The sequence below is a fragment of the Pelophylax lessonae genome (genome assembly GCF_965119305.1).
Source record: "Pelophylax lessonae genome assembly, chromosome: 8".
NCBI classification, from domain to species: domain Eukaryota; kingdom Metazoa; phylum Chordata; class Amphibia; order Anura; family Ranidae; genus Pelophylax; species Pelophylax lessonae.
Window position 1 is genome coordinate 168,412,670 of NC_138775.1, and position 235,000 is coordinate 168,647,669.

General features: G+C 44.1%; 2 protein-coding genes across 2 annotated transcripts in view; one reads left to right on the forward strand and one right to left on the reverse strand.

The window, feature by feature from the left end:
• Positions 1-23,609: 23,609 nt before the first annotated feature.
• On the forward strand, positions 23,610-171,542 carry ASPM (assembly factor for spindle microtubules). The gene is made up of 26 exons (XM_082266196.1): positions 23,610-23,967; positions 32,192-32,335; positions 38,497-39,886; positions 47,431-47,517; positions 71,224-71,331; positions 71,532-71,678; positions 86,754-86,999; positions 87,829-87,896; positions 92,255-92,396; positions 92,480-92,610; positions 97,726-97,901; positions 98,878-99,023; positions 99,619-99,704; positions 103,610-103,828; positions 121,621-121,825; positions 122,181-122,326; positions 131,095-131,223; positions 131,450-131,644; positions 131,979-137,891; positions 142,396-142,545; positions 144,106-144,297; positions 149,137-149,329; positions 151,862-152,016; positions 153,564-153,740; positions 160,268-160,443; positions 171,391-171,542. Exons 1-26 carry the CDS (start codon positions 23,725-23,727, stop codon positions 171,491-171,493), a joined length of 11,067 nt encoding a protein of 3,688 aa, XP_082122322.1. The 5' UTR covers positions 23,610-23,724; the 3' UTR covers positions 171,494-171,542.
• Positions 171,543-199,854: 28,312 nt separating this feature from the next.
• EEIG2 (EEIG family member 2) overlaps positions 199,855-235,000 on the reverse strand; it is a 56,164-nt gene continuing 21,018 nt past the window's right edge. Inside the window, exons 2-11 of the mRNA XM_082264922.1 lie at positions 233,102-233,222; positions 231,503-231,532; positions 227,869-227,985; positions 223,210-223,256; positions 219,702-219,805; positions 219,437-219,532; positions 208,391-208,577; positions 206,294-206,421; positions 203,768-203,837; positions 199,855-200,585 (exon numbers count right to left, since the gene is read on the reverse strand). Coding sequence (XP_082121048.1) covers positions 200,543-200,585; positions 203,768-203,837; positions 206,294-206,421; positions 208,391-208,577; positions 219,437-219,532; positions 219,702-219,805; positions 223,210-223,256; positions 227,869-227,985; positions 231,503-231,532; positions 233,102-233,222 — 943 coding nt within the window. The 3' untranslated portion in view covers positions 199,855-200,542. The remainder of the gene's footprint in view (positions 200,586-203,767; positions 203,838-206,293; positions 206,422-208,390; positions 208,578-219,436; positions 219,533-219,701; positions 219,806-223,209; positions 223,257-227,868; positions 227,986-231,502; positions 231,533-233,101; positions 233,223-235,000) is intronic.

Genomic DNA, 235,000 nt, shown 5'->3' on the forward strand with positions numbered 1-235,000 from the left:
GCGAGCGAGAGCGAGACAGAGAGAGAGAGAGAGCGAGACAGAGAGAGAGAGAGCGAGACAGAGAGAGAGAGAGCGAGACAGAGAGAGAGAGCGAGACAGAGAGAGAGAGCGAGACAGAGAGAGAGAGCGAGACAGAGAGAGAGAGCGAGACAGAGAGAGCGAGACAGAGAGAGCGAGAGAGAGGGCGAGAGAGAGGGCGAGAGAGAGGGCGAGACAGAGGGAGAGAGAGAGAAAGAGCGAGACAGAGGGAGAGAGAGAGAAAGAGCGCGAGACAGAGAGAGACAGAGGGGGAGAGAGAGCGAGACAGAGGGGGAGAGAGAGAGAGAGACAGAGGGGGAGAGAGAGAGAGAGAGAGAGAGAGAGAGAGAGAGAGAGAGCGAGACGGAGGGAGAGAGAGAGAGAGCGAGACGGAGGGAGAGAGAGAGAGAGAGCGAGACGGAGGGAGAGAGAGAGAGCGAGACGGAGGGAGAGAGAGAGAGCGAGACGGAGAGAGAGAGAGAGCGAGACAGAGAGAGAGAGAGAGAGAGAGAGAGACAGAGGGAGAGAGAGCGAGACAGAGGGAGAGAGCGCGAGACAGAGGGAGAGAGAGCGAGACAGAGAGAGACACACACACACAGAGGGGGAGAGAGACAGAGAGAGAGAGACACACACACACAGAGGGGGAGAGAGAGACAGACAGAGAGAGATAGAGACACACACACACACACAGAGGGGGAGATAGACAGAGAGAGAGACAGACAGAGAGAGAGATAGAGAGACACACACACACACAGAGGGGGAGAGAGAGAGACAGACAGAGAGAGATAGACAGAGAGAGAGAGAGAGATAGAGAGACACACACACACACAGAGGGGGAGAGAGAGAGAGACAAACAGACAGACAGAAAGACACAGGACCTCACCTTGCACACACTAATCGTGCCTGCCTGCCCCCTCCTCCTCCTCTCACAAAGCACACAGACAAGCACAACACCCATAACAGCACTAAGATGAATCTTAGCTTGTCTGATGTCCTCATGGATAGAAGTGCATCATTCCTTTTCTAAACATGCAGTACACTGTAGACTCTTCTACAGCCGCTGCTTCTTCTGTGTTATGGTAACACAATATTCGTCTTCCCTTCTCCAACATGGTGCTTAGCTCCGCCTACCAAACGCCATTTCCGGTTTTGAAAAAATGCAATGATTCTTTCCCACGGCTCCTGGGAATGATGACACACATCTCCCAGGAGCCCCTGCGGCGCCGGAAATGACATAGTTCGCCGCGGCGCCGAAGGAGGCAGAAAATTGCTTACCCCTAGCAACAGGGCAAGTGGAGCAAGAAAAAAAAAAAAAGTCACCAATACTGTGATCATTTGGGGAATAAAAGCAATTTTTGTATTGTTGAAAAAACGGGTGGAACTCCACTTTAATGTGGAGAAGTGTAAGGTCTTGCACTTGGGGACTAAAAACATAAAAGCACAATACACTTTAGGGGGGAAACCTTTGGGGAATCAAAAACTTACTGTTAGTTCACCGGTAACGGTCTTTCTATGAACAGGCAAAAAATTTGGGGGAGCATACCCATGTATTTCCAAAGCTGCTGCAGCTATGAACCAAAAGACATGTATATTAAAAAAGAATAGCGCGCAAATGCAAAAGAAATTACTACCAAATCTGAAGAGAGTCCATAAATAAAAATGGGGGTTTGGTCCCACCATATGGCCATATCGTGCTCAAGCCCACTACTGCGTCAAAGTACCCCATTATCAGTGGGTCCTACACTATCCATGAAAAAGATGAATCCAGCCTTTCTAACCCTTGGAGATAATACTCCTTGCTGGGAAAAATGTGCAAATGCACTACAGGGGACTCCTCCTATATCCACTTGATGGTGGACACTGATTGAGTATAGGTGTATGTGGGGGGTGGGGAGGGCTGCTCAACCTCGATAGTCTGGTCAGACCGAATACATAATAAACAGGCAAAAAATTTGGGGGAGCATACCCATGTATTTCCAAAGCTGCTGCAGCTATGAACCAAAAGACATGTATATTAAAAAAGAATAGCGCGCAAATGCAAAAGAAATTACTACCAAATCTGAAGAGAGTCCATAAATAAAAATGGGGGTTTGGTCCCACCATATGGCCATATCGTGCTCAAGCCCACTACTGCGTCAAAGTACCCCATTACCAGTGATGTCCAGGCCGCGGTCGCCGCTTACCTCCCGCTGTGCCTGATCTTCTGCGAGCTGTGATGGCCGCACGGCGCCCTTGTTGCCCATGGCGCCCTGTGCGGCCGGCCCTGGGACTATCCTATCTGGGAAGACCAACATAAAAGGCTCTTTAATAGACAGAGCCTGTAAACCTATTCTTCTAGCTGTGGTGATGGCTAACAAAAAAGTTATTTTTAAGGATAGAAACTTTAAAGAAATTTCTTTTATAGGTTCAAAAGGATCTTTAGATAATGCCTCTAAGACCTTATTTAGGTTCCAAGGAGGGAACCTGTCTTTAGTAATAGGAGTAACCCTACTCCTGGCTAACAAAAATCTCTTAACCAGTGGATCTTTTGCCAAACTGGTGTCTAGAAAAACGGAAAGAGCTACAATTTGTACCCTGAGGGTGTTTACTGCCACACCCTTGTCTACTCCATCTTGCAAAAATTACAAAATAATTGGAGTACAGGTAGAAGCAAAATTATTTTGTTTCTGCCAGGTACTGAATCTTTTCCATATATTTTAGTGTCGATTTTTCTGGTGACTGGTTTTCTACTCAGTAAGAGTGTGTCTATCACTCTATCTGAGCATCCCTTTGCTTTAAGCATTTTTCTTTCAGTTACCAGGGAGTCACTAGAAGGAAATTTGGGTACTGATGTTGCATTACTCCCTGGGACATAAGGTCCGAGGGAGCTGGTAGATGCCACTGGCGAGCCATGGGCATTATTTCTTGGGATAGGGATCCTGCTCTTTGGAGAGGTCTGGGAATGGACCGAATTAAACTCCGTCCCTGATACCTGGTCAGTTTGTGGAGTATTCCTGGAATAGGCACCAGAGGAGGGAAGACACTGGCTGGTTTGCGTAGCCACTGTCTGTTTTGAACTCTCAGCCCAACCAGTTTCTTTTGAATGCGGTCTTGGTCGCACCACAACTTCAGAGAGTTCTGGACCTGTGAAAGGAGGATGGGTCCCTTGCGCAAGGGTTTTATTCTTCTTGCCCAAAAGTGTATTTGGAAGGACCTTCGTTCTTTTGCAAGGGGTTGAGCTCCTCAAGTGGCTGGGATGCTTCCTGTATTCTTTTGAATCCTGATCCAGTAATGTTTTTCCGTAGGTCTTGATGCCACTAAAGTGTGGGAACAAGACCCTCGGAAATACCGGGTTTTTGGTACTGGAATAGTTACAAGTAACTTCCCTAGTGTTTGAATCCCTGGAAGCATCCTGGGCTTTTCCCTTGCCTTTCTTTTGGGAGTATGTGTAGGGGTTATTTTTGGAGGGACTATAAGAGCAATTTTTGGATTGTAGTCTATTTGCAGGATGCTGAGGGAGAAAGGGGAGATTGTCACTTTTTTTGTTGGGAAAAAAGATCCAGCCCAACCCCTACTATGACAGAAAAGTCATTTTTTGTCCCTAGCAGCTGTGGTGGAGGAAGAAGGAAAGTTGTTTGTCTTATCCCTCCTGAAGCTCCAATTTTTTGTAGCTTCTCTCCTATTTTGTTGCTTATTATCCCTGGGGCCACGAAAAAACGTATTAGTTTGTTTTGTTCTTGTGGGAAATTTAACCCCTTTTTCTGAGGATCTAGAAAGGACTTCATCAAGCCCGGAACCAAACAAGAGAGACCCCTCGAATGGAAGACCACAGAGCTTGGTCTTGGACGTGATGTCTCCTTCCCATTCCTTAAGCCAAATGGCCCTTCTGGCCGAGTTCATAAGTGCCCCTGTTTTAGCAGTGGCTTCCACTGATTCTAGACCAGCGTCTGCCAGATATGCTACAGACTTGGCAATTGTTGACAGGGCGTCTTGGATATCCTGGGTTTTTAGCTAAACAAAACTTTTACTTAGTCTCTCGACCCAGGAGAAAGTATTTCTTTTTTTTTTTCCTTCCTCCCCTTTTTTTCAGCTGACATTTCTTTTTTTTTCAAATATAAATTTTATTCAGGAATTCAAAGATATATACATTACCATTTCAATAATCCAATATCATTTTAACAATTCATTGTTACTACTCTTTTGCCATTTACTTGACTTATATTCCTTCATTATTTCCTTTTAATCCCCCTCCAGCCCTCCTCCCCCTCATTCTCTAGCCACCCTTCCCGAAAAAAAAAAAAAAACACACGTAATATGGAGGGCCCATTACCTCCTCTATCTGATTTTCCCTCCACTTATCCTATTCTAAATTGTTTCCCTTCCTGACTCCATGATTCCCATATTTTTTTATACTTTCCCTGTCTATTTTGGGATGAAGCAATTAGCTCTTCCATTCTTCTCATATCCTCCACTCTTTGTACCCACTCTACCAGCGAGGGGGGTTGTATTTTTTTCCAGTTGCCTGGGATACATGCCTTAGCTGCATTTACCAAGTAGGGGATAATAGAACTTTCACATCTCCCCACCGGTATATCCGTCACCTGCAGCAAGAAAAAAAGACGGGTTTCCTTCTATTTTATATTCTGTAAATTTTTGAATGATAGTGTTCACCCCTTCCCAAAATGGTTTTATATCTACACAGGTCCAAAGAATATGAAATAGTGTACCTACTTCTTTTCTACACCTCCAGTATAGATCTGATTCCCTCGGGAACCACCTGTGTATTTTCTTAGGTGTAATATACCATCTCGTTATGAGCTTATAATTCAGCTCTTGAATTTTAACACAACCAGATGGTTTAAAGATTAATCTTAATATCCTATGAATCTGTTCACTTGTCAGATTGCATCCCAGGTCTCTACCCCATTTTTCCAGCCATGGTAATTCCGACTGTTCTTCCAAGTCTGTCAATAACCCATAAGCAATTGATATTGTATGTAAGAGAGTCCCTGGCTTCACACAATATTGTTCAAATCTCGTTAATGCTCTACAGAAATTTTCTGGTTTTGGTATTGAGGCCAGATAATGATGTATTTGGATTGCTTGCCAGAAAGGCATATTATATATTCCCAATCTATCAATCAACTGGTTAATTGAGGGCCATTTTTTTTTGTATCAAGAAATACGAAGCTTGTTCATACTTCTCCCTCAATACAGCAAACTGTCTCTTATCTAGGCCTGGTATAAACTGGGGATTCCCCAATATTGGGAATAGGGGGGACTCAGTCGTTGTCAGTTTAGTATAAGTATTAAATTGCCTACACTGCGTATTTCCTATTATTAAGTGGTTTTTCAAATCTCTAGGTAATACCTGATAACACCATATCGCTCTCTTAAAGTCCACCTCCGTTTGTGCTTGCTCAATTTGCACCCAAAGTTTATTTTCCAAGTGATGCCACCAATCTATAGCTCTGGCCACTTGAGTGGCCTGGTAGTATGCCCGTATATCTGGGAATGCTAAGCCTCCGTTTTTCTTTGGTAGCGATAAAATTTGTCTTGCTATTCGTGGTTTTTTATGGGACCAAATATATTTCACAAACAGAGAGTGTACTATTTTTAAAAAAAAGCTCGGGATCTTAACGGGCAACGCTCGCAACAAGTACAGGAACTTTGGCAGGACTATCATCTTTAATAGATTGCATTTGCCAAACCAGGAATGCATTCCACTATGCCATTGTTCTAATAATTTCCTCGTAATTGCAATCAGAGGCTGGAAATTGAGATCGTACACTTGTGTTAATTTTGCTGGTATATATGTCCCTAGGTATCTCACCGCCACCTCTTTCCACTTGAAACCAAAGCTCCTTTTCAGTGCATTTGCTTGGGAATTAGGTAACCCTATTCCCATAGCCTCTGACTTGTCAAAATTAATTTTCAAATATGACATGACACCAAATTTTTTGAACTCTTGTATCAGGTTCGGCAGTGATATACCAGGGTTGGTCAGAGAGAATAGTAAATCATCCGCATAAGCGGCAATTTTATATTGCTTCTCCTTTATCCTTACCCCCTCAATGTCTTGGTTTAATCGGACTCTACATAAGAAAGGCTCTAATGTCAAGGGAAAAAGCAAGGGTGACAATGGGCACCCTTGCCTTGTACCATTTCTTATTGGGAATGCATCTGATAATATACCGTTGGCTTTCACTCTAGCTGTTGGCTCTGTGTAGACTCTAGTTATTTTTCCCATCATCGCTTTCCCCAGCCCAATGTACTTGAGCACGGAAAACAGGAACGGCCAGCTTACCCGATCAAATGCTTTCTCTGCATCCGTGCTCAGCACTACACATGGGGTCTTGTTTTCCGTTACTACTTGTACTAGATTGAGAATTCGAGTAGTATTATCTCTTGCTTCCCTTGATGTCATAAATCCCACCTGGTCTAATGTCACTTTTCCACTGCAAGTACCGGCTAGACTCTACTCGGCCCTGCTTGGCCCGGTTTGCTTTTCCACTGCTGGTACCGCACCGTATAGTGTCGGAACGGTTCGGTACGGTATAGGTTTGCTTTTCCACTAAAGTAGTACTAAAGTTAAGTGGGTGGGATAACAACAGGGTGGGTGTGATTCTCTAACCAATCAGTGGCTAGTAGTGACTGCATGCAAAGGATTGTGGGATATGGTTCCAGTTTGGTACCTGTTGGAACCACAATCGAGTAGGTACTGTTTTTTCAGAGCCGTACTGTACCGTTCGGTTCCATGCAGTGGAAAAGCAAACCTATACCGTACTGTACCGAACCGTTCCGACCCTATACCATGCGGTACCAGCAGTGGAAAAGCACAAAAGCGTGCCGAACCGTTACGGTTCCATGCAGTGGAAAAGCGCCAATAAATGTACTAATCTTGGGAGAATTCTTGCCAATCTATTTGCCAATATTTTAGTAAATATCTTTAAATCCAAATTCAGCAGAGATATTGGTCTATAGCTGCTACATGTAGATGGATCTTTACCCTCTTTTAATATCAGCGATATGTGGGCCGTAAGTGTATCTCTAGTTAACTTTCCATCTATATCTGTTGCATTATATAGTCTTACTAAATATGGACCTAAGATGTGAAACAACGTCTGATAATAGTGTCGTTAGGCCATCTGGTCCCGGTGCTTTCCCAGGCTTCATTGATTTGAGTGCTTGCTCCTCAATAGTAATTTCCGTCTCTAGAGATTCCCTATCCATCTCTGTTAGTTTAGGAAGCTGTGACTGAGCTATATATCTTTCAATATCCTGTAAGGAGGGTGGGGTCTCTTTTAGATTATATAATGAGGTATAAAATTTCTCAAATTCCGCTGTTATTTGTGTTGGTAGGGTTTTCTTGACCCCTTCTGCCGTAATATGTGGTATGTACGATCTCAATCTCTGTTCCTGTACCGATCTGGCGAGTAGTTTTCCGCATTTGTTACCCGATTCGTAATTTATTTTACGGCCTCTTTGAATAGCTGCTTTAGCTTTGTATTGCAACAAATCCGTTATCTGTTTTCTAATCAGTGTCATTTCTCCCCTTACTGTCTCTGATAGTCTGCTTATGTCTTATCTCTAACACACTAAGTTTTTCTAAAAGTTGTGACAGCTTCTCGTTCCTTTCCTTTTTAATACGTGCTCCATGCTTAACAAAAATTCCCCTCATCACCGACTTATGAGTCTCCCAAAGGGTTCCCATCCGACAGTGCGGTTGGTCGTTTATCTCAAAGAAGATTTTTATCTCCTCTGATAATTCTTTTAATACCTCCTCCTTCTGGAGTAGGTCCTCATTTAACCTCCAGAAACGTCTTCTCTGTGGGGAGTATGATGTTAAGCTATACGTTATTGATATAGGTACATGGTCTGACCATGTAATGCTATCTATATCTGACTTTTTCACTGAAGTACAAAAATTCAGCCCAGCGCTCACTCCGAATGGGAAGACTGGCGTGCTGCTCTCCTCAGGCAGGGAACTCCAATACGGGTACATAGAAAAGAAAGAAAGAGGAGGCGCAAACACCTAGTGCATTACCCGTGGTCAATTTGCAAATTGTTTAATAAAAAAATGCCAAATGCATACTCACAGACGAAAAAAAAAAAAAAAAACAAACCCCCCTCCCACCCCAATGAAGAGTGATAGAAGTCGGTCTCTATAAGGGGCCGACTCTCTCTCTCCTCACTTGGGCTAGTATTCCTATCCTTATCTCACACGGCACTTTTCGGGGGGCCACTTGTGTGTAGTCCTAAAATAGGGCTATGCCCCAGAGTGTCCCTCCGCATATTTTCCCACACCTCTCCCTTTTATCTTAATTTATTCTCGTATTACATTCTCCTAAAACACCTAACTATTTACTACCCCCCCCCCCCTCATTTGTTCTATCTTATTTTCTCCTCTCTCCCCTCCCTTCTTCATAGAGAGGATACATCTATCTCTTTACCACTAATTTAAATGTATACCCAAGGGGGGGCTAGGAGAAGTAGAGAAAAGAGACATACCCAAAAAAAAAAAACTAAGTATCTTCCCCTTAAGACTGTAAATATTCCTCATAGACATTTTCGCTTTCCCTCTACCTCTCTTATCCCCTCTCCCTTACCCCTGTCTCACTCTTCCTCTCCTTTCCCCCTCCAAGGGTATAGCTAGTCGATAAACAATATACACTTCTTCAGTTCAGGTACTGTCGTATATATTTGTAATACCCCTTAATTACTTATCCCCCATTTCAGCTTCCCCTCCCGTCCACAAAGGAGAGAGAGAAAAAAAAAAAACCCCACCCCCTTTCCCTCTACTTGTGTAATGTGCCTCCAAAAATATAATCAGAAGGGTAGGGTATAAAAAAAAAAAAAAAAAAAAAAATTCTCCCTCCCTAATATGTGTATTGAGCAAAAAAAAAAAAAAAAAAAAAAAAAAAAAAAAGGCTCCTCCCCCTTTCCCTCTGCTTGTGTATTGTGTAATGTGCCTCCAAAAATATAAAATCAGAAGGGTAGGGTATAAAAAATTCTCCCTCCCTAATATGTGTAATGAACACCTAAAAAAAAGAAAAAAAAAAAAAAAATTTATAATACCTCCCCCCCCCATTACGGATACAGGAAGCCTCTCTAGAGGTACCAAAAAAAGAAAAACTAAAAGAAAACTAGTCCTCTTTATCTTCTCTCTTCCTCTGTCACGATATCTAATCTCTTCTCTTGTTGTTGAGATTGAGGGAAAAAAAAAAAACAAAAAAAAAAAAAAAAAACCTCTCTTTGGGTATCCGGTCTAGCCAGTTTACCACCTGTATGGGGTCCGTCTCTATAAATTGAAAGAAGGCCGTTCGATCTGGATATGTCCTGAGGTTGAAGTTTCGTCCATCCCTTCGAAATGTAACTGAAAAGGGGAACCCCCATCTATAGGTACATCCCGCCTTCCTCGCTAGCTCTAATAGCGGTCTTAGAAGCGCTCTTCTCCTCAATGTTCCTCTAGAGATATCTGGGTATATTTTAACCGATACTCCTTCCACATCCATATCTTGCACTTCCCAGGCCATCCTTAAGATAGCCTCTGTGTCTATAGTGGTGTAATCTGCAGAATACGTCTCTAGGTCTCCTCTCGTCTTTGCTTCTGGGGCCTGCAGTTCTGTGTATCCTTTCCATTTCAAAATGGTCAGGATATTTATCCTTCAGGACCGGTTTGAAAATCTTTTCCGCCACTTCACTTAATTTTTCATTTATGGTTTCAGGTATTCCCCTTATTCTCAAATTATTACGTCGACTTCTATTTCTTCTAACTGGAGTTGTATTGTATCCTCCGTCTCCCTCTGTCTCTCTCTTGTTAGCTCTAAAGATGTCACTTTCTCTTCTATGGTTTTCCTAGCTGCCATCTCCTCTTCTAGACATGTTATCTTTTGTATATCCTTTTTTATTTCTTGTATCTCTTTTTGGTGTGCTTCCTCTATTTTACTAATCATTTGTGCAATGTCACTTTTTGTTGGTAAGGCCTGGAGCATGGCTTTTAGCTCAGAATTCTGAGGGCTTGTGCATGTATACAGGGTGCAGGGTCTCTTTGCCCGTTCCCTGGGCTGTCAGAGTAACTTTCGGATACAGGAGAGGTAACTAATGGGTTGGGCATATCAAATGACTCTGGGCTTGTCAAGGCGCTGTTCCCACAGGTTTCCATTTTTGCCCCTCTAGGTGTTTTCTGGCTATTAGTTAGAAAATGTACAATCTCTCCTTCTGATCTGCTAGTCTGTACCTTCACTGCACTTTTCCTTCCTTTTTTCTTTTAGTAAGGGTCATCCTCCCTTCTCTTCCACCCTCTACTTATAGCCTCTATTTATCATTTTTCAATATTACCGTTCAAATAACCAGTCCTTAGAAGCTTCGACTTTCTTCACTCAAGCTGAGCACAAATAATTCCTAATTTTTACTTAACCCTCCAATCTTCCTTTTTCAGGAGGGAAGAAAAAGAGGAATCCCGGATCACAGGTCCCCTTCTTTCCTCTCTCTTTTTCCCCCCTGCTAATTCAGGCAAAGAAACTCTACTTTCCTTGTTCCATATAGAGGGAGGCAGTACAAGAACACAACAATGTAAGAAGAGGGGGAGGGGAAAGGAAAGCAAAAATTATATCGTCTCACCGCGACTCCGCCCTCCTGTGTTGCAGGGTGCTCTTGCCTTCTGTTGCTTGTTAGAGTGTAGAGGGGACACTGCTGATATATCAGGAAGTATAGGTTGGGCTGAGCTTTTCCGCCCCCTGTACCAGCTGCTCCAATATCTGGTTAAGCCGCAATTGGAAAAACAGCTCCAATGTCAGTTGTCCAGGTTCTTTTTCCTCTCCGGAAGGATCCTCTAGTAAACTGTCCACTTTACTTTTAAATCCGAGAAGACTTTCCTCAAGCTTCCCGTTTTTCACAGGACATACAAATGGCTCCTTTAAAGCAATTTATCCCACTCCTCAACCGGGGGGGGGGGGGGGGGGACAGGTATCTTAGCAGAGTTCAACGGTGCCACAAGATAACCATGATATCTTCAATAAGAGCCAGTGCTGCAGCAGGTTAACTGGTTTGCTCTCTCGCTGTATTATTAGTCTGATATCCTTCCCTGTCTCCTCCGTGAAGGGTCGGTGAGTAGCCGTTGATGTAGCAGGGCAGCTGGCGAGGTTTATAGGGGTCTCCCTAAAAACTTTCAAGTACAGTGGGTCCTTACCCTAGACCTCCGATTTGGCAACCGTCCATATGGATGACTCACTTAAGCAGTGTCTCCCGCTCCCTCACCACGGGGGGGCAGGAGTCTCAGCAGGGTCTGAAAACGTCGCTAGCTAGCCTCCTTCTTGCAGGGTCTAGGAGGCGCCTATGGAGTAGCACGGTGGCGGCTTGCTCCGGGGTAAGAGGTGATGCAATGGGCCAGCGAAACTCCAGTATAGCCAATGCGCAATCCCCAGTCAGATCCGGTGACACAGTCGCTTGTTCCTCCCGCTCGGAGGTAGCGGGTATCTCAGAGAGAGCCGGTCATACAGCGGAGTGGCTATTTCGCAGGGCCGCTGCTCTGCCTCTGCTCTGTTGCCCAGGTCTCCATCTTCCTCGTCCACAGGACCGGCGGTTTACAATCTACCGATCCGGTCTTGGTGTCTCAGGAACGCTGGCGGGAGAGGTGTGTGGCTGTTGCGGGGAGTCTCACAGCGTGAGGTCACATGATCACTTCAGGAGAAAGTATTTCTAGCAACACAGGAAGCTGCTCGGGCTGTTACCATTGCTTTTGCATTGGAATCCCAAGCTTTTCCCAGCAATGTCTCTACTTTCCTATTCATAGTATTCTTGATACTACCCACATTTCCTGGAGACCTGTGCTAGGTGGGCATCTATTTTTGGCCTTTTAAGGAATTTGTTTGCATCCTCATCTTTAAAGGGGAATCTTCTTTTCCAAGAGTTCCCTTTGCTTAACCTGTTTTCAGGCACTTGCCATTGGTGGATTAGACTCTTTAGAGAATGATGAATGTGAAAAACTCTGGAAGGGTTTCTTCCTATCCCTTTGTAGAGTTTGTCTTGTGCTGAGACCTCCTTGGGTAAATCAGGAATCTCTTCTGTAGCATATATAGCTTGAAGAAGACTGCATATTTTCTAATCCAAACAGGTTCTTTGTAGACCATCTCCTCAGAGGTATCTGAGTCCCTATTATCCCCATCCTCTGAACAGGATGGGGAATTTGAACGGTTATCTTCTGGGAATATTCTATCTTCATCTTCCACCTGTGCTGATGGAAGACCTTGTGTAGCTGCTGTAGTGGCTGCAGGCCCTGCTATACTGAGAGGGTTTTCTTGATAAGAAGCCCCTGCTTTTAAAGAAGGATCTACCTGTTCCTCTCGAATAGCTGTAGCTAAGTTAGACCATACTTCTAACATAGTAGAAAGCATTTGTTCTTGCATATTGTTAAAAAGTCTTTCATAAAGTCTGAAGTTTCCCTTCCTGACAATTTATGAATACACTTAAAGCAGAATGGTCTAGTGTGGGAACTGGGTAACTTATCTGAACAATAACCACATCTCTTATGCACAGCAGGTACTGAAGTAGCCTCTTGTGAACCGCTCTGGAAGACAGGATACAATAGACATTTAAGTATCACCTTTCCTAAAACAAACATCAAACAATAGGGACCATAGAAAGAAGGCAAAACAATCTACTAGGGTCAAGGAAATGAAATAAGTCCAGGCACATGTCGGTTACTAGCAGGCTTTTCATAGGTCAGTAAGGATACGAGTTATCACTTACCCTTGTCCGACCTGGTTCTTAGCTGCCGACACCTGGGACTGTCTCTCCTCCTCCTTCCCCAGAGGTTGAGTCGCGGAGGACCTCATTTCCGAAGCAGGGATCCGAGCTGTGCTAGCTTTGGAATCTGCTTTACCGCTGTCTAGCGGTTCCGGCGTCTCCTCCAGGCTTCTTTTCCTTCCCATGTAGCGCTCGTTCTAACGTCTGCGCCGGAAGTTCCGGTTTGAGAGCGAGGTCTGGAATGCCAGTCCTCTTGGTTATGGCGGCAGGAAATTCAAATCTTCAAACGGAGGAGAGCTGCTAGCGCCAGAGAACAAGACCTGGAAACACTAAGAAGTGACCGAGGGCTTGCTCTGTGGGCGACCTGTGAGTTCCCGCGGATGGGAGAGCCGGGACTGCTCCGCTCGTAAGGTCCCCCCCCCTACTCCAGAGAGTTCTGCAAGGGGAACCTGTGGCTTTCTGCCGAACCTGGCTCACAGGGTACCTTTTCGACTCGTACGAGTCTGCAGGTAAGACTTAATGCTGCATTTCTTTGGTAGGAAGAGACACAATCTAAACTGGGGTTAGAGGGAAAGGTGGGGCCTTTTAAATGTGCTTAATTGATTGCGTTTTCCGGTAGGGAGGAGCCTATCATCTCTCACTGTTGGGCCGTCCTGGAAAGGTGAGGAGAGAAAATAAAGCTATTCAGTCGGAAGGATTGCATGAGGACTAGAGGGCATACAATGGGATTAGAGGAGAAGCCTTTTAACCTCAGGCAACGTGGGGGGTTCTTTACTGTTAGGGCTACAAGATTGTGGCATTCTCTACCACAAGAGGTGGTTTCTGCGGGAAATATGGTGGCTTTCAAAAGACTCTTAGACGTACATCTCAAGAATCAGAACATTCAGGGGTATGCAAGATGATTACAGCCACATACACCTACACTGGTTGAACTAGATGGACTATTGTCTTTATTCAACCTCACCTACTATGTAACTCGTACCCCAAAAGAGTCCAGGCTCCCACAGCTTGAGCCCCTGGACATGTTTGGGGCCCAAGCTGTGTCCCCTCAAAATTCCCTACTCTGCCATATATTAACATAGGCTAGGCATAGGCTAGGCCTAGGCCCTGTGGTAGCGGAACGATGTTGCCCAGGGGCACCAAATTAGTTAAAGGGTTATTAGAGAACTCCCAGGGGCCACAAAAGTTTTTTGGGGCCAATGCTTAATTTTCATGGGGTCCTGCATGGGGGTGGAATTTGCCCAACCACCGAAGGACACAGGAACTGCAGAGCCCCGCTCTGCAAATACTGATTAATAGCTAAGAGTCCAGAGATTCCTGCAGTACTCACCAATCTCTGCTCCGCAGTAGTGCCCGAGGGCCACACACTCCCAAGGGGCTCCCTAAAAAGTTGACCATAAAATTTCAGGTTAGCGACCCCCAAAATTGTAGGGTGGTATAGGAAGACCTTTTCTATCTCTGTGCCAAATTTGGGCCCCTGGACTCATTCAGGGCCCGATCTGTGGCCCCTCAAATTCCCTATCGAGGCTGCACCATAGATTAACATAGCAGGCAAGGCTAGCCTAAATGTAGGGCCCAGTGGTAGCCGAACCACGGTGCACAGGGGCATCAAATTTGGCACAGGGATACTATATGATCCCCAGGGGCCTTCATACATTTGTTTGGGGGCAATGCTTAATTTTCACAGGGACCTGCATTGGGGTAGACTTTAGCTGACCACCGCAGAATAGTCAATGGATTCCTGCGGTATCCAGCACTCCCTGCTGTGCCGTACGGCCCGGGGCCACATACTCAAGGGGCTCTAGAAAAAATTGACCAGGAAACTTTGGGCTAACAAACCCAAAAATATTTGGGGTGGTAAAGGAAGGCCTCCCCTACTCCTGTGCCAAATATGGGCCTCCTCATTTGGGCTTCAAGCTGTAGCCCCTCAAATTTCCAGACTACAACCCTGCCATAGATTAACAAAGCAGGCCAAGCTACTATAAAATGTAGGGCCCAAACCACGGAGGTTCAGGGCACTATACTTGGCAAACTTATACTAGAGGACCTCCAGCAGCCACACACATTTTTTGGGGGCAATGCCTAATTTTCACAGGGACTGGTATGGTGATCGTCTTTGGCCAAATACTGCGGAACATAGGTAATGCAAAGCCCCGCTTAACGGGTACTATCGGATAGCTAAGACTATGGGGATAAACTACTTGCCCAATGACGGCTACAGCACGGTCAGGTTATTCTGGGAGGGCGACAGGGACGTCCTCCCAGAATCGCGCTTCCCATTGATTGTGGTAAAGGGTCAATGACAGGGGCCCTTGTAGTAAAGGGCCAACGACAGGGGCCCTTTACCACGTGATCGCTTCATCCAATGACGGACCGATCATTTGTCAACAAACCGCTGCATGTCCAGTTCAGCTCTCTCCTCGCACGCCGTACACACCGATCGGCACCACCCCTGCCTCATTCATGCCCACCTGTGCCTCATTCATGCCCATGCGTGCCTCATCAGTGCTCATTTGTGCCTCATCTGTGCAACATCAGTGTGTCCCCCATCACGCAGCCTGTGTCCCCGCCGTCATTCAGCCTGTGTCCCCGCCGTCATCCAGCCTGTGTCCCCGCCGTCATCCAGCCTGTCCCCCATCACACAGCCTGTGTACCCGCCGTCATCCAGCCTGTCCCCCATCACACAGCCTGCGTCTCTGTGCTGTTCACAATTGTGTTTTTTTTTTGAGAGGAACTATAAATCCCAGCATGTCCTTTCAGGCTCAACTACATCCTAATGTGAATGAAAAAAGGTGCGCGAACCAATGAAAATGATGTAGAGGCAGCACTGTGAGGTGTGTAAATGGTGAAAAATAGATTATAACATATAAATAATAAATTATAAAGGTGCGATTCTAGAAAAAATGAAACAAAACGTATCATATGTAAATAGTGACAATAATGTGAAAACACAATATGGATAACTGTGCAGAAAATATTTCTTGAAGAAAATCTCTTCCAACTAAAAATGGGTGAATGACCAATAATGTCCAAATTAACAAGTGAAAATATTCCAACCGTTGGGATTGCACTGACGGGAATTAAGGGTGCTCTTGTGGCCTCTTACCAAATAAAAACTCCATTATACGTGATGATAAATAAACCAATAGTGCAATAGGGATGGTGACACCTAGTGATGAAGATGGACTCTTACCACAATGTAGGGAGAAAAAGAGCCAAAGCTGTGGTGTCAGAGAATCCAGTTTCTGATCAGCCAGGGATGGTGGGACCCCCAATGGGATGGATAGAACAATCACCTCCTGATCTGCATGGGTCCGGAAAACCTCCGGGAATGGGAATTCAGAGAGAATGTCCACCATGGAAGGAAGGAAGGAAGGAAGGAAGGAGGAAACTAATAGTGCATTACCCAAGTAAATTTGTTAGACACTTACAGACATCCGTAGTATGTACAGCAATGCTCAAATAAAAGATCACGGCCGCCTGCAGTGCGGTCCGTGACAGATAGCAGCGCGGCTAGCTCCCCCCGACGCGTTTCCACTGAATAGTCGGCTTCTGTGACTGGAGCTGAAGCCGCGTTGCCCTTCTCCCTGCTTAAATGGTTGTGGAATGAAGACTTCCGGGACAGCGGTAGCGGGGACCCGGAAGTGTGATGACGACACTTCCGGTGTTGCAACCAACTAATAGCTCCGGTCATTCCTAGGAAGAGGATGCACTAAAAGTATGGCCCGAACGTGAAACCGGAAGCTTGATGACAAAACTTCCGGTGCTTGGACCAGCTCCATTTAAAGAGCAAATCAGAAAGTGCAAAAGTAATCGGCGATATAAGAGAGTGTGGAAAGAGATACAGAAACACACATCCTCCCTCATAAAGCATGAAGATTGCCCTGTAATTAAAACCATGGTAAAAAAGTTTAAAAACTAAGTATAAAAATGACACTGATAATTCATCATAGATGCAAAAAAAATCAATATACTATGAGAAATGTGCCTCAAAAAGTTATATAATAAAAATATTGAATGAAAAATTGCAAATTACTAAAAAAATAAAAAATAAATAAAAAAATAAATGAAAATAACAATAAAATGAATGAAAAATAAAAATGGAAATAAAATCAAAAATGAAAATAAATATGAATAAAAAAACTGGGCCCTACACTTCCAAACAAACCTCCCATCATATTCAAGAGGGCCAGAAATTTGAAGGATTTAATAGCCCCTAATCCAGTGGAGAAACCTATAGTCCCTAAAATGTTTGCAGACCTCAAAGGTTTTTTCCCGTGCAGGAAATGTCGTGTTTGCTGGGAATTAAACACACAGATCTAAAACGTTTAGCTCCACGGTCACCAAAAAGAAATGGGACATTAATAATTTCATCACATGTCATACTAAGGGGGTTATTTATCTCCTCACCTGTAACTGTGGCCTACAATACGTAGGTAGAACCATTAGGACTTCTAGTATCAGAATTGGTGAACATCTCACCAAAATACAGCAGGGCTTTCCGGGGCACAGCCTTTCGGCACACCACGATAAATACCACAGGAGCTACTCCCAGCTAAAAGCCATTGTCATTGAGAGCTACTCTCCTTATTGGAGAGGGAGCAACATGAAGCGGAACATCTCCAGGAGAGAAACATTTTGGATTCAAGAACTAAAATGTTATCAACCCTGGGGAATGAATGTAGAGTGGGATATAAATGCCCACATTAACAATCAATAATGTTGACGTGGAGACAGGATGATTGTATGCCATCTACAGTCATCCCTTTACATCTTCATGTGGGGTCTCCACACTCTCTCTTTCAGCTATCCATCTTTGATGTGGCATTCTAGGAGGTTTGTCAGATGTTTTTAAATTTATAGATTTTATCTGTCAAGTACATGTCTGATGTGGATGGAGACTCCCGGTTTTCCTTTTTCGGCCTGAAGGGAATATCAGGGTTTCGTCAACTTCTTGCGGCCACCTGGGGTTTTTTTAAATCTTTTAGATGAGAATTCACATTTTTAACAGAACATCTTTTTTCATTTTTTTATTCATATTTATTTTCATTTTTAATTTTATTTCCATTTTGATCTATTTTTACTTTTATTTTTCATTCATTTTATTATTTTCATTTTTTTTTTTATTTTTTTTTTATTTTTTTTGTAATTTTCAATTTTTCATTCAATAGTTTTATTATATAACTTTTTGAGGCACATTTCTCATAGTATATTGATTTTTTGCATCTATGATGAATTATCAGTGTAATTTTTATACTTCGTTTTTAAACTTTTTTACCATGGTTTTAATTACAGGGCAATCTTCATGCTTTTTGAGGGAGGATGTGTGTTTCTGTATCTCTTTCCACACTTGCTTATATTGCCGATTACTTTTGCACTTTCTGATTTGCTCCTTAAATGGAGCTGGTCCAAGCACTGGAAGTTTTGTCATCAAGCTTCCGGTTTCACGTTCGGGCCATACCTTTAGTGCATCCTCTTCCTAGGAATGACCGGAGCTATTAGTTGGTTACAACACCGGAAGTGTTGTCATCACACTTCCGGGTCCACGCTACGGCTGTCCCGAAAGTCTTCATTCCACAACCATTTAAGCAGGGAGAAGGGCAGCGCGGCTTCAGCTCCAGTCCCAGAAGCAGACGACTATTCAGTGGAAACGCGTCGGGGGGAGCTAGCCGCGCTGCTATCTGTCACGGACAGCACTGCAGGCGGCCGTGATCTTTAATTTGAGCATTGCTGTAAATACCACGGATGTCTGTAAGTGTTTACCTTTTATTCTCTAATAAATTTACTTGGGTAATGCACTATTAGTTTCCTCCTTCCTTCCATGGTGGACATTCTCTCTGAATTCCCATTCCCGGAGGTTTTACGGACCCATGCAGATCAGGAGGTGATTGTTCTATCCATCCCATTGGGGGTCCCACCATCCCTGGCTGATCAGAAACTGGATTCTCTGACACCACAGCTTTGGCTCTTTTCTCCCTACATTGTGGTAAGAGTCCATCATCATCACTAGGTGTCACCATCACTATTGCACTATTGGTTTATTTATCATCACATTTAATGGAGTTTTTATTTAGTAAGAGGCCACAAGAGCACCCTTAATTCCCATCAGTGCAATCCCAGCGGTTGGAATATTTTCACTTGTTAATTTGGACATTATTGGTCATTCACCCATTTTTAGTTGGAAGAGATTTTCTTCAAGAAATATTTTCTGCACAGTTATCCATATTGTGTTTTCACATTATTGTCACTATTTACATATATGATACGTTTGTTTCATTTTTTCTAAAAGCGCACTTTTATAACTTATTATTTATATGTTATAATCTATTTTTCATCAGCTACATCCTGCCTGTGTCTCTGCGCTGTTCGCAATTCTGTTTTTGTTTTTTTTGGAGGGGAACTATAAATCCCAGCATTCCCTTTCAGGCTTAGCTCTACTAACTCCTGGCTGTGTCTCTGCCCTTTCAAACAGCGCATAGGGACACTCACAATTGTACAAGTTACTGTGGGGGGGATAGCACTGTGCATGGGTTTTTATTTGCCAAAAGCTCCAACTGGCAGGGACAGTCCGTGGGCGCATGCGCAGTAGTGTTGAATCGTCCTGCTGAGAATTCCAACTCTCATGCACGGGCGTTGGAGTTCTCTGAACGGGCATTGCTGTTCGCGCATGTGCAGTAGGCAATTGCATTCTGCTGCCGAGATCTCCCCCTCTCTCATGCACAGAGTTGGAGATCTCTGAACGTGCCTTGATAGTCGCACATGCGCAGTAGCGCCAACTTGCAGAGATCTCAGACTGGAAGTGACGCAGGTTGATTTCGGCAAGTTGGAAATGTCGGCAGTACACAGGCACTCAGCTTCTGCAACACAGGCACACAACTGAAAAACATTTTGCCACAACAACTCTTACATAAAGATGTCTAGGCTCACCCTCCCAAGCCAGTAGTATGCAAGGGTGAAGCAGACAGACTGGGGTTGTTAGTTTTTACCTCATACCTGCAGTTCCTATAATACAGATCAACTACTGATTTTGTACTTGGCAACAAGGTGTATTCTTTTTCCCATCAGTTTTTAGCTAGGTTTACATTTCTGTGAGTATGGAACTGCATGTAATTCACATGATTTTCCACACAAATGCATTAAATATGCATTGCGGTTAGCTGACATGTGGGACGACTTTAATTGCAAATGTCTCCCCCACATACTGGAAACAGTAGCTAGTTTTCTCATAGTGGATATTGGATAGCATTATGCGATTCCCCTGCAGCTGCGATTTTGGAAAAGGTGTAGGAACGAAGGTTCCCCTGAGTTTCCACAGGTACAGTAGCCCATTGAAATGAACAGGTTTCCATTGCTCGGTCAAACGTGTCTGCAGGGAGACAGCTATAGTGTGAAACTAGGCTTAGACTGCATTCACACCTTTGTGTTCCGGAAAAGTGCTTCACGTTTGTGGTGGTCATTATTTGTTAAAAGGAGATGTACAGCCAAAGCTCGTTTGGCTGTACATCTGCTATGGGTCACAGGAGTGCAGTTGGTCTAGGCACTGCGTCATCACGACCACGATGTCGGGATCCGCCAGGTGCCAGGAACGAAACCCGGCTCAGCCTCTGAGATCTTAGCCGGCCACTCCCCGCCCCTCCACAGCTCAGCGCTCCAATGAGCGAAAAGGGAGCAGAGAGCTACTGACTGATATTCAGCAGCTCTCTGCTCGGGGAGCTGTTAGAACCGAGTGATCAGCAGTTATTCAATCACTTGGTTCTTAGTGCAGAAGCAGCATCGGACCGAAGCTGCATCCACCTAGGCAAGTATAAAATAGGGAAAAAAAGTCCAACCGCATACTTCTCTTTTAATGGCACCCTAAATAAGGGTAGCAGTTGTGCAAAATTCTCTGTAGCAGGATTTCCAGACATGTGGCCTGATGAGGGTCTGCCATTGTTACCGGAAGCGCCAGCAGCCCCTTTTAGCTGAATACCCAAAGACAATGACCATGCCGGCATCTTTGGTTTGTTTTGTTTATTTGATATAGCGGATGGGAGAAGGGAATTAGTGGGATACTCCTCTGGCTCAACTAGGTCCAAATGGGACACTTAGTAGAAAAATGCCTTTCAGCACTGTCTTGACGCCGGCTGGGTGCCGACCAACGCTTGTTGGCGCTTGAAACACACTGACTTGCTGAACTGCACTTGACTTTGACTTCTGATCAGCTCAAAAGTCCTGCTGACAGCTCCCTCTAGTCCTTCCTGACTGAGGTAGCTCCTGTAACTGCTTGTGCTACTGCAACTCTCAACACTGTACACTGCACACTTCAGGGCCCAACCAATGGTACCCCCTCTATACTTCAGGGTCCTCTCACTAAGCACCCCCGCTACACTTCCTGGGTTAACACTGGCACCCCCTTTACACTGGCTCCTGCACCGACTAGCTAGCTCCTGGATCCCTCTGACCTTCACTGGAGTGGTCCCCTCTGACTAGGCAGACCCCCAGGGGCAGTCTACGTTACTCACAAACTGAGAATGCTTTCCTGAAACTGGACCCCTCTCTGCTCCACTGGTCCTCGGCACACCGGATCCTCTCTGCAGCTCAGCTCACTGTCCCTTCAGGCAAGCCACCTGGGACTCTAGATTCCTCTGACAGGAGGAGAGACAGACATCACCTCCCTCCTAGGACTCTGCTTCCCGCCAAAGATGCTGCATCATGTGCTCCTCTCAAACTTATACCCACTCCCAGAATGCTGTGTGGCAGAATCTGCCTTTCTGGGGAAGATACAGGCCTGAGTGTGCCATTGGCTGGGTTTCCTACACTGCCCAATGAGAACCCTCTCATGGAGCACAGTGGGGAGACTCCCCAATCTCAACAGCCACACCTGGGAGACATGACAACCCAGCTGAAAATCATGACCCTGCGGTTAGACAGCCAAGGCCCACTTTGCTTTACCTAGCACCTACCTTGTAGGGTGCTACATCTCTACCAAAAAAATGTTCTCGGTCAAAAAACATGCAAAGTTCTCTGTCAAAAAAACGTGCAGGAGCGATTGTGTCTGGATAGTTCAGTCCATTCAGGTGTATGGAGTGCCCTATGCAATTGTGAAAGTCCCTTGGACCGCAAGAAGATCAAACCAATCAATTTTGAAGGAAATCAACCCTGAATATTCACTGGAAGGACAGATCCTGAAGCTGAAACTCAAATACTTTGGCCAACTAATGCGAAGCGAAGACTGGAAAAGACCCTGATGCTGGGAAATATGGACGGAAAAAAGAGGAGAACAGAAAACAAGATGGACAGATAGCATCATCGAAACAATGAACATGAGAGGTTAAGCAAGCTCCGGGAGGCAGTGGAGGACAGAAAAGCCTGGCGCGCTATGGTCCATGAAATCACGAAAAGTCAGACACGATTAACCACTTGCCGACCAGTCACATTGACTGTACTGCGGCACAGTGGCTCGTTCCCGTCCAGCGACGTAGACCTACGTCGCTGGACTCCTCCCCTTGTGGGCAGCGCGCGCCGCCGGAGGCTCGCTCCCGCTGTTTTCAGTCACAGCGGGAGTCGGGCCAGGGGAGGAGCGGCGGTGATCACCGCCGCTCTTCCCCGATCGTCGGGGAATCAAGTCTGGAGATCTGCCCGCGTCAGATTGCAGGGTTCAGTATAGCTGAACCTGAGATCTGTCCCTGTGTCACTCAGTCACCTCCCCCCACACACGTCAGTAAGCACCAGGCATACATTAACCCCTCCCTCTCCAATAAAATTAACCCCTTCCCTGCCATTTTTACAGTAACAGTGCATATGTATAGCACTGATTACTGTAGTAATGAAACTGGTACCCCCAAAAGTGTCAAAAATGTCAGTCAAGGGTCCGATCTGTCCGCCGCAATGTCGCAGTCCCGCAAAAAAAAAAAAAAAAAAACACCAAATAGGACAGAAATCTTTCCCTTAGTTAGCAAACGAAATAACTTTTGCGCAAACCAATCAAAATACGCTTATTGTGATTTATTTTTACCAAACATAGGTAGCAGAAAACAAATTGGCCAAAAATTAAAAAAAAATTTTGATTTTTACATTTTTTTGGGGGGGAATTTCATATTAAAAAAATGTGAAAAATATTGTTATTTTTTTCAAAATGTATGCTCTTTTTTTGTTTATAGCGCAAAAAAAAAAAAAAAAATAAAAATCGCACAGGTGATCAAATACCACCAAAAGAAAGCTCTGTTTGTGGGAAAAAAAGGACGTAAATTTCGTTTGGGTATAGCGTTGCACGACCGCGCAATTGTCAGTTAAATTCGCACAGTGCCGAATCGCAAAAAGTGGCCTGGATGTAAGACAGCAAAATCCTCCAGTGGTAAAGTGGTTAAACAACTGAAAAACAACAACAATGCTATTGTGAGGAAAAATGTGTGACATTGCACTGATGTGAATGAGGCCCAGCCAAGGAAGTGGGGGGTAACAAGTGTTGTCCTTACTTCTCAAAAAAAGATTTGGTCACATTACACACACAAGACATGTTTTGCTGTATGTAACCCTCATTGTGGTTGCGAATTCTCCACACAGAGCCGAGCCGCACACACATTCCAGTGATGAAAGGTCAGTGAGAGCGGGTTCTGGGCCACCCCTGTGACATATAACTATGAGCTCCGTCCGTATACCTCAGGAAGCCAGCTTCACATCCAAACACCGTTACCACGCTCCTGGTTGCTAGCATAACAATGACCCGCCCATACACTGCGTTGCGTTTTAAATAATTCTTCGCACCCCCATTGGTTGTTCTCCCGTACAGCCTATCCGTAACTTTCTGCATTCTGATTAGCTGAACCGCTTTGTTTCCTCCAGTTGCTATTGGCTGGGAGGGAATACAGGGCGTGGAAGTTGTCCAAAGTTGGACCTGTCAGGTTGCGCTGTGAGTTTGAATTGTCGGGGAGGTGATGGTTGCAGAGTGGTGCGATGGTCGCAGCGTGTAGTGTGTAGACGGTGTACGGGACTCGGTGTACCATGATTAGTATTTCTCCTCCGGGGAGGGAAGCGGACACCTCCGGACGGGATGACGCCCCGCTCCTCTCACTCACACATTTCTCCCGGCCGCCCTTTGTCAGCTTCGGATGTGTTGAGCCCGGTGTGGCCCGCAGTGCAGTTCTTGTTCTACAGAACCCTTCATCAGACCCGGTCCGCCTGACTGTACACAAGCTGCCCACACACCGGGGCTTCACCGTGCCGGACACCGACATCTCCATACCGGTGAGTGGGGGTGGGGCAGATTAGCAGACGTCTGTGTACACAGAGGACAGACATACACTTATCAGCCAGACTGACATGAATAGCATTGCTTATATTGCTGCAATGGCACCTGAAAGTCAGTGAGATGCATTGGGCAGCAAGTGAATATGTTGTCCCTGAGTTTTTGTGAGCAGAAAAATGATAAAGGCCCTTTCACTCTTGTGCGACTTGTCACTGCAAAGTCGCACTCCATGATTTCCTATGAGTACTGTTCATATCTGTGCGACTTAAAGTGGAGTTCCAGGTACCTAAAACATACCCCTGGGAGAGTCAGGGCCAGTGCATTTAAGCAACGATCGCCTCTGAACTGTCCCGGGTTTCACTTACCTTTTAGAAGAAATACTTACCTTGAAAATGTCTTGTACAGCGCTGCCATCTTAGGAGTGGGCAGCTGAAGCCGGAGCGTCCTCTTGGGTGACGTCAGAGTCCCAGAATGCCCTGCTCGTCACTTCCGGTGCAGGTGTTGTAAAATTTTGTCGGACCCGTGAAAAAATCGGACCTCGTCACTTCCGGTGGACAGAGCATCACAGAACAGCTGATGGGAGTCGTCCGTGCGCATGCGCAGAAGACATTTTTCGAGGTTTGGCAAAATTATAACAGAGAGCGGACAGCTGATTGAGAGGAGGCGGGGCTGAGGTGCGACGGAGGACACGACCGCGTCATTGAAACATTACAGGGACGGAGGCACATATGCAGAGCTGAATAAAGGAGGCGGGACGGAGGTGTGGCCGTGTAATAAATGCAGAGCTTAAGGCAGGCCATACCTGTTCAATTTTCTGTTAGATTTACCACAAACCACATAATATGACGTCAAAGCTAAACAACACTTTCACTTGTATCTAATTAGGCAGGCCTTTGTACTACATAGTTGAAGGTAGATTTCTAGAAAATTGTAAGAAAATTGTATAGTGTATGGCCAGCCTTAGCAACTCCTTCTGTTTTATTATCTTTAGTAATTATCGTATTATTTCTCCTTAGGATTTCATTACATTTAGTATTTCTTATTTTGTATTATAGAAATACTAAATGTAATGAAATCCTAAGGATAAATAATACGATAATTACTAAAGATAATAAAACAGAAGGTGTCGCTTAAGCCCTGCATTTATTACACGGCCGCACCTCCGTCCCGCCTCCTCTATTCAGCTCTGCAGATGACACGGCGGTGTCTTCCGTCCCACCTCAATTTCGCCTTCTCTGTCAACTGCCCGCTATGTGTTATAATTTTACCAAACCAAGATAATGTCTTGTGCGCATGCGCACTTGAGACTCTCAACAGCTGTTTCATGACGTAGGGTCACCGGAAGTGACGAGGTCCGATTTTTTTTTTTTTTTTTTTTTCATGGGTCCAAGAAAATTTTAGAACACAGGCGTGTCATGTCATCCCTGCACAGCTTCTGGGCATGCCCTGTTCGTCACTTCCCAGAATGCCCTGCTCGTCACTTCCGGTGCAGGCGCGTCATCCCTGCACAGCTTCTGGGCATGCCCTGCTCGTCACTTCCCAGAATGCCCTGCTCGTCACTTCCGGTGCAGGCGCGTCATGTCATCCCTGCACAGCTTCTGGGCATGCCCTGCTCGTCACTTCCCAGAATGCCCTGCTCGTCACTTCCGGTGCAGGCGCGTCATCCCTGCACAGCTTCTGGGCATGCCCTGCTCGTCACTTCCCAGAATGCCCTGCTCGTCACTTCCGGTGCAGGCGCGTCATGTCATCCCTGCACAGCTTCTGGGCATGCCCTGCTCGTCACTTCCCAGAATGCCCTGCTAGTCACTTCCGGTGCAGGCGCGTCATGTCATCCCTGCACAGCTTCTGGGCATGCCCTGCTCGTCACTTCCGGTGCAGGCGCGTCATCCCTGCACAGCTTCTGGGCATGCCCTGCTCGTCACTTCTGGTGCAGGCGTGTCATCCCTGCACAGCTTCTGGGCATGCCCAGAAGCTGTTCAGCAGGGAATAACGCGCCTGCACCTGAAGTGACGAGCGGGTCCGGTGCAGGCGCATTGACTCCTGGGAGCGATGACGCTCCTCTCCCAGGAGTCAATGCAAGGAGGAAGTGACGGCGGGGGCCGCGGCTGCAGGAGGAAGGAAGGTAAGTATATTTTCATTAAAAACAAGGTAAGTGAAACAAAAAAAAAATGTTTAATTATCCAATTATTTTTCAGGTTTGTGTAAGCTAGCAGACGGTGAAAAGTTTTTTTTTTTTTTTTTTTTTTTTTTTTTTTTGGGTGGAGATCCGCTTTAAACCAGTTCTGGACCAGAAGGATTTGCCCCCTTAATGACTAGGCCATTTTTTTGTAATTTGGCACTGCGTTAGTTTAACAGGAAATTGCGCAGTCGTGCGATACTCTACCCAAATAAAATTGATGTCCTTTTTTTCCCCACAAATAGAGCTTTCTTTTGGTGCCATTTGATCACCTCTGCAATGTTTATTTTTTTGTGCTATAAACGAAAAAAGAGACAACATTTTTCACATTCTGCTATACAACATCCCCCCCCCCCCCCCCCCCAAAATGTAAAAATCTAATTTTTCATCCTTTTAGGCCAGTTTGTCTTCTGCTACATGTTTTTGGCAATAAAAAATGGCAATAAGCGTATTTTATCACGTCTACAAACTAGGGGAAAGATTTGTCATTTTTATTTAAAGCGGAGCTCCACCCAAAATTGGAACTTCCGCTTTAGGTAGTCATAACCCCCTGACATGCAGCATTTGGCATGTCGTTTTTTTTGGGGGGGGGGAGCGGGTACCTAGTTTTGACAGGTGCCCGCTCCCACTTCCGCTCGGAGCGCCGCGGCGCCCTGAGCGGAAGTTCTTCTCTCCCCCCTCCCTCCCTGCAATCTTCTTGGACATGTCGGAGGTCCCAGAAGGATGCCGGCCAATCAAGACGCGCAGCGCAACTTGCACATGCGCAGCGCGTACCCAGCTGTGAAGCCACAAGCTGTCCCAGCCGTGTGCCCACACCAGCGATGCCGCCGAGGCTTCGGGGAGCAGCATCCCTGGACTGTGGGACAGGTGAGTGTGTGTTTATTAAAAGTCAGCAGCTACACTTTTTGTAGCTGCTGACTTTTAATAAACACAGAAAAGGCTGGAACTCCGCTTTAATTTTTTTTACTAGTAATGGTGGCGATAAGCGATTTTTAGCAGGACTGCGGCAGACAGATCAGACCCCTTACTGACATTTTTTACACTTTTGGGGGGGACCAGTGACATTACCACAGTAATTAGTGCTAAAAATATGCACTGTTACTGTACTAATGACACTGGCAGTTAAGGTGTTAACCTAGGGGTGATAAAAGGGTTAAATGTGAGCATAGGGGGTGCTTTCTAACTGTATGGGGATGGGCTTGTGAAATGACCATAGAGATCTATGATCCTATATAGAAGGATTACAGGCGCTCTGTGATCATTTCAGAAAGAACAACGGTCAGCTGTCTTTACAACAGCAGACCGTCGTTCTCTCTCAGCAGGGAGCGGTCACGGGTGCCCGGCGGCAGTCGAGCCGCTGGTCCTGTGGATTGGCATCCCTGCTGCCGAGTGGGCGCGAGAGCGTGCCACCGGCGGCGCTTGCCCCCCAGGAGCATTACCGCGAGCCGACCTACCCCCTACATCAATTTGCGTAGCGGGGCAAGCATACCGCAGTTAAACTGTGGTGGGCGGTCGGCAAGTGGTTAAAGTAGTTACTGCACTACTTTAGTCCGACTTTGATGCATTTTGAGGTCCATAGACCTCAAGATTACACAGGCATTGCTTCAAGTCTAGTCAAAATCGCGTGAATCTTAGGTCGCACAAGTGTGAAAGGGGCCGAAGTGTAAGGATTTGACTAGACCACTGATGCCTGGGACACACCTTACACTTCTTTTTTTTTTTTTTTTTTCAGCCTAACGGGTTGAAAGAGGAAGTACAGTGCCTTGCGAAAGTATTCGGCCCCCTTGAACTTTGCGAACTTTTGCCACATTTCAGGCTTCAAACATAAAGATATAAAACTGTAATTTTTTGTGAAGAATCAACAACAAGTGGGACACAATCATGAAGTGGAACGAAATTTATTGGATATTTCAAACTTTGTTAACAAAAAAAAAACTGAAAAATTGGGCGTGCAAAATTATTTAGCCCCTTTACTTTCAGTGCAGCAAACTCTCTCCAGAAGTTCAGTGAGGATCTCTGAATGATCCAATGTTGACCTAAATGACTAATGATGATAAATAGAATCAACCTGTGTGTAGTCAAGTCTCTGTATAAATGCACCTGCACTGTGATAGTCTCAGAGGTCCGTTTAAAGCACAGAGGGCATCATGAAGAACAAGGAACACACCAGGCAGGTCCGAGATACTGTTGTGGAGAAGTTTAAAGCCGGATTTGGATACAAAAAGATTTCCCAAGCTTTAAACATCCCAAGGAGCACTGTGCAAGCGATAAATATTGAAATGGAAGGAGTATCAGACCACTGCAAATCTACGAAGACCTGGCCGTCCCTCTAAACTTTCAGCTCATACAAGGAGAAGACTGATCAGAAATGCAGCCAAGAGGCCCATGATCACTCTGGATGAACTGCAGAGATCTACAGCTGAGGTGGGAGACTGTCCATAGGACAACAATCAGTCGTATACTGCACAAATCTGGCCTTTATGGAAGAGTGGCAAGAAGAAAGCCATTTCTTAAAGATATCCATAAAAAGTGTAGTTTAAAGTTTGCCACAAGCCACCTGGGAGACACACCAAACATGTGGAAGAAGGTGCTCTGGTCAGATGAAACCAAAATCAAACTTTTAGGCCCCGTTCACATTGGGGCGATCCGACTTCCCGGGGCGACCTCCGAGGTCGTGGTGCGAGCAGCGCGCCGCGACCTCGGAGCGGCCGGCACGGACTTCATAACATTGAAGTCTATGACGGTCGCTCCGGGTCGCCCCAAAGAAGCTCTGGACCCTTTTTCTAAGTCGGAGCGACTTGTGTCGCTCCTATTAGAACGGGTCCGCAGCTTCCCTATGGAAGGCAACCTGTGAGGCGACCAGGTCGCCTCACAGGTCACACCAGTGTGAACGGGGACTTAGGCAACAATGCAAAACGTTATGTTTGGCGTAAAAGCAACACAGCTCATCACCCTGAACACACCATCCCCACTGTCAAACATGGTGGTGGCAGCATCATGGTTTGGGCCTGCTTTTCTTTAGCAGGGACAGGGAAGATGGTTAAAATTGATGGGAAGATGGATGGAGCCAAATACAGGACCATTCAGGAAAAAAAATGTATGGAGTCTGCAAAAGACCTGAGACTGGGACGGAGATTTGTCTTCCAACAAAACAATGATCCAAAACATAAAGCAAAATCTACAATGGAATGGTTCACAAATAAACATATCCAGGTTTTAGAATGGCCAAATCAAAGTCCAGACCTGAATCCAATCGAGAATTTGTGGAAAGAACTAAAAACTGCTGTTCACAAACACTCTCCATCCAACCTCACTGAGCTTGAGCTGTTTTGCAAGGAGGAGTGGACAAAAATTTCAGTCTCTCGATGTGCAAAACTGATGGAGACATACCCCAAGCGACTTACAGCTGTAATCGCAGCAAAAGGTGGCGCTACAAAGTATTAACTTAAGGGGGCTGAATAATTTTGCATGCCCAATTTTCCGTTTTTTTTATTTGTTAAAAAAGTTTGAAATATCCATAAATTTCGTTTCACTTCATGATTGTGTCCCACTTGTTGATTCCTCACAAAAAATTACAGTTTTATATCTTTGTTTGAAGCCTGAAATGTGGCAAAAGGTCGCAAAGTTCAAGGGGGCCGAATACTTTCGTAAGGCACTGTATAATGTGGAGATCAGTGTTTCTTGGTGCCTAAATAATGCAGATGTCAGGCACAGCGGCATCCTATATACTCATGCTATTGGCCCGTTCACACAGCTGCTTTTTGGTTTGTAGTGTTTAGCTGCGTAAAGTGGAAAGAAAATTCTGCATCTGTGGCCTGATTTTACGCTGTATACAAGTTAATGTTTACACGCATGCAACATAACTGGATCACATGCACCTCCTGCCAGGGCCAAGATGTAAACAATAAATGTGTAGTCAGTGGAAGTGGCACATAAGGACCTCAATCTTTGATCATGACTGAAGGCCAAGGTCACCGCTACCTGAATGAGCCATTCAGGGTGAGACGTAAATGAGGTGCATGTGAGGAATGTAGTACACGTCTCAAAACATATGGACATAATTGCTTGTATGAGTTGAAATGCAGGTCCACTTTTTACTGTGTAAATTGTATCTACATGTGTGGGCATAGTGGCATTGGGTGCCGTATCAGCACAGACATGCCGGGTGGCTATTGATACTGATAGACTTGTCCTAAGAGCTGGAATGCTAGCTGGAGAACCTGGGGGGAACACTCCACTTGGACATTTCTTAAAGCTGAACTTTGATGAAAACTCAAAACTTCCATTGCTGTAGGACTCTCCCTGCACTACAAAGGATAAATACTAGTTTTTCTCCAGCATACAGTTGAAAAGAAGTTTTATTTTACTTGATCCCTCACTCCAGCAGGCTTCTGCCTCTACGAGCAATTGCCCTCCCCAAAGCCGCATCCTCTGAGGCACCCCATTGGTCATTGGCATGGTGATGTCAACACGTAAAATGCAGAGCCAGCTTTCCTACATTGTATACAATGATTTCCAGGGCCCACCCACAACCTGGAGCATCAGAGAGAAGATAGCCATGCTAGCTGTGGTGGGGGGGGGGGGGATAAGTTCATCAAAACTGCTATAAAGAATAAGTGCACTTTTAAGATGAGCTAGACCTATCCTGTTTGCACCTTTGCACTGATCTTCACCCTCCCCCTCCACAGATGCATACTTCAATCTGATGGCCGCTGTCTCTAGTATTTGTTTACATCCTGTCTGTGCCTGCACGTTACAGCCCCATACACTTCTATAAAGTGGGGTACACACTAGTAGAAAATCTGCCGAAAATTCCCGCCCGAGGTGAAATCGTCAGATAGCTAGTGTGTACACAACCTTCAGAAGCCGATCCCAACCTTTTCAACGAAAAAAAACGGAGGGACAAACACCAAAATTTTTATCGTCCGTCCCCAGACAACCAATTTTCGTTTAATGTGTATGCAGTACGTCCGTGAAAAATCGGATATGAAAGGCCGCGCATGATCTGAAGTTGCTGACGACCCGGAAGTCTAGGAACAAATGTCCCCAAAAAATAAATAAAAATAAATCGGACGAGAAATTTTGTGAACATTTATGCACTCTCTACTAAAAACGGTTATGACCGCTGAGCAAGAGAGGGAAAAATCAAAGGATATTTCGTCCGATTTTCGTCAAGTGTGTACAGCCCTTTAGACTGTCCTCTGCCATCTCCAGTCTTAAACTGACTATACAATTTTCTTCTTCAGTTTACCTTCAACTAAGTAGTGCAAGGGCCTGCCAGCTTGCATGCAAATCGAAAGTGTTTAGGTTTGAACTCATTATTTGGTTTTGGTAAATCTAGAGGAAAATTGTTCAAGACAGTTGTATAATGTATGGCCAGCCTTAGGCTATGGCTTTATTGAAGTCTATAGGACCGTGATGCGCAGGTGCAGCCAGGACAGTGATAGATGTAAACAAGCATCAGCCACATAGCTATAAACCTACAGTGTGAGATTTAAGACATGGCTGCCTCTCATAGCTAGTTTTAGGTGATTTGGAGTGAGATTTGGTGATATCATTACTGTATTGCTCACTGTTCTTCTTGCTGGAGGCTCTAAGATGAGGATGTAAAGGCCTGCCTCTACCAAGATGGCAGCCTCCACACAAAGATCTAGTGTTAAACAGGCATTGTAGGTAATAGAGAAAGATCACCTACAGGGAGACCACATGTAATATTGATGACTAGTCCTTTGTCCTCTGCTTGTGGGTGTTTTTGATACAGCTTCCAGAGTCCAGTTTTCCTTTAAGGACATGGATGACTTGGACCTATAGCAAACTAACTGCAGAGTTTCTCGGTGCTCTAGCCTCTAAGATTTTTGTAAAAAATGCACTGTAACATACATATACAGGTACCCTTTGAGAAAGGTAATTCCTCATTGTGACTTGTGCTATACTGAAATACTTGATAACCCTGCTGTAGATTCATAACCTACATAGTATTTAAACAAACCTATACAGTGATGATCTGTGCTAATTGTTATTTATTTTTTAATCTTTTCATTGTGCAGCCATTAGAGTCTGTTCCTTTAACAATCACATGGACTCCCCTAGAAGAAGGAGGCGTAAGAGAACTTGTCACTTTTATTGTAAATGATGTTGTGAAGCACCAAGCTGTACTTCTGGGGCGTGCAGAGCTGTCATCTAAGAAAAAGGTGGGTATACTCCAGATTTCTTATAACTAATTTCTTTCTAGTCACCTTTTTTATGTCTCTGAAGATGTCATTACATATGCCAGGATAAACATTGTGTAAAGCCCTGACACAGAGCATGCTTAAAGCAGATCTCCATGTTTCCTATTACTTTAAGTAGTTCATTTGGACCAAGCTGGTCCAAACAATTTCCTTCACTAAGTAAAGCAGCCCTAAGCACTGTATGTACTGCATGTAGCTTCTCCTTTATACAGTACACAGTGCTGGGTTCTGGCTGTGAGACATAAGGGCCATACACACTATCAGATTTTCTGAAGACTTTTTTCCCCTTCAGAGTTACCTCTTCTATGTAGTGCAAGGGCCTGCCAGATTGCATACAAATTGAAAGTGTTTAGGTTTGACCTCATATTATATGGTTTTGGTATGTCTAAAGGAAAAAGTCTTCTTCAGAAAATCTTATAGTGTGTATGGCCCATTAGACTTCCAGTCTAAAGGCCCGTACACACGTACCGATCGTCGGCATACAAACGTCGGTGGACGAAGGATCTGCCGATTGTACGCGTGTTAGTATGGTGCCTCCGACAGATGTCTGCGCACAATCCGCGGACAAAAGTCTTTCTTGCAAACATGAAAATATTTGTATGCCGACACCAGAACGGACGATTGTTCGCCTGTCAGTACACAATTCGGCCGACAGACCGCAGATTTGCAAGACTGGGCATGCTCAGAAAATAGAAAACACAGGGAAAGTTAACCATTACATGACATCACTTCTGCAGTCGGCGGACAAAATTCTTGTGCTGTCCTTGTGCTGTCTTTGCACTTTTCAGCAGACACCGACATCCCAGGGAGAAAAGAGGAACATTTGTAAGCCGACCATCGGTACGTGTGTACGGGGCTTCACATATGGAACAATGCAGAGTCTGTCTGAGCGGCACTCATTCATAGGCAGTTTTGTGTTCTGTAATACAAAGCTTCCTCCGGCTGAGTTGGAGATGGTGATGTCATGAGCCTGTCCCTCTGACACTTTCATTTTTAAACATTAGCATTGTAGTTGGAATATAAATAATAGCCATTTTATTTTTTAGCAATCCCAGTATAAGCTCAGTTGAAAAATCTCCTTTTTATGTTGTGAGTGCTTCCTGTCTGCTGGCCATCTCTTCCTACAACTTCCTGAGTTCCCTGCATGCTTTGCAGCTTCTCCTCCGTTAATTATTTTCTATTTCTTAAGACTATATGTCCCATGGTACCTTATTGCCTGCCATCAGTGATTCCTGTACTGACTCCATCTTCTAAAACTCTTCTCATCACACCTGTAGTTCGAAAGGCAGCCACTGTGACATGTGTGACACTGATCAGGGCCAGGGAATATGTGTCGCAGTAATAAAGGGAGGCTAGAAAGAATTAAAATATATTGTTTAGAGCTGCATGATTTATCATTCAAAAAAATCACGATCTTAATTCAGCCATTTCCACGATTCATGTTAAACTAGTGCAGAGCTGTTCTCTGCTCAGAGCTGTCAAAAAAGAGAAAAAAAAGCCAGCCGGCAAAGTTTATCACATTACTCAGCACTAAGATAACAAGAAACATTGTATCATTTGGTTCTTTTAGATCAAAGGGATGTACTTTTGGTCTGCAAATGAGCACAGTTTAACCACTTAAAGACTCAGCCTTCTTCTGACACGTGTTGCTTACAAGTTAAAATCAGTATTTTTTGCTAGAAAATTACTTAGAACCCCCAAATATATATATATATATATATATATATATATTTTATTATTAATTAATATTTATTTTATTTATTTATTTTTTTTTTTTGCAGAGACCCTAGAGATTAAAATGATGGTTGTTGCAATATTTTATGTCACAATTTCTGGCGAAAAAAATACACTTCAAATAATTAATTGGTTAGCCCAATTTGTATGATGTGAAAGATGTGTTTTTTTTACACCAAGAAGTGATCTTTAAGCAAATAAAATTGTGATTCTCATTTTATACTGAATCATGCAGCTCCAATAATGTGGAAATAAATATATGATTTTACACTTTATTAATCATTGTTTTAAAATGTAATTGTACCTAATTTTGCCAAAAACAGGACATATTAGGGATATGTATTGGCCGGGGAGTGGAGCTACTGTATGTGGCAGGGGCACAGGTATTTGACACATGGAAGTGTTTTGAATGCTGGAGATTCTGCCAGAGCATTTGCTTGGCAATAGAGTGAAGATTCAAAGGACAAATATGAATTGTGTGTGTGTGTGTATTTACATCTGCACAATAACTTAAAATGTAAATGGTTGTTCTTATGTTTTTGCCTTCAACTTTTTTAAAGTGTATGTACACTCAAAACTCATTTTCATTTTGGATAGAGTCGGGAATAGTTAAAACCTTACAGCTTAGTTTTTGTTGTATGTTTACTGTTGGGTAAACTGTAGTGGAGATGGAACAGGAAGTAAGGACAAATCTCTACAAAGTAAGGGAAATTTCCTTCTTGGCTGTCACGAAAAAGGTGTCCCCATTGGATGATTTGTCCCTCTCTTCCTCTTTTGGGGATACCTGTGAAAGTTGGATTCCCTATATTTTTCTATTGCATTGACAATAGTCAACAGAATAAAAAAAAGTTGAATCTTCCGGAGGGAGACATGGCACTAAAAGCGTAACAGGTGTTCCAACACTTCCTCTTTCTGTCCAAAGGTTAGTCTGTACATTTACATATACTTTAAACAATAAGTTCACCTTTTAGGAACATGTTGCATGTTTCTAAGGGTTTTTTTTTTTTAGGGTGATCACCTTTGGGAACATGTAGCACGTTTCTACTGCAAAAATATTGGAAAAAAAAAAATTGTATGTTTCTACTGCAGCAGCCTCTTCCCAACCAGCCGCCTCTAGTGACAGAGACAAAAAAAAAAAAAACAGCTGTGCGGGGCTCCACCCACCCGAACACATCATTCTCAGAATTCTGTGAATGAAGAAACCAAAAGTACCAAAAACCTTTGTGGCTGTCAGCTTGAAGCCCTCAATGAATTACCAGGGTGCTGTTGAACGCTCTTGGTAGTTAATTGTTTCCTCCTGTCAGCGTGTAACTGGAGGTAAATATATATTTATAGTGCTCATAAGTTTATATAACCTGGGAGAATTTATGATTTCTTGGCCATTTTTCAGAGAATATGAATAACACAAAAACTGTTTTCACTCGTGGTTAGTGTTTGGCTGAAGCCATTTATTAACAATCAGCTGTGTTTACTCTTTTTAGCGGGACTTGGGGCACCGATAGAGGTAAGTAAAAACGGAGATATCGCTACAGGATGGATATACCAGAGATCGGGTAGACGGAGCTCTCACCACATGCGACCTATCCCATCACGCTCCTGGCCACGCCCCCATGTTTACTCTTTTTAAATCAGACAACAGAAACTACCCAAATGACCCTGATCAAAAGTTTACATACCCCAGTTCTTAATACCATGTATTGCCCCCTTTAACATCAATGACAGCTTGAAATCTTTTGTGGATGAGGCTCTTTATCTTCTCAGATGGTAAAGCTGCCCATTCTTCCTGGCAAAAAGCCTCCAGTTCCTGTAAATTCTTGGGCTGTCTTGCATGAACTGCACGTTTGAGATCTCCCCAGAGTGGCTCAATGATTTTGAGGTCAGGAGACTAAGACGGCCACTCCGGAACCTTCACTTTATTCTGCTGTAGCCAATGACAGGTCGACTTGGCCTTGTGTTTAGGATCATTGTCATTTTGGAATGTCCAAGTACGTCCCATGCGCAGCTTCCGGGCTGATGAATGCAAATTTTACTCCAGTACTTTTTGATAACATACTGCATTCGTCTTGCCATTAATTCTGATCAAATTTCCTGTGCCTTTGTAGCTCACACATCCCCAAAACATCAGCGATCCACCTCCGTGTTTAACAGTAGGAATGGTGTACCTTTCATCATAGGCCTTGTTGACTCCTCTCCAAATCAAGCGTTTATGGTTGTGGCCAAAAAGCTCAATTCTGGTCTCATCACTCCAAATGACTTTGTGCCAGAAGGTTGGAGGCTTGTCTATGCGCTGTTTGGCGTATTGTAAGTGGTATACTTTGTGGCATTTACGTAGTAATGGCTTTCTTCTGGTGACTCGACCATGCAGCCCATCTTTCTTCAAGTGCCTCCTTATTGTGCATCTTGAAACAGCCACACCACATGTTTTCAGAGAGTTCTGTATTTCACCTGAAGTTATCTGTGGGTTTTTCTTTGCATCCCGAACAATTTTCCTGGAAATTGTGGCTGAAATTTTAGTTGGTCTACCTGACCGTGGTTCGGTTTCAACAGAACCCCCTCATTTTCCACTTCTTAATTAGGGTTTGAACACTGCTAATTGGTATTCTCAATTCTTTGGATATCTTTTTATATCCCTTTCCTGTTTTATACAGTTCAACTTCCTTTTCCCGCAGATCCTTTGACATTTCTTTTGCTTTCCCCGTGACTCAGAATCCAGAAACGTCAGTGCAGCACTGGATGAAAGATGCAAGGGTCTGTCAGGAGTCCAGAAACTCATTGACCTTTTATACACACACTAATTACAAGCAAACAGATCACAGGTGAGGATGGTTACCTTTTAATAGCCATTTAAACCCCTTTGTGTCAACTTGTGTGCATGTTATCAGGCCAAAATCACCAGGGTATGTAAACTTTTGATCAGGGTCATTTGGGTAGTTTCTGTTATCATTCTGATTTAAAAAGAATAAACACAGTTGATTGATAATAAAATGGCTTCAGCTCAACATTAACCATGAGTGAAAGAAAAGTTTTTGTTTTATCATTCATATTCTCAGAAAAATGTCCAAGAAAATCATAAATCCTGCCATGGTATGTAAACTTATGAGCACAACTGTATGTATGTGTATAATATATAGTGTGTGTGTGTGTGTGCGCATCTCAAAAAATTTGAATATCATCAAAGTTAATTTATTTCAGTAATTCAATTAAAAAAGTGAAACTCATAATTTTATATAGATGCGTTACACACAGAGTGATATATTTTAGGCATCTCTTTAATTTTGATGATTATGGCTTACAGCTAGCGAAAACCCAAAATTCTGTATCTCAGAAGGCTTTTAATACAGAACTTTTAGCTTACTGAAAAGTATGTCAATGTACAGTGTAGTATGCACTTAATACTTGGTCGGGGCTCCTTTTTACATTAATTACTGCATCAATGCGGCGTGGCATGGAGGCAATCAGCCTGTTGCATTGCTGAGGTCTTATGGAAGCCCTTGCTTTGATAGTGGCCTTTAGCTCATCTGCATTGTTAGGTCTGGCGTCTCATCTTCCTCTTGACAATATCACACAGATTCTCTATCGGGTTTAGGTCTGGCCAATCAAGCACAGTGATACCATGATTATTAAACCAGGTATTGGTACTGGTACTTTTGGCAGTGTGGGCAGGTGCCAAGGTATTGGTACTTTTGGCAGTGTGGGCAGGTACCAAGTCCTTCTGGAAAATGAAATCGGCAGAGGGAAGCATGAAGAGCTCTAGAATTCCCTTGTAGAGGGCTTCAATGACTTTGGACTTGATAAAACACCGTGGACCAACACCAGCAGATAACATGGCTCCCCAAAGCATCACTGAGTAGAGAGGCACAGAATCTAAGTTGCATGAGGTCCACTGCGAAGTTTCTACAGTCAGTGATGGTTTGGGGTCCCATGCCATCTGCTGGTGTTGGTTCACTGTGTTTTTTGAAGTATTCTATGTTTTAACATAAGTATTGAGTGCATACTATTCTGTACATGGGCATACTTTTCAGTAAGCCAACATTTCTGTGTTAACTTTTTTTTTTTTTTCTTTTTTATCGGTCTTCTGTAATATTGCAATTTTCTGATATACTGCATTTTGGGTTTTCACTAGCCGTAAGCCACATTTATCAAAATTAAAAGAAAAAAAATGCTTGAAATGCATCACTCTGTGTATAATGAAATAAATATATATATATATATATATATACACACACACAATATGTGTGTTGTATGTGTGTGTGTGTGTGTGTGTGTATGTATATATACATCCCCCTTTTTTAACAAAAGTGAACTTCTCTTTAATCTATGTTACCATATATACTCTTCATTTGTACTGCACGTGAGGTGACGTTGCATTTTCTTTGACTCTATTGCAGAGAGCTTGTTGGAATGCCATAAAAAAGAAACATTGTACTGTAGGACCTAAGCTTTCTGGACCAAAGAATAAAGATCTTTGTTCTACAGTCATCAAAAATAAAACATTTAATGTAAAGCACAAAAATGGCCAAGGGGTGTCAGGAGTGGCAAAGAACCCTTTACAGGCATGTGAAAATATTTCCAAGCCTAATATCAGAGACTCGCGTGTCAAGAAAGGTAGGCGGAGCACAGAAAATAAAGCTCCTACGCTCTATGTCAGTCCACTTGGTAATGATCTGCAGGCTTTCATCCCAGGATCACTCAAGAGGTCAAAAACCTACTCCGTTTTATGCACGGAGTATGAGACCACAGAAGAACTTAAAGCCACCTCTACAATTCATAGAGATGTTGTTGTTGAGGAACAATGGACTCTTACTGAACACAGGGTGAACAAACTGTCCATGTCGCCAATAAGTCCAGTACATGGTCTTCAGCATAACTATACTTGTACACCAAGTTTGGCAAATGACTTTAAAACCTTATCCCCAACTGAGTTTTATAATGCAGAGCTTGCTGTTAGACACACTGATCATCCATCTGAAAAGTCCACCTCCTTTCAAGAGTCTTTCCATGAATGTTTTACAAAGATGAGCTTAAACACACAGACGCCACCATCAGTGTTGCTCACACCGCTAAGGAAGGTGTTAAGTCCAGATTCATTTGTAAGCAACAGTTATGCTTCAGATGAATATCTTGATGCAGTTAATCATACTCCAGTTTTGTCACCAGATCAGTTTGTGAAAGATAATTTTTTAACACCACCTATTGTGGAAGAAGCGAAGACTAGCCAGTATAGAACAGAGCCTGTCAATGAAATCTTTTCTCTTAGGACCTCTGGTAATCTAGATCCTCCAAAAGCAAGATTGACTTATTGTGTCAAAAAGAAAAAAGCTGGGAACGTGCCATTGCTGTTGACTGATGGCAGTTCTGTGGTCAAAAACACTGAAAAACCAAAAATAAATTCAGCAACAGTTACAAAAGCCAAGTCTTCTGACTGCAGTGAAAATGTGCAGAGGCCCCAGCTAAAGTCCCGTAGAAGGTTGAGGTGTGTGGAACAAGAGGATGAAGAGGATTCCCAGAGTCGTCTGCTTGAGCAATTACCTGTGGTGTGTGCTCCAGACTTGCCTGCCATAGGTGTATCCAGACCCACTAGCTGTTCAGGATCACCTCTGCTGAAAGACACCAAATCTATCTGTGGTCACAAGAGGAGAAGTGCAGAGATTTATAGTGGATCTTCTGGGACATCCAGTGAGTCTTTAAATGTTGTTCAAGCTAAGAGGAGTCACCTGTCAAAATCGGCTACAGTTAAGCGTGTAAACATTCAAGAGCATGAACAGGAAAGCAAAAGGGGTAAGGGTTTCCTCCATTATTTATTAATTTTTTATTTTTTTTGCTATTGCAGTTTTGTTTACAGACCACAATGCAGCTCTGCTCTTCATTAACCACTTAAGCCCCGGAAGATTTTACCCCCTTCCTGACCAGGGCCTATTTTGCGATTCGGCACTGCGTGACTTTAACGGACAATTGCGCGGTCGTGCGACGCTGTACCGAAACAGAGCTTTCTTTTGGTGGTATTTGATCACCTGTGCGATATTTTTATTTATTTCTTTTGATCATGCGCTATAAACCAAAAAAGAGCGACAATTTTGCAAAAATAACAATATTTTTCACATTTTTTTTATATATGAAATTCCCCCCAAAAAATGTAAAAATCTAAATTTTTTAACATTTTAGGCCAATATGTTTTCTGCTACATATTTTTGGTAAAAAAAATTGCAAAAAGCGTATTTTGATTGGTTTGCGCAAAAGTTATTGCGTTTACTAACTAAGGGAAAGATTGTCATCATTTTTATTGTTTTTGTTTTAACTAGTAATGGCGATCTGCGATTATTTTTTTCTTTTTTGCAGTACTGCGACGTTGCAGTGGACAGATCGGACCCTTGACTGACATTTTTGACACTTTTGGGGTTACCAGTGACATTACTACAGTAATCAGTGCTATACATATGCACTGTTGCTGTAAAAATGACACTGGGACGGAAGGGGTTAACTTTATTGGAGAGGGAGGGGTTAAGTGTGTCCCTAGGGGCGTGTTTCTTACTGTGATTGGATGTGGTTTTGTGTGTAACAGCACAGATCAACGGTCCTACATAGCAGGACCGAGTGATCAGTGCTTTTACACAGGGGAGACTGACAGGCGGCTTTGTTTACATTAGCCGCCTGCCTTTCTCCCTCTCCACCCGATGATCGCGAGTGACCAGCGGACATCGGGTCCGCCGGTCACACGCGCCGGCTTCTTTGGGTACGAGCGGGGCCCGGAGCGCGCCATCGGCGGCGCACGTTTGCCCCCTATTCGCTCCCAGGCATGTGACGTACCGGTACGTCACTTTGCATGGGAGGGGCTGACCGCCGCCGTATATAGTCGGGCGGCGGTCGGCAAGTGGTTAAGGAGAGCACTTTTTACAATGATACAACAAATCTGTAAATTTGCTATAAGTAAAAGATTTAAAAAAAAAAAAACAAAAAAAAAGTTAAACTGAGCCAATGGGGTAAATTCACTAAAGGATTCCAAATGCAATCTAAAGGTCACGTGACTAATTTTTCAGAAATATCGCATGAGATAAGCGAGTCAATTCATCAAAGTAAAATATTGAATGTGAGGTAAATACTGGAAGCAAATAAGAACTCATTAAAGTGATATTAAAGGTCCCGTTATTTTTTTTTTTTTTTAAATAACAAACCTGTTCTACTCGCCTGCTCTGTGCAGTGGTTTTGCACCAAGCAGCCCGATTCTCCTCTTCCCGGGTCCCCCACAGGCACTCCTGGCCCCTCCCTCCTGCCGAGTGCCCCCACTGTAAATCACCCAGACAGACTCGCTCCTGAGCCACTGCTCCGCATGTCCATTCACACACAAAGGTGTGACTTGGCCCTGCCTCCTCTCTCTCTCCTCATTGGCTCACTGGTTGTGATTGACAGCCAGTGGTTCCCACTGCTGCCTTAACCAATGAGGAGTGAGAGTCCCCAGAGTGCCACTGCTCTTGTGCACATCTCTGTATTGAGATGGGGGAACTGAGGGGGGCTGCTGCTCGGAGAAGGTTTTTTTTTTTTTATCTTGCTGCATAGAATGCATGACTATAAAAACCTTGAGCCTTTAGAACCACTTTAAAGTCCATTCACTGAAGAACACACAATCATTGTTTATCACCAGCAGTAGGCAGTTGGTATTTTAGCAAAGTACAATATAACAATGGGGGAAACTGCATTGGCCAGTAAGTTAAAAAAAGTATACAATGTATCTGTGTGGAAATGTTCTGCTCTGAGCTCAGGAATGTAAATAAATTGTAACTTTTCACTAGAGGGAGATTGTTCCGTGAATTAAGGCTCTGTTCACATCTAGACGTTTTTGGCGATTTTCTGCTCAACAAAACAAATCCCATTCGTTTTGGTGGCTCCTGTTCACATCTCAATGTTCTGTTGCCTTAAGCAAATCGCCCATCGCTCAAAAAAGTACATGAGCTTTTATTTTGGCAGATTATAGGCGTTGTACTGTTTTTCATTGGTCACTTGTCCACTTAAAATGCCTGCACAAAAACGCCAGAAAAATGCCTGTAAAAATAGCAACGCCTAGATGTGAATGGAGCCTTAAGCACACTAGAATTTTTTTCAGTTTCATAATATTTCTGAGTGCATTTATTTACAGAACTACCTTCCTCTGGTGCAGTGTTGGCATGAAAAAAAAAAATAGCTTTATTTTTGCCCTTTTTTTTTTTTTTTTTTTTTAGCATTTTAAGTGATCTTTATCACAACACATAAATAGTATGGCCTGCAGCCTTAACAGGCCTCAGCAGCCTGCCTGGGTATCCCTATCACTGAATGCCAGTGGCCATTTTGCTGTTTCCCCCGTTTCCCTGTCTGCTCTTTACATTCTTACTGTGCAATCCTACTGTTTGGCCATATGTCTAAGAAGGATTCCCCAAGTTTGTCTGCGACCCTGGATGTATCATTGGGGCCCGCTTCTGATGCTCATGATGTAACTTTATTGTCTGTGATGCAAGAAATGTCCAGAAAAATGGACAAAGTTATTGCGGCAGCATTTTCTAAGAAACGCCCATCGGCCCTCGTCTGTCTCATCTCAGACCTCAAATTCCGAGGCCAATATGGTCGCTGCCAACGCAGACCCCCTTTTGGAGGATGCGTCCCCGCATTCAGACTTTTCTGACACGGAAGAGGATGTTTCCCCACCCGCCTTGGCACAGGAAAAGATGCTTTGATTTCCTCAGTGAGGGACCCCCTAAAAATCACGGATACGATTTCTAAATCGAAAGGAGCCTTGGTATCTTTCGGATCCCCTTTAGGGCAAAGAAATCCGCCAAGGTTTTCCCTTGTCCCAAGTCTTGTCCGCCTTAGTGGAGGAACAATGGCGGCGACCTAATCGCACGCTTGCAATTCCCAAACCTTTGGCTAGACGCTACCCGTTTGAGGAAGAGATCTTATGCAAATGGACGGTGCCCCCTCAGGTGGACCCCCAGATATGCAGTATTCACAAGGCTACGATTTTACTGGTGGCAGAATTCTCATCTCTCCCTGATCCGGTTGACAGACGTATTGAGGTCTTATCCCGACACCTGTATACGGTAGTGGGATCTATTCTCATGCCTGCCCTGACTACCATTCTAGTCTCTCAGAGTATGTTTGAATGGGTAAAGGCTCTGAGAGAGGCACTGATGGTAACCCCGTTACCGTCATCTGCCCTGGAACTTGCTGACCAATTATCGCAGACTGTGCAATTTGTATGCAATGCTAACCTGGACGTTCTTCCGCTCCCAGCCAGAACGTCAGTGGTAAGTGTGCTCATCAGACGTGCGATCTGGCTAAATTCCTGGTCGGCCGACCAGGCTTCTAAGAAGCTTTTGGCAGATTTTTCCTTTCAGGGTGATCTCCTTTTTGGTTCCTCCTTTGATCACTTGATCAAGACGGTCACTGGGGGAAAGAGCACACTCCTTCCTCACTCGGCTAAGGGCAAGTCTCCCTCGCGCAAGCGAGATCCTTCCTTTACAGCCCAGAAGCGTTTGGTTTCGCAGAAAACCAAATAGACTTCGGGCAGAAAAGGATCCAGGAAACGGTGGGCTGGTAAGCTGAAATCCTCTACCCTCTGCACCTCCAAGCTGACCCCTTCTGCCTGAAGGGACACCCCCCACCCACTTCAGGGGTGGGCGGACGTCTCAGTTTCTTCCTGGATCCTTGGACCTCACTGTTGCATGACAGGTGGGTCCACGAGGTAATTCGGTCCGGGTACAAGATGGTTTCATTCCCGTCCTCCAATCTTCAGCTGAACCCAGACCGCCTTGCAGGCCTTTCGGGGGTGCAGGAAGCGATTCGGGATATGCTGTCCTCATCAGGAACGCTTTCAGTGGTTCTATTCAAACCTGTTCCACGGAAGGAGGGCAAATTGCGTCCAATCTTGGACCTCAAAACTCTGAATCGCTTGTGCACGTCCAGAATTTCGCATGGAGTCCCTGCGGTCAGTGGTGGCGTTCATGCATCAGGGGGACCTGCTGGCCTCAATCGATATCAAGGATGCCTATCTCCATGTCCCTATTTGCCAGGGTCATCAACAATTCCTCCGCTTCGCGGTGGGCAAGGACCATTTCCAATTTTAGGCGTTAGCGTTTGGTCTCGCCTCTGCTCCCAGGGTCTTCACCAAGGTGTTAGCACCTATCCTGGCTCTGCTACGGCAGAGAGGAATAGCGATTCTGGGGTACCTGGACGATCTTCTTCTCCGAGCAGACTAGTCTGTGACATTGGAACGGGATTTGGAGGTGACCATTCACACTCTAAAGCAGTTGGGTTGGAATCTAAACCTTCAGAAATCTGCCCTGGTTCCAACAACCAGACTGGAGTATCTAGGGATGATCCTAGATTCCGCTTCGGCAAAGGTATTTCTACCTCCTGTGAAGTTACAGAAGTTAAGGGAAGCGATTCTGTCGCTGCTAGCTTGTGACCTGGTGTCTCTCAGGTCATCTATGCAGGTGCTGGACCTGATGGTGTCCTCCTTCGAGGCCGTACCATATGCTCAGGCCCAAACAAGACTTTTGCAACAGGAGATCCTTGTCAAATGTGACAAGGATCCTCTATCCCTGGACCGTATGATTAGTTTGAGTCGGAAATCCAAGGACTCCCTGAATTGGTGGCTTAGCTCTCCGAATCTTCTCCACGGGAAATCCTTCCTTCCAGTATTCTGGTTGGGGGGGGGGGGGCTGTGTACCCAGAATGTTCAAGCGACCTGGACGTTGGACGAGTCCAAGCTCCTGATCAACGTTCTGGAACTGAGAGCAATCAAGTTGAGCCTGTTCCACTGGACGGACAATCTCAAGGGGTGTTCTGTCCGAGTCCAGTCCGACAATGTCACGGCCGTGGCATATGTCAATCATCAAGGGGGCACCAGGAGTGCCCTGGCGGCTTTGGAGGTAGCCAGGATCCTGCGCTGGGCAGAGGACTACATCCCAGCCCTATCCGCCATGTACATTCCCGGCATAGACAATTGGCAGGCGGACTACCTGAGTCGTCAAACCCTGGATCAGGGAGAGTGGTCCCTGCTTTCACAGGTGTTCTGCCAGCTGTGTCTCTGGTGGGGGACCCTGGATGTGGACCTGTTCGCCTCCAGACAAAACAGGAAAGTTTCAAAGTTTTTGGCTCGGTCCAGAGATCCTCTGGCCGACGCAGTAGCCGCCTGGTGGCTCCCTGGAGCCAGTAGGGGCTAATTTATGCGTTTCCTCCGCTGAAACTTTTATCTCGCCTGCTACGCAGGGTCGAGTTGGAGGGGATTCCTGTAATTCTGGTGGCTCCGGAGATCCTGGTACGCCGACATGATTAGGCTGAAGGCCGCAGGTCTGTGGACACTTCCTCTGCGGGAAGATCTTCTATCTCAGGGTCCGATCTTCCATCCTTCTTTACAGTCGCTGGCTTTAACGGCTTAGCTGTTGAGAGCAAGGTGTTAAAGGACGGGGGTCTGTCCGATTCTGTGATCTCTACCTTACTCAAGGCTAGGAAGTCCACTTCTCTGAAGATTTATTATCGTACGTGGAAAGCGTACATTGTTTGGTGAAAATCACTGAAGCTGCATCCTAAATCCTTTGCTATCAGCAGGATCCAGACCTTTCTACAGGAAGAGGTTGACTCTTAAGTGTCAGATCTCGGCCTTTGTGTACTTCCAATGCCCTTTGGCTACGCACTCTTTGATTCGTACGTTTCTTCAGGGGGTTCGCTATTTCGCTCGCCCCCCAGGAGGTCTCCGTTGCCTCCTTGGGACCTTAATTTGGTTCCATCTGTTCTTCAGAAATCTCCTTTCGAGAACATAAGACACATTTCCTTGCTCACCTTGTCGCAGAAAGTTGCCTTTTTGGTGGCTATCACCTCTGCGTGCAGGGTTTCTGAACTAGCGGCGCTATCTTGCCACTCTCCTTATCTGGTAATACACAGGGATAAGGTTGTGTTATGGCCTAATCTGTCGTTTCTTCCTAAGGTGGTTTCAGACTTCCATCTGAACGAAGACACAGTGCTTCCATCACTCTGTCCGAAACCTTCACATCCTAAGCAAATTGCCTTGCATTGCTTGGATGTGGTTCGGGCGATACGGGGGTATCTGGAGACTACGGAGTCCTTTCGTAAGTCGGAGTCTGTGAATACGGATGGACCCCGTAAGGGTCAGGCTGTGTCTGCAGCGACCATCTCGATGGATCAGACAGACGGTGGTGAAGGCGTATTCTCTTAAGGGCAAGGTTCCTCCTTTCCCTGTCACGGCTCACTCTACGCGGGTGTTGAGTGCCTCCTGGGCTTTCCGCCATCAGGCGTCAGTGATGCAGGTTTGCAAGGAGGCCACTTGGTTGTCTGTACATACGTTCACCAAGTTTTACTGAGTGGATTTGTTAGCATCCTTGGATGCGTCCTTTGGCCGCAAGGTTTTGCAGTCCGCCATTAAAGGATCAGTCTACTTTTCCTTCTCCTTTATGGTTTTGCTACAATTTGAGCCCCAGTTATTGCTTGTTGGGCTCCATGTTATGTTGCATTCTTTTAAGTTTGTCCTTTACCCACCCCTCAGTGGTTACTGCTTTTTGAAATCCCATCCGTCTATGATTTAAAGCAGCAGCCTCGTCCGTCGGTGGACGAAAGAGAAAATGGGATTTTTTACTTACCGTAAAATCAATTTCTCTGAGTCCACCGAAGTAGCTCCCCTCTTTTCTCTGAAGAGTTGGGTTTTGGTTATTATTCACTGCTTGCAACTAAACTGAAGATGCAACGGTAAGGCCAGGGGTAATAACCCAGGGACCCCACCCCCTGGGCGTGTCAAAGCCTTTGGCTCTACCTGGTCACTCCTAGTGGGAGGGGCTTATTACCCATCTTTCTATGATTTAAAGCGGCAGCTACGTCCATTGGTGGACTCAGAGAAATGGATTTTACGGTAAGTAAAAAATCCCATTTTTTTGCATGCTAGTCTCCTTTTAAAAACTAAGAGATTACTAAAGTTACAAAAATTCTCATATGACTGAATACAGCCTCGCAACTGATGGAATGTGTTGTATTGTAATGTATTCTTTTATTTCTGAGTATGCATGGTCTTGGTCACATGAGTTTTTTTTTTTTTTTTTTTGTACAAATACTATACTAATTCCACGAAAATCACTCGTTCTGTTATTGTACAAGAACATTTTTTTTTGTGCTTATCCCTTTGGATATTTTCTCATGAACTGTCGATCGGCTCTTGAAAGCTGTGTAATAACAGATTATTGTACGATTCCTTAGAAAACTGTATTTTTTTTTTTTTTTTATTGTCTTAATTTTCTCATTGTGTGTACTAGGCATTAGTCATTTTGTCTTTCTTTTTTCTTTTTATGTAGCTTTTTCAACATTGACCCCTTGGAAAATCCATAAAACTAAGCCTGAAAGCAAAGGAAAACCTACCTTGGTAAAATCTCGGCAAATAGGTAACTTTTTTTTTTTTTTTTTTTATAAATTTGTTTGTTTTCAAAAAGACAGAGAAAATACAAATACATTTCACACAATAAAAAAACACAACAATTTTTCCAATTGTATATCTTATCCCTTCCCCTATTATTTCCCTATTTGATACATTGTTTTTATATTTCTGAGGAGCAGATCTGCTCGAAAGGGAGCAAGTCTTCTCTTCTTAGAGCCGGTTCACATTAGAGCGATCTGACTTGCCGGGGCGACCTCACAAGTCGCGGTGCACTGCTCGCACCGCGACCTTGGAGCGGCCGGCACGGACTTCATAACATTGAAGTCTATGCAGGTCGCTCCGGGTCGCCCCAAAGAAGCTCCGGACCCTTTTTCTAAGTCGGAGCGACTTGTGTCGCTCCTATTAGAACGGGTCCACAGCTTCTCTGTGGCAGGCGACCTGTCAGGCGACCAGGTCGCCTGACGGGTCGCCCCAGTGTGAACCGGCTCTTAAACGGTTTTGGTAAAGAAGCCACAAAGTGTTTTAGCTGGCAATAGCGCCACTCATCGATTCTCCAATTTTTTTTTTTTTTTTTGTTTTAATGCCTCTAATGTGTATTTTTGCTCTTTGTCCATAATATCCCTCAAACGTGTATCCTCATTTCCTATCCATTTTCCTCCCATTTTTTCTTATCCTGGTGGTAACAGCCACAATGACGTCCCAGGCACAACACTCTCTATGGAAGGCACGCTGTCTGTTGAGAGCACAGTGCGCATGTGCCGGTGACATCACCAACACTGCTAAAATAAATACTGTAACTCAAACGGTGCGGGTAGGTATAAATCCTTAAAAGGCCTTTTACTACCACTTTAAACTAGCTGCTTGCAGGCTTCATCATTACTTGAAGCTTTTGAAAGCCTGCTAGCAGCTTGTTTAAAGTGACAATCAGCACTCCTATTAAGATTTATGTAGAACATTTCCAAACTGGAACTGAAGGGTGCTTTAACTGGTTAACGACCGCCCGCCGCAGATGTACCGTGGCAGGCAGCTGCTCCCAGGTGAATCGCCGTACATGTACAGTGCTCGCTCTGGGGAGTCTAGGGGGCGAGCGCGCGCCCCCGCTCGTCAGCGGGGAAGCCGATGCCTGTGTCAGGAGGCTCAGATTGCCGCCTGAGGACGGTCAGCTGTTGTAAACTATCTATAGAGACGTAATCTATATAGGATCACATGTCTCTACGGTCATGTCAGAAGCCCCGCCCCCCCACAGTTAGAATCCCCCCCCCAGGCTCACATTTAACCCCTTGATCACCAACAGGGTTAACCCCTTCCCTGCCAGTGTCATTATTACAGTAACCGTGCATATTTGTAGCACTGACTGTAGTAATGTCACTGGTACCCCCCAAAAGTGTCAAATGTCAGTTAGGGGTCCGATCTGTCCGCCGCAATGTCGCAGTCCTGCAAGAAATTGCAGATCGCCGCCATTACTAGTAAAAAAAAAAAAAAAACAATAAAAATGACATAAATCTTAGTAGACGCAATAACTTTTGCGCAAAAAAAATACACTTATTGCAATATTTTTGATAAAAAAAAAAAAATGTAGGAGAAAACAAATTGGCCTAAAATGTTAAATTTTTCTTATGGGAATGTCAAGTAGCAGAATGTTAAAAAAAATATATGTTTTTTTTTTTTTCAAAATTGTCGCTCTTTTTTTTGTTCATAGCGCAAAAAATAACAACCGCACAGGTGATTAATACCACCAAAAGAAAGCTCTATTTGTGGGGGAAAAAAAATTGTCAATTTTGTTTGCTTACAGCGTCGCATGACCGCGCAATCACAAAATATGTCCTGGTCAGGAAGGGAGGAAAATCTTCCAGGGCTGAAGTGGTTAAAGGCCTTTAAAGCTTGCTGAAAAGTTTCATAAAAGCTTGCTGTTCGCCCTGCTTTTATACAAGCTGAAACCCATGTGAAACAGTTCTAAGAGAGGTGTGGAAAGCATTTGACTTCAGTGAAGCTCTGCAGCTTGTAAAACTTAACACCAAAAAGCCACATAGAGCAGCCTTTCTCAACCTTTTTGAGGAACTCTTAAAAAAACATTCTAGTCTCGGGAACCCTTGCTAAAAATGATTATATCTACAACTCATGGTACATTAGTGTGGTGGTTAGTGGGAAGAATTACCCCCTTACAGATAGCTACAAATATCAGTAGTGTCAGTGGGAACTTATCTGAGAGGCAAAAATTGTTCGAGGAACCTTAGGATTCCACAGAACCCTGGTTAAGAAACCCTGATGGGTTTATTTACTTAAGCTAGATCATAATTAGTCACAATTCTGCATAGAAACCAATCGGCTTCCAGGTTTTATTGCTAAAGCTTAATTAAACAAGCTCAGGTTAGAAGCTGATTGGATTCTTTGCAGAATTGTGACTACTTTTGCCCTCTCTGGCGTTAGTAAATAAACCCAAAAGTGTCTTAAGCCTCGTACACACGCAACGATTGTTGGCCGACCGATCGGCCGTCTTTTGTCCAGTGTTGGTTGAAATGTGCTCTAGACTGCACACAAATTTTCTCGGCCAACAACAACCAACTTCAGAAATGATGTCATGTGCTGGTTAACTTTCCGTGTGTTTTTTTCTTCTCTGAGCATGCCCAGTCTTGCTCATCTGATGTTTGTCTGCCGAAATCTGTACTGACTGACGAAAAATCGGCCGTTGTGGTGACGGCCAACAAAAATTTTTTTTGCACACCAGATTTTGTTCGGCCGAAAAGTCGCAGTCGGTTGTCGGAATCATCATACTAACAAGCCGACAATCGGCCGATCGGACGTTGGCCGAAAATTCACGGCCAACAATCATTGCGTGTGTATGAGGCTTTAAGCCCTGCTCCTTTTGGCTGCACAATAACCGCAGAAGCATTGAAAAAAACCACAAGAAGCACAAATCTGCAAGTAGGCATGCACAGTTTTATTAGAGTGCATTAAAAAAAAAAAAAAAACTTTATTTCTGCCGAAATGTAACCTTGTGGCTGGGCTATAGACATTCAAGTATTTTAAATATTCTTAACAAGCCGTAAATGAGCTTAAATCGACCCCTCACTGATCTGTGTAGTTGCAGGTACTGTGCAGCTAATTATGCCAGAAATTCACAGAAGCACTCTTTTTTTTTTTTTCTTAGCCATTTGTCCTCCCGCTCTTTCCAGAAACTTCTAAAGTAAACACAGAACAAATGGTCCTGCAGAGCAAGCAATACTGCTGAGGCACACAGACTATAATTGGACATCAGTGCCTCTGCTGTGAACTTCTGAGAATAAATGGCTTCACAATGTTAAGCATACAGTCATGTGAAAAAGTAATTGTTTTACTTTTTCAACACGTTCTGAACAGGCAAACATTAGATCTTCATTCTAGCCAAGCCTTGTATAAAGGTGATATTCTTGACGAAGAACATACAAAAAAATATTGAAAAGCAATTTTCTCTTTCGTTCATTGACGGACACAGCTCCTGATCTTCCTAACCATTAGGTTATACTGCCCCCTACAGGAGTAGGACACTAGGTAGAAAAAAAGTCTGGCTGGGCCTATGGGCAGTTCCAGGGGGTATATTCCCTCTCTCTGCTATAGGTACCCAGTTTTGTTCTTCATAGTCAGGAGTAAGGACCTGGTTCCTTGCTGGGATTTCTGGTCTCGGCAATTTTTTTTCTTTTTAGATACATTTTTTTTTTCCCTGTGAGATCTACAATCAATTGCCTGATTGGGCGACGAGCTGGATAATCTAAATCCTGTGGTCACCCCAGTCTGGCCAGTGAGTGCGCAGACCTCGGCTCAGCCCTTGGTCGGCTGTGACATAGTCCTACCGGACGAGGGCTGGCCTGAGAATTAAATGCCACGCGAGGTCGCACACGACCAGGTCTCGGCCCGATTGGCAGCATTCCTCCTGGCCGACAAACACCCCCCCCATTTTGATGGGAGAGGAGGTTCTGTCTGGAGCGGTGCCTGGTTCCTGGTATGGCAAGTAACTGTCCCCCCACTCCCCCTGGAGGGTTTTGGTGTGGATGTTTGCCCCTCCATGGGACAGTCAAACCCTGGGTTCCCCTCCTTCCAGTTAGGCACCTCCCTCATCGGTCTGGTTGTTCCTGTGGGCCATTTTGCCCCCCAATCACCTCCTGGGGTAGGGGCAGGGTGCTGTGCTTGCGATGGGGGAGATGGTGTGCCGCCGGCCTCTAGAGGATCGGCAGTGGGGGGGGGGGTGCTGCGCTTGGTGGGGGCTCCTGCCAGGGCCCACTTTCCTGTCTGTGCCTTTTTCTGAGGCCCCGGGATCCCTCCTAAAAAAGCCTCGGGGTGCCGCCATTTTCTTGTAGCCCACATGCTCAGTGCAAGGGGGCCATGTTTGTGTAGTCCAGTGGCCATTTTGCGGTGGTTTGCAATTAAAGGTAGCGATGGCCATGACAGTGGAGCCCTTTGGGCGGCAATTTCGGCGGTAGGAGATCCTCCTCATCCCTTGGTGCTGATCTCTTGCTCCTGGATCTTTTCATTTCCTGATCACCGCACGTGGAGTGCAGATTATTCTGGTGGCTGCAGGTGCCTGTTTCTGCTGGGTGGTGAGTCTGGTGGGGTCCTCTCCCTGTCTGCTGAGGATCGATTAGGTGCTCTCTTACTTGCGACCGGGTGGTGTTGCTGGAGCGGTGGGGGGTGTCCCTTAGTGTTTTTACACCTTTTTTGTGGGGTCCCCCTATTGACTCATGAAGTCCTTGGAGCACATTTCCCCAACTGATCCCCTCTCAGAGGCTGCAGACCCTCTGGGTCCCAGCCATCCATTGATGCACTGATGACAGTCCTGGAGTCCTTTGTGTTTCAGGTGGAGGTGGTTTTTGGGCGACTCCCTAGCAAAAAGTGCCTCCTGCCTTCCTCTGCTTCATTTGTCTCCTTAGATCCTGAATCTGATTCGGCCGCCATGGACGTGGGTCACTCTGCTGGGTCTGCGACCACACGCCCTGCATTCTCAAATAGTGAGGATGATTCCTCCACTGCTGTAGCGGCGCACTAAAAGGCGCTGGTGGATGTACTGATTGTATTTGTGCATGAGACCTTAAAAACGGAGGACACAGCTGAAGCTGCGATGAAGATGTCTGTTCCCTTTGGCACTCACAAACCATCCATAGCGGCAAAGGTGTTTCTTTCCCCTCCTATTTTGACAGAATTGTCGCTAAGAGTGGGAACGATTAAAACGTACCCTTGTGGTCACTAAACTATTTACTATGCAGTACCCCCTATGAGGAGTCCCTTCTTAAAAAGTGGACTGTGCGACCGGAGGGGGACCCTCCGGTCGCCGGATTAAACAAGGCAACCATGATTCTATTTGAAGAGTCCTCAGCCTTTAAGGACGTAAGGATGCTGACAGGAAGACAGAGGCTGTGGCCCGCAATACGTACACTGTGGCTGGTTCGGCACTGAGGCCGGTATTTACCATTGCACTGGTGTCGCAAACTCTGACCGAGTGGACTAAACTTTTATGCTGTGACCTGGTGGGGGAGCAGCTCCCCCCCTGCCTTTGCTGAGCTGGCTGACCAGTTGGTCCAGGGGCTGCAGTTTATCTGTGATGCCTCTTTGGATGACAGCTCCACTAGTTGCTAGGCTCTCTGTTTCAGTAGTGGTCCTTCGGCGTATTTTTTAGCTCAAATGCTGGTCTGCGGACCTGACATCTAAAAAGGCCTTGACTGATCTTCCTTTTTCAAGGAGATCGACTGTTTGGAGCTACCCTGGATGACATTATTAAGGGTCTCACAGGAGGGAAGTGTACCTTTCTTCCGCAGGCTAGTAAGGGCAGGCTGGTAAGGGCAAGGACCCTCATTGTAGACGTAGGCCATCCTCGGCTCATACAAAGTTTTTTCTTCCCTCAGGGGTGACTGATAAGGGTTCAAACCTTTCAGGGCTTCCTCAGGTGGATCCAAGCAAACTTGGTCTGGCAAGCCGAGAGTGGGCTTCTCCAGACCCATGGACAAGGCACCTTCAGCATGAAGGTGCGCCCTCGCCCATATCAGAGGTGGGGAGAATGTCTTTGCTGGTTTCCGGACCCGTAGACTTCCCTGGTACAAGACAAGTGGGCCCACAAAGTCATACGGTCCGGCTACAAGATCGAGTTTCGTTCTTACCCTCCGGAAAGGTTCTTTCCTTCCAACTTGTGCCTGTCCCCACACTGCTTACAGGGCGATGCAAGACCTGTTACTTCAAGGGGTGATTGTCCCGGTTCCAACATCGGAAAGTTTTTTTTTTTTTTTGGGGGGGTTTTACTCAAACCGGTTTTCAGTTTCCTGGAAGGAATGTAAGGTGCGTCCACATCTGGACCTTAAGGCGCTGAACTGCTTTGTACGGGTGCAGAAGTTCAGAATGGAAACCATTCGCACCGTGGTGGCATCCCTGCATTAGAGAGATTTTCTTGCCTCTATCGGCATCAAGGATGCTTACCTTCACATTTCAATATGTGCTGGTCACCAGCGCTTCCTCCGCTTTGCCGTGGGAGAGGAGCATTATCTGTTTGTGGCGTTATCCTTTGGTCTCGCCTCTGCTCCTCGGGTCTTCACAAAAATTTTAGCCCCGGTGCTAGCACTGTTACGCCAATGGGGGATCGCGGTACTGGGCTATTTGGATGACCCGTTTCAATGAGCGGAGTCTCCTGTTGCTCTGGTGAAAAACCTGGAGATCTCCATACGAACTCTGAGGGAGTTCGGCTGGATTCTGAATTTTCAGAAATCAGCTCTTGTTCCGTCTACAAAGCTGGACTATCTGGGTCTAACTCTGGACTCAGCCTTAGCCAGAGTGCTAATTCCTCTGGACAAAATCCAGAAACTGCCGGCTGCAATTCGTCTCCTACTGTCCAGCAGATGGTCATCCCTCCGGACTTGCATGCGTGTGCTGGGCCTGATGGTGTCTACCTTGAGTCGGTTCAATTTGCACAGTTCCATACGGGGTCCCTGCAAGGGAGATTCTGGCCAAATGGGACAAGAATCCGCAGTCTCTGGACAATCAGATCCAGCTGAGCCGGGGAACGAAAGAGTCCCAGATATGGTGGCTTCATTCTCCGATGCTTTGGCTGGGCAAATCCTTCCTCCTCTTGTATTGGACAGTGGATGCTAGCCTGTCTGGGTGGGGAGACGTCCTCGGCAAAAATCTCCTCTGCTCTGGGGGTCTGGACACTGGATCAATGTCTTCAGAACTCCCGAGCGATCAGACTGTGCCTGGAACATTTGACGGATCGTCTTCAGGGATGTCCAGTGCGCATTCAATCAGACAATGCCACGGCTGTGGCTTATGTCAATCACCAGGGGGGTACAAGAAGTGTCCTGGCGGCTCTAGCGCTGGTGGCCACAGAATTTTCATTTCGATGTACCACTACAGCAAACTTGTCATACTGTTATGAGCAAACCACTCTCTATCTTTGATCAGCACGTTATTCCAGAATGTCTGTCCAATGACAAACTGCTCTAATGTTTTACACATTCTTTCTCTGATATGTTTTGGACCGTAAAGACTTTTTCTTCATGCAGGTTGAATGGTAGATGCATGTACTCTGACCCTAACTGTTTAATTACCCTATAGTGTAATTTTGAGATTTATTTTACCATCAAACTGTCAGCTCTTATGCCCCGTACACACGTGCAGATTATCTGAAGACTTTTGTCTGCAGACTTACCTTTTCTATGTAGTGCAAGGGCCTGCCGGATTGCATACAAATTGAAAGTGTTTAGGTTTGACCTCATATTATATGGTTTTGGTAAGTCTACAGACAAAAGTCTTCAGATAATCTGCACGTGTGTACGGGGCATTAGGATGAATTGCTGGGCTGGTCAGTCTTGGGCAAACTAGCAGTGTGAAATCTACACCACTTATCTTTCCTTTAGAGTGGAATAATTAATTTCTAGTCATTTGGTGATCTTTAAAAATCTTTCCGGTGTCATAATCATCCACAGGTTTCTTTCCGAGAGCTCTGTTTATCTTGGCATGAGAACACCACACACATTTAAAAGCAAAAGAAGATCAGACCATAGATGTCTGAGGTTTTTATAAAGATTGGCTCTACCTTCATATCTCCCTAAAGAGTTTCTAAATACTGTATTGACAACTTATCTGGATCATTTGATTCTAATTTCATGAGATGTACTTGCAGTGGATATAAAAATAAAAATCTAAAATAATGTGGTTGCATAAATTTGCACACCCTCTTATAACTAGGGATGTAGCTGTGTTCAGAATTGGGCAATCACATTCAAACGTATGTTAAAAAGGAGTCAGTACACACCTGCCATCGTTTAAAGTGCCTCTGATTAACCCCAAGTAAAGCAGTTCTAGTAGGTCTTTACTGACCTTTTCTTAGTCTCATCCTGCAGCAAAAGCCATGGTCCGCAGAGAGCTTCCAAAGTATCAGAGGCATCTCCTTGTTGAAAGGTATCAGTCAGGAGAAGGGTACAAAAGAATTTCCAAGGGATTAAATCAGTGTTAATTTCGTCGACTAAAACCGACTAAAACGTTTTCGTCGACTAACACAATTCAGATGACTAAAATACGACTAAAACTAAAATGGCATTTTAGTCTTAAGACTAAAATATGACTAAAACTAAAATGGCATTTTAGTCAAAAGACTATAACTAAAACTAAATCGAAATTTGCTGCCAAAAATTAACACTGGTGCATGCTCAAAGCATAAATAATAACATATTAGATTTTTCACTCCAGGACCAGCAGGAGTATATAATGAGTTTGGAAATTGTAGAGAAGTGCTTAAATAATGCATTACAAATTACAATTGAACTACACCCATTTGATTATAGATGACTAAAATGAGTTATAGTCGACTAAAATGTAGGGCATTTTAGTCGACTAAAATATACTGGAGTTTTAGTCGACTAAATACGACTAAAACTAAAACACTTGCAGAAGACTAAAATGGGACTAAAACTAAAATGCCATTTTAGTCCTAAGACTAAGACTAAAACTAAATTGAAATTTGCTGCCAAAATTAACACTGGATTAAATATACCATGGAACACAGTGAAGACAGTCATTATGAAACTGAGAAAATTTGGCACAACAGTGACGTTACCAGGAACTGGACGTCCTCTAAAATTGATAAAAAGACGAGAAGGAAACCAGTCAGAGAGGCTGCCAAGAGTCCTACAGCAACACTAAAGGAGCTGCAGGAATATCTGGCAAGTTTTGGCTGTGTGGTACATGTGACAACAATCTCCTGTATTCGTCCTATGTCTGGGCTATGGGGTAGAGCGGCAAGACTGAAGCCTTTTCTTGTGAAGAAAAACATCCAAGCCCGGTAAATTTTGAAAAAGCATATCTGAATTCTCCCAAAAGCATGTGGGAAAATGTGTTCTGGTCTGATGAAACCAAGGTTGAACTTTTTTGGCAATAAATTCCAAAAGATGTGTTTGGCGAAAAAACAAAACTGAAAATAATCACCAAAAGAACACTCACAGTGAAGCATGGTGGTGGCAGCACCATGCTTTGGGACTGTTTTTCTTCAGCTGGAACAGGGGCCTTAGTCAAGATAAAGGTAATTATGAACAGTTCCAAATACCAGTTATTATTGGCACAAAACCTTCAGACATGAAGAGGAACTTCATCTTTCAGCATGACAACGACCCAAAGCATACATCTAAATCAACAAAGGAATGGCTTCACCAGAAGAAGATTAAAGTTTTGGAATGGCCCAGCCAGAGCCCAGACCTGGATCCGGGTGAAAATCTGTGGGGTGAACTGAAAAGGGCTGTGCGCAGAAGATGTCCTCCCAATCTGACAGAATTAGTGTTTTTGCAAGGAAGAGTGGGCAAATATTGCCAAGTCAAGATGTGCCATGCTAATAGACTCAAAATACTGAGTGCTGTAATAAAATCAAAAGGTGCTTAAACAAAATATTAGTTTAAGGGTGTGCACACTTTTGCAACCATATATTGCAACCATATAATTTTATTTTTTTTATTTTTACTTACCTCCACCTAAAAGAGTTGTACAGCTTATAGGTCACAATAAAGTTGGAAAAAGTTCTGAAATTATTTATCTTTGTCAAATTTTTATACATCACAGAAACCTGACATTTTAACAGGGGTGTGTAGACTTTTTATATCCACTGTATCTTTTCCATGTGCATTTTTGGTAATTTTAGATCATGAAAATTAATACACTGTGTCAATGTTCTGCGTTATTTGTTCAAGAATAATGCTTTTTATCTGTATGCACTATTTGGACAAAGATCTAATGTTTTGCTCGTTCAGTTGTGTTGAAAAAACCAACAGTTTTTTCATCGGGTATAGTTACTTTTTTGCTCACAATTGTATGTAAATACTTGAATGTCCATTTTTGCCTATAGGTTTTCTGTTTCCTCTCAAGATCTTTACAAACACAGAGAACTTAAAAACATTTGTTCTACTCTGATTTTTTACTATTATCTGTTGGCAGGGTCCCCACAGTATCTTTTTAATTGATGCCTAAACTTGAGTAAAAAGTAAAATACAGAAGTTATCAGTAGTGTTGAGCGAACACGGACTGTATTATTCGTGTTCGTACCGAATAATTGGATTTTTTGTACCCGAACACGGACACGGACACTTTACTGTATGTTCGGGTAAAAATCCGTGTTCGGTCGTTTTATTTCCGGGTTTTGCATGCTTTGGCGCTCTTTTCATGGCGGGCTTTCAACAGCCAATCAACAATCGTTTAACTGGTGTGCCTTAAGCCATCCCAGCCATGCCTGCAAATGTCTCAGTAGCTGTGATTGGCCGTCTGAAGCATGTGACCAAGTCTTTATAAGTTCGAGGCAGCCGCAGCGGCGTCATTATGCTGCTTAGATTCAGGGACAGAGCACACATCAACGTGCTGGCTGCTGATTAGGGAAAGATAGGCAGGAAAAAACCATTTGTGTCCGGATAGAATTGAGGGACAGGTCGGAGTGTTTAGGCAGGGCGAGTTGTAGGCATTTTAGGGATAGAGTCTGCTGAATTATAGGGTCAGTGTCTTCTACAAACTACAATCGATATTGCTGTGTGGGGGGTGGGGTCTGCACTCAATCCTGATCTACGATCTCTTCTCAATCCTGTTAGGGACAGAGTCTGCTGAATTTTAGGGAAACTGTGTTCTACAAACTACAATCGATATTGCTGTGTGGTGTGGGATTGGAGATAGGCAGGTGTCAGTGATCCACATCCATTTTTCTGTGTGTGAGCTGCAGTGAACACAATCTTTTTGGGCTGCAGTGAACACAATCTTTTTGGGCTGCAGTGAACACAATCTTTTTGGGCTGCAGTGAACACAATCTTTTTGGGCTGCAGTGAACACAATCTTTTTGGGGTGCAGTGAACACAATCTTTTTGGGGTGGAGTGAACAACATCCTTTTTGGGGTGCAGTGAACAAAATCCTTTTTGGGGTGCAGTGAACAAAATCCTTTTTGGGGTGCAGTGAACACAATCTTTTTGGGGTGCAGTGAACACAATCTTTGTGGGGTGCAGTGAACACAATCTTTTTGGGGTGGAGTGAACAACATCCTTTTTGGGGTGCAGTGAACAACATCCTTTTTGGGGTGCAGTGAACACAATCTTTTTGGGGTGCAGTGAACACAATCTTTGTGGGGTACAGTGAACAGAATCTTTGTGGGGTGCAGTGAACACAATCTTTGGGGGGTACAGTGAACACAATCTTTGTGAGGTGCAGTGAACACAATCTTTGTGGGGTGCAGTGAACACAATCTTTGTGAGGTGCAGTGAACACAATCTTTGTGGGGTGCAGTGAACACAATCATTGTGGGGTGCAGTGAACTCAATCTTTGTGGGGTACAGTGAACACAATCTCATACTTCTGAAGGTTTGAGGGTGCTGCCTGTTCCATACTCCCCCTACTCCTCATCTAGCCTTTTAGGGGTACAAACAATAGTAATTGGGGCCTAGTGTGGTTGTGTACGTGTGATATACATACACTTTTTTGGGATCATATTTTCTATTCCGCTATTTAATCAAAAACCTTTGGGGATCAGTTAAATTGGGGGATAGTCTGTGTTGGTACGTGTGAGAGAGATCCACCTTTCCAAGTTGTTGGGGTTCATCTCATACTTCTGAAGGTTTGAGGGTGCTGCCTGTTCCATACTCCCCCTACTCCTAGCCTTTTAGGGGTACAAACAATAGTAATTGGGGCCTAGTGTGGTTGTGTACATGTGATATACATACACTTTTTTGGGATCATATTTTCTATTCCGCTATTTAATCAAAAACCTTTGGGGATCAGTTAAATTGGGGGATAGTCTGTGTTGGTACGTGTGAGAGAGATCCACCTTTCCAAGTTGTTGGGGTTCATCTCATACTTCTGAAGGTTTGAGGGTGCTGCCTGTTCCATACTCCCCCTACTCCTAGCCTTTTAGGGGTACAAACAATAGTAATTGGGGCCTAGTGTGGTTGTGTACGTGTGATATACATACACTTTTTTGGGATCATATTTTCTATTCCGCTATTTAATCAAAAACCTTTGGGGATCAGTTAAATTGGGGGATAGTCTGTGTTGGTACGTGTGAGAGAGATCCACCTTTCCAAGTTGTTGGGGTTCATCTCATACTTCTGAAGGTTTGAGGGTGCTGCCTGTTCCATACTCCCCCTACTCCTAGCCTTTTAGGGGTACAAACAATAGTAATTGGGGCCTAGTGTGGTTGTGTACGTGTGATATACATACACTTTTTTGGGATCATATTTTCTATTCCGCTATTTAATCAAAAACCTTTGGGGATCAGTTAAATTGGGGGATAGTCTGTGTTGGTACGTGTGAGAGAGATCCACCTTTCCAAGTTGTTGGGGTTCATCTCATACTTCTGAAGGTTTGAGGGTGCTGCCTGTTCCATACTCCCCCTACTCCTAGCCTTTTAGGGGTACAAACAATAGTAATTGGGGCCTAGTGTGGTTGTGTACGTGTGATATACATACACTTTTTTTGGATCATATTTTCTATTCCGCTATTTAATCAAAAACCTTTGGGGATCAGTTAAATTGGGGGATAGTCTGTGTCGGTACGTGTGAGAGAGATCCACCTTTCCAAGTTGTTGGGGTTCATCTCATACTTCTGAAGGTTTGAGGGTGCTGCCTGTTCCATACTCCCCCCTACTCCTCATCTAGCCTTTTAGGGGTACAAACAATAGTAATTGGGGCCTAGTGTGGTTGTGTACGTGTGATATACATACACTTTTTTTGGATCATATTTTCTATTCCGCTATTTAATCAAAAACCTTTGGGGATCAGTTAAATTGGGGGATAGTCTGTGTTGGTACGTGTGAGAGAGATCCACCTTTCCAAGTTGTTGGGGTTCATCTCATACTTCTGAAGGTTTGAGGGTGCTGCCTGTTCCATACTCCCCCTACTCCTCATCTAGCCTTTTAGGGGTACAAACAATAGTAATTGGGGCCCAGTGTGGTTGTGTACGTGTGATATACATACACTTTTTTTGGATCATATTTTCTATTCCGCTATTTAATCAAAAACCTTTGGGGATCAGTTAAATTGGGGGATAGTCTGTGTCGGTACGTGTGAGAGAGATCCACCTTTCCAAGTTGTTGGGGTTCATCTCATACTTCTGAAGGTTTGAGGGTGCTGCCTGTTCCATACTCCCCCCCTACTCCTCATCTAGCCTTTTAGGGGTACAAACAATAGTAATTGGGGCCCAGTGTGGTTGTGTACGTGTGATATACATACACTTTTTTTGGATCATATTTTCTATTCCGCTATTTAATTTAACTGGGCCTCCATGCGAGACCTGTGTGCCTTGTTTTGAGTACTCCACCAACATGGCCAGTGGCAATGACGCCGTTCTCAGCTTAACTATCCCACTTCTATGCCTCCTTGAAAAAACAATTCGGGCGATGATGGAAGAGGATGTGGCACAGGATGAGGAGGAGGAGGAGGATGAAGAGGTAACATTTCCAAGGCTTTCAGGGCAGTCATTCGCAAGGGGCTCCGAGGGTGGGTTCCTGCACACGCAAACGCCAGGGACGCAATTGTCCAGCAGGGGCACAGTTCTGGAGGATGAGGAGGATGAGGAGGAGGAGGAGCTGGAGGAGGAGATGGAACCATGTTCACAGCAGGGTGGCACCCAGGCCAGCTCATGGCCATCACTGGTGCGTGGCTGGGGGGATACAGAGGACACGGACGATACACCTCCCACAGAGGACAGCCTTTCGTTGCCTCTGGGCAGCCTGGCACACATGAGCGATTACATGCTGCAGTGTCTCCACAACGACCGCCGAGTTGCCCACATTCTAACTTGTGCTGATTACTGGGTGGCCACGCTGCTGGATCCCCGTTACAAGGACAACGTACCGTCCTTAATTCACTCACTGGAGCGCGATCGCAAGATGCGCGAGTACAAGCGCACGCTGGTAGACGCCATGCTGCTGGCATTCCCATCTGACAGCGGGGCCACAGTGGAAGCACAAGGCAGAGGAGGAGGAGGAGGAGGTCGCCAACGCAACCAGGGCACCGCCAGCACCTCAGAAGGCAGGGTTAGCATGGCCGAAATGTGGAAAAGCTTTGTCAGCACGCCACAACAAACAGCAGCACCAGCAGCTCAGATGGAACGTCTTAGCAGGAGGCAGCATTTTACCAACATGGTGGAGCAGTATGTGTGCACACGCCTACATGTAGTGAATGACGGGTCTGCCCCCTTCAACTTCTGGGTCTCCAAATTGGGCACATGGCTTGAGCTTGCCCTTTACGCCTTGGAGGTGCTGGCGTGCCCTGCAGCCAGTGTATTATCTGAACGGGTATTTAGCACGGCTGGGGGCGTTATAACAGACAAGCGCAGCCGCCTGTCCAGAGACAATGTGAACAAGCTCACGTTCATTAAAATGAACCAGGCATGGATCCCACGGGACTTTTCCGTACCTTATGCAGAATAGCAATGGATACCGACCTTACCCACCCATTGTTCCATTTTTGCTCTTTCTCACTCTTTTGGGGTGTACCCTCATTTAAAATTTTTGAAAAGAAGCAGTGTTGGCTACCTCGTCCTCCTCCTCAGGGCCAGATTAATGTAGGGGCTATTGGAGCTGCAGCTCCAGGCCCCTACCTTTTATATAGGCCCCGGGTTGGCCATATTCACTGTTACCGCTCTTCTGTCACTTGTAAACACAGAAGTCTGGCTTCTATGCTCGCTTCCCCAGGCAGCACCCTCAGAACCTCCCCACACAGCGTGAAGGCCGGACAAGGAGGGACAGTTGGCGATGCATGGATGTGTTTATGGGCTTCAGAGACAGCATCCCATGTTGAATTAGGCATGCATGGCTGCACCCTTCCTCTGGGTGCATGGCAAGGCATGGCCCTTAAGGCCCTTCAAAATCCTCAGCACCAAGCCCATGATGCTGTTAATCCGGCCCTGGTCCTCCTCCACCGCCGCTTCCACCTACACCGCCCATAGGTGTGCGCAGCCTATTGCATTAAGGTGTGCACCCCAAAGTTGAAATACACATGCATGTGTTTGCCAGCAGGGAGAGTAATGTATCGGGGCCATGTACCTGTAGGCAAGGAGAAATAGAGCAGAGCAGGTCCCAGGGAGATCTTTCCCATCTCCTCACTGGCAATGCTATGTGCCCTAGGTGATTAGGGTGTGCCCAGGCACACCCAGCACACCCTGTGCGCACGCCTATGTCACCGCCACATCCACCACCACCTCAACCTCCCTCCTACTCCATATGACCCTCGTCCTTCAGAGATGAAGAAGAACATTGTTTTATTTTTCTGTTTTTTTTTTGTTGTTTTAAGTTATTTCCCTATCCACATTTGTTTGCAGAGCACTTGCCATGCTCTTAATTACGTTTTGCTGCCATTTGCAGCACTCTAGCCCTTTCCTTTGGTGTTTTAGAGCCATTTTAGTGCCTTAAAGTTCGGGTCCCCATTGACTTCAATGGGGTTCGGTGTCCGGGAAAAGTTCGGTAAAAGTCCGGGACACGGACCCGGACTTTTTTTTAAAGTTCGGCCGAACCCGTCGAACACGGACATCTAGGTGTTCGCTCAACCCTAGTTATCAGTGCTCACCTCTTTTTGAAATTGCTAGTTGCCTGACTGTTTCTGGTTTTATTACTTTGTGTCTTTTGACCTGTGTTATATCACGGATATGTGATCATTTGTTTCTTTTTCGTTCATTAATGGACACATCTCCTTATCTTCTTGACCATTGGGTTATGCTGCCCTCTGCAGGAGTAGGACACTAGGCAGGAAAAGGCTTGACTATGCCTATGGGGCAGTCCCAGGGGGTATACTCCTACTTTTCAGCCATAGGCACCCATTTTTTTTTTTTTCTGCCTAGTTAGGAGTAAGGACCTAGTTCCTTGCTGAGATCTCTGGTCCTAGCAATTTTTTCCTTTTTTAAATGGAATTTCTTCCTATCTTTATTTTTGTTCCTGTGAGAATCTACTATCAACTGCCGGACTGGGCTACGAACTGGATAATCTAGATCCAGAGGGTCCCCCCATTCTGGCCAGTAAACGTGTGCAGGCCTCAGCTCTGCGCTAGGTCAGCTGCGACATAGCCCCACTGGACGGGGGCTGGCCTGCGAGTTAAACGTCTCCCGAGGGCGCATGCAACCTGGCCTCGGCCTGAGTCGCAGCTTTCCTCCCGACCGACAGCCTCCCCTATTCCGATGGAGCAGTGGTCTGTCAGGAGCGGTGCCTACCCTGTTCCTGGAATAAGTAGCTGTCCCACCCCTCTAACCCTGGAGGTTTATGGGGTGGACGTGGGCCCCTCCCTGGAACAGTCAGACCACCCAATTCCCCTCCTTTCTATGCAACGTCCCCCCCCTCCCCTTCTCGGTGGTCCTCTGCGAACTTGTTTCCTCCCATCTGCCCACACCCCCACAACTTCCCATACCTTTTTAGGTCTGTCTGGGATGTCAAGCTGGCGATGGGGGAGCGCGCCGCCGGCAACCTGAACGATCGACCTATGAGAGGAGGCTGTATCTGGTGGGGGCTCATGCCAGGGCTCCTCTTCCTGCTTAGATCATGTTCGGTGCTTTTGGAGTGCCCCTGGGCCCCAGGGAGCCGCATGGTGCCACCATTTTCTTTGTAGCCTTTTGTGCAGTAGATCAGTGGCCATGTTTGTGTAGCCTCGGTGGCCATTTTTCTTGTGTTTTTTTTTTTTTTTTTCACTGCAAATGGCGGCAGCTAATGTTTTTGAAGCTGTAGGATGGTGATTTCGGAGGTGGGAGCCCCTCTTTATCCCCTAGCGCTGACTCCTGGATCTTTCTCTTCCTAATCGCTGCATGGTGTGCAGTTTGCAGAAAAGAAAAATGCAGAGGGCGCAACAGCCTTGCGCATTACCTTTTTAATCACAGCTCTGAGGAAGGGGAGACACCCCCGAAAAGCGTAAGCTGTATTTAGAGGTCTACATCTTATGGTCTGTCCTAGCGAACTACGCCCAGTGGACTTTTTCGGTGGACTTATCGTACTTTGTGCCTATTATTTATCCATTTTTGTGAGTATGATGTACATACGTTTTTAAACAATAAATAGTTTTATAAGGTAATGCGCTAGGCTGGTGCACCCTCTGCATTTTTTCTTTTCAGTTTCCTTTGAAGTTTCCCCGACCCTTTGAGTGGCAGCACAGCAGGACAACGACAATAGCAGCTAAGGTCGGTTTCCAGTTATCCAAGTCGCATAAATAACTTTGCGCAGGAGCATCTATTTTCTGTGTGCAGTTTGCATTCTGGGGTGCTGCCAGCGAAGCACATTTCCCCACCTGATTCCCCTCTCAGAGGCTGCTGGTCCCCCTTGGTCCCAACCATCCATGCGTGGTCCTGGAGTCTCTTGTGTCTCGGGTTGAAGTGGCTTGCAGGCAACGGGCTAGCAAAAAGCGCCCCCCCCCCCCCTTCCCCTGCCTCATCTGTCTCATCAGATACGGACACACTGGGTGGTTTGGCAATGAGGCCGGTATTCACCATTGCCCTAGTGTCGCAAACTCTGAGTGGACTAAGCTCTTACACCGTGACCTGGAGGGGGAACAGCTCCCCACTGTTTTTGCCGAGCTGGCAGACCAGCTGGTCCAGGGGCTGCAGTTAATCTGTGATGCCTCTTTGGCTGCCGCACCCCTGATAGCTCGCCTCTCTGTTTTGGCAGTGGTCCTTCGGCGTGTCTAAGGCTCAAGTGCTGGTCTGCGGATTAGACGTCTAAAAAGGCCTTGACTGATCTTTCTTTCCAAGGAGATCGCCTGTTTGGAGCTACCCTGGTTACCAATAAAGGTCTCACAGTGGGGAAAAGTACTTTTATTCCGAAGGCTACTAAGGACGAGGAACCTCATTGCAGACCTGGAACTTCCTCCTCTGCTCATAAGAAGCTTTTCAGGGTCGACTGACAAGGGTTCGAAGCCTTTCAGGACCTCTTCAGGAGGATCCAAACTAACCTGGTCTGGTAAACCAAGCTTGGGCTTCCATAGACCAGTGGACAAGGCTCCTTCTGCATGAAGGTGTACCCTCGCCCATATCGGGGGTGGGGAGGGGACGTTTTCGCTGGTTTCCGGATCTGTGGACTTCCCTGGTGCAAGACAAGTGGGTCCACAAAGTAATTTGGTCTGGCTACAAGATCAAGTTTCGCTCTTGTCCCCCAGCAAGGTTTTTTCCTTCCACCTTTAGCTGTCCCCAGACCGCTTAAGGGCCTGTTTTGGGCTGTACAAGACCTGTTCCTTCAAGGGGTCATTGTCTGGTTCTGACCTTAGAAAGTTTTCAGGGTTTTTACTCAAACTTGTTCACAGTCCCTTGGAAGGAAGGCAAAGTGCCTCCAATCCTGGACCTCAAGGCGCTCAACTGCTTTGTGCGGGTGCACATTGCAATGTGTGCCAGTCACCAGAGTTTTTTCCCGCTTTGCTGTGGGAGAGGAGCATTATCAGTTTGTGGCGTTACCCTTTGGTCTCGCCTCTGCTCGTCGGATCTTCGCAAAGGTGTTTGAACTGGCGCTAGCTTTGCTTCGCTACCGGGGGATCGCATTACTGGGCTACTTGGACGATCCCCTTCTGCGAGCGGAGTCTCCCTCTGTTCTGGTGGAAAACCTGGAGATTTCAATATGAACTCTGCGAGTTCGGCTGGATTCCGTATTTTCAGAAGTCTGCTCCTGGCTCCATCCACAAAGCTGAACTATCTGGGCCTGACTCCGGACTCGGACTTTGCTGGAGTGCTCCTTGCTCTGGGCAAACTTCAGAAATTGCAGGCTGTGATTCGCCTCCTGCTGTCCCAACAGATGGTTGTCCCTCCAGACTTGCGGGTGCTGAGCCTGATGGTGTTTACCATTGAGGCGGTTCCATTTGCACAGTTCCATACGAGGTCCCTGCAAAGAGATTCTTACCAAATGGGACAAGGCTCCGCAGTCTCTGGACAATCAGATCCAGCTGAGTCGGGGAACGAGGGAGTCCCTGATATGGTGGCTTCATTCTGCGGCGCTTCGGCTGGGAAAATTCTTCCTCCCCTTGTATTGGACAGTGGTCAACACAGATGCCAGTCTGTCCATCTGGGGAGGCATCCTGGGCAAGCGTTCTGCTCAGGGGATCTGGACGCTGGAAGAGTCCAGACTACCGATCAATGTCTTGGTACTCCGAGCGATAAGACTGTGTCTGGATCATTTGACGGATTGTCTTCAAGGTTGTCCAGTGCGCATTTATTTGGACAATGCAATGGCTTATGTCAATCAAGAAGTGTCCTGGTGGCTCTGGGGGTAGTTGGCATTCTAAGGTGGGTAGAACAGTTTGTTCCAGCCCTCCCCTCCGTACACATTCCCGGGGTGGAAAATTGGCAGGCAGATTACCTCAGTCTGCAGTCGTTGGACCAAGGGGAGTGGTCCATTCACCTGGAGGTGTTTTATCAGCTGTGTTTTTGGTGGGACACCCCCGAGTTGGATCTGTTGGCTTCTCCTCTCAAAAGAAAGATGGAGGTTTGTGGCTCGGTTAAGGGATCCTCTGGCAGATGCCACAGATGCGCTGGTGGATCAGTGGGGTCAGTATCGGCTGATTTACGCTTTTCCCTCCTCTCGAACTTCTGCCAAGACTTCTACGTAGGATAGAGGCAGAAGGGTTTCCAGTCATCTTAGTGGCTCTGGACTGGCCTTGTTGGGCTTAGTATGCCAATCTGGTGCAGCTGGTCGCCGATGTTCCTTGGAAGCTTTCTCCCAGGAGAGGATCTGCTGTCCCAACGATCTTCCATCCTGCTGTACAGTTGCTGGCTTTGACGGCTTGGCTGTTGAATGCCAGGTGCTGAACGATCAGGGTTTATCTGAATTAGTGATTCCTACACTATTGAAAGCTAGGAAATCTACTTCTAGGAAGATCTAACATAGTACGTGGAAGACGTACAATGCTTGGTGTGAGTCGCTTGGGGTTCTTCCTTGCTCCGTCTCGGTGGCTCAGATCTTAACCTTCCTTTTAACAGGGGGTTGAACAGAAGCTGGCCTTGAGTACCATTTAAAGGCCAGGTGTCGGCTTTGGCGGTCTTCTTCCATTGACCTTTTGGCCACACTTCCTGGTGCATACCTTTCTTTAGGGTGTCTGACATATTGTCCCTCCAGGGCGGGCTCTGTTTCCACCTTGGGTTCTAAATTTGGTGCTTTCAGCTCCATCCCTTTGAAAATATTCGGGAGATTTCCCTGCTTGCGCTGTCTCAGTAGGTGGCCTTTTTGGTGGCTATCATCTCTGCGCACAGGGTGTCCGAACTGGCAGCATTATTCTGACGTTATCTGGTGATTCACAGGGATAAGGGGGTTCTTCACCCCTGTCCGTTGTCCCTTCCAAAGGTTGTCTCTGATTTTCATTTGAATGAAGACATTGCGTTGCCTTCCCTGTGTCCCAGTCCTAAACATCCGAAGGAAATTTCCTTGCATGCCTTGAATGTGGTCCGGGCAATTAGGGTGTACCTGGCAGCTACGGAATCTTTCAGGAAGTCAGACTGTCTATTTGTGCTCACGGACAGACCTCAAATGGTTGTCTGCTTCCTCTGCGACCATTTCCAGATGGATAAGACAGACAGTGGTCAGGCCTATTCCATCCGGGGTCAGGTTCTTCCTTTCCCTTTCAAGGTGCACTCTACTTAGGCGCTTAATGCCTTCTGGGCCTTCCATCATCAGGTGTCAGTGACGCAGGTTTGCAAGGCGGCCACCTGGTTGTCTGTGCACAGTTTTGCAAAGTTTTACAAAGTGAATGTGTTTGCATCTGCGGATGCTTCTTTTGTAGTTTTGCAGGCTGCTATTTAGAGGACTTGTCCTCCTTTTTGAAGGTGTTTTTTTCAGGTGAGCTCCAGTTGTCAATAGTTGAGCTCCAAGTTACCTAGTTGGCTATGTTTAGCCTTGGGGAAGTTTGTTTTCTGCTGTCCCCACCCCTCATGTTTGACACTGCATTGGGACGTCCCTACTGTCGTGAAGATGAAGAGCTGTGTCCGTCAATGAACGCAAGAAAAAATTGGACTTTTGACTTACCATAAAATCCATTTCTCTGATGTTCGTTGATGGACACAGCACCCGCCCCTCTTTGGAGTTCGGGTTTTTCTTCTAAATCTGCTTGTTACAAAACTGAATACCTATAGCAGAAAGTGGGAGTATACCCTCAAGATTTTTTTCTCTGCCTAGTGTCCTCCTGTAGGGGCAGTATAACCCTATGGTCATGAAGATGAAGAGCTGTGTCCAGCAATGAACATCAGAGAAATGAATTTTATGGTAAGTCAAAAATCTTTTTTTTTTTTTTTTTTTTTTTTTGGGGTTGTTTTCGATACAAAGAGAGACCAAACTAAAATACTTTTAATAAGTATTTAAATACATTTGATAAACCTAATGACATATACAGATATTAGAAAATCCACTATGAATACTTAACTGAAGATGCTGTTTTTCCGCCACCGAGTCCCATCTGCTTACTCAGTGGGGCACACAGGTGATCGCAGATGCATGCATGATTGCAAGCACTGAAGACGAGACTGGTATTACAACTTGTGTGTGTGTGTTGAGGAAATGGCTAACTCATCCATTTCTGGAGCAAAATGACCTAAGGAAAATGGCACATTCCTAAAAGAAGAGTGTGTTGGCTTGTTATAGTATGAGTTTGCTAAGGTATCCAGGATATTAGAGGCTTTCTTATGTCTTGTATGGCTCATTAGCCAGGTTAAGAATTCATTATTAGATAGTGATGCAATAATAATAATAATAATTATGAAATATGCAATTTCCCCATCAACCTGGAAGAAGCATGAAGTAAGCCAATGCTCTTGATTTGCATGCTTGTTCCAAGACACGGGCTTAAAAGATGATGTCCAGGTAAGATCTTAATCGCATACTAACATAGGTCCACCTTGAACCAGGCCTATGTATATTTCATACCTGAGTGACTGCTGTGAAAGCTGACAATCGCTGTAGTAATTGGTGATCTTTCGGTCAGATTCCCAGCCAACGTGTTCTACTGCACATAGGGTGGTACACGCTCCGCTCTGCCTCTATTCACAAACCGTGTGTTTTTTATTAATAAAAAAAAAAAATATATATATATATATATATATATATAATTTTTTTTTTTTTTTAATGAATACAAGGCTGGATGAGAAAGCGGGGGCCATGACATAGGTGATTTTCCACTACCACAGTGGTCCAAGCTGGACCAATGTAAGTTCTATTTAGATTACATCTAGAGCTCAGCTTTAAAGTGTTACTAAGCCCAGGATCCTCCATTCATTTGCTATATCTGGTCTCCCACAGTACACGGCATGGAAATGCAATTATTTTAGTAAATATGAACTGCTAAATACTTTTTCTAATCAGCAGTTAGAATAGTCTTGTGACTTTAGCAGTGTCCAGCCAAGCACTTGTTAAAGCTTGTAGGAGGTGTTTTCTTACTGTGCTATGAGACTGCAAGACCCCTGACCCTCTGTTTGGACAGTGCTGATTGGCCCTGTGCTGATAACATGAACTCTCAAGAAAAGAAAAAAAAAACTCTCTAGCAATACATACCAAACTGTGCAGCCTGACTATAAGCTCTGTGTTATCCGGGGACAGTGGAAGGAGGGGAGGATCAGAGAAGCAAGGATCAAACATCCTTTTTACACAATGCACATGATTAACCTCTTAGATTCCATAATGAGTATAATCATCATGCTTTACTGCATATGCAGACTGATTTTACTGTTGTGGGTTTATTGACACTTTTAATTGAAAGTAAGTTGATAAACTTTACTGCAAGGCAACAGGGATCTCCTCAAGAAAAGTTCAAGCCGAACTTCAGGAATGATCTATATAGAATACTTGAATCGGTCCAGCTTGACGCAATGTAGGTATGCATATCTCATACCTTCTTCCAATCGAAGAACACCTTGTATTAACGGGGGGGGGGGGGGGGGAACAGTGCCAAACGAGAGGATCCCCTGTGATCAGTGTACAGAGCGGAAGCCACTCACATTGAACCCGAGCAGGACCTGAAAGATTGCAGCTGTTACTGGTAGTTTCACTAACTATACAGTGATTGTCAGCTTTCCCAGTAGCCTATCAGGTGTGAGATATGCATACTTCTGTCCTGCCAAGCTGGACCAGTAAAAGTCTTTAAATACGGATGTTTCCTTGGGTTCAACTTCAGCCTTTGGAATTCACAGCCTCCATTTTTAGTTTATTTATTCATTACTAGAAGTTTATTTTAAAGAGTTGTATGATCGAGCCAGTAACTGATGTTAATTTTTATTTGCCTATTTTGCTTTTAATTGAATATCTTCCAGATAAGACACGGTTGCCACAGTTACATTCTGCTGTCGTCTTTAAACATTCCCAGAGAGTTGTTGCTGTTCCACAGTCAAAGCTGACTTTCATGAAGTCTGCTAAAACAGGTATGTACATCAGAAAGTTTAAACCTTAATCTGATACTGAAAATAAACATCGAAGAGTTTTATTTTTTTTTTTGCCATTTGAGCAGTTTACAGTGTTACTGGTAAAATGTCTCTTTAATCAAGTAAGTATTCTTGGACATCTGTAGACACCCACTAAGCAGTATAAAGTAAATTGGTAATGAATTGTTTCCTAATTGCAGTCATTCCTCGGCATCCCATGCCATTTGCTGCCAAAAATATGTTTTATGATGAACGCTGGATGGCAAAGCAAGAACGAGGCTTTACCTGGTGGCTAAACTTCATCCTCACCCCAGATGACTTTGCTGTTAAAACAGATTCCATGAAAGGTCAGTTTTTCAATAGGCACTGTGGGGAAGGGTTGGACTGTTTTGTTTGTCAGACTTTGTAAATGCTAAAACAAAAAATAGGGCGCTGTCCCTTTTTATATGTTATAATAAATATCCAGATCAATTCTGAACTAAATTAATCTGTGGATTCAAGGTGCAAAAATAAGCAAAAAAAAAAAAAATGCAAATTAAATAATGTCTAAACCATAAATGCAATAGTGAATATCAAGCAGTAAACAAATTTATATTGAAAGTGTACAGATAAATACAGTATAGTATCATTAAAAAGACACCAGAGAAAGTCTCTTAAGTTACAAAAGTACAAAAGTCCTCATATAGGTAATGATGATAAAGGTGCTCAGTGCTGAAAAAAGTCCTCTAAAAGTGCTTGCTTGCTCAGAAGTGCTCCTTCAAAAAAAAAAAAAAAAAAAGAGAGGGCCGCTTACCAATCAGTATTCATCCCGAGTTACAGGGATCAAGAGGGCATGAAATCCATTTTCAGGTAAGAAGCTCCCATACAAAATCGAATCATGACCGTATGCTTCCTCAGTAGATTGCAATGGACTATTAAGAACCGGCCCTTCTGGCATCACAAAATCGCTCTCCACGGGATCATGTATGAGAGACCAGGGAAAAACTCATAAAGCCAGATTCACTTTTATTAAAAAAGAATGTTGCACGTACAATTAGGCAGTGTATAAAAGGCATCAAGTATAAAACAAGCTAGCCGCAGTGTCTCCTGTGCGGCCGGCATGTGATGACATCACATACACTCCGCCCAATGCATTTCCCAAAAAATGGCGTCCTCTGGGATAGGAGGGTTGATTTTAAATACGGTCTGTGTACCCATTGGGGAGATTTACCCTGACTTCTGTCCATGTGACAGGTAATGGAAAAGGAATCTAGAAATACTGTGGGGTAATGGATGACAAAAACTCAAGAGGTTCCAACTCTCTACCACCTTATCCAAAACTGGGGGGAAATTTATTTTGATGGAGATGGTCATTACTTTTTAGTTGAGATGAAAGTGATACATAAGCTAAAAACATTCCTTGCATTAAGGTAAGAAACCTTTTCATTTCTCTGCCATCCCCCCTTCCCTGTGTGAAGGGGAAGAGAGGGGAGAACAGCTCCAGCTTTGCACTGCTGCATCTATTCCCCCCCCCCCCCCACCCCTTTCTTTTCACACAGCACTCGAGCAGCCATTGTCTTCTGCCGCTGTCGATCAAATGTAGTGAGGAGGAAGTGGGAGTGGGGCTAAGTCTCGCTGTGTAAATCTATGGAGCGTGGCTCCATAGACGCACAGCTCGGGAGCATGCAGACCCTTTGTGCCTCCATAGCAAGCAGCTTGCTATGAGGACACGAAGAGAAGAAGCCAAGATCGCCTCCGGGGGACCCAAGAAGAGGTGGATCAGGGCTGCTCTGTGCAATACCACTGCACAGAGCAGTTGAGTATAACAGGTCTGTTTATTTTATTTTGGAAAAAAATTACTTTAGTAACCCAATATAGTTGTTATATGGTATATCACAAAAGTACGTACACCCCTCACATTTTTGTAAATGTTTTATTAAATCTTTTCATGTGCCAACACTGAAGAAATTACACTTTGCTACAATGTAAAGTAGTGAGTGTACAGCTTGAATAACAGTGTCAATTTGCTGTCCCCTCAAAATAACTCAACACACAGCCATTCATGTCTAAATCGCTGGCAACAAAAGTGAGTACACCCCTAAGTGAAAATGTCCAAATTGGGCCCAAAGTGTCAATATTTTGTGTGGCCATCATTATTTTCCAGCACTGCCTTAACCCTCTTGGGCATGGAGTTCACCAGAGCTTCACAGGTTGCCACTGGAGTCCTGTTACACTCCTCCATGACAACATCATGAAGCGGGTGGATGTTAGAGACCTTGCGCTCCTCCACCTTCCGTTTTTGAGGATGCCTCACAGATGCTCAAAAGGGTTTAGGTCTGGAGACATGCTTGACCACTCCATCCCCTTTACCCTCAGCTTCTTTAGCAAGGCAGTGGTCATCCTGAAGGTGTGCTTGGAGTAGTTATCATGTTTAAATACTGCCCTGTGGCCCAGTCTCCGAAGGAAGGGGGATCATGCAAGATGCTGTACTCATGATCATTTTATTGAAGTTTCCCTGATGGTGGTGCATGGTACATTAAGGATCAATGGTACAGGACAATATTGTGGTAAGATATTCTAGGGGAGGCACAGTGATTCAACCAGCACACCTGGCAATGTTGTGTTGTATGTGTAAAATAGTATAGATAGCTACCAGGTAATTGGTTACCATAATCCCGTCATAAATTGAAAGAGAAACCCCCTTAGGTTTGTGGGACTTTAAGGGTAACAGTAAAGGCTCTCATAAGAGAAGTTTTAACGTGAAGTAGTTATAAAATTATTTATTTTGTAAGGTTGTGGTTGTAACAGACAATCATCATAAACTGTACATGTTTAAGTCATAGAATCGAAAAAGCATGAATGATACAATACAGTTGTAGGTACATAGCAGAGTCCAACGCGTTTCAAACTGTTTGTTTTAGTACATAAATCTTCCTCAGGGAGTCTGCATATGTTCCTGAAATACATGGTCAAATGTAAGTTCCAAGAAACAGAATATATATAAACATTTTACAGTGAAAAGTTTTTTATACATGTAAAAAGTATTATTAGCATCTGCGACCACAAGTTGCCCTTAAAGAGGTCCTGGAAAGCCTCTTGCTAGTCCAGGATACTCCTAGAGAGGAAACCTACTCCCAAAGATTGAAAAGGAAAAAGGAAAAAGGGGGGAAGGGGGAAGAAGAGGAAAGGGGAGGGGAAAGAAAGAAAAGGGAGGGAAAGGGGGGGAAAAAGAAAAAGAAAAGAAAAAGGGGAAGGATGAAAAGACCCCTTGTGTTAAAAAGACATACCTGCAAAACAGTAGAGCCCAAAAGAAAGTTCCCCTTCGGGGGGATTGAAACTCCCATGCGTTGAGAGCTAGAGTCAGGTATAAAGATTTATTTTGTATCTGAAACAGTGAGTATATTTACAACTGTCAGAGATCCAGGGTTAATGTAAGTATGTATATAAACATTATTACAGAAAATATTCATGTAAAATTCACCTGTTATGATGATTTTCATGTAGACATATAAAGAGGGGAAAAAAGAGAAAACGAAACCAGGAAAAATAGGGAAAAAAGGGAAAAAAAAAAAAGGGCTAATTTTTCCCAGGAAAATATTATCTTCCGATGTATATATCTCTTGGATTTATTGAAGTGGGACCCTATCAGGGGAAAAGGAGATATATCTTTTCAGCTTTGGTAGATCAAGATAATGTATATATTATATTAAGTAATGTGATTAAAATAGCTCTTACCTCACTAATTTATTGGAGGGTGTGGGGTATCCCATCAGTTTCCAGGGGTTTTGGGGAGACCTATATCTTCCCAATGGGAATATAAGTCCTTGCCTGAAAGGTATAGGACAGGGATAATATGCCTATATAGGTATACATTTTGCATATCTTATTATTAGTTAAAAGTAGGTATTCCACCTGAGACGATCATACCGTTCTGATTGAAGCCTGTCGTCACCGTATCCAATGAGGACAGCAACATATCATCCTATGAGATATAGGATGTGATCTAAAATTACTCGTCCTATGGATCCTGATAGTCACATAAAGAGAAAAATAAGATAAAACCCTCTTGTAATAAGTTGCCATCATAGTTAAGAAAAGAGTTTTTAGTTATATAGGTCTCCTCCAGAGTACTCACTGTTATGTATGGATATCGGAGCGATAGGCGTTCGGTGTTGCATCGGAGAGATAGCTCTCCGTTCTGGCTCTCGGCGTCCCCTTAAGTACCCAAGTGTCCAGAGTCTCGTGGTGATTCCCGCGGGAGCTTTGTAAATAGTTACGTCATATCCGTCTTTTACCACCGGAAGTTCCCCGGACTGGCGGTGACATCACATCCGCCCAAATCAAAGGCTCCGACGTGTGTCATTTCCGCCTGAAATGCCCGGAGATTATTCCGCTGGACTGGCGGTGACGTCATGTCCGCCCTTTTCTCTAATAGACTCCGCTAATATGTCCGCCTAAGTTGTAGCGGTATAGTCATGCGGTAGATACATAGAGGGGGGATAATTTTAATTAAATTTAATTTTTAATAGAAAGTGAAATAAACTTGTGAATGGGATAAATAATACCTATCTATATTGTATATAGAGACTGCTAGTGGACACTTGTTTTAAAGAAAGGGGAAATCTGTAGAAGATAACGCCCCAGGCACGGGTGATGCGTATATCCCCTGGAAAAGATTGACCAGGGGTTTCAGGATGAGACATATGGAGCATAGCAACCAAATGTTAACATCCCGGAAACGCTCGTTTCTCCAGATGTTTGAGGGGCCTATTGGTGGTCCCCATAGGAGATGTCTCCCCGTGCCGGGCTCTCATTTGCAGGGGAGCCCCCCGAGGGGAAAGAAAAAAAAAAAAAAAGGATGGTATAAATGCCATGTTGGTGTCAATTACATGGACAGGGATACACGTTGGCTGGTAGGCCTACACAATGGGAAGAAAAAAGGAGATAACAGAATCTAGAAAAGGGGGGGTTTTTCAAAAAGAGGGAAAGGAAAAACCTCTGGTGCACAGGAGAGGGGGGGGCAGGAGGGGCAAAAATTCCCCAATCAGGGGATATTTTGCACAGAGAAGACCCAAAACCGGTCTGTAGTTGTAAATCCACCCACCCAGAGTTGACCTGTGACAAAAGGGAAAAATGTTAGTCGCAGAATGCATCACATATTTATTTTGGACAGTTTAAATGTATATCCAATTTAGGATATATTAGTATATTATAATGTTGATGATTTTGTGACCCACTTAGAGATCTGATATCTCATAAAGTTTGGTATCTTAGTACTATCACATAATCACGATGGGGGGAGGGGGGGAAAAGAGGGGGAGGGTTTTACAATGTAGTAATGGTCCTAGTTTGAATAAGGAAAAGGTATTTGAGATCTAAGTGAGAATTTTATCCACATTTATATGAAGTGTGGAGTATATTTCCCAAGGGAAAGGGGACATAGAGAGTGAGGACCCTCAGTCTGTTTTCCCCGAGGAAAATCCCTCTAGAAAAGGCCTATAACTTTCCGCCTCATTTAGGCCAGGGGGGGTGGTTGCCGCAAGCCTAGCAATCCAGCGCATTTCCCGCTGGAGTAGCTGCTTGTTCCAATCACCCCCCCTGGCCGGTATATGTACCCTTTCAAGGGCATAAAAAGTTACCTTGGGGGTCCTGTATTTGTGCGTAATTGCCATATGCCTACCGAGTGGTAGATAGAGGTCTCCAATATTGAGACTCTGCATATGCTTATTGATGCGTTTTCCTAGTTCTTGCTTGGTCTTCCCGACATAGAAGGCCTTACATTCGCAGCGCATCAAATACACGACCCCCTTAGTTTTACAATTTACAAAATGTCTGGGTTGAAAAATTTCACCATTGGGCAGTGTGGTTGTTTTGCATCTGACTATCACTTTGCATTGATCACATCTACCACAGGGGAATGTGCCTTTTTGTTGACATGGGTCCTCTCTATTGGGGCCTTTGTACTCACTTTGTACTAGAGTATCTTTTATAGAGGTGGCTCTTCTGTATGTGATGGCTGGGGCTGGTGTCACTATATGTTGGAGGATAGGATCCTCCCTGAGTATAGCCCAGTGTTTTTTTAGAATTCCATAAATATTCTCATGTTCAGTTGAATAATTTAAAATTATTCTTGGTGGATTCCTGGAGGGTATTTCTTCCTGTTTCTGAGGTTTGAACAGTAAGTCCTGTCTTTTTAGGATTTGTACTTTGTTGTAATTTTTCCTGAGACATGATCTGGAATATCCCCTTTCTAAGAGTCTCTGTGTCAATTTATTTGCCTTTTCTTTGAAGTTTTTCTCAGAGGAACAATTTCTTTTAATTCTTAAATATTGTGAGTATGGAATAGATCTCTTAAGGGGTTGAGGATGAAAACTTTCTGCATGAAGCAGTGTATTGCCAGCTGTGGCTTTTCTGAATAAAGTGGTTGATAGTTGACCATCATCCTCTTTGATGATGGTAATATCAAGGAAGTCCACAGATTTAAAGTCATACTTCATAGTGAAAAATAAGTTCATATTATTTTCATTCAGTTTAGTAAGACACTCTTTAAGTAAATCCACCGGGCCATCCCATACCATGAAGATGTCGTCGATGTATCTCTGCCACAAAAGAAAGTGGCAAGAGTACATCGACAAGTCTTCATTGGTAATGATTTTATGCTCCCACTCCCCCAGGTACAGGTTCGCGTAGGATGGGGCACAGCAAGTCCCCATTGCTACTCCCTGTACCTGGAGGTAGTGGGAGCCTTGAAAAGAGAACACATTGTGTTCTAAGATAAATTTCAACAAATCCACAATAAATTTATTGTAGTTTGGTTCTTGTTGTCCCCTTTGTAGCAGAATATTTTTGATGGCCAAAAGGCCTTTGTCATGTGGTATAGAATTATAGAGGCATTCTGCATCTATGGTTACTAGAATAGCGTTCAACGGAATGGTAACATTTTCTATAATTTGAAGCATATGAATAGTGTCTTTAGTGTAGGATGTTAAGCCAATTACATGGGGTTTGAGGTGGGCGTCCACAACACGGCTGGCAGTTTCTGTTATACTACCGTTACCCGATATTATGGGGCGGCCGGGTGGATCTCTCAGGTTTTTATGGACTTTAGGTAAACAGTAGAATGTGGGAGTACGTGGATGTGATATCCTCATGTACTCCCACATCTCTGTAGTAATGGTGCCAGTAGTTCTGGCTTCATCAATGATAGCATAGTATTCTTTATTGAATTGTTGGACTATAGAGGCAGAAATTTTTTGATAACACGTTGTGTTGTTTAGAAGTTTATAACACATCTTCTCATAATCCACATTGTTCATTAGAACAATGTTCCCCCCCTTATCACTTGGTTTTAAGGTGATGTTATTATCTTTTTGGAGGGTTTTAAGGGCTTTACGTTGGTTTGGGAGGAGGTTATCTATAGTAGGGTTGACGTTTAGTTTGTTGATATCTTTTGAGACTTGTCTCACAAACAAAGCTATTGTGGGATTTTGATTTAATTGAGGAAATTTTGGAGATTTTTTCTTGAATTTTTTAGTTGGAGCTGGATCCTTTTTTTGTGTTTGTATGGATTCCTCATCGGAAGAACTGCTGAGGTTTTCCCAAATTTCTTGGTCATCGTAACCACTCTCCTGTAACAATATATTTAAGTCCCTGAGGGCTCGATATTCTGCCGCTTTTAATTTGGAGTCAGGTCTCTGCATTTTATCCGCTTGTTTGAAAAATTTGCTTTTGAAAAAAATATCCCTTGCAAAAAGATTAATGTCTTTAATGACACTAAATTTATCTGTTTTCTGACTTGGGCAGAAAGATAATCCTAAATTAAGTAGATCCTCCTCCTCCTGGGTTAAAATATGAGAAGAGAGGTTTATAATGGTTAATCGATTTTGTCGGTTATCTTTACTGCAAAGGAGTCCATGCTGGCTTGTGTTTTGACTGCCAGTCGCGTGTGAGGCTTCCCTAAAAAAATCCCCTTATTTACCGTGCCTTGAGTTTTATTGCCTGTCGTCCCTTCAAGTTGTGATCCGCTAGGATCTTGATTCTCGTTAGGGCCACTCATATTTTCACTAGTTGTAGCGTCGTTATTTCTAGATTGTGATGCTTGTCCTCGTGGTGTGTTGGTTTTAGTCTTAGTTTTATCTTTGTTTTTTCTCATTTGTGGATAGTCCGCTCGAGGACGACCACGTGAGTTAGATTGAGAGGAATTGGAGGCAGATGAGTCAGAGGAATGATAGTCACTCCTCTTGTATTCATTTCTGCGTCTTATATTCCGTTGTCCTGAATTCCATTTATACGCTTTACCTTCATTAAAGGCTATCCGATCTCTCCAGTATTTTTTCTCCTTTCTTTGTAATATTATTCTGTTATAGTCCTCCAGGTAAGTTTTTAGTTTTACCTCTTGTTCTATATAAAGAGGAGATGTTTTTAAAGGAGTAAGTTGTTTATTAATGGTAGAAACCTCTGATTCTATATGTTTCAATTGTTTTAAATATTCCGTTTGGAGAAGAACCATTAAATTTCTTGAGCATTCATTAAGAATTCTCTCCCAATCTTGTTTCAATTCCTGCGAAATATTTTCCAACGTTGGGAAGATCTGAATCCTCAATCCTAGAGGATTCAGACCTTCCTTCACATATTTATCGAATGTTTTAATATGCCAGTGTAGCGCTGACTTTTTTTCTAAAAATCTCTTTAGAGTAGAAAATAGAGTGTAGATGTCTGATTCTATTTGTTCCTTTTGTTGGAATTTACTCTCAATACCTGACATTAACTCCTCCCATCCATCCCCCTGAAACCCTCCCATTTCTCTTTCAATTTATGACGGGATTATGGTAACCAATTACCTGGTAGCTATCTATACTATTTTACACTTTACGTTTCGGGTGGATAACAAACCCTACCCCCATCTTTTTAGATAACTACCTGGTAACCCACTTTTTTGAGATTAATTAATTTACTAGTTTTCTTACATATTAAAAGGGCTAAGGCGGGAAATAGTTTCCACAATAGATTTCCCCTATATACCCTCTATCAGGCTATCTATATAGCCTGCTCTATACCGCATCTTCGAGATGGGAGGGTTTCAGGGGGATGGATGGGAGGAGTTAATGTCAGGTATTGAGAGTAAATTCCAACAAAAGGAACAAATAGAATCAGACATCTACACTCTATTTTCTACTCTAAAGAGATTTTTAGAAAAAAAGTCAGCGCTACACTGGCATATTAAAACATTCGATAAATATGTGAAGGAAGGTCTGAATCCTCTAGGATTGAGGATTCAGATCTTCCCAACGTTGGAAAATATTTCGCAGGAATTGAAACAAGATTGGGAGAGAATTCTTAATGAATGCTCAAGAAATTTAATGGTTCTTCTCCAAACGGAATATTTAAAACAATTGAAACATATAGAATCAGAGGTTTCTACCATTAATAAACAACTTACTCCTTTAAAAACATCTCCTCTTTATATAGAACAAGAGGTAAAACTAAAAACTTACCTGGAGGACTATAACAGAATAATATTACAAAGAAAGGAGAAAAAATACTGGAGAGATCGGATAGCCTTTAATGAAGGTAAAGCGTATAAATGGAATTCAGGACAACGGAATATAAGACGCAGAAATGAATACAAGAGGAGTGACTATCATTCCTCTGACTCATCTGCCTCCAATTCCTCTCAATCTAACTCACGTGGTCGTCCTCGAGCGGACTATCCACAAATGAGAAAAAACAAAGATAAAACTAAGACTAAAACCAACACACCACGAGGACAAGCATCACAATCTAGAAATAACGACGCTACAACTAGTGAAAATATGAGTGGCCCTAACGAGAATCAAGATCCTAGCGGATCACAACTTGAAGGGACGACAGGCAATAAAACTCAAGGCACGGTAAATAAGGGGATTTTTTTAGGGAAGCCTCACACGCGACTGGCAGTCAAAACACAAGCCAGCATGGACTCCTTTGCAGTAAAGATAACCGACAAAATCGATTAACCATTATAAACCTCTCTTCTCATATTTTAACCCAGGAGGAGGAGGATCTACTTAATTTAGGATTATCTTTCTGCCCAAGTCAGAAAACAGATAAATTTAGTGTCATTAAAGACATTAATCTTTTTGCAAGGGATATTTTTTTCAAAAGCAAATTTTTCAAACAAGCGGATAAAATGCAGAGACCTGACTCCAAATTAAAAGCGGCAGAATATCGAGCCCTCAGGGACTTAAATATATTGTTACAGGAGAGTGGTTACGATGACCAAGAAATTTGGGAAAACCTCAGCAGTTCTTCCGATGAGGAATCCATACAAACACAAAAAAAGGATCCAGCTCCAACTAAAAAATTCAAGAAAAAATCTCCAAAATTTCCTCAATTAAATCAAAATCCCACAATAGCTTTGTTTGTGAGACAAGTCTCAAAAGATATCAACAAACTAAACGTCAACCCTACTATAGATAACCTCCTCCCAAACCAACGTAAAGCCCTTAAAACCCTCCAAAAAGATAATAACATCACCTTAAAACCAAGTGATAAGGGGGGGAACATTGTTCTAATGAACAATGTGGATTATGAGAAGATGTGTTATAAACTTCTAAACAACACAACGTGTTATCAAAAAATTTCTGCCTCTATAGTCCAACAATTCAATAAAGAATACTATGCTATCATTGATGAAGCCAGAACTACTGGCACCATTACTACAGAGATGTGGGAGTACATGAGGATATCACATCCACGTACTCCCACATTCTACTGTTTACCTAAAGTCCATAAAAACCTGAGAGATCCACCCGGCCGCCCCATAATATCGGGTAACGGTAGTATAACAGAAACTGCCAGCCGTGTTGTGGACGCCCACCTCAAACCCCATGTAATTGGCTTAACATCCTACACTAAAGACACTATTCATATGCTTCAAATTATAGAAAATGTTACCATTCCGTTGAACGCTATTCTAGTAACCATAGATGCAGAATGCCTCTATAATTCTATACCACATGACAAAGGCCTTTTGGCCATCAAAAATATTCTGCTACAAAGGGGACAACAAGAACCAAACTACAATAAATTTATTGTGGATTTGTTGAAATTTATCTTAGAACACAATGTGTTCTCTTTTCAAGGCTCCCACTACCTCCAGGTACAGGGAGTAGCAATGGGGACTTGCTGTGCCCCATCCTACGCGAACCTGTACCTGGGGGAGTGGGAGCATAAAATCATTACCAATGAAGACTTGTCGATGTACTCTTGCCACTTTCTTTTGTGGCAGAGATACATCGACGACATCTTCATGGTATGGGATGGCCCGGTGGATTTACTTAAAGAGTGTCTTACTAAACTGAATGAAAATAATATGAACTTATTTTTCACTATGAAGTATGACTTTAAATCTGTGGACTTCCTTGATATTACCATCATCAAAGAGGATGATGGTCAACTATCAACCACTTTATTCAGAAAAGCCACAGCTGGCAATACACTGCTTCATGCAGAAAGTTTTCATCCTCAACCCCTTAAGAGATCTATTCCATACTCACAATATTTAAGAATTAAAAGAAATTGTTCCTCTGAGAAAAACTTCAAAGAAAAGGCAAATAAATTGACACAGAGACTCTTAGAAAGGGGATATTCCAGATCATGTCTCAGGAAAAATTACAACAAAGTACAAATCCTAAAAAGACAGGACTTACTGTTCAAACCTCAGAAACAGGAAGAAATACCCTCCAGGAATCCACCAAGAATAATTTTAAATTATTCAACTGAACATGAGAATATTTATGGAATTCTAAAAAAACACTGGGCTATACTCAGGGAGGATCCTATCCTCCAACATATAGTGACACCAGCCCCAGCCATCACATACAGAAGAGCCACCTCTATAAAAGATACTCTAGTACAAAGTGAGTACAAAGGCCCCAATAGAGAGGACCCATGTCAACAAAAAGGCACATTCCCCTGTGGTAGATGTGATCAATGCAAAGTGATAGTCAGATGCAAAACAACCACACTGCCCAATGGTGAAATTTTTCAACCCAGACATTTTGTAAATTGTAAAACTAAGGGGGTCGTGTATTTGATGCGCTGCGAATGTAAGGCCTTCTATGTCGGGAAGACCAAGCAAGAACTAGGAAAACGCATCAATAAGCATATGCAGAGTCTCAATATTGGAGACCTCTATCTACCACTCGGTAGGCATATGGCAATTACGCACAAATACAGGACCCCCAAGGTAACTTTTTATGCCCTTGAAAGGGTACATATACCGGCCAGGGGGGGTGATTGGAACAAGCAGCTACTCCAGCGGGAAATGCGCTGGATTGCTAGGCTTGCGGCAACCACCCCCCCTGGCCTAAATGAGGCGGAAAGTTATAGGCCTTTTCTAGAGGGATTTTCCTCGGGGAAAACAGACTGAGGGTCCTCACTCTCTATGTCCCCTTTCCCTTGGGAAATATACTCCACACTTCATATAAATGTGGATAAAATTCTCACTTAGATCTCAAATACCTTTTCCTTATTCAAACTAGGACCATTACTACATTGTAAAACCCTCCCCCTCTTTTCCCCCCCTCCCCCCATCGTGATTATGTGATAGTACTAAGATACCAAACTTTATGAGATATCAGATCTCTAAGTGGGTCACAAAATCATCAACATTATAATATACTAATATATCCTAAATTGGATATACATTTAAACTGTCCAAAATAAATATGTGATGCATTCTGCGACTAACATTTTTCCCTTTTGTCACAGGTCAACTCTGGGTGGGTGGATTTACAACTACAGACCGGTTTTGGGTCTTCTCTGTGCAAAATATCCCCTGATTGGGGAATTTTTGCCCCTCCTGCCCCCCCCTCTCCTGTGCACCAGAGGTTTTTCCTTTCCCTCTTTTTGAAAAACCCCCCCTTTTCTAGATTCTGTTATCTCCTTTTTTCTTCCCATTGTGTAGGCCTACCAGCCAACGTGTATCCCTGTCCATGTAATTGACACCAACATGGCATTTATACCATCCTTTTTTTTTTTTTTTCTTTCCCCTCGGGGGGCTCCCCTGCAAATGAGAGCCCGGCACGGGGAGACATCTCCTATGGGGACCACCAATAGGCCCCTCAAACATCTGGAGAAACGAGCGTTTCCGGGATGTTAACATTTGGTTGCTATGCTCCATATGTCTCATCCTGAAACCCCTGGTCAATCTTTTCCAGGGGATATACGCATCACCCGTGCCTGGGGCGTTATCTTCTACAGATTTCCCCTTTCTTTAAAACAAGTGTCCACTAGCAGTCTCTATATACAATATAGATAGGTATTATTTATCCCATTCACAAGTTTATTTCACTTTCTATTAAAAATTAAATTTAATTAAAATTATCCCCCCTCTATGTATCTACCGCATGACTATACCGCTACAACTTAGGCGGACATATTAGCGGAGTCTATTAGAGAAAAGGGCGGACATGACGTCACCGCCAGTCCAGCGGAATAATCTCCGGGCATTTCAGGCGGAAATGACACACGTCGGAGCCTTTGATTTGGGCGGATGTGATGTCACCGCCAGTCCGGGGAACTTCCGGTGGTAAAAGACGGATATGACGTAACTATTTACAAAGCTCCCGCGGGAATCACCACGAGACTCTGGACACTTGGGTACTTAAGGGGACGCCGAGAGCCAGAACGGAGAGCTATCTCTCCGATGCAACACCGAACGCCTATCGCTCCGATATCCATACATAACAGTGAGTACTCTGGAGGAGACCTATATAACTAAAAACTCTTTTCTTAACTATGATGGCAACTTATTACAAGAGGGTTTTATCTTATTTTTCTCTTTATGTGACTATCAGGATCCATAGGACGAGTAATTTTAGATCACATCCTATATCTCATAGGATGATATGTTGCTGTCCTCATTGGATACGGTGACGACAGGCTTCAATCAGAACGGTATGATCGTCTCAGGTGGAATACCTACTTTTAACTAATAATAAGATATGCAAAATGTATACCTATATAGGCATATTATCCCTGTCCTATACCTTTCAGGCAAGGACTTATATTCCCATTGGGAAGATATAGGTCTCCCCAAAACCCCTGGAAACTGATGGGATACCCCACACCCTCCAATAAATTAGTGAGGTAAGAGCTATTTTAATCACATTACTTAATATAATATATACATTATCTTGATCTACCAAAGCTGAAAAGATATATCTCCTTTTCCCCTGATAGGGTCCCACTTCAATAAATCCAAGAGATATATACATCGGAAGATAATATTTTCCTGGGAAAAATTAGCCCTTTTTTTTTTTTCCCTTTTTTCCCTATTTTTCCTGGTTTCGTTTTCTCTTTTTTCCCCTCTTTATATGTCTACATGAAAATCATCATAACAGGTGAATTTTACATGAATATTTTCTGTAATAATGTTTATATACATACTTACATTAACCCTGGATCTCTGACAGTTGTAAATATACTCACTGTTTCAGATACAAAATAAATCTTTATACCTGACTCTAGCTCTCAACGCATGGGAGTTTCAATCCCCCCGAAGGGGAACTTTCTTTTGGGCTCTACTGTTTTGCAGGTATGTCTTTTTAACACAAGGGGTCTTTTCATCCTTCCCCTTTTTCTTTTCTTTTTCTTTTTCTTTTTCCCCCCCTTTCCCTCCCTTTTCTTTCTTTCCCCTCCCCTTTCCTCTTCTTCCCCCTTCCCCCCTTTTTCCTTTTTCCTTTTCAATCTTTGGGAGTAGGTTTCCTCTCTAGGAGTATCCTGGACTAGCAAGAGGCTTTCCAGGACCTCTTTAAGGGCAACTTGTGGTCGCAGATGCTAATAATACTTTTTACATGTATAAAAAACTTTTCACTGTAAAATGTTTATATATATTCTGTTTCTTGGAACTTACATTTGACCATGTATTTCAGGAACATATGCAGACTCCCTGAGGAAGATTTATGTACTAAAACAAACAGTTTGAAACGCGTTGGACTCTGCTATGTACCTACAACTGTATTGTATCATTCATGCTTTTTCGATTCTATGACTTAAACATGTACAGTTTATGATGATTGTCTGTTACAACCACAACCTTACAAAATAAATAATTTTATAACTACTTCACGTTAAAACTTCTCTTATGAGAGCCTTTACTGTTACCCTTAAAGTCCCACAAACCTAAGGGGGTTTCTCTTTCAATGTTGTGTTGTATGTACTTTTGGAGAGGGAACTGTACTTCTTGAACACTGACTAGATCACAAGGAAAAAGTGCTGGAATGAGAATAAAAAGATACACATGAGGAACCCTTGGATGGTTTTTCAGGAAGGTATACAGATTTATAACTAGACTGTGGAGGACACCAGAAGAGTGTAATCAGTATAGGATGGTGAGTTCATCTGGTAGCTTTTTATTGTATTGGTTAGTACTTTGATCCATTTTTTGTTGTTTATAGTAAATGCAGCTGCTCTGATCCTTGGAGCTGAAAGCACTCACAAAATGAGTGTACCAAAGGCTCCAACCAAGGAAGAAGTTTCCATGAAAGCATATACCGCCCGATGCAGGTTGAACAGACTGCGGAGATCAGCCTGCCGCCTCTTTACCTCCGACCCTGTGGTAAAAGCCATTCGGAGATTGGAAGTAGAGATTGAAGCACGACGTCTTCTTGTAAGGAAAGATAGACATCTCTGGAAAGATGTTGGTAAGGTCAAACTTTTTATTAATAAACCCGCAAGTAAAAATGCTGTGTACAGTATATTGTTAATTCATATTTAATAAATATGACCTCTTAACACGGATAATGTAATAGTTCAAGATCAACATCAGTTCCTTACCCCATTTATATAAAAAAAAAAAAATTCCCCCCTTGTGTGTAAATTATCTTTTATTCCCTAGGGGTCTTCAGTCCAGTCCTATGATGTCATGCTCCCCTCTTTCTCTTTTTTGTCTTATTTCAATGATGGCCAGTTCCTAAATACAGTCAACCGGTCAATAAGGTTAAAGATGAGGATTTCAAACAAATCCTACCCTTTTCGGACCACGTTCCAACCATGCAAGACAGCAGAGAAAGAATACGAATGGTACTTTTATAGTACTGGAACTGAATATCTACAATTGTATTTCTGTTTAAAATAGTTTTAATTGTAATGATACATTTCGTTTGTACAATTTCAACAGAAATACAGTTGTAGATCATTGGAGAGATAGATAGATAGATATAGATATATATATATATATAGATATATATATATATATATATATATATATATATATATATATATATATTATAGGAAGTGGGTAGAATGACGCAGCTGGACAGACAGGCAATTAGCAACATTTGTACTTTATTTGCAGGTTTCCTTTTAAGGATAGAAAAGTTTATTCCACTTTTTATCCTCTTCCAAGTTGCCCTTCAGTACTGGGGTTATAATATATTGCTTTCTAAAATGTTCATAACTATCATGTTAAAATGAGTATGGAACCTGTAAAAATATATATATTTTTTTTTCAATCTTGGATCAATTTTTTAGGTGAACGTCAGAAGATTTTGAGCTGGCTACTTTCGTATAATCCATTGTGGCTTCGTGTAGGACTGGAGGTAATAACTTTAACCACTTCCCGCCAAGCTTATAGACAAATGACGGTTAGAGAGGGTTTCTTTCCTATCCTGACTGGACATCCTATGATGTCCTGTCAGGAAGTGCTCAACAAAAATGGAAGTTCCCCTTGGGGTGGGACTTTTAAGGCACAAAAATGGATACAAAAGATATAATAATGATAAATTTTATTGAAAAATAATAACATATACAAATACAAATTTAAACGGTTAAAAACAATTGGCAAGCTTGGTATAATCCATACAGTCAAATGGACAGAAAGATACCGCTCTATTGAGGTATGTGCCCAACGCGTTTCAAAGATATAAGTCACAACTCCTTCTTCAGGGGCAACCTTAAAGCAGCGGTCTGTAAATGATCAACCATATGGGTAATTAATATATTTGAAAAATATTTGCAAATATGTAGTTTATACAGAAAGTCATGTAATACTGTATTGGACATTCAATGCAGATTAAATTCATCCAGATGAAATGTCCATATATCAAAGATACAAGGGCAAAAAGAACACTTACAGAGTCTGCCGTGTAACTGTTTAGGATATATGCCTGCCAATGAAGTTAAAAACAGATGGCTGGGTGGGTCTCATCGCTGCATTTGAGTGCGTCTTTTGGGAAAGTTGATGATTTGAAAAATAGAAGTATTTATAAAAGCATCCTCCAGTTGAGTGCGCCCATCAGCTGTAAGGCTGACTGGGGGCAGCTGAAATCCACAAAGCAAGGGAAATCTGCCAGGTGAGGAGAAAGAGAATAAAATTTGTGGGATTTTGTAGATAGAGTTGTTTTTATAGAACATCAGCTGATTGCCCTGCTGAAAATCAAATCTGCCGCAATATGCTGCACATGCCTTTTCAACTGTGAAAGAGATCATATAAAGGATAGCTAGTCCTTGGTCATAATTGTCTCTAGTGTTAATGGTGTTAGATATCAATGAAAAAAGAAAAAAAAAAAAAATAGTTTTGCATAAAAAATCCCAATTGTAAAAAAGATTAGAGCAGTATTCACAATGGGGACACAGTGGTTTTGGCATGTGCAGCAATATTTGAAAGCAGACAAGAAAACAGGCAGTTAAGAAAATAAATTTGGGCTTTGTTACCTTGTTTGTTTGAGGATTTTAGCAGAGGGTTGTGCAGCAAGCATCCACCTTCAGCGAGTGAATGGTATGTTTCACTCTTAGAAGGGGAGCTGTATAAGAAGGCTGTTGATTAAGTTTAGATGCAAATCAGCTGGTGATACTTACTTTGTGTCCTCCGTTTGGTCAGTTCCCTATTGGATTTCCTGGTGCGCAGTCGCCGCATAGACCTCCCGCCGCACATGCGCACTTGTGGAGTGCAGCGGAAGTTCACGCGGCCAATGCGCACCACCGGCACGGTCACTTCCGCCAGCGTGGAACGCAAACGGAAGTGAATGGGCGAGTCCGCAGGGGTCTCATCGAGAACCAATGGTCTGCAGCCCAAAGGCGGACTACCGATTAAGGTGTCCGCCCCCGTGCCGGGCTGTCTCCTGGGCACAATACAACTCAGAAGAAGATGCCATTAACAACAATGTGAACATATTTGTGTGATCATATCGTTAGGGGAATGTTTCCACAAAGAGATTCAACCCAATGCAGGGATGGTAGCACATCAGCCATCTGTAGCCAGTACAGAACAACGAATCCTCCCATGATTTGTATTTTAGGTTTAACAGAGCCTAAGAAAATGACAGAAAGTAAACAATGAAAATTTTTTTTAAAAAAACCGATTCCAATGTTTAAGAGATACAGAATAAGAACCATCATTGCATTAGATATCATACAGTGATAAATATTGGTTATTGACAATTCTGTATATAAGTGGGGTATGAGGCCAGTTTGGGGATTTGTAGATTGGGTGAAGAGTAGGAAATAAGGAAAGTACTAATAAAGACAAGGGGAGGAAGGAATTATAGATGAATCATAGGCAATATAGAGATGTCATTGAAAAAAAGACGGCCTATTGTTCCATGCCACCCGATGTAAAACCTTCTAGATAGGGTTTGTAAGAAACCATTTTGTTCAGACCTGGTGGATCTGTAGCTCTTAAAAGATAGATCCAACGAAGTTCCATCTGTAAAAGAATTTTATTCCAGTCCCCTCCACGGGGACTGGGATGAATTCTGTCTAAAATTAGGAACTTGATTTTTGGAAACTTTCCTGTATGTACGAGACTGGTATGACGTCCTAAAGGTAAGTCGGGGTTACAGGTTTTCATACTTTTCACATGTCTGTTCGCACGTTGAAAAAATGGTAGCTTGGTTTTACCCACATAAAAACAGCCGCACCCACAGAGGAGTAAATATACCACTCCGTGGGTGCGGCAGTTTGCAAAGTGTCTTGGAGAGAAGGTTTGGCCATTGGGAAGTGTTGGGTTTTTTGTAGTTAGCATGTAGCGACAGTACTTGCAGTTACCACAGATATAGGTCCCTTTAAGTTTGCAAGGATCTTGATTTTTATGCATTTTGAATTCACTTTGGACCAGTCTTTCTTTTAGGGCTGGCACCTTTCTAAAAGTGAATTGGGGATGGTCTGGGACGTGTTTACTCACTGTGGGGTCCAAGGTTAATACATGCCAGTATTTTGAAACAATTTGTCTTATACTATGATGTTGCTCAGAGTATCTCATGATGATTCTCAGGGTATCGTCAGGCTCCCTGGAGGTCCGAGGGGCCAGCAAAGCATTCCTATCGGATGCCGCTGCTTTTTTTTGTAAGCCTTTTTTAGGGTGGTTTTTGTATAACCCCTAAGAAGGAGTCTATCAGGAAGTGCTGATCAGGGGGCCGCGCAGTGGCGCGATCTGTTACCAGCTGATGACTGATCAGAGTACCTGCTCGCTGTCTTACCATGTGACCGTCGTGAGGAATCGCAGCGGGTCATATGACAGTTGTTACACAATGGATGGCTTCCTTTCATAGCATCCATTGTGTGATTGGTCAATTTGATCACATGGTACAGACAGGGCCAAGCACAGCTTATCTGTACCATGTGATTTAGCTTTGACCAATCACAGCAAATCACAACAAAACCGACTGATTCAGTTTCATTCAGTAAAATACTTGCTTATAGGAATGTAATACACTGCTATAAGCAATCCTAATGTATGTGTAAAAAAGAAAAAAAAAATCCTGAAGGACTCCTATGGTAACCTTATATTGCTCTGGTCACAGTGTGTTTAAAAAAAAAATGTAATTATAACTTTTTTTTTTTTTTTGTACTGTCACCAGTCAGTGTCCCTGATTACCACCACACTAGTTATGCTTATGATGTGCTGTACTGCAGTAAAGACAGTATGTAAATAAAAATAAAAAAAATGTGAATTATTATTTATTTTTTTTTTACCAAAAAAATGACATCATAAAAAAAACCTTGCCCATGCCCCTTAATAAATACCTTGGACTGTCTACTTTCCAAAAGTGAGTCATTTGGGGGATATTTCTACTGTCTTGGCATTTTAAGGCCTCAAGAATCTAGATATGCTGTCAGTACATCAGCATTGATCAATTTTCAGAAATATCCCATTGTTTTTGGACTTTCTATAACTTTCCTACAGACTAAATAATATACACTGATTTGGGTTATTTTCATCAAACAAATGTAGCAGAATACATTTTGGCCTAAATTTATAAAGAACAATTATTTTATTTGCAAAATTTTATAACAGTCAAAGAAAAGCACGTTGTTTTGTTTTTTTATTTTTAGTCTTTTTTTCGTTTATTTAGCAAAAAACAATAATTGGTGATTAAATTCCACCAAAATTTATATTTTTGTGAACAAAATGATAAAAATGTAGTTGCATGACTGCGCAATTATCATTCAAAGTGTAACAGCACTGAAATCTGAAAATTTGGCCTGGGCAGGAAGGGGATAAAAGTCCTCGGTGTTGAAGCGGTTAATATGAAGTCAAATTAAATAAACATGTCTCTTTAGGCTACGTTCACATCTTGGCGTTGCTATTACAGGCGTTTTTTCAGGCATTTTTACAGGCGTTTTTTTGTGCAGGCGTTTTTAGATTGAATAGAGACCAATGGAAAACGCCTGTAATCTGCCCAAAAAGAAGCTCATGTACTTTTTTGAGCGTTGGGCGTTTTGCTCACGGCGTCAAAACCCTCAGATGTGAACAGGGGCCATTGAAATGAATAAGATTTGTCTTGTTGGGCCTTTTGAGAGCTGATCCTAGAGCAGAAAAACGCCCCCAAAACGCCTACATGTGAATGGAGCCTTACTGTTACAGGTTTCTGCTTATATTTGTAGCTTTATATAACCACTTTGTCTTATTGTGAAGAGATGTCATTTGACCTTAAGTTTTTAATTTTGTGATTGGCAGACTATATTTGGAGAGCTGATTTCTTTGGAGGACAATAGCGATGTCACAGGCCTTGCTTTATTCATCTTGAATCGTCTCCTCTGGAATCCGGATATTGCTGCAGAGTACAGACATCCTTCAGTACCACACTTGTATCGTGAGGGTGAGTCTTTGTATTGTGGGGTGGGGGTTCCTGTTCAATCTTTTAATTTATTTGGTTACCTAGTTTCACATTTCGGTTTTCAGGTCATGAAGAGGCTTTATCCAAGTTCACACTAAAGAAACTGCTGCTGCTTGTTTTTTTTCTTGATTATGCTAAACAGTCAAGGCTTATTGATCACGATCCCTGCTTATTTTGTAAGGATGCTGAATTTAAGGTAGGTAATTTTCTTTTTTTTTTTTCCTCTTTATAGAATTATAAAAAAACAAACTATGCATATGGCCCTGATCAATGACTGAGTGGCAGTGCACAAAGACATAATCTCACAACCCCATAATCCAGTTAATTGGAAGTAATTGCTCTACGTGATCTTAGGGGGGGGGGGGATTTCTTAAAACAGATGAACCTGGTGCAGCTGTACGTGGTAGTCAATTGGCTTCTAACTTCAGCTTGTTCACTTAGGCTTTGACAATGAAACTTGGAAGCTGATTGGTTTCTATGCAGAGCTGCACCAGATTTTGCACTCTCCAGTTTTAGTAACCCCCCTAAATGTCCTTCTTTGTTTTGGAACATTCTGTATTTTTACACATAAAGTATCTCACAAAAGTGAGTACACCCCTCACATTTTTGTAAATATTTTATTATATCTTTTCATGTGACAACACTGAAGAAATGACACGTTGCTACAATGTAAAGTAGTGAGTGTACAGCTTGTATAACAGTATAAATTTGCTGTCCCCTCAAAATAACTCAACACACAGCCATTAATGTCTAAACCGCTGACAGCAAAAGTGAGTACAGTAATCCCCCCTCCATCGCGGGGGTTACGTTCCGGACCCACCCGCGAAAAGTGAAAATCCGCGAAATAGAAAGACCCTATTTAAATACACCCTAGGCATGTTTTGTTAACTTTTTAATAGCATTTAAAGGTCTTTAAACAAACGTTTAAGCAATAAAAACACATAAAAGATAGAGAGAGAGCAAGAGCATTGTAAAAACACAAAACTATTGTGCTAACAGTACAGTACTGTATACTGTACAGTAGTAAAAAAATACTGTACTGTACAGTATAGAGAGAGAGCAAGAGCATTGTAAAAACACAACTACTGTACTGTATTGTGCTAACAGTACAGTACTGTACTGTGTACTGTACAGTAGTAAAAAAAAGAGTACTGTATAGAGAGAGAGCAAGAGCATTGTAAAAACACAAAACTATTGTGCTAAAAGTACAGTACTGTATAATGTACAGTAGTAAATAAGAGTACTGTACAGTATTTGTACAGTACTGTACTGTACTCAGCAGAAAAGAAGATGACGATAAGCAGCAAATAAGAGCAGCTACTGTCCTTTTGAAGGCGCAGGTTCAGCAGGCGCTTCTTTTGGTGTAGGTGGGTTGTCTTCTTGCTGCTCCATGACCTCCACTTCTACATCAGAGGTGCCTGTGGAGGTACTTGGGGTGGATGTGGCCTTCTTCTGTTTTGTGAAGAACATAGTTATAGGCAGTTGCTGGGCGTGTTTCTTCTTTTGGGCGAGGAGGTTCTTGTACACCTGAATGGCTCCATCAATGCTGTTTTGGAACTGCAGTGAACGAACCATGTCAGGATCCCAATCAGCTAACATCTGTTTCAGGTCATTGGCCGTACGCATGACCCTGCCAAGGCGCTCAATTGACAAGCCTTCCTCTTCTTCCTCCCCCTCATGTTCCTCCATTTCCTCCTCACTCGCTGACTTGGTGAGTTCTGTCAGATCCTCATCGGTTAGTGGAGCTGAATGGGTTTCAATTAGGTCATTGACATCGTCCTGGGTCATATCCTGAAAACCTTCACCTCCTAGCAACTTCGCCAGCCTAATTGATTTGTCCACAGCTGAATGATGAACTTCGTCAGGAGAGAACCCTTTATATTCATGAATAATTTCTGGCCAAAGCTTCTTCCAACAGGCATGCAGGGTCTCCTTCTTCATCTCCTTGAGGGCCTTTTGTATGTTCTCCAGACAAGTTGCAATGGTGTAATTACGCCAGTAGTTCTTCAAATTGAAATTATCATCATTGTTCATGGATTCAACAAGATGATTCAAGGAGTTGCGAGTGTACAGAGCCTTGAATGCACGTATCACACCCTGGTCCATAGGCTGAATTAAAGACGTGGTGTTGGGTGGAAGGAACTCAACTTGCACTCCTTCGTACGATAGATCCATGGCATGGCCACCTGCATTATCCATCAGCAGAAGCACTTTAAAATCAAGGCCAAGTTCGGCAAGGTAGACCTTGACGGCTGGGATGAAACAATTATGGAACCACTCAGTTGTGAGGCGTTTAGTCATCCAAGCCTTAGGGTTATGCATCCAATAGACTGGTAGCTGGTTCTTGTTTTTATGCTTCAATGCTCTGGGGTTCTTGGCCTTGTAGATCAGGGCTGGCTTGATCATAAACCCAGCAGCATTTCCACACATAACCAAGGTTACTCTGTCCTTATAAGCCTTGAATCCAGGGGCTCGGGCTTCCTCCTTCATGATGTAAGTCCGTTTGGGCATTCTCTTCCAGAACAAGCCGGTCTCATCCATATTAAAGACTTGCTCTGGTTTGTACCCACCCTCCTCGATGAAACTCTTGAAGGTCTCATTGGTGTACCTTTCAGCAGCTTCTTTGTCGGCAGATGCAGCTTCACCTTGCAATGAAACACTCTTCAACTGATAGCGTTTCTGGAAGCGGTCAAACCACCCCTTGCTGGCAGAAAAGTCTCCTGATGAAGATGTACCTGTACTAGAAGTAGAAGGCTGATCAGGATTGTCGTTGTCTGACTGTTCGGCTGCGGCAGAGCCTTCTTCACAGCCTCCTTCATTGGCAAAAGTGTCGTACAGCTTCTTTGCCTGTGTCCTGATGATGTTACCATCCAATGTGATGCTTTTTTTTCTGCAATCTTGGATCCAAATGGCCAATGCAGTTTCCATCCTAACAATGGTTTTATTGCGGGAAGAAACAACTCTTTTTGCAGCTTGGTTTATGGACAGTGCAGCAGTTGCCCTGATATTCTTGTCATCCTTTTTGATGTATCGAATCGTTGATTCATTCATACCATAATGGCGGGCTACAGCAGCATAACTCTGTCCTTCCTTTATCATATCAAGAAGTTTCACCTTCTCCTGAATTGTAATGAACTTCCTCTTCTGTTTTGGCTCGCCAGAAGCCTTAGCCTTAGATGATGGGCGTTTGGGTGGCATTCTTGCGGGCATTCTTGCTTGTAGTTGGCAAAGGAGCACATCTGCACATGCTCCGAATCGCGTTACCGCCCCCTCTAACGTCACCGCGCTCGGTGCGGTCCACGAGCGAGGCATGCGTTCCACCACAGCCTCGCTCTGATTCTCTCATTCACCGCTACATAACCGCGAAATGGCGAAATATTACCGCGATATCCGAATTAATGGGTCCTAATTAGAATAGCGCGAATTACCGGGACCGCGATATCCGAATTAATGGGTCCTAATTAAAATAGCGCGAATTACCGGGACCGCAAAAACTGAACCGCGATGGAGCGGGGGATTACTGTACACCCCTAAGTGAAAATATCCAAATTGGACTCAATTTGCCATTTTCCCTTCCTGGTGTCATGTGACTTGTTAGTGTTACAAGGTCTCAGGTGTGTTAAATTTGGTGTTATCGCTCTTACTCTCTCATATTGGTCACTGGAAGTTCAATATGTCATCTCATGGCAAGGAGGATCTGAAAAAAAGAATCGTTGCTCTACATCAGTGGTTCTCAACTCCGGTCCTCGGGACCCACTAAAAGGTCTGATTTTAAGTATTACCTTGGGGAGATGCAGACTAGAATACTACAATCACTGAGCAGCAAATGAGATTTCCTGTGATGTAATTTAGTTATCTTGCAAATCTGGCCTGTTGTTGGGTCCCGAGGACTGGAGTTGAGAACCACTGCTCTACATAAAGATGGCCTAGGCTATAAGAAGATTGCCAAGACCCTGAAACTGAGCAGGAGCGCAGTGGTTTAACAGGACAGGTTCCACTCAGAACAGGCCTTGCCATGGTCAACCAAAGAAGTTGAGTGCACGTGCTCAGTGTCCTATCCAGAGGTTGTCTTTGGGAAAATTATGTATGAGTGCTGCCAGCATTTCTGCAGAGGTTGAAGGAGGGGGGGGGGGTCAGCCTGTCAGTGCTCAGACCATACGCCGTACACTGCATCAAATTGATTTGCATGGCTGCCATCACAGAAGGAAGCCTCTTCTAAAGATGATGCACAAGAAAGTCTGCAAACTGTTTGCTGAAGACAAGCAGACTAAGGACATGGATTACTGGACCCATGTCCTGTGGTCTGATGAGACCAAGATAAACTTATTTGGTTCAAATCGTGTCAAGCATGTGTGGAGGCAACCAGGTGAGTAGTACAAAGACAAGTGTGTATTGCCTACAGTCAAGCATGGCGGTGGGAATGTCATGGTTTGGGGCTGCATGAGTGCTGCTGTCACTGGGGAGCTACAGTTCATTGAGGGAACCATGAATGCCAACATGTGCTGTGACATACTGAAGCAAAGCATGATCCCCTCTCTCCGGCGACTGGGCCGCAAGGCAGTATTCCAACATAACGACCCCAAACACACCTCCAGACGATCACTGCCTTACTAAAGAAGCTGAGGGTAAAGGTGATGGACTGGCTAAGCATGTCTCCAGACCTAAACCCTATTGAGCATCTGTTGGGCATCCTCAAATGGATGGTGGAGGAGCATAAGGTCTCTAACATCCACCAGCTCTGTGATGTCATCATGGAGGAGTGGAAGAGGACTCCAGTGGCAACCTGTGAAGTTCTGGTGAACTCCATGCCCAAAAGGGTTAAGGCAGCGCTGGAAATGGTGGCCACACAAAATAATAATGGTGGACACTTTGGGCCCAATTTTGACATTGTCACTAAGGGGTGTACTCACTTTTGTTGCCAAAAGTGGCTTAGACATTAGTGGCTGCGTGTTATTTTTAGGGGACCGCAAATGTACACTGTTATACAATCTGTACACTCACTACTTTACATTGTAGCAAAGTCTCATTTCTTCAGTGTTGTCACATGAAAATATATAATAAAATATTTACAAAAATGTGAGGCGTGTACTAACTTTTGTGAGATACTGTATACTCTTCTAGGACAATCAAGATTTTTTTTTTTTTTATCATTTTTGGAAACCCAAAATATTTGGACACATTCAGCTGAAGCAGACGTGTGCCCAGTTGAGTCTTATGTAGTGTGACTTTAAATGACTGGTCCACTTCAACCATTCAAGTATTGAACTTCTATGCCTTGTACCAAGTGTCCTGAGCTGTTGTGTCTCCACAGACAAGTAAAGATCTTTTGCTGGCATTTTCTCGTGATTTTCTGAGTGGAGAAGGAGATCTGTCACGCCACCTTGGTTATCTGGGATTATCTGTCAGCCATGTTCAGACCCCTCTCGATGAATTTGATTTTGCCGTCACAAATATTGCAGTGGATTTACAGTGTGGAGTTCGTTTGGTGTGAGTAAAGTACATGTTCCTTGTAGTTTGTTATCAAAAGTGCTTTTAAGAAAAACATTCACAGTTCAATAATTAAAATCCATCTCCTAGGTGCTACAAAAAGCATTAAAAAAAAAAAAAGTAAAAATGATGAGAACTATATAACCGTATTAATACAACTCTCATCTTATGGAAGTCTGAAAGGGGAAAAAATGCAAAGAATAAAGTTGATTATTTCTATTCCACAATTGGTTGACTAAATATCAGGCTTCCATAAATGTTTCTTACCCCCATTTGCGACTAACTAGATTTGCAAACTGTAGCATTACAGGGAACTTGGAAAGTTTTCAGTTTGAGAGTCCGAGGTCACGTGAAGTTTTACAGCTCCTGCTATATTAACTTTTTGACTTCATATATTGGGCCTCTCCTTAGGGTGCTTTAATAGTGTCAAAAAAGAGGTCTATAAGTATTTGTTCATTCTTAAATACCACAGTGCTGCAGCATCTGTGTGACTCTGCAGCTGTTCCACATCAGCACTAAGACAGGTAAGTGAGTGATCACATAACTGCTGATTACTCAGTTCTTGATCTGTTTGGAGTGGAGAGCAGTGACTGTCAGTTGTTGCTCTCCTCTCTGCTCCTCCAGCACTTGCTGAAGTGCAGGCTGGAGAGAGGACAGGTGTGGTTCTGGTTCTGTCAAACACTGAATGGTGGGGCCACCTGTCAGACAGCTGGGTGGATCCTGACCATATTGTCAATCTTCCTGAGCCTGGTGCTGCTCAGCCTCATCAACTGGTAGTGGTCAGTAGCCAACAATCAGCTTATTCTGAATCGGCCACAGGAAAACAAGAGTAAATGAACTCCTGTCACCCTTGGGAGGTACAGCGCAAAAATCTTTGGGTATGCTTCTCTTTTAATATTGACTGACAGGTTCACTTAAAATATTTAACCTTTTTTCTGTTTGACTTTTTTTTTTTTTTTTAACACCCTTTTTATAGGCGAATGATGGAACTCCTAACTCATAACTGGAGCCTGTCTAAAAAGTTGAGAGTCCCAGCAATAAGTCGTCTGCAGAAAATGCACAATGTGGAAGTGGCACTTGACGTTTTGACAGATAGAGGAGTTCAGGTCAAAGATGAGCGTGGTAAATGGCTGTTAATCATTTCAGAGAATTTTATTCAAAAACATTCTTAAAGTGTTACTGTACCCACAACAGTAAAATCAGTCTGTATATGCAGCAAAGCTTGTTTATTATACTTACTGTGGAACCTAAGGGATGAATCCTCCTCATTGTGTAAAAGGGCTGTTTGATCCTGTTTTCTCTGATCCTCCCCTTCTTCCATAGTCCACAAGTCCACAATCCATCTCCTGTTAAGACAGAGCCTTTGGAGTCACTCTGCACATGCTCAGTTTGGTGTGTATTGCTAGAGTTTATATTTTTGGGAGGGTGCAAGTAATCAACACTGTCTAGACAGTCAGAGGAGAATGAAAACTCCTTCTACAAGCTTTACCAGACACTGATAGAAGTCACAAGACTGCTGATGAGAAAAGGTATTTAGCAGTTTTATATTCACTAAATAAATTGCATTTACATGTTATGTGTACTGTGGGAGACCAGATATAGGTAATGCAGGGTTCTGGGTTCAGTAACACTTTAATGTGTATATTGCCTATTCTGTGTCTATAATATCCTTTCTCCCGTTCAAATACTATTTTGCATAAATCTAAATTCATTGCAGGTAACTCCATCTCATCCAAAGACATTGTGGACAGACACAGAGAACGTACATTGGCTTTGCTGTGGGCTATTGTTTTAACCTTTCAGGTATTGTTTTTGCATGTTTGGGTGTGAAAATGATATGAAATTTCTGCTTCATGCTACAAATCGTTTTGGATAAAACTTTCCATATTTTGTAGACATTCAGGCTAACTCCTTTGATATTATTATGCATTAAGCAAAAATCGAAATAAAGTTGCCCTTTTGGCTGAAGATAATGTTGATTTTTTTGCTTTAATGAATTCTATGCATTAACCACTTAAGCCCCGGAAGATTTTACCCCCTTCCTGACCAGGGCCTTTTTTGCGATTCGGCACTGTGTGAATTTAACGGACAATTGCGCGGTCGTGCGACGCTGTACCTAAACTAATTTGACGTCCTTTTTTTCCCATAAACAGAGCTTTCTTTTGGTGGTATTTGATCACCTGTGCGATTTTTTTTTTTTTTTTTTTTTTTTTTTTTTGATCATGCGCTATAAACCAAAAAAAGAGCGTAAATTTTGCAAAAATAACAATATTTTTCACATTTTTTTTTCATATGAAATTCCCCCCCCAAAAAATGTAAAAATCTAAATTTTTTTATCGCGTTTACTAACAAAGGGAAAGATTTTTGTTGTTTTTTTTTAACGCGTAATGGCGGCCATCTGCGATTTTTTTTTTTTTTTTTTTTTTTTGCGGTACTGCGACATTGCGGCGGACAGATCGGACCCTTGACTGACATTTTTGACACCTTTGGGGTTACCAGTGACATTACTACAGTAATCAGTGTTATAAATATGCACTGTTACTGTAAAATTACAGTGGCAGTGAAAGGGTTAACTTTTTTTTGAGAGGGAGGGGTTATGTGTGTCCCTAGGGGCGTGATTTTAACTGTGATTGACTGTGGCTTGAGGTGTAGGAACAGTGATCCGTATGATCACTATTCCTACACAGGGGAGACTGACAGGCGACTTGTTTGCATTAGACGCCTGCCCGCGCGGGGGGGGGGGGTCCGTGCCTCCGGCGGCGCGTGCTCGCTCCCGAGACCCTCACAGGCTAGCGACGTAGTACGCTATGAGGGGCTGACCGCCGCAGTAAATAGTCGTGCGGCGGTCGGCAAGTGGTTAAGGTAAAGAAATCTTCTGCTTGCAGTTCCCCCCCAGCCCCCCCTTATAATTTCCTGAGCTTGATCTCCATCCAGCAATGTGCATGAGAGGCTCTCTTTTGGCTATCTCTCTCTCCTCATTGGGCCAGAGACACCATCGTTCCTGCTGCTGTCAATCACAGCCAGTAAGGAGAGAGCGGGAGATGGGGCCAAGCAACGCTCTGTGTGTCTTTGGGACACACAGAGCAGGGCTCAGGAGTAAGCCCGCAAAAGTGCCCCCATAGCAAGCAGCATAGTGCCATAGCAAGAGCCCAAGAGTGTCTGCAGGGGACTTGAGAAAAAGAGGATCAAGGCTGCGCTGTGCAAAACTATTGCACAGAGCAGATAAGCATAGCCTGTTTTGTCATTTTAAATTTAAAGAAAAATGAAATGTTTATAATCCCTTTCAATGCTCTGTCACTTTTTTCTCCTTTGGGGAAAATGTATGCAGGAGAATATGAGCATTAAAGGTAACCTGTGGGATATGGCGGCTGCCATTGCTGGCTTGTATTGCTGGCTTGTATTTTAACAGAGTTCAGTGCTGCTGTCCTGGCTTCTCCATTCAGTGAGTCACTGACCCAGGGTGGTAGTTGAGACTATTTTTGCATACTGTTGGTGGATTATGAACTCGCTTTGGGGATGAAGCCTAGGTAACTATGACTCTCCTGAAGTCATTAAAGCGGTAGTAAACGCCGCTGTATAATTTAAGGGCCCCCCAGGTGGGTTTTGCCATTATGTGCTAGTATGCACAGCATATTAGTATGGTACTAAGTAAATAGTACCCTCCAGCGCTGCCGTGGAATTGAACCAGCTGGATCCCAGTGCTTCCATCTTCTCCAGATCTTTCTTCCAAGTTCTGTGCCTTCGGCCATTTGATAGGCCAGGACGTGATCACGTCACTCCTGCACATGTGGCAGGAGTCTCATCGCCACAGGACAGATTGGGGCCATTATTGTTCTGCAGCTCAGTTTACATGACGGCTGACAGGCAGGAGGATGAATTTATGGCAGAAGAGACCAATAGGGTCTCTTCTGTCATACCCTGCCTGTGAGCACATTTTCAAAAAAATTCCTTTTACTTCCACTTTAAGACAGCTCGCATATTTCTTTACACTGTCATGATGGGCAGGGTATTTCAGTCCTGAACAGAAGAACACCTTTCATGCCACTTCCCACAAACAGATCACCTCTATTTCCCATTGTGTGGTTTCATCTTCTGAATGCTGCTTATTTGTTCATTATTTGCTAGTCCACGCATGCTATGGCTATAATAACACTTGTTTTTCCTACATAAAAAAATGTATAATCTCAGAAGACAACCAGTGACAGTAAATTATAACCTTATTCTTCAAAGATAATCCATACACTTGCATTACCTAAAGTGATTAAACGCAGATGAGTAATTGAGTAATTTCACAATATCATTCCTATTAATCATCTCTCATGAAGCCTGTTCGTTTTTATTAAAAAAAAAAAAAAAAAAGTACCTTTTTGGTTGTAGCTGTACAGCTATCACGTGAAATTATCTACTTGTTAGCCCAAACTCAAGGAGACATCTGGAAGGTGCTTCTGATCCTCTCTGATGAATGTTTTACACTACAGCATTACCAAACAGGAGGGGAGGAGTTGCAGGGTAAATCTGTGTAATTCAAGACCGGAGGAATGGGCGGAGGGCGTGACTTTGTACAAACTACATGGGCATGCTGTGCTCTTGCACAGGAAGGCTGTAAAGGCAGCAGGATGAGAATGTGATGACCTGAGACATAAACTGACCACGCTAGCATGGATCGGCAGCCATGCTAGCATGGTCAGTTTACTCTGACATGGAGAGACACGGGCTGGACTAACCAGGCATTCTAGCTCACTGGCAGCAGAAACAAAAATACGAGCAGTGCTCAGCAGATTGAATTTACCTTTTAAAAGATGCAGTAGCAAGGTTTTATGTTTTTAGGTTTACAACCACTTTATGGCTCCGTAATCTGTTTTTCACTCTCTTGCTGACAGTGTTGACTGTCAGCAAGCATTTAGAACCCCACTGGAAACACCATTGGGCGCTATCTATCTGCCAGAGTGTTGATTTGCTGCAGAACCCCTGGGGACCCCCAAAATGTTCTAGTGGACCATCAATAGTGCTAGTCCATCTCAGGTCCAAGTAGGAGAGTGTGGTTACATTATTACAAACAGTGGGAACATGGAGAATGAACATAGCCACTCTCTAACAGGAATTCAGATCACAGCAGCAAAAAAGGAATCTACGTTTAGAGGAGGCTGAGAGCAATCGAGGGCCCTTTTTCAGGTTAAACATTCTATTTAAAGGGGTTGTAAAGCCTTAATACATTAAAATGAAAAACCTTCTGTTCTTTTTTTTTTTGTACCTGACCCCGATCTGATCCAGTGATGTGCGTGAGCGCAGGTGCTCCAGCTGTTATCGCTATCCTTATTTGGCAGATTGATTGCCGCAGGAGTTATAGGCTGTGACGCGGGGGGGAGGGGGGGGCGAGTCCCACTGTCTGTGTCAATGGAGCAGCAGTGGGAGCGAGCCCGCACAGGTGCCCCCATGGAAAGTGGCTTTCGGTGGGGGCACCCGATGGAAGAGGAGGGGCCTGGAACGCCGGTTGGGGACCCCAGAAGAGGAGGATCGGGGCTGCTCTGTGCAAAACAATTGCACAGAGCATGGAAGTATAGGCATGTTATTAAAAAGACCATTTACAACCACTTTTAAGTATGTATTCTTGATTCCCTTTTGGAGCTGTAGATCTGGCTTTCTTTCTGTCTAATCAGCTGTAAACAATGTTCTATTTTGGCAATTCAGTATGTCTTTATCTACGATAGGTGGAAGTTGTGCTGAATGTTGATCATCTAAAAGAGGAGATAAAGTTCCTGAAACACAGTTACAGCGCCCAGAAAAAGCTTGCTGCCCTACGTGCTCTGTCTTTTCCATCAGTGGCCAAAAAGCGTGAAAGTAACCCATTTTTACCAGAGAATTACAGTGAGCAAGTACTGTTACTCATGGAATGGATTAATGCAATATGTGCCTTCTATAACACAAAGGTAATTTTTTTTTTTTTTTTTAACATAACCTACAATTAGTATTACAGTCACTTTTAAATGTATCATATTAACTCCTCACAAATGTGTAACAATAATAGAATACTTTAAAGTATGTAAATTCATAACCATACATTTCTCTCAATTGCTCCTTTTTTAGTCTGTTAAAGAATTTATCATTACAATTTTTGCATATTGTTCTGCTCCCCATGGGACAAAGTGCTTGAAGAATTTTGTTACATGTACAGTAGCTAGATCTTGCCCCTCCTCTCTCCTGTGGTCGATCCCATACCTTCCAGGAAGAGGCGGATGCATCATAACTGCAGCTTGTTTGGTGCTGAGCTCTTTCTTGACACGAGAGGAATGAAGGGGATGGAGATGTTGGCGTCCTGCCTCTCTGCATTCCTCTTGTCACAGATTGTGTTTGGAAACTGCTGTGAGCTGAGATGAGTTGTAGGTTCTGTGTCCTCTCTAGCTGTTGTCAGATTTGCAGCAGGAGGAAGGGAGGGTGGCAGGTCGGACCTCATAATAGACTTAGGAAGCCTCTTTCTACATGTGGCTAAATACTACATAAACGTTGTCCCATGAAGGGCAGAGCAATGTAAAAAAAAAAAAGATATTTTTTTAATATACCATTTAAAGCTTCGGCAAGTGCAAACAGCTGTTCATTCAGGCAGAAATCTTGTGGGCCAATAACTTCCTGTGCTCCCTGCCTCTAGACTGTTATCAGTTAGCATTGTTCCCTAGTATCTCCACAAACTACAAACATTTCTCTCCCCCTCTCTTACATGTAGAAGAGAGGGAAGTGTTATGTAGTCCTAACACAATCCCTGTCCTAGTGTGACAAGACTGCTCAGTATGGTTGTCACCCTAGGAAAGGATAGGAGTTGATGGCATAATTAGAGATGGGAAGGCCTGGGGAAAAATTTGGGGAAAAACTGGCTTTTTTTTTTTCGTGTTTTTTGTTTTTTTTTTCAGGAAAAATTAAAAAAGTGTAAAATTTGTTCTTTTACAGTTATAAATAATCTATCTATGACATTGACATCTATCTATAAAGGCTTTCTGAGACTTTATGTAAGATGGACCTTATACTCCCCAATGTCTATATTCTACTGGCAAAAATAATTCCAGTTACTTACCTTTTGATTTGCTATTGGCACTAAGGGGTAATTCTTACAGCTAGTAAAAACCCAAAATTCAGTATCTCAGAAAAATAGAATATTACTGAAGACCAATAATAAAAATTATTTTTAATACAGATATGTTGGTTTACTGAAAAGTATGTCTATGTACAGTATAGTATGCACTCGATACTTGATTGGGGCACCTTTTGCACGAATTACTGCATCAGTGCGGCATGGTATGGAGGCAATCAGCTGGTAGCACTGCTAAGGTGTTATGGAAGCCCAGGTTTCTTTGATAGCGGCTTTTAGCTCATCTGCATTGTTGGGTCTGGTGTCTCATCTTCAGCTTGACAATACCCCACAGATTCTCTATGGGGTTTAGGTCAGGCGAATTTCCTGGCCAATCAAGAACAGTGATACCATGATTCTTAAACCAGGTATTAGTATTTTTGGCAGTGTAGGCAGGTGCCAAGTCCTGCTGGAAAATGAAATCTGCATCTCCATGAAGCTGGTCAGCAGAGGGAAGCATGAAGTGCTCTAGAATTTCCTGGTAGAAGGCTGAGCTGACTTTGGACTTAATAAAACACAGTGGGCCAAAACCAGCAGATGACACGGCTCCCCAAATCCTCCCTGACTGTGGAAACGTCATACTGGACCTTATGCAACTTTGATTCTGTGCCTCTCCACTCTTCCTTCAGATTCTGGGACCTTGATTTCCAAATGAAATGCAAAATTTTCCACAGAAGTTTTTTAGATAACATTTTCTCATCTAAAAACTTCTCCCACAATAAATTTGTTTACATGTTAAAGTGCCCAAAAAGATCCGCTGGGTTGTTAAAATGCACCGCTGTTTCTCTTACCAAGTCCTGGTGTGCGCTCCACTATCTCCAGATGTGACGTCACTTGCGGTCCACATGTAAACAGACAACGATAAACCCTAATGCATTTCGCTTTATTCGTGTCATCAGGAAGTCTGGTCGCCCCTATTTTCAAAAATACCTTATACCCTCTGGCGTGGTGCTATTGGTGGATAAATTTCATCCATAAAATGCACTTTTGCGCGTTCAAGTCAGATTGAAAAAAAAGACCTGCACCCTATTCATTCGCATTCATCTATATGGAGTTAAAACCTCTCTCCATCCTAACTTTTTCTACTGTTCGAGCTGGTCTCGCCCTTTATAGGTATGTTACAATACAATAGGCATTACCTCAAACCTCATGTAGCAATGCAGATATTAAAAAAAAAAAAAAATTCTCTTTCATTCATTGACTGACACCGCTCCTGTCATTCTTGGCCATTGGGTTATGCTGCCCCCCTCAGGAGTAGGACACTAGGCAGAAAAAAACTTCTGGCTACACCCATGGGCAGTCCCAGGGGGTATACTCCCTCTCCCTGCTATAGTCATTTTTTTTTTCTGCCTAGTCAGGAGTAAGGACCTAGTTACTTGCTGGGATCTTTGTTCCTGGCAAAATTTTTTAGATAGAAAATGTTTTCCTTCTGGATTTTTCCTGTGAGATCTACTATCAACTGCCAGATTTGGTGATGGGCTGGATAATCTAGATCCAGTGGTCACCCCAGTCTGGCCAGCGAGTGCACGCAGGCCTCAGGTTCTTTCTAGGTCAGCCGCGACATAGCCCCACTGGACGGCGGCTTGCCCTGCGAGTTAAACGTTTTGCAAGGACGCATATGACCTGGCCTTGGCCTGAGTCACAGCGTTCCTCCTGGCCAACAACCCCCACATTTCAATGGAAAGGAGGATCTGTCTGGAGTGGTGCCAACTTGGTTCCTGGTATTGTGAGTAGCTGTCCCCCCCCCCCCTCCCCCTGGAGGGTTTTGAGATGGACGTGGGCCCCTCCATAGGACGCTCGGACCCCTGGGTTCTCCTTCTTCCTGCAGGCACACCCCTTTGTCAAGTCCCTCATACTGCCCCTCTCCACATACGCTGGGGATGTATTTTTTTTTGGGGTGGTCTGGCCACCTTCCTGGGGTGGTGGCAGGGCGCTATTGACGATGAGGGCCGGGGGAGGTGTGCTGCCGGCGGGCGATCGATGGTGCAGGGGAAGTTGTACCTGGTGGGGGCTCCTGCCAGGGCCCCCCATCCTGCCTAGATCTGTCCTGAGGCCTGGTCTCTCCTGTTGTGACAGAATTGTCGTCAAGAGTGGGAACGACCCACTTGTGGTCCCTAATCGATATTGGTATGCGGTACCCCTACGAAGAGTTCCTTCTTGAGAAGTAGACTATTCCTCCAGTGGTGGACCCTCTAGTCTCCAGATTGAACAAGGGAACCATGGTTCCAGTTGAAGAGCCCCTGGCTTTTAAGGATCCGGCTGCCAGGAAAGCGGAGGCTGTGGCATGCAATATGTACACTGTGGCTGGTTCGGCACTGAGGCCGGTATTCACCATTGCACTGGTGTCGCAAACTCTGACCGAGTGGGCTAAGCTTTTACGCTGTGATGTGGGGGAGAAGCAGCTCCGCCTGCCTTTGCTGAGCTGGTGGACCAATTGGTCCAGCGGCTGAAGTTTTATCTGTAATGCCTCTTTGGATGCTAGGCTCTCTGTTTCAGCAGTGGTCCTTTGGCATATTTTTTGGCTCAAATGCTGGTCTGCAGACCAGACTTCTAAAAAGGCCTTGACTGATCTTCCTTTTCAAGGAGATCGGCTGTTTGGCGCTACCCTGGATGATATCATTAAGGGTCTCACAGGGAGGAAGAGTACCTATTTTCCGCCGCCTAGTAAGGGCAAGGACCCTTGTTGTAGACGTGGGCCATCCTTCACGTCTCATAAGTTATTTTTGTCCCTCAGGGGCAGCTGACAAGGGTTCAAAGTCTTTCAGGGCCTCCTCTGGTGGATCCAAGCAAATAGAGTTTTGCTCTTACCCCCCTCCCGGCAAGGTTCTTTCCTTCCAACTTGCGCCTGTCTCCAGACTGACTGCTTACAGGGTCTGTTTGGGGCGGTGCAAGACCTGTTACTTCAAGGGGTGATTGTCCAGGTTTCAATATCGGAATGTTTTCAAGGTTTTTACTCAAACCTGTTTACAATTCCCAGGAAGGAAGGCAAGGTGCATCCTAATCCTGAATCTCAAGGCACGGAACTATTTTGTACAGGTGTAGAAGTTCAGAATGGAGTCCATTCGCACGGTGGTGGCATCCCTGCATCAGGGGGATTTTCTGGCCTCTATCGACATCAAGGATGCTTGCCTTCACATTCCAATAAGTGCTGGTCATCAGTGCTTCCTCTGCTTTGCCGTGGGAGAGGAGCATTATCAGTTTGTGGCGTTACCCTTTGGTCTCACCTCTGCTCCTCGGGTCTTCACAAAAGAGTTAGCCCCGGTGCTAGAATTGTTACGCCAACGGGGGATTGCGCTACTGGGCTACTTGGACGACCCCCTTCTACGAGCAGTGTCTCCTACTGCTCTGTTGGAAAACCTCGAAATCGTCATATGAGCTTGAGGGTGTTTGGCTGGATTCTGAATTTTCAGATGTATGCTCTGGTTCCGTCCACAAAGCTGGACTATCTGAGTCTGACTGTGGACTTGGCCTTAGCCAGAGTGCTCCTTCCTCTGGACAAACTCCAGAAACTGCAGGCTGTGGGAGTTCAGCTGGATTCTGAATTTTCGAGTACTGGGCCTGAATGGTGTCTACCTTTTTAGGAGGTTCCATTTGCACAGTTCCATACAAGGTCCCTGCAAAGGGAGATTATGGGCAAATAAGACAAGAATCTGCAGTCTTTGGACAATCAAATGCGGCTGAGCTAGGGAACGAAAGAGTCCCTGATATGGTGGCTTCCCACCTCCGCAGGGCAAATCCTTCCTTCCTTTCCTTGTATTGGATAGTGGTCACCAAGGATGCCAGCCTGTCCGGTTGGATCGATGTCTTGGAACTCTGAGAGATCCGACTGCGTGCCTGGAACATTGGATGGATCGTCTTCAGGGATGTCCAGTGAGCATGCAATCGGACAATGCCAGGGCCGTGTCTTATGTCAATCACCAGGGGTGGGGGGGCACAAGAAGTGTCCTGGCAACTCTGGCGGTAGCTGGCATTCTAAGGTGGGCAGAACGGTTTGTTCCAGTCCTCTCCGCTGTACACATTGCCGGGTCGGAAAACTGGCAGGCGGACTACCTCAGTCAACAGACGTTGGACCAAGACAAGTGGTCCTTTTGTTCATATCAGTTGTGCCTCCAGTGGGGCATCTGTTGGCGTCCAGAGGTGGAGCTCAACAGAAAGGTGCAGATGTTTGTGGCTCGGTCAGGGGATCTCGCGCTTGTTACATAGTTACATAGTAGGTGAGGTTGAATAAAGACAATAGTCCATCCAGTTCAACCTGTGTAGGTGTGTGTGGCTGTAATCATCTCGCATACCCCTGAATGTTCTGATCCTTGAGATGTACGTCTAGAAGTCTTTTGAAAGCCACCATACTACCTGCAGAAACCACCTCTTGTGGTAGAGAATTCCACAATCTTGTAGCCCTAACAGTAAAGAACCGCCCCACGTTGCCTGAGGTTAAAACGCTTCTCCTCTAATCGCATTGCATGCCCACGAGTCCTCATGCAATCCCTGCGACTGAACATCTTTTCTTCTAAGCCTAGATCTCCATTGAGATATTTAAAAATTGCTATCATGTCCACCCTCAGGCGTCTCTTCTCCAGGGAGAATAAATCAAGCGATTGCAGACGCTCCTCATAATCAAGGTCCTCCAATCCCCTAATTAGTTTAGTTGCCCTTCTCTGGACCCTCTCCAGCTGCAACACATCCCTTCTGAGGACTGGTGACCAAGAACTGGACAGAATACTCCAGATGCGGTCGGACCAGAGTTTTATAAAGTGGAAGGATTATAGTCTTATCTCTGGAATACATCCCTTTCTTTATGCATGCTAATATTCTGCTAGCCTTGGCAGCTGCCGCTTGACATTGCATGCTGTTACCTAGTCTATCATCCACCAATACTCCCAGATCCTTCTCCATTTTTGATTCTCCCAGGGGTTCCCCTCCTAACGTGTATTGTGCTTTTATGTTGCTAGTCCCCAAGTGCAAAACCTTCTCCACGTTAAACCTCATTTGCCAAGTCGTTGCCCACTCCGTTATTTTGTCCAGGTCATACTGTAGGATATCTGCTTCATGCTGTGCTGTTATTGCCCTGCCTAATTTGTCTCATCTGCAAAAACTGATATTGAACTACAGATCCCGTCCTCAATGCTGTTTATGAATAAATTGAACAAGGTTGGTCCCAGGACTGAGCCTTGGGGGACCCCGCTTACTACCTCAGACCAGTCTGAGTATGCGCTGTTTATTACCACCCTTTGGACACGCCCTTTTAGCCAGTTCCGTATCCAAGAGCAAACCCTGCTGTCGATACCTGCAGACCTTATTTTATAAATTAAGCGCTTATGGGGAACTGTATCAAACGCCTTAGCAAAATCTAGGTACACGACATCCACTGGTCTGCCCCTATCTAGCTCACAGCTCACCTCCTCGTAGAATGTTAAGAGATTGGTTTGACAAGAACGCCCATTTGTAAACCCGTGCTGGTTACTACTGATGATGCTGTTGTCCTTAGCAAACTCTACGATATAGTCCCTTATCATCCCCTCCTGGAGTTTACATACTACTGATGTCAGACTGACAGGCCTATAATTTCCCGGTATATGCCTCTGACCCTTTTTGAATATCGGAATCACGTTGGCTTTCCTCCACTCCCCTGGTACATCTCCTGTCCTAATACTGTCCGCAAAGATCAGGAACAGTGGTCTGGATATAACCTTTACTGAGTTCCTTGAGTACTCTCGGATGTACGCCATCCGGGCCTGGTGATTTGTTTGTGTTAAGTTTATCCAGCCTTTCCCTGATTACACCCTCTGTTAGCCATAGTGGCAAGTCCTGTGTATTACTACTAACCATACAGTCATGGTCAGTGTACCCCTCCTTTTCCTGTGTAAAGACTGATGAGAAAAAAGCATTCAGCACGGTTGCTTTTTCAGTGTCCTCTGTAACCATCCTCCCATCATCGTTAATTATGTGTGCAATATGCTCTGCCCTAGTTTTTTTGCTGTTGATATACTTAAAGAATTTCTTTGGTTTTTTTTTTTACAATCCTCCGCTATTTGTCTCTCAAAGTCTATTTTAGCCATCTTGATTTCGTGTTTACACTTCTTATTTGCCTCCTTGTATTGGTCGAAAGCCAATACTGTGCCTTCTGATTTATATTTCCTGAAGGCCAATTTTTTTTCCTAATAAGATTTCTAACGCTACGGTTTAGCCAGCCAGGTTTGGCTTTGTCTCTTCTAAATTTATTTCCCATAGGAATGCACTGCGAGATGCATTTGTTTAATATGTTCCTAAAGCATTCCCATTTTTCCTCTGTGGTCAGGGATCCCAGGGTCTGGTCCCAGTTTACCCTTTCCATCAATGAGTACAATTTTGGAAAGTCTGCCCTTCTGAAGTTTAGGGTTCTTATGTTCCCCACTTGCCTTGCTATATTGTTATTTACGCTAAATGTGATCATCCTGTGATCGCTAGAGCCCAGGTTGTCCTGGACCCCTACCTCCAAGATTAGGTCTGGGTCATTAGTGATCAATAGATCCAGGACTGCGTTTTCTCTAGTAGGAGAATCCACCAACTGTGACATGTAATTATCCTGTAAGGTTTCCGTGAATTGACGGGCCTTATGTGAGTGTGTAATCCCCTCCTCCCAGTCAATGTCGGGATAATTGAAGTCCCCCAATATGATGACTGATCCTAGCTTTGCCACTTTACCCAAAAGTGCTAAAAATTCCAGCTCTACCTCCTCCCCTTGTTTAGGTGGCCTATAGCAAACCCCCACAATTACTTTTCCCTTTTCTCCTTCCCTATGGAGTTCTACCCATACGGATTCTAAATCCATGCTCATCCCTTCCGTGATGTCACTCCTCTCAATCACCTTTACATTATTCTTGACGTAGAGACATACCCCTCCCCCTCTTTTTCCTACCCTGTCCTTTCCGGTACACTGAATCCCCTTGGATATTTGCCAGCCAGTCATGTGAGGGGTCGAACCAAGTCTCCGTTATTCCCACTAGGTCTATGTCCTCCTCATGTACTAACATTTCCAACTCAACCATTTTATTAGCTAGGCTCCTGGCATTAGCATATACCCCTCTTAGTTTTACGGAAGTTAAACGTGATTGGTGGTTATGTTGATTCCTGTTTGGTCTGCGGTTCTCACGCACAGACCTACCGATTGACGTTGTGGACCTACTGTCGCTGCTGACCCTACAACTGCCTTCAGTCCTTTGCTCCCTCCTAACTGACTCTACTTCTGAGCCCTCCCCCCCGTCTCCTAGTTTAAAAGCTCCTCCAACTTGGTGGCCATCTTTCTTCCCAAAAGAGCTGTACCGCTCCCATTAAGGTGCAGCCCATCCTTACTAAAGAGCCGGTAGCCGACTGAGAAGTCAGCCCAGTTCTCCAGGAACCCAAACCCCTCCTTCCTACACCAATTCCTCAGCCACTTGTTAAGTTCCCTAATCTCCTTCTGCCTCTCCTGTGTGGCTCGAGGTACAGGCAGTATTTCAGAGAAAACCACCTTGGAGGTCCTTTTCCTCAATCTATTACCTAAGTCCCTGAAATCGTTCTTTAGGATCCTCCACCTACCTTTAACTTTGTCATTAGTGCCCAAATGCACCATGACCGCTGGGTCATCCCCAGCCCCGCCCAATAATCTGTCTGTCAGATCTGCGATGTGCCGAACGCGGGCGCCTGGTAAACAACATACTGTTCGGTTCACGAGATCTTTTTTACAGTTTGCGCTCTCTGTCCTCTTGATAATTGAGTCACCCACTACCACAACCTGTCTAACCTTTCCTGAGTTACGGCCCCCCTTCTTCCTGGAGCCGTCCCTCCCCTGGCAGATGGGGGAGGGCGCATGCTCCAGCACTGCCACCCCTGAGTTGATATCCCCCTCAACCTGCAACTCGGCAAATATGTTAGGGTGTACCAACACAGGACTGGCCTCCCTGACACTCCTCCCACTACCCTTCCTAACAGTCACCCAGCTGCGTACCTCTGATGCCTGCGTCTCCTCTTCTCCTCCCTCCTCTATGCTGGCCCCTGCCAGCGCCTGATGGGTAATGTCCAAGCTCCTTTCCAGGTCGTAGATGCGACGTAGTCTTGCCACTGTGTTCTCTAGATCCACGATGTGGGCTTCCAGAGCAACAAGTTGCTCACATCTTGCACAGCAGTATTCGTCCTCGATTGGTTCATCAAGAAACTCATACATGCCGCAAGAAGTGCACTGCGTGGCATCCCGCTTGTGGCCCGTGGGGTCAGTATCAGCTGATTTACGCCTTCCCTCAAGTTTCTGCCCAGACTTCTACGCAGGATTGAGGCAGAAGGGATTCTGGTCATCTTAGTTCCTATAGTTAGCCTTGGGAATTTCTTTTTTCGCTGTTCCCACCTCCTCATGTTTAACACTGCTTTGGGACTTCCCCATAGTTAAGAAGATCAGGCGCTGTGTCCGTCAATGAACGAAAGAGAAGATGGGATCTTTGACTTACCGTAAAATCCATTTCTCTGATGTTCATTGACTGACACAGTACCCACCCCCTCTGTGGAGTTGTTGCATTTTCTTTTGACACTGCTTGTAACAAAACTAAGTACCTATAACAGTAAGAGGAACTGGAGTATACCCCCTGGCAGTTGCCCATAGACGTAGCTACACTTTTTTTCTACCTAGTGTCCTGCTCCTGTAGGGGGCAGTATAGCCTAATGGTTAAGAAGATCAGGAGCTGTCCGTCAATGACCATCAGAGAAAAGTCAGAAATCCAATTTTCTCTTACGTCCTCCGACAGTCGCCGCCATCTTCATATTCGTCACAATGGGGTATTAGACTTTGCTCCGAAGGAGTAGCTAGGCAACAGAATATGTTAACATTAAAGCTTTTAACATATCCCACCCACAGGGGGTGATCCCCTCAGTCAATACCCTCCTACTTCCTGCATCCATATCTCAGTTTCAATGTCTAGCTTGTCAGGAGTAGCTGGATCTCTCTATGCTGGGGCATTTTGCCTCAGCCTTTCTCTTCTTTTTTGATTTTTTGTTTGAGTTTTTTCTCTCTCTTTACTTAGCTGTTCTTTTTGTCAGCATTAGTTTGTTCTTCTGATGAAGAGGATTCGTGCGGGCTGGGTCTCGGGCTGATCCCCCTGGTCGCAGGTTGTGGGTCAGTGGCTTCCCAGCCTGCCATCGAGCGTTCAGCCAGGTAACGCTCCTGGCACAGTGAACGACCCATCCCTGTTCGGTGCAGGGATGATTGGTGAGGTGGCTACCTCACTGGACGCTGTGCGGCTTCTTAACCCCGATTTTGTGCGTCCTGGATGCGACTCTCCCTGCCTCATGTGCAGCGGCTTGTTCGCCTGTGCGGGTCCCCCACGCCATTAGGAGGTAAATGTATCTATGTGGGGACCTGTCTGTTGGGGGGGTGTGTGGCTCTGTCTGTGTCAGACTGTGGAAGGTGTGACAGGCTGTGTGCTGTGGGGCATGTTTTTGTCATGTTTGGGCACAATACAGCGATCGCTGCGGCGATCCGCCATGTTTTTTGACATGTGTAGTGTATACTGGGTTTTCACAGTGGTGGGGGAGCGGCGGTTTCGGCGCCATTTTGACTGCGCTCGCTCCGGCCGCATGTTTGCACTGCGGGCGGCCATTTTCTTGTAGCCTTCCATAGGCTTTAAAAGAGCGCCCTGATTCACTTCCTCTTTCCTGGGTGCACCGATCGAGGCGGCAGCAGCAGCAGTGGTCTCTTCAGGTTTTATCCTTCTGTTCTTCCTATATCCATTGCCTGTGTTCAGTTTTATCCCTGTGGGGGTCTCATTGTGCTTGTGTGTGTGTGCGGTGGGCTGCGCTCGCCGCGCTTGTTAAAGGGGCAATTAACCCTTTATTCTCCGGCATATTTTTTTGGGGCAATGGATTCTCAGGAGGGCAAATTTCCTGCCACCTTGGTGGGAAGCCAGGGGACTGCTGTTTCCCCCCCCCAGGGGGGGATTTAGCCGAAGTGGTGGCTAACCTTGCTGCTCAGGTGCAGATGCTGGTGGCTGCTCAATCCACTAAAAGACCCAGAGTTTCTATTTCCTCTGATTCTGAGGGTGATGGTGATGGGGCTGCTATGGCTGGGGTCTCCTTATCGGGGTCCCGTTCCTCCCTGGATCTCGTGGGGTCCGAGGTGGAGGCTGAGGTTGAAGGGGTTGATAATTCTCCCCCCTGGCTCGCCTGAAGAGCTTGCAATCATGGATGAATTGGTTGCTTCTATAAAACAAACGCTGCGTTTGCAGGATGAACTGTGTCCTCCCGCTGCCCTGGCGGCTTATGGGACGCAGAAAAGGCGCAAGACATCGCAGATCTTTCCCTGCACTGATGATTTTCAGCGTGCTGTTAAGGAACAATGGCGCAATTTACGCAAACCTTTTGCTGTGCCAAGTAGGTTCAGGCTGCGTTATCCTTTCACGCCTTCCACTGATGAACGGTGGTGTGTGCCACCCCCGGTGGATCACGCGATTGCGGTTTTTAATAAATCCACTGCGATTCCTGCAGAGGATACTCCGGTGTTCCGAGATGCCACGGATAGGAGAATGGAGTCTCTTGCCCGTCATACTTATTCTGTTACGGGTTCGATGCTAAAAGCTCTGTTTGCCTCTCTTATGGCAGCCCAGGCTGTCGCAAGTTGGACGCAGGTGCTTAGGCGCGTCTTAGTGGCTGATTCGGCCTCGCCGGCGACATTGGATATGGTGGATCAAATCCATCAGGGTGTCCTGTATCTGTGTGATGCGGACTTGGATTTAGTGCCGTTGGCTGCACGTGTTCAAAGTGTGGCGGTGTTGTCTCGCCGCCTGGTTTGGTTGAAGTGTTGGTCGGTGGACCAATCTTCGCGCAAGACCTTATGATGGATCTCGCCTTTTTTGGGGAATCCTTGGATACGTTGATAAAGGGGATCACGGGCGGTAAGAGCACTCTCTTGCCCCACTTCCCCAAGGCTAAGGGGGCTCCTGGTAAGAAGCATACTAATTTTCGGCCTCCTCAGGGGTCCTTTCGTGCCTTTCGGTCGCACTACAAGGGCAAACCGTTCAAGGGTCAAGGCTCCCAAAAGAAGCCGTGGTCTGGTAAACAGAAGTCCGGTCAGTCCGGACCCGCTGCCCATAACAATGCGGCCTGAAGGGGCGCCCTCACCCTGTTCTGGGGTGGGGGGACGCTTGCTCGGTTTTCTTCAACCCTGGCTGGCCCGCGTGCGGGACCGGTGGGTTCAGGAAATCGTTAGATCTGGCTACAAGATCGAGTTTCTCTCTCGGCCGGAGAGCAGATTCTTTCCCTCGAATCTTCAACTGTCTCCGGAGCGTTTGCGGGATCTGCACCTAGCGGTGCGGGACCTGAGGGCTCAGGGAGTGGTGGTTCCGGTGCCTCATCGGGACAGATTTCGGGGGTTTTATTCAAATCTGTTCACCGTGCCCAGGAAGGAGGGCAAGATTTGTCCAATTCTGGACTTGAAGGCTTTGAACCGCTTTGTGCGGGTTCGCAAGTTCTGCATGGAATCCCTGCGGTCGGTGGTGGCTGCCCTGGTTTCGGGGGAATTCATGGCCTCCATCGATCTGAAGGATGCGTACCTTCACATCCCGATTTTCGAGGGTCACCAGAGGTACCTTCGATTTGCCATTGCGGAGGATCATTACCAATTCGTGGCGTTACCTTTTGGTCTCGCCACGGCTCCACTGGTTTTCACCAAGGTGCTTTGTCACCCGTTCTGGCTTTGTTGAGAGCCCAGGGCATCTCTGTCCTGGGGTATCTGGACGACATTCTGGTTCGGTCTGCGTCCAGCCAGGGCCTGGAAAAGGACCTGTCCGTCACGATGCAAACTCTGCAGGAGTTTGGTTGGACGATAAATTTTCCAAAGTCGACGCTGAGTCCGTCCGTTCGTCTTCCCTACCTGGGAATGATCCTGGACTCGGTCCAGGCGAAGGTCTTCCTGCCGGAAGACAAGCTCAGGACTCTTCAGGAGGAAGTCAGGACCCTCAGGGACAATCGGTGCTCGTCCCTCCGGACGTGCATGAGATGTCTGGGATTGATGGTCTCGGCCTTCGAGGCGATTCCCTTCACCCAGTTTCACACGCGGGGTCTCCAAGCGGAGATCCTGTCCAGGTGGGACGGGCGACCTCAATCTCTGGATCTTCAGATCTCGTTGAGCCATCGCACCAGAAGGGATCTTCTGTGGTGGCTCCAGTCCCCGATGGTATCGGGGGGCAAGTCCTTTCGTCCTATCTCATGGACTGTGATCACCACGGATGCCAGCCTGTCGGGCTGGGGTGGTGTTCTGGGCGTTCTGTCCGTCCAGGGAACTTGGTCGGAGGGGGAGTCCTCCCTTCCGATCAACATTCTGGAATTGCGTGCGATAAATCTCTGCCTTCGTCGCTGGACGGACCGGCTGCAGGGCTGTCCGGTTCGGGTGCAGACGGACAATGCCACGGCGGTGGCCTACATCAACCACCAAGGGGGCACCGGGAGTGCCCGAGCGGCTCGGGAAGTGGCCGACATTCTGTCTTGGGCCGAGACTCATGTCCCGGCGATAACGGCAGTTCACATTCCGGCGGTGGAGAACTGGCAGGCGGACTATCTGAGTCGCCAGACCCTGGATCAGGGGGAATGGTCTCTCCACCCAGCTGTCTTTCAGATGTTGTGCGCGAAGTGGGGTCTTCCAGATGTGGACCTGTTCGTGTCTCGTCTGAACAACAAGGTGAGAAGGTTCGTGGCAAGGACGCGCGACCCTCGGGCAGAGGCGTTGGTGGTCCCGTGGCATCAGTACAGACTGATGTATGCGTTTCCACCGATTCAATTGCTGTCCAGGTTCCTTCGCAGGTTGCACTCGGAACGCAGCACGGTGATTCTTGTGGCGCCGGACTGGCCTCGCCGGTCCTGGTACGCAGACCTCGTGAATCTGGCGGTCGACCCCCCCGTGGCGTCTACCTCTTCGAGACGATCTCCTGTCTCAAGGGCCGATATTCCATCCTGCTTTACAGTCGCTGGCTTTGACGGCCTGGCTGTTGAGACCGAGGTCCTAAAGGATAGGGGTCTCTCCCCTGAGGTCATTCGCACTTTGATCAACGCGAGGAAACCTTCCTCAGGGAAGGTCTATTACCGTACTTGGAAGGCCTATTTTGCCTGGTGTGAGTCCAGGGGGTTTTCACCTCGCACGTACTCGGTTTCTCGAGTGTTGTCCTTCCTTCAAACGGGTGTCGACCAGCGTTTGGCACTGGCTACGATCAAGGGTCAGGTGTCTGCGCTGGCCATTCTTTTTCAACGTCCTGTGGCTTCTAACTCCTTGGTTGGCACTTTTGTTCAAGGGGTGCGGCATCTGGTCCCTCCTAGGAGGGAACCTCTGCCTCCTTGGGACTTGAATCTCGTTCTATCTGTGTTACAACGTGCTCCTTTTGAACAGATCAGGGAGATCTCGTTGTCTATGTTGTCCAAAAAGGTCGCCTTTTTGGTGGCGATCACTTCGGCTCGCAGAGTGCCGGAGCTGGCGGCTTTGTCCTGCAAGTCTCCGTATGTGGTCATTCACTTGGATAAGGTGGTCTTGCGACCTAATCCTTCTTTTCTTCCGAAGCGAGTTTCGGAATTTCATCTAAATGAGCATATTGTCTTGCCTTCGCTTTGCGCGAAGCCTAAACATCCAAAGAAGGTGAGGTTGCACTCTTTGGATGTTGTTCGGGCGATAAGGGTTTACCTTAAATCGACTGAGTCTTTTCGCAAGACGGATTCTTTGTTTGTTCTTCCGGAAGGTCCTCGGAAGGGCATGGCGGCGTCGGCTTCTACCATCGCCAAATGGATCAGACAGACCATTGAACAGGCATATGCTTTGCAGGGAAAAGTTCCCTCTGTGCCTGTGAAGGCGCACTCTACTAGATCTCGGAGTACGTCTTGGGCCTGTCGTCATGGGGCTTCTGTGGCCCAGGTGTGTAAGGCGGTGACCTGGTCGACCGTACACACTTTCACAAAATTCTACAGAGTGGATGTTCAGGCATCGGCAGATGCTTCCTTTGGCCGCAAGGTTCTTAGTGCGGCAGTTCCCTAGGGTCCCTTGTTTTGGACCCCTGGCGTTTTGGGATATGTTTTTTATCCCTGGGTTATTTGCTTTTCCTGGGTTGTTGCTCCTGTTGAGCGAGTTTTTTTTCATGTTGCCCAGCTGGTTTCCTTCCTTTGGTAAGGTTCCTTTCTTTGATATGGAGACTGCGTTGCCTTACGGCGCGGCTGCGTTTCCCACCCCTCATGTTTGCACTGCTTTGGGACGTCCCCATTGTGACGAATATGAAGATGGCGGCGACTGTCGGAGGACGTAAGAGAAAACGGAATTTTTGTAAAATCTTACCTGTAAAATTCCTTTCTCTGAGTCCTCCGACAGTCGCCGCCCCCGCCCCTCTTTTGGGGTTTGGTTGTATACTCTACTGCTATTCCACTGAAACTGAGATATGGATGCAGGAAGTAGGAGGGTATTGACTGAGGGGACCACCCCCTGTGGGTGGGATATGTTAAAAGCTTTAATGTTAACATATTCTGTTGCCTAGCTACTCCTTCGGAGAAAAGTCTAATACACCATTGTGACGAATATGAAGATAGCGGCGACTGTTGGAGGACTCAGAGAAAGGAATTTTACAGGTAAGATTTTACAAAAATTCCGTTTTTTCAAACAATAATTAACTTAATATACGTTGGTACTTTGTTGTTAAATACCGGGGTTATGGCGGCAGATAGCTGCCATAACCCCGGTATTTTTTTTTTTTAAAACCGCGGGCGGTCCGCTTTAACATAAGGGTGGTCCCGCCGCTTCCCGGTCGCTTTCTCGGCTTATCAGACCCGCTGATAGCAGGGAACACGATCCGGTCCGCTATCCTCTCAGGCAGGAAGTCGAGTGAGAGCAAGATGGCCATCACTCGACTCTATGGCCTTGGAGGACCGGAGCAACGTCATACGTCGCTTCCTAGCAATGGATTTAAAGAGCCCATTTTTTTTCTTCATGGAAAAAAAAATAAATTTTTTTTTTTTTTTTCTCTTTTAGTGTAGATGTGAGATCTGAGGTCTTTTTGACCTCAGATCTCATATTAAAGAGGTCCTGTCATGCTTATTTCTACTACAAGGGATGTTTACATTCCTTGTAATAGGAATAAAAATGATCAAAACATGTATGTATGTGTGTGTGTGTATATATATATATATATATATAATAATTTTATTTTTTTTTTTTTTTTTTTTTTTAAACTGTAAAAATAAAAAATTGATAAAATATGGAATAAAAAATAATAATTTAAGCGCCCTGTCCTCCTTCGCTCGCGCGCAGAAGTGAACACATATGCAAGTCCTGCCCACATATGTAAACGGTGTTCAAACCACACGTGAGGTATCAGCGCGATTGTTAGAGCAAGAGCAATAATGTGAGCCCTAGACCTCCTCTGTAACTCTAAACTGGTAGCCTGTAGAAATGTTTAAAGTGTCGCCTATGGGGATTAAGTCCCATTGTTTGTCACCATTCCACGAGCGTGTGCAGTTTTGAAGCATATGTTGGGTATTTCTTTACTCGGCGTAACATTATCTTTCACATTTTAGAAAAAAATTGGACTAACTTTACTGTTTGTTCTAATTTTTTAATTCCAAAAAGTGAATTTTTGAAAAAATTGCATTTTGTAAGACCGCTGCGCAAATACGGTGTGATAAAAAATATTGCAACAATCTCCATTTTATTCTCTAGGGTCTCTGCTAAAAAAAATATGTATAATGTTTGGGGGTTCTAAGTAATTTTCCAGCAAAAAAAAAAAAAGATTTTAACTTGTAAACAACAAGTGTCAGAAAAAAGCTTTGTCAAAGTGGTTAAAAAACATGTTAAAGGACTAATTTCTCCCATATGATCCAAAAAAATCTCTAGTTTATCATTCTATATTAAAATACCCATTTCAATCTTTCTACAGTATATACACAATAGTGCCATCTAGTGGCGAATACTTGTATCTCATGTAATAACATTTTTGCAGTCAGTCAAGCTCCTAACTCTATATACCCACAAAATTCCACCCCAACAATGCATACAATTCCAATACTATGTGTATGCCAATCTAGAAATCATTAATCAAGCAGTTGATCTATATCCAGATTCAAACCCAGTGGTTTTAGGGTATTGAGCCGATAAATCCACTGGGTTTTGATCTGTGAGATTTGCCTGCACATATCACTACCCTTTCAATGTTTTATATATCCTATTCATTCCATAGAAACTCATAGAGTGATATTGGATCTCTATTGTGTTTGATTCTATAGTCGTTGGAAAAACTATGTTGTTTGAACCTTTTTCGTATATTAACGTGTTCTCTTATTTTCTAGTCTCAGAAACATACATTATTTTATTTATTTATTTTCTCATGGCTTCAAATCTTCCCGAAATTTTAAATCTCCAGCAAGGATTACCAGATTAAAGTTAGGAGAAAAAAAAAGTGTGCGCAAAAAAACGAAGGCAGTTACCACATATAGGGAGAATAAGCTGCAATACTATTAATTTTTGTTCTTGGGGTTAAATACGCTTTAACACAGAATACTTGTATTGGTCAAAAGCTGCTGCATTTGATTCACCTTTCCAGTGGAATTCCCTGAGCTAACCTGTGTATTTGTTTTTGCTTGTAGGTTGAAAACTTCACTGTGTCCTTTTCTGATGGGAGAGTATTTTGTTACCTAATTAACCATTACCACCCCAGCTACGTGGCATTAGATGCTATTAGTCAGCGAACTACACAGACCATAGAATGTAATGAAAGTGGGACAGTAGGGCTGAATTCTTCCTCTGATTCTGATAACTCTGTTGATATGTGGTCTGGAATGTGTGATGAAGGTAAGTCTTGTTTAGCTACTATTGCTTTAAAGTGCAAATCATGCTCATACTCATTATATATGATCGGAGGATTACTGCAAATGATGTAATCTAGTTATTACACCAAGCACTTAGTTATGCGCAGCCACAATATAAATGTACAATAGATTGGAAATTGCTTTGACTGCGGTCTTTTTAAAAATGCATGCCCAGAACATTGGTAAATTGGACAAAATTTTAGCTCTGGAGTATTTGATATCTAAGAAGCCAATTTACAATTTTAACCCATCAGCCTCCACCTATATCCAGCCAGTTTTACATGACCTGACACCATAAAGGATATTCATGACCATGATTTCCATTTATTGTTTTACAGGTTTCACCACCTCAGCCTTGTATAAGGAATTATTGGCTAATGAAAGAACAAACTTCACTCTTCTGCAAACTGCAGTGTCTAATCTGGGGGGAATTCCTGCCATGATCCATCACTCCGATACGTCTAATACAATCCCAGATGAAAAGGTAAAGAAATATTATCAGGCACAAGATCCGTCTTAGTCTCTTAGTATGTGACTTAGTTTTGTCTCGGTTCACACTTGTGCGATGCGGGAAGGCTGCGAATTCGCAGCCTGTTCCCGCATCAAACCCGCACATCTGGCAGTTCACACTGCCATATGCGATACGCAGGGGGTGTCAATTAAATGTTAACGACACCCCCAGTTTGATCGCATATCGCAGTGCGATCTGTCAGTTCGCATAAGATCGGATCACACAAGTGTGAACCACTGTGCGATCGGATCCTGATGCGGCTGAAAAAAGGGTCATATGCGAGTTTGGTGCGGATACAGTGCGAATTCAGCCATACAAAGTGTATGGCTGAATTCGCATCCGCACATCCGATCGCATGTAATGAAGGAGCAGTGCGCTTCGAATTACAAGCGATCGCCGCACTCGCAATAATGTGAACCGGCCCTTACAGTGATACTAAAGTCCCGTTTGTTTGTTTTTTTTTTCTTTTAAAATAACAATCATGTTATACTTACCTCCTCTGTGTATTTGGTTTTGCACAGAGCAGCCCAGATCCTCCTCGTCTTTGTTTCCTCTTCGGTGCTCCTGGCCCCTCCCTCCTGCCAAGTGCCCCCACAACAAGCAGCTTGCTATGGGGGCACCGGAGCCAAGCCGCAGTTCTCTGTGTCGTTTTAAGATACAGGGCTGTGGTTCGGCCCCGCCCCTGCTCTTTCCTCATTGGCTAAGTGGCTTTGACAGCAGCGGGAGCCAATGGCGTGGTTGCTGAGTTTCAGCCAATCAGGAGGGAGAGATTCTGGATGGCCGAGGCACTCATGCACATCGCTGGATCGAGATAGGGGGATGCTGCACACAGGTTTTTTTTTAATCTTAATGCATTAAAGTAAAAAAAAACTGCTGCCTTTTAGAACCACTTCAAAGTAGAACTGAAGGAAGAAATTATTTTCCAAATGTGTTTAAAAAAAAAAAAATTATATATAATATATATAAATATATAAAATATAATTTGATATATATATATCATTATATTTACTCAAAACACTACTGCTTGACTTCCAGATTTGAATTTCCTTAGTTTAAATGACCACTCTTCCTCCCTCTTCTCCAGTGCTCCATGGTCATGAATTACTTTTATTGTAGTCTTTAGGACTACAGTTAAACGCAGCTCCATTTGCTGTCAAGTGATCAAAATTTGAGGCACTCCCTGCCTCCTTAGCAGTGAGCCTTTTACTTCACTAATCCCACCCTGCACACAAGGATCATATTCCATGCAGTCATTTTCCGTGCAGTCTGCAGGTATAAATCCAGCTCCAATTTGGACCAATGTAAGTATGCATATGTTGGATCCCTGTGGAAGAGGAGAATCACTGTAGTAGTTACCAGTCTTCCAGGTCTGAATGCCAAGTGGCTGCCGTGCTGCAAAACTACCCCAGGATGTCTAACACGTTTCCAGATTTGACGTCACCACTCCACCTCCTCGAATCAGTGAACACTTAGCTTTCATTGAGGAAAATGCAAGGCGCTATGTGAATGGTGCCTGTGCCGAACAGGTTACATTACAGGTTTGCAATGCTTATCAGGGGAGCCCAGCTGCTCAGCGCGGGACCAGGAAGACAGTGGCAATGGCCAAGCTGGATCAATGTAACTATGCAAAAAATGAATCTCTGAAAGGCCATCTACTGGTCATACCAAAGTATGACCGTTCCCCCAAAAATGTGTAAGGGAACCCAAATCGGGATCAAGGAGACACTTCATAAATAAGTAACATATATAATGCAAAAATAGGAAAAATGTATGTTGCCCATCTCCAAAAGGAAACCAGAGGAAAACCCCCTAATTGGGACTATAACTCAAAATGAAAATGTTAACAAAATTTTATTAACGCATAATACAGACAATTGAACAAGTATAAATTTTGTATAGCATGAATAGAGTTTTATACAAACACTTAAAAATGTGGGCGACTGAATATGATTCTGATGGATGGTGACAATAACATGGAGGAACCTGGGATTCTGTCTGTATTATGTGTTAATAAAATTTTGTTAAAATTTTCATTTTGAGTTGTTATCCGATATAGTCCCAATTAGGGGGTTTTCCTCTTGTTTGCCTACTTTCAGTAAGGGGACGAGGGTGACCAAACTCTTTTTTTCTCCTTTACACATGCCCAGCTCCCACACCCTTTCTTATCTCCAAAAGGAAGAATTATCTTAAGGAAACCCAAATGTTCTTAAAATAAAATTATAAAAACAAGGAGACATGAAGGAGCAAGCATCTAGTGCATTATCGCAAGAAATCTATTTGAGCAAATAGAATGGATAAAATCTGGATACTTACAAATGTGCAACTGGTAAAAACATATAAACCACCATATAGTGGAAGATATGTATGCTCCAATTGTATCCCGCTGTATAGCCAATCTGACGCATTTTGAGGGCGCTCCCCCTTCCTCAAAGCTGGGAAGAACAGAGCAGGTATAACCGGTTTGTTATTTTTTAAAAAGAAACTTTCCTTTACAATATTTTTAAAGCCTAAAAGTGGTTGTAACGGTAAAAGATTTTTTTTTTACAGTAATGCAGAGGTCTTTTTTTATTAGTTTAGGCCTATTTGTATTTGCTACATATTTTTGGTAAAAAAAAAATCCTAAAAAATGTAGTAGATTATTTGGTTTGCGCAAAAGTTATAACGTTAAACTACGTGATCGATTTTTGGACTATTTCATTTTTTTTTTTTTTTTTTAGCGGGACTGTGACATTGCGGCGGACAGATCGGACCCCTAACTGACATTTTTGACACTTTTTGAGACCTGTGACATTAATACAGTAAACAGTGCTAAATAATATGCACTGTTACTGTATAAATGACACTGGCAGGAAAGGGGTTAATACTGGGGGTGATCAAGGGGTTAATGTAAGCCTAAATGTGCTTGCTAACTGTGGAGGGAGAGGGCTCTGTGAAAGACACACCGAGATCGGTGTTTGAGCTTTGCTGAAACACACGATCTCACTGTGCCTGACAGGAGAGCCTCCTGCTTTGTTTACATAGGCAGGCGGCTCTCCTGTCAGTTTCCCCAAAGATCGTGGGAGGCCGGCGGCGATCGAGCCCACTCCTCAAGCGGTCTGGCTCCTGTTGTGTCTAATCACAGCAGGAGCGCGTACACATAATCGCCTAGATCTACGTGATTATGCACAGCTGAGCTGCCCTGCCGCATTAAATCTGCGTGGGGTGGTCAGCAAGTAGTTAAAAGGGTTGAAAGACACTAATTTTAAGACTACTGACCTGCCTGTTTATCACTGCGAGAGGAAAAAAAAAATAGAAGCTTTTATACAGCCTCATAACTAGGTCTAAATTATTATAAATAGTAAGATAGAGAAATACATTACAGTGTGCACAGGGTGGTATACAGTGAAGCATTCAGCCGCTCTAGGGTTACGTTACTCAAAACTGTTTAATATGAGTTTAGCTTTGTTGTACTTTGTGAAAATGGAATATTTCAATGTGGACCAACCAGTTCTGCAAAAATTCCTGTACTGTATACGCCCTGTTTGCTCCTGGCATCATACTATGTACTTGCTGTCATCGCAATATTTAAAATCCTATTTTTGGCTTTTCACAGGGCTTTCACAACAAATATCAGCCTGGTTTAAATTTTTAACTCTTTTGCTTTTAGAACCATTTTTTTTTTTTTTCATTCTGCACATACAGCAAAATGCACATTTTGTACATGAAAATGCACTTTTTAAACCCCCATACATTTATATATTTTCTGAAAACAGAGACCTTACGAAATAAAATCAAGGCAGTTTGTTTATATTGCACAATATTTTGCTCTTCTGTTTATCAAATAATATATTCTCTATCATTCATTGACCGATGCAGCTCCATATAATTCTTCACCATTGGGTTATGCTGCCCCCTAGTAGAACACTAGGCAGGAAAAAGCTTTAGCACCCCTATGGGGCTGTCCCTGCAGGCATACACCCACACACTTTGCTATAGGCTTCAGTTTATTTTTTGCCTAGTTTAGGAGCAGGACCTAGTTCCCTGCTGGGACTTCGGTCTTAGCTGTTTTTTTTTTTTTTTTTCCGGGACGCACATGACCTGGGATGCCTGAGTCGCAGCGTACCGCTTGGCTGTCAGCACCCCCTACCCGGGTGGAGAGGTAGTCTGTTCAGAGTGGTGCCCACCTGATGCCGTTGGTATATTGAGTAAGTGTCCCCCCATTTCTCTGGCGGTCTCGGTGTGGACGTGGGCCCCTGCCTGGGAAAATCTTATCTCTCGGTTCCCCTGGCCTTTCGTGATACCAGGCCCCCCCCCCTTAGGCTTTTCCTCCCCGACAAGCAGGTTCTTACCTCAGGGAAGCGGATGCATTGCGGCGGTTCTGCGGACGGGGGGGTATCCTGGTGGGGGACCCCCCTGCCACTGTCTGACCCCCTTGGGGGTCCTGGAGACCGCATGGCGCACAGTGGGGGGCGCAATTTTGCTGTAGTTTGGCTCTGCATCAATGTAAAAATGTTCCCATTGAAATGCATGGGCGGCCATGTTTTGGTAGTTCCCCCGTAGGAATACATGGGGTGGCCATTTTCTTGGAGTCCACAGTCGCTGGACAGCAGGCAGAAGCTAGGGTGACTCTAGTATATGACCCAGGTATTTCCTGTTCCTGTGTCAGATAGTTTTTTTTTTTCACGTTTCTATATCCCTCCATATTATTTTGGTGGTATGTTACTGGGGTCCCTGTAGGTATTTCTCATTCACCCTGCTGCAGGCTGTGTTAGGGCTGGGACTTGTGGTGCTGCTGGTGCAGCATTGCGGATCGTGTTTTTTGCAGTTTTTTTTTCTTAAAGTGACACTATTTTTTTGTATTAAGTAAATATGGAGTCCCAGGACCAAATGTCATCCACAGACTGCCTCAGTGTGGTTGCGGGACCCTCCGGGTCGCAGCCCCTATCTGCATTTACAGCAGTTTTAGAAAACCTGGAGTCAAAAGTGGATTTCGTTTTAAAAAATGCCACTAGTGGAAAGTGTCCTATGCCTTCCTCTGCCTCTTTAGTATCCTCAGGTTCTAAGGTAGATATGGCCGCCGCAGACTGTTGCCATCCTGGTGGATCTGCGTCTTCGCATTCTGATGGCGAAGAGGATGTATCCTCATCAGCAGCCGCGCGGGAAAGCGCACTGGTGGAGGCACTTAGTGTCAGTGCGGGAAACCTTAAAATGGCGGATTATGCTACAGCGTCAGGGACACGGGTGTCTCTTGGCACCTGCAAATCCCAGAAGTTGAGCAAGGTTTTTCCCTTGTCAATGAACAGTGGGGGCGCATCAAACAAATGTTAGAGGTGCCTAAGCGCTTTAAAAGGTGCTACCTTTTCGCCGACGTGGTATCTGCTAGATGGACCGCACCACCAAATGTGAATCCTCCAGTTTCCAGACTAAACAAGTCTACTGTGGTTCCGGGGAGGAGTCCCCGGTATTTACAGCCCCCGTGGATAGACGGATTGAGTCTCTGTCCTGCCATTTGCGTGTGATAGCGGGCTCAATAGTGAAACCGGTATTTGTGATCACTCTGGTGTCACAGACCATAACGGAATGGGTGAAGTTGCTGAAAGGTGACTTGGAAACGGAGCAGCTCTCGCCGGCCTAATAGAGCTAATGGACCAAGTGGTCCAAGCCCTTCTGTATATGTGTGATGCGGCTCCACTGGTAGCCAGAGTGTCTGCAGTGGGGGTTGCTATTAGATGCATAGTGTGGCTAAAAAAGCTGGTCTGCGGACCAGGCTACCAAAAAGGCTCTTTCTGACCTTCCCTTTATGGGGGGAAAGGTTGTTTGGATCCTCCCTTGATGAGTTGATCAAAGGCCTTATGGGTGGGAAGAGTACTCTTTCCCAATCCACCAAAGGCAAGGCACACGTAATAGACGGGGGCCTTCATTTACTGCTCATAGGTGGCCCTTTCGTACCTCCGTGTCGCAGGAGAAAGGAGCTAAGCCATTCATGTCTTCTGGGGGTTCAAAGAAGACATGGTTAGGTAAGCCGAGAACAGGCCAATCTGGATCTGTGGACAAATCCTCGTCTGCATAATGCGACGCCCTCACCTGTTTCTGGGGTGTGGGGATGTCTTTGCTTCTTTCTGGAACCATGGACTTCCTGGATTCAGGACAAATGGGTTCACAAACTGATCCGATCGTGTTACAAGATCGAATTCAGGTCCCGACCATAGGACATGTTCTTCCTGTCCAACCTCCGCCTATCTCCAGATTGGGTAACGGACCTACGAGAGGCGGTGCAAGATCTGCTGTCAGCCTGTCACAGGGAGTGATTGTGCCAGTTCCCTTTTGGAACGTTTTCAGGGGTTTTATTCAAACCTGTTCACTGTGCCCAGGAAGGGTGGCAAAGTGCGTCCAATCCTGGATCTCAAAGCTCTGAACCGCTTTGTGCGGGTACAGAAGTTTTGAATGGAGTCTATTTGCACAGTGGTGGCATCCCTACATCAGGGAGACCTGTTGGCCTCTATCGATCTCAAAGACACATATCTTCACATCCCTATCTACGCTGGACACCAGCGTTTTCTTTGCTTCGCTGTGGGAGAGGAGCACTTTCAGCTTTTGGCGTTACCCTTTGGTCTTGCCTCTGCTCCCAGGGTCTTCACAAAAGTGTTGGCTCCGATATTGGCACTTCTATGTCAACTTTTGAATGCAGGTGGCCTCAGAGCTGTCTAGTTTTGGTAAAACTAGACAGCTCTGGCAGGCAGGGCTGTACAGCTCAAGTCCTTGCTAAAACAGTTTACACCATGGGCTCAAGACTTCTGGGAATTTTGTCCCAATGCTGTCTTTTTTTTTTTTCCAATAGCTTTTTATTAAAAGTTTTGCAAAAAAACATACAAAAGGTTGAAATTTGAACATTTGTCAAGAAAGAATTAACTACATCAAAATACATTCGTATCAGGAACAATTTTATGATTCCAGAAAATTATGTGTATGGACCTAAGTACAAAACGTGTGTCTAAGAATAACGTCTGAAATCAGCAATCACCAACAACAGCCATGTATCATATCAGTGTATTAGATGACAACTGGAATCAAGCCATCTGGTCCATATAGAACTATACTGTTCAAGTAAAATTCATCATAACGAATGAAGAAGAGGAAGAAAATATCCTATTCCGCCCTGGGGCTGGGAGGATTCTCACTAAGTAGGAGCCACTCCGCTAAAGAAATCTGGATGAATAGGGAAAAAAGATGGAGCACCAGACAATCAGTTTTAAAAGTCAATACGCTTTTATTCTTGAAAACAGGGTGACGGTAAACAGATTTTGATAGATTACTGTCACCCCATTGACCACCGCCTTTTTTTCCCCCTTTGTTCTCCTTTCTGTTTTGAGTCATTTTTGTTTGAGTCACCCCCCTGTTTATTTTTTTTTTCTTCTGGGTCTTTAGCATCAGGATGAACCTCCGTGTCTTCCCTCTGATCATGTTGACAGGGTCCCTTAGCAGACATGGGGTTGGCCTCATTCTATCAATTTCAGAGATTTGTGTGGCTCTTAGGCTGCAAGTAGTCCCCAATTATGTTTGGACTGTTAGCACTTATTGCTGTTTGCCTGCCCCTTAATTGGGACAGCTCTTGGAGGTCCCAGCAATATATGACTCTCTGTGTTCCCCCAATGGATGAGAAAGAGAAATTGGGATTTTTTTTTTTTTTTTTTTTACACTGAATACAATAATTTTCTTGGAGTCCATTGAGGGACATAAGATGCATTTCCCTTAGGCCCCTTTCACACATACGGACTGTTCATTTCATCAGTTCAGTCACGTCAAAATGGATGAAGTATTCATCAGTTTTTCGTCTGTTTTTCTACATCCACTACCAATGCAAAAACTGATGAAAAACAGACCGTTTGGACGAAAACCATGTAAACTGACAATCTGTTATTTTAACTGAAGAAAAATAGGGCTTTCATCCATTCAAAAAAACGGATATCGGCGGAAGCGGATGAAAATGGATGTAAACGGATAATCATCCGTTTTTCCATAGGAATGCATTGATGTCCATTTTTCATCCATCAACGGATGGATGAAAAACAAACAAACGGTCCATATGTGTGAAAGGGGCCTTATGTGTATGATCATGCTCTTGGCGCTGCTGGCTACAAACTGAGGAATGCTAGGTAGAGTAGGGGTTTTCTCTGGGCTGACTAACATGTTTTTTTTAATATTGTCCAATTCCCCCCTGTATCTGGCAACATAAGCCAACAGTATACGACTTCCATTGTACTTTAATGGACTCCCGAGAAAATGTTTTTTATGGCCAGTACAAAAATCCTATTTCTAATATATGATGCCCTGCATTGCACTTGTTGGCCAGAAAGCCTGTTCTGTGCTCTCATCTATGGCTCAACTTTCCTGATGTTTCCTGATATTCCTAAACCCCACCTAGATACCCCTCTGTCTAGTAAGCATGCTGTTTTTTGGCATCTTCATTAGACAGAATGGAACTAGATTAAAAATTAGTTAACTTGTATCCCTTAATAATCCAAGTGAAATGAGGATCACAGGGATGTTCAAATTAAGCTAACAAAGATATAAGTAGGTGTAGTGTACTTACGTTTTAGAATGGCTGACAAAATCACTTTTTTGACAATGTACCAATCTGTAAATGAATGAAATTAAAGTAGATACGTACATTTGCTTTACTATCTCTTATTTTTTTTGTATTGCTCAAAAAAAATCACAATTTTGGACAGTCAAAATATAAAACCCATTTTTTTGTTTTACAGATTGTCATCACTTTCCTTTCCTTTCTCTGTGCTCGACTTTTGGATCTTCGTAAGGAGGCTAGAGCTGCAAGAGTGATCCAGGCAGCATGGAGAAAGTACAAAGTGACAACAGAAGAGCTGCTTCTACAGGTCAGTTCTCGAAAAGGACAAATCAAATGGGGCTTGATTTTCTTATTGTTAGCAAGAGTGTCTGATTTTTGGTTGGCATCCATGAATTTCACAAAAACATAGCCTCAGAAATAGTTTCCATATAGATCTAGTACTTCTAGATTGCTTGAGCTTGTGACAGCCGTGTTTAGTATTAGATAATTGCCTGTTTTATGTCTAGCCTAATTGTCCATAATTTGATTTGCAGAGAAAGCACAAGGCTGCCTCTGTTATTCAGATCGCAGTTCGCAAGTTTCTGTCTCAACGTTGGATTTTGAAGAGAACATCATCTGCAATAGTAATCCAAAAACACTGGAGAAAATACTTGGCTTATAAGGAGCTAATGAAATTAAAGCTTTACAGACAAAAGAAAGTTGAGACCTCTGCAGCCATTGTTATCCAGGTGTGTCCATTACACAAGAGGTTACGTTTTTTTGTGTTTTTTTTTTCCTATTCTTCCCAATAGGTCCATGGGAGTGAGGTGTGTGTGTGTGTGTGTGTGTGTGTGTGTGTGTGTGTAATTTTTCAATTTGGGTTACTTCCTGAGGTGTTTTTTTTTTTTTTTTTTTTTTTTTAATATAGAAATCAAAATTCAAGTACAAAATGGCAAAATTCCTGTAATTTTTTTAAAAATGTAAACCAATTTCATGATTTTTACTAGGTAAAACTCAAAACCTGATGTTTTTGTCATTGGCTGATTCAATGTTCTAACTAACAAGTGTGGTTTTATCTTCCAGAGAATCTGGAGATGTTATGCAGCCAGAAAATACTACATCAAGTTAAGAAAATGTGTTGTTCTTCTGCAAGCAAGAATGAGAACAAAGAGGGCTGTTTTGTCCTACAAAAAGACCATACATGCAACAACAACTCTTCAGAGGCATGTGCGCTCTTGGTTGTTGGCTAAGAAATATCGTGAAAACTTCTTACAGTTCAAAACGGCTGCTCTTACCATACAATCAGCTTTCAGGAGATGGAGATGTATAAAGCTACAACGAGAGACCAATGCTGTATTAGTGCTTCAGAAAGCTTACAGGAAGTGGCAAAATCATAAATTGGAAATGAAGAGAAAAGTAGCCACTTTAATTCAGTCCCTTTATCGCATGTCCAGAGAAAGACGTAAATACCTCTCTGTGCAAGCAGCGGCAGTAAAGATACAATCTCTCGTTAAAATGAGACAAAAGAGAATCCAGTATCTTGTATTAAGAGAAAAAGTGATCTTTGTCCAAACTCAGTTTCGTGCTAACCTAATAATGCGCAAAGAGCGCAAGTTCTTCCTCCAGATGCGGACAACTTGTGTTAAAATCCAGTCTAAAATTAAAGGCCTTTTGGTCAGAAAAGAAATCAAGCTGTGGCACAAAGCTGCAACAACATTACAAGCCAACTACAAAATGCATATGGCAAGAAGAAACTATCTTGCTATATACAGAGCTGCAGTTCTAATACAGGAGAGATTTCGAGCAAACAAAGTTGCTGCCTATCATAGAGAACGCTTCTTGCTCATGAAATGTTCTGCTATATGGATACAAGCAGCCTGCAGAGGTTACATCATTCGTAAAAGAATAAAAATTCAGCATCATGCAGCGTTATCCATACAAACCGCTTACCGACGCTTTGTAGCAAGAAAGCATTATCTTGGTATGAGACAGTCTGCCATATCTATTCAGCGATGGTACAGGGGACAGAAGCAATTGAAGAGAGATATGGAAGAATTTTGGAAAATGAAGAGAGCTGTTGCTACCATACAGTCAGCATACCGTAGATGGTTAGTGAGACGACAACTACAGAAATGGACAGTGGCTGCAATCACAATCCAATCAGCCTTTCGAAAATATATTGCTCAACGGAAATTCAAAGAAGTGAAGATGGCTACTTTGACCATACAACGGTACTATCGCGCTGTGCTTGTTGGCAGAAAGGATAGGCAAAAATATCTTTACATCTCTTTGCTCATAAGAAAAGTGCAAGCCACCTGGAGGGGTAAAAAAGCGAGGAAGGAGATTGAGACACAGCACAAAATGGCAACTTTGATGCAGTCATACTATAGAATGCATGTCTGCTACACAAAGTACAAAACCATGAAACAAGCTGCAGTGCTCATTCAGTGTCGTTACAGAGCGCACACAGCTGGTAAAGCACAGCGAGCAAGTTATTTAAATGTCAGAGGAGCAGCAAATCGTCTTCAGGCTGCTTTTCATGGATGGCAAACTAGAAAACATTTATTGCATCTCCACAATGCAGCTTGTAAAATACAGACCTCCTATCGCTCTTTCAGACTCAGAAAAGAATACCTTAGTCTAAAGATGGCAACTATCCTAATTCAGAGACGATACCGTGCTCTAGTTGCTGCTAAGTTGCAGAGAAAATGGTTTCTTTGTTTGAGAAAAAATACCATTAACCTGCAGTCTGTCTACAGAGGTATGAGAACAAGGCAAAGGATAAACCAAATGCAAAGGTCTGCAGTTTTGTTCCAGTCGGTGTTTAAAATGCAGAAGCAGCGTGCACAATATCGGAAAATGAAACGGGCAGCAGTGTTGATCCAGAAGCATTATAGAGCAATAAAGGAGGGAAGGAAGCAACATCAACAGTATTTGGCACTCAAGAAATCTGCTTGCACCTTACAGGCTGCTTTCCGTGGATGGCAAATTAGAAAACATTTACTGCATCTGCACAATGCAGCTTGCAAAATACAGACTTTGTATCGCTCCTTCAGACTCCGAAAAGAATACCTCAGTCTAAAGATGGCAACTATCTTAATTCAGAGACGATACCGCGCAATGGTGGCTGCCAAGTTGCAAAGGAAATGGTTTCTTTGTTTGAGAAAAAATACCATTAAGCTGCAGTCTGTCTACAGAGGCATGAAAACAAGGCAAAGGATAAACCAAATGCAAAGGTCTGCAGTTTTGTTACAATCCATGTTTAAAATGCAGAAGCAGCGTGCTCAATATCGGAATATGAAACAGGCAGCAGTGTTGATCCAGAAGCATTCTAGAGCAATAAAGGAAGGAAGGAAGCAACATCAACAGTATTTGGAGCTCAAGAAATCTGCTTGCACCTTACAGGCTGCTTTCCGTGGATGGCAAATTAGAAAACATTTAATGCATCTACACAATGCAGCTTGCAAAATACAGACTTCGTATCGCTCTTTCAGACTCAGAAAAGAATACCTCAGTCTAAAGGTGGCAACTATCTTAATTCAGAGGCGATACCGCGCATCGGTTGCTGCCAAGTTGCAGAGGAAATGGTATCTTCTTCTAAGACAAAATACTATTAAGCTACAGTCTGTCTACAGAGGTATGAAAACAAGGCAAAGAATAAACCAAATGCAAAGATCTGCAGTTTTGTTACAGTCGGTGTTTAAAATGCAGAAGCAGCGTGCACAATATAGGAATATGAAACGGGCAGCGGTGTTTATCCAAAAGCATTCTAGAGCAATAAAGGAAGGACGCAAGCAACAGCAACAGTATTTGGTGCTCAAGAAATCTGCTTGCACCTTACAGGCTGCTTTCCGTGGATGGCAAATTAGAAAACATTTACTGCATCTGCACAATGCAGCTTGCAAAATACAGACTTTATATCGCTCTTTCAGGCTCAGAAAAGAATACCTCCGCCTGAGGATGGCAACAATTCTAATTCAAAGACGATACCGTGAAATGTTGGCTGCCAAGTTGCAGAGGAAGTTGTATCTTCTTATAAGACAAAATACCATTAAGCTGCAGTCTGTCTACAGAGGTATGAGAACAAGGCAAAGAATAATCCAGGTGAAAAAAGCAGCAGTATTAATCCAGAAGCAATACAGGGCAATGAAAGCAGGCAGGAAGCAACAGCAACAATATTTAGAACTCAAGAAAGCTGTTTGCACCCTGCAGGCTGCATGGAGAGGCAAGAAAGCAAGGAATCAGATATGTCGCATGCACACAGCTGCAATAGTAATCCAGGCTTGGTACCGAATGGTCAAACAACAGCAAACTTTTAAAAATCTTAAAAGGGCCACTGTAATAGTTCAAAAACATTACCGTGCCTCTCAGAGGAAGAAACAGTTGCTAATTTTCAATAACACAAGAAAGGCAGTCTTATGCATTCAGTCAACTTTCCGTACATTAAAATTACAGCGTGAGTTTAGGGCGAAGCGTCAAGCTGCGGTTGTCATTCAAAGAGCTTTTAGGTCCTGTTTGGCAAGGCGCAGGTTTCTTATCCTTCAAAAAGCTACAGTATGTATTCAGAGAAGATTTATATTGAAAAAGCTGGCTGATCGTCAGAGGCAGGATTACCTAAAGACTCGGAGAGCTGCACTTGTTTTACAAGCTGCTTTTAGGGGTTTTCAAGTCAGACAGAAACTTCAACAAATGAATTCCTCTGCCACGGTCATCCAGGCGGCTTTTAGAATGCACAAAGAGCACATTGCTTATCTAAAGTTGAAGCAATCGACCTTCACCATACAGCAATACTACAGAGCATTTAAAATTTCTGCTCGTGAAAGGGAAACCTTCCTAAAGCAAAAGAAGTCAGCAGTAATAATTCAATCTGCATATCGTGGTGCAAAAGCAAGGCAGAGGATAAGTCAAATGAACAAAGCCGCTATCAAAATACAAGCCACATTCAAGATGCACCAGTGTAGAATCCAGTATAAAAAGTTTGTTTGGGCAGTCTGTGTGATTCAGCAGAGATACAGAGCAAACAAGCAAAGAGACTTTGATGTGCTACGGTATTCTTTTATTAAGGAAGCTACTTTCCTCATTCAAGCTGCCTACCGTGGCTGGCATGTCCGAAAAGAGATAAGAACCATGACTGGAGCTGCCACTGTTATACAGACACAAATCAGGACCTATCTTGAGCGCAAACGGTATCTTCTACTGCAGTCATCTGCACTTCTTATCCAGACATGGTACCGAGCTACTGTTTTAATGCGTCGCTGTCATTCTCAATACCAGTCTCTACGAAAATCTGCAATTTGTATACAAGCATCTTACAGGGGATTTCAAGTAAGAAAGGAGCTTGCCCTTAAACATGCAATGGCCATCAGGATCCAGTCTGCTTTCAGAAATTACAAGGCCTTGGTTTTGTATAGATCTAAGCAGGATGCAGCTAGAAAGATTCAGGCTTGGTACAGGTCAACAGTTGACAGCAGGTATACACGTGCATCATTTCTGAAGCTCCAAAGGGCAGCTATAGTTATACAGGCAGGTTACAGAGGAATGAGTGTACGCAAAAACCTGAAACTTAAAGCTAGGGCTGCCACCATAATACAGTCCAACTATCGCATGTACATTCAGAAGAAATGCCACAAAAGATTGGTGAAAGCCACCCAAACAGTCCAGCAGAGATGCAGAGCAAAGAAGGCAGGAGAGCGAGATTTGTGTTGGTACAAGGCTACAAAAAATTCAGCAGTACTGCTCCAAGCTGCTTTTAAAGGAATGAAAGTTAGAAGAAGGCTTCGAAAAATGCACTCTGCAGCAACCACTATCCAACGATTTTTTAAAGGTTATTTAAAAAGGAAGATGTATTTGAAACTTCGATCTGCAACAGTATTCCTTCAGAGAAGATACAGAGCTTCAGTTCTAGCCAGATCTCAACACTTAAAGTTCTTCACATATCGCAAACCTGTAATGTGTCTTCAGTACGCTTATGGAGCATGCAAAGAGCAGCAAGAGCTTGAGTCCATGTCCGGAATGTACGGACTGCAAATGGCCTATGGAGGTCAAACAACCTCAACTGTTCTACAACAGAATTATTCTGTTTATCAAACCTATGTGCTCCGTGAAAGAGAGTGCTACCTAAGGCTTCAAAATGCTGCTGTTGTCCTTCAGGCCTCATACAGAGGCATGAAGAGTCGTAGGAGTGTAAGAAAAATGCACGATGCAGCTACCATAATTCAGGCTTTTTATCGCATGCATAGAAAAAGAAGATCTTACCTGAATATTCTACAGGCAACAAAAACATTACAACTACATTTTAGAGCAACACTTTTGAAGAATGAGACAATGAAGCAGTACAATGTTCTTAGGAATGTGGTATTATCAATTCAACGAGCTTTCCGTGCCAAAAAATCAAGAAAAATCAAGGCTGCAGTTGTTATCCAAACTACTTGGAAGATGTATCGGGAAAGAAGAGCCTTTATAAAGGCTAAATCTGCAGTGGTGAGCCTTCAGGCTGCATTTAGAGGCTATAGGACTAGAAAGAGACACAAACTAATGGTGGAATCTGCCTGTCATATACAGTCTTGGTATAGAAGATGTCGCCAAGTCCATCTACATAGAGTCCAATATTTGTCCATGCGAACTTCTGCTATTGTAATTCAGTCTGCTTTCAGAGGTTTTGTTGCACGCAAATGTGTTAAACAGGAAAGATCTGCGAGGATACTTCAATCTTACTATCGTATGGCTGTCTGTCGGAAACGGTTCCTGCAGCTTAGAGCATCTGCCATAAAATTACAGACTTACTATCGAATGCAAAAGGCTATGCAGATGTATAAAAAGAAGAGCGAAGCTGCACTGAAAATTCAAAAATGGTATAAATCTCTCCTTACTATGAGATGCCAGAGGGCTGCTTTCTTGAATGCACGGAAGCAAATAATCCTTGTGCAAGCAGCAGTCAGAAGGTTCAACGCCAAGAGGTTGTTTAAGAGAATTCAACACGCTGCATTAATGAGCCAGGTGAGTTCTTAAATCTAGTTTACACATGTTCAAAGGACAGAAACCCTCGTTTGTACCAAATACATTTTAAATGCAGTTTCAATTGGATTTTTTTTTTTTTTAATATACCCCTTAACCATTTTATTAACCGATTTTGAGGGCAAGCAATGTCTGAATGTTAAAGTGATACTAAAGGCACATTTTTTTATTATATATTTTTTTTAAATAAAAAAGAGTTTCTATGTGTCTGCCTTGTGCAACAATATTGCATAGGTTGCTTTTCCGGCAGTCCCTGCTGGCGGTGTTAGCTCCTTCCTCCTTTAGCAAGCCAGGTGCTAAGGAGGCACTCATGTATAGGCGGTTCCGAGTAGGGCTATATGTGTCTATACACTTATATTGCCGGTAAGCCACACCCCCGCTCCCTCCTAACAGGAATTTGATAGCTGTTCCTGTGAAAGCAGGAAGTGAGGAGATCGGTGCTGGAATGGTGACTTGAAGTCAGGTAAGTGTTTAGGGGAAGAGTGAGGGACATGAAGGGGGTAGGACATGAAGTGAGTTGGTTTTTTTTTCACCTTTAACCACTTTAATACAGGGCACTTCCCTCCCTTCCCGCCCAGGCCAATTTTCCCCTTTTAGCGCTGTTGCATTTTGAATGACAATTGCGCGGTCATGCAACACTGTACCTACACCAAATTTATGTCATTTTCCCCCCACAAATAGAGCTTTCTTTTGGTGGTATTTGATCACCTCTGGGTTTTTTCCTTTTTGCTAAACAAATAAAAAAAGACCGAAAAGTTTGAAAAAAAAAAAAAAAAGTTTTTTTTGTTTAGGTTATACAATTTTGTAAATAAATAAGTTTTTTCCTGCACTGATGAGCACTGATGAGACTGCACTGACAGGCACTGATGGGGTGGCACTCATGGGGTGGCACTGATGGGGTGGCACTGATATGCGGCACTGATAGGCACTGATATGTGGCACTGATATGCAGCATTGGTGGGCACTGATAGGCGGCACTGATAGGCGGCATTGATGGACACTGATAGGTGGCACTGACGGGCACTGATAGGTGGCACTGACGGACACTAATGGGCACTGATAGGCGGCACTGGTGGGCACTGATTGGCGGCACTGATCGGCACTGACAGGCGGCACTGATGGGCACTAATGGGCACTGATAGGCGGCACCGGTGGGCAATAATGGGCACTGGTGGGCGACACTAAAGGATGGCAATGATGGGCACTTGTGGGCAGCACTGATAGGGAGGGCACTGGTGGGCAGCACTGATGGGGAGGGCAATGGGGGGCTCCCTGAGCCCTGATTGCCATCCCTGGGGTCATAGTGGGCATCCCTGGTGGATCTAGTGGCATCCCCCCCCCCCCCCCCCCCGAGGGTCTGCACTGGTAATCAATGATCTGATTACCAGTGCCGACCCCCCTCCCCCCCCCCCCCCTGTCAGGGGAGCCGCCGATCGGCGCTCCTTTACTCGTGCCTGTCAGGCACGAACTAAGGAAAGCCGATCAACGGCTGTTCCTTTTTACTATGTGACCAGCCGTGATTGGACACGGCTGATCACATGGTAAAGAGCCTCCGTCAGAGGCTCTTTCCCGAGATCGGAGATGCAGGGTGTCAGACTGACACCTCGCATCACCGATCGCCGCTCTGCGCGCCCCCGGGGGGCGCCCAGAGCTGTGTTATCCTGCCGCCGTCATATGACGTCCGGTCAGGATAACAACCACATTCCCGCCGTCAATTTGTAATAGGGCGGGCGGGAAGTGGTTAAGCAGAGTTGCACCCTTTTTTAGTTTGTTCCTCTGATCTCAATGGCCCCTGGCGTGCACTCCTAAATGGATTTTTTAAAGTGTTTTTTATTACCTTTATTTAATTTATCCGGGCGGCACTTCAAGTCCTGGCTGCCTAGGCAATGACGTCATAATGCGATTCCATACCGAAAATGACGGGATCGGGAGGAGTACCCTGTAATCAACAAACTGTGCCACAGTGTCATTGCTGCACAGGGGTGAGATTGGGAGGTGCATACTGGGTAGCCAGCTGCAACTAGTCCTGGAAATACACAGTAGCGGGCTTCAGAGGCCCACATCCTCGATGGCCCCTGCAGATCATGTTAGATATTACAGATTTAAAAGTAAGAAGCATGAAGACAGTTTGGACAGTATCCACATATTCTTATAAAAGTACAAACAATCACGAGGAACTTTTATAAATAAATAAATAATTGATTATGCGGACTGCAGCTCCGCTTTAATGCAGAGAATTCATTAAAGCGAAGCTCCACCCAAAAACGGTAGTTCCACTTTAAGGCCTCCTTCCCTGCTCTTGTTTGTGAAATTGAGCTTTTGGGAAGGAGGGGGGGAGGGGGTACCTGATTTTGGCAGATACCTGCTCCCACTTCTGCTCCGATCGCCTATGCGATCGGAAGCTGAAGTTCTCCTCCCCCCCCCCCTCCTGAAGTCTTCTGGGACACGTCAGGTCCAAGAAGACTGTGAGACCAGTCACCGAGCGCCGCCAGCGATTGCGCAGTGGGCACCTGGCTGCGAAGCCGCAAGCTGTTTCAGCCGTGTGCCCAAAGATGCCAGCGAGGCAGAACAGGAAATGCTGGGGAAGCAACACCGCTGGATTGTGGGACAGGTGAGTGGCTGTTTATTAAAATTCAGCAGCTACAGTTTTTGTATTCAGGTTTTTGCTGCCTGTGTCCCAGTTCCAGAGATACTCCTCCATTTCCTATCTGGCCTTCTCCATATATAGGGCATAGATGGACAAAATGGGTGTAAGATCACCAGGTAAAAACAAAGTTGGATAAAAGCCTAAAAATGGCAAATTTAATGCAACCATCACATCTAAGAACTGGTAAGCCGCAATATATTTTATTTTTGGGTTTAGATACAATTTTATGGGCCTGTTTACTCCTTGCTGCCTTGAAAGTTGGAAACAGCTGCTGGAGTGCCGTGCGATGACAGTGTTACAGATGTGCTGCACACTTTTTTACTTTTACTTTTTTGTGTGAGCTCTTATCAAATGTTATACCGTGACATTTCAATAAGTTCTATTGGCCACAAGCTGATGGATTACGTCCTGTTCTTTTAACCACTTACCGCATATCGACGTAGGGCTACGTCGGTAAACTTTGCGGGCTTATACCGGGATAATGCCTCTAGCTAGAGACATCATCCCGGTACCGTGGTTTGAAGCCGACGGTCAGCTTTCCGTCGGTAACGACCGATGCGGCTCGGGAGCCGCTCGATCGTTACCCGGGGGGGGCGGGAGGGGACGTCCCCCCCCCTCCCGCCGCCTTCCGTGGCTTTGCTCGGGGCTCCCGTCCCACCGGGAGCCCCGAGCACCCAGCCGGCATGTCCGCCGGCTGGATGGAGTCCCGATGAATGCCGGAAACGGCATCGATCGGGTCTCCGATGACGTAACCCGGAGGCGGCGTCCATGACGTCACTTCCGGGTTACTGTGCTGCAAAAGGCGGCAGTTTTAAAAAACGGCTGTATGCAAAAATGCCGTTTTCGGCGTTTTGCATACAGGGAAGTGTAGTGGAGGGGTCTAGGGTCTTTTAGACCCTCGATCCCTCCATAAAGTGTACCTGTCACACATATTGCTGTCACAAGGGATGTTTACATTGCTTGTGACAGCAATAAAAGTGATCAGATTTTTTTTTTTTTTTTAAAAACCTGTAATAAAGTTGAAAAAAAATTAAAAATAAATAGGAAAAAAAAATAATTTAGCTGCCCCCGTCACCGTTAGTTTGCGCACAAAAAACGTATACGCAAGTCGAGCCGCGAATGAAATTGCTGTTCAAACCCCACATGTGAGGTATCGCCGCGATCGCCAGAGCGTGGGCAATAATGTAAAAAAAAGAGCTACACTCTACCTCTAAACTGGTAACCGTTAAATAAATTTAAAGCGTCGCAGATTGAGATCTCTATTGACCGTAGTTTGTCGCCATCCAAGGGGGGGCGCAATTTTAAACCGTAACATGTTGGGTATCTATTTACTCGGCGTGACATCATCTTTCACAATGTACAAAAAAATGGGCTAACTTTACTGTTTAGTATTTTTTAAATGCAGTGAAATGTGATTTTTCTAATTTTTTCCAAAAAAATGGCGTTTTAAAGACCGCTGCGTAAATACCGCGTGACAAAAAATTTTGCAATGACCGACATTTTATTCTCCTTGCTCAAAAAATATATATATATATATAATGTTTGGGGGTTCTAAGTAGTTTTCTAGGAAAAAATACTGGTTTTAACTTGTAAACAGAAAGTGTCCGAAAATAGGGCTGGGGCTTAAGTGGTTAAAATAATAAAAGTACTGCATATGAATTAGCCTGATCTGAAACCAGCCTTTTTGCCTCTACTCACCTATGGACTACACTGGGCAAGGCTGACCAGTACAGTCCCAATGTTCCTGACATGGTAGATCCCAGAAACATTTTTTTGCTTTCTGTAAGAGAACATTGTTGTATATTCTTCTTCTGATCCAGAATTTTATCATCTTACCAGATCGCCCAGTGGAACACAGAAAGACGGCTTCTAAGGTTTGCTTCTGCAGTTTATCTCCATCTGTGCGCTGTGAAAATTCAGAGATGGTTCTGGGCTCATCATACTCTTAAAAAAGCACAGAAGCAAATTTGCCATGTTATTTATATTCAGGTATGATTGGTGTAAAGAGCCTTTGCCAGTATATTTAAATGTGACAACCATACTGACTTTTTTTGATTTACTGAAAACAAATGGCATAGATATTACTATTTTTAAGTCATGCTGTTGTGATATTTATGCACATTCTTTAGGGCTGCCTCTACTTCAGGTAGATACACCTATAGTAAAAAGAAGATCCAGGCAGCCGCACATCCAGAAAATCAACTTTATTTTTAAAATATGATTTTTAAAGAAAAGCAACACGGGCATCAAGCCAATAAAGGTGTGTGGCTATCCGGATTATCTTATGCTATTAGTGGTTACCCTGGTGTGGCTTTTTCGGCAGCCGTGGTTAATCATATAAAGCATAAAGATGGGAGGTTTTGAGATTCTCTTGAATGAATGCCCACAGTGGTGCTATGCTGAGATTTAGTTTCTGATTTCTAATAGAAATCTATTCCCATTTAAAACAGGGTATAGAAACCCCTAGCCTCTTGCCAAAGAATAAGCAACCAGATGCAATTTTGAGCATTATAGACACATGGCACAAGGAGAGCAATTTCTCTGAAAACTTAGTCATACTAAAGGATAAGCAGTTTTTACCTTTTAAGTAAATAACCTTAATATATTCACATTGCATCCATGTATGTCCGCAAAAATGGAATGAATCACTAGTAATGTAACAGTAGTAAAGTTCTGTTACATTTAAATCTGTTTTTAAGCAAAAAAATATTTCTGTTTTATAAATTTTGTCCACCTAGGACTGTTTTTCGACAACTAAAAAAAAAAAAAAAAAATACCTGTGAAAAGCAAATGAAACTGAACCAAAGACAGAAGTATAAACACTGAAAAAGGATTCAGTTTTCCTGTGTGTGGGTTTTTTTTATGGAAAGTGAAAGGACTCTTAGTTCATTAGCCACTTCAATACTGGGCACTTTCACCCCCCTTCCTGGCCAGGGCAATTTTCAGCTTTCACTGCGATCGTAGTCATGCAACACTGCACACAAATTAAATTTTTTTGAGACCAAGCTATCTTTTTGTGGTATTTAATCACCACTGTTTTTATTGCTAAACAAAGAAAAAAAGCCTGAAAATCTTGGAAGAAAAAAAAATTTTTTTCTTAGTTTCTGGGGGATGAGGCTGCGCTGATGGCCCCTGATGAGGCTGCGCTGATGGCCCCTGATGAGGCTGATTATCTGTGTAAACAATGTACTGCCAGCCTTGCCAATTATCATCTAGTCTTTCCTTATACAGACACAGCTACATAGACATCCGCTAACAAAGCCACATCTCTGAAAAAGATCTGCCTGTTTTAACCCTGTAAATGTCACACACCTACATGGTTGCAATGTAGCCCCGTTCACTTGAATAGCTCACATTTTAGAGCCAGTTAAAAAGGGTTTATTATTGCCACGGCATGTTTACACCCCTGTCCATTTTTCTTTGCAGCTTAAGGACGGGTGCAATAAAAACTCCACTAGAGCACCTGTTTTTGACACCCTAAACCACCCCCCCCTCCCCCATACTGCAAGTGTAAATTAACCCTTAGATGATAAGTGATTTCATTTGCAGAGATGGTATCGGTCCAGATTACAGCGCAGGAAGTTTCTTTGCACAGTTGAGAAGATGGTCTGTGTTCAGCGTGTGGTGCGATCCTGGTTACGCCGCAGGAATGAGGCAGCTTTTAGAATCCAGAGAAGTGTGAGGATGTTCCTTCAACGCAAGCGGCAAGCAAAGGTTTCTTGTGGGATTGTCAAGTTCCAGGTAACATTACTTTATTTGCTTGCAACTTCATATTACAATGTCTGTGTACATAATAGGTGAATTCATATATATTCAATTACACACAAGATGCTGTATATTTCACAGGATGGTAGGCTCCATTCACACCTGAACGTATCTATTTACTGGCGTTTTTTTTTTATTTTTATCTTTTTTGCAGCTTTTACCAAGCTTTTTTTTTTTTTTTTTTTTTTATTTTTTTTTTTTTTTTTTTTTTTTTAAGCGTTTTAGAAGTGTATTACAAGCGTTTTACAGCTTCAAGCCTATTTGTTTAGCCAATAGAAAGCACTGGGGGGAAGAGAGGGAGAGGACATTAGGGGTGGAGATCTGCTTTTTGAGCAGAAAACGCTCATAAAACGCTTCAAGTCAGGCGTTTCTATTGAAGTCTATGGGGCCAAAAAACACTTGTAATCTGCCAAAAAGAAACTCATACTTTTTTTGAGCTTCAGGCGTTTTGCTTCAGACGAGTGTTCAGATGTGAACAGAGGCCACTGAAATGAATAGGATTTGACTTGTTGATCGTTTTAGAGCTACAAGCTTCAAACAGAAAATTGTTTAGGTGTTAACTGGGCCTTTTAAATGTTAGAAGGATAATTTATGGATGAAATATTCAATCACCGTTTAAATGTTGCCATGATTGTCCTATTTCCAGATCAGCAAGTGACACTGCTCTCACTACTATAAATGGGGATTGAGGGGAGCCTTTAAAAGGATCTATAGATATACAGTGCCTTGAAAAAGTGTTCATACCCCTTGAAATTTTCCACATTTTGTCATGTTACAATCAAAAACGTAAATGTATTTTATATAGACAACACAAAATAGCACATCATTGTGAAGTTGAAGGAAAATGATAAATGAGTTTTAAATTTTTTTTTTTTTACAAATATCTGAAAAGTGTGGCATGCATTTGTATTCAGCCCCCTTTACTCTGATACCCTAACTCCAATCTAGTGGAACCAACTGCCTTCAGAAGTCACCTAATTATTACATAGAGTCCGCCTGTGTGTGATTTAATCTCCGTATAAATACAGTTGTTTCGTGAAGCCCTTAGAGATCCTTAGTGAACAAACCGCATAATGAAGGACAAGGAACACACCAGAATGGTCAGGGATAAAGTTGTGGAAAAATTTAAAACAGGGTTAGGGTAATAAAAAAAAATATCCCAAACTTTGAACATCTCACGGAGCACTGTTCAATCTATCATCTGAAAATTGAAAGAGTATGGCACAACTGCAAACCTACCAAGACTTGGCCGTCCACCTAAACTGACAGGCCAGGAAAGGAGAGCATTAATCAGAGAAGCAGCCAAGAGACCCATGGTAACTCTGGAGGAGCTGCAGAGACCCACAGCTCAGGGGGGAGAATCTGTCCACAGTACAACTATTAGTTATGCACTCCACAAATCTGGCCTTTTTGGAAGAGTGGCAAAAAGAAAGCCATTGTTGAAAGAAAGCCATAAGAAATCCCTTTTTTCCAGTTTACGAGAAGCCATGTGGGGGACACGTGGAAGAAGGTTCACTGGTCAGATAAGACCAAATTTGAACGTTTTGGTCTAAAAGAAAAATGTTATGTGTGGCGGAAAACGAACACTGCACATTACCCTGAACACACCATCCCCACCATGAAACATGGTGGTGGCAGCATTATGTTGTGGGGATGCTTTTTCCTCAAGAGGGACAGGGAAGCTGGTCAGAGTTGATGGCAAGATGGATGGAGCCAAATATAGAGCAATCTTAGAAGAAAACCTGTTAGTCTGCAAAAGACTTGAGACTATGGTGGATGTTCATCTTCTAGCAGGACAACGACATACAGCAGACATACACCTAAACATACAGCCAGAGCTACAATGGAATGGTTAAAACAAATTGTAAAGGATTAAAAGAGGTGCATGGAAGCCAGCCAGCCCCCAGTCTGATGTACTCACCCTCCAGTCTGCCACCAACCAAGTAGACCTGTCTCGATATAAATAAAGAACAGGGGTTTAGTTGACACGCATTTGCAAACGCATGTGTAAGCTGCAGAGCCACTACACGGCACCCTGTTTTATCTGCAGTCCCTAACACTTTTAAATTTGAGTGTCTCCACTCTGGGAGCACATGACTGCTAATGGATGGGTAGGAGGCAGGTGGGAGGGAGCAGCCCAAACTTCCCCCAACCCACCTCCATCCACGACTGGTATAGTATCTCAATGCTCTAATAGCAATGTTCTTAAGATGGTACAAACTGAAAACGACCAGCTGAGAAGCATACACCTCCAATCCCTTGGCGGATGCAGTGTAAAACACAGATTGGGACTTTATATGAGGCAATTTGCCTGTATAGCTCAGTGCCTCCATCCCTAATTTCATAAAATATTTGGGACTTTACATGAGACAGCAGGTCATGCTATGGTCCTTGGTCGTGCTTGGTTAATCCTTTTCAATTTGTTTTTTCCGATATAGGGATGGAGACGCTGGGCATACCTGCCGGTGTCTCACTTAAAGTCCCACATAGCCCACATTGTCTATCTTGACAATGGAATGGTTTAGATCAAAGCAAATTCATGTGTTAGAATGGCCCAGTTAAAGTCCAGACCTAAATCCAATTGAGAATATGTGGCAAGACTTGAAAATTGCTGTTCAGAAACTCTCCATCCAATCTGAGCTTGCACTATTTTGCAAAGAGGACTATGCAAAAATTTCACTCTAGATGTGCAAAGCTGGTAGAGACATACCCAAAAAGACATGCAGCTGTAATTGAAGCGAAAGGTGGTTCTACAAAGTATGGGGTAGGGGAGGGGGGTGGGGGCTGAATACACATGCAGGCCACGCTTTTCACTTTTCACATATTTATTTGTAAAAAGTTTCAAAACTCATTTATCATTTTCCTTCCACTTCACAATTTTGCACCACTTTGTGTTGGTCTATCACATAAAATCCCAAAAAAATACATTTGCGATTTTGGTTGTAACATGACAAAATGAGGAAAATGTCAAGGGGTATGAATACCTTTTCAAGGCACTGTATGTCTAAAGCCAACCTCTGGGGAAAATGTAAAATTATCCCCTGCAGTGGGGCTACACCAGTACTACAAGAGTGTAATAGTTCATTTTGTCTGGGGGAGAGGAGACACTTCTACTAATTACCTGATCCTTTGCTCCCCAGGCACATCACACTCCCTCATTCTCTGGCAGTGGACTGTTCCTCTGCTTCATCCTGTTCAGTGCAGGGGTATGAACCCTGCTTTGGTCTTGATGATGCCTGGACCCTAGACTGCCAGTCTATCTGCAAGGAGGTGTAAAGCCTCCCCCCACCCCCAGACCAAAACAAGCAATTATCCCTTGCAATGGGGCTTTCCTTCTCTTCCTGTTTCAGCAACATGACAGAATTCAGGGAAAAATGAGATGCTGTGTCCATCAATGAACATCAGAGAAATGGATTTTACAGTAAGTCAAAAATCCCATTTTCTCTTTCGTTCATTGACGGACACAGCTCCTGATTCTTCTTAACCATTGCAGTGTTAATAAGGGGTGGAAAAACATCAGAAAAAAATTCCCGAGGCTAACAACTGGAGCTCACCTGAAAAAAATACACGCTTGAAGAGGACCACATCCTCCAAACAGCAGCTAGCAAAACCTTGCGGCCAAAAGAAGCATCCGCAGATGCCAACACATCCACTTCACAAAAAACTTTGTAAAAGTGTGCACCGACAACCAGGCGGCCACCTAGCAAGAACTTTGTGAACCCACTTGACCTGTACCAGGGAGGTCCATGGATTCGGAAACCAGCGAAGATGTCCCCCACCCCAGATATGGGTGAGGGTGCCCCTTCATGCAGAGGCAGCCTTGTCCGCAGGTCTAGAAGAGCCCGCTCATGGCTTGCCAGACCAGGTCGTCTTGGAACCTCTGGTGGAGGCCCTGACTTTTTTGATCCCTTGTCTTGAGACCGTGAGAGAAGAAGCCGCTTAGTAGCTTGAGACGAATGGCCCACGTCTACGACGGGGCTCCTTGCCCTTGGTAGCCTGCAGAAGAAGAGTACTCTTCCCCCCTGTGAGACACTTAATGTCATCCAAGTTTGCTAGGTGTTTTTTGCTTGCAGTATCCTTCTAAAGATTTTCTGCGTTAAAGGTGGACGGTCTAACCTGTAGTGGACTGCCCGGTTTTGTATCCTTATAAAGATTTACTGCGTTAAAGGTGGACGGTCTAACCTGTAGTGGACTGCCCGGTTTTGTATCCTTATAAAGATTTACTGCGTTAAAGGTGGACGGTCTAACCTGTAGTGGACTGCCCGGTTTCCAGGTCAAATTGGGTTACCTTGTCTTGGTTGAGGAGCCCACGACCTTTGCAGGTCCCACTAGCAAGCTGCTTACTGTGGGGGCACTCGACAGGAGGGAGGGGCAGTGAGGAGGGACCCGAAAAGAAGAGGATCTGGGCTGCCATGTGCAAAACCAACTGCACAGAGCAGGTAAGTATAATGTGTTTATTTAGAAAAAAAAAAAACACGAGACTTTACAATTACTTTAATTTCTTGATTATCCCCTTAAATAGCTGACTTTTCTAAAGGCTTACAATACATCACAAAAGTGTAGAACATGCTTTTTTTGGCTTGATTTGACGGTAGCAGTCATTTGCTTTTACTAGTGCCATGTAACGTGGGCTGTTTATTTTACCAGCCATTATAAATAAAAATCAGTGCTTCATAAATGAAGCCTATTTTACCCCTGCTTGTTTTGAATTGTTACGTCTTTATAATTTTTTTTTTTTTAAAATGTGATGTAGCTGTCTATTATTTGAAATATACATTTTTATGCAGTTTTTTCTTGTCACATTTTATCCAATAGGCTCTGTGGAGAGGTTACCAGTGGAGAAAAGCAAATGACACAAAAAAAATAAGAACCTTACGTCAGCATCTGCGAAAACTGAGCGAGGAGACCAAAGCTGAAGATATATTATGTAACAGAACATCGGTTGCTTTAAGTTATCTCCTCTCCTACAAGCACTTCTCCTACATCCTGGCAGCTCTGAAGCATCTTGGTGAGAAATATATTCCTCGAAGTGCTCAAACCGAAAAGAAAACTAGTAGGTCACATGCATTATGCCCTTTAGGCCCTGTTCACACCTGAGCGTTTTTCAGCTCATAAAACGCTCATCTCTGAAGTCTCAAAACGCCCAACAAGCAAATTTAATCCTATTAATTTCAATGGCCTCTGTTCACATATGAGCATTTTGTCGCCTGAGGCTCAAAAAAGAAAATGAGCTTATTTTTTGGCAGATTACAAGCTTTTTTGTTAGATGTCAATGCCTGCCTCCAAACACCTGCAAAACGCCCCAAAAAACACCCAGAAAAACTCATGAAAACAATATGCTCAGGTGTGAATGGAACCGTTCAGATCCGCCTGTTCGTTTTTTTGGCGGATCTGAGTGGTTCCCCCATGCATTCCTATGTGGCATCGGATATCAGCGGAGACATGTCCGCTGACATCCGATCTGTCAAATCTGCATGTGTTCCGATTTCCCCCATAGAGATGCATGGGGAACTGACAGCTGTGTCTCTGCACACAGCGCGGAGACACAGCTGTCATCCTTCTGCTCAGCGGGGGATCGGCGGATCGATCCCCCGCTGAGAAAACCGGAGTCCATATGACGGACATCCTGTGTGAAAGAGCCCTTAGAGTTAAGCTTTTAAAATGTAAAGCGGAGTGTTTTTATGATAATTCGGGTAAGTGCAGTTTCTATAGCTAAAGTTTTTTTGTAATCTGATCCCACGAAAAGAAAAAATGCTGAATGATAAATGTTTGCTGCTCAATTTAATTTAGATCAGGCATGTCCAACCTGCGGCCCGGGGGCCGCATGCAGCCCAGAGCCCCAGGCAATGCGGCCCACTGCCCCCTGACAATTTTATTTTTTTTTGATGGGGAAGAAGGAAGTTGGGTCGGGGGCACTGCCACAGCGGCTCTAACTGTAGGCAGAGGCTGCCTCGGAAGGGATCATCCTCTAGTTGTGTTAAATTAGTGCTGTGGGGGGGAGCGACAGCGCGGGAAGGGCGCGGCGGTGTTTTATTACTTGTATACCTTAACTATAGTATATATTTTATATGCAGCCAGAGAAAATTTTCTCTACACTCAATGTGGCCCAGAGAAGCCAAAAGGTTGGACACCCATGATTTAGATGGTATCTTGGTAACATAATGTCTTCACTACTGTGCAACTTTTTTTTATAGGAAATATTAATAGTTTTAATGGCAATGTGATTATTTCTTATGGGATCTGGGATCACATGTTTGGTAGTGAACACAAGAGGTTTGTTTACCCTCTGCTATCATGATTACCATGACACTGCCTGGCTGCATCTGAAGTCTGTTTCCTTTTTTTTTTCGTAGACTGTTCAGATCTGCTCATTTTTAGGTATTTTGCAAGTGTTTCGCTTGTTCCATCTTTTGAAGCATCTCCAGCAAAATGCACATTTAGGTAATGGTAGTCATGACATGTATAAAATGCGTAAAGGTGCCCACAACGCGCTACACCTAACATCCACGGATGTGAACAGGTCCTGTTAGCCCATTAAATCATTTAAATGTTATTCTTTACTGCAAAGCACTGCACTAGAGAGGTCTGAATGGGTCCTCACACTATTATAAGAAGGGCCAGTGATGGCACATCATTTATCTGTTGCTCCGCAGCCCATAACTGGAGATAATTGTAAGAATACACCCAAAGCTCGTTTGGCTGTACTTCTGTAAATCACAGTTCGTTCTGCGCTCCTGTGACCGGTTTTCAGTTGAAGCCCGCTGTCTCCTGATGTCACAGAGCCGGTCCAGGCTCAGGCAAGATCACGACAATGAAGTCGGAATCCGCCCACATGCCTGGACCAGCACCTGGCTCAGGCTCTCAGTGAACTGCTGAGAGTCTAAGCTGGCCGTTTCCACTCCCTCCACAGCCTAACGCTCCAGTGAGCGAAGAGCTGACAGTCACCAGCTCTCTCTGCTCAGGGAGCCCTGAGAACCTGAGCGATCGACGGTGTTTGATTGCTTGGTTCTCAGTGTTAGAGCTGACAGGGGACAGATGCAGCATCGGACCGATGCTGCATCCACCTAGGTAAGTATGATTCTGACAAAAGGGAAAAAAAAAACGCTTTTTAAGCAAACCTTACCTGAAAAAAAATAGGTTGCTAATGACCTTCTAAAAATGCTAGTTACTTGGCTATTATGCTGGCCTATTAACTCCAGTGCTGAGTCACAGTCCTAGAAGAAGTATGTGCATCATTTAATCATAGTTAAAATCAAAAGTTCTCATATGCACACTTTTTTCTGGTTCAGTGACTATTCAAGCCAGGGTGTCAGATTGACAGCCAAGCAGCTAGCATTTTCAGATGGAAAGGTCAGCATAGGCAGCCTCCATGTCTCTCTCATTTTCATTTTTGTATTCTTCAGTCTATTTCTTTCTTTTGAGGACATCTGTTGGTGGGAATTTATGAATTTTAACCCATTGTTATAAAAGTACTTTGATGACATATTAGTAATTTGTCTGCAGTACACAAATTCCTCATATGTGTCCCTTCCTCTTGTAGAAGCTGCCACCAGACTGTCTTCTATTTGCTGTGAAAACATGGCACAGAGCGGAGCTGTGAGGACCATTTTCACTCTGATCCGTAGCTGTAACAGAAGTATCCCTTGTATGGAAGTGATCAAGCTGTCTATACAGATTCTGCTCAACCTGACTAAGGTACCAATTATGGTGTTCTGATGATGAATGAATTAGCTGGGGTGTTTTTTTTTTTTTTTAAGTGAGTACATATCGTTTTTTTTTACCCAGACCATAGTGTCATTATATTACATACAAGACTTTTGTTGATGTAGAGAATCCATAGTTTTTTATGCGTAACACTTGAATGGTAATATAGCAGTAAGAATCGTCAGCAGTGAAGGCGCTATCACAGTGCAATGCTTGGAAAGCAGTGCATGAATATGTAATCTTCTCTTCCTGTGCATATTTAGTATATATCCGGTGTCTCCAAACTTTCTAAACAAAGGGCCAATTTAATGTCCTTCAGACTGTAGGGAGGCCAGACTGTGGTCAGCGGGAATAGAAAGTAAGCGGTGTCCCAACTTTGGTATTATGTGGAGGAATAGTGCCCCATTGTTGGTGGTGTCAGTGGTAAGAATTCTACTCCATTGTTGGTGTCAGTGTGCAGAATAGTGTCGCATATCCTTAGGATGAATAGTGCCTCAAGGGCCAGATAAAGGCAAGCAAAAGGCCACAGTTTGAGGACCAATAGATATGCTTACTAATCCACACTTACTCATCCACACTTACTCATCCACACTTACTCACTCCTAAGTGTGGATGAGCCCGCAAAGGAGCTGCTAAGGCTAACTCCACCTTTAGCAACATGTTACACTCACATGTAAGTTGTAACATGTTGGTAAGCACCATTCCCCCTCACCGACTGAGCCCCATTCACTGAGATTTGCGAATTAATGAAGTACAAGACATGTAGTTCTCAATGGAACACAAGTGTGGTAATCAGCACACTTAGCCCATTGATATTTCCTCCAACTCTGCAACTGAGCTGAAAGAAGAGTTCGCAGGAATCTGACATTGCACTTGCAAACCACTGATTGCGGGTGCAATGCGGGCTCCTATGGTATGGAAAAAAAAATAAAAACACAATTTTTTTTTTTCTTCCAAATGTGTATTTTGATCCCTCCCCCCCCCCCCCCCCTTAATAGTAAACTTAGCCTGTAACTGCTAGATAAGTCTAGGGGATTGAAAAAAAACTTACCAGGAGTGCAGGGGAGAAGAGATTGCAGGGACTGGTCTAGCAGTGTAGAAGAACCTGCGGGATTGGAGATTCAGGTAAAGCTTTACCTAGTCCCCTAGGAATAAATGAGCAGAGAACTATTACAGAGCAGGAGCAAGCCAACAGCTGTGGGGGCACTCATGTGGGCATGCTCTCATGCTGGGCTGTGTGCATCTATAGACACTATGACTGCACACAAATCATAGCATGTGACTGACAGCAGCAGGAGCCATTGGCAGATAGCTCCTGACTGACAGCAACTCTCTGCTAATGGAGCTGAGAACTGAGTGATTGGCAGTGTTCGATCGCTCGGTTTTTCAGTGTTAGAGGCGCTGGGGGACAGATGCAGCATTGGACCGACAGTATAGGGGCAGCCCCACTAAAAGGGAGGGTTTTCACTTTCCACTGAGTTTAACTTTAAGTATAGCTACATCTTTCTCACACTCAGTTTTTCTATATTCAATTGTAGTATGAGAAGACCGTGTCTGCTGTGTATGAGGTAGAGGATTCTGTTGAAGTTCTTCTAGACTTGATGCAGATCTACAGAGAAAAGCCTGGAGACAAAGTACCAGAGAAGGGGGGAAGTATATTTACCAAGACCTGTTGTCTCTTGGCCATCTTTGGCCTGGATCCCCACAAAGCTAAGGTAGGAATCTCCACTTTTGGTGTGTGTGCCTGTTTGTGTGTTTGTATTCGCTTATCTTTTGACTTCACCCTAATCAGTTGTTTAAAACATCAGTGAACAAACATGATTTAGGAAAATTTGCTGACTTGGCCTCCTCTGATAAGCGTGAACACAGCCAAAGTTGAATCTGATCTTTTTAGCCTCACTAGTATCATGCCTAGTACACATGATCAGAAAATTGGAAGAAAAATACCGCTTTCAAATTGATCATACGATAATCTGAACATTAGCACACAGTTTTCAAGAGCTGACCATGACAGTTCATCCGATGTTATCCAAAGGAACGAACCCTAAAAAAAAATGTCTCTTTTTTTCATTGACGGACATTGCTCCTTATGTTCTTGACCATTGGGTTATACTGCCCCCTACAGGAGTAAGACACTAGGCAGAAAAATCTTGACTACGCCTTTTGGGGCAGTCCCAGGGGGTATACTCCCACTCTCAGCTATAAGCACCCAGTGGTTCTGGCAATTTTTTTTTTTTCCTTTCAAATACAACTTTTTCCCTATCTTTGTTACAGTATTTGGTTCCTGAGAGACTCTACAATCAACTGCCTGACTGGGTGACGGACTGGATAATATAGATCCAGAGGGTCCCTCCAGTCTGGCCAGCGCACGCAGTCCTCAGCTCCATGCTAGGTCAGCCGCGACATAGCCCCACTGGACGGGGGCTGGCCTGCGAGTTAAACATCTCGCGAGGGCGCATACGACCTGGCCTCGCCTGAGTTGCAGCGTTACTCCTGGCCGACAGCACCCCCCCTATTCCGATGGAGCGGTAATCTGTCAGGAGAGGTGCCCACCCTGTTCCTGGTATGGTAAGTAGCTGTCTCCCCTCTTCTCCTGGAGGGTTTTTTGGGGAAAACGTGGCCCCCTACCTGGGGCGATGGGACCTCCTGGTTCCCCTCCTGCCCCCAGCCCCTCTAAAATTTTGGTGGTCACTGTGGGTTTTTCCTGGTGAACAACGCGGGGTTGAGCAGGGTTCCTTGCCACCCTGGGGGTTGGTGACTAGGACAGGGATGTCCTCTGGGCTCCCTGCTGCAGTTGTTGGGCTGGGGGAGTGGATGGTTTATCCTCTGCGGGTCCACGCCTCAAGCGGCCGGATCCGGCCAACAATTTAGGCCACGGCTTTGCGGCCTACTGGTCGGGAGCTATGTGGGGCGGCCCCAGTGAGGGTGGCTGAGGCCACTACCCTCTGTTTGGGCATCCGCCCTCCCCTTCTCTGCAACTGGGTGCTTGGCTCCGCTGGGGCTCGCGCCCAAGCGGCTGGGCGTCCACGAAAATTTAGGCCATGGCCTAGTAGGGCGCCTCTGTTGGGGGGCGGCCCCAGTGAGGTTAGCTGAAGCCCCCGCTCTTCTTTTGGGCATCTGCCTGGCTAGAATTCGTGCAAAAAAATGTAGGTTGCAGCCTACAAGGCCAATGCGGCCGAGTCAGGTGCCTCCGTTGGGGGGTGGCCCCAGTGAGGTTAGCTGAAGCCCCCCGCTCAAAATTTGGGCCGTGGCTTGCGGCCTACTAGGCCATGCAGCCAGCTTGGCGTCTCCCTTGGAAGGCGAGGCGCTGTGGGGGCGGTTTATTTTTTGATGGCAGCCATGCTGCCATTATTGTGTAGGGCACGTGCCCCTTTTTAGCGCTGTGGGACCATCAGGGCACCCTGCCTACGCGTCACGGCGGGCAGCCCCCTTTAAGGGGGCTTATTCCTTTTATGCTCTATAGATGGGTTTGGAGGGTGACCCTCTTGTTTTTTTGTGGGGTCCAGTAGGTGGTCCTTTCGTGGGCACCCCCTTTGCGTGATCTCAGTCGGCAACCCTCCCCTGATTGTTTTCTGTGTGAGCTTAGTATAAAGCGCCCTCCACCCTCCCCTGTCTCATCAGATCCTGTATCTGTTTTGGCCGCCATGGACGCAAGTCACCCCTACTGAGTCTGCGTCCACGCACCCTGAGTGCTCTAGCATGCATGAAATGGCGCTGGTGGATGCACTGATTGTGTCTGATTTTCCTATTGCCCTGGTGTCGCAAACTCTGACTAGTGGACTAAACTTTTACGCCTGCACCTGGATGGAAAACAACTTTCCCCTGCCTTTGCTGAGCTGGCAAGTCAGTTGGTCCAGGGGCTACAGTTTATCTGTGATGCCTCTTTGGATGCAGCTCTTTTGATTCTATGCTGTCTGTATCAGCAGTGGTCCTTTGGCGTATTATCTGGCTGAACTGCTGGTCTGCGGACCAGACTTCCAAGAAGGCCTTATCTTATTGGAGCTTCCTTGAATGACATCATTCTCACAGGAGGGAAGAGTACTCTTCTTCTTCAGGCTACCAGGGGCAGGGAGCCCCGCACAGATGTGGCCATTCTCCTCAGCTCAGAAGAGGTTTTTTTTTCGTCCCTCAGGGTCTCAAGACAGGGGGTCAAAGCCCCTCAGGGCCTCCACCCGAGGTTCCAAGAGGACCTTGTCTGGCAAGCCTAGAGCGGGCTCTTCTAGACTTGGGGACAAGGCTTCCTCTGTATGAAGGTGTGCCCTCACCTGTATCTGGGGGGACGTCTTCGCTGGATTTCCTGATCCGTGGGCCTCCCTGGTACAGGACAAGTGGGTCCACAAAGTCATTCGGTCCGACTACAAGATTGAGTTTCGGTCTTATCCTCCGGAAAGGTTCTTTCCTTCCAACCTGCACTTGTCCCCAGATCGCTTACAGGGTCTCTTTGGGGCAGTGCAAGACTTGTTACTTCAAGGAATGATTGTTCCAGTTCCGAATTCATGAACTTTCTCAGGGGATCTACTCAAACCTCTTAAACTTTACCAGGAAGGAAGGCAAGGTACCTCCAATTCTGGACCTCAGGGCGCTAAACTGCTTTGTGCAAAAGTTCCACGGTAGTGGCGTCCCTACATCAGGGGGACTTTCTCTCTTCTGTCGACATCAAGGAATCCTACCTTCACATTCCAATATGTGCCAGTCTTCAGCGCTTCCTCCGCTTTCCCCTGGGAGAGGAGCATTGTTAGTTTGTGCGGGTACCCTTTGGTCTCACCTCCGTTCCTCGGGTCTTCACAAAAGTGTTTTGTTGGCCCCGGTGCTAGCATTGTTGCGTCAGCGGGGGATCGGGGTACTGGGGTACCTGGATGTTCTTCTGCGAGCGGAGCCTCCAACTGCTCTGATGGACAACTTGGAGATTACTCTGCTAACTCTGAGGGAGTTCAGTTGGATTCTGAACCTTCAGAAGTCTGCTCTGGTTCCGTCCACAAAACTGGACTATCTGGGTCTGACTCTGGACTCGGCCTCCAGCCAGAGTGTTTCTTCTCTGGAAAAATTCCAGACATTGCAGGAGGCAATTCAGCTTCTGTTGTCCAACAAGACGGTCATCCCTCTGGGCTTGCATGTGGGTTCTGGGCCTGATGGTGTCTACCCTTGAGGCGGTTCTGTTTGCATAGTTCCACACAAGATCTCTGGAAAAGAGATTCTGGTGAAATGGGACAAGAATCCAGGGTCTCTAGAGGTAGCTTTCGTTTTCCCGGGACTTCGACAGGGAAAATCCTTTCTCCTCCTGTACTGGACGGTTGTCACCACAGGTGCCAGCCTGTTGGGGTGCGGAGGCATCCTCAGCACAAATTGTGCTCAGAACTGGTAAATGTATTGGAACTCTAAGCGTTTAGACTTTGTCTGGATCTTCGGACAATTCGTCTTCAGGCGTGTCCAGTACGAATTCAATCGGATATTGCCTCGGCCGTGGTCAATGTCAAGCTGGCATTCTAAGGTGGGGCAGACTGATTTCGTTCCAGACCTCTCTGCTGTACACATACTAAGAAGGTTCCAGAGGTTTGTGGCATGGTCTCGGGATCCTCTGGCTGACGCCACAGACGCATTCTAGTGGCTCCGGACTGGCCTCGCCGGTCTTGGTATGGCTGGTCGCCGATACTCCTTGGAGACTTCCTCTCAGGAAAGGTCTCCTGTCCCAAGGGTCAATCTTCCATCCTGCTTTACAGTTGCTGGCTTTATTGGCTTGGTTGTTGAAAGCAAGGATAGAGGTTTGTCTGAATCGGTGATTCCTACACTGTTAAAGGCTATAAATTCTACCACCTAGGAAGACCTACCCTTGTACTTGGAAGAAATACATTGCGTGGTGTGAGTCTTTTGGGGTTTTCTCTTTTCCTCCAAGGGAGTTTGACACTTGGCTCCTCCAGTGCGGTCTCCATTGCCGCCGTGGGACCTCAATTTGGTTGTCAGTTCTCCAGAAACCTCCCTTCGAAAATATTCGGGAGGTTCCTCTGCTTACATTGTTCAAGAAGGTGGCCTTTTTGGTGGCTATTACTGCTGCATGCGTGGTTTCAGAGATGGCGGCATTGTCTTGTCTTTCACCTTACCTGGTGGTTCACTGAGAAAAGGTGGTTCTTCGTCCCTGTCCGTCGTCCATTCCAAAGGTTGTATCTGATTTCCATTTGAATGAAGACAATGTGTTTGTTTTTCCTATGTCCCAGGCCTAAACATCTTAAAGAGGAAGTAAACCCTCCTCTGACACTTTTACCTATAGGTAAGCCTATGATAAGGCTTACCTATAGGTACTGTAAATATCTCCTAAACATGTACTGCTGGTGCCGTTTCTTCAGAGACCCGTGCCGTGACTGTCGGCTCCCGCGGGAGTGACGTCACCGCGGCTCCGGCCAATCAGATGGCTGGATGCCGCGATCCCGGAAGACTGGCGACTGGTCATGTCGCCCGTCATAGAGGTGAGCGGACGGCACGGCGGGGGCTCGTTCTAAGGTAAGTATTTCATAATGAGCTAGTATGCGATGCATACTAGCTCATTATGTGTTTCTTTCATCTTGTAAAAAAAAAAAAAAAAGGATTTAACTGAGTTTACAACCTCTTTAAGGAAATTGCCTTGCATTCCCTGGATGTGGTTTGGGCAATCGGGGTGTACCTAGCAGCTACGGAGTCTTTTAGGAAGTCTGACTCACTGTTTGTACTCATGGATGGACCTCGGAAAGGGTTTGCCGCTTCTGCTGCGACCATTTCCAGATGAATCAGACAGACGGTGATTCAGGCCTATTCAATTAGGGGTCCTGTTCCTCCTTTCCCTGTTTAGGCGCACTCTATCTCGGGCACTTAGTGCCTCCTGGAACTTCCGTCATCAGACGTCAGTGTTGCAGCCTTGTAAGGGGGCCACCTGGTCGTCTTTGCACACTTTCACAAAGTTTTATAAGGTGGATGTGTTGGCGTTTGCGGATGCTTCTTTTGGCTGCAAGTTTTTGTAGGCTGCTGTTTCGAGGACCTGGTCCTCTTTGAGGGTGTATTGTTTTTCTCAGGTGAGCTCCATGTTGCCTGGTTGGCTACAATTTAGCCTTGGGAATTTTTTTCTTGCTGTTCCCACCCCTCATGTTTGACACTGCTTTGGGACGTCCCAATGTTCAAGAAGATAAGGAGCTGTGTCTGTCAATGAACAAAAGAGAAAATGGGATTTTTGACTTGCCATAAAATCCATTTCTCTGATGTTCATTGACGGACACAGCACCCACCCCTCTGTGGAGTTGGCTTTCTTCTGACACAGCTTGTAACAAAACTGAGTGCCTATAGCTGAGAGTGGGAGTATACCCACTGGGACTGCCCATAGGCGTAGTCAAGCTTTTCCTGCCTAGTGTCCTACTCCTGTAGGGGGCAGTATAACCCAATGGTCAAGAAGATCAGGAGCTGTGTCTGTCAATGAATATAAGAGAGAGGGATTTTATGGTAAGTCAAAATCCTATTTTTTTTGGATGATTTTCATTTAATCTGTACAGTTATCATTCGAAAATACAAATACAATACATAACATCACTTCTGAATTTTTTTTTCTGTCGTATCAGAATTTTTGTCACTTTAGTAAACTCTTCATTTTCGATATGAGACCAGCATGCAAAAAAAAAAAAAAAAAACTGACGATCATTCGTCCGATAATCTCATTGTGTGACGAAAATCTTCCAATGGGGATGCTAATTCTGGTGACAACCTGGGATTTCCCTCACTTTGGAGGAAGCACCGCAACATAACATAACAGCAAGTGAAAAGATATCTCTATAGATGCATTGGATTTAAATTTTCGCTTTTCTTTCCAAAAAAAAAAAAGACTATGTAAACTTTCAACTGGCTAGGAAAAGCAAGTAACAGACAAAAGTGAAAAGCACAAGCTTTGTCTAGAATAATAATGTTTGAAATCTTACTCTTAAATGCTGCATTCTACTAGCTATAGACTGTATAGGCTGTAGGGTGCTTTATGTGTAATAGCCATATTCCATCATTTGTCATCCACATTTTTCATTCTGGCTGCCATAGTGATGAATGGTTTTGTGCATTAAAAACACCCCATAACAAAGCAAAATGCTGCTGTGATTGGCCCCCAATGGTTCAGAGGTTGTCGGCTATGTTGTATTTATTTAATTTCTTGCTTTTTGAGTTATTGTATTGTTACATTAATCCGCTTTTTCTGGGTTTGCGTTTTGAGGTGGTTTAAAACGGAAGTGTTTCTTCTCCATAGGAAATTCACACTATTCCTAAAGCTATGAATCGGATCTCCAGCATATATATCCTGATATCACGGAAGCACAAAATGGATACAGCAAGGAATGTCAGCAAACAGCTCATGAATAATTCTCGAGTTCATGTCAACACATCTTTCCAATCCACACCATTCCATACAAGAATTGTTTCAAGGTACAAACTCTAATTGTATATGAAGGCTGGTATTCTGCACTGATGTAATTAATCTGCTATTTTACTTTAGGAAAATACCAAATGCATATTAGAGGTCTAAAAGAAAGTTGGCTGTTTGTCTTTAGGGCCAGTTCACACCATAGAAACGCAGTCCGGATGCGTTCCAGATGCTTTTCTGCATGCTCATTTTTTGGTGCGTTCCAGTGCATTTTTGATGCAGTCCAGTGCATTTTTCCCCCTATTTTTTCTTTCATCTTAAACAAGGACATGTGTGTTCCAGTGCCTTTTTGGTGCATTCCGTGCATTCGTGTTTTTTTTAACCACTTGCCGACCGCCGCACGACTATCTACGTCGGCGGTCAGCCCCTCACAGGCAAACTAACGTAGGGCTACGTTGCTTGCTTGTGAGGGTCTAGGGAGCGAGCGCGCGCCCCCGGAGGCGCGCTCCCGCGTGGTCACGGACCCCCCCGCGCGTGTGACCAGCGGACCCGATGTCCGCCGGCCACTCGGCGATCGGCGGGGGAGAGGGAGAATGTCAGGCAGCTTGTGTAAACAAACTGCCTGTCATTCTCCTCGCTGCAAAGACACTGATAAAACGGATCTGGTATGTAGATCCGTTGATCAGTGTCCTTACAGCTAGAGCCACAGCCAATCACAGTAGAAACCACGCCCCTAGGGACACACACAGCCCCTCCCTTCCAAATAAAGTTAACCCCTTCACTACCAGTGTATTTTTACAGTAACGGTGCATATGTATAGCACTGATTACTGTAGAAATGTCACTGGTAACCCCAAAAGTGTCAAAAATGTCAGTCAAGGGTCCGATCTGTCCGCCGCAATGTCGCAGTACCGCAAAAAAAATCGCAGATCGCCGCCATTACGCGTTAAAAAAAAAAACAACAAAAATGACAAAAATCTTTCCCTTTGTTAGTAAACGCGATAACTTTTGCGCAAACCAATCAAAATACGCTTTTTGCGATTTTTTTTTTTACCAAACATAGGTAGCATAAAACAAATTGGCCGAAAATTTTTAAAAATTTTGATTTTTACATTTTTTTTTGGGGGAATTTCATATAAAAAAATGTGAAAAATATTGCTATTTTTGCAAAATTGACGCTTTTTTTTGTTTATAGCGCGTGATCAAAAAATCGCACAGGTGATCAAATACCACCAAAAGAAAGCTCTGTTTGTGGGAAAAAAAGGACGTCAAATTCGTTTAGGTACAGCGTCGCACGACCGCGCAATTGTGCGTTAAATTCACGCAGTGCCGAATCGCAAAATACCCCCTGGTCGGAATGGGGGTAAAATCTTCCGGGGCTTAAGTGGTTAAAGTGTTTTACAGCGTTCCAGTCCGGTGCAGGAAAAATGCATCATGTTCTACTTTTTTTTTTTTTTTCTGGAACTACAAGCACTGGTGTGAACTATGCCATTCAAAACCATATAACCTACTTATACTGAACCCCACTGGACTGCATGTGGTGTTACCTGACCCTTAACCACTTAAGGACCAAGCCTATTTCTGACACGTTTACAAGTTAAAATCAGTATTTTTAGCTAGAAATTACTTAGAGCCCCCAAACATTATATAAATATATAGCAAAGACTCTGGAGAATAAAATGGTGGTCTTTGCAATGATTTTTGTCACGCAGTATTTGTACAGCAGTCTTTCAAATGCAATTTTTTGGGAAAAATACATTTCTCTGCTTTATAAAAATAACTAAACCGTAAAGTTAGCCCAATTTTTTTTGTATACTGTGAAAGATGTCATGCCAAGTAAATGGATACCTAACATGTTACGGTTTAAAATTGCGCATACACGTGGAATGGCGACAAACTACGATACTTAAAAAATCTCCATAGGCGACGCTTTAAAAAATTTCAACAGTTACCAGTTTAGAGTTAGAGAAGTTTTTTTTTTTTTTTTAATTATTGCTCTCGTTCTGGCGATCGAGGCGATACCTCACGTGTGGTTTGAACACCGTTTTCATTTGTGGGCGTGACTTGCATATGCGTTTTTCTTTCGTGCGCATGCTCAAGGGGACAGTTGGCGCTTTAAAAAAAAAAAATGTCCTATTTATTTTATTACATTTTTTATTCTTGGCACTGTTATTTAAAAAAAAAAAAAAATGTGATCACTTTTATTGCTGTCACAAGGAATGTAAACATCCCTCTTTATGGAGGGATTGGGGATCTAAAAGACCCCAGACCCCTCCACTGCACTTCAAAGTATTCAAAATGCTGAAATTGACATTTTTGAATACTGACAGTTTTTTAAGTTTGGCGCTGTTAGACGCCGCTTCCAGGTTAATACATCAGAGACCTGATCAAAGCCAAATCTGGCTTTGTTCGGGACTCCAACCATCTGGCGGACGTGCCGGCTGGTTGCTCTGGTCTCTTGGTGGGACAGGAGACCCCGGGCAGAGTTGCGGGAGAGTGGGACGTCTTCTGCTCGCTGGGATAACGGCCCCCAAGCCGCATTAGCTGTTACCTTCTGAAAGCTGACTGCCGGCTCTAAAAAAAACAGCAGCTGCAGGCATCATCCCGGTACAACCATTTCTTCGAGCCAACGTCCAAGTACCTCGATTCGCAGAAAGTGGTTAGTAAAAACTGTCAGTATGGCTACACAGCTTAGTCAGATTTTACAATATAATGAACAATTTACTGTCAGTTGGTATATGGTAACTACAGAATGAATGGTAAAGGGTGCACACCTCCAATATCAATACCACTGTGATGAACAATAGTCTAGCTGTCCCTTTTTAAGATGGGCATAATCCCTTTATTTACTTTATACTTTGTTTAAAGTGCAGGCGCGTCACTTTTTGAACAGATTATTGTGACAAAATCCCATTCACTTCAGACCAAAGTAAATTTGCATATATCTGACACATGGCTCACAATAGAAATTGTGCACGTATATACATGAATCTGTAAAGTATACAGTCCAGTGCAAAATCCCTATTAAAGTCGAATATTGGTTATCCCAACACCAAATATAGGTGCCTATTGTGTATCTTCTTATCATCTTCAGCCCTTAGCATGCATCCGCCACCATGTCACATACAAAATGTGCACTCACAAAAGATCAATGACCTCTTTTTAGGGAGGTCAGGAAGCCCTTAGTCTGGTAAATCACCCAGTATTAGGTCTTTCACATATGCTGTAGATTCGTCCTTTTAAGTCATTTTTTGAGGTTACTTATGAGGATATAGCTAATGATAAAGACCTGTATATAGTGTAGTATTTTTTATTGCAACTCCGGGTCCATCAAACGATAAAAACAGTCACTACTCACATTTAAAAATGCCTCGGATGCTGGCAGTAGCATGAACAGCGTTCTTGCCAGGGAACTGCTGCACCAATCCGTTTGCCAGAGCTGGCATGCATTCCTAGAGACGGAAGCCTGCACTGGAAGGGATGGCAAGTCCCATCTCAATGCGTTTCACTAATCAGGAGTCATCGGTTTAACCACTTTAACACCGGAGGATTTTGCTGTCTTGCGTCCAGGCCACTTTTTGCGATTCGGCGCTGTGCGACTTTAACTGACAATTGCGCGGTCGTGCGACACCAAACAAAATTGACGTCCTTTTTTTCCCACAAACAGAGCTTTCTCTTACGTCCTCCGACAGTCGCCGCCTCTTCATATTCGTCACATATGGGGTATTAGACTTTGCTCCGAAGGAGTAGCTAGGCAACAGAATATGTTAACATTAAAGCTTTTAACATATCCCACCCTCAGTCAATACCCTCCTACTTCCTGCAACCATATCTCAGTTTCAATGTCTAGCTTGTCAGGAGTGGCTGGCTCTCTCTGTGCTGGGGCTTTGTGCCCCAGACTCTTTCTTCTTTTTTGATTTTTTGTTTGAGTTTTCTCTCTACCTTTACTTAGCTGTTCTTTTTGTCAGCATTAGTTAGTTCTTCGGATGAAGAGGATCATGCGGGCTGGGTCTCGGGCTGATCCCCCTGGTCGCAGGTCGTGGGTCAGTGGCTTCCCAGCCTGCCATCGAGCGTTCAGTCAGGTAACGCTCCTGGCACAGTGAACGACCCATCCCTGTTCGGTGCAGGGATGATTGGTGAGGTGGCTACCTCACTGGACGCTGTGCGGTTTCTTAACCCCCATTCTGTGCGTCTTGTATGCGACTCTCCCTGCCTCTGTGCAGCGGCTTGTTCGCCTGTGCGGGTCCCCCACGCTATTGTGAGGTAAGTGTATCCATGTGGGGACCTGTCTGTCTGGGGGGGTGTCAGTCTGGGACTGTGTAACCTGCCTCTGTTCTCACTGTTTGTCTCCCTATCACTCGGCTGCATGCTGTGGGCTGCAAGGGGGGGGGGGGAGCTGTGTGACACTGTGTGTGTCAGCCTTGTCAGTGTGAGAAGCTGTGTGCTGTGGGGCATGTTTTGTGGCATGTTTGGGCACTATACAGCGATCGCTGCGGCGATCTAACATGTTTTTTTATACATGGATAACATGTGTGCATTACTGTACTGTGGAGCGGCGGTTTCGGCGCCAAACGGCGCCATTTTGCCTACACTCGCTCCGGCCGCATGTTCTACATGCATGGCGGCCATTTTCTTGTAGCCTCCCATAGGCTTTAATAGAGCGCCCTGGCCGCATCACTTCCTCTTCTCCAGGATACACCGATCGAGGCAGCAGCAGCGGCGAGGGTCTCCTCAGGTTATATCCTTCTTATCCATTGCCTGTGTCAGTTTTATTGTCCCTGTGGGGGTCTCATTGTGCTTGTGTGTAGTGCGGTGGGCTGCGCTCGCCGCGCTTGTTAAAGGGGCAGTTAACCCTTTATTATCCGGCATTTGTTATAGGGGCAATGGATTCTCAGGAGGGCAAATTTCCTACCGCCTTGGTGGAAAGCCAGGGGACCGCTGTTTCCCCCCCAGGGGGGGATTTAGCCACTATTGTGGCTGGCCTTGCTGCTCAGGTGCAGATGCTGGTGGCTGCTCAATCTACTAAGAGACCCAGAGTTTCTCTTTCCTCTGATTCTGAGGGTGAAGGTGATGGGGCTGTTATGGCGGGGGCCTCCTTATCGGGGTCCCGCTCCTCCCTGGATCTAGTGGGGTCCGAGGTGGAGGCTGAAGTTGAAGGGGTTGATAATTCTCCCCCTGGCTCGCCTGAAGAGCTTGCAATCATGGATGAATTGATTGCTTACATAAAACAAACGCTGCGTTTGCAGGATGAAGTGTGTCCCCCCGCTGCCTTGGCGGCTTATGGGACGCAGAGAAAACGCAGGACGCCGCAGGTTTTTCCCTGCAATGATGATTTTCAGCGCGCTGTTAAAGAACAATGGCGCAATCTACGCAAACCTTTTGCTGTACCAAGTAGGTTCAAGCTGCGTTATCCTTTCTCGCCTTCCACTGATGAAAGGTGGTGTGTGCCACCCCCGGTGGATCACGCAATTGCGGTTTTAAACAAATCCACTGCGATTCCTGCAGAGGATTCCCCTGTGTTCCGTGATGCCACGGATAGGAGATTGGAGTCTCTTGCCCGTCATACTTATTCTGTTACGGGTTCTATGCTTAAGGCTCTGTTTGCCTCTCTCATGGCGGCCCAGGCTGTCGCAAGTTGGACGCAGATGCTTAGGCGCGTCCTAGTGGCCGATTCGGCCTCGCCGGCGACCCTGGATATGGTGGATCAAATCCACCAGGGTGTCATGTATCTGTGTGATGCGGACTTGGACCTAGTCCCGTTGGCTGCACGTGTGCACAGCGTGGCGGTGTTGTCTCGCCGTCTGGTTTGGTTAAAATGTTGGTCGGTGGACCAATCTTCACGTAAGACCTTAGCCAATCTGCCTTATGATGGGTCTCGCCTTTTTGGGGAGTCCTTGGATGTGTTGATTAAGGGGATCACCGGAGGTAAGAGCACTCTCTTGCCCCATTTCCCCAAGGCTAAGGGGGCTTCTGGGAAGAAGCATGCTAATTTTCGGCCCCCTCAGGGGTCCTTTCGTGCCTTTCGGTCGCACTACAAGGGCAAACCCATAACAGTGCGGCCTGAAGGGGTGCCCTCACCCAGTTTTGGGGTGGGGGGACGCTTGCTCGGTTTTCTTCAACCCTGGTTGGCCCGCGTGCGGGACAGATGGGTTCAGGAGATCGTTCGATCTGGTTACAAGATCGAGTTTCTCTCTCGGCCGGAGAGCAGATTTTTTCCCTTAAATCTTCAACTGTCTCCGGAGCGTTTACGGGACCTGCACCTGGCGGTGCGGGACCTGAGGGCTCAGGGAGTGGTGGTTCCGGTGCCTCATCGGGACAGATTTCGGGGGTTTTATTCCAATCTGTTCACCGTGCCCAGAAAGGAGGGCAAGGTTCGTCCAATTCTGGACTTGAAGGCTCTGAACCGCTCTGTGCGGGTTCGCAAGTTCCGCATGGAATCCCTGCGGTCGGTGGTGGCTGCCCTGGTTCCGGGGGAATTCATGGCCTCCATCGATTTGAAGGATGCGTATCTTCACATCCCCATTTTCGAGGGTCACCAGAGGTACCTTCGATTCGCCATTGCGGAGGATCACTACCAGTTCGTGGCGTTGCCTTTTGGTCTCGCCTCGGCTCCGCGGGTCTTCACCAAGGTGCTTGCACCAGTTCTGGCATTATTGAGGGCCCAGGGCATTTCTGTCCTGGGGTATCTGGACGACATTCTGGTTCGGTCTGTGACCAGCCAGGGTCTGGAGAAGGACCTGTCTGTCACGATGCAAACTCTGCAGGAGTTTGGTTGGACGATAAATTTTCCAAAGTCGACACTGAGTCCGTCGGTTCGTCTTCCCTACCTGGGAATGATTCTGGACTCGGTGCAGGCGAAGGTCTTCCTGCCGGAAGACAAACTCAGAACTCTTCAGGAGGAAGTCAGGTCCCTCAGGGACGTTCCGCACTCGTCTCTGCGGACGTGCATGAGATGTCTGGGATTGCTGGTCTCGGCCTTCGAGGCGATTCCCTTCGCCCAGTTTCACACGCGGGGTCTCCAAGCGGAGATCCTGTCCATGTGGGACGGGCGACCTCAATCTCTGGATCTTCAAATCTCGTTGAGTCATCGCACCAGAAGAGACCTTCTGTGGTGGCTCCAGTCCCCGATGGTGTCCGGGGGCAAGTCGTTTCGTCCTATCTCGTGGACGGTAATCACCACGGATGCCAGCCTGTCAGGCTGGGGTGGTGTTCTGGGCGTTCTGTCCGCCCAGGGGACTTGGTCGGAGGGGGAGTCCTCCCTTCCGATCAACATTCTGGAATTGCGTGCGATCAAACTCTGTCTTCATCGCTGGACGGACCGGCTGCAGGGCTGCCCGGTTCGGGTGCAGACGGACAATGCCACGGCGGTGGCCTACATCAACCACCAAGGGGGCACCAGGAGTGCCCGAGCGGCTCGAGAAGTGGCTGACATTCTGTCTTGGGCCGAGACTCGTGTCCCGGCGATAACGGCGGTTCACATTCCAGGGGTGGAGAACTGGCAGGCGGACTATCTGAGTCGCCAGACCCTGGATCAGGGGGAATGGTCTCTCCACCCGGCTGTCTTCCAGATGTTGTGCGCGAAGTGGGGTCTTCCAGATGTGGACCTGTTCGCGTCTCGTCTCAACAACAAGGTGAGGAGGTTCGTGGCAAGGACGCGCGACCCTCGGGCAGACGCTTCGGACGCGTTAGTGGCCCCGTGGCATCAGTACAAGCTGGTGTACGCGTTTCCACCGATTCAGTTGCTGTCCAGGTTCCTTCGCAGGTTACACTCGGAACGCACCACGGTGATTCTTGTGGCACCGGACTGGCCTCGCCGGTCCTGGTACGCAGACCTCGTGAATCTGGCGGTCGACGCCCCGTGGCGTCTGCCTCTTCGAGACGATCTCCTGTCTCAGGGCCCGATATTCCATCCTGCTTTACAGTCGCTGGCTTTGACGGCCTGGCTGTTGAGACCGAGGTCCTGAAGGAGAAGGATCTCTCCCCAGAGGTCGTTCATACCTTGATCAACGCGAGGAAGTCTTCCTCGGGGAAGGTTTATTACCGTACTTGGAAGGCCTATTTTGCCTGGTGTGAGTCCAGGGGGTTTTCACCCCGCACGTACTCGGTTTCCCGAGTGCTGTCCTTCCTTCAAACGGGTGTCGATCAGCGTTTGGCGCTGGCTACGATAAAGGGTCAGGTGTCTGCGCTGGCCGTTCTGTTTCAACGTCCCGTGGCTTCCAACTCCTTGGTTGGCACTTTTGTTCAGGGAGTGCAGCATCTGGTTCCTCCTAGGAGGGATCCTCTGCCCCCTTGGGACTTGAATCTCGTTCTATCTGTGTTACAACGTGCTCCTTTTGAACAGATCAGGGAGATCTCGTTGTCTATGTTGTCCAAAAAGGTCGCCTTTTTGGTTGCGATCACTTCGGCTCGCAGAGTGTCGGAGCTGGCGGCTTTGTCCTGCAAGTCTCCGTATCTGGTTGTTCATTTGGATAAGGTGGTCTTGCGACCTAATCCTTCTTTTCTTCCGAAGTGAGTTTCGGAATTCCATCTTAATGAAGATATTGTCTTGCCTTCGCTGTGCGCGAAACCTAAACATCCAAAGGAGGTGAGACTACATTCTTTGGATGTTGTTCGGGCGATAAGGGTTTACCTTAAATCGACTGAGTCTTTTCGAAAGACGGACTCCTTGTTTTTTCTTCCAGAGGGTCCTCGGAAGGGCATGGCGGCGTCGGCCTCTACCATCGCCAAATGGATCAGGCAGACCATTGAACAGGCCTATGCTTTGCAGGGGAAGGTTCCCCCTGTGCCTGTGAAGGCGCACTCTACTAGATCTCTGAGTACGTCTTGGGCCTGTCGTCATGGGGCTTCTGTAGCCCAGGTGTGTAAGGCGGCGACCTGGTCGACCGTGCACACTTTCACAAAATTCTACAAAGTAGATGTTCAGGCATCGGCGGATGCTTCCTTTGGCCGCAAGGTTCTTAGTGCGGCAATTCCCTAGGGTCCCTTGTTGGGGACCTCTGGCTGTTGGGATAAGTTTTTTATCCCCTGGTTATTTGTCTTTTCCTGGGTTGTTGCTCCTGTTAAGCAATTATTTTTCCTGTAGCCCAGCTGGTTTCCTTCCTTTGGTAAGGTTCCTTTCTTTGATGCGGAGACTGCGTTGCCTTTCGGCGCGGATGCGTTTCCCACCCCTCATGTTTGCACTGCTTTGGGACGTCCCCATATGTGACGAATATGAAGAGGCGGCGACTGTCGGAGGACGTAAGAGAAAACGGAATTTTTGTAAAATCTTACCTGTAAAATTCCTTTCTCTGAGTCCTCCGACAGTCGTCGCCCCCGCCCCTCTTTTGGGGTTTGGTTGTATACTCTACTGCTATTCCACTGAAACTGAGATATGGTTGCAGGAAGTAGGAGGGTATTGACTGAGGGGACCACCCCTTGAGGGTGGGATATGTTAAAAGCTTTAATGTTAACATATTCTGTTGCCTAGCTACTCCTTCGGAGCAAAGTCTAATACCCCATATGTGACGAATATGAAGAGGCGGCGACTGTCGGAGGACTCAGAGAAAGGAATTTTACAGGTAAGATTTTACAAAAATTCCGTTTTTCTTTTGGTGGTATTTGATCACCTGTGCGATTTTGTACTTTTTTGCGCTATATACAAAAAAAGAGCATTTATTTTGAAAAAATAACAATATTTTTAACTTTTTTTTTTATATGAAATTCCCCCCAAAAAAATGTAAAAATCAAATTTTTTTTAAATTTCTGGCCAATTGTTTTCTGCTACCTATGTTTGGTAAAAAAAAAAAATCACAATAAGCGTATTTTGACGGGTAATGGCGGCGATCTGCGATTATAATTTTTTTTTTTTTTTGCGGGACTGTGACATTGCGGCGGACAGATCGGACCCTTAACTGACATTTTTGACACTTTTGGGGGTACCAGTGACATTACTGCAGTAATCAGTGCTATATATATGCACTGTTACTGTAAAAATTATACTGGCAGGGAAGGGGTTAATTTTATTGGAGAAGGAGGGGTTAATGTATGCCTGGTGCTTACTAACGTGTGTGGGGGGAGGTGACTGAGTGAGTGAGGGACAGATCGCATGTTCAGCTATGCTGAACCATGCGATCTGTCCCCGCCTGTCATTCCGGAGATCTCCACACTCGATTCCCCGACGATCGGGGAAGAGCAGCGGCGATCGCCGCCGCTCCTCCCCTGGCCCGACTCCCGCTGTGACTGAAAACAGCGGGAGCGCGCCTCCGGCAGCGCGCGAGCGCCACCTACAGGGGGAGGAGTCCAGCGACGTAGGTCTACGTCGCTGGACGATAACGAGCCACATTGCTGTAGTAGCAGCAATGTGAGCAGACGTCAAGTGGTTAACTGTGATTTGTGGACTACCTGTAATTTGCTCATACACACTGTTCAGATCTGAAGGCTTAAATAATCCAAGGAATTTAACTTAAAAAAATGTATATAGCAACTAGAATTGATACTGGGTGGTTTACCAGATTAAGTGCTTCCTGACCTCCCTAAAAAGAGATCACTGATCTTTTGATGAGTATGCATTTTATATATCACATGGTGGTGGATGCATGCTAAGGGCTGAAGAGGATAAGCAGATACACAATTGGCACTTATACTTTTTTTTTAAGGAATTTTGCACTGGACTGTATACTTTACTGATTCACATATATATGTGTACAATTTCTTTTTTCAGATATACAGTATGCAAATTCACTTTGTGGAGTTAATGTGATTTTGCCACAAGAATTTGTTTAGAAAGTGAAGAGCCTGCACTTTATTTACTTTGATATATGGTAACGTAGTCCGTTCTCTTTTGTGAGGCAGAGCTAAACATGGAGATTTTTCCATGTCCTAGCAATTCAGATCTCAAAGAGGAGCACAGTCCAAAATGATCCTGATTTGAGTGTTCCAGGAATTTTTGGATAAAACGCAGCAAAGTATCTAGAATAATCTGTTTTGTTCTACTTACATGGTGACTAAATGTTTTCATTCTTCTCCTTCCAGAATCAAGCCTGACTGGGTGCTAAGAAAAGATAATATGAGGGAGATTGTGGACCCTTTGCAAGCCATCCAGTTGGTCATGTCAACCTTTGGTTTGCCCATCTGAACCCGTTTCACTGGAACTGGAATTTTTTAAATATATTTTAAGCTAATTTTGTTATTTTACAGGGCATGATGAGGCATATAGCACAAATGTATTATAACTTTATTTGTAAATAGCTTTTGTATAGTTGAAATTGTACAATAAAAGTACAGAGCTTAACGTAATATCAGTTTGAAGTTTTAATTCAATTGAGATGTAAACTATAGGTCTGGTAAATTCTAAATTTAGTCCGCCAGATGTAAAAATTATGTTTCAGTATGCTACCCATAGAGAAGGCTGTAGAAACTTGTCTGATCAGAAGAAAAGGGGAATCCAGGATCCCCATTGGTGTCCAGCGCCATGGCATGTTTTCATTGTTCGTTGGGGGGAGTGGTGTTTAGAAAGAGCTGGACAATCGGCAGCTCTGCCTGAACGCCAATGGATAGTCATGCCAAATATTCAATTCATTTTTAAGCTAAATCCAGAGGAGCTCTTTAAGAGTTAGCCTGCGGAAAGTATTTGTAGTGCCACCTGCTCCCTGAAACTGCCACTTGGCTATCTTAATGCCATCGGCAAGAGTGTCTCTGTGAAGTAAAGGTACTCTTTGGACAGGCAGCATGGTCAAAAATTCAAGGTAAGGTAGACTCCAGTAAAAGTGAATGGGATATTGTCACAGAACAGGATTTTCTGACTAATAAAGTTAATAGTGGTGATTGTCTGCTCTTAGGAAAGACAACGACTGTAAAAATGCAGTAGGGGTTCACGTTGTCATTCTTTACCGGTAAACCATTTCTGATCAACCTGGAGGACACCGGAAGTCTTTAATCGTCATGTTTTCCTGCTGCCCACAGGAGGATTGGACACTGGCAAACAAACTGTAGGCCTTCCCAGGGTAACCCCTTCTACTAACCTATTTCAGTTATTTGTCACTACTAACCTATTTCAGTTATTTGTCACTACTAACCTATTTCAGTTATTTGCCTATTTCATAAGAGGGACATGTCTGTTTATGTTAAATACAAACATTGTTTGATGACAAATTTTTTAATTATTTTCTTTTGATTTATTTTTTTTCCTAAATGAAGACTGTTCTATATCTCACTGCTGGAGCTTTGTGTCTTCGATTGCAGCTCCCCAGCAAAATGTTTCCCAGTCTGGCTTTTGGGTTACTGTAACAGATACATAAAACCAAAAATGCTTAGAACACACTAGAACCAATCCATTGTGGTTCAAGGACAGTGCAATAGAGAAGAGTTTGCTTGCAGAAAGAGAGTTACTATAAAATGTATCACATAGTGGGTACTCTTTATTGTTAAAATCCTCATAGCAATAAAAAAAATTAAACGCAGTGAAATACGGCAAGGTACAGGCTGCTCACAGTGGGGAGAACATGCTGCTCTTAGTGGATGTGAAGATCATACCTAAGCTGTGCTCATGTCATAATCCTTATCCACAATGGCAAGGGTGAAATCTGCAATGTGTGGATGTTGGAGTTGGCTGTGTCCCCAGCCAGCAGAATTAGGCACTACAGTCGCAAACGAAGAGTTCGTGGGCGGCGCACACTGCAAGTGAAGTCACCAACCCACCGGAAGATGACGGAGATGGGGCAGCGAGATAGAGAAGCTGACGGGACTGGATTGCAAGGACTGCTTACCTCACGGTTACCATGACAATGCGTTTCGCACAGTAGCGCTTTTTCCAGTCAAAGGTCAAGAAGGCATCAGCCATTCTTATAAGAGCAACAGTAAGACGAGGGGCAGGCAGTGGGCAGAACCGACTTTTAAAGGCAAATTGCAGATTATGTCGCCAATGCCAACATGCTCACGGTAAACCAGAAGCAAACAAATATAAAACTTTTGTATATTCGCATTAATGCTAATATCAAACATATAGGATTAAATAGCGGCAATGTGCCAGCAATAAAAAAGGACATAAAAGAAAGGGGGAAAAAAATTCTAAAATACAGAAATGACAATTCTTGAAAAACATTATAATTAATATAAAATTACTTCAAGCAATAAGTATGTGGAAGCACATGCATTTTAATGGATAGGCAGAGGGCAGGTGAGTCTGGAAGGAGCCCAACCATCCTTAAAGATACAGTGGGCACAATGAACACCAAGGACATATCACTATGGCAGTAAAGGTGTCAGTGCATTGCCTGACCAATAAATTCAAAATACAGACACCTTTGCTGTCATATTGCTATGTGCTTGGTATTCTATGTGCCCCTGTAACTTTTTCAAGGCTCAACTGCCCTCTGCCTTTCCATTAAAATGCATGTGCTTCCATTGTGGAGACTCTCAGAAGTTAGGACTACAGAAAATGGGGTACCTTGACAGGGCTTGTAGCTTACCCATGTATTTGCAAATGTGTGCAGACTAAACCCCTGTTTATAACGCATATTGTTAGACCGGTCAATTAGGCTAGTTGCAGGCTGGTTGGTAAGTTTTTAGCTTGGAAATTTCTTTGGTTTTGTTCAATAACTATATGGGCCTATAATCCATTTATACACCACAAAATACATGAATGAATGAATAAATAAATATACGGTAATTGAATAAATAATGTAAATGAATAAAAAGTATAATATTTCCGTATATCAGTAATGGATTAGACTCTTAAAAAATCCAAAGACTGTACCTGAAAATTTAATTCAGTATAAACCAGTTACTTTCTAAGAGTTACCGAGGCCAACTTCTCTTAATCATACGTAAAAAGGAACAAAATACATTGGAGTTGATTTACTAAAGGCAAATATGCTGTGCACTACAAGAACTTAGTAAATGAGGTAAAGCTTCACTTTCCAAAGAATACTCCATCACATGCAAGGAAAATACAAAAAAAAAAAAAATTTTTGTTTGCACATGATATGATAATGGAAATCAGCAGAGCTAGAGCAACTCCACTTGTAGCGCACAGTATATTTGCCTTTAGTAAATCAACCTCCTAATAATAAATATATATATATATATATATATATATATATATATATATATATATATATATATATATATATAATATATACACACACACACACACAACCCAGGGCAAACCCTTTTGGTTGTAACTGAATCAGAGACCATACATTATCTTTTGTCTTTTGGATTACTGCGCCTAGGTCCCCATTGGACATTATGAGGATAGTTTGAAAGTAACCTCTGGGCACTGGGTTTCGTATGGTGTGCTTTACAGACTCTATTACGAGTTGGTTGCGGAGCATTTTCCAGGTCTAGAGCTGCTGAGTATGTCCAGTCTCTGAAGACTCAATGAGTAGGCTCGTCGGGCCAAGCACCAGTAGCTACCTCATTTACTTAGGCCACTAGGCACCATTATTCACTGCTGTCCAGGATTCTGCTCCTCATTGGCTGAGGCAGCAGCCCAGCGCCATTGGCTCCCACTGCTGTCAATCAAAGCCAGGGGAGAGAAAAGGGGCGGGCCGGGCTGCGGCTCCTTGTCTGAAATGGACACAGGGATCTGCCGCTCGGCTCGAGTGTCCCAATAGCAAGCTGCTTGCTGTAAGATGTGTGAACCAGCTCTGTTAAGAGCCGGGCACACTCTCTTGTCTTGCGAATTGGATGCGGGAAATCCGCATCCAATTCGCACTAATGTGAACCCAGCCTTAGAACAGAGACTGTTAGCCAGTCCACATCAGTGCCTGACCTCACAAATGCGCTTCTGGAAGAATGGTCAAACATTCCCATAGACACACTCCTAAACCTCCTGGACAGCCTACCCAGAACAGTTGAAGCCGTTTTAGCTGCAAAGGGTGGGCCAACTCAATACTGAACCCTACAGACTAAAGCTGGATACACACTATCCAACTTTTGTTGTCAGATTTCCTTTAGATTTACCTTTTCTATGTAGTGCAAGGGCCTGGCAGATTGCATACAAATTGAAAGTGTTTAGGTTTGACCTCATATTATATGGTTTTGTTAAGTCTAAGGGAAAAAGTCTTCAGAAAATCTTATAGGGTGTATGGCCCATAAGACTGGGATGCCATTACAATTCATGTGCTTGTAAAGGCAGGCTTCCCAATACTTTTGGTAATATAGTGTGTATATATAGAGCCCTCCAAATTTCCACTTGCCTTCTCGCAATGGCATTAAATGAGGGGTGTGTGGAACCTCATTGGAGGGGTTGAAAGGGAGCTGATTCTCCTCCCATCGATCAGCCAGGAAACTGCGGAAGGTAGAGGAGAGCCAGCTGGATCACACACAGAGGGTAACTCTTTCTCTGACACAGCTAGGAGCTGAAACCCCGGTCCGTTCTCATCCGATTCCCCCATAGAGCAGAATGGAGACCTGACAGCTCTGTCTCCGCGCAGAGAAAGAGCTGCCATCCGCCTGTTCAGCGGGGGATCGGCGGATCGATCCCCCGCTGAGAAAAACTGAGTCCGCAGATGAACTCTGTGAAAGAGGCCTTAAGCATAATAAAATTTCACAGGTTAGCTTTCAAAGGATAAGTTCACCTTTGTGAAAAATAAATAATTGCACATCCATTTTGCAGTTAAAAAAATGTTTATTTATTTTTAACTAGGAACTGCAGAGAATTGCACCTGCAATCAGCAGATCGTGGATGCTATGCAGGACTCCTGCAGACTGACAGGAAGAGACAATGAACAACCTAGAGCGCACAACAGTGCCCTGGTAGTTCATTGAGAACTACAAGCTGACAGCAGCAAAGGATGTCAATACTTGTAGCCCGTTAATTCACAGTACTGTGAATGAATGAGACAGCCGGATGGGTGAAGCCCCGCACGGCCGCGTGGGTTTTTTTTTTTTTTAAATTGCGAAAGAGTTCAGGGAGAAGATCCCCTGCACGTTATTATTAGAAGCAGAGGGTCAGGGAATGCTGCAACAGTGGGAACATGTTACATGTTCCCAAAGGTGAACTTATCCTTTATACAGATGCATTTTAGAGATGTCGTAGAATTGGTAATCCCCCGCCCTTAAAAAAAAAAAAAAAACTATATTTGTAAATGATAGAGTCTGGGATTAAAAGTACCATTTCAGTATTTGCAGATGTCACAAAGCAATGCAGTGGAATAACATCCTTACATGAAGTCTCCAAATAACAGGCTGACCTCAATGCACTGTTTAATTGGGCGACTTTGTGGCAGATGAGGTTAATGCTCAGTTCACACAGTTGTGTTAATAATATTAGCAGTGTGCTTAAAAAGTGAGTAAAGCTCAAAATCCTTATAATAGCTTTTATTTCCATACATGCAAATGCAATGGGAACACTGCACAGTCTATTCCAAATCAAAACATGAAGACAATGTTTCAAATTTATTTCTTTACAAAAAGTGAAGAAAAAGGAATATTAGGCTTTTCCCAAAAAAATGCCAGTGTCTGCATTTTTCTTTACAAACTTAAACATATATACTGTATAAACTGAAAATGCTTGAATATTTAGCTTTCCTGTGAATCACTGAATTAATATTTAGTTGTATAACCGCTGTTTCACATCTCGCATCTGTGATACATGGAGTCGACCAACCTCTGGCACCTGTGCACAAGTTTTTCAGCCCAGGACGATTGCACTGCATCCCACAATTCGTCTGCATTTCATGGTTTTACCTCGAAACAGCGTTTTTGATGTCACCCAAGTCTTCTATTGGATTAAGGTCCAGGGATTGGGCTGGCCATTCCATACCAATAATCTTGTTGAACTAGAACCAAGATGCTTGCTTGTGTTTTTGGGTCATTGTCTTGTTGAAACACCCATTTCAAGGGCATTTCCTCTTCGGCATAAGGCAACATGACTTCTTCAAGTATTTAGATGTATTCAAACTTTTTCCATGATCCCTGGTATGTAATAAATAGGCCCAACACCATAGTATGAGAAACCTCCCCATAGCATGATGCTTGCACCACCATGCCTTCACTGTCCTCCAGTGGTGTATTTAGGTTTTCTGCTGCCCTAGGCCTGACTAAACTTGTGCACCCCCTAATTTAAATATGACCCACCCCTTCCTGTAAACGGCCACACCACTTCCTGTTTATGACCCACCCTGTTATCTGTAAACCACAGACCATAACCACAGTCTATCAGTGCCCATCAGCATAGCTTCGTCAGTTCCCATAGTTCAGCCTCATCAGTGCAGCCTTATCAGTGCCACCTCTTTACTGCCCGTCAGTGCAGCATATCAGTGTGGCCTCATCAGTGGTCACCAGTGCAGCCTTATCAGTGCCCATTAGTACAGCCTTATGTCATGGGTTTAGTAAGATTACTCTTTTAAGATATTTGAACTTGTGTTTGCTGCCACTAATTGTAATTATAGGATTATTTCACTTATTTGCATAATAAATAGGAAGTCCATAGTCATTATACAAATAATGAAATTTTTTTTGCTGCCCCCCTGCAAAGTGCCGCCCTAGGCCTGGGCCTTGTTGGCCTAGGCCAGGATACAGCACTGCTGTCCTCAGTGTAGTGTGGCTTGAATTCGGTGTTTGGTGGTCATCTGAAAAGCTGTCTGTGCCCCCTAGACCCAAAAAGAACAATATTGCTTTCATCAGTCCACAAAACATTGCACCATTTCTCTTTAGGCCAGTCAATGTGTTCTTTGGCAAATTGTAACTCTTCAGCCATTGGTTTTTTTCCAACAATGGGACTTTGCAGGGGCTTCTTGCCGATAGCTGAGCTTCATATAGGCGTCTTCTAAATATTACAGTACTCACAGGTAAGTTTAGACCTTCTATAATCACCCTGGAGCTGATTCGTTGCCATTTTGGCTATTCTTTGATCTTCTTGAATGGCAGTTTTCCATTTTCTTCAACGTCTTTCTGGTTTTGGTTGGCATTTTAAAGAATTTAGATCATTTTAGCCGAGTCACTTATTTCTGCTCTTTATGTTTTCTCCTCTGCAATCAACGTTTTAATCAAAGCACGCTGTTCTATTGAACAGTGTCTGTAACGACCCATTTTAGTCAGATTTTCAGTGAGAAATGCACTATACCAAGCATGTACAACATTTGTTGCCTTCGTACTTAACCACTTGCTACCCACCCATCGTCAAATGACGGCAAAGCGGTGTAGCTATTATCCTGGGATGCCGTCATATGACGGCGCACCAGAACAGCCTCTCTCGCACGCCCCTGGGGGCGTGTGGAGCGGCAATCGTGACCGCGCCGTGTTGCTAAGACATGGCGCGATCTCGGTAAGGAGTCAATGACATGACTCTTTACCCATGTGATCGGCTGTGCCCAATCACAGCCGGACACATGTAAATGAGGAAGTGCCGTTTTCTCTTACGTCCTCCGACAGTCGCCGCCTCTTCATATTCGTCACATATGGGGTATTAGACTTTGCTCCGAAGGAGTAGCTAGGCAACAGAATATGTTAACAATAAAGCTTTAACATATCCCACCCTCAAGGGGTGGTCCCCTCAGTCAATACCCTCCTACTTCCTGCAACCATATCTCAGTTTTAATGTCTAGCTTGTCAGGAGTGGCTGGCTCTCTCTGTGCTGGGACTTTCTGTCCCAGACTCTTTCTTCTTTTTAATATTTTGTTTGAGTTTTCTCTCTATCTTTACTTAGCTGTTATTTTTGTCAGCATTAGTTAGTTCTTCGGACGAAGAGGATCATGCGGACTGGGTCTCGGGCTGATCCCCCTGGTCGCAGGTCGTGGGTCAGTGGCTTCCCAGTCTGCCATCGAGCGTTCAGCCAGGTAACGCTCCTGGCACAGTGAACGACCCATCCCTGTTCGGTGCAGGGATGATTGGTGAGGTGGCTACCTCACCGGACGCTGTGCGGTTTCTTAACCTCCATTGTGTGCGTCTTGAATTGCGACTCTCCCTGCCTCATGTGCAGCGGCTTGTTCGCCTGTGCGGGTTCCCCACGCCATGTGAGGTAAGTGTATTTATGTGGGGACCTGTCTGTCTGGGGGGGTCTCAGTCTGGGACTGTGTAACCTGCCTTTAATCACACTGCTTGTCTCCCTATCTCTCGGCTGCATGCTGTGGGCTGCAAGGGGGGGGGGGGGGGGAGCTGTATGACACTGTGTGTGTCAGGCTGGGCAGTGTGAGAAGCTGTGTGCTGTGGGGCATGTTTTTTCTTGGCATGTTTGGGCATATACAGCGATCGCTGCGGCGATCTAACATGTATCCTTATATTGGGATGTAATGTGTGTGTTTTTATGCACTGTGGAGCGGCGCCCGCTCCGGCCGCATGGTTTACATGCACGGCGGCCATTTTCTTGTAGCCTCCATAGGCTTACATAGAGCGCCCTGGCAGCATCACTTCCTCTTTCCAGGAACACCGATCGAGGCAGCAGCAGCAGCGGGGTCTCCTCAGGTTTTATCCTTCTGTTCTTGCTATCCATTGCCTGTATTCAGTTTGTATATTCCCTGTGGGGGTCTCATTGTGCCTGAGTGTGGTGCGGTGGGCTGCGCTTGCCGCGCTTGCTAAAAGGGGGCAGTTAACCCTTGGTTGTCTGGCATTACAGGGGCAATGGATTCTCAGGAGGGCAAGTTTCCTACAGTATTGGTGGAAAGCCAGGGGACCGCTGTTTCCCCCCCAGGGGGGGATTTAGCCACTATTGTGGCTGGCCTTGCTGCCCAGGTGCAAATGCTGGTGGCTGCTCAATCTACTAAACGGCCCAGAGTTGCTCTGTCCTCTGATTCTGAGGGTGAAGGTGATGGGGCTGTTCTGGCAGGGACCTCCTTATCGGGGTCCCGCTCCTCTCTTGATCTAGTAGGGTCTGAGGTAGAGGCTGAAGTTGAGGGGGTTGATAATTCTCCCCCTGGCTCGCCTGAAGAGCTTGCAATCATGGATGAGTTGATTGCTTCCATTAAGCAGACGCTACGTTTGCAGGACGAAGTGTGTCCCCCCGCTGCCTTGGCGGCTTATGGGACGCAGAGGAAACGCAGGACGCCGCAGGTTTTTCCCTGCAATGCTGATTTTCAGCGCGCTGTTAAGGATCAATGGCGCGATCTGCGCAAGCCTTTTGCGGTACCAAGTAAATTCAAGCTGCGTTATCCTTTCTCGCCTGCCACTGATGAACGGTGGTGTGTGCCTCCGCCAGTGGATCATGCAATTGCGGTTTTGAACAAAGCCACTGCGATTCCTGCAGAGGGTTTCCCTGTTTTCCGTGATGCCACGGATAGGAGACTGGAGTCTCTTGCCCGTCATACTTATTCTGTTACGGGTTCTATGCTTAAGGCTCTGTTTGCTTCTCTCATGGCGGCCCAGGCGATCGCAAGTTGGACGCAGATGCTTAGGCGCGTCCTAGTGGCCGATTCGGCCTCGGCGGCGACCCTGGATATGGTGGATCAGATCCACCAGGGTGTCATGTATCTGTGTGATGCGGACCTGGACCTGATTCCGTTGGCTGCACGTGTGCACAGCGTGGCGGTGTTGTCTCGCCGCCTGGTTTGGTTGAAATGTTGGTCGGTGGACCAATCTTCACGTAAGACCTTAGCCAATCTGCCTTATGATGGGTCTCGCCTTTTTGGGGAGTCCCTGGATGTGTTGATTAAGGGGATCACCGGGGGTAAGAGCACTCTCTTGCCCCATTTCCCCAAGGCTAAGGGGGCTTCTGGGAAGAAGCATGCTAATTTTCGGCCCCCTCAGGGGTCCTTTCGTGCCTTTCGGCCGCACTACAAGGGCAAACCGTTCAAAGGCCAAGGCTCTCAGAAGAAGCCCTGGTCTGGGAAACAGAAGTCCGGCCAATCCGGACCTGCAGCCCATAACAGTTCGGCCTGAAGGGGCGCCCTCACCCAGTTTTGGGGTGGGGGGACGCTTGCTCGGTTTTCTTCAGCCCTGGTTGGCCCGTGTGCGGGACAGATGGGTTCTGGAAATCGTTCGATCTGGTTACAAGATCGAGTTTCTCTCTCGGCCGGAGAGCAGATTTTTTCCCTCAAATCTTCAACTGTCTCCAGAGCGCCTGCGGGATCTGCACCTGGCGGTGCGGGACCTGAGGGCTCAGGGAGTGGTGGTTCCGGTGCCTCATCGGGACAGATTTCGGGGGTTTTATTCCAATCTGTTCACCGTGCCCAGGAAGGAGGGCAAGGTTCGTCCGATTCTGGACTTGAAGGCTCTGAACCGCTCTGTGCGGGTTCGCAAGTTCCGCATGGAATCCCTGCGCTCGGTGGTGGCTGCCCTTGTTCCGGGGGACTTCATGGCCTCCATCGATTTGAAGGATGCGTACCGTCACATCCCCATATTCGAGGGTCATCAGAGATACCTTCGATTTGCCATTGCGGAGGATCACTACCAGTTCGTGGCGTTGCCCTTTGGTCTCGCCTCGTCTCCGCGGGTCTTCACCAAGGTGCTTGCACCGGTTCTGGCATTATTGAGGGCCCAGGGCATTTCTGTCCTGGGGTATCTGGACGACATTCTGGTTCGGTCTGCGACCAGACAGGGTCTGGAGGAGGACCTGTCTGTCACAATGCAAACTCTGCAGGAGTTTGGTTGGACGATAAATGTTCCAAAGTCGACACTGAGTCCGTCGGTTCGTCTCCCCTATCTGGGAATGATACTGGACTCGGTGCAGGCGAAGGTCTTCCTGCCGGAAGACAAACTCAGGACTCTTCAGGAGGAAGTCAGGTCCCTCAGGGACGTTCCACACTCGTCTCTGCGGACGTGTATGAGATGTCTGGGATTGATGGTCTCGGCCTTCGAGGCGATTCCTTTCGCGCAGTTTCACACGCGGGGTCTCCAAGCGGAGATCCTGTCCAGGTGGGACGGGCGACCTCAATCTCTGGATCTTCAGATCTCGTTGAGTCATCGCACCAGGGAAAACCTTCTGTGGTGGCTCCAGTCCCCGTTGGTGTCCGGGGGCAAGTCGTTTCGTCCGATCTCGTGGACGGTAATCACCACGGATGCCAGCCTGTCGGGCTGGGGTGGTGTTCTGGGCGTTCTGTCCGCCCAGGGGACCTGGTCGGAGGGGGAGTCTTCCCTCCCGATCAACATTCTGGAATTGCGTGCGATAAGGCTCTGTCTTCATCGCTGGACGGACCGGCTGCAGGGCTGCCCGGTTCGGGTACAGACGAACAATGCCACGGCGGTGGCCTACATCAACCACCAAGGGGGCACCAGGAGTGCCCGAGCGGCTCGAGAAGTGGCCGACCTTCTATCTTGGGCCGAGACTCATGTCCCGGCGATAACGGCGGTTCACATTCCGGGAGTGGAGAACTGGCAGGCGGCCTATCTGAGTCGCCAGACTCTGGATCAGGGGGAATGGTCTCTCCACCCGGCTGTCTTCCAGATGTTGTGCGCGAAGTGGGGTCTTCCAGATGTGGACCTGTTCGCGTCTCGCCTCAACTACAAGGTGAAGAGGTTCGTGGCACGGACGCGCGACCCTCGGGCAGACGCGTCGGACGCGTTAGTGGCCCCGTGGCATCAGTACAGGCTGATGTACGCGTTTCCACCGATTCAGTTGCTGTCCAGGTTCCTTCGCAGGTTACACTCGGAACGCAGCACGGTGATTCTTGTGGCACCGGACTGGCCTCGCCGGTCCTGGTACGCAGACCTCGTGAATCTGGCGGTCGACGCCCCTTGGCGTCTGCCTCTTCGAGACGATCTACTGTCTCAAGGACCGATTTACCATCCTGCTTTACAGTCGCTGGCTTTGACGGCCTGGCTGTTGAGACCGAGGTCCTGAAGGAGAAGGGTCTCTCTCCAGAGGTCGTTCATACTTTGATCAACGCGAGGAAGTCTTCCTCGGGGAAGGTTTATTACCGTACTTGGAAGGCCTATTTTGCCTGGTGTGAGTCCAGGGGGTTTTCACCCCGCACGTACTCGGTTTCCCGTGTGCTGTCTTTCCTTCAGACGGGTGTCGATCAGCGTTTGGCGCTGGCTACGATAAAGGGTCAGGTGTCTGCGCTGGCCGTTCTGTTTCAACGTCCCGTGGCTTCCAACTCCTTGGTTGGCACCTTTATTCAGGGTGTGCGGCATCTGGTTCCTCCTAGGAGGGATCCTTTGCCCCCTTGGGACTTGAATCTCGTTCTATCTGTGTTACAACGTGCTCCTTTTGAACAGATCAGGGAGATCTCGTTGTCTATGTTGTCCAAAAAGGTCGCATTTTTGGTGGCGATCACTTCGGCTCGCAGAGTGTCGGAACTGGCGGCTTTGTCCTGCAAGTCTCCGTACCTGGTTGTTCATTTGGATAAGGTGGTCTTGCGACCTAATCCTTCTTTTCTGCCGAAACGAGTTTCGGAATTCCATCTTAACGAGGATATTGTTTTGCCTTCGTTGTGCACGAAGCCTAAACATCCAAAGGAGATGAGATTGCACTCTCTGGATGTTGTTCGGGCGATAAGGGTTTACCTTAAATCGACTGAGTCTTTTCGTAAGACGGACTCCTTGTTTGTTCTTCCAGAGGGTCCTCGGAAGGGCATGGCGGCTTCGGCCTCTACCATCGCCAAATGGATCAGGCAGACCATTGAACAGGCCTATGCCTTGCAGGGGAAGGTTCCCCCTGTGCCTGTGAAGGCGCACTCTACTAGATCTCGGAGTACGTCTTGGGCCTGCCGTCATGGGGCTTCTGTAGCCCAGGTATGTAAGGCGGCGACTTGGTCGACCGTGCACACTTTCACAAAATTCTACAAAGTAGATGTTCAGGCATCGGCGGATGCTTCCTTTGGCCGCAAGGTTCTTAGTGCGGCTGTTCCCTAGGGTCCCTTGTTGGGGAATCCTGGCTGTTGGGATAGTTTTTTTGTATCCCCTGGGTTTTTTGTCTTTTCCTGGGTTGTTGCTCCTGTTGAGCACTTATTTTTGCTGTTGCCCAGCTGGTTTCCTTCCTTTGGTAAGGTTCCTTTCTTTGATGTGGAGACTGCGTTGCCTTTCGGCGCGGATGCGTTTCCCACCCCTCATGTTTGCACTGCTTTGGGACGTCCCCATATGTGACGAATATGAAGAGGCGGCGACTGTCGGAGGACGTAAGAGAAAACGGAATTTTTGTAAAATCTTACCTGTAAAATTCCTTTCTCTGAGTCCTCCGACAGTCGCCGCCCCCGCCCCTCTTTTGGGGTTTGAATGTATACTCTACTGCTATTCCACTAAAACTGAGATATGGTTGCAGGAAGTAGGAGGGTATTGACTGAGGGGACCACCCCTTGAGGGTGGGATATGTTAAAGCTTTATTGTTAACATATTCTGTTGCCTAGCTACTCCTTCGGAGCAAAGTCTAATACCCCATATGTGACGAATATGAAGAGGCGGCGACTGTCGGAGGACTCAGAGAAAGGAATTTTACAGGTAAGATTTTACAAAAATTCCGTTATTCGGCTCTCCTCGCCTCACACTGTCAGTGTGTGAGGCGAGGAGAGCCGATCAGCGGCTCCTCCTCATAGGGGAGACAAAATACAAGTAATCAGGTCACTGATTATCAGTGCCCTGATTACACAAAATGTAAATAAAATGCCAATTACTGCCTACCATCAGTGCCCATAGTACTGCCAGTCAGTGCCTGCTCATCTAGGCACTGACTGGCAGCACTATGGGCACTGATGGTGCTGCCCATCAGTGCGGCATATTAGTACCACCTCATCAGTGCTGCCTCATCAGCGCAGGAGAAAAATTTATTTATTTTCAAAATTTACAACGAAAATAAGAAAACTTTTTTTTTTTTTTCAAAATTTTCTGTCTTTTTTGTAAGAAATAAAAAACCCAGAGGTCATTAAATACCACCAAAAGAAAGCTCTATTTGTGTAATAAAATTTTTTATATGGGTACAGTGTAGCATGACCGCGCAATTGTCATTCAAAGTGTGAGAGCACTAAAAGCTGAAAATTGGCCTGGGCAGGAAGGGGGTGAAAGTGTACTGTAGGCACGTGGTTAAATAAAGGCCATCTGTTTTTTCAGACTGAATGACCTCCCTAATTGAACTCCACACTTCTATTACTTTGAACACGCCCCTTTCAATTATTTATTCAACTACACAGAATCGGCAGCATGCATGTCATGACTGTTGGCTTTCTATTACTCTACTACACCTAAAGCCCCGTACACACGTACCGATGGTCGGCTTACAAATGTTCCTCTTTTCTCCCCGGGATGTCGGTGTCTGCTGAAAAGTGCAAAGACAGCACAAGGACAGCACAAGAATTTTGTCCGCCGACTGCAGAAGTGATGTCATGTAATGGTTAACTTTCCCTGTGTTTTCTATTTTCTGAGCATGCCCAGTCTTGCAAATCTGCGGTCTGTCGGCCGAATTGTGTACTGACAGGCGAACAATCGTCCGTTCTGGTGTCGGCATACAAATATTTTCATGTTTGCACGAAAGACTTTTGTCCGCGGATTGTGCGCAGACATCTGTCGGAGGCACCATACTAACACGCGTACAATCGGCAGATCCTTCGTCCACCGACGTTTGTATGCCGACGATCGGTACGTGTGTACGGGCCTTAATAGTAAATTATTTGCCATGTAGAAATATAATTTATATAAAAAACAGTGATTGATCTGGTTAGTGATGTTGGACTGCTATTATTTGTTTTTTGTTTTTTTTTTTTTAAACACAACTGTTTATGCCAATCAGATGCATTTTGAACCACATTTGATTTGCGTAACATGTGAACCAAACCGGCTTTCAATGAAGCCGGTTCCCATATATATGCGAGTCGGTTGCAGTGGGAATGAAAAACAGGATCCTCTGTGTTTTTCAGTCTGGTTCAGATGCGATTTCAGTGTCAAATTTGCACCTGAACCGCTGAATGGAAACCGCTCTGGACTTTGCACTGAAACCACACCCACATATGTGTGAACCCAGGCTTAATGTTGCGAAATGTAGAGCTATGCACTTGGGAACTAACAATATACATGCATCGTACATACTAGGGGGGAGTAAAACTGGGGGAATTAATGGTGGAGAAGATCTGGGTGTTCTGGTAGATCGTAAGATTAATAATAGCATGCAATGCCAAGCTGCGGTTTCCAAAGTGAGCAAAATCCTTTTTTGTATTGAGAGATATGGACAGCAGAGAGGGAGAGATATAATTTTGTCTTTGTACAAATCATTAGTAAGACCTCATCTGGAATATGCAGTTCAGGTTTGGGCACTAGTTCTCAAAAAGAGTATTGGGGAAATTGAGAAAGTGCAGAGAAGGGCAACCAAACTGATAAGAGGCATGGAGGAGCTCAGCTATGAGGAAAGATTAGAGCGGAGGTAGGCAACCTTTGAGAGGCGAAAATCTACCTGAACAACATGGGGGAACAAAGATCACTATTGTTTGGCACCCTTTTATAAAAAAAAAGAAATTAACTAGCAAAGCCTCACTAAAAAGAAATGGAAACTTAGAAAAATATAATGAAACAAATATCACTGTAAAATATGTACTTGTACTACAGTTTCTTTTTTATTTCATTTTTTTACAGTTGTATTTTTTTATTGCTCTTTACCATCTTTTTTGCAGCCCTTTTGGGGGGCTTTGTTGAAGTATCAGGGGTCTAAATAAACTTCTGATTTCTCACTTTTAGGACCGAAAGGAGATTGAGGACACAGCCCTCAACCTCCATCCCTGCAGCCTCAGCTGCACAGAATGAATGAAAAGGAAGCGTTCAGAGGCTTTCCGTTCACTCACAAACTGAAGCATAGTAAACACAGTTTACACACACAGGTGTCCTGGGCAACAGGAGAGAAGGGGGTGGCGGCACAAAGTTACAGATTTCCTATATTTACCTCCAGCAGCCCCTGAATGCCAGGGAGAGGAGGATAAGCAAGCTTTCAGGGGCTGCAGGAGAAAAATACAGGAAATCAGGAACTGTATATGCAGCACCCCTTCCGTCCATGTGTAAAACCAGCTGTGACAGGGAAGGGTGGTAATGGGGCGGACACCATTGCAACCCCTGACACTACGCTAGTATTGGGGTCCATTCATGCCACACAGGGGCCCCTCAGCTGCCTGCACACTACAAGTCCCAACATGTCCAGGACCCCTTCCCCCCATGCTTGCTCCTTTCACTCCCCCACACATGGGATGTCCTCAGTACAGGGGGAGGTCTCAGTCCCTCCTAATGTGTAGAAGTCTCCCAGACTGCAGAATTTTCTCAGCATCGTACACATCCCCCCCCAACCATATTCTGCTCTCATTTGATGAGCTGCCCCGTTGTAGCATCTCCAGACTGGCTCCAGCTGGATGGCATTACCCCCGCCGTGACTGCCAGCAGATTGTGGGCGGGGGCAACAAGAGAAGGGGGAGTTGGCCTGCCTTGGAGGTAGAGGTAAGGGGTGTAGACAAGAAAAGAAGTGCGTGGGACAAGTCCAGAGAGGGGCGAGGATAGGGAATTGGGAGGCAGCAGGGAGAAGACTATCTGTGTACTACTACTACTGTGCAGTAGTTGAGTATCATTCCTCCTCCACTAAGTGGCCCCATTCTGTGGGGCATGGTCTGTCCAGTCACATTCCTCATACTGCAGTCCTGCTACCCACACACAGGCACGCTCTGCTCTTTGGGTGACAGTGTCAAAACTTAATGTGAAAGAGAGGCTGCATTCATCTCTATGGCAGGGAATATCTAAGAAAAAATGCATTGCCTTCTAAAAGTTCCCTTTGATCTCTATAAAGCACAAATTCGCATTGCACTGCCCAAAAGATGCACAAGACACATCAGCTGCACATGTCAACACCCTCCACAGAAATAATTTCCAATGCCCAATGTCACCCGAATCGCTTTGCACAAAATGCTCATGCTATGCTTCACTTGCGGGTTTGCAGGGCAAGGACTTGATGGTGATCTACCTGTAATCTGCCTGCGATTGCGATCGACAGGGTTGCCGACCCCTGGATTAGAGGAACTGAATTTATTCCCTCTTGAAAAGAGGAGATTAAAGGGGGGATATGATCAACATGTGTAAATGGAGAAGTCGTCTATATAATTAACGCAAATGCAATAATGCAAAAACGGACTGTTTGTCCGTTTGCATCCGTTTTTTGTCCGAACCGTTTTTTTTGATGGATTAAAAAATAGGGCATTCATCCGTTTCAAAAAACCGACATTGACGGAAGAGGATGAAAACGGATGATCATCCGTTGTCATCCGTTTTTACATAGAGATGCATTGATGTCTGTTTTTCATCCGTCAATGGATGGATGAAAAACGGACAAACGGAACATGTGTGTGAAAGGGGCCTTTCACCCTGGAATTTTTTTTTTTTTTTTAAATACCCCCGGGACAGTCAGGGCTAGTGCATTCCACAATGGCTAGCCTCTGATCTGTCCCGGGTTGCACTTACCTGTTAGGACAAATACTTACCTTGAAAAAGTCTTGTCCAGCGCTGCCATCTCAGATGTGGGCAGCTTGAAGCCAGCGCGTCCTCTTCCGCCTTCTTCGGTCCCACGATGCCTTGTGCCGGCCCCGCAACGTCGGGGCCGGTGCAGGCGCAATGATTCCTGGGAGCGATGACGTTCAGCTCCCAGGAATCATTGCAGAGCCAGGAAGTGACGACGGGCCGAGGAAGAAGGAAGTAAGGTAAGTATATTTTCTTCGCTACGAGGTAAGTAAAAAAAAATGCGATTAGCCATTTGTTTTTCAGGTGACCCGGAGCGAGAAGATGGAGGTAAGTATAAAATGAGGGTGGAACTCCACTTTAATGTTCAGTTTTCTTCATTTGTTTAGCAAAAAATACAAAAACCAGTGGTGATTAAGCACCACCAAAAGAAAGCTCTATTTGTGTAAAAAAAAAAAAAATGTTGTGTTGCATGACTGTGCAATTATCATTTAAAGTGCAACAGCGCTGAAAGCTGAAAATTAGACTGGACAGGAAGGGGGTAAAAGTGACCAGAATTTAAAAAAGGGAAGACAATATGGATGTGGGTACCCATCACCTTTTCTCTATATTTACAGGCTCACTTTTAAATTAACCAGAATTGAAGTAGTTAAAGGTTTAAGGACTTCCTGTGTTACTCAAACTCAAAAGGACTTCTTTTTTTTTTTTACACTGGGAGTAGCATCATTTTTTAAAATCATTTTCCTTATGATGTATGCTTTAATGTCATTAATGTATAGGTGCTTATTTAACACTGTGTACAACAATCACTTATGGTAAAGGAGAAAAGCAGAATCCATATATGAAATACACTGAAAAAACTAGATATTGACAAGACTTACAGCAGTGAAGATAAGACTTTATTTGTATTCACAAGATAAAGCTCACATGTACAAGTAAATAACAAAACCTAAAACTGACATGTAAATGCTTGTTACTGGAGAAGAATATTTTTATATAGGCAATTTTATAAAGCACTTCCTGAATTTATGTTAAACAATATATTTCTTCAGATAAAATGTTGCTTGTTTCTATTTTCAAATGAATAACCCTTACATCAAAGAGATATGAAGGAATTTTAAATTAAAGCTTAAAGTCCACTTGCATTGTGGTGCATGTGTTAAAAAATATTAATTATATATATATATATTTAAATTTAGTTCTGTGCAAAAGCTATACGCAGGTGTGAAGACATGCTGTAGATGTGTGAAGTAAGAATGCTTTCAAAAATATATATTATTATTTTATTTTTATCAATTTACAAAATGTAGAGTGAGCAAACAGAAGAAAAATGTAAATCAAATCAATACTTGGTTTGACTGCCCTTTGGCTTTAAAGTGATTGTAAAGTCTTGTTTTAAAAAATAAAATAATAATACCAAACATGTTATACTTACCTCCTCTGTGCAGTTGGTTTTGCACAGGGCAGCCTGGGTCCTCCCCTTCTCGGGTCCCTGGCTGGAACTCCTGGCCCCTCCCTCCTATCGAGTGCCCCCCACAGCAAGTAGCTTGCTATGGGGGCACCCAAGCCGAACTGCAGCACTGTGTGTCCATTCAAACACGGAGCTGCTGTTTGGCCCCTCTCCTGATTGGCTCACTGACTTTGACAGCCACGGTAGCCAATAGCGCAGCGGCTATGTCTCAGCCAATCAGGTGGGAGAGTCCTAGGACGGCCAAGGGTCTCGTGGACATCGCTGGGCAGAGGTAAGTGTTAGGGGGGCTGGGGAGGCTGCTACACACAGAAGGCTTTTTATCTTAATGCATAGAATGAAAAAAACCTTCCTGACTTTACAACTCCTTTAAACTAGCATTTTAACATAACAGTTCTTACACTTGAACAAAGTCAGGTGTATAATCAACCAATTATATACCAAGCAAGTGCCAATGATTATCAATTTCATATGCAGGTTGAAACAGTCATTACCTGAAACCGCTGTCTAGGAGGCTAAAAACTGGGTGAGGAATAGCCAAACTCTGCTATCAAGGTGAGGTTGTGGAAGATTGTTTCATGTCACAGGTCATTAACCATGGAAAGATTTAATATGTGCAGCCAGAAAGCCATACCTCTGACATGGAAACAAAGCCAAGGCTGGCCATAGATTGAGCAAATTTCTCTCCTGCAACCACGGGTTGAAGTGTTGACAGGGGAATCCCTCCCATGGATGCGTTCTCATAATAGCCGCTAGCAATAATCACATGTAAAATCTGGCAGGCTGGTTGTACCCAACTTGATCGATCAACTTGGGTAGATTTAGTCTGCCCATATATAGTTTGAATTTCAGCCGGTTCAACAGGAACAGGCTGAGATTCAAACCGTCTATGGCTAGCATAAGCAACTCAACTATGCACAAAAACATTGGAACTGGGGTACACAAAAATGGCAGCAGGTGCCCCCTGTGGTATCACAATTTGAAATATTTGGCTGTAGTAGAAGGCAGTTTGTTCACTGAAGGGCTGGAGAGGAGTACAATAATGAGTGTCTGCATGCAACAGTGAAGCATAGTGGAGGTTCCTTGCAAATTTGAGGGTGCATTTCTGCAAATAGAGTTGGAGATTTGGTCAGGATCAATGGTGTGCTCAATGCTGAGAAATACAGGCAGATACTTATCCCTCATGCCATACCATCAGGGAGGCACGTGATTGGCCCTAAATTATTCAGCAACAAGAAAATGTCCCCAAACACACAGCCAATATCATTAAGAACTATCTTCAGTGTAAAGAAGAACAAGGAGCCCTAAAAGTGATGGTTTGGCCCGACAGAGCCCTGATCTCAAATCAATATCATCAAGTCTGTCTGGAAATAGATGAAGAGACAGAAGGATTTGAGGCAGCCTACATCCACAGAGGATCTGTGGTTAGTTCTCCAAGATGTTTGGAAAAAAAAAAAAAATTAACACTTCTATTTTTGAAAGCATACGTAATTTACCAAATTTTTTTCACACCTGCCTAAAACTTTTGCCCAGTTTATGTTTAGTGAAATTTACTGCCATACATCGAAAAGATTGGTTAATCTAAATGTGGAAAAAGTCTCCAGGTCCACACACCTGCTGCAGCCCCCACAACAGGGTTTTTTACCCCTCAAAAGTATATTTTGGGCTTCATTGACATGGGTGGCTGCTAGGTGGGTGGACCTGCGGCCAGGATAGAAATTAGCTGCATGCAAACATTGGGGTTGATTTACTTAAACTGGGGAGTGCAAAATCTGGTGCAGCTATGCACAGAATCTGATCTGCTTCCAGTTTTTACAAGCTGATTGGCTGCTATGCACAGCTGCACCAGATTCTGAGTGCTCTGGATTTAGTAAATCAACCCCAGTATGTGTACAGCTCTGGCTAGATTTGTACCCTGTACTAACCAACGGCTGTTCGCATTTAAAACAGTTGTAAACCTCAGACATGAAAAAAAATGAACAAAGCACAACCCTCTGTAGTGTGTACTAGCTTGAATCCAAAGCACAGTGTGGTTCCTCTCTGATCCCTCTGCATGAGTGACCGAAAAGACTAAGTAGACACCTCAACCTCCTGAGAGACAGGAAAAATAAACAAAACCTCACAAAATGGAAAACCCATTGCCAGCAACGGGTCTCTTTATATGATGGCATTGCTCTGAATTACTGGTTAAAAGAAAAATCTTGCTAACAGATTTATTACGCCTTGTTTCCTCCGAGTCCAGATCCTGAATTTATCCAACAGGTTTATGATGGTGGTAAGTTGGTCAGAAACATTGGTTGCAAGTCATAAATCCTTATAACGTTACAAACAATCCGTACATTAAAACAGGGCAGTTAGAAATCCAGTACCGGGTTACTTAAATCCACTTAATAAAAAAAATAATAATAATAACAAAGCCAGGCTGTGAAATAAGAAAAAGAATATTTACTTTTCTGGAGGACAGTGACTCGTCTTTGTTACCTTGCAGATCTTTTGCTGCTGCTGGTATCTGACACTTCCAGGTGGGTCCAACATGTCTGGTTTATCTTGGCATGCTCTGGTGTCACTGCCAAGTCACTACACGAGACAGTAATACTGCGCTGAATGAAACTTTAAATGTGAAGGGAAGGGAAGGGAAGGGAAGGGCATCGGGCACACCCAGGAGTGCTGAATCCCAGTAGCAGCAGCAGCAAGAGATCAAAGATTGGGGTCGCAGACAAGCAGGTATTCTTTTTAGAGACTTTCTTTAGTGTTCCCAACACTTCTTGTCCCTCTGATCACTATCACCAGAAGAACTAAGAGGAAATGTCTTCAAATATGACACAAAAATTAACAGAAACCTGGCAAAGGTCCTATGCCGTTCTTTGCACACTATAGAGTTTGAAAAACAAAGCATGTGCCGGTTTTTGGTTTCCTGCTGAGGCAGTAGCTGCATCTAGGGGCTTCTGGTGACTGCGGTGGCAGGCTACAGTGACAAGCTGCCTTCTGGTGACTGCGGTGGCAGGCTACAGTGACGAGCTGCATCTGGTGACTGCGGTGGCAGGCTACAGTGACAAGCTGCATCTGGTGACTGCGGTGGTAGGCTACAGTGACGAGCTGCATCTGGTGACTGCGGTGGCAGGCTACAGTGACAAGCTGTTTTCTGGTGACTGCCTTGGCAGGCTACAGTGACAAGCTGCCTTCTGGGGACTGCGGTGGCAGGCTACAGTGACAAGCTGCATCTGGTGACTGTGGTGGCAGGCTACAGTGACAAGCTGCATCTGGTGACTGTGGTGGCAGGCTACAGTGACAAGCTGCATCTGGTGACTGTGGTGGAAGCTACAGTGACAAGCTGCATATGGTGACTGTGGTGGCAGGCTACAGTGACAAGCTGCATCTGGTGACAGGCTACAGTGACAAGCTGCCTTCTGGTGACTGCGGGTGGCAGGCTACAGTGACAAGCTGCCTTCTGGTGACTGCGGTGGCAGGCTACAGTGACAAGCTGCCTTCTGGTGACTGCGGTGACAGGCTAAAGTGACAAGCTGGATATGGTGACTGTGGTGGCAGGCTACAGTGACAAGCTGCCTTCTGGTGACTGCGGTGGCAGGCTACAGTGACAAGCTGCATCTGCTGACTGCGGTGGCAGGCTACAGTGACAAGCTGCATCTGCTGACTGCGGTGGCAGGCTACAGTGACAAGCTGCATCTGCTGACTGCAGTGGCAGGCTACAGTGACAAGTTGCCTTCTGGTGACTGCGGTGGCAGGCTACAGTGACAAGCTGCCCTCTGGTGACTGCGGTGGCAGGCTACAGTGACAAGCTGCATCTGGTGACTACGGTGGCAGGCTACAGTGACAAGCTGCCTTCTGGTGACTGCGGTGGCAGGCTACAGTGACAAGCTGCCTTCTGGTGACTGTGGTGGCAGGCTACAGTGACAAGCTGCCTTCTGGTGACTGTGGTGGCAGGCTACAGTGACAAGCTGCATATGGTGACTGCGGTGGCAGGCTACAGTGACAAGCTGCATATGGTGACTGCGGTGGCAGGCTACAGTGACAAGCTACATATGGTGACTGTGGTGGCAGGCTACAGTGACGAGCTGTTTTCTGGTGACTGCCTTGGCAGGCTAGCGAAAACGGTACCCGGTGCCGAAAAGCTTGGGGACCGCTGTGTTAAAGGCTCTAGGTAAGTGATTCTCAACTCCTGTCCTCAGGACCCACTAACGGGCCAGATAGCTGAAATAAGATTGCAAGATAACTGAAATAAATCACAGGTGATAACATTTTCTGCTTACTGATTGCAGTATTCTAGTCTGCATCTCCCCAAGCTAATATTTAAAATCTGGCCTGTTAGTGGATCCTGAGAACAGGAGTTGAAAAGCACTGCTCTAAGTTGACTGCATACTTGAGGGACTAAATAATGCACATATAAACAGGGGAGGCAAACATTAGTTGTAAACATTATTATGTAACAGATGATTTACTGTACCCCTTTCAATGGCAGTATAAGATTGCGTAAGCTACAATGAACACGTTGTTGTGTTCTTGTTGGATTTCATAGATGCTTACCTGGAAGGGGTCCCAAATTCCCAGAAAACACTAAAATCTGTCCCAACCCAACCACAACTTAATGATCCTAGGAAAAATGCTTTAAGGCTGCTTTCCAAGGCATCATTTCCGTAAAGGCATTGTGTAATCTATGCATGTCAACATAATTCTGAAGAGCATTAGAATCCACAAGCATTGCCTCAGTTTAAATTAGTTTTCTTAAAACCTTCCAGTTGGTGACTGCTGGAAATAATCTTAAAGTATCTGCTGTAGCTTTAAACAAATAAAAACCTTGTTATAGCTACATCTGGCATTCCCATAAGGATCTATTTTCAGTTCTCACACACTAGAGTTAATGGGTGTTTTAAATACTTCAGGAACCTTTGGGGCGTTACACTTATAATGCAGGTAGCCTGGCCAGCCTTATACTAACCTGTTCCCCACCATATCACCCATGAAGATGCAAAGCGGTTTGGAAAAGTCTGCACATATGATGTCAACTCTCTTTAATGGGCCATACACACTATAAGATTTTCTGAAGACTTTTTCCTTTACACTTACCAAAACCAAATAATATGAGGTCAAACCTAAACACTTTCAATTTGTATGTAATCTGGCAGGCCCTTGCACTACATAGAAAAGGTAAATCTGAAGTAAATCTAACCACAAAAGTTGGATAGTGTGTATCCAGCTTTAGGAAGAATGCACAGCACACTTCAGGCCCAGCTCAAAACATCACAATCAGCTTTGTGGTTGAAATAATGCTGGATTGGGACAGGTGAGTAGAAGACTGACAGGAGGGGATAGGGCGAGGCAACCTATATAATAGGTGTACCTGCCCAAAAGTGGCTTGGTAAATTCAATAATCTTAAAACTAGTGTTTTCTGACTTCGATAAAACCACAGTCATGCAGTCCAATGCCTGATACACACTATGAGTTTTTTTTCATCCAACCTCTGGTCAGAGCCGCTGTACTCACTATGTAAAGTAAGTACACCAATCTCCCCTGCTGAGCTATTGTGTTCTGACAGGGGGATGGCCCCATGCCAGAACACTCCGATCAGCACTCTCTGCCACTGCTGGTTTTCCAGTATGCTCATCCGACAGAAGCAGGCCAAATGGCTGGCTTCTGTCGGACAGACTGACATACACACGGGTCATGTGTACCCATAAGGCTGGCCATAGACAGTTCAAATCTTGGCTGTCTCCGCGAGAACACAGTGAATATTGCTAGCAGCTGTTATAGCTGCTAGCAATAATCACTGTGTTCTCCTCGAGGAGACAGCCAAGATTTGAACTGTCTATGGCCAGCCTTATGGGTACACATGACCCGCGTGTATGTCGATCTGTCCGACAGAAGCCAGCCATTTGGCCTGCTTCTGTCGGACGAGCATGCTAAATGTCTCAGGCTGGTTGTATCCAAGTTGATTGATCAAGCAACTTGGGTACATTCAGCCTGCCCATACATGATTAGAATCTCGGCTGGTATCTACTGAACTGGTCGAGATTCAAACTGTCTGTGGCCAGTTTAACAGAGAACATAACAAACACCACAGCTATAAACACCACAGATACAGGGTCCCATTTACTCGCAAAATCATTCTCTATCTCTGTACCATGCAAATGTTTCTATGTACTAACTTTGAAGGGTGGTATATTTTAGTAAGCAGTCCAAATACACAACTTTCCCTACAGAAGTCCTGTTGGGTGCACTAATGGCACTTTTCCACTGCAAGTACCGGCTAGGCTCTACTTGGCCCTGCTTGGCCCGGTTTGCTTTTCCACTGCGGTACCGCATGGTATAGTGTCGGAACGGGTCGGTACGGTACGGTATAGGTTTGCTTTTCCACTAAAGTAGTACTAAAGTTAAGTGGGTAGGATAACAACAGGGTGGGTGTGATTCTCTGACCAATCAGTGGCTAGTAGTGACTGCATGCAAAGGATTGTAGGATATGGTACCAGTTTGGTACCTGTTGGAACCACAATCGAGTAGGTACTGTTTTTTCAGAGCTGTACCGTACCGTTCGGTTCCATGCAGTGGAAAAGCAAACCTATACCGTACCGTACCGAACCGTTCCGACCCTATACCATGCGGTACCGCAGTGGAAAAGCACAAAAGCGTGCCGAGCCGGTACGGTTCTATGCAGTGGAAAAGCGCCATAAGACCCATCTCCACTCAGTAACCAAACCCACCACTGGAACTGTCCAAAGCTAAAGTAAATGGCCGATTTTCTGGACTTTGGAAGCTTAACAACAAATCTTATATTTTAATGGATGGGCATCATCAATAATAAAAAATAGCTTTCTAGTAACAGATTTGTATAAAAACAATATAAGAGCATTTTCTTCTATGGCTACAACAGAATTATCTTTACCAGTCTAGGTCTATGACATGCTTATTTCACGTATGTTTTCCAAAGGCTCAGAAAATAAACATATTAATACAATAAAATCAGAAAATGTATAAAAATATCACTTTACAAACTGAAGACAAAATTGCACCATAAATGAAATGTTGATTTTCTATTTCAAAATAAGTCACATCCCTGTACAAAGTCATGAATGTGTCACTGTTTTGATACAAGTATATAATATTCAATAAACACATATTTAATGCAATACGAAAGAAACGGTTTAATATTCTTCAACCTAAAACACACTATGCTAAATAACTACTTCAAATGTATCCTAAAAAAATAACATATTGCTAAAGACTTCGATTGTAAACATCAGGAAGTTAAATATTCAGAATGTTACAGAACTGTTAAAAACAAAGCATGCAATGCTGTCAGGGAAAACGCAGTTCAGTATTAATAAAAGGATAAGTCCAGGAAGCACAGCTCTCTAGACTGGGGTTTGGAGGTGAAATGAAAATGCCTTTGTGATCCAGATCAAGAGCCGCTGGTACCTCTGTCCCCTACTTCTGCACAGGCTCTGTTGTCCTCTATGTCAGTGGTCCTCAACCCTGGCCTACAGGGCCCACTAACAGGCCAGGTTTGCAAGATAACTGAAATACATCCCAGGTGATATCATTTGCTGCTCAGTGATTGCAGTACTCTAGTCTGCATCTCCCCAAGGTAATACTTAAAATCTGGCCTGTTAGTGGGCCCTGAGGACGGGAGTTGAGGACCACTGCTCTATGTGGCCGACATCTAATTCTGGGCCTGCACAGATCAGCCGGCAGGGGTAAATGTATTGAATGAGCTGATCTCTAGATCTAGAGTGCTATGCTACCTGGATAGTAGTGCAAAAAGCAACAATGATGTGCATAGTGCAACAACCAATTACTTCTCAGATTCACAAGAAAAAACGAATAATTTAGGTCAGTTGCTGTCGTTTACTGCAGTCTGCACTATTTGATTTATTAAATAGGCCTCTATAATGTAGTGTAAGAGAAGACTTAATCTTCTATGCTGGAAGACCTGTACTTGGTCCATCTATTGTTACTGGCTCAAAGTAATGAACAAGGACAGAGACATTTTTACTGTAAGCGCTCAATTGATTAAAAAACAGACGCTAGAGCTAGGCAGATTGGTAATACATCTATGGATTCATATAACATCACAGCGCAAAGAGCAATGAAGTGCAGTCATCCACAGGTTACCAGCCCCTACATCGAATGACAGGTCATTTCTGATTTGTGGCCAAGAGAGGGCGCACTTTGCACATTGATTTTTGTCTTCTTAAAGGATCTAGTATATCTGCACAAGGATATATTTATTAGGCCTATTATATATGGTGTATTGATGACATGTTTTTGCAAGTGTTCATACAACCCAAGGTCTATGAATACAAGCCCTGTACCCTTGTACCTATCCCCATTGTACTACCCTCTGTGGGTGATCAGCTGTCAGTGCCCACACAGCCGGTGCAGCAATCCGGGGATTCGAAATTCCCCCAGCACTTCTGGGATGCATCCGTGCAATTCTGATTGGTCAGCGCCAACACAGAGCATCACTCTGATCTTTTTCAGCAGTGCTGCAGTAAGAAGAGCAGGGATTTTAAATCCCTGGATTGCAACACTGGCTACATGAGCACTGGCAGCTCATCACCTACACAGGCAAGCACAGCAAGAAATAGGGGGGGGGGGGGTGTACGTTCACCTTTTCATTTTTTTCTGAAAGGTCAACTAACTGTTTAGGATAAACAAATCTTCAAATTCCTTAAGAAATCTTTATAAACTTCAGAGTCCTACATATTAAAACTGAAGGGAATAAAATTGGGCTGGCTTTTTTTTTTCCTGTACCAGAAGAATGACTTAGTTGCTATGTTTATGCTGCTTTAAAAACATATGGCCAATAGAAAAGTTACTATTTTTTATAGGCTTACTGATGGGTCTCACATACAGATTATAATCACTTTAAGGTTCCAGTTGAGTAACTCTTAGAAAGTCAAATGAAGGCTCTTGGAAAAAATAATATGCACAAAGAAAGCCATGTATTGCCATAGGAATGAGTTCAGAATCTGAACGATTTGCAGAAATCCAAGCCGCTACAAGCGCTTTAACCAATACGTAAGTCAACTTTATACAAGATTTTAATCAGTAGCAGCTGGCGTTTGGTATGGCTACAAGTATATTGCAATTATTGTTAATTAAAATTATTGCAGTGACTTTTTTTTTTAAACCAAAACCAGGGTTGAACGCCCAATGCCAACAATATACTTATGTAATGTATGCATCAATCAGTACATTAAAAAACACTTAAGGCTTTATTTAATAACATGTGCAAAAATCTTTAGGGGACAGCCCACAGAAACCAATCACAGAACAGCTTTTACTGGTGTAACTACATTACACTGGTGCAAATCTGGTGTCTGGATGCCATGGTTTACTGGGTTTATGCTATATGGTTACTCTATGTGTTGAGCTCCATACCCATTTTGTTTTCCATCTATGTTTATTGCCATAAAATGAAAAAAAAAACCTGCACATTTCACAAGCTTTCTCAAATTAAGCTATACTTGGAAATATATTTTTATAACCTAAAAAGGAAGGCAGGTGGAAAATATCTATGTAGGAAAATAGAGCTTATTCTCTTTCCGAATATGAAAGCAACCACTTCTTGGGGAAAAAAAAAAAAACTACAGGTGGTTTTTTATTTTTGATCATTTTATGAGCATTTTGCATTTGGTAAAACTCAGGCAACTGTGATTTTTCTCACCATAAAAAAAAATATATATTTTTTTTTTCCTCTAATAATCACATGAAGGCATACAAGGTGTATTATAAGCATTTTGGATACTTTAAGCAGTATAGAAGAGGCTTATTTTATCCTTACCTACCTCAGACGCGCTAGACATATGAAGTGATTGTCAGAGCCTCCTATGATCCTGTAGTATTAGGGTTAGGGTTAAAAATAGCGGTCAAGGCTGTAATGACTCAATAAACCAAAATTGTATTGTAATAACAATGCTCATGCTTCAAGAGACCCTTGCACTTGTGTAGCCTAAACCCAACTTACAGCTAAACAATGCTTATGTTTTGCATCTGCTGAACAAAGCTGTGCCATTAAAGCTCTTATAGAAGATATTCCCTTTAAATTAGAGAGCACACAGATGCAGCAATTTGTTCCTCTAAGTCAACATTCACGCAACATTACAGTGAGTCAGGTGGAATAAGAAACAAGCTGACATCACGAGTGATTTTTTGACAGACACCGAAAGCCGTGTCACACAAAGTTACTTGCGCTGACCTGTGTTGTTTTGACCTCATACACTGGACACTTGTAACGTCTATAGTAACAGATGATTAAAAAAAAAAAAAAAAATTCAAAAACTTCTGGAGGACAGCACTCTTCTTCATTTAACATTCAAGTAACAAAATGTTCCACAGGAAGTCCTTTCAGTACTGAACCTTCTGGGCTGGGATCATAGGAATATTCTGCACAGAACCAGTCAAGCTTTGAAGACCTCTCAGCGTTTGATTACGACCTGTTCATAAGCTCCAGCGCCAACCCTAATGTAAGGAAGAGAAGGCAACACATAGCACTTGGTGATTTGTAAAGGAGGACTCCAGTAGAAAGCTTCACATTATAACATAGTTAGTCAGGTTGAAAAAAGACCATCTAGTTCAACCAATAAAAAAACAAAACACAGGGAAGCCTAACTACTCCTGACGCTAGGCAGAAAGAAACTGAGTTGGGAGTGGTCACTGCAGGGGGGTATTGACCTAGTGGGACAGCCCCCATGGGTGTGTATATGCAAATGCCTTTGTTCTTTTTGACTAAGTCTTATGCCTAGCTACTCTTGCGGAGCGGAAGTCAATACCCAATAGTGATGACTTAGAGGCGGCGGCGACTGTCGGAGGACGTAAGAGAAACAGCCATACAATCCCGTATACACAATCCTATACCCGCAGTTGATCCAGAGGAAGGCTAAAAACCCCAGCAAAGCCATGATCCAATTTGCTCCAGCAGGGGAAAAAATTCCTGCCTAATCCCCCGAGAGACAATCGGATTTTCCCTGGATCAACTTTACCTATAAATGTCAGTACCCATTTATATTATGTTTATTTAGGAAATAATCCAGGTAATTTTTAAACTAATCCACTGAGCTGGCCAGAACCACCTCTGGAGGGAGTCTATTCCACATTTTCACAGCTCTTCCTGTGAAGAAACATTTCCGTATTTGGAGATTAAGGGTGTTTTCACACTTGGTGCGCTTGCCTGGTCCAATCCCGAGTTCGATTGCTCCCCCCTCCCCCTGCCTCCGATGGACTGTGTTCACATTTTATTTTTGTATCTGAACCGCGGTACACTTGTGTCATCAAGCTGCAGCCGGCGCGTAGTCATGTTGCTTGGCAACCGCTGTAAACAAGAAGGTGCCAAAATGGATAGAATTTCTTGCTTTGGTACGATTGCGTTCTCATCAGAAGCAAACCGTACTGGAGTTCACATGAACCGTACCCCCAGACTACCCTTTTTAAGTGGACTCGGGTCCGGTTCGCGGGTGCGCACCCGAGTTCAAAGACAGTGTTTACATCATCAAAAAGAACCGAATTCTGACGTCAATCGAACCCGGGTGCGCACCAAAAGTGCTTGTGTGAAAACACCCTAAATCTCATTTCCTGCAGACGTAAAGAGTGCCCCCTTGTCCTCTGTGATGACCTTAAAGTGAATAACTCAACACCAAGTTCACTATATGGACCTCTTATGTATTTATATATGTTAAGCACATCCCCCCTTAACCACTTAAGCCCCGGAGGATTTGGCTGCTCAAAGACCAGGGCCTATTTTGCGATTCGGCACTGCATGACTTTAACGGACAATTGCGCAGTCGTGTGACGCTGTACCAAAATTAAATTGATGTCCTTTTTTCCCCCACAAACAGAGCTTTCTTTTGGTGGTATTTGATTACCTGTGCGATTTTTACTTTTTGCGCTACAAACAAAAAAATAGCGACAATTTTCGAAAAAATAACAATATTTTTCAAATTTTTTTATATGAAATTCCCCCCAAAAAATGTAAAAATCTAAATTTTTTAACATTTTAGGCCAATTTGTTTTTTGCTACATATTTTTGGCAAAAAAAAAAATCGCAATAAGCGTTGTTTTGGTTTGCGCAAAAGTTATAGCGTTTACTAACTAAGGGAAAGATTTATGTCATTTTTATTGTTTTTTTTTTTTTTTTAACTAGTAATGGCGGCGATCTGCGATTTTTTTTGCGGGACTGCGACATTGCGGCGGACAGATCGGACCCCTGACTAACATTTTTGACACTTTTGGGGGTACCAGTGACATTACTACAGTAATCAGTGCTATACATATGCACTGTTACTGTAAAAATGACACAGGCAGGGAAGGGGTTAACTTTATTAGTGATCAAGTGTGTCCCTAGGGCCGTGATTCTAACTGCCAAGGGGCGTGGCTTGTGATGTAACCAGAGAGACATATGATCCTACATAGCAGGATCGTATGATCTCTCCAGTTACACAAGGGAGAATGACAGGCGGCTGTGTTTACATTAGCCGCCTGTCTTTCTCCCTCTCCAGCGGGAGATCGCGAGTGGCCGGCGGACATCGGAGCCGCAGGTCACTCGCGCGGGGATGCAGGGGACCGAGCGGGAGCGCGCCTCCGGCGCCGCATGCTCATCCCCAAGAGGCTCATGGGCGAGCGATGTACCGGTACGTCGCTTTGCCCAGGAGGGGCTGACTGCCGCCATATATAGTCGTGCGGCGGTCGGCAAGTGGTTAATCTTCTCTTCTAAAGAGAAAATAAATTCAGTTGCTCTAAACTTTTCTCATAGCTGAGCTCCTCCATGCCTCTTATCAGTTTGGTTGCCTCTCTCTACACTTCCCCGATATCCTTTTTATGAACTGGTGCCCAAAACTGAACTGCATATTCCAGATGAGGTCTTACTAATGATTTGTACAGGGGCAAAAATGATCTCTCTCTCTGGAGCCCATGCCTCTCTTAATACAAGAAAGTACTTTGCTTGCTTTGGAAACCGCAGCTTGGCATCGCATGCTATCATTAAGCACAAAGCAGGAATTTCTGAAGAATCTAAAGCTCCTCCGATGCAAGCACTGCATTGGGAGATTCAAGTAAATCAGAAGTAAAATTTCGTACGACGAACGAGCTGCCGATTTTCTGATCATTAGTTTAGTGCTTTCAACAACCAATTACGACTTTTCGAAAGACAAAAACGGAAGGGGCAGGCTATAAAAAAATGTATTGTATGTAAACATAACGTCTGATTTTAGTTTAATTAGTAGTTTTCATCCGAAAAAAATCATAAGAGCTAGACTATGCAAGCTTGGAAATAAAAGAGTACATTAAAAACAATTAAAAACATTACATCACTTCTGAAGTTGTATTCGGTTGTATGAAAATTTTTGTATGTTTAGTAACCGCTTTACTTTCGATACGAGAAAAGCATGCAACAAAAAAACAGACAAATGTTTGTCCGATAATCTGTACGTGTGTATGAGGCTTTACAGGAGTCTTCAATGGCACTATCACAGGATAGTAGTGATAAAGAGAGACACGGTATAAAAATTAGATTGCAAAATTAATGCTTAAAAGCTTCTTGACGTCCAGGCTTGCAACAGTGAGGGAGCATGCGATCATTGTAATACATGCAATAAATGCTACATACACATAAAACTACCTTTATGCTGTAAATAATCTGTTTTACACACCTATGTGGCAGATGATGACCTCCAAGAGCAGTGCTCCCTCCAGGACCCACAAACAGTCTCAGACCCTCCTCTGCAAATACACAGGCACAAACAGATCATCAGTGCTGTAAAGATCACAGATATAACTCATCATTACAGGTACATGATCCTAAAATGCAATAAAAAGGTGGCTCATGCTCACAGCAGTAAGCTGTATTAACCCCTTTGTGACCAGAGGCCATTATGCCTAGATGTCCAGGTCGAATTTACAAGCTTCTGCATTTAATTAATCCTACTTTGTTTTTTTATTTTTATTATTGGCTAACAAGTGCACAAACCAATATTTTTCACTTTACATTTTATTATTTTCAGCTAAAGTGTTACTAAACCCAGGAGCCTGCATTCACTATATCTGGTGTCCCACAGTACACAGAACATGGAAATGAAATTATTTTAGTAAATATAAACCGCTAAATACCTTTTCTCCACAACAGTATATAGCAATCTTGTGACTTCTATCAGTGTCCAGCTGAGAAGTGGTTAAAACGTGTAGGAGTTTTCATTCACCTCTGACTGTCCTATGAGGCTGCATGACCCCTGACCCTCTGTATGGACAGTGCGGATGGCCCTGTGCTGATCACATGCACCCTCCCAAAAAAAAAACTCTCTAGCAATACACACCAAACTGAGCATGTGCAGAGTGCCCCCAGGGCTTTGTCCTATCAGCAGATGTATTAGGGACAGTAAAAGAAGGGGAGGATCAGAGAAGACAGGATCAAACAGCCTTTTTACATAATGCAGAGGATTAACCCCTTAGGTTCCACAGTGAGTATAACATGCATGCTTTACTGCATATACAGACTCATTTTACTGTTGAGGGTTTAGTAACACTTTACTGTATTATTTTTAATAATGTAATTGTATCTGACAAGTATACTATTAAATAAATAGCACTGCAGATCCCAATGAAGGTGGTAGTGTTCACCTGAAGGCTTTTTTTTTGTTAATAGTTGACATGGTGATTACATGTTCAGGAACCACTCTGGTCTCCAGTGACAATTGGGAACCCATCAGAGTGGTCAATGACAGACAGGATCGAGAGCCAGAAGCTGCGCAAAATATCGACTGCTGGCTCTCAAATCGGGAACATTTTTATAACCCATTGGACATTTTGTTGGAGAAAGGTAATAGAGACTGCAGGGAGAAGAGGATTTCTGTACACATGTCTTAGGTGGGGGCATACATACATGTATTGGTGCTTCCACAGAAGGTCTATACATTTTTCTCCTAATTATTTTCATAGAATGGACAGAAATGCCTCCCCTGCACTATTTCAAAAAGTACAGACAGTTACATTCTTGGCTGCAGGTAGCCATAATCCTAAAGATCTCTTTGGCATTAACCCCTAATAGACCCCTGATGTAGCCATAAAGAGGACTTGCCACTGCATAATACTATTAACATATGGGGCTTATCAGTCCCCTGTGATAGTAAAAAAAAAAAAAAAAAACAAAAAAAAAAAAAATGTAAAATTAAATAAAAACAGAAAACCTGAAAAAAATACATACAAAAAATTAAGAGGCCCTCGCCCCTCCCCACATACACTTTCGTAAACATGCATACCTCAACAACAACTGCTAACACATATTGGTTTTTGCTGTGCATGACAGAGTGAAAGGAATAACTCCATGGCTGTCATTTACAGTTAACTCTAAAATTATGGGCTGTAAAGGTTTTTAAATCATCACCAATGGACAATATTAGTATTTGTTTGCTGTTTTGAATGCAATTTTAAGGCTATATATATGGTACCAATTTATGCGACACAGAACCTTTTAAATGTTGCAATAAATGTAAATTATATTGTGTTGGTATGCAATAAAAAATTGATTTGATGTGTTTTAACTGAAAATATGGGTTTGAAAAACAGTTTTACACGGGCTTTCTGCCCCGACGGACTCAGCTTTGGTCAGCGGTGGATCGATCCCCGCTGAGCAGGTGAGTAACAGGTCTGTCTCTGCTCACTGTGCAGAAAGTGACCTGTCAGAGCAATGCTCTACTCAATGGGGAGATCATATGAAAACGGACCACCTGTCCGTTTTCATCTGATCCCATCCAATCCGATCCTCCAGACAGATGGAAAATAGGGATATCATCTGTTGACCCATAGGGGTGCATGGAGCGTCAGATCAGGTTCGCCTGAAAAACTGACAGGCAGACCTGATCGAAAAGCCTGTGTGAAAGGGGCCTTGCACAAATATCATGTCACATAAAATTGTGCAACTTTTTTGTGATTTTCAGGCTTAAAATGCACATTTTAACGTATGTTGAAAAAATGTAATGTTTTTGCATGTTTATCTCGTGGAGGTGGCGATAAAGGTAAAGGCAATTCACAGGCCACATGACATTTTCCCACCATAAAGCCGATGGAGATGGAGATATAGCAGAGAAAGGACAGAGTGTTTATAAAGGAGGAACCTGTCTGTGTCCTCCTAATACTGAATAATCATGTCTGAGTATTCATATGCTTTATGGTATACAATTTACCTTCAGCACTTGAGTCAAGAGAGAAGTCCTGGCTTTGAAGAATTGTTTCCACTACATCGTCTGCATCAACACGGGTGGCATCCACTCTTTTTAACTGTGACTCAACAGAGTCTTGCTTAACTGGGATTCTAAAAAAAATAAAATATAAAAATGCTGTAGTGAAAATCTTTTTAAAAAGTACAAACCCCAACCACTTAACATTTATTTTGTTAAAGCACTATATACATCACAAACAATGGTCTACAATTCTGATGTGCAGAAAATGAATTTCATGTGTCGTTACATATTACATTTTGATGGTTTGATGGAGGTTTGGAGGGTGAACACTGAATACCTTTGCCTGCATATCTGTGATTGCAAGCATGAGACACCCTCAAGTTCCTGCTTGGGCTGTTCCCTTAAAGAAGCTGGTGCACAGCAGTAAACTAAAGCAGCCCACAGATTATGCAATTTTATATCTAGGTGGAAGGAAAGAACATTGCTCTATTCCCCCATCAATACAGTCAGTTTTGATGGGGAGGCTCTATCCTGCAGCGCTTTTGTGTTGCGCCAGTGGGAGAACATCCCCTGTCGGCAGAACTCAATTATCACTGCTGGCGGCTACAGCCACTGGCAGTGGTTGCATGCAAAAAATCTGACAGGATGGTTGTACTGAAGTCGATCGATGGATGTAATTCAGTACAACCAACCGCTACTGAACTGGTCGGGATTTGATCCATCTTTGGTCAGCTTAATAGTTGTTTTTCTTGCTTTTTAGGTTTTTATTGTAATTGTTTCTGTATTCCTTACCTGGGATTGTAAAATCTTTTTGGAGCAGATGATATTGTGTCAGTTCTTTCTGTAGTTTGATAAGATCTGTAAATGTATTATTTTTAGAAATGTAAATGTATTATTTTCAAAAATGTAACTGTATTACATTGTTCACTCTAGAACAGTGGTGGTAAACTTTCTTAATATTGGGGGCCTGGAGTGTGGTCCTCAAAATCACCAAAGGACCACACAAAAAATTCAGTGAATATTCAGTGTTAAGAGAAAGTAGACAAACAACAGGATATAGTCGGAGACAATGGGCATGATAAAAGAGATGGTCAGGATCTGTGGATATAATACAAGAGATGGTTAGAGACTGCAGACATGGTACAGAAGATAGTTAGAGAATGTTAGACATGGTATAGAAGATGGTTAGAGACTGCAGACATGGTACAGGAGATGGTTAGAGGCTGCAGACATGGTATAGAAGATGGTTAGAGACTGCAGACATGGTACAGAAGATGGTTAGAGACTGTGGACATGGTAAAGGAGAGGATCAGAGACTGCAGAAATTATAGAGGAGAGGATCAGAGACTGCAGAAATTATAGAGGAGAGGATCAGAGACTGAAGACATGATATAGGAGTTGGTCAGAGATGGCAGATCTAATGCAAGAGCTCGTCAGAGGCTGCAAACATGATACAAAAGATGGTCAGAGACTGCAGATATGATACAGGTGAGGATCAGAGACTGAAGACATGGATACAGGTGTTGGTCAGAGGCTGCAAACATGATACAAAAGATGGTTAGAGGATGCAGACATGATACAAAAGATGGATATGCTCTAGGAGACTGTCAAAATTGTAAATATGCTATAGGAGTTGTTGGAGGCTAGGGACACGCTTTAAGAGACAGTCATAGACTGTAGACATATTACTGCTAGAAATCACTGCCCCTAACAGGGCAATATGGAAACGCCGATCAGTGTCTGCAGGGTCCCTAAAGGCCACAGAAAAAAATGCCAAAGGTTCACATGTGGCACCCGCGCTGCAGGTTGGGAACCACGGCTCTAGAGCATGTTGGGTTGACATGCACTACAGATAATTAAAGACTCGATATCTAAATGGACATGAATGACAAAATGTGTCCAAAAAGCCTTCAGGAACTTTTTTCCCAAGACACTGCAAAACAACCCATTGGTGGGATCAGGCTCTGCTAAAAACAATATGTGTGACAACAAATATGGTGTGAATAAACCAAATGAAAATATACTGGACAGTATATGGGTAGTTCCAATAGGATAATTTCTCTTCCCTTCCTCTATCCTATACGTAACTTCTAGAAATACCTGCTTAGTTTTTCAGAGGATGAGCCCTCCTCTGTAATTTCCGGGCTGAATGCAACAACTTTGGTGCTGTCATCCTCAACTGGCTCTGGAATACTCCCAATCCCGGTAGAAGCACTGCCCACAGATGTGTTCCTCCGGTGGCTTAACTCAGATAAACTGGAAGACCGTGAGTGCCCTGTGCTGTATCCTGCAGAAATAAACACCACCACATTATAGAATGTCCTCTGGATAAAGCAGATTCTACATCCTACCTTTTTTTTATTACATCAGTATTAAACACATATCCTAAAATATACAGTGATTTAGCAAAAAAGTTAAGGCTCATTTTGAAAAATAAAATGTTGATAAATACCACCAAAATTTCAAGGAAGGAAGGCTGTGTAAAATCGACATAAAAACAGAATGCAATGATTTGCATATCTCATAAACCCATGTTTTATTCACAATAGAAAACATATCAGACGTTTAAAATATTAAACGTACCCATCAAAAAAGTTGGAACAGGGCCATGTTTACCACAGTGTAGCATCCCCTCTTCTTTAACACTCTATAAATGTCTGGGAACTGAGGAGACCAGTTGCTGGAGTTTTGGGGGAGGAATGTTGTCCAATTATTGCCTGATATACAATTGTAACTGCTCAACAGCCCTGGGTCTTCTTTGTCATATTTTTTTTCAAAATGCGCCAAATATTTTCAATTGGGGAAAGGTCTGGAATGCAGGCAGGTCAGTTAAGCACCTGGACTCTTCTACTACAAAGCCATACTGTTCTGATAGATACAGTATGTGGTTTAGCATTGTCCTGCTGAAATATGCAAGGCCTTTCCTGAAAAAGATGTCATATGGATGGGAGCATATGCTACAATACAATTTTCCACTTTGCAACAGACCATTTTAAATGAGGTTTGGCACAGAGAAGATGGCAGTGTTTCTTGATCATGTTCAGATATGGCTTCTTCTCTGCAGTGATTTTTTATTGGATTCCTGAGGCCATGCAGTGATGTCCATCACAGAATCATTCCTATTTTTAATGCAGTGCCTTCTGAGGGCCTGAAGATCATGGGCATACAAGTATTGTGTTTTAACCTTGTCCCTTATGCACAGAGATTTCTCCAGAGTCTAGGAATCTTTTGATAATATTATGTACTGTAAAGTCTTTGTAACGTTACTATTAAATTGTTTGATAATTTTTACACGCAGCTTTTCACAGATTGGTGAACCTCTGCCCATCTTTCCTTCTGAGACACTCTGACTCCCTGAGGCTATTTTTATATCCAATCATGTTACTGACCTGTTGCCCATTAAACTTCCTAATTGCAAAATGTTCTTCCAGATCTTCCTTGTTAGCACTTACTTTCCCAGCTTTTTGTTGCTCTGTCCCAACTTTTCTGAGACGTGTTGCTGCCTTCAATTTTAAAATTACTTTTATTTTTTCTGAAAATTGTACTTTTTCTTAGTTTAAACATTTGATATGTTTTCTATTGTGAATAAAATATGGGTTTTATGTAGATTTTACAGTGTCCTGTTTTGGAATCAGGGTTGTGAGATGAATCTGGAGTCATTTTAAATACCCAATCATGTGCAAGACATAAAAAAAACTGAATTTTTTCGTTGTGCACTAAACTGAGCAGCATGTGCAGCCTCACTCCAAAGGCTCTGTGTCCTATCCAGGCATGTCCTGGAGTCAGTGGAAGAAGAGGAGGAACACAGGGAAGGCAACACAATGTCTTCATTCGAATGAAAATCAGAGACAACCTTTGGAAGGAACGACGGACAGGGGCAAAGAACCACCTTCTCACTGTGAACCACCAAGTAAGGTGAACAACAGGATAACGCTGCCCGTCAAGACCAGTCCAGGGCAACGGATGATGACCGGAATCCCTTCTGCCTCGATCCTGCATAGAAGTCCAGAGCCGCCAGAACATTTCTTGTGCCCCCCTGGTGATTGGCTTAAGCCACGACCATGGCATTGTCTGATTGAATGTGCACTGTTACAGGCACCGTCTGATCGCTCAGAGAATCAAGACATTGATCAGTAGTCTGGACTCTTCCAGTGTCCAGACCCCCTGAGCAGAATTGTTGCCGAGAACACCTCCCCAGCCAGACAGGCTGGCATCCGTGGAGACCACTGTCCAATACAATGGGAGGAAGGATTTGCCCAGCCGAAGCACCGAAGAACGAAGCCATCATATCAGGGATTCTTTTGTTCCCTGGCCTAGCTGTATCCGATTGTCCAGAGACTTTGGATTCTTGTCCAATTTGGCCAGGATCTCCCTTGCAGGGACCTCGTATGGAACTATGCAAACAGAACCGCCGTTAACGGTAGACACCATCAGGCCCAGCACCCACATCAAGTTTGGAGGGATTACCATCTGCTGGACAGCAGGAGACGAATTACAGCCTGCAGTTTCTGGAGTTTGTCCAGAGGAAGGAACACTCTGGCTAAGGCCAAGTCCACAGTCAGACCCAGATAGTCCAGCTTTGTGGATGGAACCAGAGCAGACTTCTGAAAATTTGGAATCCAGCCAAAACACCCTCAGGCTCGTATGGCGATTTCGAGGTGTTCCACCAGAGCAGTAGGAGACTCCGCTCGCAGAAGGAGATCATCCAAGTAGCCCAGTACCACGAGCCCCCATTGGTGTAACATTGCTAGCACCAGGCAAACACTTTCATGAAGACCCAAGGAGCAGAGGCGAGACCAAAGGGTAACGCCACAAACTGATAATGCTCCTCTCCCACGGCAAAGCGGAGGAAGCGCTGGAGACCGACACATATTGGAATGTGAAGGTAAGCGTCCTTGATATAGGCAAGAAAATCCCCCTGATGCAGGGAAGTCCCCACCGTGCGAATGGACTCCATTCTAAACTTCTGCACCCGCACAAAGCAGTTCAGCTCCTTGAGGTCCAGAATTGGACGCACCTCGCCTTCCTTCCTGGAGACTGTACACAGGTTTGACCATCACCCTTTAAAGTAAAAGGTCTTGCACCTCCCCAAAAAGAGCCTGTAAGCGGACTGGGGACAGTCGCACGCTGGAAGGAAGAACCTTACCGGACGGTAAGAACGAAACTGGATCTTGTGGCCGGACCGAATGACCTCGTGGACCACTTGACTTGTACCAGGGGAGTCCATGGGTCCAGAGACCAGCGAAGACGCCCCCCCCCCCACCCCAGGTACTTGTGAGGGCACACCTTCAAGCTGAAGGGGCTTTGTCCGTGGGTCTGGAGAAGCCCGCCCTCGACTTGCCTGACCAAGTTCACTTGGATACTCCAGAGGAGGCCCCGAAGGGCTCCAATCCCTTGTCAGTCGCACCAGAGGGACGAAAAAACATCTTACGAGCCGAGAAGAAGGGCCCACGTCTACAATGAGGGTCCTTGCCCTTACTAGCCTGCATAAGAAAGGTACTCTTTCTCCCTGTGAGACCTTTATGGTGTAATCCAGGGTAGCACCAAACTGATTGATTCTCCCTTTAAAGGAGATTGCCTAAGCCTTTTTAGAAGTCTGACCAGCATTTGAGCCAAAAGACACACAAAAAGACCACTGCCGACACAGAGAGCCGAGCCACTAGAGGAGCAGCATTCAAAGAGACATCACAGATAAACTGCAGTCCGCAAGCTCGGCAAAGGCAGGGGGGCTAATCCCCCTCCAGGTCAAGGCGCCAAAACCAATTCGGTCAGAGTCTGCTCTTCTCCATCGAAATGAGGGGTGACTGTCAGCCAGGAGGCCGCGAGGCTTTAACTCGCAGACCAGCCCCTGTCCTGTGGGGTTATGTTGCGGTCGACCTATCACGGAGCTGAGGTCTGCACACGCTCGCTGGCCAGACTGGGGTGACCACTGGATCTATATTATCCAGCCCGTCGCTCAGCCTAGCAATTAATTGTAGATCTATCTAAAAAGAAAAAAAAATGCCAGGACCAGAGAGATCCCAGCAAGGAACTAGGTCCTTACTCCTGACTAGGCAGAAAAAAAACTGGAGTACCTATAGCAGAGAGAGGGAGTATACCCCCCTGGGACTGCCCATAGGTGTAGCCAGATTTATTTCTTCCTAGTGTCCTACTAATGTAGGGGGCAATATAACCCAAAGGTTAAGAAGATCATCGTCCATCAATTAATGAATGAGAAATTATTATTTTGTGTAGTCTATTAGCTTTTTGCTAAGCCCTGCTTCGCCTGACAGATTTTTCTTAGTAAGTTTAGGTTATTAACCATTTGCACTTCTGAACACACCCACCAAGTGTTTGAAAGTATTGGTAGTATCATAACCTCAGAAGCAATAAGGGAATATCCCAGCATACAACCTGAAATACATGCCGGAAAAAGGTACCTATAGTAATTTATAGTTGGTTATGATGTCTAACACACTGAACATTTTGCTGTTAATTTTCTCCTGTTTTTCAATTGTAATAAAAGTTTAACAGCTGAAGAGCAAACTTTTTTTACATTGCCACTTTTTTTTGTTTTTGTTTTGGGTGGGGCTATTTTATGTTAAACCAAAGGCCACTTGATTTCTTAAGTTCAAATTGCATTTCCTAGAAATAATATTTATACATTTTAAATGTATAGAAGTCGAACAGGTTCACAGATATGAAAACAAGTCTAGAATGCCTTACAGCTTTTTACTTAGAAATAGAGTAGAGCTGTTCAGTTTTGGAATTTTCTTTATCTTTGAAATCGAATTCCTAAATGTAAATGACAGCCTTCTAACCTACAAACACACCTCTCTGGCTCTCACACAAATCCTTCCTTTCTAAATGGCACTCATCCACATGTGATTTACCATCTGGGAAAGGCTGCGCTAAACCTGTTCTACTGCTAACTGACCCATCTGTGGATTGTCATCAACTTTTCAACAGATAGCTGCTTGAATATTAAACAGCTAGTTGAAATTGTACAGCCCTTGTACAGCAGCTTTTATTGCCCCTCCACACAATATGGGCATTTGGCAGTCAATCCACATCTAGTATCTGATGGATTTGGTCATCACTGTTGGTGCCCAATTCAAATTTATACTGTGCAGCCAACAACTGAGAATTTGAAGTGTTACTTTCCAGAACTGGTTGTGTATGGGGAGTGTAAACCTCTGATTTACATATCATTATCCTACAGAAAGAAAGGGTTGTAGAAAAATACAGAAAAATGTCATGCATAATGTATTATTATGTCCATTATTAGGTATAACACTATATACATAGCAGTTCATTTATAAAAGCTTTGCTATGCTCCTCTCTCTGCTCAATCAATATTGAATGCCAAGAAAGGTCTCAGTTTTTACTTATCCATTTGCCGACCGCAATACTTCTACATACACATTGCGATTTGCAGGTGGTTTACCGGAAGCTATCAGCCATGACCCCCAGTATTTTTTATTTTTCAGCTGGCGACTGGCTTTCTCATTGAAGAGGTCCGAGCGGCTAATTAGCCGTTGGATCACTTTCAGAAGCAGCCCACGCCGGTGTCCTTTTTTTTACCAGCGCACCCGAGAAATTATCTGACAGTTTGCGAGGCTGGCAACAGAGGAGACCAGATTATCTCTGATCGCCTCTATGGTCTTGGAGGACTGGAGCGGGATTGTTACATTCCTTACAATAGGAATAAAAGTGATCAAATATATAAAAAAAAAAAATAAAAAAAAAAAGGGACAATGTATAAAAAATAAATAAGAATAAAAAAAAAATTTAAGGTCCCCCATACCCCCGTGCTCGCACGCAGAATCGAAAGCATACGTAAGTCACACACGCATATGTAGACGGTGTTTGCACCACACATGTGAGGTATCACCGCAAATGTTTGAGCAAGAGCAATAATTCTAGCACTAGACCTCCTCTGCAACTCTAAACAGGTAGCCTGTAAAATTTTTTATAGAGCGGTGTATGGAGATTTTTAAGTGTCGTAGTTTGTCGCCATTCCACGAGCGTGCGCAATTGTAAAGCGTGACATGTTGTTAGGTATCTATTTATTCAGTGTAACATCCTCTTTTATAGGTTACCAAAAAATTGGGTTATATATTGTGGTTTTTGTTTTGCATTAAAATTCATTAAAAAATATATTTTATCCCAACAATTGCCACTTTATTCTCTAGGGTCTCTGCAAAAAATTTTTTTTAAAAAATAATAAAAATATATAGAATATTTTCTAGCAAAAAATACTGATTTAAGCTTGTAAACAAAGTGTCAGAAAGGGTATGGTCAGCAAGTAGTTTTAGGAGCAAGAACAGCAATACCCAGACACAGGAGAACTAACCGCCCTCTTACTATCAAGGAATGGGTTACTGAACTCACTTATAATACATGGAGGTACTAACAGCCCGACTCTATGATAAATTTGACCAATCTGTATTCGCCAGGAGTATTTGGATTTACTATATGAGCACTGAAGCAGCCAATTGTAACACTGCAGACTACCAACCCATAGAATAAAACTTAGACTATGACCCTCTTAGTGCTTACCCAACACCCTCCCCTACTCTCTTCCTCCTCCCGTTGTCCCATCGCCCCACTTTTATCAATATTACTCCTAATTCTCTTTCTACCAGGATCCCTACGGAATCCATTCTTTGAGGTCACAAGATATCAGAATACTTATTCCTATTTACTCATACTCATGTTAAATACATAGTCCCTTCTTCAACATTTAAACTCCTGTGACTAACTCCAATTTTCTTCACTCTCTTTACCTTCTTTCATATTAAAAAAATTGTACAATAAACTCTCTACTACAATTTAAAAAATGCTGTGCAAATGCATCAGTGTTTGTGCAAAAGCTGCCAATAATACCCTTGCAAAGGTTTTAAATATGCATAAAAAACACATTCATTCTAAAGAGAAAATAGCCTAAGAACATTTGGCCAGAAGAGAAAATAGCCTAAGACAAGACAAAACAACACTGGATCAGAAGAGAAATAGCCAATGGCAAGCCATAGATGATTTGATTTACTTTCCTGCAACGAAAGAAAATCGCGGGAATGCCTCCCACAGCGCCATTGTGTTCTACCGCAGAAGGGGGGGATGGGGGTGTATGCAGGGTGCCTTCTCAGCCGGGAGGACACAGCTGCAGCTGCAGACAGTAATCACATGCCAAACATCTGACAGGCTGGTTGTACTGAAATAGATCAATGGTTTGACTTCAGTACAACCAGCCTGCCCATGCATACATGGATTAAATCTTGGCCGATCCCTGCTGAACCAGCTGAGATTCGATCTATGTATGGCCGGCTAAAGGCTGGCCATGCATTAAGCAATTTTTTTCCTTCAACCTTTGTATTAGCCCATCCACACATTCAGTGTGGATGGGGGAATCCCTCCCGCTGCGCTATTGTATTCTGACAGCGGAAAGTTTCCCCACCCTCATAATACAATGATTAATGCGGACGGCTATAGCTGCTGGCAGCAATCATATGAAATAACCCAACAGACTGGTTGTACTGAAGTCTTGCAATAGATCAACTTCAATATAACCAGCTGCCTGCCAATATATCAAAAATTGTCTGGTTTCTGCTGAACCCGCCAAATTTTTATCTGTCTATGGGTGGCTTAAAAGAACATTCAACTATAATAGAAAATACTTTACCAAAATTTAATTTGACCACATCTGCACAAAAGGCACACACATTACAAGATACATTGTGTGAAAAGTCCCTAAAACTAATGAGTGAATGCTGATTTATTTGCACAGAACAAATGCATAGGCAGTTTCGCTTGACAAATAGCTATGCAAATTTTTTTTGTAAATAGACGACATAGTGCGAGTCCTAATAATGACTTTGATAATGTTAAGGGGTAATAGAGCACTAGAGATATGTGCAACTACAGTCTTGTAAAGTAGAGATGTAGATAACCTGCGACTCTTAATAGAGACAGGTCTAAGAATGTTTATTTTGCAGATCTGCAGTCAGCATATTATTCAAAGTAGTATGTAAACTAGGGTGTTACTGGGAATACAGAAAGAGCAAGACAAGTTTATCCTGATTGAAAGCCTTGACAAACATGACTGTACAGGGGAGGTTGTATCCGAGATAAAAGATCCTATTGTAATGTACAGGTTATAACACAATGTGGTATTTAGGTACTCTCCCTCCTGCATCATAAATCAAATAAGGTTGGGAGACCCACAATCAGGTTCCTGGACTCCTCTGTCTGTAAGACATGGTTTTGAGAAATTACACCATAACCTCTGGTAATAATGTATTATACGAATAAAAAATCAGGTGCGCTAGACTCATAAGTGTCAACCAATCAGGTTGAGGTGAACCAATGCAATATAGTGCAAAAATGGATGAATCTCAAAACTAATACATATGGTATAGTGAACTGGTGAATATGAACTGATATGTCACAAAGAACAAATACAGTGAATCAATCAACAGTGTGAAAATCAAAATACCACTACAGCATAGGTGAAACAAACATAAAACCAAAGAAATGGGGTGCATAAAGTCCAAAACATCGCATCCATCCGGCCAGCCGAGCCGCCCCTTCACCGGTGACCCCCCCACCAAGATACCGTGTGGACATATTTACTGGCACCAGAGGGGAATAATCCAGATTGAGGTCGCCCAGGATAGAGGACACTGACCATTCAGGAGAGGCTATGATTAGCCCTATACCATTCATCATCCGGTAAGAGGCTCATCCTCTCATTTGAGTGGTGCTCTCTAGTTTCCTTTCACACCTGAGCACCTTTTCCTCATCTGGACTTTTCTTTATACGCCCTTAATTTCTATTCTCTGGTAAGGGGCCAGTCCTTAACCTGGTGGTGGGATCATCTGCACCTGAAGGTGCTTGCTGTGGAATTTCACCTGGATATCTTTGTATCCACTAAAGATATTGTTTTGGACTTTATGCACCCCATTTCTTTGGTTTTATGTTTGTTTCACCTATACTGTAGTGGTATCTTGATTTTCACACTGTTGATTGATTCACTGTATTTGTTCTTTGTGACATATCAGTTCATATTCACCAGTTCACTATACCATATGTATTAGTTTTGAAATTCATCCATTTTTGCACTATATTGCATTGGTTCACCTCAACCTGATTGGTTGACACTTATGAGTTTAGCGCACCTGCTTTTTTATTCATATAATTTTCCCCGATTGGTTCTAAGGTTGCAGCTTTACTTTATTTTCATCCAGCACACTTTTTCTATATATACACAATAATGTATAATACAACTAACACTTTACTGGTAGCATTGTACCACTGGAGCAGCATGGCATATAACCTTTAAAACAGCACAGCATAACTGATAATCCTACTACTGTTTATGGCCCTGTAATATGGCTGTACATTGATTTAGAAAGCAGGCACCACTCTACTTCTAATATAGGGGGAAAGCAAAGTGCCACAGAGGAGCACTGTACTAAATTAAGCATGGGCTGCAATGTAATCTAACTCTGGCACTGTTCCCAACAATATCTACAAAGGAATTAATGGCAAGTGCATATGAAACAGCAAATATTGGTCTTCCTATATACAAGTACCAGGTAATGGCTTGCTCTTGAAGTAAAGCAAAAAGCCATTAAAACCTGTTGATTTTAAAAGTTGTGCAACCAGAAGTGGATTTTTGAAATTCTCCGATACGCACCCTCAGAAGGGTCATTCTTCACATTCCATTGCATTTAAATGGTAAGCAACTCACTATTATAATAAGTTAGAGGAGAACTACAGGTTACATAAAAAAAAACTACAATCATATGCTGCATTTCAGTGCCTGACCCCAAGCTTTTGTCTTTCAAGACTACATATACATTAAAATGTAAAAAGTATCTCTATCAGCCTTTTAACATTATACATATAGAGGGTATGTGCACTCAATCCTTGATAATGTTGAGCCCTGTTTCTAAAAAGGAAGACCACACTAAATACAGTTAGTGATCATTGTTCTGGAATGCGGTAAAACACATCAAAAACGCACCAGAACGCACCTAAACACACCATAAAACGCATTGAAACACACATTATTTAACATTAAGAAAAAAAAGGGGGGGGGGGGTTAAATGCACTGGACCGCATCCAAAAAGCACCTGCATCAAAGCAGCCAGAATGCATCCGGACTGTGTTTCTATGGTGTAAACTATCCCTAAAGGTAAGATTGTCTCATAAAACATTTTTAGTGTATTTGACAAGTACATTTGTATACCTGTATATCATGACTTTGAAGGAAAATTTCACTTAGGCTTCACAAAGCTTCATGAATGAAATTTAGGTCTTTTAGATACAGACTTTATATCTGGATATCTACAGACGTATTAAAGCATTAGTAATACGCAAAAAAAAAAAAAAAAAATAAGCACATCATGAAAGACCTACCTGGAACAAAGCCCTCCAGTGGCACGCTGTCACCGGAGGGCAGGGCTTCGACCCTCACCCAGTCTTCCTTCCAGGTTCACGGGCTGTGGCTGCTTAAGTGGCGATGACGTCACAACCGCGGTGCAGCTCTCTATGGATGGCACGTCGTTCATTGAGAGCGCAGTGCGCATGGGCCAAGGGCATCACTGGTGCTGCTAAAGTAAATATCTTCAAAACAGTGCATGTTTAGGAGATATTTACTGTACCTACAGGTAAGCTTTATTATAAGCTTATTACCTGTAGGTATTAATAAAAAAAATGCCTTTACTGCCACTTTAATTACCAGGCAGCATTCTGATATTTCTACGAGTTGGAGCCTCTCATTACTTTTTAGGTTCAGGTGCCAGCCATAGAGAACAGTATAAATGAACATGCACATTAACTGGTTATCAAGATGAATAGACTTTCTTTTAAGGATAACGGGCAATTTATTGTTCTCCATTGCTTTTATGCAGAGGTAACAGGGCCTTGAAAGAAGAAAAGGCTGTTTTTGGCTGTGGGCAGGATACACCACACTTCTTTATGACAATATACTTTATTCTTCCTGGCTAAAGAAATTGTTTTGTTGTTATTGCAGTATAGCGCCAATTCTGTCCCCCAACTCTGAATGAGCATCTTATTTATCTGTAAGAGTTTTCTAAAATGGTACATGTCATAGAGACAATTCATATTTCCTTAGTCCCGAATACTATATATCATTTGTACCTGATGCCTTGGACTGCTGACTGGCATAACTTGAGGTCCTGGAATGTCCACATGCTCCCAGTTCATCAGGGACAGAAGCACTCTTTGATGAAAGGTCTGAGAATGAAATAAATGTATATACATTTCTAGATTAATATAAGAAATTTACCATAAAAATAGTTATATTATACAATCTGCACTGAAATGTACTTTGCTATATTGTTACTAAAGATGTTCACTCTGTGTATCAATATAAAGAAAAAAATAATAATTTTAGAAATCTTACCAGCAACTCCCAGGTGGAGTTTCACTGTCTCTCGCCCTTTCCGGTCTTCCTGCAGAGAGTCTGGATCTCCAGAAACCGCAATTGAAGTGGCAGTGGAAGGTGGTCTGAAAAAAAAAAAAAAAAAAACATTCCAATAACTGCTGCAAAGTAGATCACCTTGACACGGACACGTGGGTTAAGCATTAGCATACTACTTGCACTATCAAAAACCTGGGCATACCTAATAAACATTGCACTGATAGAAAAAAAAAAAATGCACAAGCAAAGATTACCTTCAGTGAAAGCCACGTACCCAAATGATTAGCAGATCCACAGACAAACGCACCTAGAATTATATGAAAATCTCTACTTTTCCTTTTATAATTGGAACTAAACCCATCTATGTAACTGTAGGGGGCTGGAGGAGCTCAGTTATCAGTAAAGGCGACACACACTAAAAGTAACACTTAAGAGGGGATGTGGGCGGCACAGTGGTGTAGTGGTTAGCCCTTTCACCTAGCAGCAAGAGAGTCGCTGGTTCAAATCCCAACCACGACACTACCTGCCTGGAGTTTGCATGTTCTCTGCCTGTGTGGGTTTCCTCCGGGTACTCCGGTTTCCTCCCACACTCCAAAGACATGCTGGTAGGTTAATTGGATCCTGTATAAAATTGGCCCTACTGTGTATGAATGTGAGTTAGGGTCCTTAGATTGTAAGCTCCTTGAGGGCAGGGACTGATGTAAATGTGCAATGTATATGTAACGCGCTGCGTAAATTGACAGCGCTATATAAGTACCTGAAATAATAATAATATGATAGCGACCTACACATTTTTAAATGGTGATTCTAGCATAGGGATAAACTGTTCAGTCTCAGGTCACTCAACAGGACACGTGGCCACTCAATGAAATAGGACGAGAAGCAGTATAACCTTAACAACTTTCGGACCACCCACTGTGTATTTACGTTGGTAATTTGATGTTAAATATTGGGTTTATGGCAGCAGCAGTAAAACCCCAGTATTTTTTTTTACACAGCTGGCAATCCAGAATCTGATAAAAGTGGTCCTGACAGCGGATTCACCACAAGGTCACTTTTATGGGTAGCGGGAGAGATGCCCCTCCTGCCACTTCCCGGTCGTTTTCCCCACTTACCGGAGCCGTCGGTAGTGGGAAAAATGATCCAACCCTGTGCAGTGATTAGCAGGAAGTCGAGTGAGGGCAAGATAGCCCCCACTTGACTCTATGCCCCTAAATAATAAGTAAATAATATAAAAAAAAATGTAAGCGCTCTATTCCTTTTCGAGTTTGCACGCAGAAGCAAACGCATACGCAAGTCGCGCCCACATAAGTACATGGTATTCAAACCACACATGTGAGGTATTGCCGCAATCAATACAGAGAGAGCAATATTTCTAGCACAAGACCTCCTCTGTAACGCTAAACAGGTTACCTGTAAAAAAATTTAAAGCGTCGCCTTTGAAGATTTTTAGGTACTGTAGTTTGTTGCCATTCCATGAGCGTGCGCAATTTTGAAGCATGACATATTAGGTATCAATTTACTCAGCATAACATCATCTTTCACAATATATAAAAATAAATGGGGCTAACTTTACTCTTTTCTAATTTTTAATTAAAAAAGTGTATTTTTTCCAAAAATATTGCGTTTGTAAGACCTCTGCGCACACACGGTGTGACAAAGTATTGCAATGATCTCCATTTTTTTTTTTTCAAATCCATTTTATTCTCTAGGGTCTCTGCTAAAAAAAATATATATACCGTATGTTTGGGGGCTCTAAGTAATTTTCTAGCAAAAAGTACAGATTTTAACTTGTAAACATCAAATGTCAGAAATAGGCCTGGTCCTTAAGTGGTCAAACTGCATAGTGGGTTCTTTACTGCTAGAACGGTAAGGATGTGGCTCTCCTTTCCACAGTCAGTGGAAAGTGTTAATGATTTAAAAAAACTCTCGGATAGACATCTTAGCATGACAAATATACAGGGATATGGGAAGTGCTAGAGACATAAATACATACACACACGCACACAGGTTGAACTGGATGGACTTATCTTTTAATTCAATCTCACCAACTATGTAACTATTTCCCAAAACAGTTACATTCAAGGCATCCTGTGATTGATAACGGTTACGGTTTGCTTGTATTCTCACCTGAACGGTCAAGCCATCAAATGAATGGTGTCATAACTGATCACATGTGCAGCACCATGGCAGCTACATATCAATTTTGGGGTTAAAATGGCAGCTTCCCTAGCCCTAAAGTAAGGGAGGGTTTAGTTCTAAGTTCAGCTTGGTCCCAACCCCTATACCCTCACCAGCCAATAAGGAGACTTGCCTGTAACTTTGGTTTTACTGATAAATCTGACATGCAGTATTCACTGAGGGTAACCTTGGCTGTCATTTAACAATTCTCTCATTTTTCATAAGTCATTTTACCATCCTAAGGTGTTCCAATTTAACAAACGTTATGCCTTCCCATCGTAAAACACATGCTTAATAAAAAAAGAAATCAACGTTTCTGAAAATGACATTTTTAGCATAAAAATCGGGCCCTCCTCGTAAATCTAACATGCTCCTTCTCCATCAACTAACTTCTTGTAAAATATTATCTGAGCTACTGGTTTGTTGGAAGAAAGTACATAATGCCAACATTACAGAAGGTTGATTACTCACCCCTGCTGCTCCTAGGATTTTGTACAATGGTACTCTAACAGTAGAATAGTTTTATATTATCAAAAGCTCCTTAGCAACCATACACTTCAGTATCTCCCCCAATCACAGGCATGGTATACATCAACCTTTTTCAACCAGTGTGCCCAGGCACCCTGGGGTGCCTTGAGGTTTCTTCAGGGGTGCCTTGGCAAAATGCCAAAATTTACCAAAATTTTTTTCAAAAAAAGGTCATCGTGCACAATTACAACCTTCTAACTGCCGGCGTCCTAACGACCAATGGCATAATCAGTTGAGAAGGAGGATGTCAGTCGTCTGCATAGCATCGTTGTTTGACCCTCCCCTGCCCCTCACATTAGCCTGAAGGATAGGGAAAAACTGAGGGAGAAGAGAAACATTGGAATACTAGTCAGTACCAGTTTACAAAAGTGTATTTGCTTTGGAAGAATAAATCACCTCTAACGTTGGGTGTCCTACTTGGACTTGTGGACGTTGCTGCATTATGTAAGACTATCAGAATTGTTTTTACATTTTAGAATGGGGTGCCTCGAGACTGTCCATAATTTTTAAAGGGTGCCTTGACTGAAAAAAGGTTGAGAAACACTGGTACACATTTACTATTTCAGTAGAAGTTTACACCAACCCCTGCCTAAGCAATTGACAGACTATGAGCCTTCCAAGCAACTGCTGTTTATAGAGGACAAGGCATGGGTTAAAGCTCAAGCAGCACAGAGTACAAAAAGCATTCCCTAAGTAGATGAATTATGATGCATTAGAAAGATAATAGCGAAGCTAACCACAATACATTTGCACAATCAAAAGAAGAAAAAACAAAACTTACCTTTTAAAGCAGGGGTCCCCAGACATGAGTTGCATGCCGATTCCAACCTTCAGAAAGAGAACAGATAATCTAAATATACAAAGGTACAAGTGCAATCTTCAAGGGTTCAATAGGACCCTGTTCACTCCTTAAAGCAGTATTTGTAGCTGCTGACTTTAAAATGTTTCTTTATAGGGTGAAGATCCTCTTTAATGTACTGTATCTAGTTCTGCCTTCCAAGAGCAGTAAAGACAAACCAATGGTACCCTAATGTAGCTATGTGCTAACTGACAACTTTTTCAAATTTTTAGTTTTCGGGTACATACTGTATATGAAGAAAAAATATTTGGGATGAGGGGACCTTATTACTGGGCTAACAAACATCTTTCCTACCCAAAACTGATCATTTGATTTTAGTAGATGACTCACTTGCTTACTATATCTCTTTGAGAAACTAAACCAGCCATAGATGGTTCTAAACTATCTATGGGCAGGTGGATTCCATTGATCGACTTGGGTACAAATGTCATGTCGGAATTTTAGCATGCGATTACTAACAATCGTGTTCTCCTGACAGGGAAGGCTCCCAATTTCCCTCCTGCTGGGAGAACACAATAGCTCCATGGGAGGGATTCCTCCATCAACACTGACTGTGTCAATGAGGAAATCGAGTGATTTTCTTTCCTGCAACCTGTAGTTGTAGGAAAGAAAATCACACCATTTATGGCCTCCTTTAGTTGAATCCAAAAGCTTCTGCTCTCTTTTTCAATAATGTGATGGCAAGTAGATGAAACACACCTTCATCGACCGTAGCAAAATAAGTGATGGTGTTTTATCTGATGACCTTTGCTTTTTTTGATGATCACTATTTTGGCTCCATCTGCTTTTTTCCACTCATTTTATTTCTGCAAAACTGATGTGTGGAGCAAATACCCTGGCTAGTTTGCTCACCTGCAACTGTTTTGTTTTCGGTCTGACAAAGGAGCGTTACTGCGCATGCTCTGAAACGCGTTACCTCCCCCGTGATGTCACCACGTTCCTGCGGTCCACGAGCGAGGCGTGCGTTCCACCACGACCTCGGCTCGGGCCGGGACTTTTCCCTCAGGGCTCCACTTTGTTTTGTTCCATCCCCCCCAACACTGCTGGACAGCTTCTGGGATAGAGAGCCTGTAGGGAGCCTTGTGAAAGAGAACCCTTGTGATGTCTCATCATGCCTGCTTTTATTAATGATCATGTAAGTGACTCTTGATTTTATGTAATAAATGGTTTACATTGTACTCAGAGGCGCCTTCCTCTTTCCTTTTTATGTATCCTTTGGAGCGTGCTTCTGCTCCCTGGAAAAGCAGCCCTGGGGACAGTAAAGACACCATTCACCTATACTAGAGGCCAACATCGGGTACTGAAAAGCCTGATTGCTCCCACAGAAGGGCCCTGGGACTCCTATATATGAACTGTTTTGTTTTGTCTGAGGTTGATGGCGACTAGATAAAAATATAAAAATGGTGTATGTAAGGCCAGTACCACTGGTATTCTCATTTTTATCCATCTTCCACAGCTGTTACAAGAGAGGTCTCTCATTCTCTGGTTGGCATTTTTGTATTTTACATCTTTATGGTGACTCGTGGTTAAAAGACTGCAAAGTCTAGAATATCTCACTTTTACAGAGCTGCTTTTTTCTTTTTCTATGTACTTTTTTGTGTTTGTATATTCACACACATTGCATGCTGCTTTTCCAGACTACATAAAGCGGAGTTCCGGGCAAAAAAAAATGTACCTAAAAATACCCCCGGGACACTCAGGGCTAGTGCATTTAGGCAACGATAGCCTCTGAACTGTCCCCTGTTTCACTTACCTTTTAGAAGAAATACTTACCTTGAAAATGTCTTGTCCAGCACTGCCATATCAGGTGTGGGCAGCTGAAGCCGGAGCGTCCTCTTCGGTGTCCTACTCGGTGACGTCGGAGTCCCAGAATGCCCTGCATGCCCAGAAGTTGTTCAGCAGGGAATGACGTGCCTGAACCGGAAGTGACGAGCAGGGCCGGTGCCGTCGCATTGACTCCTGGGATCGATGACGCTCATCTCCCAGGAGTCAATGCAAGGAGGAAGGGAAGGCGCGTGCTGCGGCCGCAGAGGGAGGAAGAGGAAGGAAGGAAATTATATTTTCATTAAAAACAAGGTAAGTGGAACAAAAAAAAATGTTAATTATCCGATTCTTTTTCAGGTTTGTGTAAGCTAGCAGACGGTGAAAAGTTTTTTTTTTAGGGTGGAACTCCGCTTTAAGTGCTGACAGCTGACTTTTTAGATCACCTATGGAACATCTCACTGATACAGTTTAAAAATATGAAATCCAGTACGCAAACTGGACTGTCTCCGCCAATAACAGAGTTGTTATTTTTGTGTGATCTTAATGGGAAGATGTATAAAGGAAAGCATTTAGGCTGACCTCTCAGAAAATGATAGCTGTCCGGCCTGAGTGTCTTACTAATCCATTAAACTACTTGGAAGTCCATAATCTAGAAAAGTAAGCAACTTGCGTGTTCTGACTTCAGCCGAACTTGCTGCATACTCTTTACACCCAGTGGTTCAAAGAATTGCTAGTATTTATGGCAGAAGGTCATCAAATGAGCCTACAAACTTCCTATGTATGTTTCTGTTAATAAAAGAAAGACGTAAATGGCAGCTATCATTGTCCGTTGTTCAGACACTTCTGAACTTGTGATAGGTGAATCTGTTTAGTATGGGTTACATCACTGCGCTCTGTGCTGCCTTATCACATAAACCCCTTAAAGCCCTCTACAAGAAGTGGTATGCTGATTAAATTTGCTTAAAACAAAGGACATTGGCTTTTGCCCAGGTAGATAAGGTAACAATGTCAGACCAAAACACAAAAGCTGGATCTCAACATAAATTCATAATACAGTTGCTCCTATTATCACATGAAAATGCTTGTGCTCACATCCTGTTATTTTTTTAAAGCAAATATAATGGGAACACACTAATGAGACAATGGAAAACCACTGTATTCTCTCGGCACAGAGCTTTTAGGAATAACAGGTTTTCAGCAGAGCCCTCTGGGCTGTGTATAAAATATAATGGGAGAGAGAAATGAGGCCGACATAAGATGTGTTCACATCCCAGAGCGCTAAGTGCATTAGCCAGGAAGAAGAAGATTTAATAATTCACTCTCTTCAAATACACGGTGATTAACCTTCCAGTAATAATGTGATGTTTCCTAGCCCATTGCAACAGCATTCAGCTACAGTACACATAGGTTAAGCATTTGGTATTCAGGGTTCATATTTTTCATAGCAAAGTAATCAATGCTAAAAATGTTGCTAATAAAATAGAAAATTTTGCGTTCCACTGACTATTACAAGATGCATAGAATACACAACTAGTTATTCTCTGAAGCAACTAAAGGGATTACTGCTACCAGTAAAGATATTTATATGTAACCCCATGCAGCATAACTGTGTCAAAGAATATGCCCATGTCAGGGAATGGGAATTAGAGAGTGAGTGGTTAATTGGCATTTCCATTGAATCCCTGAGTTTTGGGATAACCACTCAAAGCTCTAAAGCAGGGATGGTGGATCACTTAATGGCGGATCGTGCTCTGGATCCAGACCGAGTGACATTCCCATCCGAAACGGCGCAGCCCTGTCATTTATGAGCTGGGTTGCTCTTTCTCTTTGTCCTTTCTGCAGCTTACATTCCCCTCCTGCTTCCCCTAGTGCTGCCACGATATTATCCTTGCAGCAGGGCAGGTGGAGGACAGAAGAGGCGGCAGGGCTGGATGGAGCTGCAACCAGGTGATTGGTTGCTAGGACGCTGGGTGGTCCTAGAAACCAATCACCAGCTTGCTAACAAGAAAAGTTGGATAGCCTGTGTAAGGTAGGACTGAAAGGGAAGGGGGGCACTGTTATAAAGGGGTTTGAGGACATTGCTATAAAGAGGTGGGGGGGTGAGGAAACTGCTATAAAGAGGGCACAGGAAACTGCTATAAAAGGGGGCTCAGGACATTGCTATATAAAGAGGGGTGAGGACAGTGCTATGAAGTGGGGGCTAAAGGGGGTGGGTCACATTAACATGAAGGGGAAACTGTGACATAAAGAGGGGTTACTGTGATGCATAGAGGGACTGTGACGTAAAGGGAGAGAATGTGATGTGGGGTGGGAACTATGATGTAAAGGGGGAGTAACTGTGATGTGAAGGGGGTAATGAAGACACAGATGTAAAGGGGGGACTGTGATATGCTGGGGTAACTGATGTAAGAAAAAAACATTTTTACTGACCAGACCTCTGTGAATTTTAATTCTATGCCACTGCTCTAAAGTAATGCAATTTAACACTTTATGTCAAAGAAAGGGTGGCACCCAAGTGCCTTCACAGTGTTGACATGCAAATCCAATGACCGATAAAAGAAATCCCTTTCCATGAAAGCAAAACCCCAAGGCATACATTTTCTCCCAGAATTAATTTACTGGTTTGCTAGGCAGCCATTTGTAATGTCAGGCAATGGTATTGTAGATGATCTAAAGATCTACCCGAGTGATTTCACCCTCAACAGCTATAATTATCCAATGATTCAATCATCTTAGACCAAATGTTTTCTTTATGGGTAATAGAACAGTTAACAAGCCGTTTAATAAGTTTATCTAGTGTCTGCCATTCTCTCTTACCTTTAAAATAGAATTATCCTGCCGGGTATTCTTTGTGTCATATCCCTCTAGGAGACATCGACGGGTTGTATTGCCAGACCCAGCAAACTCTGCAAGGTTGAGATCTGCAAAGCCAAGCTTAAACCACAAAGAGATATGAACATTCCAGAGGTAACTGCAAGGGATGGTCATATACTTAATCTGTGTATTAGTCCTAAAACCCAGCTTCAGCCTTTATTTTTAGATAGGCAGAAAAGAAAACCCTTCTGTGAAATTGTTATTGCTCTGTGAGAACCCTATTGGGGAGACGTTGCCCCACTTCCTGTTCCCCTGACAGTGGGAAAACAAAAAAAAGGCAACCATCATCACCAGGGCAGGAAGACACAGATAACAGCCAGAAAAAAATTCAAATCCTTCTCTGTTTTAGTGAAAACTGTGTTTTGCTCCAGTTTGTGTCCGCTGGGAAGATTTCCTATCACTTTTTGTACTGACAGGAAGTAGAGGGAGATCTCCTCAGAGGGAGAAGAGCTCATATGTCAAGCTATTCTGGCCACTTTATTATGCAAGGCCAACATAATCGTCCATTATTTATTTTATAATATTATATGAAGGACTGTACTAATATTAAATATGCCCTTAGAAAAATCAAAAAAGCGTCGCACTAATATTAAATATGCCCGTATAAAATCAAAAAAGTGCCGCACTCCTGTCCAGCTAACCTACTGTAGTGCAGGCTTGAAAACAGCCTCAGCCCGTGATTCTCCACCAATGGCACGGAGACTACCCTAGCGTTAAGCTCCAGTGAGCGGAGTGAAACATGTCATACGGCGTGGCTTTGGTGGATACTCATGGGCTGAGGCCATTTTTAAGTCTACACTAGGTTGGCTGGACAGGAGTGTGGCGCTTCTATGGTTTTATTAATGCATCGCTTTGGATAAGCACCTATGGCAATCTGCACCTTTCTTTCTGGTGACTGCAGAAGTTTGGTTTCCCCAGCTTGAGCGGCATTCATAATCAAGCACCAAGGTCACATTTAATATGCCCTGACTGTTGCTCAGTTATGTGGCCATTTTAATTGAAAAACAATATTAAAAATGACAAAAATATGTTCAAAAACATCATGAGTGTTTCAAACATACCGGTGCAGATGTTCATCCTGTAAATATCACATTAATTGCAGAAAAAGTCAAATTAAGGGCTCATTCCCACATTGACATTTTAGTGCCACCTTCATACTGCTTGCATACCGTATAATAAGCTCTGCGCAATGTTTTGCAACAGCACAGTTTATAGATATATATACATGGCACTTTTCCACTGCAAGTACTGGCTCGGCTCTACTCGGCCCTGCTTGGCCCGGTTTGCTTTTCCACTGCTGGTACCGCATGGTACGGTGTTGGAACGGTTCGGTACGGTACGGTATGGTTTGTTTTTCCACTGTTTATAGTACTGATAAGTAGAGGGCAGGATTACTCTGTGGTTGCACCGCCTCTACTGCCGCATAAACAATGACAGTGATGATTATTGACCAATCACTGCCTTGTAGTGAGGACCAATCAGGCTGCATGGGAGGGGATGTGGAATTTAGTACCGGTACGGTATGATTGGAACCACAATCGAGTAGGTACTGTTTTTCAGAGCCGTACCGTTCGGTTCCATGCAGTGGAAAAGCGCCGCCGTACCGTACCGAACCGTTCCTACACCATACCATGTGGTACCAGCAGTGGAAAAGCAAAAAAGTGAGCCGTACCGTTCGGTTCCATGCAGTGGAAAAGCGCCATTAGATTATATATATATATATATATATATATATATATATATATATATATATATATATATATATATATATATATACACACAGTGGGTACGGAAAGTATTCAGACCCCCTTAAATTTTTCACTCTTTGTTATATTGCAGCCATTTGCTAAAATCATTTAGGTTCATTCTTCTTCCTCATGAATGTACACATAGCACCCCATACTGACAGAAAAACACAGAATTGTTGACATTGTTGCAGATTTATTAAAAAAGAAAAACTGAAATATCACATGGTCCTAAGTATTCAGACCCTTTGCTGTGACACTCATATATTTAACTCAGGTGCTTTCCATTTCTTCTGATCATCCTTGAGATGGTTCTACACCTTCATTTGAGTCCAGCTGTGTTTGATTATACTGATTGGACTTGATTAGGAAAGCCACACACCTGTCTATACAAGACCTTCCAGATCACAATGCATGTCAGAGCAAATGAGAATCATGAGGTCAAAGGAACTGCCTGAAGAGCTCAGAGACTGAATTGTGGCAAGGCACAGATCTGGCCAAGGTTACAAAAAGATTTCTGCTTAAGGTTCCTAAGAGCACAGTGGCCTCCATAATCCTCAAATGGAAGACATTTGGGACGACCAGAACCCTTCCTAGAGCTGGCCGTCCGGCCAAACTGAGCTATCGGGGGAGAAGAGCCTTGGTGAGAGAGGTAAAGAAGAACCCAAAGATCACTGTGGCTGAGCTCCAGAGATGCAGTCAGGAGATGGGAGAAAGTTGTAGAAAGTCAACCATCACTGCAGCCCTCCACCAGTCGGGGCTTTATGGCAGAGTGGCACGACGGAAGCCTCTCCTCAGTGTAAGACACATGAAAGCCTGCATGGAGTTTGCTAAAAAACACCTCAAGGACTCCAAGATGGTGAGAAATAAGATTCTCTGGTCTGATGAGACCAAAAAAGAACTTTTTGGCCTTAATTCTAAGGGGTATGTGTGGAGAAAACCAGGCACTGCTCATCACCTGTCCAATACAGTCCCAACAGTGAAGCATGGTGGTGGCAGCATCATGCTGTGGGGGTGTTTTTCAGCTGCAGGGACAGGACGACTGGTTGCAATCGAGGGAAAGATGAATGCGGCCAAGTACAGGGATATCCTGGACAAAAACCTTCTCCAGAGTGCTCTGGACCTCAGACTGGGCCGAAGGTTTACCTTCCAACAAGACAATGACCCTAAGCACACAGCTAAAATAACGAAGGAGTGGCTTCACAACAACTCCGTGACTGTTCTTGAATGGCCCAGCCAGAGCCCCGACTTAAACCCAATTGAGCATCTCTGGAGAGACCTAAAAATGGCTGTCCACCAACGTTTACCATCCAACCTGACAGAACTGGAGAGGATCTGCAAGGAGGAATGGCAGAGGATCCCCAAATCCAGGTGTGAAAGACTTGTTGCATCTTTCCAAAAAGACTCCTGGCTGTATTAGATCAAAAGGGGGCTTCTACTAAATACTGAGCAAAGGGTCTGAATACTTAGGACCATGTGATATTTCAGTTTTTCTTTTTTAATAAATCTGCAACAATGTCAACAATTCTGTGTTTTTCTGTCAGTATGGGGTGCTATGTGTACATTCATGAGGAAGAAGAATGAACTTAAATGATTTTAGCAAATGGCTGCAATATAACAAAGAGTGAAAAATTTAAGGGGGTCTGAATACTTTCCGTACCCACTGTATATTTTTTTTTTTTTTTAATACAAAAAACTTTAATCTTTAAAGTCAAAATTCATGCATGCCGAGTTTAGACTGGAGAGTTCCTCAAGCACATCTTCCACAGTAATAAATGATGCTTAAAAAAAAAAAAATACTAAAACATGCATGCTGGTCCATAGATATTTACCTTAGCATACGCTTTCCCCCCTTTCAGCTCCTGAAACACATAGGAAACATTTCAGAATAGTAAGAAGTAGTCTTTTCAAATGAGGTTTCTATCAACATACAGGTATGCCAATACTACTTTATTCCTTTCTGGTTCCAACTCCAACCAGGGAAGGCAGTAAGAATGCAGAAAAGAATAGTGGAGATGGTGTTCATAGTAAGAAATTTGATTCTTCCTTTTATGCTGACCTTCATCAACCTCTGAAGTTGGAATAAATGATAAACTGTGCCTTACCCAAGTACCAAACATCCTATTACAACTAAAGCACAAATTTGGTGAAGACTTCATGTTCTATCCTTCCAAACTCCAGTGAGGAGAAGAAGAAGGGAAAAACTGAGAATGGAGGACAGGCCAGAATATGAGGGACCATAGCCTCTTCCACCCTGCTTCCATTCAATGCATCCCCTCCACAGGGAAGAAACACAATATTTAAAGTAGTTGTAAACCTCAGATATAAAATATGAACAAAGCATATCCCTCTATAGTGTGTACTTATCTCGATTAAGAGCACTATGTGTCAATTCTGTTTTTTGCCTCCTTCCGCTGCTATCAGCATGAGTAACTTCTGACAGGTTTTCCAAAATTATGACAGGTGAGTGATCTCCAGATGATTGACAGCCTCAGCTCTGTTCCCGTGTGCTGTATGGAGAGCGGAGTGTTACCCTTGCCTCCAAGAGCTCTCCCCACAAAGCTCTGCAGTATGTTACATAGTTAGTGAGGTTGAAAAAAGACATCAGTCCATCCAGTTCAACCTATGATGTGTGTGTGTGTTTGCTGTTAACCGTACATTGTATACCCCTGTATGTTGTGGTCTTTAAGGTGCCCATCTAAAAGTTTTTTGAAATTTTCGATGCTGCCTGCTGATACGACTGCTTGTGGAAGAGAATTCCACATCCTTACTGCTCTTACAGTGAAGAACCCCCTGTGTATTTTAAGGTTAAACCGCCTTTCCTCTAGTTTTAGTGAGTGGCCACGTGTCTTATTGTTTTCCCTTTCTCTGAATAGTTTGTTCCTGATGCTAGGGTCGCCAGTACAGTATTTGTACATGGATATCATATCCCCCCCTCAATCATCTTTTTTCCAGAGAGAATAAGTTCAGTGCTTGTAGTCTTTCCATTTCCCTAATTATGTTTGTTGCCCTTCTCTGGACTCTCTCCAGTTCCAGCATATCCTTCCTGAGGACCGGTGCCCAGAACTGGACAGCAAACTTCAGCTCTTCCCCCCCTTTGTTCGGATGTAGAGAAGAAAGAGCTGCAGATAAACAGGTCCACCTATGTAGAAGGATTTGTTTCATCTTCGTGTATCTCCTGAGGATAATCACTTCACTGGGTATACGTAAGGTTTACAACCACTTTAATGATAACAACAGATGGACTTCGTTTCAATTTTTATCTGGCAACTTGCTTCCTGTCTTGGTGGTAGGACTTTCTATCTCTCATATGCTGTTCTGGGAGACGACTGGAAAAAAAGCTAACTGGAGGTCAGCAATGTGTCCCCACAAGTCTCTTTCTGAGGCCTGCAGATAATAGCCTGTTTTAGGTAAAGTAGTAGTGGTCTTACCTTACGGACAGACACCCTGCAGACACATGGATCCAAGATCCCGGAGGCAGCACTTGCACTCATCTTGCACATAAAGGAGAACCTTTTCTTCCAATGGACACTGTTCGCTTGGACAACTTCCCTATAAAAAAAAAAAACATGACAACACTGAGCTAAATCAACACAAGGGTTTTATTAACATACACGTCTTGTCAACCCCAACCCAAGAGCAACCATTAGCACCAGCCAATATTTATGACGAGTCCACAAATTAGCCAGAGTTCACTATTTTGTCACTTTTTTCCCCTGTGCAATGGCTTTTTATACTGAGCAGGTTGAGGTACACTTTGACCCGAGCCTGTACCTACAGAATTATCACCTGACACCACATATGACTTTCTTAGTCAGATTTGAATAAGCATTCCTCTACACCTGATGATTGGTTGCTTAGGGTACAGAGCATTGGCCTGTGGGGCACAGGATATGATTGTGCCACACAACCAAGGTGTGACTGCTAATCAATGGAGATTTGTGGGTAATCCATCCTGCATGGGGCTAGGGCAATACAATACATGGAATGAGCTCTGCATAAAGGCATCATTCTCCAAATGCAACTATCAGAAAACCTATCCAAAATGGCACTCAGGTGGGTAGGGAGTACACATTTACACAATTGATGCTCTGGCCACCTTTCATCCAAAATTAAACTTGGTGATCCTTGTATCCACTGCAAGTCTAGCAGACTGGATCTGTATAACTGGAAACAACATATTCTCTGCAGTCTCGAATGATTCCAAATACCAAAATGCCAAATCATTGTCATTAAGTGTATTTGCCAAAAAAAACGTCATCTTTTTTTTTTTTTTTTGGCTCTCTTTGCCAACAATCATCTAAGTTCTGTAAAATGAGCCTCGTATATTCTTTTGCTTAGGATTTAGGTTGCATGAAGGAGCCACATTTTTCTGAAATGATGGCAAATAGGAGGCACTTCTTTTAATTAAGAAGTAAGCTGTGCTGACCTGTGGCCTATTAATTTGTGTGACTTGTCCACTGGGTCTGCTTTAATGCATGGAGGGTCAGCTGGTGGGTCATCATCCCATCTATGGCTGCAGAAGTTATTTTCTGTTGTTGCCAACTGAGGTTTGTCTATGTGAGCAGCAATAAAAAGCTGGTATGGTGTGCCAATCATAATACGCAGCTATTGCTACTCTCTGTGTACCAGGCAGGGGGTACTGCTATGCTCAGTGACAACATCCACATGCTCTTGGTAGTATTGGGCAAGAAACCCCTAATTCATTTTGCCAGTGCTGAAAAAGGCCATCTTCATAATTGATAAGGATGCCTAGCTTGCTAGGAAGATAGTGAGGATGCCAATATTCATGCAGCTACAGAGCTCCCGGAGATAAGCATGAACTTTAATGGAAAACCTCTACTGGAAAAATATGAAGGCTGCCATTGCCAACCTCTCATGTTGGAAATGCTATTTATCTGGTTTTCCTGCCGACTCACAGCCCAAAACAATTATTCAGGACAGGGTTTCTGACTTTACTCTGACCTTCCTTTCCGCCTTTTTTAGGTCAGCCAGGCAACTATCGTTTTTAAAAGGATATCAAAAATGGCAGTCCCTATATTGTATTGGTTTTCTGCAACTTGGCAGCCAAAGATGTTCTTTTAGTTTTGGGTAAGACTTTTTATTTCAGTCAGGTCTGTAACCACATTAGGGAGATTTTACTTTACTTCCTGTCGTTATAATGACCCTTGAAAAAAATATGGGGTGTGGTAGTCACCTGGAAAGGAAAGCATGGACATTGTCAAAATGTCTAATCCTTCGCAAAAATGTACTAAAATGTGTTTTGTCTCATCATTGGAGAGATTTCCTATCAGACAAGAATTACGGAGAAATCTCCCCGGGTGGGACAC

Coding starts and splice junctions, on each gene's coding strand:
- ASPM (XM_082266196.1), top strand. CDS start 23,725: ATGATTAGTATTTCTCCTCCGGGGAGGGAAGCGGACACCTCCGGACGG. Junction 71,679..86,753: donor TAAAACAGATTCCATGAAAG/GTCAGTTTTTCA, acceptor TGTTGTTTATAG/TAAATGCAGCTGCTCTGATC. Junction 152,017..153,563: donor TTCTGCTCAACCTGACTAAG/GTACCAATTATG, acceptor ATTCAATTGTAG/TATGAGAAGACCGTGTCTGC.